Genomic DNA, 288,358 nt, shown 5'->3' on the forward strand with positions numbered 1-288,358 from the left:
TCAGCTGCTTCCCCCCTTCATCCCGTTCTGTCTGGTGCTCATTATGGGAGAGTTCACCGCTACCAATGGGGCAAATTGGTTTGAGATTGTACAATCCTTAAAACACATCCCGGTTTAAGAAGATCTCAGTTCCCGTTGTGAAATTTAACATTAAAATATTATGCATTGACATTATCCTGTTTGATAGTGGGATTGACATGTTGGGGTAATAATAAGTCCCTGGCATTGAACAATAACCCGGAATATTAATAATTACAACTCATAATGTGGTTGTTGTTCATTTACAGGTAACAATGGCGTTTCTTTTATAATGTACTGGTGTTAGCAGATAGTTGTGGATGAATGGTGATTTCCTGCTAACAGTATTCGGTGTTGATGTTCAATATTGGTAACATTTGCTGGTGATATTGTTGGATTTGTAACATTCTGTGATACCTGTTCACCTTGGGAACTGCTACATTTTCCATTGGACTTGCACTATTTCTGTTTACCAAATGTTTTAGTTGTGATTTTAGCTGGCTGAGGTTGTGTAAAGGACTCCAGTTATCAATTGCTGAGGGTTCCTTACACCATCAGTCACAGGAGGCGATCGCTTCCTCTGCTCCTGTTAAGAGGAAATGTGAAAGGAAATACTAATGGGCAGAGAGAGTTTGTGAATGGCACAACCCTGGTGATCACTTAGTGACATCCTCCGATACGGAACACAAAGTGCACGGGATGGGGGAGATGTAATGAGGATGGATGCGGTGCATTGAGCCTGCTGCAGTGTTTGAGGTGCCAGATGTATAAGCGGCGGCGCTCACAGTTGGACATTTTAGTCTCTGGGGGTCTCTCATTCTCTTCATTTACAATTCCCTCCCCCTGTCCCATTGCAGTCTCTGCTGTGCCTAACCGGATTCTGATAGCGTCTCAACATCGAGCGCCAAAATGAATGAATGAAACCAACAACCATTAGACAAAAACACACGATTACTGTGACCCCACAACCTGACTGGGAAATGTGTTAGACTGGAACCTCACCCTATTGCCTCTTTGCTTCAGCCGCCCCGCTTCTATCAATGAATTCCCAACTGCAGTTTCACCGGGTGTTTAATATCTCAAAGGTTTCTCCAGCACTCCCTGCTGCTCTCACATCTTCCCTTTGTACACCAAAAGTTACAATTATTCACAACCAAATGGTTGGTAGAAACAAATGCAGTGACACGATGATGCTAATTAACTCCATGGTGAGACCGCAGCTTCTGACCAGCGGTGTCTGCAGCTTTTTATTAAGTTACACAGTGGCGCCATTAGGTTTCATCTCAATTCGATTTGAATGCTGGCTGTTCGAATGTTTACAATCCTGGTTTGTATGCCTGGATTCAGAAATGTGTGTTTGTGTGTGTTTTATCATCAGAGGTGGGACGGTGGCACAGTGGTTAGTTAGCACTGCTGCCTCACAGCGCCAGGGACCCGGGTTCAATTCCAACCTTGGGTAACTGTGTGCACATTCTCCCCGTGTCTGCGTGGGTTTCCTCCGGGTATTCCGATTTCCTCCCACACTCCAAAGATGTGCAGGTTAGGTGGATTGACCATGATAAATTGTCTCTGAGGGATCCAAGATGTGTAGATTGGGGGATTAGTGGGGTAAATGCATGGGGTTATGGGGATAGTGCCTGGATAAGATATTCTGTCAGTGCGGACTCCATGAGCCAAATGGACTCCTTCTGCACTTTAGGGACTCGATGTACAATGTGCCTGGGAAGTTGCATGTTGTACAGAGTGGCCATCAGTACTGGTGACAGATCGGCAGACAAAGACTGGTTTGTATTTGTGTATTGGCAGTTAGTAATCAGGTCCTGAATACTGCAAAGAGCTTTTCCAGAACAAAACCTGACCATTTCACCCGGCTGCTGCTCTTTATATCCCAACCAATACTCAACCCATCTAACTGCACCTGCTCCTGTTCTTCCCCCACTGCATCCATCAAACCTTCCTAAAATACATCCATGCTATCGCTAATTAGTGGCCAATGGTTCCACATTCTCAAGTCTCTTGCTTGGGTGGAGGGCAGAGAAAATAGAAAGAAGGATTTTTATGTGGCATCTTTCATACGCAAAGCATTCCACAGTAGAATACTCTTTTCTTTTGAAATATAGTCATTACTGTGGGAAGTCTTGTGGTGCAATGGGTAGTGTCCTTCCTTCTGGCTCTGGGTTCATGACCCACTTCAGGGTTTGATGGCCATGAAAGGGTGTGTTGATAACATGGACAACAGGTTGACTATCAGCTGTAAATCCTTCCAACATGCCTGATGGTAGGTGGTAAGAGTGGGAGAGTTGCCTGGTCAGGTGATGGCTGACCACTGCAATATATTGCCAAGCATAGATCTCCAAAATTGGGGAGAAGTGCGTGGTCGCTAATGGCCTCTTTGAGCGCAAGGAAGAGGTTACAGTGTGGGAAATACAACAGCCAATTTACACAGCAAGGTCCCACAAACAATGCAATTCAATCAGCAAACTTATGCAGGGGAACTGTGTATCAATGATGGAATCTGCACCATTTTCCTTCTGTGGCAGACTGCATTACCAAGTTTTCTCTCTGCATTCCAGACAGATACTTTACACTCAGCTGGTCCAGAAAGCCTACACTTGTGAGGTTTGCAATAAACAGGTTGTAACAAATAGGGCTGTCGCATATATTTTAACACAACAACCTTACACTCCACCATCTCTCTTTCCCTTCCATCCTTCTGCATTGTTTCTTCTCAATCCACCCCTGAGGTAGGAAGAGACACAACTTGCGATTGTCTCAGGATCTTTACATTATGATTGTAGAACACAATTTTAACTCCTCATAGATTCACTTTTTAAAAAGTTCTTCCCAATTTTATACTTTGATGTTATCCCATTTGATATTTGTATGGGATTGACATCTGTAATATTCAGGCAATAACAGATAACAAATGACCTGTAATATTACTAATTGGCACTCATAATGTGGTTAGCCTGGAAATTTAGTTCATAGCGTGTACATGGGACAATTTCTTAGAATAGTACATTCTAGAGCCAAACAGGGAGGAGACTATTCTAGACATGGTAATGAGCAATGAGACCGGATTAGTCAATGGTAAATGAACCTTTAGGTGACAGCAATCACAACAGAACTTTATGTTTAGTTGGAAGAGGTGAAGAGTAGATCTAAGACTAGTGTTTTAAACCTGAAAAGGGTAATTGTATGAAAGCAGAGCTAGCTAAAGTGAACTGAGAAACTAGGTTAAAAGATAACGGTACAGGAGGTATTTTAATAACTCTCAGCAAAGATTAGTCCCAGTATGCAAGAAAAACTCTTTGAGAAGGATGCATCATCTGTGACTGAATAAATAAGTTGAGGATTGTATTAATTTGAAAGGAACACTGTACAAATCTCCAAATATTAGTGGTAGGTCAGAAGGTTGGTCAGATTTTGAGAACCAGGAAAGAAATAAAGAGGGAGAAACTTGAGTTCAAGAGAAAGCTAATGGTAATATCAAAACAGATAGTAATAACTTATACAACTATTAAAATAGGAAAAGAGTAAATAAGGCTAGTGTTGGTACTGTAGAAGGGTGATGTGGGGAACTCAGAATGGAAAACGAGGAAATAGTAGAGGCATTGCACGGATATTTTATATCTGTTTTCATTGTAGAAAAATAAGTAAATTTCCCAAAGATACTTGAAAAGGAAAAGGTGAATGGGAGTGAGGAGGCAATAGCCTATTGGTATTTATTAATCTAGAAATTCAGGTAATGTTCCGGGGACCCAAGAAATCTTGTCAGAGCAGATAGTGAAATTTAAATTCAATAAAAGAATCTGGAATGAAGAATGAAACCACTGTCTATTGTCAGAAAAACCCATCTGGTTCACTCAGGGAAGGAAATCTGCTGTCCTTGCTGGTCTGGCCTACATGTGACACCAGAGCCACAACAATGTGGTTGATTCTCAATTGCCCTTTGAAATAGTGTAGCAAGTCACTCAGTTCAAGGGCAACTAGGAATGGGCCAGCCAGCGACACCTATGGCCCACAAACAAAAAAAACTTAAAACAATTACCATCATGAGGGAAAAGTTCCTGGGAAAACTATTAGACCTAAAGGCTGACAAATCCCCATGGCCTGATGACCTGCATCCTTAAGTTTTAAAAGAGGTGGCTGCAGAAATAATAGAGGCATTAGTTAAAATCTTCCAGAATTCCTTAGATTCGGGTAAGGTTCCAGTGGATTGGAACATAGCATATATAATGTCTTTGGTCAAGTAAGGAGGGAGACAGAAAGTGGGAAATTATAGTTAGTCCGACATCTTATATGGGTAAATTGCCAAAATCCAGAGGAGGTTATGAGCCGGATAATTAGAAAATCAGAATTTGATCAGGCAGAGTCAAAATGGCTTTGTGAAAGGGAAATCATGTTTAACAATTTAGAGTTTTTTGAAGAAGTAATAAGCAAAGTAGATAAAGGGGAATCTGTAGATGTTGTTATTGGATTTCCAAAAGACATTTGATAAGGTGCTACGTCGAAAATACAGGATAAGAGAACATGGTGTAGGCCATAACATGTTAGCTAACCAATTTTTTACCCAGGCTAACAGGAAGCAGAGAGTAGGGATAAATGGGTCATTTTCAGTTTAGCAAGCTGTAAGGAAGCTATACAAAAAATGGGGGGTGGGAGATTGCAATCTGACAGTGGCCCTCAGGAATATCGTAGGGCTGGGGACCAGGCTTGGGTTTCTGTTCCATTTAGGTTTTCCCAAGGGATTCTGCAACAAGTATTAGAACCCTCATTTACCTTTAGAAGGGGTCTTTTACCTGGTTCTGGCAGGTACAAAGACTAATATAGTGGCACTTGTGTCCCTAGAGCAGTTTGTGTGAACGTGTGCCACAAAATTAGTCTCGCTTTAATCAAAATAGATGTAACAAGGCCCGATTTCAATCCCATTGCATTTGAGTTTCCCGCAGTAATCTTATCAATCTTACTCCTACATGGCATGCATCTCCCGAGTCTTCTGACTCGCATTTAAATCCTGTTTTTGTAGCTTTTCCTATTTCTATCCATTTTATTTCCAAGTAATAAGTTACCCATGATTAGCAGAGTCCCTTTCTGAGAAATCCTCTTAATCTAGTCAAGCAATTTCACACTGATTTAATAAAGTTTGGAGAGCCTCGGTATTAATTTCCTACAGTCCTATCGCTGATTCCATCTGTATTGACTCTGAAAGCATCCCCCTTGAGGATATATATTCCTTGGATGAATAGTGTGCTATTCCCAGACCCCCTCCCCCCACCAACCTTGTTCTGTTTGCTCTACACTCTATACACTCTGTTGTTGTGTTATAATAAAACCCCATATACCTATCCCCAATTAGCTGATATGCATTTCAAGCTTGGGAAACTGCCCTCCAGTTTTCATGTTCAGTGGTTCATTTTGCTCTTGGTTTTGAAGCTTATTCCATCTCAAATGACTGATGAATTTTAGTGTGGATAAATGCAAGATAACGCCCATCAAATCAGGATAAACACAATGGAGGAAATTTATCAATAAGGTGGATTGTTAATCATTCAGTAAATGTTTCAAACAATGTGAAGCTGTTATCACTAATGTTAATTAACTGCAAGGATGCACCTTGAAGCATTGTTGAAATAAGTTATTCTAAACTTTTATGCATTAATGATTCGCCCAGGTATAGATGTAAAAAAGGATGCAGTTTTGTGAATCATATCTGTTAAATTACATTGATATATTGCAGCGTTATAAGTGGAAAATAAAAATGGTTTTGAGATTCCAAGTGGAGAGAAGGGGTTCACAGAACTCAGCTTGTTTGCAAAGGAGTGGAGAAGGCATGATATAGGTCTGAAAATATGCTGAGGGAAACAATGTACTTGATTTAGTCTGTGAGCACTGAACCAGGGCACATGGCCTCAAAGCAAGGAGACAAATCCTGAGAAAATTAAATGCTGGGTATGACACAATGAGAGTGAAATTGATCTTCTGAAGTAGCACAGAAATGGCTAACAGTGAAGTAACAGCCCAATAGGGAAAAATAAAATTGTGATTTCCTATTGCTTATTTAATCTTGGTGTCAGAGAGTAATTTCAGCCTCTTGGGTTCCTGGGTTGTTGGAGCCAGTTAGCCAGGTAAAGATGTGTGGCTGGAGAGATGTTCTGATAAGTATCAAGCATTTATGCAGACCTTACTCTGAAATGATGAAGTAGGTGAGATGTAGAGCTCATGATCAGGCAGAATGCACAAAGCCCATGGATAAATTGAATTTCATGGGTCAAATAACTATTTCTTCCCACCCTTGTTCAAAGACTTTGGTGTTGAAATTGGACTGGCTGGATGGTAGCAGAGAACAGTTGTACAGATGTTTCACATCTTGTCTGATTTCCATTTGCATTGAGGTCAAAGGAATAGAAAAATGGGCGGGGTGTGAAAAGGGATTCTATTACATTTTAGCCACTAAGATATATCTCTGCCATTTGAGGTTTTGACATTGTAATGAGTATTGTTACCAGGTTCCTCAACCCTGTAAGGTACATTGGCTTCAGAAAAGCTGTGTGCTATAACACAATGCTTTATTGATGCAGGAGGATATGAGAGATTTTCTTCGGAATATCCTGAGTTTTGCGTTAAGGCGAAAGGTCCATCAGGAATCTTGTCACCATCCAACGTCGAGTCACCTGGAACAGGCTCAAGTGTGTGCGGGACTCCAATCCATGACCAGGTAGCATCAGCCTCTCTGTCCCCTTTATCTTTTGCTTCGTTCTCTCTTTTCCCCCAATTTGCTGCATTAAAATGGGAGTGGATTTGCAGTGAATGTTCCTATCTAGCTTATTAATAGCTCGAAACAAAAACAGAAAATGCTGACAATTCTGAGCGGGTCTGGCAGCATCTGTGGCGAGAGGAAGATGATTCAGGTCTGTGAGCTTTGGTCAGGATTTTCTATTAACCAGCTGGCGATTTTTGCCTCTCTAACTAGGAAGGAGAAATTACAATATTATAATGTCTTTCACGATGTCAGGGCATCTCAGAGTTCTTCACCACCAATTAAAGGCTTCTGCATTATGGTCATTACTGTGACTTACATAACTGCAGCAGTCAAAAATATGCACAGCAAGATCCCACAATAGCAGTGTATCACAACCTAAGAGACTGTTATCCACAGTGATGATTGAGGAATGGATAATGGCCATGATGCCAGAGAAAACCTCCCAGATCACTCTAAGGGATCTTTAATGCCAACCAGAGGGCAGAGAGGACCCCGGTTTATTATCAGTCCGCAGGCAACCTGAACAGTGCACCATTCGAGCGTCATCATAGGTAAAGGGCAGAAATTTCCATGCTCTGCAAGGAATCCTGGCTGAGACAAGAAAGCCAGCGTGTAGCTCAGTCGGTGCACAGCAGACTTCTCTCGCCAGATAACCCAGCCCTGTGTGCAAGGCGTGGCGCACACTGGCATGGTAGGGCTGGAAAAACCCAGCAGCTGGGTATCCTGAGGAAAGGGCACCCTGATCTCTGATATAGAATACAGGGACTCCTCGGCACCCTGTCCCCCCCACAGGGCCCCCCTCGCACTACCCAGGGTGCCAGTGGGTGCCCAGATCATAGAATCCCTACAGTGCAGAAGGAAGCCATTCAGCCCATCGAGCGTGTACCAACAACAATCCTGCCCAGGCCCTATCCACGTAACCCCATGCATTTACCCTAGCTAGTCTCCCTGACACTAAGGGGCAATCTAGTATGGCCAATCCACCTAACCTGCACATCTTTGGACTGTAGGAGGAAACCGGAGGAAACCCACACTGACACGAGGAGAACCAACTGACTCCATGCAGACAGTGACCCAAGCCGGGAATTGAACCCAAGTCCCTGGCACTGTGAGGCAGCAGTGCTGAAACTGTGCCACAGTGCCACCCAAAGGTACAAGCTGGCCTTGTTCATCTCCCTCTGGGGATGTGCTTACCTGTGCGCCCCTGATAGGCCTCTTCATCTGGTTTCCAGATTTTGATAAGCAGTTGTCAACCTTTTGAGCATGATGTCATGAGGTGCAGGATCCTCACTGTGTCACCGGTGGAGGGAGGGGAGAATTGGAAAGCGAGATCTCGTTGGTGAGGTTCTCATTTTTCGGGTTTTGCGAGATTTTTCTTCCACGTCGCTGTTTGCGCTTAGGGCAAACACAGGTGCAAAAGCGAATGTGTTCTCGTCTCTGGTGTGACTTGTATCCACAGCCTTCTGATTCAGCAGCGAGTGCTCCCTCTGAGTCTGAACTGATGCCTACCTTATTAATAGCTTGAAATAAAAATGGAAAATGCTGGCAAGCTCAGCAGGTGTAAAAGCGTTCCAAGTACATTATATACACAAGATAGCCAAAGATATTCTTCCCTACTGATTTTAAATGTCTTCTGTAGAAGTAGTAACACGTAAATATGAACAGGGGTTTTTGCTAAATGATAATGAGCAGAAGGTTTTGTCCTGCTCTCTTTCCCTCAATAGTTTTGAGTGGTGGTCCCAGGCACAGCAAGTGTTCAGATTAGTTTTGATTTAAGTTCTGATGAAACAGTGAGATGTAAAGAGTGCATAAACAGTCACCAACTGACCTCTTACCGATATAAAACTCTGAGCAATGTACACATCTGGCCTGATGTGATCAATGATGCAAAAGTTCTTTTTTTTAGGAAATGTTAGTTGCACTCTCCAGCCTTGCATTAATTATAGAAAGTCTGGACTCTGCTGCAGTCTTCCTTCCCTCAGTGCAATCTTGTTGATCTAGCAGAGTAAGTTACCAAGCTGTGATGGAAGAAAAATCAGAGAGAGTCCAGGACAAGGCAAAGCTGTTCCCATTTACTAGAAAGCATGCTTAAAGGAACTGAACAGGGTTTCTAAGAGTCTACAAAGTCTGGCAATGAATAGAGCATGAGGACTCAGAAGAGGAAGAGGCCATTCAGGGCCACAAGCTTGTACCACTATTTAGTTTGATTCTAGCTGATCTGTATCTCAATTCCACTTATACGCCTTTGCTACATATTCCGTGACAGTCTTACTCAACCAAATCTCTGTCTTGAATGTTTAAATTAACCCAGCATCCAGTCTTTCAATGAATGAGGGTTCAAAATAAGATGGTTTAGAAATGACCTAAGCCATGGGGTATCATTTCAGTACTGTGGTTCTAATAATAGGGCCTTATATCGTGTGGTAGGATTCTATGTTGGGTCAGAAGAACGTTTGATGATGATGGGTCACATACAGGAAACATTCCATTCATCACCTCATTAACTAGGTCAGTTTGAGACCCATGGATTACAGAATCAGGCCAACCTGGATCTCTCTTTGTTCCACATGCAATCACTGCTGCCTAGCTGATGGTGATCTTTGGGTGTTATATTAGTGCTAGCTGTTGTAATGGGATGCAGTAATACCCCAGGGCCATTGCATTGGGAGCATTGCTTGTTGGCAGTGCATAACAAAGAATTAAGGCAGAAAGTCAACTGTAGAGGCAGTGCTTTTGTCACCACTGCAATCATTGTTAAGGCAATTACTATTATCTGTACTGATTTGTGTCTTTGGCTATAGGGTGGCCCAGTGGAGATTCTCCCTTTTCTCTACCTTGGAAGTGCATATCATGCATCAAAAAAGGACACACTCGATGCCATGGGCATTACAGCTCTCCTGAACGTCTCCTCCAATTGTCCTAACCATTTTGAGGATCATTATCAGTATAAATGTATTCCAGTGGAGGACAATCAGAAAACAGACATCAGCTTCTGGTTCATGGAAGCAATCGAGTACATTGGTAAGACATCAATTCATATTCCTCACTGTTTATTGCTTGATGTTTTGTCCATCTGATTTCACCCCTGTAGTTAGTGACTAGATGTTTGGGGGATTATTTCTGTCTATTCCTCTCTAATAAATGGAAGCTGTCACGTTTAAACATTCCTGATGCAGACCGTTGGGAAGCTGACTGCATCCATCTGGAAAATTGAAGGGACAACATATGGAGCATGTTGTCCTCAGCCGAGTTTATCAACAAACCATCTCCGTAACAGAACTGCCGAGTCCACAAACAGTCATTTATTAAAAGCAGCTACTGCTGCTCAATCTTTTACAGAATTCCCGTGGGGGGGTGGGGGGAAGCTTTTCCTGTCCCTAGTGTTCCATTTAGATCTCAAAACAGGGCTGCAGTGGGACTAAAATCATAAGGGACACAAAAGCATTGACTTACTGCCAATCTTAATTAAAGGGCCTGAATTTAGGGATATTCTAATTGGGGATCACTTGGTGTTGTTTTGACTGGATGCCATTCTCCTCACTACCTGGCACATTGCTGCCAATTCTTGGTTCCATCCACCAAACGAATAGGCAGAGCAAGTGGGTATGACTATTTTAGACCATCATTTTAATTAATTATCAGTTAAGGGGATCCTCTGCTGCAGTCAGGAACGCTGGATGTTAGCTTGACATTTTTTATGCATGTTACATTTGGGCTTTAAGGCTTAAAAGCTTCCACATTTAATGTTGCCCCAGCTGTAGATGTTACAGCTACTCCACAAAGTAGTGCTTCCCTAGGGGCAGCACAGTGGCACAGCGCTGCCTCACAGCACGAGGGACCCAGGTTCGAATCTGGCCTCGGGTCACTGTCCGTGTGGAGTTTGCACATTCTCCCTGTGTGTGCGTGGGTTTCCTCCGGTGCTCTGGGTCCCTGCCACAGTCCAAAGAGTGTGGGTTAGGTTGATTGACCGTGCTAAATTGACCCTTAGCATCAGTGGCTTAGCAGGGAATAGGGCCTGGGTGGGATTGTGGTCGGTGCAGACTTGATGGGCCAAATGGCCTCTTTCTGCAGTGTAGGGATTCTATGAATTGAGAGTCGTATATGCTATCGCCCTTCAAATTCAGAAACTCTGCTATTTTTCACACCCTGATGGGCTGCTGAACTGCCCACCATCCTTTGGAGATCGCACAGCTCACTGCCCACCTCGTGTGCCCTATCCAAAATCGTGTCCTTATTAATTTAGTTTCTACTTCATGTGGATGGCAAAGGGGCAGTATGGTGGCCCGGTGGTTAGCATTGCTGCCTCAGAGCACCCAGGACCCGGTTCAATTCCAGCCTTGGGTGACTGTGTGTCTGGAGTCTGCAACTTCTCTCTGTGCCTGCATGGGTTTCCTCCGGGGGCTGCGGTTTCCTCCCACACTCTAAAGATGCGCAGGTTAGGTGGGTTAGCCATGTTAAATATATGGGATTACGGGGATAGGACAGAAGGGTAGGATTATCTTCAGAGAGTCGGTGCAAACTAGATGGGCCAAATGGCCCCTTTCTGCTCTGTAGGGATTCTATGAAGATTGATGTACCCTCTGAATTGATGAGACTAGTTTAAATTACACAATGTTTACACAATGTTATATTTCCTGATTTACACTATTGGCCACATGGTGCCGTATTTAAATCCTTGAGATTTTGCTTCTTGCCAGAATGAATGTGAAGCATTCTGAGGGGATTAGAGCTGAATGGGGTCAACGCTCTGCACAATATGTTGGACAGAAGCCCCTCGATTCTGAGCCTCTGGCCTGATATCAATCCAGCCAGCAAGCTGCAGAGCGCAAACCAAATGACTGGACTGAGACATTGTGATTGGGCTAAAGTGTGGGCTAGAAAGGTGATCTAGAGGGTGCGGGGGGAGGGGGGGTGGTGGTGTTGATGGCGGTGGTGGTATGGAGGGGTGGGGGCTGGGGGGGCGGTGGCGAGGGGCAGTCCACGAGTGGCGGTAACCCAAATCAATTGGCGAGTCCTTGGAGGACAATAATTCGATATTATTTTTAGCAGGCAGCCTTGGTCCCATTGTCCACACACATTGCGCGCTCATTGTTAGGCCTTTCACAGAAAGGAAGCAGCCACATGGCCAGATTCATCACAAGTGACCAACATAGCTAGGTCAAAGATCAAAGAGAGAGTGCCTTAAAGGAGGAGGTAGAGACAGGGAGGGTATTTCAAAGCACAGCCTTGGCAGCTGAGGATACAGGGTGTTGAGGCTATGGAGGGATGGAAAGACAAGGATAAGTATTTTGAAATTAAGCCGTTGCCAGAATGGGAGCCAACATAAGCCAGTGAGTAAGGGCAATGACTGAATGGGATTTGGTTTTGGTAAGAGTTTTGGAATAACTGGATGAGTTTACAGAGGATGTATGATGGGAGGTTAGTCAGATTATAATATTTGAGTCCAGATGTAAGAGAGATACGTGTAAGAGCTTGGAGTTAAATACAATGCCAGGATACTGGCCAGGGAGCACGAGCGATTGATGAGTTTATGGAAAGACCAAAGAGAATGGCTCTGCAGAATTCTGGAGTGATCTGGATTTAACTCCAAACAACTTCTGCTCAGAGACTATACCCACTGTGTCACTCTTTACTCACCAAATATCTCCTTACAAAGGACTACAAACCTTTGTGACAAGAGAAACCTCTTGATGTAAAACTTTAGTTCTGTGTTTAAGTACCTTGTACTCTAGTTCCAGAAGTTGCCACCACATAGTTTAAAGCTACTAAAATTAACTGTTGAGCATGATTCTCACAGATAATCATTAACATTATTTCTTATAACTCCCATGAGGCTATGGAGGGATTGAAAGACAACAAAGAACAACACAGCATGGGAAACAGGCCCTTCGGCCCAACGAGCCCATGCCGCCATTTTAACAATGTGCTTTTCCTCCTCCACCCTTGACCCATGTCTATGCTTATGGTACCGCCATTGGAAACCAGATTAAGGGGAGAATAATTTAGGGACAATTAGTTACACCAATCAGCCTAAGAGCACATCTTTGGGGTGTGGGAGGAAACCAGAGCACCCGGAGGAAACCCACGCAACCAAAGGGAGAATGCGCAAACTCCCACAGACACTGGCCCAAATCCATGTATCTGCACAGCAAACCCTGATAGTCACTGAGCTGTCGTGGTGCCCATCTGCTGGTCCAGTTTAAGCGTACACAAATGACGCAAAGTACTAGGCTACTCTCGAAACATCCAAGAGCAGCCCACGCACGTCCCACCACGTGTATGTCCCTCGTAGACAACAAGGTGGACCGACGCACCTGTGGAGTAAAAGAGACAAACATCAACACGTGTAACAGTTGATTTCCAGGAACGTCCCGAGGCTCTGATCCTTATTTATAACAGTCTCCTATAACCCTCCATCCCTATTTCGCTCATGTGTCTATCTAAATACACGTTAAACAAGTCCAACGTGCCTGCCTCCACCACCTTACTTGGCAGTGCATTCCATACCCCCACGACCCTCTGTGAAAAACCTCCCTCTAGCATCCAAATTATACCTCTCCCCCCTCACCTTAAGCCCCTCATGATATTTGTCTCCAATCTAGGAAAAAGCCTGCCACTGTTTACTCTATCTATACCCTTCATTATCTTATACACCTCTATCAGTCTCCCCTCAATCTCCGTCTTTCTAAGGAAAACAGCCCCAATTTACCCAATCTTTCCTCATAACCCAGTCCTTCCATACCAGGAAGCATCCTGGTAAACCTCCTCTGTACTCTCTCCAGGGTCTCCACGTCCTTCCAGTAGTAAGGTGACCAGAACTGGACGCAGTACTCCAAATGCAGTCTAACCAACGTTCTACACAACTGCAGCATTAGACGCCAGCTCTTGTACTCTATACCCCTTCCTATAAAGGCTAGCATACTGTAAGATTTCTTCACAACCTTCTCCACCTGAGTTGCCACCTTCAAAGACTTGTGCACTTGCACTCCCAAGTCCCAGGTATTTCTGTACTCTTAATAGGTCTACCCTTTATCATGTAACTCCCCTCTACATTATTCCTTCCAAAGTGCATCACCATACAAGGATAAGTATTTTGAAATTAAGCCATTGCCAGAATGGGAGCCATTAGGCTAATCAATCAGTCACCAGCAGCCTGTCCCCTTGTTATTTTTTGGAGAATTGGAATTATGTGATTATTTGGAGACTATTCCAGTAACCATGGAGATCCTAAAATATCTTCCAGACCAACTAATTTCCTTTCGCACCTCCCTAAGGATACTGGATGTCACCCATCTGCCCCAAGCAGCTCATCAACCTTTAATCCTTCATCATTCTGCAAAAAGCAAGCCAACAAATAGAAATGATTAAAAGAGGGAAGGATTCCTCATGGCATGTCTGCATTGTGAATGCAACATAAAGATTGTCACTTCATCATCTTTTGCATTGTCTGAGGCCTTGGGGGACAATGAAATGAGCTGTGTGAAGGAGTAAGGTCTGTTTGTGCATGTGGGTGGGGATTTTGTGTGTGGTGGGGGATTTGTGCTTGTGCGTAAGGAGGGGTTTGTGCTTGTGTGTATGGAGGGGTTTGTGTGAATGTGTGTGGGTGGGGAGGTTTGTATGCATGTGTACGGGGGGGGGTGTTTACACATACTTGTGTGTAGGGGGGTGTGTGTGGAGTGGCTTGTGTGAATGTGTGTGTGTGGGGTGGTTTGTGTGAACATGTGTGTGGAGGGGTGTGTGTGAATGGACTGTGAGATGTGTGTGTGTATCAGATGTGGGATGGGTGTGTGTGTGTGGGGGGAGGAAGAAGTGTGTGTGTTGGGTTGGTTTCATGGTGTGGGTGGGAGAATGCTTGTTTGTGCTGTAGTAAACATTTTCATAGCATTAGTGGAAAATAAATTGGAATAGGAATTCATTCACATTCCAGCTCGGTTGGTTTGTGTGCATATATTGCTTTTCTATTTTGATTGCATCCAGATCTCACCACGGCTGGTTTTAAATCTTCTCTTCGTCACCTTCTGCTGTTCATTCTTTTTTAGATTCTATCAAAAAAGTTGATGGCCGTATACTAGTTCATTGCCAAGCTGGCATCTCGCGATCTGCTACCATCTGCCTCGCTTATTTGATGATGACTAAACGCGTGCGGCTGGAGGAGGCCTTTGAGTTTGTCAAGCAGAGACGAAGCATCATCTCACCCAACTTCAGCTTCATGGGACAGCTGTTGCAGTTTGAAACTCAGATCCTGGCGCCGTCACGCTCTGTAAAAGCTGCCAGTCCTTCCGTGGCCCTCAGGGAGCAGAGCAAGTCGTCATCCACTCCAACGTCTCAGTTTGTCTTCAGCTTCCCTGTGTCTGTGGGTGTTCATTCAACGCCAAGTGGCCTCAGTTACTTACCCAACCCCATCACAACATCACCAACGTACTAGTGGGAGACGGCTTCAAACGCCCAGAACTTATATCCAACACAACATCCTGTCAAGTAGTTTGTTAAACAGCCTGAACCTCTTATTTTAAAGAGGCAGAGAAAGTTGGCATTCAGTTTTGACAATTAACTTAGAAGAAATCTGGCTACTTTTACACCTCATTTCTTAAATGTCAAGACTAGAAACATTCTTTTGCAATAAGTCACTTTTGAATAAACATGAAGATTTTTTTTTACTTTCTAATTCAGTGCATTGGCCTCGGTATTTATATTACAAACTTCCTACTCTTCCGAACAAGCTGCCAGTGTGGATCTCCCCGTCCCCTGTTGAACCTGTGGTAGGCACATGTTTAATGTCTCTGCAGCTGTATGTACCTTACACTTGGACACTCTGCTAGTGTCTCCATCAACATCAGGATCTAAGACGGACAAGATGAACACAGGAGTAACACTCTGACCTGCTAGATAATACTTACTGGTACCAGATCAATCAGTCAAGCATTCCAATCTCCCTGTCACATCCTGGCTGTGTGGGAGATTTGGGAAAGCTCCATCTCTCTCTCTCTCTCTCTGCTTTTTAACTTGGGGACTTTGAATATTTGAATTTGGGAGCTGTTCACTAAAATGGGAGGGAGTTGGAAAGGAGCAGGCATAAATGGGGAAAGAAGATGTCAAAATGCAAATGAGGAATACTCCGATGGGGAAAATAATCCCCCAAAGTATAGTAAACTGCATAAAACCACAAAACTATCTTCCGAGACAAACATGCTAGGAAAACTCTTAGGAACAGCTCAGATTTCCCACTTGTACGGTAAATAATTTCCCATCAGTAAGCCGGGTCATCCTTACTTATAGCGACAAATGGAATGTTCTAGTCTATAGGGGTGGATAGGTCAATTGGGACGTTTCATGAATGAGTCCAGTGTTGTGATAGCCACCCGATGTCTAAAATAAGCCCGTGCTCTTCACAGGAGCTGGCTTGCTTCCTTGTCATTTGATTGGATCTCGAGTCCAAGTGGGAAATACCAGCAGACATTTGCACCCCAGCTGAAAGGTGAAATCTAATTGGCTGAGGGAAGGGGTGTTGTCCAGAGGGAAGCCATTGTTAGATTCCCATGATGGCTTTTGACCCAGTCGTTAACAGGTAGGCACGAGGTGACCGAGGCCAGCACACCACCATGACAGAGAAACATCGGACCTTTTAGAACGCAAAAACAACATCGAGTTGAAAGCACAACTTTTTCAAAATAAAACATGGCGTCACTCAAAAGTATGACTGAAACCTCTTGCACTGTGCAGCCACAATGAGGACAGTTGGACAGTGATTGACTGACCCTCAATCTCTAACACTGTGCTTCACTATTACTGTTTCAATCTGTACTGACTGCACAGCTTTTTAAAACTGGAATTGGTCCTTAGTTGAACAATCTACCAACAGCATTTTACTCTGGGCCTTTTTACAAACACTCTGGTGGACTGGTTTGAAGATTAGGAATGAACTTAATCTTCAGTAAACCATGCCCTGTAGATTCTCTGACCCTCAGCGATGTTATTATCTTTGAAAATCGCTTTTCCAAAGCCAGTTGTTACTGTGGTCTGTTCACAGCACAGCCTGGCAGATACAAGATCCTTTAAAAGCACAACCTCGGCCTTATAGTTTTAACGCCAGCTTTATTAAAATCATCAGAAGGAATGTTGCGGTTTTTTTTAAGCGTGCAATATTTTTGACAACTGGCCTGGCATTCTGGAGGGCAGCTGGCTCCCCAGCTGAAGCCCAATGCTCAGAAAACCGACCGAGGGTCTCGGCTCAACCCATTCACATTTGATACATTTTCCACTTGGCAATATGATGCCCCAGAATTTGATGGCAATGTAATAGTGAGTTACTGATACAGCAAAGTGTAGCAAGGAAGTGACAGTACGAGTTGCCAGATGATTTGTGCCATCCTCATCCCAACTCACCCCAATCTCTGCGCCTTCAGGAGTTGATGGATTTACACTTTAAATATGAATTAAACTTGTCACTGAAAGCTAGGGGTTCCATTTCACACTATGAGGATACCATTAATAATGTGATTTATGCTCCTGATAACCTTGGAAACCCAGAAAGGGAATAATTGAAACCTTGGAAACTCATTCTTTCATAGAGTAAATTTATCCCAGGGATTTTCATTTTAGTGCTCCTTTTATTTCTCTTTATTCCAGTCATTTGTTCCTTCTCTTTATTTCTTTTGGTTTTTAATTTTATTCCAATTCACCCTTTTCCCTTCACTGTTGGTTGTCTGTTTACCTTTTTATCTTAGCTGTCATCCCATCGTTCCCCAAGGTCCCAGATGCCATTTTGACCATTATCGATTCACTCGCCCCAGTGAAAGCCACCAGAGTCCCAGATAACCACAGGCTGCTCTCCCCTTTGAGGGGCAGAGCTGACGAGGCGATTTAACCTGAGGATCAGCACATTTCATGCGAGGGCAAGGCTGAGAAGGCACAGTCCAGTAAATTTAGGGTCAGTAAGAATCAGAGTTTTCTGAAACATTGAATGAGATTGTTTAAGAAGCTGGTTGAGCCCCAGGATTGGATGCTCACCTGAATGGAAATCAATACACAGAACTGCTGCCCTGTCTGTGCCCCACACTCCCACCCACTGAGCTTTCATACTGATTCGAAGCATTGGAAAAATACCCTCAATTCAATACACCCAAGTCAGCGTTTTGATATTTGCACATGTTTTGTCCAATCTATTTATGAATAAGATGGAGTAAATGTTACTTAAGAAATTGCTTGAGAAAAGATGAACACTAAGCAGCAGACGAATGTGTTGTGGTATTTTATACTTTATATATAATTCATTCCATTTATCACTCTGAAGGTCAGAACCTCTTTCTGATTTATTTATTGCCCAAACAGCTGTTTGTAAAATAAGAAATAAAATGAGATCTTTTCAACTTTCATTTGCTGCCATTGTTTGTGTGAATAATTCTTTTGCAAATCCAACAATACGGTCAAATTCCAATCAATGGCTATCAGATGCTGCCGGGATTGTTCACTGGTGTACATGGACCTGGAGTGTACGTGGATCTGGAGCGTATGCAAACCTGGAGTGTACGCGGACCTGGAGTGTACGCGGACCTGGAGCAGACCATCACCTTAATCTGCCTTCAATGCCAAGGCACTAAGTTCTGGAACTCCCTCCTTATATTTCTCCCACTCCCCAGCCCTTCTTTTAAGCACCAGTTTCTTTAAGATGCAGCTTAAAACCAACCTCATAGGCTAAGCTCATGGTCATTTGTTCTAATATCGTCTGGTGTAGTTTGAAGTGAATCTTTGCCAGTGAAGTGCCTCATGATAATTTACTACATTGCTACATAAAGACAATTCATTGTTGCTGACCTTTGAGAGATATTCTCATTTTTCTTTTGTGTTGACCTCCCCATTGGATGTTCATGTCCCATGTACGGTGTCCTCTTTCTAAGAAAAATCCACCTGGAAACTGAATTAAAGCTGAAGAGAGCTGCAGATATGAGGGCATTTCCAGCAAGTACCTGATCAAATGTTTCAAGGCAGCGTCTAAAACTAGTACCCCACCACCATGGGTCAGACACTCAGCCAGTACTCTCTGTGCGATGTATTGGACACAAGCCTGCTTGAAAACTGGGCATCTCTGATGCCTCTGAAACCAGCAGGAGGGAGTTTCTGCTCCCTCTGGGGGATAGAAACAACTCTAGGTGGCTTTCTTGTTACCAGTGAGAAAATGAGGTCAGTAACTTAGCTCCAGCTTATAATTGTCATATAGAAAAAAGTTCAAAGACCTCATCAGAGTTCTCAAGGTAAGTGTTTTAGTCACCATCACTTCTCAATCCTCCACTCCCCTCCTCCCCTCCGCAATCACTGCACCACACTTCATCCATTTCTTGATCCCCATACTCAGCAACCTTTCCTTCCGCACTCCTCACATAAGAACATAAGAACATAAGAAATAGGAGCAGGAGTAGGCCATCTAGCCCTTCGAGCCTGCCCCGCCATTCAATAAGATCATGGCTGATCTGTCGTGGCTCAGTTCCACATTCCCGCCCTCTCCCCATAACCCTTAATCCCCTCTCTTATCAAAAACCCATCAACCCGCGTCTTAAAAATATTTAGCGAGGCAGCCTCCACCACTTCAACGGGCAGAGAATTCCAGAGATTCACCACCCTTTGAGTGAAGAAGTTCCTCCTCAACTCCGTTCTAAACCGCCCCCCTTTTATCTTAAGTCTCTAGTCCCCCCCTCTAGTCCTACTGTCTTTTCTGAGCGGGAAGAGTCTCTCCACCTCTATCCTCACATCTTACACGCTGCACTCATTCTCTGAATATCTCACAAGACTATCAGTAACACGCTTTTTTTTGTAGCTGAGAGAGATTGTGCACAACACCTGATTGGAGGCTGCCAGTGAAGGAGGCGGAGGTGGAGGCCATTTGCTCCCCCTTGCCCTCGTCCTCACCCCGCCCCCAGCCCCCACCATCCTCACCCTGGAATGGGGCGTATTGTCAAGCTGGTTGTGTGTTGAGGGGGAGGAAAGGAGTTTCTCTGTTGCTCATGTAGTTGGTGGAGCGGTGGGGGGGGGAGCGGGAGAGCGGTTGTGGTGGCAGTAGGTTGCCCTGATGCTTGCGAGGTACGCCCATATCCATGGGGGTGGTGGGAGGGGAGTTTATTTTAGCCCAATCGCTGTGAAGCCAGCCTTGCCAGCTCTGTAAAAAGTCTGACAACACCAGGTTTTAGTCCAACCTATTTATTTGATAATATACTCGCAAGCTAATAAGCTTGCGAGTATATTATCAAATAAATAGGTTGGACTAAAACTTGGTGTTGTCAGACTTTTTACTGTGTTTACGCCAGTCCAACGCCGGCATACCCACATCTTGCCAGCTCTATCAGGCAGCACCCTGCCAGCGTGACAGTGGAAACAACACCCTCAGACTCTCTGTCCACCAAGTGCCAGAGAATGTGGAGAGAAAACTCAGCTCTGCAGCAGGAGAGCTGCACATTGGCTCTCTCACTGAAAACCGACACTTGGGAAAAATATTGGAAAATTCCATCCACATAGTTCATGAATGTTAGACCTAGAGAGAGTGGAGACGGGAGAAGAAGTAGAATCTCTCTGTTTAGATTATGTGTGAATCATCTTTGAAAAGAATATTTGAGAAACTGTTGCTGTTCGTCCATCATCATCAATGAGGACCTCGACACCATTAGTCGTTTTGAGGCTGGTTGCATTGTGTCCAAAGATGACTGATCAGGCCAATTCGGGCACGGAATGTCCTGGCACATATTGGACAGACTTGTGTAGACACTGGAGTTGTTGCGCTGGTGGCTCTGGATTTGTGCAGCTCACATTTAAGTTGTGCTTCAGCAATACACCTTGCTTTGTAAACTTGACAGCCTTTGTGGATGAGGCAGCGCCAGGCAGGGCGGTTTTGTGCCAGTGTTACCCAGGTGGTCGTGTCAATGTCAAGCAACTTCAGGGAAGCCTTGAGTGTGTCTTTGAAATATTTCTTCTGCCCTCCATGCGAACGTCTTCCAGCAGAGAGTTCCCGAAAAAGGAGCTGCTTGGGTATGCGCTCGTCTGACACACGGATAACATGAAGGTATGTCTGCTGAGGAGCAGTGGAGGATCTTTAAGGAGATCTTTCTGGGTGCTCAGCAGAAATTTATTCCGATGGTTAAAAAGGATCGTAGGAGGAGAGATAATCAGCCGTGGATAACGAAGGAGGTGAAGGAAAGTGTTAAATTAAAAGCGGAGGCGTTTAGAGTAGCTAAGAGTAGTGGGCGAGAAGAGGATTGGGAGAGGTTTAAATGTCAACAAAGATTGACGAAGAAGTTGATAAAGAAGGGTAGGAGAAACTATGAAGCTGGGCTAGCACTTAATATAAAAAAGGATAGCAAGAGTTTTTATAAATATATAAAAAGGAAGAGGCTGGCTAGGGTGAACGTTGGACCCTTAGAGGATGAGAGGGGGGACTTAGTGGTAGGGGATGGGGAAATGGCTGAGGTCTTGAATAACATTTTTGTTTCGGTCTTCACGGAGGAGGACGTGAATAATTTGCCGGGTGTTAGAGATGGAAAGATGGTAGGACAGGAGGGTCTCGATGACATTATTGTTACTAGAGAGGCGGTGCTCGACAGACTGGAGGGGGCTGATTGTGGACAAGTCCCCAGGACCGGATGGAATGCATCCGAGGGTTCTGAAAGAAATGGCGGAGGTGATAGTGGATGCCTTGGTGATTATTTTCCAAACGTCGCTGGATTCCGGGGAAGTGCCGGAAGATTGGAAAGCGGCTAATGTTATGCCGTTGTTTAAGAAGGGTGCCAGGCAAAAGGCAGGGAATTATAGGCCAGTTAGTTTAACATCTGTTGTAGGTAAAATGTTAGAATCCGTCATCAAGGAGGAAATAGCGAGGCATCTTGAGGGGAATTGCTTGATAGAGCAGACGCAGCACGGTTTCGTTAAAGGGAAGTCGTGTCTGACAAATTTACTGGAGTTCTATGAGGATGTGTCTAGGGCGGTGGATAGAGGCGAGCCGGTGGATGTGGTCTTTCTGGATTTTCAGAAGGCGTTTGACAAGGTACCTCACAAGAGGTTATTGCAGAAGGTCAGGGGACATGGAGTTGGGGGTAGGGTGTTAGCGTGGATAGAGGATTGGTTGTCAAATAGGAGGCAGAGAGTGGGGGTCAATGGGTGCTATTCGGATTGGCGGTTGGTGACTAGTGGAGTGCCCCAGGGGTCGGTGCTGGGGCCTCAGCTATTTACCATTTATATAGATGATCTGGAGGAGGGAACCGAGTGTAGGGTGTTGAAATTTGCTGATGACACGAAGATTGGTGGAACGGCAAATTGTGCGGAGGGTGTGGAGAGTCTACAGAAGGATCTAGATAGGCTGGGCGAATGGGCCAGGAACTGGCAAATGGAATTTAATGTTGGCAAGTGTGAGGTGGTCCACTTTGGTAGGAATAATGGTAGGAAGGATTATTACTTACGTGGAGAAAAACTGCAGCAGGCAACAGTGCAGAGGGACCTCGGGGTCCTTGTGCATGAGTCGCAAAAACCCAGCTTGCAGGTGCAGCAGGTGGTCAGGAAGGCTAATGGGATGCTGGCCTTCATAGCGAGGGGGATTGAATATAAAAGTAGGGAGGTCTTGCTGCGGCTGTATAGGGCATTGGTGAGGCCGCAGCTGGAGTACTGTGTGCAGTTTTGGTCGCCGTACTTACGCAAGGATATTTTGGCCTTGGAGGGAGTGCAGAGGAGGTTTACTAGGCTGATGCCGGAGTTGAAGGGGTTGAGCTATGGGGAGAGGCTGAATAAACTAGGCTTGTACTCGTTAGAGTTAAGAAGAATGAGGGGGGATCTCATTGAGACATATAAGATGATGAATGGGATGGATAGGATAGAGGTGGAGAGACTCTTCCCGCTCAGAAAGGACAGTAGGACTAGGGGGCACAGCCTCAAGATAAAGGGGAGGCGGTTTAGAATGGAGTTGAGGAGGAACTTCTTCACTCAAAGGGTGGTGAATCTCTGGAATTCTCTGCCCGTTGAAGTGGTGGAGGCTGCCTCGCTAAATATTTTTAAGACGCGGGTTGATGGGTTTTTGATAAGAGAGGGGATTAAGGGTTATGGGGAGAGGGCCGGAAAGTGGAACTGAGCCACGACAGATCAGCCATGATCTTATTGAATGGCGGGGCAGGCTCGAAGGGCTAGATGGCCTACTCCTGCTCCTATTTCTTATGTTCTTATGACCTGCCCACTGGGTCTGCGCTCTCATCAGTAGAGTGTGGACTGATAGTAGACTTGCTCTGGAGAGAACTTCAGTGTCTGGTACTCTGAAAAGCTGGGAGGGAAAAGTGAAGCAGAATGGGAGGAGAGGTTCCAATGTGACATTGTGAAGCTCCATGAGCTGTCTGGAAGAGTTTAAAGTGTCTAATCAAAAGATTAGCTCAAGGACGCTGTTCCTTGTGTTAAATTGAGTTTCATTGCAAAGGTCAAGGAAAGACAGGTCAGAGTGGAAGCAAAGTGGAGAATTAAAATGATTGGTTCTTCTATCTTCTTTCAGCTTTCAATCCATAAAAAGAGTTTTTATATCACTTAGTATAGTGACTTCGATTGAAAAGGCACACAGTGACATAGATAAAAAGTCATGAGACAAGCCTTTAAGTTCTTGGAATTCAGTGAGAATGGACTCATTGGGCCCAATTTTACCATCAAGTTGTGCCTGTTTTTGGATGTGAAACCTCGGTAAAGTCAGGTGTGAGGTGAGTAGTGTGATCCATGCCCCCCTCCGTACTGGTTCCCCTTTTACCAAGGCCTGAAAATGGCCACGATCAGGACTGTGCCCAGAACAGGCATGCCAGCCCTTTAAATGTATTTGCATACGTTTAAATGGACCGCACACCCAACCTTACCAGCACGTCCCCCTCTACCACCGCGTTCACCCATCCAGAATCGGTGCAAAACAGACATGCTCCATAGAAGTCCGATCTGGGCTCTCCAGTTAGTGAGGAGGGAAGTGCGTAGCATCCTACTTGAGATCGGTGGTGGGAGGGGGAGGGGAAAGTGTGTCCAACAGCTCTCTGCTTGAGATCGGTGGGGTGGGGTGTCCGCTGCTACTCTGCCTGTGATCAGTGGGGGGAATGGGGGGGTCCGCTGCCACTCTGCCTGTGATCAGTGGGGGGAATGGGGGGTGTCCGCTGCCACTCTGCCTGTGATCAGTGGGGGGAATGGGGGGGTCTATTGCCACTCTGCCTGTGATCAGTGTGGGGAATGGGGGGGTCCGCTGCCACTCTGCCTGTGATCAGTGGGGGGAATGGGGGGGTCCGCTGCCACTCTGCCTGTGATCAGTGGGGGGAATGGGGGGGGTCCGCTGCTACTCTGCCTGTGATCAGTGGGGGGAATGGGGGGGGTCTGCTGCTACTCTGCCTGTGATCAGTGGGGGGAATGGGGGGGGTCCGCTGCCACTCTGCCTGTGATCAGTGGGGGAATGGGGGGGGTCCGCTGCCACTCTGCCTGTGATCAGTGGGGGAATGGGGGGTGTCCGCTGCCACTCTGCCTGTGATCAGTGGGAGGAATGGGGGGGGTCCGCTGCCACTCTGCCTGTGATCAGTGGGGGGAATGGGGGGGTCTGTTGCCACTCTGCCTGTGATCAGTGGGGGGAATGGGGGGGTCCGCTGCTACTCTGCCTGTGATCAGTGGGGGGAATGGGGGGGGTCTGCTGTCACTCTGCCTGTGATCAGTGGGGGAATGGGGGGGTCCGCTGCCACTCTGCCTGTGATCAGTGGGGGAATGGGGGGGTCTGCTACCACTCTGCCTGTGATCAGTGGGAGGAATGGGGGGGTCTGCTGTCACTCTGCCTGTGATCAGTGGGGGGAATGGGGGGGGGTCCGCTGCCACTCTGCCTGTGATCAGTGGGGGGAATGGGGGGGGGGTCCGCTGCCACTCTGCCTGTGATCAGTGGGAGGAATGGGGGGGTCTGCTACCACTCTGCCTGTGATCAGTGTGGGGAATGGGGGGGGTCCGCTGCTACTCTGCCTGTGATCAGTGGGGGGAATGGGGGGGTCCGCTGCTACTCTGCCTGTGATCAGTGGGGGGAATGGGGGGGGTCTGTTGCCACTCTGCCTGTGATCAGTGGGGGGAATGGGGGGGTCGCTGCCACTCTGCCTGTGATCAGTGGGGGGAATGGGGGGGGGTCTGCTGTCACTCTGCCTGTGATCAGTGGGGGGAATGGGGGGGGGTCTGCTGCCACTCTGCCTGTGATCAGTGGGGGGAATGGGGGGGGTCTGCTGCCACTCTGCCTGTGATCAGTGGGGGAATGGGGGGGTCCGCTGCCACTCTGCCTGTGATCAGTGGGGGGAATGGGGGGGTCCGCTGCCACTCTGCCTGTGATCAGTGGGGGAATGGGGGGGGTCCGCTGCCACTCTGCCTGTGATCAGTGGGAGGAATGGGGGGGTCTGCTACCACTCTGCCTGTGATCAGTGGGGGGAATGGGGGGGGTCCGCTGCTACTCTGCCTGTGATCAGTGGGGGGAATGGGGGGGGGGTCTGCTGCTACTCTGCCTGTGATCAGTGGGGGGAATGGGGGGGGTCTGCTGCCACTCTGCCTGTGATCAGTGTGGGGAATGGGGGGGTCCGCTGCTACTCTGCCTGTGATCAGTGGGAGGAATGGGGGGGGTCTGCTGCTACTCTGCCTGTGATCAGTGGGGGGAATGGGGGGGTCTGCTACCACTCTGCCTGTGATCAGTGGGGGGAATGGGGGGGTCCGCTGCTACTCTGCCTGTGATCAGTGGGGGGAATGGGGGGGTCCGCTGCCACTCTGCCTGTGATCAGTGTGGGGAATGGGGGGGGGTCCGCTGCCACTCTGCCTGTGATCAGTGTGGGGAATGGGGGGGGGTCCGCTGCCACTCTGCCTGTGATCAGTGTGGGGAATGGGGGGGTCTGCTACCACTCTGCCTGTGATCAGTGGGGGGAATGGGGGGGTCCGCTGCTACTCTGCCTGTGATCAGTGGGGGGAATGGGGGGGTCTGCTACCACTCTGCCTGTGATCAGTGGGGGGAATGGGGGGGTCCGCTGCTACTCTGCCTGTGATCAGTGGGGGGAATGGGGGGGTCTGCTACCACTCTGCCTGTGATCAGTGGGGGGAATGGGGGGGTCTGCTACCACTCTGCCTGTGATCAGTGGGGGGAATGGGGGGGTCCGCTGCCACTCTGCCTGTGATCAGTGGGAGGAATGGGGGGGGTCCGCTACCACTCTGCCTGTGATCAGTGGGGGGAATGGGGGGGTGTCCGCTGCTACTCTGCCTGTGATCAGTGGGGGGAATGGGGGGGTCCGCTGTCACTCTGCTTGAGAGAAGGGGGAGAGGCCTGCGATTGGCGGGGGTGGCGGGAGTGTGGGGGGTAAGGTGGTCAGTTATGTTGTGGGGGTGGGGCAATGTCTATGGGGGCCAGTGGGAGGCATTATCCAGCCTGGGAGGGATGTGGCAGGGGAGCTGCATTCTATCATTTTCTGTTCTGTACAAGGTGCAGTTGGAGGTACCGATCAGAACTGTAGGGTTTTGGATGCGTTAAGCCCCACCCAAGGACTTCTGCAGCACGATTCGGAATTATTGATAGTTTTTCAGGCAGATTGCATATGGGTGCGTCTCAGAACGGGTCTAAATGTTGGACCTGAAACACTCCCAGAATCAAGTCCGTCCAGCACTTAGAATCAAAATAAGGCCCATTGAGTCCCAGGAGATACAAACAGGTCAAATCATATTGGTCTGTAACCCGTCTTCAAAATGATTAAAGCGAGTGTTCAGTTCGACAGGATACTGAGTCTAATCACTCGCACTCTGACCCTTGGTGCATTGAACAAAGATCAAAGAAAATTACAGCGCAGGAACAGGCCCTTTGGCCCTCCAAGCCTGTACTGACCATGCTGCCCGACTGAACTAAAGCCCCATAACATTTCAGGGACCATATCCCTCTATTCCCATCCTACTTGTCAAGACACCCCTTAAAAGTCACTATTGTATCCACTTCCACTACCTCCCCCGGCAATGAGTTCCAGGCACCTACCACACTCAACGTAAAAAACTTGCCTCATACATCTCCTTTAAACCTTGCCCCTTGCACCTTAAACCTATGCCCCCTAGTAATTGACTCTTCTGCCCTGGGAAAAAGCTTCTGACTCTCCACTCTGTCCATGCCCCTTATAATCTTGTACACTTTTATCAGGTCGCCCCTCAACCTCCGTCATTCCAGTGAGAACAAACCAAGTTTCTCCAACTTCTCCTCATAGCTAGTGCCCTCCATACCAGGTAACATCTTTTCTTTACCCTCTCCAAAGCCTCCATGTGCTTCTGGTAGTGTGGCGACTAGAATTGAACACTACATTCCTAGTGTGGTTTGATTATTGAATATTGCAATGATGTAAACTTTCCCATATAACAATACAACAAACAAAAAATGAAATCTCTGACGGTTTATGTGGAAGAGAGCAAATGAGTGAGTAAGGCAAGTAGAAGGGAATGAAACCAGTGGGACATGGCTCTGTGCTAACGGAGGTTGCCAACCCTCCTGGATTGCCCTGGAGTCTCCAGGGATGAAAGATGCATCACCAGGACCCAGCTGTGATTAGCTCAGGGGGAAAATCAAAGACGGAATGACAGCACTGGATTTTTCATTTCTGTGTGTTTGATACAACTCTGGAGTAGAATTAGAAAAGAAAGCATTGAAATTGGGGTGGAGAGTGGGAGGTGATGGTGGAGGGTAGTAGTGAGAGATGCTGTGTTGAAACCTCCAGGATTACGAGCTGCCGGAGTTGGCATCCTGATTTGATGTTAATGTGCTTTATTTGTTTATGTTTAATATTAGGGGACGGTCAGACTAGCTCAGATTGTTCTGCTTGATTTGCTTTCCGTGACTATAAAGGTTACAAATGAATTATAATCCGGTTAGAAGGGCTCAGGCTGATTTAGCAAGGATTTTTTTCCCAAGCTCTCTCCCTGACCATCTGTCTTAATTCCTCAAATTGTTGAAGTGATGGTGCACATTGTTTGGGAGCAGGAGTAGGCCATTTGGCCCCTCGAGCCTGCTCTCCCATTCAATAAAATCATGGCGGATCTGATTATGGTCTTAACTCCATATTTGCCTATCCAGATAGTTTTGACACCCTTGTTGGTAAGAGTCTATCTGTCTCTGTTTTAAAATATTCATTGACCCTGGCTTCACTGCTGTCTGGGGTAGAGAGTTCCAAAGATTCATGATCCACTGGAAGAAAATATGAGTTCTAATCTGCGTCTTAAATTGGAGACCTTTTATTTTTAAATTGTGTCCCCTACTGTCTCTCCCTTAAGTGGAAACATTCTTTCAGCGACTGTCCTGTTAAACCCCCTCAGGAATTTTCAATAAGATCATCTCCCCTTCTTTTAAACTCCAATGGGTACAGACCCAACCTGTGTAACCTTTCCTAAGAAGGTAAGTCCCCAGGTATCAGTCAAGTGAATCTTCTTTGAACTGCTTCTAATGGATTTATATCCTTTCTCAAATAAAGCGACCAAAAACTGTACACAGAAAGTACTCTAGACCTGGTCTCACCAACTGTAGCAAAACATCAACAGGAAAATGCTACAAAATCTCAGCAAGTCTGACAGCATCTGTGGAGAGAGAGTAGAGCCACGTTTCAAGTCTGGGTGACCTTTCGTCAGAGTTGAATTGCTGGCCAGCCCCACAGTGCCGCCCATCCCCCCCACACCCTGATTCCTGCCCCTCAGGAGGGTCGACAGTGCAGGATGTGGGTTGGGGCTGTTGGGGTGGAGGTTTCCCATTGGGGAAGGTGTGATCAGAGAGGGGTGGGGCTGGAGATTGTTGCGGGCAGGGGAGAGCTGAGGGAGATTGGGGCTGGGCCCGGGAATGGTCGGCGAGCAGCGATCAGGCCATGGGGGGGTGGCAGAGAGACGGCATTGCAGGCTACAGTTTATCTTGTAGTGAAACATCCCTGATTTTACATGCCATACTCCTTGAAATAAATAACAACATTCCATTTAACTTCCTAATAACACTTGCCCCTGTCAGGGACTTCTGGTCCCCATGAAGATGGCCCCGCTCCCCTCCTCAGAGTGGGCACCTCAGTGGTTCGGCCTAGCAATGCAAATAGTCGTTGCTACTAGCCATTAGCGAGCCATCTCCAGACCAGGAAAACCTGGCCTAAGAACTTAAATCTGAACAAAAGAGACTGTGGAAGTGTGAGGGACAAGTTAGTTGTGGTGGATTGGGACAATGTAGCAAAGGTATGATAGCAAACAGCCAATGGCCAATATTTGAAGAGTTAATACATGGTTTAGAACAAATAGATATTGATGCATTGCTGAAAAAGGACACTTTAGAAGTTTTTGATCTTGCACTCAGCAAGACAATCTCGAGAATACCAATGTCAGGGCAACAATAATCTTGTACTGCATGTTAAGAAAGTGCTGAGTGGACTCTGATTGGTAGATGTGTCACCATGGTAACACCATGGTAATGCACCAGTTAATGGTGGCTGGCAGTTAACTGTCAAGCATTGTTTGAAGTTTATACCAGACAGCTGGGCTCTTATTGGTTGCTGTGTATGTATCTCTTTAAGATAGTACAGCAGAAGTGACTCACCTGACTTCAGGGACAAATGAGAACTGAGAGTGAGTGATCACACCAGGGGGTGGGGTTCTCTCTCAGGTAGAATCATCTAAAAGCCATGTTGTAAGCATTTAAAGACCAGAGCACTGCTCCAGGGCAACACAGAGCTGCAAGCTTGCTGTATCAAGTTTTTCTTATCAATAAATAGCTCTTGTTGTATCAAGTTTTTCTTATCAATAAATAGCTCTTGTTCCTAAAAATGCCTGAAATCTCATAACAATGCCATAGAATGCCACATTACATGGATCAAGGCATTTCCTTGTGGAATGGCCAACAAATGGCATTTTATATTTTGTTTAGCTGAATTGAGTACAATATGTGTACATGTCCTTTCTTTCAGCAAGACTCAAGTTTTGTTCTACCAAATGACGAAATATACATCCCTTTAAAACCTCAACAGGCAAAGTGAATCAACCATGTGAAAGATTGTATTAGATCCAAGGAAAGGGCTTATAAAGTTGTCAAAAAGTAGTAAGCCTGAGGATGGGGAGCATTTTAGAATTCAGCAAAGGGGAACCAAGAAACCGCTAAGGAAAGGTGGAATAGAATATGGTTGGGGTTGTATGACCTCACTCAGGCGAGGCTGGTAAAATCCTGCCCAAGGCCAACAGAGAATTCCGTTCAGCGAGCCGTGGCCGCCTGTAAAATTTCAGCGTATGAATGTAAACTCATGAGAAGCATAAAAATGGACTGTAAAATATTCTCAGGGTTTGTGAAAAGGAAATAATTAGCATAGATCAATTACAGTGCTCGTTACCAGAAATGATCACTTTATATACATAGAATCATGTCTGCTTACAACTTGATGCCTTAAGTAACAGAGTAAATTTATTAAGTAATAATCATACAGATACTAGCAATGATTGTATGTAACATAAGCAATAGGATACAGCTGGTTCAGTTAGGCCTTGGACCCTAGAGGCCCAGTTGCTATGGCGCTGGTTCTTGAGGTTTTCTGTTGACTGAAGTTCTCTTTGGGTTCCATGCCGAAGATCTCCTTTTTGTACCCTTTAACCTTATCCCATATCCGGGGATTGATTCATTTACCCTTGCGTAGTGAAAACCTCAATTTTAACTGTCCGGATTAGATTACTGTAGCTCATTGTCCATTTGATCAGTAATGGGCTTGATTAGTTTATTATTGTCATGAGGTTGTTGTTCATTGAGCAGAAGACACGATTAGAGTTATTTATTATATTACATCAAATATCTGTGACTAAAGGCACATTCCGCACAGCTAGCTATTTTCACTCTTGCTTCTTAACCTCTAGTGAATCATGATAACAACTTAAAGGATTATTAAAATAAGTTATTAAAGGGACTAATTAATAGAACACTAATTCTACCAACAGGCAGAGACAGGACACGCAATTTGTTATAGGGAATAAGAAAATGATGGAGACGCTAAGTAATTACTTTGTGTTGGCTTCACAGAGAATGATACAAAAAAGCACTCAGAAATACTGGAGACCCAAAGGACTAGCAGGAATGAAGAACTGAAAGAAATTAGTATTAGTGAAAATGTAGTACTGGAGGAATTAATGGGACTGAAAGTTGCTAAATCCCTGGAATCTGAGTAGCTGCATCCCAGAATGTTGAAATATCTATTTATAGAGGTAGTGGATGTAGTAGAGGTTATCTTTCAAAATCCTATAGATATCGGAATGATGCCTGCAGATTGGAAGGTAGCAAATGTGTGCCCCCTATTCAAGAGAGGAGAGAGAGAGAAAAGGGCTAACTACAGACATCAGTAATAAGAATACCCTAACACCAGTAACAGGAGAAATATTAGAATCTGTGATAACTGCACACATAGAAATTCAGATCTGATTCACTGTGTCTCCTGCCAATGCGAGATGGCTGTGTAAGATGGTATAGCCATCAATGTGAGGGATGGTAGCAGGCGGGTGTCTCCTTGAGAGCATTTCTGCTCCTCCCCACTCACAAGAAGTGCTGAAAAGAAGGGACTTGCCTTGTGAAGCCAACAGCTCCTGTCCCCCTTCCACTCCCAGGCTTCTGGCCAGGAAACAAGCGCAGGCCAGCGAATTTGAAATTGGACTTCCAATTTCACTGTGGAAACTCATTGCCGAGACGGTGTTAGAGGCAGAATTTCTCAATGCATTTTAAAAATATGCACTGGAAGTGCTGGAACCTACATGGCTACAGGTGGAAAACTGGAAAATGGTATTCTAGGCAGGATAGCACTTTATTAGCCAGTACAGAGACAATGGGTCAAATGGCCTCCTTTTCTTAAAGCTGGGTTTCCATGTTGAGATTTCCTGTTTCTTTAGAGTGGGACATTTGGGTACCTCAATATTTCTCGCTGTAAAGGTGTAACGTGTGCATATGTGGCATGTTGGGGGGATACATGCCTCACATTTAAACTCCCAAGCATCTCCTGCCTGCCAATGGGAGACAGCATAATACTGAGGCCCATAGACATGCAGTAGATTGTGTGAATCTTTGGCAATGGAACAGTCCTCACAGGAGAGAAGACAAAACTCTGGACATCTGAATGTTCACAGCTGAGAGAAAGAATGATCTGGAGGTAAATTGGTGTCTTAGTTTCAACCCAGTGACTGTGCGGAGATGAAGACCACCTTGTGGGAATAAAGCGAGAAAAAGCACAGAGATACCCAGGCAAGACTGGAAGAAGTAGGGAACCCTGGATGACTCAGGATATTGAGGCCCTGGTCAAGAAGAAGAAAGAGGCACATGGCATGCATAGGCAGCTGGGATCAAGTGAATCTCTTGAAGGGTATAGAGGGTGTAGGAGTAGAGTTAAGAGAGAAATCAGGAGGGCAAAAAGGGGACGTGAGATTGTTTTGGCAGATAAGGCAAAGGAGAATCCTAAAAGCTTCTACAAATACATAAAGGGCACAAGAATAACGAGAGAGAGTAGGGCCTCTTAAGGATTAACAAGGTCAACTATGTGTACAGATCCACAAGAGATGGGTGAGATCCTAAATGAATATTTCTCATCAGTATTTACTGTTGAGAAAAGCATGGATGTTAGAGAACTTGGGGAAATAAATAGTGATGTCTTGAGGAGGATACATATTACAGAGAAGGAGGTACCGGAAGTCTTAAACCACATCAAGGTAGATTAATTCCCAGGACCTGATGAAATGTATAACAGGACATTGTGGGAGGCTAGGGAGGAAATTGCGGGTCCCCTAGCCAAGATATTTGAATCATCGATGGTCACGGGTGAGGTACCTGAAAATTGGAGAGTGGCAAATATTGTGCCTTTGCTTAAAAAGGGCTGCAGGGAAAAAACTGGGAACTACAGGCCTGTGAGCCTCACATCTGTGGTGGGTAAATTGTTGGAAGGTATTTTGAGAGACAGGATCTACAGGCATTTAGAGATGCAAGGACTGATTAAGGACAGTCAGCATGGCTTTGTGAGTGGAAAATCATGTCTCACAAATTTAATTGAGTTTTTTGAAGGGGTAACCAAGAAGGAGATGAGGGCAGTGCTGATGATGTTGTCTACATGGACTTTACCAAGGCCTTTGATAAGGTACCACATGGTAGGTTGTTGCATAAGGTTAAATCTCACGGGATCCAGGGTGAGGTATCTAAGTGGATACAAAATTGGCTTCTTGACAGAGGGTGGATGTAGAGAGTTGTTTTTCAAACTGTGGATCCTATGACCAGTGGTGTGCCTCAGGGCTCAGTGTTGGATGCACTGTTATTTGTCATTTATATTAATGATTTAGATGAGAATATAGGAAGCATGGTTAGTAAGTTTGCAGATGACACCAAGATTGGTGACATAGTGGACAATGAGGAAGGTTATCTCCAATTGCAGCAGGGTCTTGATCAATTGGGCCAATGGGCTGACGAATGGCAGATGGAGTTTAATTTAGACAAATGAAAGGTGGTGCATTTAGTAGATTGAGCCAGGGCAGGACTTACTCAGTTAATGATACGGCACTGGAGAGAGTTACAGAACAAAGAGATCTAGGGATACATGTTCATAGCTCGTTGAAAGTGGAGTCACAGGTGGACAGACTGGCGAAGGCATTCAGCATGCTTGGTTTCATTGGTCAGAACATTGAATACAGGAGTTGGGACGTCTTGTTGAAGTTGTACAAGACATTGGTAGGGCCACACTTAGAATATTGTGTGAAATTCTGGTCACCCTATTATAGAAAGGATATTATTAAACTAGAAAGAGCGCAGAAAAAATTTACTAAGATGCTTCCAGGACTTGATGGATTGAGTTATAAGGAGAGGCTGGATAGACTGGGACTTTTTTCTCTGGAGCGTAGGAGGCTGAGGGGTGATCTTATAGAGGTCTATAAAATAATGAGGGGCACAGATCAGCTCGATAGTCAATATCTTTTCCCAAAGATAGGGGAGCCTAAAACTGGAGGACATAGGTTTAAGATGAGAGGGGAGAGATATAAAAGTGTCCAGAGGGGCAATTTTTTCAAACAGAGGGTGTTGAGTGTCTGGAACAAGCTGCCAGAGGTAGTAGTAGAGGCAGATACAATTTTGTCTTTCAATAAACATTTAGATAGTTACATAGGTATGATGGGTATAGAGGGATATAGGCAAAATGCAGGCAATTGGCTTTAGCTTAGGGGTTTGAAAAAGAAAGGATGGCATGGACAAGTTGGGCCAAAGGGCCTTTTCCAATCTGTAAACCTCTATGACTCTATAACTCTATAAACGACACAAATAAGAAGACACAAACAGAAATCAAAGGCTTTGATGGAAAGGGTTGGGGGGGAAAGATGAAAATATAAATATTTATCACATGACAGGCTATACAAAGCACAGCAGAACAGGAAGAGAGGTGGATCTGTGTTTGTAAATATCTTGAGAGGCTTATAAAGGTGATCAGATGGTTAGGCTTCAAAAACATTACAGATTGTGAAGCTGCAATTAAATTCCCCAGATGCTGACGTGGATGTGACCAACACATTTACGCTGATGACTAAAGAACAACGCCAGCTTTCAGATGTAAAATCAGGAAATGCTGCAAATACTCAGCAGCTATAGCAGCATCTGTGGAGAGAGAAAGAGAATTCGAATTTCAGAAAACTGCTACAGCTCAGAGAACTCTCAGTTCTGGTGAATGGTCACTGACCAGAAATGTTAACTCTGTTTATTTCCTATTTACAGATTTTAAATTCAGTGTTTGTGGAGTGATTAGAATGTGAGGCAGACAAGTTCTATTCCTTTAATGTGTGGGTTCCTGCAAAATAACAGCAAATCCATTGCCACACTGAAAAGATTAAGAGGATCAACTCATCTGACTTCACATCCCATTTCTTGTGTTTCATATCTTCTTGGTGTTTTTGCTTTGTTATTCTATGAAACACAAGGTTCAACTTTGTTTTGGCTGTCAAGGTCTGCAGAGTAACCCTGTGAAATTCATACGGACATACCAATTAGGATTAGGAGTAGGCCATTTGGCCCCTCGAGCCTGCTCCACTATTCACTACGATCATGGTTAATCGGACTGTAATCTCAACCCACAGTGGTTAGCACTGCTGCTTCACAGCTCCAGGGACCTGGGTTCGATTCCCAGCTCGGGTCACTGTCTGTGTGGAGTTTGCACATTCTCCTCATGTCTGCATGGGTTTCCTCTGGGTTTCCTCCCACAGTCCAAAGATTTGTGGGTTAGGTTGATTGGCCACGCTTAAAAAAAAAATGCCCTTAGTGTCCTGAGATGCATAGGTTAGAGGGATTAGTGGGTAAATATGGAGGGATATGTGGGTAGGGCCTGGGTGGGGTTGTCGTCGGTGCAGACTCAACGGACCGAATGGCCTCCTTCTGTACTGCAGGGCTTCTATAATTCCTACCCACCCCGATAACCTTTCACCTCCTTGTTAATCATGAATCTATCGAGCTCTCAAAGACTCTGCTTCCCCTGCCTTTTGAAGACATTTCCAGAGACTCACTGCCCTCTGACAGAAGAAATTTCTCCTCCTTTCAGTCTTAAATGAGCGACCCCTTGTTTTAAAACTGTGACCCCAAGTTCTAGATTCTCCAACATCCTCTCCACATCCATCACGTCAGTACCGCTCAGCACCTTAAAACTTTCAATCAAGTCGCCTCTTACTCTTCTAAACTCTAACATCTCCAACCTTTCCTTGTAACACCATAAGCTCATTCCTGGTATTATCTAGTAAAGCATTTCTGAACTGTTTCCAACCCATTTACATCTTATCCAGATTCCTCACAGCAAATTCTAAATTATATCTTTGCAATGATCCCAGTCTTCCAAAAAGAAATGGAATTTGCCAATCCCTGGTAAAGTTGCTCTGTGTTTCACAATATCCTCTTGCACTGATGATTATATCTTTTGTTGTACTGATTGATAGGACACCATAATACATCATCTCCTTCCCTACCCTCCTCGATGTATGGGGTTGCGCACAAGAAAGAATCAATGGGCAGCACAGTGATGAGCACCACTGTCTCACAGCACCAGGGACCCGAGTTCGATTCCCAGCTTGGGTCGCTGTCTGTGTGGAGTTTGCACATTCTCCCCATGTCTGCATGGCTTTCCTCCAGGTGCTCCGGTTTCCTCCCACAGCCCAAAGATGTGTGAGTTAGTGCATTGGCCATGCTAAAATTGCCTTAGTGTCAGGGGGACTTGCTAGGGTAAATGCATTGGGTTATGGGGATAGGGCCTGGGTGGGATTGTGGTTGGTACAGACTCTGCACTGTAGGATTCTATGATCTATGATACTATGAAGAGGAAACAGAGGAATGTGACGGTAAGAATCAGAGTCTCTGTCCTCCACACTGTTCAGGGTGATTGAAAACGTCCTCCTCCTCAAACTCCTGTCCACATTATCCATTCCATGTCCTTATAGGGTTCCGACCCCAACACAGATTGCACCTTGTCTAATGGTTCCTGACACTTCTACAAGAAAACAATTTTTGCCCCTTCCTCCATAATTATCTACATGCCATGCCTTTGTGACTTAATCCAAAGATATAGGATCAACCTCCACACATCCATTACTGATACTTACCTAATCGCCTGCCACTTCTCGTGACCAGTGTCTCCTTATGATTAGACTTCTTGCTGGATATCAAAATTTAGATGAGTGGCAGCCAACTCCAGCTCAACATCAGCAAAGCAAATCCATTGTCTTTGACCCTGAATAAAACCCGATTCCAAGCCTCTGAAGGTGATCAGTTCTTGGAAGAAAGAGACCATTCACAGTCTGGGAGCCACAGTATTTATATGGCTGGTCCAGTTCAGTTTCTGACCAATGGTAACCTCCAGGTTGTCGATAGAGGGAGATTCAGTGATGGTAATACTATTTATTAAATGTCATTGAATGTCCAGCTCAACATTGATTATATTGAGATTTACATTGGGATATTACTCAAACTGTGCAAATTGTTATTCTTGTTGAATAAACTGGGGAGGTTACAGGGTCTGAAAAGGAAGAAATAAACTGAGAGGTGACATTCCATTTTTCTCAGGTCACATTAGCTGGGAAAATCCCTCGACCACTTCCCAGTCTGCCTCAGGCTGCTGTTGTACTCCTGGCAAAGCTATGCCTCACAATGCCAGGGACCCGGGTTCGATTCCCGGCTTGGGTCACTGTGTGGAATTTGCGCATTCACCCCGTATCTGTATGGGTTTCCTCCGGGTGCTCCGGGTTCATCCCACACTCTAAAGATGCATGGGTTACGGTGGATTGGCCATGCTAAATTTCCTTAGAGATTCTATGTATCTATGATTCTATGCCAAAGGACTGGCACCAGCTCTGAGGAATCTCCTGGTCAATGCAGCAGATCTTTCTGTCCCTGTGTCCAGGTGTTTTGGGATAACTTGGTGCAGTGCAAGGAGGAAAATCTGAGCAGGGTCCCTTAGCAGATGTTGTCCCTTCCATTCCCCAACCATTGAGTTTTCACCACGTTCTGCATGTGGGTTCGAACACACCCATGTGAGCCGGGGCAGGTGTGGGAAGGCCAACCCCTTCCAGCTGAAAAGAAACAACCAGAAGCGAACATTTGGCTTTGTTTTCACAACAGGACCACTGAACCTCATTTCATTTCTGCACTTAAAAAGCATTGGTAGGAGTATTAATGATCACAGACCCTCTCTCTCCCCATCATTCTTCTCCATAGATTTTTAAAATGTAATCTCAAGGCACTTTTAAAAAAGGATCACATAAATAAAACTTTTACAGAAAGATGGGATCTTCCCCTGCACAGATATTTGGATTCATGGATCAAACTCATGGGCAAGAAATTAATTGCTTGCCTGGCTCGAATGGCTGAATCGAGTAGGCTGGATGGCCTACTCCTGCTCCTATTTCTTATTCTGTGGGCTGGGGCAAGAAGCCACTCATCAAAGCAGAGGCTTTTAATCTCCCTGGCCACTGTTCCTATTTACTTCTGAGGCTTTTCCTCAGGCCTGGCTCCCCCGAGGAAGCATGTCCTCGCTCCCCATGTTGACCTTTATCACTAAGTCCTCCAGCATTATATCGATTAACCTCAAAGTCCTCTCTCTTCCCTCATTTATCTCACTTGTTCAGCTTCTATTTGTAGCTAGTTGCACTGCAGGCAATCAGTGACAACTTCTTTCTAATAGCCGCAGCTCACCTTTCTGATGTACAAGCTGCTTTAAGGAGCTACAGGAACATGTACCAGTCTTGTATCCTGCTATAAACCCCCTGCTGAGCACTTAGCCAGCCAGAGGTACAGGGTGTGTTGACAGAACACTACCATCATTGAAATGAAAAGACAGCACAAGGTCTGTGTGACCACCACCCCCAACTCAAGCCCAAAAACAGGAGCTGTCAAATTTTAATTAATAATGTCTAACTCAGGAAGTGGAAGTCAGGATATTTTAAATTCATTGTCAAATCAGTTACGAAGATATGAAATAAAGGAAGGGGAAGAAAGAGATGAGAAAAAGTAAAAGATAAAATTGCTTTCAATTTTCAATTTTTAAAACCTCTAATAATATTTAAAATCTGAAGGAATAAAACTTCACATTTTGAAATCAATTTCTGAGCCAGGGAGGATGACTGACTAATTAAGAATGATCACACCATTAAAAAAAATCTATTCCACTTGAATGAATAAGCCCTAATTATTTTCTGGTGAGTTCGGTGAGTTGATAAATAGGCAACTTCATGTATTTTAATAATGAGTCTCTTGGTGAGATACTGTCAGAGGAAAGTTTTTAGAAGAGTAGGCAACTCAGATAGCAACTTTCTGCTTTCCATCCAGTCGATCACCATGTATCATTGCTTCATTAAATGTCATTCTAATTTAATGTCAAATCTACAATTGGACGAATGAAAGCACCGAGCATCGGCACTTTCATTGTGATGTTGTTTGTACTTGATGTGGGCTAGATTTCTGTATTCTTGCCAGCACCACTTTGATGTGAGTTTGAGAAGAGTGTCGAGGTAAGATAGCTGCTGTCGTTCCTTTCAACAGCATTTTGCGGAGCAAAGTACAGGAGCTAGTTTCTTGCTGGGGGAAGGATGAATTGTGGTGCTCAGCCTTGACTAGGCACTGTTATACTGAACCTGCAATTTTCTTTCATTTTATTAGCATCGGATGTGGCCCTTGTGAGACTTCACAGAGTGAAGGCAGAGTCACCATATCAAAGTTGTTTGAGGTGATTTGAAGTTTATGATTTAAGTGTGCGGGAAATTTACTGTTTCAAAACCTCAGAATTCCTCTTAACCCTGAGTCAAAAAGGGAATCATAGAACCCTACAGTGTAGAAAGAGGCCCTTCGAGTCTGCACCAAACACAATCCCACCCAGGCCCTACCCCCATATCCACCCACTAATCCTTCTAACATACTCATCCCCGGACACTAAGGGGCAATTTCTTAGTATGGCCAATCAACCTAACCCGCACATCTTTGGACTATGGGAGGAAACCCATGCAGACATGAGGAGAATGTGCAGACTCCGCAAGGACAGTGACCCTGGAGCTGTGAAGCAGCTGTGCTAACAACTGTGCTACCGTGCTGTCCACTAAAAGCCCCCAACAGATGCTGGTGATAAGAAGAAAAATGATCACTTTTAAAATTAAATGAGGGGTTTTAAAGCATCTGGAGGTCAGAGGACGAGGGATTGATATTGGAAACATACTTTGGTTGCCTCCCTATATTACAATAAGAACAATTTCTGGTTATGCTGAGCAATACAAACAAAGTGTGCAAAGCTTTACACATCTCCTACCAGGATAAGTCATGTTAGAAGTAACATTACGGAAAACATGGAAAGGTCCTTGGCAGCCTACACCAAAGACCAAAGACCACCATAAGGTACCTCTTAGTAAGATGGTCATCCCCAAGCCATCCACTAGGGAAATTTCACAGTAACTAAGGTTACTGTAAGCCTTACTTCTGACTAATAAATGAACGTTGAACTTTAAGCAGATGATAAAAGGTTGCATTGATGACTTAAAGAATGAGTAGGATGAGAGTTCACAGGTCAGAAATTTTTAGTGCAGTTATCGTTAATTTGAACATTTTAAGAGACATTGCTATTTACATAACGAATTAACTGGCTAGGTGACTACTGTCAATTCCTTCAGCTGATGGATTTTCTGCCTATCTGAAGAAAATTATCAAGGAAGGTTACTACTTGCCAAAACAAGTATTTAATGTCAATGAGATTGGCCTTTAGTGGATGTGAATGCCAAGGAGTCGGAGACTGTGCCAGAAGATCACTTACCCCCTCTGCTTGGTAGAAGTGCTGCAGGTGATTTCAAGTTGAAACCTTTAGTGGGTGTGTTAGTCAGAGACACTGAGAGCTTCGGAGGCCTATTCCAAAGAACACCAGTCTGATATTTGGCTTCAAATTGGCATTCAAGCTTGGATGTCGAGAGGATTCTTTCAAAAATGGTACTCTTTCTGTGCCATCCTTGACTGGAAGGAATATTGTGCCAGAGAAAATATCAACTATCGAGAGATTACTTCTTCTCGACATCACCCCAGGTCACCCTGACAACTTTGATATCTTACTGGAAAATGTTAAGGTGGTTCTCCTGCCACCCAACACTTGCTACAGCCCATGGATCAGGAGGCAATCAGGATGTTCAGTGCTCATTATTTACGTTACACCTTTTCCAGGTTCATTAAGGAAATGGATGCTGAAAATAAGCAAAATTTGGGATTTCTGGTGAGCCTGCGATATTCAGAAGGGTATCAACAATATTACTGATTCATGGTATGAAGTAATGTTACTGTGTACGAATGGTGTGTCGCGAGAAGCGTGGACTGAATGTGTCTACAACCTGCGGGGATTTGACAATATTCTCCCTGACGTTCAGTGGGACTTCACCACGTTAACAAAGGAAGTTGGCTCGGAAGGGTGGGAGGAAAGAGGCTGACATGGTGGGATAACTGGAGAGAAGAATTGTCAAATGAGGATTTAATGCAGCTTAAAAAAAACAAGCTGAAGAAGAAAGCCCCACTGTTGAAACACAAGCTTTTTACATAAGAACATAAGAACATAAGAAATAGGAGCAGGAGTAGGCCATCTAGCCCTTCGAGCCTGCCCCGCCATTCAATAAGATCATGGCTGATCTGTCGTGGCTCAGTTCCACATTCCCGCCCTCTCCCCATAACCCTTAATCCCCTCTCTTATCAAGAACCCATCAACCCGCGTCTTAAAAATATTTAGCGAGGCAGCCTCCACCACTTCAACGGGCAGAGAATTCCAGAGATTCACCACCCTTTGAGTGAAGAAGTTCCTCCTCAACTCCGTTCTAAACCGCCCCCCCTTTATCTTGAGGCTGTGCCCTCTAGTCCTACTGTCCTTTCTGAGCGGAAAGAGTCTCTCCACCTCTATCCTATCCATCCCATTCATCATCTTATACGTCTCAATGAGATCTCCCCTCATTCTTCTAAACTCTAACGAGTACAAGCCCAGTTTATTCAGCCTCTCCTCATAGCTCAACCCTCTCAACTCCGGCATCAGCCTAGTAAACCTCCTCTGCACTCCCTCCAAGGCCAAAATATCCTTGCGTAAGTACGGCGAACAAAACTGCACACAGTACTCCAGCTGCGGCCTCACCAATGCCCTATACAGCTGCAGCAAGACCTCCCTACTTTTATATTCAATCCCCCTCGCTATGAAGGCCAGCATCCCATTCGCCTTCCTGACCACCTGCTGCACCTGCAGGCTGGGTTTTTGCGACTCATGCACAAGGACCCCGAGGTCCCTCTGCACCGTCGCCTGCTGCAGTTTTTTGCCACATAAGTAATAGTCCTTCCTACCATTATTCTTACCAAGGTGGACAACCACACATTTGCCAACATTAAATTCCATTTGCCAGTTCCTGGTCCATTCGCCCAGCCTATCTAGATCCTTCTGCAGACTCTCCACACACTCCGTGCAATTTGTCGTTCCACCAATCTTGGTGTCATCAGCAAATTTCGACACCATACACTCTGTTCCCTCCTCCAGATCATCTATATAAATGGTGAGTAGCTGAGGCCCCAGCACCGATCCCTGGGGCACTCCACTAGTCACCAACCGCCAATCCAAACAGCACCCATTGACCCCCACTCTCTGCCTCCTATTTGACAGCCAATCCTCTATCCACGCTAACACCCTACCCCCAACTCCATGTCCCCTGACCTTCTGCAATAACCTCTTGTGAGGTACCTTGTCAAACGCCTTCTGAAAATCAAGAAACACCACATCCACCGGCTGTCTTCTATCCACCGCCCTAGACACATCCTCATAGAACTCCAATAAGTTCGTCAGACACGACTTCCCCTTAACGAAACCGTGCTGCGTCTGCTCTACCAAACAATTCTCATCAAGATGCCTCGCTATTTTCTCCTTGATCACGGATTCTAACATTTTTCCGACAACAGACGTTAAACTGACCGGCCTATAACTCCCCGCCTTTTGCCTGCCACCCTTCTTAAACAACAGCGTAACATTAGCCGTTTTCCAATCTTCCGGCACTTCCCCGGAATCCAGCGACGTTTGGAAAATAATCACCAAGGCATCCACTATCACCTCCGCCATTTCCTTCAGAACCCTTGGATGCATTCCATCCGGTCCTGGGGACTTGTCCACAATCAGTCACTCCAGTCTGTCGAGCACCGCCTCTCTAGTAACAATAATGTCATTCAGGCCCTCCACTCCTACCATCTTTCCATCAGCAAATTATTCACGTCCTCCTCCGTGAAGACCGAAACAAAAAAGTTATTCAAGACCTCAGCCATATCCCCATCCCCTACCATTAAGACCCCCCTCTCATCCTCTAAGGGTCCAACGTTCACCCTAGCCAGCCTCTTCCTTTTTATATATTTATAAAAACTCTTGCTATCCTTTTTTATATTAAGCGCTAGCCCAGCTTCATACTTTATCCTACCCTTCTTTATCAACTTCTTCGTCATTCTTTGTTGACATTTAAACCTCTCCCAATCCTCTTCTCGCCCACTACTCTTAGCTACTCTAAACGCATCTGCTTCTAATTTAACACTTTCCTTCACCTCCTTCGTTATCCATGGCTGATTATCTCTCCTCCTACGATCCTTTTTGACCATCGGAATAAATTTCTGCTGAGCACCAAGAAAGATCTCCTTAAAGATCCTCCACTGTTCCTCAGCAGACCTACCTTCCAACACGCTCCCCCAATCAACATTCGCCAATTCCTCTCTTTTAAATGCTAACAACAAAGTGATTGCCAAGAGCACTCTAAATCACTGACGTAGTAACGAAAACACGTATGGAGAATGCAGCTCCAAAGATAACAGGGCAATCAGTGATAACTCCTACGAGGAGATTAACCAGCAAAAGGGAAATAAAACTGAACACTCTTTAGATAAATTTTTCCATTTTGTTAATGACCTTTCCCCCTTCATTCTATTAACTTCAATAGGCAGAGAGGTGTCAGGATAAGCAGGAAATTACAGGCCAGTGAGTCTAACGTCAGTGGTAGGGAAACTACTGAAAAAATTCTGAGTTACAGATTTAATCTCCACTTGGGAGGCAAGGATTAATCAAGGATAGTAATTATGGTTTTGTCAAAGGGAGATCATGCCTTACAAATTTGGTTACATTTTTTAAGTTTAAAAGTTTTAAAGTTATTTTTTTAATTTCACAAGTAGGCTTACATTAACATTGCAATGAAGCTACTGTGAAATCCTCCAGTTGCCACACTCTGGCCCCTGTTCGGATTCAATGAGAGAGAATTTAGCATGGTCAATGCACCTAACCAGCAAATCTTTCGGACTGTGGGAGTAAACCAGAGCACCCGGGGGAAACCCATACAGACAGGGGGAGAACATGCAAGCTCCACACAGACAGTGACCCAAACCGGGAATCAAATTTGGTTCCCTGGCTCTCTGAGACAGCAATGCTAACCACTGTGCCACCGTGCTGCCATGGGAGGAGGTAACTAGGTGTGTAAATGAGGGTAGTGCAGTTGATGAGGTTTATATGGACTTCAATCAGGCTTTTCACAAGGTTCCACATGGGAGGCTGATGAACTCAGTGAGATTTGATTTGATTTGATTTCATTTCATTTATTATTCTCGCACGTATTATTACAGTGAAAAGTATTGCTTCTTGAGCTATACAGACAAAGCATACCGTTCACAGAAAGGGAAAGGAGAGAGTGCAGAATGTAATGTTATAGTCATAGCTAGGGCGTACAAAAAGATCAACTTAATATGAGGTAGCTCCATTCAAAAGTCTGATGGCAGGAGGAAAGAAGCTGTTCTTGAACTTCTTCCCTGCTGCCGTCAGACTTTTGAATGGACTTACCTTGCATTAAGTTGATCTTTCTCTATACCTTAGCTATGATTGTAACGCTACATTCTGCACTCTGCTGTTCCAAGTTAAACACCCACAGACATACCCCTTCTACAGACGTAGCATAGAAACAAGCATGCTCATATGATGATAGATCTTCAGCTTTGTAACACCTGTTGTGAGTTAGTCCTTTGAATGTTGGATCAAATCTCTGAGGTTTCCCAGTCCTGAAACTCGAGGGGTCCGTGGGCCACGTCTACGTTTTGTGTTATAGGTTGCACAACCTTTTTGGTTTTCTCAAACACCTTTTACTGATGTTTTGTTTGTGCTTCAGTCCCACGCTCCTGATCTATGGGGCGGGTCGGGATGCCAACCTCCTCGTGAACCTGCTCCTGGGCTTGGCGAGACACGCCATCAATAGGCAGCGGGCGATCAACAGGACCATCCACCCTGACTGCCTACCCCTCTACTGCGGCTACGTTCGCGGCCAGCTCTCCCTGGAAAGGGAGCATGCGGTGCCCATGGGCGCAGTTGACACCTTCCGTGCCCGCTGGGCACCACAGGGGCTGGCATGTGTTATAGACCCTGATAATCACATTTTGATTTAATGTTTTAAGTTTCCTTTGGATTTTGGTTTCTGTTCAGGCCGTCCCCCCCTTCCTTTTTGGGGGGCTGCCCCTCTTAATTTGTCCCTAAGTTAATTTGAGTTTGTTTACTTGTTGGGTACATAAAAGAACTACTAAAAGCCTCGGGAGAGAGAGAGAGGGAGGAAGAGATATTGCCTTCTTCCACTGGTTTCTGGCAGAACTGAGCTGAAACTGAAACTCCAGCGAGAGGGGACGTAGCTTCTCTCCACTTCAAACTACTATTGAAAAGCAAAACTAAAAACTGAGTTTGGAACTGGAGTACATTCTGGGAATGGAAGCTTCTATTTGGAACAGGAACTTATTTGGGGAGTAAGAGATTTCAATAATGGAAAATTATGCGGGTTGTAAGTAACATATTACTATCTTAAATTCCCCATCTCCATTCACATTGCACTGCTTTACAATATCACAAATGCACATTTATATAATCTTTCTACACTCTTAGATCCTTTATCTGTTTCCAGATATCTAATTGCCTCTGCTTTTCTAAACAAGCCACAGCTATCCCTTAATCTAGTTCAATGAGAATATCCCAGGCTTTAAATGAGCATTAAATTACAGTACCCTTAAATTTCCTCCGGGACTCAAACCCCTCACAAGTGAGCAATTTGCTTGGATTGGCTTTATCAATAAAGAATGAAGAACAAAGAACAACCCAGCACGGGAAACAGGCCCTTCGGCCCAATGAGCCCGCGCCGCCATCTTAACAAAGCATTTTCCTACACCTACCTTGCCCCGTGTGTATGCGAATGGTATCCCTATTGTAACCAGATTCAGGGGAGAATAGTGTAGGGTCAATTTGGTACACCAATCAGCCTAAGAACACATCTTTGGGGTGTGGGAGGAAACCGGAGCACCCGGAGGAAACCCACACAACCACAGGGAGAATGCGCAAACTCCCACAGACAATTGTCTTCATTAGACTGAAAAATTCAATTACTTCACCTCAAAGCCTTTGAAATTCTTTAATCTATAGCAATATCTTCAAATGCTAAAATAAGAACAATGTTCTTTTCAAGTGACAGTGAGGTAGGAGAGGAGAACAAATGTGTTAAATATAATAAGCAGAGAGCTTTAAATGGTAGTGATGGCTTATGATTCAGAGTTTTAGCCACTTTCAAAAAAGGGACAGTATCATTAAGGAATAAAGTTGGGCTATGATGGTCCTTTTAACATATTGTTAATGAATTATCCTAAAAATGTGGTAACTTTCAACTAGGTGCAGGGGAATATTAAAAAAAATTGTCTTGAAACTGGATCTGGAGTTATTGGAGTAAGGGCTCAAAACATTCTTTAACTCTGAAGCTTAGGTGGATCATCTCATTTTTGATTTAAATGAATACATTACTGATATTTTCAGCTTGATTGCATTTCTCAGAATTAAATCAACAGCAACAAGCACACAAGTCAAAAAAGACATTGGTTTTTAGAAGTTGTTTTAGTCACACACAATGTAATGAAAATAAGATGGAAAGTCAAAAGTTAGTGAGCTTTATCGTGTTGCAAATTCTCTGTGACTGAGAGTGGTTCTTTTCTGCTGCTGATGTGATTCTGCTAAAGTTCAACTTCAGCCAGGTAAGGGACACAATAGAACCTCCCACCCCCACCAGGATCTTTTTCTAGCTTCTCTCCTGCCTTCCATTGTGCTTTCCATGTTTTTTTCTTGTCTATGAGGCCTACCATCTGCACCCTTGAACACATTCCAACTGCTGACCAGCCAACTTCATCCCCACTCTCCCCACTCCCCACTCCCCCCATAATTAAAACTGCACCCCTCCCTGTCAGAACCATTGTCATGGTTCCCCAAAAAGCCCAGCCTTAACTGGTCTGTCTTTGCAAACTATCACTCCGTCTCTAACCTCCCTTTCCTTTCCAAAGTCTTTAAATGTATTGTCACCACCAGAATCTGAGATATAGAACACAGAACATAGAACATTACAGCGCAGAACAGGCCCTTCGGCCCACGATGTTGTGTCGACCAGTTAAAAAAAACAACAACAATGACCCACTAACCTAAACCAATCCCTTTTCGTCCATAAACCTGTCCACAGACCTCTTAAACGCCCCCAAACTAGGCGCATTTACAACTGCAGCAGGCAGGGCATTCCAATCCCTCACCACCCTCTGGGTAAAGAACCTACCCCTGACATCTGTCCTATAACTACCCCCCCTTAGTTTAAAGCCATGCCCCCTCGTGCTAGATTTTTCCATCAGAGGAAAAAGGCTATCACTATCCACCCTATCTAAACCTCTAATCATCTTATATGTTTCAATAAGATCCCCTCTTAACCGCCTTCTTTCCAGCGAAAACAACCCCAAATCCCTCAGCCTCTCCTCATAGGATCTCCCCTCCATACCAGGCAACATCCTGGTAAACCTCCTCTGCACCCTCTCCAAAGCCTCCACATCCTTCCTGTAATGTGGGGACCAGAACTGCACACAATACTCCAAGTGCAGCCGCACCAGAGTTGTGTACAGTTGCAACATAACGCTATGACTCCTAAATTCAATCCCCCTACCAATAAACGCCAAGACACTGTATGCCTTCTTAACAACCTTATCTACTTGATTCCCAACTTTCAGGGATCTATGTACACATACACCTAGATCCCTCTGCTCCTCCACACTATTCAAAGTCTTCCCGTTAGCCCTATACTCAACACATCTGTTATTCCTACCAAAGTGAATTACCTCACATTTCTCTGCATTAAACTCCATCCGCCACCTCTCGGCCCAGCTCTGCAACCTGTCTAAGTCTTCCTGCAAACTATGACACCCTTCCTCACTATCTACCACACCTCCGACTTTGGTGTCATCAGCAAATTTACTGATCCACCCAACTATACCCTCATCCAGATCATTAATAAAAATCACAAACAGCAGTGGCCCCAACACAGATCCCTGAGGCACACCACTTGTAACCGAACTCCATGATGAATATTTACCGTCAACCACTACCCTCTGTCTCCTATCCGCTAGCCAATTCCTAATCCAGTTCCCTAGATCACCCCCAATCCCATACATCTGCATTTTGTGCAGAAGCCTACCATGGTGAACCTTATCAAACGCCTTACTAAAATCCATATATACCACGTCCACTGCCTTACCCCCATCCACCTCTTTGGTCACTTTCTCAAAAAACTCAATAAGGTTAGTAAGGCACGACCTACCCGCCACAAAACCATGCTGACTATCTCCAATCAACTCATTACTCTCCAAATAACTATAAATCCTATCCCTAATAATTTTTTCCAAAACCTTGCCCACAACAGAAGTGAGACTCACCGGTCTATAATTCCCGGGGAAGTCTCTGTTCCCCTTCTTAAACAGTGGGACAACATTCGCTAACCTCCAATCATCTGGTACTATACCAGAGGCCAACGACGACCTGAAGATCAGAGCCAGAGGCTCTGCAATCACTTCTCTTGCCTCCCAGAGAATCCTGGGGTAAATCCCATCCGGACCAGGGGACTTATCTATTTTCAGACCCTCCAGAATATCCAGCACATCCTCCTTATCAACTGTAACACTGTCAATTCTACTCCCCTGCAACCCAGTGCCCTCCTCAGCTATATCCATGTCCCCCTGCGTGAACACCGAAGAGAAATATTGGTTCAATGCTTCACCAATCTCCTCCGGTTCCACACATAACTTCCCTCTGCCGTCTATAACTGGCCCTAACCTTGCCCTAACCAACCTTCTGTTCTTGACATACCTATAGAACGCCTTAGGATTCTCCTTAACCCTATCAGCCAAAGTCTTCTCATGTCCTCTTTTAGCCCTTCTTAGCTCGCTCTTCAACTCCCTCCTAGCCAATCTAAAGCTCTCTAGTGCACTATCCGAGTGCTCACGTCTCATCCGAACATAAGCCTCCTTTTTCTTTTTAACCAACGAATCAACTTTTTTGGTGCACCACAGTTCCCTAGCCTTACCAATTCCACCTTGCCTGACAGGGACATACCTATCACAGACTCGCAGTAGCTGCTCCTTGAAAAAACTCCACATTTCGGACGTTCCCAATCCCTGTAATCTCCTAGTCCAACCTATGTTTCCTAATTCTCTCCTAATAGCCTCATAATTACCCTTCCCCCAGCTAAAACCACTGGCCCGAGGTTCATGCCTATCCCTTTCCATCACTAAGGTGAACGTAACCGAATTGTGGTCACTATCACCAAAATGCACACCAACTTCCAAATCCAACACCTGATCTGGCTCATTTCCCGGCACCAAATCCAATATAGCCTCACCTCTAGTTGGCCTATCTACATACTGAGTCAAAAAACCTTCCTGCACACTTTGCACAAAAACTGACCCCTCTAACGAGCTAGAGCTATAACAATTCCAATCAATATTAGTAAAGTTAAAATCCCCCATAACAATTACCCTATTACTTTCACTCCTAACCAGGATCATCTCCGCAATCCTTTCCTCAACCTCTCTAGAACTTTTAGGAGGTCTATAAAAGACTCCCAACAGGGTGACCTCTCCTCTCCTATTTCTAATCTCCGCCCATACTACCTCAACAGACAAGTCCTCATCAAACCTCCTCTCTGACACTGACATATTTAAGGAAATATTTCATAACACTCAGCAAAAAAACTCCAGTGAGAAAGAAAGGATGCACCTTTCTAGGCAAAGGGTGCAACATTCAAAATAAGGAAGTTAAAGATGGTATTAAATTGAAAGGAAAAAGTATACAGTTCTGAGAAGATTAGTGGTAAGTCAGAATTTAAAAACTAGCAAAGAATGACTTAAAAGTTAAGGAGGGAGAGATATAAAAACATAGAGTAAGAGTTTCTACAAATATTTAAAAAGAGAAAGAGTTTCTAAAGTGAGCGATTGTTCTCTAAAGACACAGTCTGGGGAATGAGTAATGGGGAGTAAGGAAATGGCAGAAGCATTGAACAGATATTTTGACCGGAATTTTCCCATTCCACCCAAAACAGGAATCAGAACGGGCAAAGAGTGAACCATGGAAAAGTCTGTTGAGCTTGAGTGAGATTTTACGGTTTTGGGGTGAATGCAGCCAGAAAATCCTGTCTTCGCTGTAGAAGACACAAATTCTAGAAATATTTAAAATCAAAGGGCAATAAAAAGTAAGAAACGTAAAACAATTACAATCATTAGGTAAAGGGTACTGAGAAAACTATTTGAACTGGAGGCTGACAAGTCTCCACAAACTCTTGGTCTTCAGCTTCTTAAAAGCTTGGCTGAGATAATAGATGCATTGTTTATAACTTGCCAAAATTCCCTCAATTCTGGAAAGGCCATATCAGTTTGGAAAATAGTGAATGTAACTCTTGTAATCAAGAAGAGACAAAAACCAGGAAACTACAGGTCAGTTAACCTAAAGTCTGTCAAGGGGAAAATTCTGGAATCTATTATTGAGGAGGTTATGATAGGGCACTTAGAAAATCTCAATGCAATCAGACCAAGTCAACATGGTTGTGTGAAAGGAAATTGTGTTTAATTAATTCATTAGAATTTTTTGAGGAAGCAACAAACAAAGGAGATAAAGGGGAACCAGTAGATGTGTTGCAATTGGATTTCCAAAGGCATTTGACAAGGTGCCACATTGAAGGTTACTGCGCAAAATCAGAGCTCATGGGGTATGGGTAACATATTAGCATGGACAAAGGATTGGTTAGCTAAGGGAAGCAGACAATAGGGATAGATGGGTCATTTTCAGTTTGGCATGCTGCAATGAATGGAGTGCCACAGGGATCAGTGCTGGGGCCTCAACTATTTACAATCAGTATCAAAGATTTGGGTGATGCTATCAAATGTATGGTTGCTATATCTGATGATGAAACAATGATTGATAAGAGAGTAAGTTGTGAAAAGGAGATAAGAAGTCAGGAAAGGGACACAGGTTAAATAAGTGGGCTAAAATTAGATAGATGCAGCATGATATGGGAAAACGTGAACTTGTCCACGTTGCAAGATCAACAAGGAAACAGTATACTATTTAAATGGAGAGACTGCAGAACTTCCCATACAAAGGGATGTGTGTGTTCATTCATAGAGAATGACTCTATGAATCATAGAATCATAGAGGTTTACAGCATGAAAACAGGCCCTTCGGTCCAACTTGTCCATGCCACCTTTTTGTTTAAATCCCTAAACTAGTCCCATTGCCTGCATTTGGCCTATATCCCTCTATACCCATTTTACCTGTGTAACTGTCTAAACACTTTTTAAAAGACAAAGTTGTAGCTGCCTCTACTACTGCCTCTGGCAGCTTGTTCCAGACACTCACCACCCTCTGTATGAAACAATTGCCTCTCTGGACCCTTTTGTATCTCTCTCCTCTCTCCTTAAACCCATGCCCTCTAGTTTTGGACTCCCCTACCTTTGGGGAAAGATATTGACTATTTAGCTGATCTATGCCACTCAGTATTTTGTAGACCTCTATAAGATCACCCCTCCTCCTTCTACGCTCCAGAGAAAAAGGTCCCAATCTATCCAGCTTCTCCTTATAACTCAAACCATCAAGTCCCAGTAGCATCCTAATAAATCTCTTCTGCACTCTTTCTAGTTTAATAACATCCTTTCTATAATAGGGTGACCAGAACTGTACACAGTATTCCAAGTGTGGCCTTACCAATGTCTCGTACAATGAATGACAAAATGAATGATATGTATCAACTGACACAAGAGCAGCTTCTTCCCTGCTGCTGTCAGACTTTTGAATGGAGCTACCTCATATTAAGTTGATCTTTCTCGACATTCGAGCTATGACTGTAACACTACATTCTGCACTCTCTCCTTTCCTTCTCTATGAACGGAATGCTTTGCAAGAAATAATACTTTTCACCGAATGCTAATACATGCGACAATAATAAATCAAACCAAATAAAAAAATGTTAATATGTAAGGAAAATAAATTGAACGTTGGAGTTTATTGTAACAGAGGTGGAAAATGAAAGTATCCACGAAAGTTTAGAAGGGTGAGAGGCAACTTGATCAAATCCTTTATGATGCTGAGGGGTATTGACAGGGTGGATGAGGAGAGGATGTTTCCTCTCATGGGATACTCTAGAACTAGACATCACTGTTTAAAAACTAGGGCTCACTCACTGAAGACAGACATGAGAAACTTCTTCTCTGAAGGCTGTGAATCTCTGGAACTCTTCCTCAAAAGGCATTGGAAGCAGAGTCGTTGAATATCTTTAAGGCAGAACTAGATAGATTCATGATTAATAATGGGGTGAAAGGTTATCGAGGGTAGGCAAGAACATGAAGTTACAATCAGATCAGCCATAATCTTATTCAATGGTGGAGCAGGTTTGAGGGGCTGAGTGGTCTATTCCTGCTCCTAAGTTGTATGTTTGTAAAAGTACAGATGTTTTGATATAGTTGCACAGGGCTTTGGAGAGATCACATCTGGAGTACAGTTTTGGTATCCTTATTTAAGAAAGATTAATTGCAATAAAAGCAGTTCAGAGACGGTTCATTAGCCTGATATCTGGCATGAGGGAATTATTATTGGAGGAAATGTTAGGCGTGTATTTATTTAGGCGTGAGATTATCCTATTGAAACATAGGATCCTGAGGGGAGTTGGCAGCTTGGATTCAGAAAGGATGGTTCCCCTTATGGGAGAGAGTAGAAATGGGAAACACTGTTTAAAAATAGGGCTTCTCCCATTTGAGTCAGAGATGAGGAGAATTTTTCTTCTCTGATGGTCATAAGCCTGTAGAATTGTCTTCCGTCAACAACAGGGGAGACAGGGTCATTGAGTAATTTAAAGGTCGAATTAGATAGATTTTCAATTGACAAGGGAGTCAAAAATTATAGGGTAGACAGGAAAGTAGAGGCCACAATCAGATCAGCAATGACTTTATTTAACAGTGAAACAGGTTCGGGGGGCTAAGTGCCCAACTCCTGCCCTTTATTTGTACGTTCATAGTCTCCCCAATTGTGTTTCTGTCCTGGTTACACCACAGAAATTATTCAAATCAAAGCCAAAAATGATTGAATGACATCCTCTCTGTCTGTGACAATAATGTATTTTCCTTCATAGAAAATGGAACTGGCGCAAGGTGCTGAACAACCTATTCCTGTTTCTTTAAGATCTTTATAAAGTAAAGGTGAGAAAAGTTGAGAATCAGCCATGATCTAATGGAATAGAGGAAGAGCTAAATGGCCTACTGTTCCTCTTCCTACTTCCAGTCATTGGCACAGTTGACCTCATCCTCCCTATCCAGGGCCTTTCTATGATCCATCAGGGAATGGCTTGCTTTATCCCACTCTTACTTATCAGATCTTAGTTTGAGCAGCTTCAACAAAGAGTTCTCTTCTTGCCCCAACATTTTTGCTTTTGGAGTCTCTGAGAATATAAGCTTGACACCTCTGCTGCCTCATCCACCTGTTGTTCCTTGGCAATATCATGTATTGACAAGGGAACAACTTCATCATATACGCTGACAATACCTAGCCTGAACTCTCTATCTTAGGAACATCTCTAGGTTTGCTGCCATTATTCTCCATGGGTCCACAAAGCACTGGAAGATGTTGAACTGTAAGTCCCACAGCCACTAACAAGAGTGAGATGAGTAATAAACTATCTCCTGCATCCTACTCATTGCTGTCTCAAATGCTGCAATGTCCCCTAAATCAAATCTCTTCTTCCAGTACAGCACCTAATGCCATCCCTTAGACTATCTCACAATGGATTACTATTGAAATGCTGCCACTGTCATTATAAAGGACATAACAGCAGTTAATTGCTGTGTTGTTATAACGAAATAAAGATACCAATCACTCACAAGAGAGCAAAGTTGTAGATTCATTTATTAAGACGAGGCACATGATAGACATGGATAGAATATTTGAAGATATCAGCGAAGCTGTGTGTGTGCACTCTGTGCAAAGGCAAAAGTGAAACTATGACTGGATTGCATGACACACTTCCCATCTAGTGATGCCATGCCTCTATCTATTAAAGGCAATAGCCCCTATATTTATGCAGGATAAAACAACAGTTATTTTGTTTTTAGCAATGCTGGTTGAGGAGCACACTTGAAACAGGGGAATAAACACTGCTGTTCCTCAAACAATGCCATAGGATGATTAATGCCACCAAGAAAAAAGGGCTTCAGTTTATTGCTTTGTGTGAGTGATGGTAATTCTAACACAGAGTGCAAATCTATTCCTATTCAAGACATGGATTGGAGTTCAAATCCATGATCCATCTGACTCAAGAGTGCCACCAACTGGTTCAGCCTGGCATTTCCTGATAATCACAGTTTAAATGTAGCTGACCTATTTATAATGGCCCTTTTACCACATCAACTCAAATATGTAGAGTTACATATCTGCCCAAGGTTGTGGTTGCGGTGGTGGTGCACGTGGTTCATTAAGCAATTGGCTGGATCTGAGTGGTTTCTTGTAGTCCTGGAGTCTCCGGTATACAAACTCTGAAATCATTAATCATCAATTGCAAACCTTTCTGATCCCAACTCCTCCTCAAACAATTTACGACAGCAACGTAACTGTGCTCACCTCATCCAATTTATTGAAATATTCCTATACATTTGCCACATGTAATAATGCCCCTACTAGCAATAATGCAAAACCTAGAGTGATTTTGAACAATCCAGGTTGTTTTTACACTGAACTAGCTAAAATCAGAATTTGTTGGCAGGCAGTGACCAACTTAATCCTGTAAATCTGGCCAAATCTGACTCAGAGGCCAAATCACATCACTTTTGGACTAGATGTGGGCACAGAAATGACAACTGTGTGTTTATGTAACACCACATCATGCACTCAGGCCATCCCAATGCACCATCCAACCAATAAATGAATTATTTCTCCCCCTGCCATCCCAGCCTGCCCCAATGCTATTTGCAGTTGTTCTGCATTTTAACACAGGGTCAATCTGTGAGCAGTTAGACCCTTACAAACTGCGACCACAAGAAATGGAAGCAGATCATTCTGCCCCTCGAGCCTGCTTTGACATTCAACGTGATCATTGCTGGTCTTTTGCCTCCTCCCATCTGTTCTTTGATTAACGGAGAGATCAAAAATCTATTCTCAGTCTTGAAAATACTCAATGATGGAGCTTCCAAAAACTTCTGAAATAAACAATTCCGAAGATTCATGACCAAGTGAAAACATTTCCCATTTCAAATGATTGATTGCTGCTTATTGTGATGTCTGTTGGAATGATCCTGTTAGGGCCTGTTAAAGAGATCTCTGAATATTTTGATTTAACCAACAGAACGATGTCACAAGATCCCATGTTTACAAACAAAAACAAACTTTACTGCATAAAAAATTAAACAAAACAAACTAATTTAATTTGTTTTATAACTGCCAGCATGGTGACACAGCAGTTAGCACTGCTGCCTCACAGCACGAGGGACTCAGGTTCAATTCCGGCCTTGGGGTCATTGTCTGAGTTTGTGGAGTTTGCACATTCTCCCCATGTCTGCATGGGTTTCCTCTGGGTGCTCCAGTTTCCTCCCAAACTCCAAAGATGGGTGGGTTAGGTGGATTGGCCATGCTAAGTTGGCTCGATGGGTCAAATAGCCTCCTTCTGCTCTGTAGGATGCAGTATTTGAACTGTGGTGATTATGGTAACTGCCCCTTTAAGTCAGCACAAAAGAATAGGGTTGCCTGGCTTGGACGACTAATTGGGACTGAACGTGGGTAATCATCCCATAGGATAGAGTCCTCTCCGGAACAGAAGACACGTAGAGACTCGGGTAGCTGGAGGGCTGTTCAGTGGACTGAGGCTACAAGCTACTGAGCTTTTTCTTGTTAATTTATCTTTTGTGTTCTGATAAATTCTGAAGTGTGCAATTACTATAGTAATTATGTTATGCACTCAATTTTACTTCCTGCATTTCCTAAGCCTTTTCCTCACAAGACACTATTTATTCCTGTAGGGGCATGAGTGCTCTGGAACTAATTTTAATTCTCAATTCCAGCTATTCTTGGAGATAAGACTTTCATTTACTATCTCTGGACTATGGATTTCTCAGTCCTTTGTTCTGGTTATCTTCTCAATATTTCCAAGCAAATCTGCTGGGAGTTTTCTGCATGATGTGGCAATGCTGGAGTTGGACTAGGGTAAACACACTAAGAAGTCTCACGGCAGCAGGTTAAAGTCCAACAGGTTTATTTGGTAGCAAACGCCACTAGCTTTCGGAGCTTTTACCCTTCGTCAGGCGAGTGGGGAGTTCTGATCACAAACAGGGCATATAAAGGCACACACACAGTTTACAGAATACTGATTAGAATGCAAGTCTTTACAGCTAATCAAGTCTTAAAGTGAAGAAAATGTGAGTGGAGATAGCATTAAACGTAGGTTAAAGAGATGTGTATTGTCTCCAGACAGGACAGTAAGTGAGATGTTGCAAGCCCAGGCAAGTCATGGGGATTACAGATAGTGTGGCATGAACCCAAGATCCCGGTCAAGGCCGTCCTCATGTGAGAGACTTCTTACTGTGTTTACCCCAGGCCAACGTCAGCATCTCCACAACAGAAACTGATAGCTAAGTTCCGTACATGATTCTAATCAGTATCCTGTAAACTGAGAGTGTGTCTTTATATGCTCTGTTTGTGATCAGAACTCTCCACTCACTGACGAAGGGGAAAAGCCCCAAAAGCTAGTGGTGTTTGCTACCAAATAAACCTGCTGTACTTTAACATAGTGTTGTGAGACTTCTTACTGAGCTTTCTGTGTGACAGTGTGACCACTGCAGGCTTTTTCAAATGGAGCAATCTTCCAGCTTGTGTGTCAGCACTAATTGCCCTCAATGATGAGCCACTCTTCCTAACCATTGCTGACCACGTGGTCTAGATATTCCTATGGTGTTGTAAAGGAGGGAGTTCCAGGATTTTGACCCAATAACAGTGAAGGAACAGTGACATATTTCCAAGTCAGGATGGTGTGGGGTTGGTGGGGAACTTGCAGATGATTGTGTTCCCATGCATCTGCTGCCCTTGTCCTTTGAAGTGGTATAGGTCACAAGTTTGCAAGGTGCTGTAGTGCATCTTATACATGGTACACACTGATGCCACTGTGAATGTTTAAGATGTATAGTGCAGATGCATTTGTCCATGACAGTATTGGTAGGAGTGACCACTGCACAGTCTTTGTGGAGACAAAGTCCCATCTTCACATTATGGATACTCTCTATCATGATGTGTGGCACTGCCACCGTATTAAATGGGATAGACTTCAAATACGTCCAGCTCAAGACTGGACAAACATAAGGTGCTGTGGGAATCAGCAGAATTGCATTCAACCACAATCTGTAATCTCATGGCATGGTTTTTTCCCCATTCTATCATTACCACCAAGTCAGGGATCAACCCTTGTTTAAAGAAGTGTAAAATAGCATGCCAGAATACTCTTCAGATAGTGAAGCAGTCCATTTTGAAATACAGCAAAACTTGGAACAATATTCAGGCTTGGGTTGACAAGTGGCAAGTAAAATACAGGCCACACATGTGCCAGGCAATGACGACCTCCAACAAGAGAGAATCTAACCATTGCTCCATGATATTCAATTGCATTAACATGCTGAATCCCCCATTAATGACATCCTGGAGCTTATCATTGACCAGAAACTGAACTAGGTTAGCCACACTTTTAAGTTTTGGAAAGAATTATAAGGGATAGGATTTATAATCATCTAGAGAGAAATAAATTGATTAGGGATAGTCAACACGGTTTTGTGAAGGGTAGGTCGTGCCTCACAAACCTTATTGAGTTCTTTGAAAAGGTGACCAGAGAGGTGGATAAGGGTAAGGCAGTTGACGTGGTGTATATGGATTTCAGCAAAGTGTTTGCTAAGGTTCCCCATGGTAGGCTACTGCACAAAATGCAGATGCATGGGATTGAGGGTGATTTAGCAGTTTGGATCACAGATTGGCTAGATGATAGAAGACAGAGGGTGGTGGTTGATGGGAAATATGCAACCTGGAGTTCAGTTACTAGTGGTGTACCTCAAGGATCTGTTTTGGGGCCACTGCTGTTTGTTATTTTTATAAATGACCTAGATGAGGGTGTAGAAGGATGGATTAGTAAATTTGCATACGACACCAAAGTCAGAGGAGTTGTACACAGTGAGGATGGATGTTACAGTTTGCAGAGGGACATAGATAAGCCGCAGCGCTGGGCCAGGAGGTAGCAAATGGAGTATAATACGGAAAAGTGTGAGGTGATTCACTTTGGTAAGAGTAACAGGAGTACAGAATATAGGGCTAATGCAAGGACTCTTAGTAGTGTTGACAAGCAGAGAGATCTCAGGGTACATGTGCATAGCTCCCTGAAAGTTCGCACCCAGGTTGATAAGGTTGTTGAGGCGGCGTACAGTGCGTTAGCTTTTATTGGGGGAGGGATTGAATTTCGGAACCTTGAGGTCATGTTACAACTGTACAAAACTCTGGTGCGACTGCACTTGAAGTATTGCATACAGTTCTGGTCGCCACATTATAAGAAAGATGTGGAGGCATTGGAAAGAGTGCAGAGGAGGTTTACCAGGATGTTGCCTGGTATGGTGGGAAGGTCTTATGAGGAAAGGCTGAGGGACTTGGTTATTCTCATTAGAGAGGTTACAAGGTGACCGAATTGAGGCATACAAGATGATCAGAGGGTTAGGTAGGGTGGACAGTGACAGCCTTTCTCCTCGGATGGTGATGGCTAACACAAGGGGACATAGCTTTAAATTAAGGGGTGGTAATTATAGGACGGATGTCAGAGGTAGGTTCTTTACTTAGAGGATAGTAAAGGCGTGGAATGCCCTGCCTGCAGCAGTTGTGGACTTGCCAACTTTTAGGGCATTCAGATGGTCAGTGGATAGGCATATGGATAACATTGGAATAGTTTAGGTTAGAGGGTCATTAGATTGGTTCTACCGGTCGGCGCAACATTGAGGGCCGAAGGGCCTGTACTGCACTGTAATGTTCTATACTAATAATGCAACTACAAAAGCAGGTCAGAGGCTTGGAATCCTGGGGCGAGCAACACACCACCTGACTCCCCAAAGCCCATCCACAATCTACAAAGTACAAGTCAGGAATACAATGAAGTACTCTCCACTTGCCTGGATGAGTGCAGCTCCAACACAAGATGATTGACACCATCCAGGACAAAGCAACCAACTTGATTGGCAGCCTATCCAGAATCACTCCCTCCACCACACAATGGCAGCATTGTGTATCTATAACACATACTGCAGGAACTACCAAGGCTTCTGAGAACACACCTTCCAAGCCCACCAGGACTACCACCTGGAAGGTTGAAGGCAGCAAACACATGGGAACACCACCATCTGGAAGCTCTATTTTCAAGCCACACATCCTGACTTGGAATTATACTGCTGTTGCTTCACTGAACTGGGTCAAAATCTTAGAACTCCCTAACAGCACTGTGTACACTAAACGGACTGCAGCAAACGGTTCAAAGCAACAGGGTACCACACCTTCTCAAGGACAATTAGGGATGAGAAATAATGCTGGCCTAGCCAGCGACACCCACATCCAATGAATGAATAAAAACCACTGAAAACAAGATAAAGTGAACCAATCATTTGTTTCCTGGTTATTTGAGAGAACTTGCTGGCACATACAGTTGATGTATTTGCCCACATTTCGGAAAGCAACTCATAGTATTTCTGAAATGTCGTACTGATGACATCAGCGGTGTAAACTGAAATAAATTATCTGCCTCTCAAACGATGTTTGACACAAAAGCACACTTTAATCTGAGCATCACCAGTAGCTAGCCTTCTAAACGCCCTAGTTATATTGTGCGATAGAACTTGCATTGAGCTGTCCCATCAAATTGAATGTGTTCAGGAGACTTAGGCCTGGACAATTTCAATTCTGGTAACAGCAAGGTGATAGGGAATATTAAACTTTTACTAATCAATGTAAACTGACTATGGCTTTCGAATCTTCTGTTTAACTGAAGCAAAGTTTTTTTTTAAATAACAGTAGTGGAATAAAGTCAGGCAAAATAAAACATGTTTCACCTATTTACAACAGCTTTTATTTGATCCTAGCTGGTCTTTCTGAAAGATATGCAAGATAATTTAAATGGATTTATTCCAAATCATGAATTTATGTTGTCAAAAATAACTCCCTTTTATAAAATTCAGCATCTGGAATATACAGAATTCATGTGCAGATGTTCTGTGGAATGAACGTAGAGTTTCAAGTCTAATACATTCTCTGGTATTCAGAGAACACAGTACCTTGATACTTGATCTTATCACAAACTGTCAGAAACAAATCTGAGCGCAACAAATTTTATTAAGTTGGCATCACTGCAGTTTATTAACAGTTACTTCAGTACCACATACATCACAACTCAGCACATCTTTACAAGTCAAACCTTCCACACAGCTGTACACTCTGAAATTTAGGAATAATCAGAGACTTGAATGAAAGGATAGGGGGAAAAAAACAAGATTATAATTAAAATAAAAACATCTATTTATACCAATCAGGTTTACATCTCTCCCTTCCTTCTTGTTGGTGTAAACATATTCACATTTCCAACATTATTTTCATTGATATTACTACCAATACATTTACAAACTAAAATACATATGTACAGTCTCCATTGTTTATACGTACAATTTCAAGCCACTGGAAAAGTAAATGGCATCTATATTAAATTACTCAACACCCATTTCAAGTGTTCTCCTGCAAAAACATTAGCACCTTGTGTTGACAAAATGTGCATATTAAAAATACCATAATTACAAAGTAAAATACAAAACAGAAGGTCACTTGATTTATCAAGTACAATACATAATACATTCCATAACATATACTGTAAATGGTAATCTAGGGGGTAATAAAAGAAAATCTGAAGGAGGAAGCTTAAATAACCTAAACCATTCATTGCTTCTTTAATGAAGAAGGCAGTTAATCTGGTGAATTTTCTTAAGGACTGAAAAATTTTTTTCCCCTTGAATTCTGTTGCATATGTTATTTAAATGACAAATACATCAATTTACCAAAGGGAACAGATTTACAGTGGAATGTATTGGGGTGAATCCTATCTAGATATCATCCACAGTCTATGCATGGAACTGTCAGTCACATTTTACAGACTGCACAGAAACACAGCTGTTCAAAGAGTACAAATACCTCTTACGCCAACAGTTTGGGAAGCTTGGATGCATTTGATAATGAACCAGAGGCCAGCATAAGTGCGTCACAGACAAACTACTGAAAAAGCTTAAATTGTCTTCTTTAAGAGGGATCTGTAAGGTGAAAAAAATTACTTTTCTCCTTCAAAGTTTTATTTAGCTCAAAACAGGGGTTTTCTGTTGATGTAGCCTTGCCCCTCAGCTGGTAGATGGTAAAACTGTATTACCAATAACAATCTGTGCAATTGTTTTGCATGTAACACCATCTGCTGTCCACTCATTGCTAATTCCTTAAAGGCAAGCCAAAAATGCCACTTGACTTACAATCTTAATATCCCAAATAAAACATGCTAAAATAACTCAATTGCTCTAAAATGTGATTATCTGTGCAAAATATAAAATTAATGAATACACAAATGCAGCATTAATGTGAGTTGTTAAATACAACAGTAAAACAAATGTGCAAAACAAGGTAATCATATCAAAGTTTTACTGCAGTGATGTTGGCTGTAAAATAAACCATGAGGCAATTATCATTCTCTGGGGATTTATGCAGACTCTGTTTAAAATATAAAGCTTATACACACACCTTCAGTCATGCAGCAAGCAAGCTTTTCAAAATGATTGCACCTTTTGATACGGTTTAGCAATGAGGGTTTGAAATACAATTTGTGCAGGTTGCTGTTCAATAATCAGGTTAAACTGTGGAACCAAAAGTGAAAGCTTACATAATCTGAGAAAACAAAATAGGCGGAGACAATTGGGAAACTGAAGTACAGAATAAAAGTGTAGCATTTGTATGGAATCTTTGCTTTTACTTGTAAGCTACAGTTAAGAACACAATTATCAAAATACGTTTAGTTTCTACCCCAATCTACCAGTATATTCACAAATTGGCCACTGAATTTAGTTACTCAGTTGCGATACAGGCAAAGTTGCAACTGATTGTATTAAGTGTCAGGTATTATGTGAACGTTATTGCGATGTACATTTTTTAAAAAAGCCCAGGTTAAGGGTGAAATTTCCCAAAAGTTAAAAAAATTAAGACCCCCCTTTCAGGATCAAAGTTTTGATGTAACATTATGTTTGTAGATCACATCTACTTTTGCAATATATTAACTCAGTCATTTATTCAGAGATGAATCATTCCAGAATTTCGACATGACCTTGCAGTGTGATGGTACATTAACACTCAAGAGTTTTAATTCCTGAAACAAATCCGACCAACTATATCAGTGTAGTGTGAAAATTCTCACCATAAGAATGTTTCCAACATTAGTGATGTACTAACATGTTAGAGAAGTGGTCAGTATCTGCTACTAGAACGTTGCTAGCCAACTAGCCAACAATTAGTTTTGCAATCACTGTCTTACAACAGCTCATGAGACTCAAAGTTAAATTTGCTACAAGTTTGAACAATAAATATGAGAAATTCTTGAATTTAACATTTTCCAAATGCATTTCACTTCAGTTCAAATCACTCTATCCCTCTTCACCAGGCCATCTACAGAACTCAAGAACAGCTTTTACACAACATTCCAATTTTACAAAGCTACAGATCATCAATGATATTACTGTTACTAAGATATGGAGTACATTTCACCGGCACACACAACTGAACACAAAATGAGGGTGATGCCATTTACAAATACACGGACTTGTCAACTTATTCAAGATTTTGAGTATCAAGGTAACATATTGCAAAAGAAAATCTGTTTCCTCTGCAATATGACACAATTACGCATCACATCAGATAAAAGTAATTCAAACTGATTAACAGATCACACCAGTTGGAATAAACAATGAGTATGAACAGTAAAATATGACACAGAGGACAGGCGATGATAATCTGAAGAGCAAACCGCACAATGGAGCAGAGGTTGAGAACCTAAATAGCAAAACAGGTTTTCAAACTATCTAAAACAGTAAAGGGCAAGGTTCCTTACACAAATAGCTAACATGGATAGTTAGACATGTACATGAACTCACATTAACTCCAGCACGTGGAAGGGCACAGCCATGGTTGGATATACAAATATGACTGAAGGGACCACCACATTCTCCCTTCCCAACCCCCAATACCAAAAAAAACTAATTAAATCTGATTATCTCATTCCCACTATGCGTTGGGATATCAAATCTATTTTGAGCATACAAGTAAGCAGTCATTCAGGATCGAACAATGAGCACACATCATAACTGGATCTGCTTCATAACGCATAGCCGATAGCAGAAATATTCCGCACACAAAAATCATACTGCAATAATTTTCAGAAAACTATGCCCTGCACTTTCAATTACCTTTCAGTTTGGCTTCAGAATTAAATAAACTCCATACACCTACTGAAAAATTGCATCATTATTCTGCAGTGATGACTTTATTACAGAATTGGGTTCAAATGTATTCCTGCATAGCTTTTAGACATTAGCATGACTTCATGAAGCAGTACAAAAGATGCAATTTAATCCGGGGGCTCCAAAGACATCCATTAAGCCCTCTGTTTTTACATTTTTAGGTTTTTTCATTTGAATCTTGCTCCCAGAGTAAATTACATTCTTGCTGCACTCAACTGTCTGAAGTTTTTTCATAAAGCCAACACAGTCTCACAGTTCAGAAAGCTTTATAAAGGGAGTTATGGTTTTCGTCATTTATAAATATCAATCAGGTTTCACTAGAAAACTTTAAGCTAACTTTTGTTCCACATCACCGTTTCAAAGAGATAATAAACCAGGAGGCAATGCACCAGTCCACACTTGTTTGAGACTTATTCCATTTTGTCTATGCTACACATTAGCCAATGTTGGGATTTTTAGCAGTGCCAGATGGCACCAGTTATCTGTGAAGGATCTTACTTCATACTTTACACATATATCCATTAACCACTTTTTTTTTAAGACTACAGACAAACATTTAAGTTTTTATTATTGTGTGAACTATACACAAATGTCAAAAATTAAACTTGGGTCACATGAAAGTGCAAAACTTAAGTGAACATTCAAAACTATCAGAACAGATGGAGCAATCTTCAAAGATGGGAAAACCAAACTGTTATTGTAGATGTCATACCCGTGCAAATTACCTGCCCCATAAGAACATGTGATTCTGATGTTTGTTTGCACATTGATTATGATCTGTTGTGGGCTACTGGGTTTTGCATCACTTATCTTGGTTGAAGCAGTATCGCTGGTTTACTGCATTTTGATTCATTGCCCCACATTAAGCAACTTGAATGTCTTCAGAAGCAGACCATTTCTTTACCTTTTGTGTGGGGGTGCTATGGTTCAAAAACTTCAGTTTTTGTTAAGATATACTGGCTGGATAATAAAGGGACAGCTTAATGCCAAAGCTGATTATGACAGACCACACACCTCTTCCAGGATTTGAACTAACCATTGAGGTAATTACTGTGATCAAGTAAGAAGTCAAATGGAGGGACTTTTTAAATTGTCCTACAAGGTTCCCAACCAACAGCACTTCAAAAGCTCCAGAACATTTGGAAAATGACGCAAAAGGGAGAACAAGTAAAAATAGCAAATCCAACGTAGCCCAAAGCTAATAGTAACGATCATTCTTTGAGGGGGGAGGTCAATTTACAATGCACAGCTATCGGATCTGGTGTTGAAATCAAGATTTTTTTCTTGAGGGAGAAGTAGAGAATCATAAACTGAAACACCAGTTTTATTGTTAAAGTTTCTCTCAAATAAATATTGTAACAGTCATTGGAAAGGCATTCGTCACAAAGAGCCTTAGGTGCAAGTTCACTTTGGTGCCAAGGTTTGGCTTGGACTATGACTTCTGTTCGCTTGTCGTTATCTGCTGTGATGGACTTTCTGGCTTCAAGATCTGGTATGTGATGAGGTATTCGGGGTATGCCTGGTAAAGATGTACAAGTATTAAAATGGTTAAAATACAAAGGACAATGAGACAGAATACTATTCAAACAACAGCTTGAAACCTGACATTTGATTAGTGAAATTTAAAATTGCATTTCTCAAAGAATGCTTTTACGTTTGCCAGACAACCCGAATAATAAATACATGCCTTTTAGGATAGGAATTTTTTTTGAGGCTGAGTTACAATCCTCAAAAGTCACATTATCCTAGGTCACCTACCTATTGCAACAAAGAAAGTGGGTGGGTGCAATTGATTGTCTCTCTCTGAAGCTGACCGAAAGATAGTGCCACGTTTCACACAATAAAGTTCCACAAACAACAATAAGATTAATGAATATCTAGTTTGATTTCTAATAATTGAGGAATAAATGCTAGCCAGCAAATCAGGACAATTCCCAGTTTTTCTTTAATTACTGTATTGCAATCAAGTCTTTAACATCCACCACAATATTTCATGGATCAAAGCAAAAGCACAAAATATTGCACTAAAATTCAAGCAAGAGTTCACAAAAATAACTCATGGTATGGCTTAAAGTCATACTAAACGCATTCACGAGATGTATAATGGTCACTTTAAATTTGATGTGGATATGCCGGCGTTGGACTGGGGATGTGGATATGCCGGTGTTGGACTGGCAGGTTTTAGTCCAACCTATTTATTTGATAGTAAACTCACTAGCTTTCGAGGGGTTTCCCTCTTCTTCAGGTGAATGGAGAGTTCTGGCTTCAGACACAGCATATAAAGCACAAACAGTTCACAGATTACTGATTAGAATGCTTTAAATTTAACAGGAGAAGCTTACATACATGCATGATTATACTGACCAAGCCTTGATAATCTTCTAGCAAATGACTCTCAACATTGCTTCTTTCTTATTAAGTTCTAGAGTTGAAGGCTATACAATTCCCAGATAGTTCAGTACCTGTTCTCCTCTATAGATGACATATTCTGCATAAGCAAGTCCATTGACACTAGGCCTCCCAATCACAGAATGATGCCCTGGTGGGGCATGAGCCATCTTCATTGCACTGAACTGGAGGAATGACTTCCCAAGTGTAACTCTACAGAAGAGCATTTGTCTGAAATCAAAATAAACACATTGCCTTATGAACCAAATATGACATCTAAATTTTACACTGTCCTTCAAACGTGGGAAAATTGAGGCAAAACAAGTTGACTTGCTTCATCACTTAAGCATTGATGATAGATTCAGATAAAATACTACATGCATTATATCCATAATGACTAAAAACATACCGATGTAGATTTATTGCCAAGTTTGGGAGTTGATATTATGCAGAGCTAAATTAACCAATATGAAGGGAGGGGTGTTGCTAAATGTTAGCCAGGACTTAAGGTAGCAAGTTGAATATTTTCTGTTCCCAAATTAAACACTGTACTGAACAGCTACACTTTCACAACTTACTGCAAAACATGAAACATTTTCCACACAATGAGCATTACCCTTACCTGTGACATATGTAACATGACCTATCCTTATGGGTTGGACATCCGGTACCTCCACCTATGCCATAGACATACTGATTACTTTTAGAGGAATTTTCTGCAAAGTAAATCCCTGCACCAAACATCCCACCAATGTAAGCATGTCTTTCGTCAAACCCTTTGTAAATGATCGCATTGATGAAGGGAGACCCTGGAATGAAAGTATATAATTCACATTAGCTTTACATGCATGGATTTACGGGACAATTAACCCACTCACAAATATTGCATCAGGCATTACAAAGCTTAAATCTACACAGAGAATTAAAATGCAGTTTACCAACGTAAATCATTTGTGGCCTGTCCAGCAGATAAATACTAGAAGTTACACTGGAAAGATAAACTGAAAGATCGGTCGCTGAAACTTGATGAATCCAAGTAATTATTAGTGTGCTGGATGAAGTGAAATGCTTTAGGACCAATGACGAGCTGGAGAAAGGAGAATTAAATACAGAACTAACCACACTTCCTTTTTGCCACTGAAGTAACATGGCCAACTTTTATACAAATATCAATGCGGCCTTAGCATCACTGGTTCTTATGTGGCAAGCAGCAACATCATCCTAAACCTGCCAGGTTCATAGAGTCCAGCTGGCACTTAGAGAAAATAATCTGCCACTAACACTGATGCGCAGAGCTGATCCATATAATTCTGCACTCCTTAGCAAGGCAAGAGGTGACAAGCAGGCCTCAGAGGGAAAAGGACTTTTCTAGCACGTAAATATTACTTAATGAGAAAAATATTACATAATGAGAACAAACTTATATATGCACAGAAAGGACAACAGGCTGACTGACTTATTCAGAGGTACTACTAACACTGGTTGCAATCTACAATTCTATAAGCGTTTTAAAGTCAAATGAACAACAAAATCCACAAATCCATCTGGTTTTAGAATAAGCTCTGCTTCTTTCACATCTTCAATCTTTCTCTTGTCCGTGCACTGAATTATAAAAAGAACTTCGAGATGGAAAAGGTTGCATGACATTTTGACTTCATAACTGTAAGTCAACCATCACAAACTAAGCCACCAAATTTATTTTGAGTGAGGGAAGGGGTAATAAAAATAAGCCCCACCATTGTACATTCTGTAGAACAGGAATTCCTATTTGTACAATATCCTGTTCTGAAATGCAGCTTAATATCCTTGAGAGGAGAAAGTTAGAATAGGCAGGTGATAAAACAGTTAGTGAACATGAGCAACAGAACAATGCAGGATGGTGACTTTGCTTTACAATGCAAGTTGTATTTTACTTTCATGACTCACCATGAAAGAGCATCCGTTCATTATGATGATTATGATTTTCCTCTGCAACCTCCTTCTGCCTGTGGATGAACCGCTCCCGCAGTTTCTTGTTCACAACTTTCTGAATCTGAAAAGAATTTTATAAACATTTTGGCCAAGAGCAATTTGAATCCCCTCCCCAAACACCTAAGTAAAAAAACCAAGTGAATTTCCTCTATCATTCAACACACATTATTTCAACTCTAAGCAACACATTCAGTTTTCTTCCCGATGTAACAGCACGTAGGCTAAAACATAAGGGTTGAGTCTGATTGCTAACTGATAGTTGCCCTAAGGTGTGAAGATGCCTTACAATTTTTGAATCAACGGAGTTTGGTGTAAAGGAGGCACTTGCTAGGCATTTTCAGAGGGCAGTTAACAAACAAGATTGGCATTGAACTTGAGTCACACAAAGGTCAGTCCAGACAAGAACTGTAGGTTTCCTGACCCCGCGCCACCCACCCCCCGCAAATAATTATATCAGTAGGGTTTTTACAGCAATCGGACTGCTTGTAATTTTCACTGTAGCCCGTTCTTCATTTCAAGGTTTTCTCTTTAAATTGAGTTCAAATTCTGAAATTTCTTCAAACATTTTTTAAACTTTCAAGATGTTTAACTGACCTTATGAGTTTGTATATCTTTAATAGAAAAGCCTTGAAAGGAATTTCCAAAACACTTAAAATTTAATAAATGGTAAAGTACATTTTAAAGTAAATATAGTCTAGTAAAGTAAGGAACATTTTTAATCTTTTATTGCTTTAATCTCTTGGCTTTTAATTGTTTACAAGTAGTTTTAAAGTATTTTCAAGTGCAGTGAAATATTTATATGGTGGTTTGAGCTTTTGGATTCATTCCAGCTTTTAAATGGCTTACACTGCTAAATTTGGTGCTTGGATAGGGGTGGTGGAATCATTCAACGTGTTTGCTTTTAATTACATTTTGTGTAATAAAAAGGCTCTTCCCAATATAGATTCCAACCTGGATCCTACATGTGTAATTAACGGATATAAATTTCCTGGAGTAAATTTCTGGGCACATAGCCCAAGTCTACAATGGCAAGGACAAAATGTTACACTGTTTAAGGAAGCCATGAAGTGGTCTGGCAGCATAAATCAGTCCTCAGAAGTCTAATGTCTCTGTGCATACTTCAGGACTTCCTATGGATACTGACGCTCAATTGGTGAAGGTTTAAATGCTTGCCATTATTCCAATGAACAAATCTGGGCCATTCAACTAGTCATTTTCCTTTGATCTCCATGTATAGGATCACACCAAAGCAGTGCAGAATTCTGAAGGAGTGTTTCTTAAAAAATACATTTTTACTTAGGCTCTGTGTATTGCTGAGTGCAAATTCTTGGGCTGTCATGCTGATATGACATTTGGTTAAAGCAAGGCAAACCGGTCATGAGTTTGAAAGGACTCTAGCATGGAGGGGAGCAGGAAGTGGTTACCGCTTCTGAGTTTGTTAACCTCTGCTTTCTAAAAGCTCTGTACCAAAAACATACTGATGATCTGGACAGCAAGAAAATGTTACTCTTCCCACATTAGGAAAGATGTATCCTAGACACACACAATCCTTGAAGTTTCCAGCCAGCTTCTGGGACAGGAGCTGCATTCTAGTATCCAAGCAGAACAACTAGCTGTAACATCTTTGCAGACAAACAGTTTTGAAGGATTACGCCGAAAACATGGGAAAGATGGACATTAGGGAGGTTTTGTGTTTACAGAAAGCAGAAAAGTGTCAAGTCATAAAATTCTGTCTGCAGGAGATAACTATGGGACCCAATATAAATGGTATGGATGAAGGGTTTTTAGAGGATGCATTCATAGAATCAGAGAATCCCTACAGTGCAGAAGGAGGCCATTCAGCCCATCAAGCCTGCATCGTCTCTCTGACAGAGCATCTTACCCAGGCCCAACCCCGTAACCCCACACATTAACTTCGTTAATCCTCCTAACATACACACCATGGGACACTAAGGAACAATTTAGCTGGGCCAATCCACCTAATTTGAACATCTTTGGACTGTGGGCAGAAACTGGAGCACTGAGAGGAAACCCACACAGATAGGGGGAGAATTCCACACAGACAGTCATCCAAGGCAGGAATTGAACCTGGGTCCCTCATGCTGTGAGGCAGCAGTACTAACCATCATTGTGGTGTGGACGAGCAGTTGGAATATTACCTCGAGGTTGTGAACAGTGTGGTTCAGTTGAAAAAGAAGCAAGACGTGGGGAGAATGTGCAAACTCTACATAGACAGTCACTCAAGGCTGGGATAGAAACCAAATCTCTGACACTGAGAAACATCAATGCTAACCACAGTGTCGCCCCAAAAATGGCCACTTGAAATACAGCCAGGAAATTGCAGAGTTTTGCAAAAAAAATTCCTATGAGCTCTACAAGTACCAAGTTAAAGATTTAAAATTGGTGTTGACTATGAAGCTGGGTGTGAGAACTTCATGCAACCTAGCAAGAAACAAAGTGAAAGAAAAGTACAGCCATTCTGAGAACCCTAGTGCACCAAAAGAATGTTTCTGAATAAGAAAATACAAACCGGACATTATTAAAAAAAACTAAAATAAGCTCTCTCTGGATGAAATGCAGAGAACTCGCACAATAACAATCTTGAAAATAGCACCTTTAATGTAATAAAAACATCCCCAAGTACTTCATAGGGGCATTATAAAATAATGTCCGGCCACAACTCTCACCAACTTTTACAGATGCACCATAGAAAGCATTCTTTCTGGTTGTATCACAGCTTGGTATGGCTCCTACTCTATCCAAGACCGCAAGAAAATACTAAGTCTTGGACAAAGCCCAGTCCATCTCACAAACCAGCCTCCCATCCACTGACTCTGTCTACATTTCCCACTGCCTTGGAAAAGCAGCCGGCGTAATCAAGGACTCATGCATCCTGGGCATACTCTCTTTTACCTTCTTCCATTGGGAAAAAGGTACAAAAGTCTGAGGTCACGTACTAACCAACTCAAGAACAGTTTCTTCCCTGCTGCCATTAGACTTCTGAATGGACGTTCCTTATATAAAGTTGACCTTTCGCTACACCTTAGCTACGACTGCAACACGGCATTCTGCACCCTTTTCGTTCCTACTCTACGAACAGTATGTTTGTCTGTATAGCGCTCAAGAAACAATACTTTTCACTGTATACATGTGACAATAATAAATCAAATCAAGATATGATACCGAGTCACATAAGTCAATGTGCTGACAATGGAGTTGATAGTCAAAACTTGGTCGAGGTGATAGGTTTTAATGAGAGAAAAGTGAGATGGACCAGCAGAGGCTCACAATGGCTGTGATTATCAGGGAAGCTAAAAAGGCTGGGGGCTGAATTTTCCCATCCCGCCCACCATGGGAGTCATAGTAGGAGGAGGCAGACCTTGCAAAGGTCTGTTGACCTTGGGTGGGATTTTCTGGTCTTGGGGCGAACATGGCTGGAAAATCCCACCCCCAGAAGTAGAGACATGCAGATATCTTGAGAGTTGGAGGATTGGAGCAGATTACAAAGATTGGAAGGGGCAAAGCCATTAAGGTATATGAAAAGATGGATGAGAAATTTAAAAATTGAGATGTTCCTTAAATAGGAGCCATTGTAGATCACTAAACACGGGGCGATGGGTGAACAAGGCTAGGTGCAAGTTGGATGACCTCAAATTTGTGAAGGATAGAAGTTGGGAAACTGTCCAAGGATGTGTTAGAATAGTGGAATTGTAAGGTAACAAATGCATGAGGGTTTCAGATGACGTTCCAGGGTTGGATGCGACGCTGGGAAATGTCGAGGAAGTGGCTACGAGCAATCTTCGTGATGGTGCAGATGTGTGCCAAGAAGCTCGTCTCGGGATCAAATAAATTTCAAGATTGTGAACAGTCTGGTTCAGGGAAAGGGATGGAATTGGTGGCTAAGGAATAGAATTTGTGGCATAGACTGAAGACAATGGCTTGAGTTTTCTTAGTATTTAATTGGAGGAAATTTTCTCTCATCTAGCACTAGATGTCAGACAAAGAAGTCTGATAGTTTAGTGATAGTTGAAGGGGTGAGAGGTGGTAGTGAAGTAAAGCTGGGTGTTGTCACAGTGGATATAGAAACTGATGCGTCTTCAGATGATTTACAGACGGGAGTAAATCTTTGGGGGCCACGAGACTCAGATCATCAACGACCACCCCTCCATCACTTAGTCAGAAGTAAGGATGCTTGATGATGACTGCACAGTGAGATAATGTCTTAGTCCGTGTCTACATCCTGCGAGACCTGGCTAACATGCAGACTTTGGCTGAGAAGTGTCAAGTAACATTCTTGTCACACAAATGTCACGAACGTTGAATCTTACATGATATTGTTTTGAAATATGCTTTAAACTCAAATTAAAACAGAGAATTCAGAGTCAACTCAACTCAGAGACACGTCCATGTGATCTGGTTGCCGTAGGGAGAGAAACTAGAACAGAAACCCACTGAAGTCAGCTGGCTGTTTCAACGCCTTTTTATAGTATCGCACAAAGAAAGGACTATTGTTGTTTGAGATGCAGAAACAAAGGCTACTGTTCTGCAGGAGCAGGGAAACAGTTTCCATATTAACCAACAAGCAAGGCACAGGAGTTTAGTTTCTGTTCAGAAGAAAGTGAACTTTATAGATGGGGCTTGTGAAGATTTAAGCATTGGCGATTCATCAAGGCGTACTTTGTTTGTGACAGTTAATGGGAAAACATGGACTGAGTGGAATGAATGTCGAAGGACACTGGAAATCTCAATATGGCGTGGCAGGGGAGAAGTGAACCTCTGCTGGCAAGCCAGGAGTGATTGTGGGACTGCTCCTGTAATGCTGCACATAAGCCTGAAGTGTGACATTGCATAAAATACATATTTCAGTTGCTTTAGCTAGTCAATGCTCAATTACCTTTTCTTTAGTTTGATCAACGAATTACCGTTAATTAACGTTTCATCTGTGCTGATTCAACTTATTAATATAAGTCTTAAAAAATGAAAACTTGCCCATCAGTTTACTTCTGTTCATCACTTGGGAAATTCACCTCTTTTTAAAGGTTATCAGCTTTTATGTGGGTTGCAACACAAGTGCAGGCAATGACAATCTCGAACAAGACAGAGTCTAACCATCTTCCTTACCATTCAACAGCATTAACACTGTTAAATCGGCCATCATTATCATTTTGCAGGGTGCTATCTACCAACTACATGCGCAAGTCAGGAGTTTGATGATTTAATGTCCATCTTGCTTGGATGAGTCCAACTTCAACAACATTCAGGAAGTACAACACCATCTAGGAAAAAGCAGCCTACTTGATCAGCACCCATCAACCTTAAACACTGACTCCCCCGCCACTGGTGCACCGTGCTGGCAGCAACTTGCCAAGGCTCCTTCAACAGAGGTCCCAAGTTTGGAAGGACTAACACCTAGAAAGTTCATGGGCATCAAAGAACAGCAACTGCAGGTTCTTCTCCAAGCCATTTAATGGTTTGGAACTACGTTATCACTTCTTCAATGTCGCTGTGCCAAAAACCTGGAACTTTCTCCCTAACAACATTTTAAGTATACCTACACTACATGGACTGCAGCAGTTTAAGAAGGTGGCTTAACTCCACTTTCTCAAGAGCAACTAGGGTCAGTTACAAATGCAATGCTCACATTTGTTGTAAGATTTAAAAAGCATGGCAGAAATGACTGTGCAGGAGTGAGAGGAAAAAACATTGTGGGAATTAATAATGGAAAATAAAGAGATGGCAGTTGATTTGAAGAGGTATTTTCATTGGTCTTCACTTTTGAGAATACATGTAACATCCCAGAAGTAGCTCTGAATTAGGAAATGGAAGGGAGGAGAAATTTAAGAAAATTATTAGGAAGTGATACCAAACAAATTGTTGGAGCTGTGGGCTAACAAGTCAATGGATCCTGATGGACCTCATACGAGGATCTTAAAATAAATGACAGGAGAAATAATAAGCAAATTACTATTGACGCTGAAATCTGAAACAAAAACAGAATTTGCAGGAAAACATCAGCAGGCCTGACAGTATCTGTGGAGAAAGAACACGGCTAACGTTTTGAGTCTGGATGAATCTTCAGCTAGAGGGATTGTTAATGGTTTTAGTTTTCCAAAATTCCCTGGATTCAGGAAAAAATTATTAGAACGGAAAAGAGCAAATGTAACTATTTTATTTAAGAACAGAGGGAGACAAAGCAGAAAACTACAGGCCAATTAACTTAATTAATACAATTTATTGAGTTCTTTGAAGAAATAACATGTCTGATGAAATAGATCTCCAAAAGGTATTTGATATGTTGCTACATCAAAGGAAAAGAAAAGCTTGTGGTGTACAGAGGAACATATTAGCATAGATAGAAAACTGGCTAGCTAACACGGTAGCACAGACATTAGGATTGCCACCTCACAGTGACAGGGACCCAAGTTTGATTCTAACCTTGGATGACGGTGTGGAATTTACATGTTCACCCCATGTCTGCGTGGGTTTCCTCCGTAAAAAGTCTGACAACACCAGGTTTTAGTCCAACCGATTTATTTGATAATACTCACAAGCTTTCGAGGGAACTGCCCCTCGAAAGCTTGTGAGTATTATCAAATAAATCGGTTGGACTAAAACCTGGTGTTGTCAGACTTTTTACTGTGTTTACGCCAGTCCAACGCCGGCATTCCCACATCATGAGTTTCCTCCCACAGTCCAAAGATGTGTTGGTTAGGTGGATTTGGCCATGCTAAATTGCCCCTTGATGTCCAAAGGTGTGTAGCTTCGGGGGAATTAGTGGGATAAATGTGTGGGGTTACAGTGTTGGACTGGTGGTGGGCCTGGATACAGATGCTGTGTTGGAGAGCTGGTGTGGACTTGATGGGTCAACTGGCCTCAGTGCAATATAGGGATTCTATGACATTATAGGAAAAAGAGCATAGGCATAAAAGCGTCATTTTCTGGTTGACAAGTAGTAATGAGTGGTATGTCACAAGGATCAGTACTGGCCATACTTCATTTATACAAGGCATTGGTGAGATCACATTTGGCGTATTGTGTACAATATTGGTCTCCTAATTTAAAAAAGGATGTAAATGCATGGGAAGGATTGGAAATGCTGGACAGGCTAGGCTTACATCCTCTGAAGATTAAAAGAGTAAGAGATGACTTGATTCAAACAGACAAGCTCCTGAGGGGTTTTGACAGAGTGGACGTGAAAAGGACATTTCCTCTTGTGGAAGAATCTAAAACTCAGGACCACGGTTTAAAAATAAGGGGCAGCCCATTTAAGACAGAGACGAAGGGAAAATGTTCTGGGGGTCATGAATCTTTGGAACTCTTCCTCAAAAGGCAGTGGAAGCAGAATATTAGAATACTTTTAAGATAAAGATAAATAGATTATTGATAAGCAAAAGGGTGAAAGAGTATCGGGATTGGAGGGAATGTGGAGTTGCAGTTACAATCAATTTGGCTATGATCGTATTGAATTGCAAAGAGGTTCGAGGGGCTGAATGGCCTGCACCTGCTCTTAATTTGTATATTTGCATGTAGGTGATTCTCTGGTTATTAAATGGGTAAGTATGGAACTAGGCAAGTGCATTCCCAAAAGAGAAAATGCTGGAAAATCTCAGCAGGTCTGGCAACACCTGTAAGGAGAGAAGAGAGTTGATGTTTCAAGTCCCGTTGACCCTTTGTTAAAGTGCATTCCCACCTAGCTGGATGATGGTGAAGTGTTGGAGGATGACAACCAACCAGATCAAAATTTGCAGACAGGTCAGGGAGGACAAGGATGGATAGTTTACCTTTGTCACATTAGATACCATTTGTGACTTTCTAAAAGCTGTTTCAGTACTGTGGCAGGGATAGAAACTGGATTGGAGTTTCAGATATGGAGCTCCCAGAAAGACGGATAGAAATCTGGGAGGCAACAACATGTTGAAGGACTTGCATGGGGTGGGATGCGTGGCTAGAGGTGTGTTGGTAGTTTGGAAAGGCAAAGGGATCAAGCATTAGTTTTCTGGTGAGCCGGGCTGATGATATCTCACTTGAAAGATATAGTGACAATATCTGAAGAAAAGGAATCATTAACAACAGCAGCCAGCATAGAAGCTAGAAAAGGAAGTTTGTTGATCAGACGTTTAATGGGAATATTGTCACGAGAGCTGGAGATGGCTCTCGTGAACATGAGTCTGGGAGAAAAATACAATAATCTGAGGTTAGGAAAAGGGAATGGCAGAAGTAGGTGATTGGATAGTCTCAATTTTCGTGACAAAGAAATACATGAGCTTCTCACATTTGTTGGAGGAGAGGATTGTGGAAATAGGGAAGAGTTTTAAGATCTTTTCTGTACAGAAAAGAAGCCAGAGTTACCATTGCATATGAACATGTAAGTTAGGAGGAGGGATAAGCCATTTGGCCCTTCGACCCTGGTCCACCATTCAGTAAGATCATGGCTGATCTGATTGTGGCGATAACCTTTGACTCCCTTGTTAGTCAAGATATCTACCTCTGCTTTAAAAAAATTAATTGGCCCTGCTTCCATCACTCTCTGGGAAAGTGTTTCAAAGATTTAAGCTTTGAGACAAATATAATCTCATCTCAAATATTCAAGAGTGTCACGAGAATCCAAAGCAAACTTATATGAGAATCACAGGTATGTTGGTCAGAACTAAAATTAAGAGAAAAAGACGATACTCAGCAGGTACAAGTGTGAGGAACAAAGCAACATCCACTGCCACCAGCATGATGCACTATTACATCCAATTTATTTTCAGTAATTAGTGCAAAGATCTTTCTGTCCCACAGAAGTCCTGAAATTGTGCGTTAATTTAAAATAGATAACTTATTTTGTAAACATTTAAATAAAAACAAAAATAACTACACAAAATACTAAGCATAAAAGGATGAAAATACAGTAATACCTTACCTTAATGATGTTGTATCTATTAAAAACTCCACCTGCTGTCCCACCATCTCGGTGTTCACGGATTGTGCTTTGCATCTAAATAACAACACGTTCGTCAGTGTCCGTTCCTCTGACAAAGGATACGATTTTGAAAACTGCAATATTTTAGGATGTCTTGAGGACATGATTAAATACAAGTTGCTTTCGTAACAATATCCAAATATGTTTAAGGAGAGGGGCAGAGCGGCAAGTGGAAGGCAGGCACTCGGAGTGAGTATGGATTTAATTAGCCATATTCAATTATTGTCTAAAGGGACATATGTAATGAACTATGGAACTGTAATGACTCAACTTACTATTACATAACAGCTTAATCTAAGGACAAGGCCCAACAGCACTCAAACATAATTTCAAGACGGGCACTCAGCCAAAGGAAATATTAGGTGGGTTGACAAATGTTTTGACCAAGAAATTAGATTCAATCAGATCCTAAAAGAAGTTGAGTGAGATAGAGAGAAGTTCATAGAGGGAAATCCAGGGTAGGAATTATTGAATTTTGTAGAAAACCTGACAAGTAGCGAGTTAACAGTACCTCCTCTTCCACAGACTGGTACTCTTTGTCATCTGGTGCGAGATCAATAAGAATGGTTCCTTGGCTAGCACAATGGAAAGTCAGATAAGGATTTGCACCTGTGAAAAGAGCAATTAATATCAGCTGATTAATATCTTAGAGTACAACAACAGGCATCATGCACATGTGGTCTCACAATGGTCTTGTCACGAAAGTGGTTATATTCATCAGGACAAGAAAGACATGGCATATCCCAGAACCAATCAAAATGAAATCAGCTCCTCTGAAAGAGGTGACCTGAAAGTCAAATAATGTTCAGGCATATGGAACAGGTCAAATTATTAAAAGTATTGAAAATAATTTAGTAAGAGCACAAGAACAAAAGAAATAGAAGCAGCAGTAGATCATTTGGTTCCTTGAGTTTGCTCCGCCATTTGATAAGGTCACGGTTGATCTGATTGTGGTCATAAGTCCACTTTCTACCCGTTCCCTATAACTTTCAACCCTCTTGTCAATCAAAAATCTGTACAACTCAAATTTGAACACATTCAACGACCTAGCCTCCACCGTTCTCAGGAAAGAGAATTCCAAACCCTAATCACCCTTAAAGAAGAAATTCCTCTTGCTTCAAATGGCAAGCCCTTTATTTTTGAACTGCGTCCACTTGTTCTAGATTCCCCAAGAGGGGAAACATCCTTTCAGCATCTACCCTGTCAAGCTCTCTCAGAAACTTTTATGTTTCAATAAGATCACCACTTCTCATTCTTCTAAATTCCAACCTTTTCAGCTATTCCTCATAGGACAGGCCCATCAACCCAAAAATCAGCCCAGTAAATCTTCTTTAACCTGCTTCCAATGCAGGTATGCATTTCCTTAAGTAAGGTGACCAAAACTGTACACAGTACATAGGTCTGATCTCACCAATGCCTTGGACCACAAATGCAACATTCTACTGGCTGGTAATATTGAAACTTGCTAATTTCACAATATACACTTGACGCTAAGAAGTAGTGAACACTTTGCGAGACAATCAAAACAAAAAAAAACTTGATGGGATTAGGCTCCATTCATAAGATTAATCTTTGGTTGAAATAACTTGTTCAACAAAGCATTCCACAACTAGTGAGGCGAAAGTTTTCACATTTCAGTTTCCTGAGTCATATAGGTTAAGCATGTAGTTTTAAAATTTTGTTCAGCAGCTCCTAAAAATTCTGTAGTTTCAAACTTAGAATAAAACAACAGATTATTAATGCAGTTTACCTTGCTGTCCCCCAAGCAGCCGTTCGACACCCTTGATTAATTTATGACGGTGCCCATAAGCGTTAATTCCAATTTCTTTCAGCTCCTCATGTCCCATGTCTGCCAGTACATCCAAAGTGATCTGAAAATTTCAGCACATCATCAAATCCTGGAACTGAGGAAACAGCTATTCAATTTTTTAAATGTCACTTTTAAGCTAATAAAACTCAGATTTTACCTTCCAGCATGAACATATTATCCCCTCTCAACATTCCCAAGGTACCAGTACTTCTGAGACATCAATGTTCACCTCTCACTTATCACCAAAAAGCAATCCTCTTCTCACAGCACCATCCTGTGCAAGTGCAAGAGATGCAACACCTGCGTTTTTACCTCCTCTTTTCCCACTTTCCAGGGCACCACAACACTATTTCCAGGTGAAGCAGCAATTTATTGGCACTTCTTTTAGTTTAGTGTACCAAATATGCTGCTCACAATATGATCTCCTTTACGTTAGGGTGGACCAAAGGCAGATTGAGTAGTTGCTTTGCAGTACAATGAATGCAGTGCATGTGACCCCAAGCTTCTGATTGCCTCTCTTCAGAATTCGCCGCCCCACTCCTAATCTAACTTGTGTCCTTGAACCTTCTAATGAAGCTCAACGTAAGCTTGAGGAACAGTACCTCACCTTTCAATTAGGCATTTCACAGTCTTCTGAACACAACACGGGAGTTCAACAAATATAGCCTCTGTCTCCCTTTTTTTGGATGGCAGCTGTTGGTGAGGTGTCTGCTATTCTGATTATGCTTCCCCATGACCCATCTTTTGTTTACTTGTCCCACTGCCATCTCCTTTTGCTATTTAATCTCTCCAACCTATCGAGAGACCTTTTGTTCTACAGCCCCACCTGCTTCAAACTGCTTCTGTACTTGCTTCAAGCCTGTCCATAACTTTTTCCTGTTCTGCTGAAAGATGAACAACCTGAAATACTGGGGCAAATTTTCGTGTTCTGCCCGCCACAGGAATCATAATGGGCGAGGGGTAGACAATGGAAAGGTCTGTTGACCTTTGGCAGGATTTTCTGGTTTTGGGGTGAGCATGGCTGGAAAATCCCACCCATTATGTTTCTCACATCACAAATGCTGCCTGATCTGCTAACATTTCCAGCATTTCAGTTTTTATTTTGATTTTCACTTACCTGTTCTCTTTCAAAAATATCCCGCAGGTGTTCCAAGCCTAGACTTTTAAGAAACTGGTTTATGTTCATGTCAAGAACAGTAACTGAAAAAAAAGTTCATATCTTTCAATATTAGACTAAATGCATGAATATTAAAAACATGAAAAATATATTCTGCATTATTATAGCATTTTATCATAGCTTCAATCATATTAATGCACTTCACACAGAGTATATAGGCAGACACCTTGCACATAGCAATGCCTGCATGCAGCAACAAAATAACACTGCGTTATGTCACCAGGACTCTCTGTACCACTTCGCAATTGTGCCTGGAATCTTCTGCGAACATCTTAATAAATAGTCTGAGCTTCGCATTACTGAAAGGCGATAATGATGTTAGCCTGGGTCAGCTATCTGAAGATGTAATTCAGCTGCTTTAACAACAATTGAATTGCAGACATTCAACATTTGTAAAAATTGAAAAACAGTGGTTGTAGGAGAGGTGTTGGGTATAATGTGCGTACCGCCAATATACCATTTATTTTTGTAGTGTTCAGCCAATTTGTTTAAGTGCGCAGGCCCTTTGAATTATTTCGCATGGGGGTGCAAGCAGGCTAATTTAAAGGGGGTGACTTTACATGGCCTATGGGAGAACTTTTGATTACTGCAGGGCTATGCTGTTTAGAGAGAATATTGTTCACCACCTGACCTCTCAATGTCTCTCCACCATCAATAAGTCTGTAAGTGTGTGACCACTTGTTTGGATGTGTGAAAGATCAACAACATGCAGGGAAGAGCAAGAACAGTACCAATCATAACAACCACCCTTCACCATCACTAGCAAGCTAAGGCTCCAGCACATACAAAATGCAATAATTCAGCTCCACAACTGCTCTCTCAGGGAACCAGAGCAGGAATGTGATGGGAATACCATTTTCAAGTTCACTTCCAAACCACACAGCACCTTGACTTGCGTATGTTCCTTTAATGTCACCAGGCATTAGTGTTCCCTAATAAAAATTGGAAGCACTAGTAGGTTCATGGTCTCCCATCACCTTCACAATTAGGGGCAAACATGACCATGTCAACATTGCTAAAATCCTAACAACAAATTTTTAAAAATACAGAGTATAGATGACTTGGTGTGCATTGCCAGTCAGCAAATGCAACACCTCAGTCAAATCCATTGTGCTTTTAATCAAAATCCTGGTGATAAGCTTTCGAGTAAGTAATTACTTGGAAATGTGGTTCTTTACAAGTTAACTCTGGCTAAAGTGACTAAACTGACTATACTCAGCAAAAGCTCGCAAGTTTCAAATATCGCAAGCCTTCTTTCCATGTTTCAAAGAGAAATTCACAAGGTTATCTTAACAACATAAGAAATAGGAGCAGGAGTAGGCCATCTAGCCCTTCGAGTCTGCCCCGCCATTCAAGATCATGGCTGATCTGAAGTGGCTCAGTTCCACTTTTCCACTTTCTCCCCATAATCCTTAATTGCCTTGCCTACCAAAAACTTATGTACCCACGTCTTAAATATATTTAGCGATGAAGCCTCAACCACTTCAATGGGCAGAGAATTCCAGAGATTCACCACCCTTTGAGTGAAGAAGTTCCTCCTCAACTCCGTTCGAAACCGCCCCCCACCCCCCCTTATCTTGAGGCTGTGCCCTCTAGTCCTGCTGTCCTTTCTGAGCAGGAAGAACCTCCCCACCTCTACCCTATCCATCCCTTTCATCATCTTATACGTCTCAATGAGATCTCCCTTCATCCTTCTAAACTCTAACAAGTACAAGCCCAGTTTATTCAGCCTCTCATAGCTCAACCCCCTCAATTCCGGTATCAGCCTAGTGAACCTCCTCTGCACTCCCTCCACGGCCAAAATATCCTTGCGCAAGTGCGGCGACCAAAACTGCACACAGTACTCCAGCTGCGGCCTCACCAGTGCCCTGTACAGTTGCAGCAAGACCTCCCTACTTTTATATTCAATCCCCCTCGCTATGAAGGCCAGCATCCCATTTGCCTTCCTGACCACCTGCTGCACCTGTAGGCTGGGTTTTTGCGACTCATGCACAAGGACCCCCAGGTCCCTCTGCACCGTAACATGCTGCAGCTTTTCGCCCTGTAAGTGGTAGTCCTTCCTACCATTATTCCCACCAAAGTGGATAACCTCACACTTGCCAACATTGTATTCCATCTGCCAGGTCCTCGCCCAGCCTATCTAGATCCCCGTGCAGACTTGCCACACCCTCCGCACAATTTGCCGTTCCACCAATCTTTGTGTCATCAGCAAATTTCGACACCTTACACTAGGTTCCCTCCTCCAGATCATCTATACTAATCACCAACCGCCAATCCGAACAGCACCCACTCTCTGCCTCCTATTTGACAGCCAATCCCCTATCCACGCTAACACCCTACCCCGAACTCCATGCCCCCTAATCTTCTGCAACAACCTTTCGTGCGGCACCTTATCAAATGCCTTCTGAAAATTGAGCTCTCTTAGATCTGGTGTTATGTAATGAGGCAGGTAGAATTAGGGACCTTGTGGTGAAGGATCCTCTTGGGAAAAGTGATCATTGTATGGTGGAGTTTCTGATGCAGATGGAGGAGGAGAAAGTAGGATCCCGGACTTGTGTCCTTTGTTCGAACAAAGGGGAGTACGATATGATGAGAGGGGAATTGGCGAATGTTGACTGGGGGAGCAGATTGGGAGGTAGGTCTGCTGAGGAACAGTGGAGGGTCTTTAAAGAGATCTTTCTTGGTGCTCAGCAGAAATTTATTCCGATGGTTAAAAAGGATCGTAGGAGGAGAGATAATCAGCCGTGGATAACAGAGGTGGTAAAGGAGAGTATTAAATTAAAAGCTAATGCGTTTAGAGTGGCATTTAGTAGATCTTATCATAGGCTATACAGTATGCTGATGATCTTTTCAAATAAAACCCCTTGCATTAATCTAACACTGTCGGGTTCTTTCCTGAAAGCACAAATATGCAAGACTTTGCCTACAATGGTATAACAGAAGATTTGTTTCAGTCAGCCTACCTTCCCCTTCTTTTCGCTCAGTGCCAGTAGCTCCATCAGCTGCACCTGAGGCACCACCAACAGCTAGCTCTGCAAGTGGGCCAGTCAGGTTATCTATACTGCTAGCAGCAGACAAACAAGATGGAGTTGAGGCTGGAGAGATCACTGCTGCACTAACAACAGTTGCCTGAGGTTTATAACAACTAGGGAGGGCTTCTGGTGGCATAGCATCAATGAGCAAGGCCCTGATGTCATCAGCCTGAAAAAAGAAAAGCAATGGCATTTTATAAGTGCATTGCATCAGAAATGTTAACACACTAAAAGTTCTAAAATATTAACCATCAATTTATGTAACCCGTCATCAATAACATAAATACACATTAGCAAAATGTAAATCATCAAATACTTGATACTATTTGAAATTAGAACATACTGTAGCCAAATCTAAAGGAGTCTGCCCTTCCTGGTTCTTCATGGTGGGATCCGCTCCGTGTGCCAATAGCAGAGCGCAAAGTTGTGTCCTTCCTTTCTGTGCTGCTTCATGCAACGGAGTGAAGGCCCATTTATCAGTTGCATTGACACAGGTGTTATATTTGATTAAAAGCGCTGCTATATCCACATGCTGAAAGGAAAGCAAATAGTGCTTTAAAAATGCAGTTTTACCTACATTCAAGTATCATATTTGGAAAAAAATTGGAAAAAGAATGGAAACTAAATTAATCCAATTGAAGCAGTGGCAACAGCACAGCTGTAATCAGTTAAATGGTGTTTCTGTGCTGTAATTTCTGAAACTCAAAGCTCTGAATGGTCTGCTTCAATATTGCAACATTCTACATTGAAAATCAAGAATATCAATTTATGCTTTATTCCTCTGACCATAACAATGCGAACATTTGATTACAAAGCTTTTGTCATGTTCTTCAAAAAAACCCAAAATCGAATTGTTTCCTGACAAATACATTCTTAATCTGTTTCTGATTTTCAATCTAATTACTGATCTATACACTTCATAATTACATTTCAGCCTGATTTTGTTGACTTAAATAATTATATCTTAGACAAATGTGTTAAAAAGGATAGATAAACAGCAGCTTGCCCATCAAGCTTCTTTCATCCTCATGAGGTGTAACAACACTCTTCCCCTCGCATCTCTTACTGTCGTGCAATTTCCTAGATAGGCAGAAAGACTCCTAAACTAAATTTAAGGGAAAAAACTGAAGAAATTCCGCGTAAATCCCAGAATACAATCGAGCCCAAAAGTCAGCACGATTGAGTATCAATTGCTGATGGCACACGTGCCTTCTTTATGTATAGATGCTGGCCACACCCAGCTTTGTTTTACAAAAATTAGTGGCAGGTGAAGATAATGTAGTGTTTTCTTACCCCATAGGATGCTGCATTATGGAGGGGAATAAGGCCCCCTTTGTCTTGTGCATTAACATCTGCACCATGCTCCAGAAGATAATCAGCAACTTCGAGGTTATTATAGCCAGCTATCAAATAAAAACACATTAATCAAAAATGCAAGTGCATTTTTCTATTATTTTTGGTGCATTTAGTACATGTGTATGTGTTTCACAGAATTTGCTATTTCAGAAACTCCCTGATCTGTGTTGAGTCCCCAGTGTCATGCACATAAATGGCATAGATGACTGTGTGGGGGTTGGATCAGTAAGTTTGTGGATATCACAAAGATTGGATGGATGGTTAACAGTGAGGCAGAATGTCTTGGATTACAAGATGATACAGGCAGAATGGACAAATGGGCAGATAAGTGACAGATGGAATTTAATCCTGAAAAGTGAGGGGTGATGCGTTTTGGAAGGAATAATTTGACAAGGAAGCATTCAATGAACAGTCAGACACTAGGAAGTTCTGTGGATAAAGGCGTGTTTGCCCACAGATCTCTGAAGATGGAAGGAGATGTTAGTCGAGTGTGAAAAAGGCATATATCAATCAAGGCATATATCAATCAAGGCATAGATTACAAAAGCAGAGAAGTCATGTTGGAACTGTATAGAACTTAGGTAAGGCCACAGCTAGAGTACTACGTGCAGCTCTGGTCATCGCATTATAGGAAGGATGCGATTGCACTGGAGGGGATGCAGAGGCATTCACTCGGGTGTTGCCTGGGATGGAACATTTAAGTTATGAAAAGAGGGTTATTTTTCATAAACCATCTGTTGCTGTTAAATATTTATTTTAGAAAGAAAAAGTATTTGCATTTATATACTGCCTTTCACATTAAGGAACTCTAAAGGGCTTTATAAGCAATGAAGTATAGTCGCTTTTTTATGAAACATAGCTATCAATCTTCATGCAACAAGGTCCTTGAAGATTTTTTTCTCTCTTGTAATAGTGTTATCTTCAGTACTACGTTGAATCTCTACAACCAGATAATGCTGCATTTTCCCTTTCCTTTCTTCCTGTCATTGGGTTTACGTTACAATTTGACAATATACCATGCTGAAAAGAGGCCATTCGGCATATCATACCTGTGCTGGGTCTTTGGTAGAATCATCCAATTAATTTCTCTCTCTTGCTCTTTCCCTATAGACTTATGCTTACCCCTTCAAATATTTATCCAATTTTCTTTTGACCACTATTACTGCATTTCTTCTCACTACCCTTTTAGACAGTATATTCCAAATCAAAACGCTGCGAAGAACAGATGTTTCATGGCAACCATCTGCTTTGCCCCTGTTCACCCCCAAACAGCAGTCATCATTGATCAAACTTCAAACTGCACCACGGTTGCTTTAGTAAATTAAATGGGAGAAATAACTGATGTGAATGTTGGTGAACAATTGGAAAATGGGAAGCATAACAGTTTTGTGAAAACAGAATGCTGGACTATAACAGTGTAAACCTGAGTGAGAATTTAGATCAAATTAATTAACAGAAGGTCAGCAAAAAGAATGGACCAGCAAAGAGACAACATTTACCGCAGCTGGAGTACTGTGTGCAGTTTTGGGCGCCGCACCTGCGCAAGGATATTTTGGCCTTGGAGGGAGTGCAGAGGAGGTTTACTAGGCTGATACCGGAGTTGAGGGGGTTGAGCTATGAGGAGAGGCTGAATAAACTAGGCTTGTACTCGTTAGAGTTTAGAAGAATGAGGGGAGATCTCATTGAGACGTATAAGATGATGAATGGGATGGATAGGATAGAGGTGGAAAGACTCTTCCCGCTCAAAAAAGACAGTAGGACTAGGGGGCACAGCCTCAAGATAAAGGGGGGGCGGTTCAGAACGGAGTTGAGGAGGAACTTCTTCACTCAAAGGGTGGTGAATCTCTGGAATTCTCTGCCCGTTGAAGTGGTGGAGGCTGCCTCGCTAAATATTTTTAAGAAGCGGGTTGATGGGTTTTTGATAAGAGAGGGGATTAAGGGTTATGGGGAGAGGGCGGGAAAGTGGAACTGAGCCACGACAGATCAGCCATGATCTTATTGAATGGCGGGGCAGGCTCGAAGGGCCAGATGGCCTACTCCTGCTCCTATTTCTTATGTTCTTATGTTCTTATCTTACCTGCAAGATGAAGTGGTGTTGAGTTCCTTCCTTGAGTATCTCTGCAATTAATGTTTTCTGGGGTACACAACTTCTGTACCCTAGCTAGGCAGCCTTTCTTGGCAGCATCAAGCAGAGCAGCATCTCCTCTTAGTAAGTCCTGAATATCTGTGTCCCCTTCTTTCACAAGATCCAGAGGTGTGTTCCCATCTCTGTTCTTCTTCGTTGGGTCAGCTCCATGCTGAGGAAAATTAAGGCAACGGTTATAACATATATAGATATGCTTCCATAGCAACAGCAGCAGACCATTCAACCTTTCAGTATGTTCCATTATTCAACTGATAAGGGCTGATCTATAACTTAACTCCATTTATTCATCTTGGTTCCATAATGTTTCCTACCCATGCCAATTAAAAAGATCTATCAATCTCAGTTTTGAAACTTTGAATCAATCAAACTGTAACAAGTTTCTGAAACAGCGAGTTCCAGATTTTTACCATCCTTTATGTGAGAAATACTTTCTATCAACAACACAGGCAGTCTAACTCTAGCAACATTCACACCACACATTGCCACGCAATGACCATCTCCAACATGGAAGAATCTAACCATCTCCTTATGACATTCAGTGGCATTACATAGCTGAATATGCCACTTGCAACATCCTGGGGATTACCACTGACCAGAAACTGAACTGGGCTAGCCATATAAATATTGTAGTTACAAAAGCAGGTCAGAGGTTGAGAACTTTGAGGCAAGTACACCACCTCCTGACTCCTCAAAGCCTGTCCACCACTTACATGTCAGGAGTGATGGAATTCTTTCCATTTTCCTGGACGAGCGAGGCTTCAAAATATTCAAGAAGCTGGACACCACCCAGGACAAAGCAGCCTACTTGATTAGCATCTCATCCGCCATTTAAACATTCACTCCCTTTAGCACTGACACACAATGGCAGCAGTGTGTACCGTAAACAATATGCACTGCAGCAACTCACCAAGGTTCTTTCAATAGCACTTTCTAAATTCACGACCAATTTTACCACCTAGAAGGGCAGCAGATGCATGCAGACACCACCACCTTCACGTTCCCCTCCAAGCTACACACAATCTTGACTTGGAATTACATGACCATTCTTTCAATGTTGCTGGATGAAAATCGTAGAATCTCTTCCTCGTAGCACTATGGAAATCATCACCAGATGGATTCCAGCAATTCACAGCACCAGCTCACCACCACCAACTCAAGGTCAATTAAAGATGGGCAACAAATGCTGGCCTGAACAGCAATGCCGAGATCTCACAACAGAATAAAAGATTGTGAGATTATCTCCCCTTCCTTCACACTCCTTAATTAGAGGAAATAGTTTATCCTCCGCGTTCCTTTTAACTCCTTGGCTCATCTTCATCTTCTACACACAATGAATACAAGCTCATCTATGTTCATAACTTAATTCCTCTAACCACGGCACATTCTGATGAGTATTTGATGCACTTCTTCCAAGGCATATTCTTCCTTGGGCTCAGTGGCCAGAAACAATTGCAGTATTCCAGAAAGGATCTAATCAGTGCCCTGTACAACTGTAACATAACTTTTCTCCTTTGCTTTCAGCCCTTCTTATAGTGATTGTTGCAGTAAACAAGATTGTTAGGCAACTAAATTCCAAAATCTAGTGCAGAGGATATTAATTTATTTGACCTCAAATTTCAAACAGACATTCTAATCTGAAATCAAGCATATTATCATGTGGTCTATAGTAACATCTCAAACAAAAGCTGTCTTTATTATTTTTAATGGAAGTCAAAACTTCTGGTGTTAAAGTCTGTTTAAAATTCTAGACAGATAAACAAATGATACAGGTGTTGAGAGGTGACGGTAATTTATCAGATTTTTTCATAAGATGCACACGGGGGAATCTGATAGCATTTAGCAGACATTCCGAGCCGATATACAAGTTTTTCAGATTGTAAACTACATACCTTTAAGAGTAATTTACAAATCTCATATTTGCCTTTGGCTGCAGCTTCATGCAGAGGTGTGAATTTCCAAAGATCAGCCACATTCACTGAGGCTCCATGCCTCACCAGCAATTCTGCTACTTCATAATGTCCATACGAGCAGGCATTGTGCAAGGGCACTAAACCCCTGAAGGATGAAGAGATCAAATTTAATAACTACTACATTTGTACAAATTAAGGTATTTGATAAGGTACCACTTCAAAGATTACTACACAAAAAAAAAGAGCACGTTGTTGGGGTAAAATCACATTAACATGGATAAAGGACTAACAGGAAGCAGAGAGTAGGGATAAATTAGTCTTTCTCGTGTCAGCATGCTGTTTCTAATGGAGTGGTTATTTAACATGTTTTTGGTCTCCTTATTTGAAAAAAAAATAACTGCATTCAAAGCAATACAGAGAAGGTTCACTTGACTAATTCCAAGAAAGAAGGGCTTATTCCATGACGAAAAGTTGAACAGGTTGGGCCTTTACCCATTGGATTATAGAAAAATGAGAGGTGAGTTTATTAAAAAATATAAGATCCTGAGGGGATGTGATAGAGTTGAAGCTGGGTGGATGTTTTCTCTTGTGGGGGAGACTAGAACAAGGGTACATAACTTAAAAAGCAAGACGTCGGCTTTTTTAAGACATAGATGAGGAAACCTTTTTTCCCTCAATGAGTGGTCTGTTGAATTATCTTCCACAAAAAGAAATGGATGCTGGGTCATTAGATTTATTTAAGGCTGAACTAGGTAGATTTTTAATACAAGGGTACTGGGGCCCAGACAGAAAAGTGGAGTTGAGAGCACAATCAACTTCTGACCATGACCATATCAAATGGTGGAGCAGGCTCAAAGGGCTGAATGACCTAATAAGTCCTATGTAATCTCAATCAAAAATTGTAAATGCAAATTTAGGCACTTTTAAAAACATTAATAACGGGCATTAACACACAAAATTAATTGCACTTTTAAAACCTGTGTGCAGGTCTGGGTAATCTCTGACAGCAGAATAGGACACATTGTTGCCAATTTTCATCTCTCCATCCCTGAAAGCACAATTGCTTGCTGGTGTTGTTGGCACCAAGAGCCTGCTTCTAATCATATGCAAGTCTTTCAGGCAATGCAGAGATGGGGACTATCAGAGGATCAAAAACTGTCCTTATCTGAATTCTACACAGACACATTCTCTGTAGGGAAGCAGTTAAAACAAGAAACCCAGTTTGATTTCCCCTTGTCTAATTCATGGGTGGCGAAATCAAGTGCTACACAAATGCCAAAATCTTGGCTGAAATGAATTAATTCAGTCATCTGGGATGGAAAGGAAATTCAGGTCTGAATGATCTATATGGCTCATCTCAGCTACTCACCTGGAAGCATATTGGGGCTTTGGGAAAAGCTGGCTTCAGGGTTCACTTTTAGCTTACTTCACTAATCCTGTCCAATGCAAATTGTTTAGTACTGAGAAACTCAATATTTGTGTCAATTCATTAAATAATGACTTTAACAAATGTGTAGCTTAAAATTCATGTCTAGCCCTTTGATCTAATTTTAGCAATGCATATATTCCATCAAATAAAATGATTACTCTCAGCTGCTTATTCAAATTAATTTAAAATATGAAACTTTAAATTGAGTCTAACTTCAATTTAGTTCCTCCACAAAGTGTTCTTTTTCCAGGTTCATCATGGTCAACCTCCATTTAGTGATTATCCTTGGGTTAGGCTTAGGGATGGCGGCAACAAACATTGAATTCCTTTCTAAGTGCCAAGTAAATTTAATTTTAAATAAATCTTTGACATTTAAATGGATAATTATTCTAAATTCGATCCACATAAGACCTTCTTAACACGAAGTTTAGCTGCATAGCTTTCTATTTTACAATAAAACATATATCAAACCTGCCTCCCCCTTCCCTTTTAAAAAAAATAATTTTTATATGAGACAAACTGAGTCCCAAAGTGTACACAGACATACCCCTTGTCTTTGGCATGCACATCAGCTCCATGATGAAGCAGGTACTCAACAACAGCCACCCGATTGTAACCTGCTGCAAAATGTAGTGGGGTGGAGTGTCGTCCTTCCAGATCTCTGCAGTTCACATTCTGGGTTGTGCACAATTGCTTTAACATAAAATTGCAGACTTATGAGTAAAACATCTTGGATTTCTGCTTTTTTTTTATAACAAGCTCATTGAAGTAAAACTAGATTAACTTAATGAGTAGCTTTACTTTCACTTCATTTAGTCTGGCTTAATGGAAGTAAGTTCCAAAGATTACAAGACAGCAATCCATTAAATTGCAGCACCGCATTTTTGGTTACTATCCCATCTACACCATCTATAAATCTGAACAATAAAGAGTACAGAATGATGTATATATATTTATAAAATATAGAGAATCTGCTTTTTATATTAATATTTGATGGTAATGAGAAGAGAAAGCTTTGCAAGTTGACTGAGCAAGTTTACCTGGGTTTTGCTGCAAAAAGGAACAACACTGTAGACAATCAGAACTTCAGGTCCTCAAGCTTTTGGCCTTAAATTAGTTTGCCCAAATTAGTTTGAGTAACACCTTAATCCACAAGGCTTTTGGGCCTCAAATGTAGTCGTATTTTTAGATAAACTGACTACTTGCACATTTTTACAAAATACGATACCACTTTTGTCAAGACTCACTGCCTACAGCCTTGGCATCAGCATTTCTTTCTGATAGAAGTAATTTAAAATTATGATGTATTAGTGATGTCAAATTACTTGTAACAACCTGCATTTACATAGCTTCTTGAACATTTCAAAACATTTCAAAGTGCTTCATAGGAGAATAATGCATAAAAATTGCCAGATAAGCAAATATTATGATAGATGACCAAAAACTTGAATCAGATTGGTTTTAAGCAGTTTACGAAGAAGAGGTAGAGAGCTGCAGGCAAGAATTCCAAAGACTCGGACCTAGACGGTTAAAGGACTGCAGGCAATAGCGGTGTGAAAGAAATTGGAAAAATACCAGAGGTCAGAATTGGAGAACACAAAATTCTCACAGGGTTGTGGGGTGGGAGGAGACTGCAGAAACAAGGAGGCCCAATGCCATCTGACCACAAGGATAAACATTTTAACATTGAGAATTTGCTGGGTGGGGAGCCAAGGTACATCAGCAACTATGGGGTTAATGGAACTTGTAAAATTTAAGCAATAGGTAGGAGGATGAACTGAAATGTTCAGGGGATGGAAGATAGGAGGCTTCCAGGACCTATCGGCTTAGGTGCTTTATCGAGGAGTTGTTAAGGGAACTCTTAAGGGCAAGGTAAAAGATTAAATGAACTAAAAGATTAAATGAACAGGTGGACCTTAAACAAAACAAATTTATCAGATTTCTCTTCCCTTAAAAAAAAATAACTACTTATCTCAAAACAAACCCATTTGCAGCATTTTAAGAAAGATAGTGTCTCGGATAAACAGCGATTTGAACACACGAGAGCAATATTTTAAACTGGATCAACACATTCTTAACATAACCTGAATGATACCAATATGAACGGTTTGTGTTTGATATAGGGAAGAGAGATCAATAATGACCAGGCACATCCATCTTCCTGTGACTTTTACTGCTTTTCAAAGTAAAACATTTGAGCTTCACAGGAGAATAAACAGATAAAGTTGACAGAGGCAAAGCATGAGATACGAAGACAGGTGAGCAAAAAGTGTCAACAAGCTAGGTTTTAAGGAGCACCTCAAAGGTGGAAAGAGGAGAAGCACAGGAGAGGGGTTAAGAGCTGAAAGCCAATAGTAAGGAGAAGGAATTCAGGTGTGCTCAAAAGGCAGAATCAGAAATTTCTTGCAGGCCCCATCATTCACACACTGATTGAAATACTGTCACACTTAGGATTTGGCACTGTTTCTGCTTATTTCCGCACAAGGAACAGAAGGCTAACTTCCGGCTAGTTGAGCCTGCTCCATCATTCAATATGAACATGGCTGATTTTTGACTTCAACTCGACTGCTTCCCTGAGATACCAAAAATCTGCCTATCACAGCTGGAATATATTCAACAATGGATCATTCGCAACCCACTGGGGTAGAGGATTTCAAAGATTCCTAACCCTCACCAGTGAAGAAGTTTCTCATCTTAATTGGTCCCTTATGCTGAGACTGTGCCCCCAATACTTCAGAGGTCCCAGCCAGGGGAAATGACCTCTGTATCTACCCTGTCAAGCTCCTTCAGAATCTTATACATTTTAATGAGATCAGCTCTCACTTTTCAAAATTCCAGATAATATAAACCCAGTTTGCTCAGCCTCTCATCATAAGACAACACTCTCATCCCAGGAATCAATCATAGTGAGCCCTCATTGTACTGCCTCTAATGTAAGCCTTTCATAAATTTAGAGACCAGAACTGCACATAGTGGCTGCGATTCTCCCAAAGCAACTGGAATTTTTTGGTGTGTCAGGGTGGGAGATGCATGTTGCTGACCTTATTCTGGAATTTGTGCATGCACTGGGAATGCATGCACATCTCCCAGAGTCGGCGAACTGTTGCAGGCCAGACCATACTAGAAACTGGCAGGAAGACAGGTAAGTAATTTGAATCTGTTTTTAATATGTTTTAAATGTAGTTTGAATGTAATTATTGGGAACTTACTGGTCCTGATTGTATTTCCCACCCTGCCACAATTACTTCATTCTGGCAGGGTTCAGACTCTCTCCTCACGTTTGGGGAACTAGTGGGGGGGCAATCGGGACCTGACAAAACAGCCGTAATCTAGAACAGTTCTCCTGCCAATTCAGCACTTTTGGGAGAATCGTGGCCAGTATTCCAGGTGTGGTCTCACCAATTCTACAAATAGTACCTTGACTTCTTTACTCTTATTCTCCAACCCCTTTACAAAACAGGCCACATGCTATTTGCCTTTCTAATTCCATGCTATGCCTACATGCTTACTTTGTGTTCCTTATATGAATTCATCCAAGTTCCTCTGGAACATCAACATTTACACTAATCACACCTTTTAATTTTATTAGGCTTTTCTCTTCCTATTACCAAGTGAAAAACCTCACTAGCTCACATTATGTATACTCCATTTGCCACCCTGACGACCACCCCCCGTCCCCCCAACCAATTGCCTGTACTCACGAACCCAACCATTAAAAGCCTTCAGGCCTTTAAAACCTACCTGAACATCACAGGAAGTATTGTAAAAATGTGGTATAGCCTCTCTACTGCTTCTTTTTGCTAGTGCTCTCCTGAGATGACTGTCTCAAGTGGTTGCTTCTGCAGCTGGGACAGACGACCAGGCTGCAAGGTTGAAATTTGTACACAGTCAGTGGCAATCGCCTTAGCATCACCACTGGCTGGAAGATCTGGTTCCTTATTTCTTGATTCTACTTTACCAATTCTATCTAGCTTCTACCCCAGCTGCATAATTATTGTATTTTTGTATTATTTAAGAATTTCTTTGGACCCTTATTACAATCCATTGTTTTCTTGTTGCCCTCTTGCATTCAATTTTATCTTGCATTTTGCACTGCATAGCGTTTATTCTTTTACACGTAATTATTTCTTATTCTTACAACTATAGCTCCTTTAGGATAGTAATACATCCAAAGGTACTTCACAGGTATGTGATCAAATAAATCATACAAGTAAAGATTAGGTGATGTAACCAAAAGATTTTGTGAAAGAGGCGAGTTCAGCTAATATTGATTTTTTGACCGTTACTGTATCTTATACTTTAAAATGTTTCTTTTTGCACAGATATGAAAACTATGAAAAGTATTTCTATTTTACTTTTGGACTCTAATTTCTAGTTAACTCTTCATATATTTACACCTTCAGTATTTGTGACATAGCTATTGTAAAGACCCAGTGACTGCACTCTTGACTGTTTCCCAAACATTTCCCAGCACCTTCTTCACCAATCTGTCATCTGCAGGCCTGAACTGACCTGAGGCGCAATACCACTCTCCACCCCACCAAGGACCGACGCCACCATCTCAAGGCCCGTCATTCACCACTCCACCACCCTCCAAGGCATGCACACCTCCCAACCCCCAAATCCTATCCACTCATCTTAGATACTTACCTCCTCCCTCGACCTTCTAACTGCAATTGACCCCTAACCCTAATGCTGTATAAATGGAGCTATGGCCTCAGTCGCACTCTGACAATGGGCCCTGGGGACGCTCTGCACTGCCTGGATCTCACTCAACCTGAGCTGGAAAGTTGGGCGAGACAGGTAAGGAAAATATTTAAATCAGGAATTGGGGACAGAGTGGCAATCTGACACTGCTATGCCACTCCAAGGAAGTTCAGACATTTCCTCGCAAGGTTAGGAAGCACTAATAATTTCACGACTAAGAAATGCTGCTAGTAATCTCGTTCCTCCTTTCATGCTGTTACAAATTGAGTTCAACCCAGCATGTTTACCTCAGACCAGGAGCAGAGAGAAACCATTTGACACTAGCTAGTTGGAATTAAGAAAAAACTAAGTGGACAAATACCTCCCTTTAAAAACCATTATCTTTTAACTTGGGCAAGTTGACGGAAAACACAGAATTTTCATTATTTCTTTTCTACTAAAAATTACATAAAAATTAAAGACCTTCACAGTTTCCAAGTCTCCAGCCTTTGCTGCCTCCAAAAGTCGATAATCAACATCTGAATTGTGTAAGGGTACGTTCTCTAAATTAGAAACAAAGGAAGGGTTAGAATCCCTATTATCACCAGCATATGTAATGTGTCAAAAGAAAACATTGTTTGAGCAGCTTTCTTTCTTTCTCTCATTATTTTACTCCTTTACAATTAGGAAAGATATTTTACAACATATTTTACACAGCTATGTATTAATGCAGTGGGCTGCATCACATTCTCCTGATATGAAGACAAGTAGTGGCCAATATCCACAAAGCAAGATCCACAAATGGACAACTGAAATATATGGCCAGCCTCAAATCTGTATCCTGATGATGATAACGGTTCAGAGAGGAATAATGATTTGAACATTGCCCTGCTTTCCTCCAAACAGAGTAAGGTGATGTTTTTTGTATTGAACTTCCCATCCTCCAACAACAAACTCTTACTACATCCAACAACATTTTAGTTCAGTTGCAAAGTGATTGGATATGATAATTTGACCACTTGTGCTGGGAAAAATTATATTCTGCTGCTACTATGATATAAAATTTTCAGATTTTTTTCCCAACATTATCTGTAAATATACACATTGGCTGTCAGTGAACATTGGGTACAGAAGAGACAATTTCAAAAAGGAACCCACCATGTTAGATCATCTTATTTTTAATATTAAAGTGGAAGTGTTCTCTTCTTCCCAACAACTATTAATTACTTAAAGGCATAAGATTGTCCCCTGGAGCAGAGGTGGAAATTCAGTCAGGTTCCTGAGTTACACATCTGCTCCAAAATAGTGCTACCAAATTCAGTAAAGCTCCTAGGTGTACACGCAATCCAGTATCCCCATATAGCAAATTAAAATCCAATAAAGTGTTTTTTAATGCAACATTACAATTCATGAGCTAAAACCACAGACGTACAGCCTAAATGTAATCTGCACATTGAATTAAATTTACCATTGAGTATCTGCTGCACAGACTCATTCCCCATTTGTGCAGCTGTAAATCCCTGAAGGGACAAAATGGAAGGGTCGCTGCCATAACTCAGCAAGAGACGACATGTCTGTAGGTGACCACCATGTGCTGCTCTGTGTAAAGCTGCTTGACCAAGCGTATCCAAAGCATTGATCTACAGAAAATAGCATATTGGTCAAGGCGGAAGATTTCTTGATTACATTTTTAATAGCACATTAGAAGTTTCACCACAACATAAGAACCCTTTCCTTGTTGAATATTATTTTACAGTAAATTGACACTGAACAGTAACAAAATGGACGAGAAGGGATTGGTTTAGGTTAGTGGGTCATTGTTTTGTAACTGGTCGGCGCAACATCGTGGGCCGAAGGGCCTGTTCTGCGCTGTAATGTTCTATGTTCTAAAATCATAGCATCAAACTGGACTAAACTGTCTAATTTGTTACTTTGCTCACAACACGACACTCTTTGAAGTTTGTTTAAAACACGTAGAACAGTAGACACATGGCACATCACATTGTTTCCATTTCCAGCCCTTAGTTGGTATACTAGAATTTAGTGTCTCTGGGTTAGGAAGGGACATGCAAAACAAAAAAGCAGTTGTGATTCTTAATCTTGAGAAGTGTGTAGGATGATGTGGTTTGGTTATGATACTCTGTTCAATCAAATTGTCTGCCAATCACTGCACAGCCAACATGTGAAGAATGGTTATTTGGGGGAGATACTAAATGACCACTGCTTCCTATGCAGTCATACCCCATCAGCAACAGAAGAACTTGGAAAATATACAACAGAGAACAAAGAGCTTTCCTATTTCTAAGTAGCTAAATGAACCATATATAATGGTCATGTTACTCAGTAAAATCTTAGATCAGACTCCGGGTGCTGAAAAGGGCCAGGTTGAGAACTGAGTAGTGCAAAAGGGCAAGAACAAAACGGTAGAAAAGGATGAAGGAAATAAAAAGTTGCTTTAATTATTGGCTGTCTTAAGTCAGCAGAATTTTTTTGAAGAAATCCATTCACACTCTCAATCCAGTACTAAAAATATATAAGCATAAGTGGGTGAAAGCAGGATTGGGATTGGCTGCAATGCCAATACTTGAATAAGCCATTATTACTGGTTGTTTAAAAGATTTGGTATCTGAGCAAATTGCCAGTACAGATAGAAGGGAGAAGGAAGAAATATTAAATTTGACTATGGAGTAAAAAGTGATTTCCCCACAATTAAGCAGGGTGAAATGTGCAAAAGACAAAATCTGCAAAGGGATATACATAGTTTAAGTGAATGGGCAAGGGTCCAGCAGATGGAGTACAATGCTGGTAAACATCAGGTTATCCTCAACTCCTGTTGCTAGTTCTTATGTTCTTATAAGAGTTTTATTCCACTTGAGTGTGGTCATGATGTCTCAAGTGACAAGATATGATCTGCATTCCAAATTTTTTTTCAGAAAACTGCATCAACATTATGGTTCTGATGAAAAGCTGGCTGACAGGGGATCTCCTATCTAAATGAAGATTCCTCAGCCGTCTGCACCTTCCATCACCTATCCCGGTCAGACTACTCTGATGGTGGCATGGATCAAATCATTATATGCCTCCAACATCACCTCCTCCTTTGAGCATCTTATTTTGCACCCTTCTCACTTTTTTTTTAAAAAATGCTCATTCTTGACCATCCAAATACCGAGCCAAGTTTTTCACTTTTCATTGCTTTTCTCCCTCAGTCTGCAACAAGCGACTTCTCATTTTTGATGAGTTCAAACCTTCACCTCAATTGATTGTGCCTTCCTCCTCTAAATTTTCTACCCTCTTATTCTTCCTTCATATAGAATTTCCAACTCTAATTCATGGTCACGCCCTCAACCTTGCCACCCCACAAGGCCTCACTACTCCCATCGTGTCAATAACAGATAAGACTTTCTATGATTAATTTGTTGCACTGCTTTATATTCATATTCCCCTTCCTACTGTGCTTGCCTCTGGAAAAACTCTACCCAAGTCATTTACAACAGCACTTTAAAATTAACAACCTTTAACCCTTCATTCATCATGATATTGTTGCAGCTACTGAACTGTTAATTCACAACCTCGCCTCTACCTTTGATGCCCTGACCCGGTGAAAACCACTGCTCTTTTGCTCATTGGGATACATTTCCACTGGTTCTAATCTCCATGTCCCTGGAGTGCAGATACAGCAAACAAATGATTTGGCTATTATTCACCAAATCTACTTGGGTAACATGAAGCATTATTCAATCCCTTTGTCTTGTCAAAATTATGCATTATTCCTAATTGCAAACAATCGTAAGTATCTCTTCCCTAATGCAAATCATCTTCTTAAACCCTTCACCACTGCCACCGTATCCTCACCTTCCACAGAAAATGCAAGGAGCTCTGATTAAATTTGAAAACTGCCTCTGTTGCTTCCACTCTTTTCCTTAGCTCCAAGCCAAATTTTCCCAAAAGATTTGCATCCCTTCTAAACTAGCAAATGTTCAGTTTCTCGATTATTTCCCTTGCCATGTCCTCTCCAATCCTATCAGATTCACCTTCCAGCTGCTTCAAACCAATTCAACTAAACTGGCAACTATCCAATTTCTTTTGCATGCCTTGTTAGGTGTTGTCTCACTCCCCTTCAAATCAGCATTGTTCTATTCAAATTCCTGAGCCTTGACCCATCTGTCTTTGTAAACTAACACTCCATCTCCAACAGCCCCTTTCCGCTCTACGTGTTGTTTACTTCAAAATCTGTTGATTTTCCCAAAACTCCATATTTGAATTCTCCAATCAAATTACTCCCCTGCCACTGTTGAACCAGTCTTCAAAATCACAAACTATATGGGGGCAGCACAGTGGCAAGCGTTGCTGCCTCATTGCACCAGGGACCGGGTTCATTCTGGCCTCAGGTTACTGTCTGTGTGGAGCTTGCATATTGCCCCCCATGTCTGAGTGGGTTTGCTCTGGGTGCTCCAATTTCCTCCCACAATCCAAAGCTGTGTGTTAGGTTAATTGGCCATGCTAAATTAACCCTAATGTCAGGAGATTAGCAGGGTAAATATGAGCAGTTACGTGAATACAGCCTGGATGAGATTGTGGTCGGTGCAGACTCGATAGGCCAAATGGTCTCTTTCTGCACTGTCGGGATTCTATGAATCTATATCCAACATGTCAGTGGTAAACTATTCCCAACCTGCTTATGGCATGGTTCTTCTTCCCTGTTGCCTAGCTGTTTGGGTCTGTCCTCATCTGGTCCCTTTTTTTCCTATTCAGTCACAGCTAGAGAATCATCTACATAAGAACATAAGAAATAGGAGCAGGAGTAGGCCATCTAGCCCTTCGAGCCTGCCCCGCCATTCAATAAGATCATGGCTGATCTGTCGTGGCTCAGTTCCACATTCCCGCCCTCTCCCCATAACCCTTAATCCCCTCGCTTATCAAAAACCCATCAACCCGCGTCTTAAAAATATTTAGCGAGGCAGCCTCCACCACCTCGACGAGCAGAGAATTCCAGAGATTTACCACCCTTTGAGTGAAGAAGTTCCTCCTCAACTCCGTTCTAAACCGCCCCTCCTTTATCTTGAGGCTGTGCCCCTTTGTCCTACTGTCCTTTGAGCGGGAAGAGTCTCTCCACCACTATCCTATCCATCACATTCATCATCTTATACATCTCAATGAGATCTCCCCTCATTCTTCTAAACTCTAACGAGTACAAGCCTAGTTTATTCAGCCTCTCCTCATAGCTCAACCCCCTCAACTCCAGTATCAGCCTAGTAAACCTCCTCTGCACTCCCTCCAAGGCCAAAATATCCTTGTGTAAATACGGCGACCAAAACTGCACACAGTACTCCAGCTGCGGCCTCACCAATGCCCTGTACAGCCGCAGCAAGACCTCCCTACTTTTATATTCTATCCCCATCGCTATGAAGGCCAGCATCCCATTCGCCTTCCTGACCACCTGCTGCACCTGCAGGCTGGGTTTTTGCGACTCATGCACAAGGACCCCGAGGTCCCTCTGCACCGTCGCCTGCTGCAGTTTTTCGCCACGTAAGTAATAATCCTTCCTACCATTATTCCTACCAAAGTGGACCACCTCGCACTTGCCAACATTAAATTCCATTTGCCAGCTCCTGGCCCATTCGCCCAGCCTATCTAGATCCTTCTGCAGACTCTCCACACCCTCCGTGCAATTTGCCGTTCCCCCAATCTTGGTGTCATCAGCAAATTTCGACACCATACACTCGGTTCCCTCCTCCAGATCATCTATATAAATGGTAAATAGCTGAGGCCCCAGCACCGACCCCTGGGGCACTCCACTAGTCACCAACCGCCAATCTGAATAGCACCCATTGACCCCCACTCTCTGCCTCCTATTTGACAACCAATCCTCTATCCACGCTAACACCCTACCCCCAACTCCATGCCCCCTTACCTTCTGCAATAACCTCTTGTGAGGTACCTTGTCAAATGCCTTCTGAAAATCAAGACAGACCACGTCCACCGGCTCTCCTCTATCCACCGCCCTAGACACATCCTCATAGAACTCCAATAAATTTGTCAGACACGACTTCCCCTTAACGAAACCGTGCTGCATCTGCTCTATCAAGCAATTCCCCTCAAGATGCCTCGCTATTTCCTCCTTGATGACGGATTCTAACATTTTACCTACAACAGACGTTAAACTAACCGGCCTATAATTCCCTGCCTTTTGCCTGCCACCCTTCTTAAACAACGGCGTAACAGTAGCTGCTTTCCAATCTTCCAGCATTTCCCCGGAATCCAGCGACGTCTGGAAAATAACCACCAAGGCATCCACTATCACCTCCGCCATTTCTTTCAGAACCCTCGGATGCATTCCATCCGGTCCTGGGGACTTGTCCACAATCAGTTTCCCCCCAGCCTGTCGAGCACCACCTCTCTAGTAACAACGTCATTGAGACCCTCCACTCCTACCACCTTTCCATCGCTAACACCCAGCAAATTATTCACGTCTTCCTCCGTGAAGACCAAAACAAAAAAGTTATTCAAGACCTCAGCCATTTCCCCATCCCCTACCACTAAGTCCCCCTGCTCATCCTCTAAGGGTCCAACGTTCACCCTAGCCAGCCTCTTCCTTTTTATATATTTATAAAAACTCTTTGCTATCCTTATTTATATTAAGCGCTAGCCCAGCTTCATAGTTTCTCCTACCCTTCTTTATCAACTTCTTTGTCAATCTTTGTTGACATTTAAACCTCTCCCAATCCTCTTCTCGCCCACTACTCTTAGCTACTCTAAACGCCTCCGCTTTTAATTTAACACTTTTTCACCTCCTTCGTTATCCACAGCTTATTACCTCTCCTCCTACGGTCCTTTTTAACCATCGGAATAAATTTCTGCTGAGCACCAAGATCGATCTCCTTAAAGATCCTCCACTGCTCCTCAGGAGACCCACCTTGCAACGCACTCCCCCAGTCAACATTCGCCAATTCTGCTCTCATCCTACCGTACTCCCCTCTGTTCAAACAAAGGACACGTGTCCGGGAACCCACTTTCTCCTCCTCCAACTGCACCAGAAACTCCACCATACAACGATCACTCTCCCCAAGAGGATCCTTCACCACAAGGTCCCTAATTCTACCCGCCTCATTACATAACACCAGATCCAAGATAGCTCGCTCCCTCATCGGCTCCAACACACACTGTTCAAGGAAACTATCCTGGCAGCATTCCAAGAACTCCTCCTCAAGTCCACCGCGTCCAACATGAGTCGACCAATCAATATGTAGATTGAAATCCCCCATAATTACAGCCGTTCCATTCCTGCACGCTGCACTTATTTGCGCGTTAACAGCCCGCCCCACCTCCAGATCATTATCCGGGGGCCTATAGACGACACCCACCAGCGTCTTCCTCCCTTTGCTGTTCCTAATCTCCACCCACAACGATTCCACGTTCTGCTCCTTGGTTCCTATATCATCCCTTGCTACCACCCTGATGCTATCCTTAACCAGCAGAGCTACACAACCTCCCGCCCCCTCCCCAACCTTTTCCTCCCGCCTATCCTTCCTAAACACTTGATACCCCTGGACATTCAGCTCCCAGTCCCTGTCACCTTGCAGCCACGTCTCTAATGGCCACCAGATCATATCCATTTGTGCTGATCTACGCCACCAACTCATCCACTTTATTCTGAATACTTTGTGCATTCAGATAAAGCGCCTTCATCCCAGCCTTCACCTGGACCCTATTTGCCAGAACGCCACCAACCATACTCACGCCCCCTACTCCCTTTATTATTGGGACATCCTCGGCCTCCTCCCTTACCTGTACCATCTCCTTAACTTTAGACCCCTACAAACAATTATTTTTCTACCCATGCTCCGATACCTCTGCTACAATCTTTGATTTATCCTTGGGCCTCTCCTATTTACATAGGATTTACAGCACAAAGGCAGGCCATTTGGCCCAACAAGTCAATGTTAATGCTTAGATTCCACAGAAGTCTCCTCCTACACCATGTCAACTCTATTAGTATAGCATTTTATTCCTTTCCCCCTCATACTTATCTGATACCCCTTTATGTCATGTCTCTCAGCTATCCAATGTGATTGTAAGTTTCTAAATTCTCCTGTGCTTCCTACTGGATTTATTGGTTGCTAGCTTAACTTTATGACCACGACCCCCACAAATGGAAACATTTATGGCTGAATTTTCTTGTGGGTGCAGTGGCAATTTTTGGTACTGAAATGGCAAAATGAAATTTTTTTTTAAGAAAATACAACTTTTCTCCGTTTTCTCAAGCTGGTGCCATTTTCCTCTTGCTTTTCACGAGACAGGAATGCCTGGCAAGTGAAACACACCCATCCCCACTGACGTCAAGGTTCCCATTTTAAATGGGCAAAAATCTGATTGACTTCCACGTACTATTTTCGTCTGATGGTAGAGATTTGTGAAGGAAATGGAAAGCTTGCTTGGGAACATTCTGTAAACTAAGTGTAAAATGTTCTGACACCCTCAGTGTAACAATCAGATGCTGTATTATATTGAGACATATTTTAATGCAGTGATTCATCACAACGATCTGTTTTACAAAGGCAAATTTGACCCTTACATTTATCAGGATTGGGCATTTATTCACATGCATTGCAGCACTTTTCCGAGGGAGAAAGTACCATTATGTATTTAAAAAAATATAAAACAATGTCCTTTAATCCGATTTAACTGGATTGGCAGAACTGACTGTATTAAAGAAATCCTGCTTCTGAAGGCATTGAAAATGGTCTGCATCTGCTCCCCCGACACAGATTGACAAACACTACTTTGAAATGGAAATCTGTTCCATCAGTGGAACTGGAAGCTTTTGTTATGACAGCTGTTCTGTTATGAATGTTGTTGGATTCCAACAGTTCCTTATTGATGCAAGAACCTTTTAAACTTTTATAAGCCTATAATAACAAAATACATGGTTTCGTGATTGTTTAAAAACCTAAATACTCAATTAAAACATTTTTACCCTAGGGTTTTTTTTGTCCAATATCAGCAACAGAGAGTTTGAATTCAGGGGTTTCTTATATTGTTTCTATAATTTTAAAAAACAATTCCATGGCTATTGAAAGGTTTCCAAGAACTGTACAAACTGCGTACTGGGTGAGTGGCTATGAAGAATACGAAGTGGCATAGGGATATAGAGATAGCGTGGGGGCATAGAAATGGCATGGGGGATTCCGAGGAGCTTGGGAAAATGCGATAGGTGAGATTTAGAGGGTATTTTTAAACAAAGTTTGGGGCCGATTTGCTGTGCTGGGGGACCAAGATGGACCTTGTAACTGGCTTTCAAATGCAGCCACAATCCACATGCATTTCATCCCTACTCACAAAACACAACCCACCGGACTCACGTGAAAATGGAAAATTCCTGTTGTAGTCACACATGGATCAGGTGCTCATTTTGAAACACGCAAAAATGCCCGTAGTCCACATGAAAATTTGGTTCTGTTACTTTGTCTATATGTTCACAATTTTGAAAACTTCTATTAGATCACTATATAGCCTTTTATTTTCTAGAGGAATTGCAACCTGTTCCTTTAGCTTTCTTTATAATTATAAGTTGTGATATAATTCTTGGGAATTTTTTCTATCTCTCTCCTCCATGAAGACACTCCTTAAAACCTACATTTCTTGCCAATCTCCTGTCTTAACATCTTATGTGGACTGGTGTTAAATTTTGCTTGATAACATTCTTGTGAAATGTCTCGGAATATTTTACTGTGGTAAAGGCATTATCTAAATGCACAATGCTATTGCAGTGAGGAGCAAGGTAAGGCAGAGGTACGCTGTTCTAAATGAGTTGATGCTTTGAAGAAAAACACATACCTTAGCTCCATGCTTGTGAAGAACTTCGACAACATCATTGTGTGCCCTCTCTGCTGCCACATGGAGGGGTGTAAGAAAACTGCAAAAAATTTAACACATGACAAAACTTTAAATTATTGCATTTGTTGCCACTCAATAGATTCCTACTTCCATCATAAAAGTCGTCTTACAATATTTAATATATATTCCCTGAAGCTTTTTAGGGATATCAGTATAAATTTTAATTTCTTACAAGACACTACTTCAAGTTACAAGGAGCATTTAATGCTGCAAAGCTTAACTACGTAAAAGGCAACAATAAGTTATGGTACAGGTTGTTTCTCAAACAGAAATTTACCAAGTTAATCTTATGATACATTGTGAGTGTATTTCGTTAGTATAAACCTCAGAGGTTTACAACCAGTTTCTTCACATGGTTAACTTATGGATCAAGCTTATAACCTGCTACTTTCCAAGGTCACTCTCAAGGATCACATATTTATAATCAGATCTTTTACCTAGTGACCCTCAAGGACTTTCTCCATCAATTTCAAGTTATGAAATCTGATATGGCTTTACAATGATTTGAAAATAATCTTTGAATAACAAAAAACACTTACTCTTTATTTTTCTCATTGACATTTGCTCCTTTTCTCAAAAGCAGTTCCGTTACCTGCTTGCGCTTGGGATGTTGCGAAGCCACAGCACAATGCTGAAAAAGGAATTCAGAGATTAAGTTCCAGATTCTATTGAGTTCAACTAATATAGAGAATGTGGACTGTCTTCATCATATTAAGTACATCTGTTGATTTAACTTGTAATAAAACATTTCTGCTCTCTGTTGTGTTTGTGAGGGCTGCAACTTGTGAAAGCTGAATGGCTCCTCAAAGGAAAGAAAGACACAATGAAAACAGGGTGTAAATTGACAGCACAAACAACCTTGATTCAAAGGCATGGATAGCCCAACTAAATGGATGAACATCATTTAATTAATTTTAAACTCATTCAGTTCCTGATCAGTAAATTAGTTAGGGTTACGCAAGGATATTTTGGCCTTGGAGGGAGTGCAGAGGAGGTTTACTAGGCTGATGCCGGAGTTGAGGGGGTTGAGCTATGAGGAGAGGCTGAATAAATTAGGCTTGTACTCGTTAGAGTTGAGGAGAATGAGGGGAGATCTCATTGAGACGTATAAGATGATGAATGGGATGGATAGGATAGAGGTGGAGAGACTCTTCCCGCTCAGAAAGGATAGCAGGACTAGGGGGCACAGCCTCAAGATAAAGGGGGGGCGGTGTAGAACAGAGTTGAGGAGGAACTTCTTCACTCAAAGGGTGGTGAATCTCTGGAATTCTCTGCCCGTTGAAGTGGTGGAGGCTACCTCGCTAAATATTTTTAAGGCGCGGGTTGATGGGTTTTTGATAAGAGAGGGGATTAAGGGTTATGGGGAGAGGGCGGGAATGTGGAACTGAGCCACGACAGATCAGCCATGATCTTATTGAATGGCGGGGCAGGCTCGAAGGGCTAGTTGGCCTACTCCTGCTCCTATTTCTTATGTTATGTTCTTATGTTTCCTTTTTTCCCATTAGAAGGTTAAGGTTAAAATTCTTGCTCCTTCTGCTGAAACATTTGGAACACAAGATTACTTACTTCAGATATTTAATTTATTAAGGCTGAACATCACTCCAAAATAAGTTCCATTTTCATTTTATTAGGTTGGCATGGGGAAAGTTGAAAAGAATAATCACACTTGGACACTAATGACATAGGCAAAATGCGAACTGAGGATCTGGAGAGGGAGTATGAAAAGCTGGGAATGGAATTAAAAAGCAGAACCGACAAGGTGGTTATCTCTGGATTACTACCTGAAACGCGTGCAGATGGGCATAGGGTAGATAGGATTAAAGGTGAATAGGCGGCTCAGGGATTGGTGTGGGAGGAATGGTTTTGAATTTATGGGGCATTGGCACCAGTATTGGGGCAGGTGGGACCTGTTCAGGTGGGATGGTGTTGGTCTGAACCGTGCTGGGACCAGAGTCCTGGCGAATCGTATAACTAGGACTGTGGATAGGGCTTTAAACTAATTAGGACGGGGGTGGGGGGTGGCGCGCACGAGGGTAGGTGAAATTACAGTGTCTAAAGTAAAGGAGAGGGTACAGGTACGGGAAGAGGTCGAGGATGTCCCAATAATAAAGGGAGTAGGGGGCATGAGTAAGGTTGGGTAGCGTTCCTTCAAATAGGGTCCAGATGAAGGCTGGGATGAAGACACTTTATCTGAATGCACGAAACATTCAGAACAAAGTGAACGAGCTGGTGGCGTAGATCAGCACAAATGGATATGATCTGGTGGCCATTACAGAGACGTGGTTGCAAGGTGACAGGGACTGGAAGCTGAATGTCCAGGGGTATCAAGTGTTTAGGAAGGATAGATGGGAGGAAAAAGGGGGAGGGGTAGCTCTGCTGATTAAGGATAGTATCACGGTGGTAGTAAGGAAAGATATAGGCAACAAAGAGCAGAACGTGGAATCGTTGTGGGTGGAGATTAGGAACAGCAAGAGGAGGAAGACGCTGGTGGGTGTGGTCTATAGGCCCCCAAATAATGACCTGGAGGTGGGGTGGGCTATAAACGCGCAAATAAATGATGCGTGCAGGAATGGAAAGGCGATAATTATGGGGGATTTCAATCTACATATTGATCGGTCGACCCATGTTGGACGCGGTGGGCTTGAGGAGGAGTTCTTGGAATGCTGCCGGGATAGTTTCCTTGAACAGTGCGTGCTGGAGCCGACGAGGGAGCGAGCTATCTTAGATCTGGTGTTATGTAATGAGGCAGGTAGAATTAGGGACTTTGTTGTGAGGGATCCGCTTGGGAGTGATCATTGTATGGTGGAGTTTTTGATGCAGATGGAGGATGAGAAAGTAGGATCCCGGGCCTGTGTCCTTTGTCTGAACAGAGGGGAGTACGATAGGATGAGAGAGGAATTGGCGAATGTAGATTGGGGGCGCAGATTGGGAGGCAGGTCTGCTGAGGAACAGTGAAGGATCTTTAAGGAGATCTTTCTTGGTGCTCAGCAGAAATTTATTCCGATGGTAAAGAAGGATCGTAGGAGAAGAGATAATCAGCCGTGGATAACGAAGGAGGTAAAGGAGAGTATTAAATTAGAAGCTGATGCGTTTAGAGTGGCTAAAAGTAGTGGGCGAGTAGAGGATTGGGAGAGGTTTAAATATCAACAAAGAATGACGAAGAAGTTGATAAAGAAAGGAAGGATGGACTATGAATCTAGGCTAGCGCTAAATATAAAAAAGGATAGTAAGAGTTTTTATAAATATATGAAGAGGAGGAGGCTGGCTAGGGTGAATGTTGGACCCTTACAGGATGAGAGGGGGGATTTAGTGGTGGGGGATGAGGAAATGGCTGAGGCCTTGAATAAGTTTTTTGCTTCCGTCTTCACGGAGGAGGACGCAAATAGTTTACTGGGTGTTAATGATGGAAAGATGGTAGGAGTTGAGGGCCTGAATGAGATCATTGTCACTAGAGAGGTAGTGCTCGACAGACTAGTGGGGCTAATGGTGGACAAGTCCCCAGGACCGGATGGAATGCGTCCCAGGGTTCTGAAGGAAATGGCGGAGGTGATAGTGGATGCCTTAGTGATTATTTTCCAAACCTCGCTGGATTCCGGGGAAGTGCCAGAAGACTGGAAAACAGCTAAGGTTATGCCGCTGTTTAAAAAGGGTAGCAGGCAAAAGGCAGGGAATTATAGGCCGGTTAGTTTAACGTCTGTTGTAGGAAAAATGCTTGAATCCGTCATCAAAGAGGAAATAGTGAGGCATCTTGAGAAGAATTGTTTGATAGAGCAAACGCAGCACAGATTCATTAAGGGGAAGTCGCGTCTGACGAATTTATTGGAATTCTATGAGGATGTGTCCAGTGCGGTGGGCGGAGGGGAACCGGTGGATGTGGTGTTTCTCGATTTTCAGAAGGCGTTTGATAAGGTGCCGCACAAAAGGTTGTTACAGAAGGTTAGGGGGCATGGAGTTGGGGGTAAGGTGTTAGCGTGGATAGGGGATTGGTTGTCAAATAGGAGGCAGAGACTGGGTGTCAATGGGTGCTATTCGGATTGGCGGTTGGTGACTAGTGGAGTGCCCCAGGGATCGGTGCTGGGGCCTCAGCTATTTACCATTTATATAGATGATCTGGAGGAGGGAGCTGAGTGTAAGGTGTCGAAATTTGCTGATGACACAAGGATAAGTGGAACAGCAAATTGTGCAGAGGGTGTAGAAAGTCTGCAGAGGGATCTAGATAGGCTGAGCGAGTGGGTGAGGACCTGGCAGATGGAATACAATGTTGGCAAGTGTGAGGTTATCCACTTTGGCAGGAATAATAGTAGGAAGGACTACCACTTACAGGGCGAAAAGCTGCAGCATGCTACGCTGCAGAGGGGCCTGGGGGTCCTAGTGCATGAGTCGCAAAAACCCAGCCTACAGGTGCAGCAGGTGATCAGGAAGGCAAATGGGATGCTGGCCTTCATAGCGAGGGGGATTGAATATAAAAGTAGGGAGGTCTTGCTGCAACTGTACAGGGCACTGGTGAGGCCGCAGCTGGAGTACTGTGTGCAGTTTTGGTCGCCGCACTTGTGCAAGGATATTTTGGCCTTGGAGGGAGTGCAGAGGAGGTTCACTAGGCTGACACCGGAGTTGAGGGGGTTGAGCTATGAAGAGAGGCTGAATAGACGGGGCTTGTACTCGTTGGAGTTTAGAAGGATGAGGGGAGATTTTATTGAGACATATAAGATGATGAAAGGGATGGATAGGCTAGAGGTGGAGAGGTTCTTCCCGCTCAGAAAAGACAGCAGGACTAGAGGGCACAGCCTCAAGGTAAGGGGGGTGCAGTTTAGAACAGAGTTGAGGAGGAACTTCTTCACTCAAAGGGTGGTGAATCTCTGGAATTCTCTGCCCGTTGAAGTGGTGGAGGCTACCTCGCTAAATATATTTAAGACGCGGGTAGATAGGTTTTTGGTAGGCAAGGGAATTAAGGGTTATGGGGAGAAAGTGGGAAAGTGGAATGAGCCACTTCAGATCAGCCATGATCTTACTGAATGGCAGGGCAGGCTCGAAGGGCTAGATGGCCTACTCCTGCTCCTATTTCTTATGTTCTTATGTTCTTAATGTTCTTATGTAACCCAACAGTTTTGCACAACATGCAGTCATTTTCACCTTGTAACCTTTGACAGTTTGGCCGTTGACTGTGGACTGTTCCCCCAATGAGATAGCACTGATTATGTCAAACATACAGTATAAAATGGAGGAATCTGAGCAGTTCCAAACAACTTTACGTAGGTTGAAATGAGAAGAAGGGTTAGTCCGATGGGAGTTTTGTATGTAGAGGCTTAAATTTGTTTGAGCTTAAACATGAAACCTATGTCTTCTTGATGCGCCAAATGATAGTGAAGGTTAGGAGAGCCAATCCTGTGCCAGTAAGGAGTGCTGTGGATAACTGTCATAGATTCAGGCTGGATCTCATGAATTCATACTAATGTAAAATGGAGTGAGATGGTGGGTGGGAGAGTTGTAGTGGAAACTAATATGCCATTCCCATGTCAAAAGGAAGAACAAGACATCTAGAGCTACTACTCAGCTATCCCACTACTGCACAGTAATTTCAGTATCCCCCTATTCTACAAAGTAACATTATGGTATGTTTCAATCAACAACAATAAAATGAGATGGAGTAATCTTTTCTTTCTTCAAATGGAGAGTCCACAAGAACATACGGATGGGTTCTCTACTGAGGGTATCTAATATGAAGTTGGATATCCCGTGCAAGATGCTGATCATAAAATGTCTAAGCATCCTTATAAGTAAACTATCCTGCCCATCAACAGCAGTGATGCAAATAATGAGGGTTTGGTACAGTGCTGAATGATTATGTAGCAATGCAGACATGAAGTTGGCGAAAGAACACAGTACTGATTAAATGCTTGTCCCTGGAGGGCCAGGAGTCAGTACCAGCATCACTGCTATAGCAGCACTCGTACAGAAAAGATTTGGGCTTGGGTGTACCCAAATTTATAGGAGACACAAGAAAACATGTTTGATAAAAAGGACTATAAACTACATCGGAGGAGTTAGGCACACCCTTAGATTTGATAGCTTAGGGCAACATGGTGGCACAGTGGTTAGCACAGATGCCTCACAGTTCCAGGGACCCAGGTTCAATTTCAGCTTTGGGTGATTGTGTGGAGTTTGCACATTCTCCCTGTGTCTGCATCGGTTTCCTCTGGGTGCTCCGATTTCATCTCAGTTCCAAGATGTGTAGGTTTGATGGATTAGCCATGTGTGCATTTATGGGGATAAGACAGGGGAGGGAGGGGGCCAGGGTAAGACAGTCTGTCAGACAGTTCATTAAAACTCAATGGACCGAATGGCCTCTTCTGCGCTGTAGGAATTCTATGACAGATAAATGTCAAATGAAATATAATGCAGCAAAATTTGACGTGATGTGTTTTATAAGAATAAAGAGGCTATATATACCAAGTTATAAAGCTTTAAAGATAGAGTTTGCTGATGCTGCAAATGCAGAAGGCACACGTTTTGGATGGCTTACAAATTTTGCACATGCATGGAAAAAAGGAACTACTGACTCAAATTTACATTATCAAGCAGTATACAATAAAATGCCTTATTTCAAATTATTAAAGCTGGAGAAGTTAATGTTTAGTGGATTTTGAAATTCTATTTCTTTTCCCAACAACTTGCATTTATTTTAGTGGAATGAGGAAAATGCTTGAAGAAACTATGTTTTTGATTAACCAACTGAATCCCAGAGAAGGAAACTGTTACATTTGGACAAAACAGAAGTTTTACTTCCAAATGGAAAGGCAGAAGAATCATGCAGTGAGGCAGAAGAGTCAGCCGGTTGGTGGGTGGTTTGACAGTGCAAACAGAAGGCAGGCTAGTGGAGACAGGTGACACCTCAAGCAGCAGGTACTGAGCGACATCACTATGAATAGGCATCACCAGTTTACTGACGTGAACAGCAATGCACGTGCCGGTGGATCGAATGCAAGCCAAGCATGCATGCGACACTGATCATAGCACTGGGAAGGTCAGCAGCAGGAGATACAGGAAACTTTAAAAGGGGCACAGAAGTGGAGAATTAGTAGTTTAGACACACCAAACTTGAAAAAAATGGGAAGACAGGCTATAACAAAGTATATGAGATTATGGGTTTTATAAATTGGGGCAAAAAGTGAAAACCAGATAGTGATGCTAAATCAAAATGAACCACTAGCTAGGTTGCAGAATTCCTCATTTCGAGAGGATGTCAAGGCCATGGAGAGGAATTCCTAAGATGATACAAGAAGTATGGGGTGTTGTAATGAAGAGAGGCTAGAGAACTGGCTCATGGGAGCAGAGTGCGCTCAGATGAGATTTTATGCAAGTTTGAAATATTGAAGGCCACCAATAAAATAGGGGTGAAGTTGGATGGCATAGATTGAAGATCATTAGAACATTAGTCCTCGTGTTTCGATTCTGCCTGAAGTTGAATGAATAATAACTTTTAAAGGGAAGTGAGTCAATATTTGAGAAAGGAAGTTTTAGAATATACGGGCAAGGACATGGGGATGGTATTAAGTAGTCAGGTCTTTTGGAGATGTCAAGTAAGATGGGCTGAACTGAGAATCCTGTGCTGTAAAAATTGAACATTTTGTGTGCAATTCTTTTCTGAATTAAAATATTAAAACTAGTTTTTGTAATAATTAAGCATAGAAATTCAGATCATTACCAGTGGAGTTTCATGGGTCTGCGGATGCTTGAAATTTATTATCTCTAAAGCAAGACTCTTTTTCACTTTTGCCAAATCTGCTTCCTTGGCAGCTTGCAGTAACGAATGTCCTTTAAACTCATCTGTTCAAAAGAAAAGGCAGTTTTCAGTATTAATTTTTAATGATTTTCTAAGATAAAAAGTTATATTATTGCTTTTAAATAATTTATTAAAGAATATATATTAATATATTAAAGAATATGCAGCATATAGACAGGGGAAAATGATCAATTTCTACAGCGCTAGATGGCTCGATGTAAAATTTCTAATACTATGGATTAGAATTCCTCTGCGACATTTATCAATCTATCCAAAGACGAGACAACAATAGGGTGTTTAAATAATATTAATACAGGCTTCAGAATTATGGTACAAGTAAACGGAAAACATAAAACTGCTCTCGTAATTAGAAAAAGTACAGCTGAAAACTTTGAAAATCTGTTAAGGACTTATAAATTGGAATAATAAAAGCTGAAATAAATCATGTGCATGCTATTTTGATTGTAAAATATCAAATATGGACAAAATATTCTCAAGAAGAACAATAAACACTTAGCAGAAGCAGCATGTGGGTTATTGTGTGCAGTTTTGATAACATCTAAATTAGCTGTTTATATTAATTTTTTGGATGAGTGAGATTTACGTTCGTAAATAGTTTAAATAATAGTATGATCAGATAGAAAACATTGCAGCTATGATCTCAGGAGTACAGAAATGTTTAGGGTGGAAAAAATTAAAATAATTAGCTTGTATGCCCAGTGAGGCAAATTTTAAAATGCACATAGAAACTCAAATAATTTGCAAGCTGCAATTGTGTTGTCTTAAATTTTCCATCCCTTTCTCAGTGGGACAGTGCACTTGGTCATTCTTTTCCCCTCTTTCCAGTTCATTTCTGTTTAACCCATGAGGACAAAGGCACATACACCAACTCTATTCCCATTTACTACGAGACAAATCCAATCCTGCCATTATTGCCCTATAAGTCAACTCTCAATCTCAGCAAAGTGATGGAGGGTGTCATGACAATATCATCAAGTAGCACTCGCTCAGCAATAAACTGCTCACCAAAAATTTACTCATGAATGCTCAGTTTGAGTTTTGCCAGGACCACCTGGCTCAAGTTCATTACAGCCTTGGTCCAAACACGGAAATAAGAGCTGAACTCTACAGGTAAGATGATGGGAACTGCCCTTGAATCAAGACAGCATTTGACAAAGAGTGACATCAAGGAGCATAACTACAGTCGGTGGGAACCAGGGGAAAATTGGCTGGATTCAAAGGAAAATAATCGGGGTTGTTGCAGTTCAATCATTTAGGTTCCAAAACATCACTGTAGGAGTTCTTCAGGGTAGCGTCCTAGGCCCAAGCAGTGCAGAAAGAGGCCATTCAACCTATCAAGTCTGCAGCAACAATAATCCCACCCAGGCCCTATCCCCATAACCCCACATATTTACCCTGCTAATTCCCTGACAGTAAGGAACAATTTCGCATGGGCAATCAACCAAACCATCTTCAGCTGTTTCATCAATGACCTCTTCTCCACTGTAAAGTCAGGAATGAGAATGTTCACTGATGAATGCAAAGTGTTCAGTAACATTCACGATGCCACAGGTACTGAAGGAGTCAATGTCTCAATGCAGCAGAGCAGGGCAATACTTACTTCTGACAATGACATTACCATTGTTGAATCCTCAACATCCTGGGGTTACCAGTGATCAGAAACTAAACCATGCCAGCAATATAAATACTTGGCCATAAGGTCTGTGGAGTGGCGAGTGAAAATTACGATCAGAGGGAGGTGGTCAGGTGGTTAGTGGGATGGTCAGTGAGGGTAGTCAGGAGAGGGGTGGTCAGGTGATAGGTTATCAGTTTGTGGTAGAGGAGAATCAGGTGATCAGTGAGGGTTTTGGGCAGTGACGGTAGTTGAGGGTGGGAAGGGTGGCCAGTCGAAAGGGTAGTCAGGGTATTGGGGGCCAGTACTACAGTCACCCTGGAGCTAGAAGCGGTTTTAATTCTTCTTGCCTATCTTGAGTACCTGTTCTTGGAAGCAGGCATAACCATCCAAAAACTGCAATCTAAATTAGAGTATTAGGTGGTTCCCACCAGTTCAGGGCGTTTACCCAACAGAAATTTGAACTTCCCGGGCAATTACCATGCAACCCTTACATGGGGACCTCTTTGGGAGGGGCTTCCTGATGTGTGCAGCACACCTTTGGGGTAACTCCCCGGGTACAATGCCCCGAAGATCAGAAATAATGGGTGAATTCCAAGGGCTTGGAATTCTGTGGCAAGTAACTCCTTCACCAGACTCCCCAAAGCCTGTACACCATTTACAAATCATGTCAAGAGAATGAAGAAATATTCTTCACTTGCTTGCATGAATGCAGCTCCAACAACACTCAAAAAGCTCAATATCTTTCAGGCCAAAGAAGTCCACTTGATCAGCACTCCATCTACTATCTTCAATGTTCACTCACCACCTTCATCACACATTGGCAGCAGTTCACCTAGGCTCGTTTAACACTCAAAACAGCTACCATCCAGCAGGACAAGGACAGCAGACTCACAGGCACACCAGTAGCCCCTCGAAACCACACACCATCCTGATGTAGAATTATATTGTCGTTTCTTCACTGTCGCTGGGTCAAAAGCTTGGAACTATCGCCCCATTTGAGAAGATGTATCTACACACCAGATGAACTACTATGGTTCAAAAGGCAGTTATGACCACCTTTTCAAGAGAAATTAGGGAACAACACCAAAATTGATCTTGCAAGCAACTCTCACACCCTACAACTGATGTGGTAAGAAATCCAGAATTTTCTTTTGTCATTTTAAAAAAAACTGACTTTCTGCTGAACCATAAAAGATGGTTACTATTCACTTCAAGGATTCATGCATTGTTATCTCCAACCAGAAACTGATAGGACCTGGACCCTACCACAAAAGGAAACATCCTCTGGTCTTTGACTTCTTGGACTCTGGAAATCACATGAATTAAGATTTATTTCTGTAGTTCTCATACTGTAACTCCTTTTATCTATCCCCTCCCCCTTTACTGAGTGTGTTTGGAGATTATGGACACTCTTCCCCCGTATTTTTTTTTGCATGTGAAATAAACACACTGAGTTAATCATAACTCAAGTTTACGGCAGATTATTTAGAAATTGGATCATGCAAACCGCAGGATTGGGAAATCACACCACAGCATAAAAAATCCAAAACATCTTGTGTTTACGGACAGGTGCTGAGAGGAAATAGTTACAGTTTGCCTGTCTCTCCTGTCCGCTACAAATGAACAGTAAAATAACAAGAATTTTAAATACTGCAACTAGTTTAATTAACAAGATCGTTCATTGCAGTAAAATCTGTGTACAGTCCTGATACTTACAGGCAAGCCTCTCTTTTAATTCTGGAGTGGGAGCCATATCCATGGCACTCTTACCATGGCAGTTAACTAGAGTGGGGTCCGCACCATGGCTTAAAAGAAGTGAACAGACTTCCACTCTGTTCTTGGATGCAGCTTCATGGAGGGGCGTGAACTGCCAGAGATCCATGGCATTTACACAGGCTCCATGCTAAAAGAAAAGACACAAATCTAATTACATCTACAACCCTTCACTATTATAACTAATACAACATCTAACAGTTATTTTGTTTGGTGTCGTCATATAATGTTATTGTGCTGTTCTTATAATTTACAAAATTCAGTGTGACACTAGTCACTGATCCAGTTTATGCTGCAAATGACTATGCGCACTGTTGCAAATAGATTTTCCATTAAAACAAAAGCAAATTCAGATGTCTTTTGAAATAGAAAATACACCAACTTTTCTTTAGCTAGCAGATCCCAGTACTGTATACATGAGGAAAAAGCAGATGCACCTACTTCACTGCTTAATAAGTTAAACAAAAGCACAAATGAAGTTCTAAATATGTCAATACACCAGCAACTTAATATTTATAATTTGAAGTCAAAAACAAATATGGTTCTTCTTACCTTGAGCAGCAGTTCAGTGACCTCGTAATGGCCATATGAGCAAGCATTATGAAGAGGAACAAGGCCACTTAGGAGAGAAAACAGAAGTCAGTGGAATGATTTTACATATTAAAAGATATAAACTAATGCACATTAACTCAATTTTTTTTGTAAACTCTCATTGATGTGTTTAATTAGGCAAAGGAATTCAATTTAATCACTGATCCCCACCATCCAACTTGCTCCTTATCCCTCTTCTACTGAGGCAGAAACCTACGATGCTGGTAGCTCTCAGATATCTCACTCACAGGTCACAGCTCATGCGAATCTTGGACAGTCAAGGCTGGCAGGTTAGCCAACCATTTCAATTTGGGGGAGTGGGAGGTTTTGTTGGGAGGTGGGGCAGGGCACAATGAAGGTGGCATTGTAATTGGAAATCAAGAAATGACACAATTACTAAATAGCTACTTAGTATCAGTCATTACAGCAGAGGATCAGAATACAATAGCAGTAATAGATCATTTGGCCCTTCACGTCTACACCAGCTCTCTTCAACAGCAATGATGAGACCCACTCCCATGTCCTTTCCATATAGCCTTGACATTTTTTTGTTGCTTCAGATCATTTCCAATTTACTATTAAATAAATATGATTGAATCTCCCTTCACAGGACATTCCAGATCCTAACCACATGCTGCATGAGAAGTATTTATTTTGTGTCACCTTATATCAGTGTCCTCTGGTCTTTACTCCCTTCTGCCAATGAGATCAGTTTCTTTTTATTTAGTCTGTCTAGACTCAATTTTGAACATCTCTATCAAATCTCCTCTGAACTTTCTCAGCCCAATGATATGCAGGTTAGGTTGACTGGCCATGCTAAATTGACCCTAAATTGTCAGGCATTTAACAGGGTAAATATGAGTTTGCTGGAATAGGGTCTGGATGGGATTGTGGTCGATGCAGACTTAATGGGTTGAATGGCCTCCTTCTGCACTGCAGGGATTTCTCCAAGGAAACCGCTTTAGCTTCTCCAATCTATCCAGGTAACCAAATATTCATCCTTGGAATCATTCTCAATTTTTTCTGTACTTTTGCTGTTGCCTTCACATCTGTTTTGAAGTGTAGCACCCAAAATTGGACACAATACTCCGGTTGAGCCTCAATCAATTTTGCATAGCTGTTTACCATAACTTCCTTGCTTTTAAACTCTATGTCCTTATTTATAAAATGAAGGATCCCAACTTGCCCTACCACTTAAAAGTAAAGCTTATTTATTAGACAAGTAAGGCTTACATTAACATTGCAATGAAATTACTGTGAAATTCCCTTAGTTGCCACAGTCAGCGCCTGTTCGGGTCTTTCGTCTTTCAGGATGCAGGAGGAAACTGCAGCACCTGGAGGAAACCCTCACAGACACCAGGAAAGCGTGCAAACTCCACGTAGACAGTGACCCAAAACCGGGAATTGAACCTGGGTCTTTGGTGCTGTGCAGCATCAGTGCTAACCACTGTGCTGCCCTTATCTCCATTTGTGGATATACCTCCAGATCCCATTGCTAAAGTACCCACTTTGTAATTGCATCCTTTGTTTTTATATTGCTGCTTCTCATTCTTCCTACCAAAACATTAAACTCCATCTGCAATTTCCACTAATCTGATTATTTCCACTTTAAGTGCATCACTACCCTCCTCAATATGTCCAGGTACAGCAATTGAGTAGTACAAAGTATTGGATGGCATCAACATAGTGAGGGGGAATATTAAAGAGACTAGAAGTTAATGTACATCAGAAAGGTCAGAAATAAACAGGGCCTGATACAAGAGAGGAAATGGCCAACAGCACTTCGATTGAACTGTAGTTCCATTTGCAAAGTTCAAAGCTGTGTCATTTGCAAAGGTTGAAATTATGCCCTGCACACCCAAGAGTAGATCATTAATATAGACTGAGAAAAGGAGTGGTCCGATACTGACCTCTGGGAAGCCCCTCTCTTTCAAAAAACAATTGTGCACAATGACTTATGTCACTCAACCAATTCTGTATCCATCTGCCACTGCCCTTTTTTCATTCCTTGGCTTCAAATTTGCTGACAAGTTTGTTAGATCACATCTTATGAAAGCTCTTTGGAAGTCCACAACAGCAACCATATTACCATTATTAACCCTCTTCATTACCTCAAAATTGCAAATCAAGTTAGTTGAACTTGACTTATTTTTAATAATTCAGGCAAATCTGCTTTCTTTTTAAAATTATTCCACTTTTTCCCAGGTAACTGTTAATTTTGTCTCCTTTTGCAACAACCAAAATTACAGCGATTGAGATTGCTTACGCTGTTTTTTGAACAAAAGGAAACATTTGCAAATCTCCAGAGCACCTCAGCACCACACTCACACCTAAAGAGGTTAGGACAGTGCCTCTGCAATTTCTGCCCATAAGTCTCTCAGCATCCACAAATGCATCTTATTCTGTGAACTTAATAGTTCACAGCCTTTCTAGTACCACTTCACCAATTTATAGCCCATCCAGTTTCTCAACTACCACCTCTTTCACTGGGATTTTGACAGCATTTTTTTTCCATGTGAAAGACAAATGGAAAGTATTTGTTTAGTACCTCAGCCATTTCCTCTGCTCCCCTGCATAAATTCTCTTTTTGGTCTCCATCAGCCTCACCCCAATGTTTTAATATCCTTTTATTATTTATAGGCCTACAGAAAACTTTTGAATTCCCTTTCATGTTAGCTGCCAGTCTCTGCTCACATATTGCTTCTCATAACTTTTTTTTTACGTCTCCTCTGAGGTTTTCAAATTCAGCCTGTTCGCACTTGTATTAGTAACCTGGCATCTATCATCCCTACCTTTATTCTGCTTCATCTTATCCGCTCTTTCATTCAGGAAGCTCTAGCTTTATTTTATTTTTTCCTCTGATAGTAATGTACACTCAACTATATGCAAACCATCTTCCTCTTTAAAGGCAGTCAATTATTCTGACAGTTTTGCTCACCAATCGTAAGGTCATAAAAAATAGGAGCAGGAGATTTCAGTCTATCAAACCTCTGCTATCATTCAATAAGATCACAGCAGATCTGACTGTTGCCCTAACTCCACTTTCCTGCTATTCCCCATAACCCTGATTCCCTTGTCAATCAAAAATCTGTCTCAGCCTTGAACATATTCAATGACTCAAGAATCTAAATCCCTCCTTCCTTCACCACATCTCCAGCCACATATTCATCTGTTCTTTCCTCATTCGTGCATGGCACCAAGCATAATCTGGAGATTACTATTTATAAGGTTCTGCTTGTTGGACTCCTTCTTAGATTCCTATCACTGGTCTGCAGGACCTCATCCCTCTTTCTACTAAGGTTGTTGATACCAACATGGACCACGACTGCTGGATGTTGACCCTCCCCTCGCAGAGTGCTCTGTAGCTGTTCAATGACATCCCTGACCCTGGCACCAGGGAGCCAACATACCACCTTGGATTCATGTCTGAAGCCACAGAAATGCCCGTCTGTTGTCCTAACTGTCCAATCTCATTCAATTTTGCTCTCCCAACCCTCCTCCTGCAACACCCCTGCAAACTACAACACCTGAGCTAGCCATTGTGCCATGGACTTGGCTTTGCCTGCGCTCCCCAAATGAGCCATCACACTCACCATAATTTAATATCCATAGGAAAACCAGATTCACTCAGGGGACTCTCACATTATATGCCTGGACATCCTTGATTGGCTGCTCATCGATCTAAAGCACTATAATATCATTAATCAATACTGCCAACTCTCTCTCTTTCCTTACTACCTTGTATCCAAGAACATTGTGCTTTGCACCAGGTCTCCATTATCACCACATTATATTCTCCCAAAACTCTGTGCATGCAGCTCAACTTTATTTGCGGCACTCCCTATAATATCCGTGTAATACATTGATGCATTGTAAATCCAATTTAGACCTCTTTGCATTCCTTCTTTCTTAGACTCCACACATTCTCTCTCTGCCTGTAGTCCCTTCAACATCCAGAAACATATTTTAAAAATTCAACCTTGCAGATGCACCATGACTGCAGCTGCTGCTCAAGCTCTGAAATCCAGAGCTTGACCTGCTGCAGGTGACATTTCCTGCACGCATGTTACTGCCCAAGATACAAGAAATGTCCTCGAATTCCAACAAGTAACAAGATGTGCATTTCATTGGACTGAGATGTTACCATGCCTCTGTTAGATTATTAATTGACTTAACATAAATAAACAAGACTTAATAAATTCTCACCAGCTACTCAGTAATCAGTTACTTCTTGTTTCAACATCAGTTTACTTTACAGGAAGGTTAACTTCAACATTTTTTTTAAACTTACCTTTACTCCAATTTTAATTTACTGAAAACATTTGAAACTTAGTGTTAATCTTCCATGTTATTTAATTTTAACTATCACCTAGATCTGATTAATAATAACACTAATTGTAATTACATAAATGGTCACGGGTGGCATGGTAGCACAGTGGTTAGCACTGCTGCTTCACAGCTCCAGGGACCTGGCTTCAATTCCCGCCTCGGGTCACTGTGTGTGGAGTTTGCACATTCTCTGTGTCCGCATGCATTTCTTCCGGGTGCTCAGTTTCCTCCCACAGTCCAAAAATATGTGGGTTAGATTGATTGGCCGTGCTAAAATTGCTCCGGCCTCACCATTCATTCTGCTCCATTCTATTCCCGGCCCAGCCTTCATGCTGCTCCGTTCCTGGCTATGGCTTTATGCTACTCTGCTTCTGACCCAGCCTCAGTGCTCCTTTCCTGGCCAGCCTCTGTGCTCCTTTCCTGGCCAGCCTCTATACTGCTCCATTTCCAGCCCAGCCTTAATGCTGCTTCACTCCCTGGCCAGTCTTGATGCTGCTCCATTCCTGATCTAGCCTTGATGCTGCTCCATTCCCCACACTCAACTTTTATAAAGTTCAGAACGTTAAATCAGAATCAAAGAAGATATCTGATTCATTGTGAAACACTGGCAGCATGGATGGAATCAGTAGCAACTGGATGCAGCAGATGCCAATGGTGTTGGCTTCAGTCTTACCACTGTTGGGCTAGAAGAAACTGGAACATCCAAAGTTGGATGTTAGAAAAACAATCTTTCTGCACAAATACAACTGTGGCACAGATGATCCTTGACAAAATCCAGTTTCTTACTGTTGGAATTTTGTAAGTTCTATCATATGTACAATAGCACGAACACGAGGAACTGCACATCTATTATTGACTGCCAGGAGTTTAAAATCACAAAATTATTGTTCGGAGTTTGACTAGTGATCCAATGCCATGGAAATTCAGCAAAATTTGAAAATCAAAATTTCCCAGTTCACATTATTATAAATCAGATGTTAAATTAGACCATAGTGAACTTATTAATCTTGCTGTAATTAGGCCATTTACCCTCTGAAGTCCACTATTTTATTATACATGATTTGTATCTCAAATCCATCTACCTGACTTTGTTTCAAATCACAAGGTATATTTTGGTTGTGCAAGATTTTGGCTGCATAAGGTTAAGTCTTAAAGAGTTGAAAATTTTCATTACACCAAAATCCACTAATAGGATAGTCTATGACTGCCACTAATTTTGAATTCGTTCACTTTTTAAACAAAAACATTTGCAAAACATAGCATTACAACTATGTTAATCAGGAGATAACTTCCATATTTAAATGGTAAAGGAACCACCTCCAGGAGGTCCTTTTGCTCTGCATGTAATAACTGTATTTCCTGAATAAGTCATATACCCATTAACCCAGTTGACTGGAAACTGGTAAAGACACATTTACATTTAAATAGCATCATTTACCACTTCAAGGTGCCTCGAAATACTTTACAGTTAATGAAGTCTTTTTTGAAGTTTAGTTATTAAAATGTGGGAAACATAGGAGCCAACTTGTGCACAGAAATGTCCCTCAAATAACAATGAATAAATGACCAGACAATCTATTTTAGTGATGTTGGTGAAAGGATAAATATTGGCCAGATCAGTAACTTCAAATAGTATCATTGCATCTTTTACATCCACCTGAATAGGCAGACAAGACCATCTCTAAGGTTGAGCTGTTGGCAGTGCAACACTCAATTATGTGCTCAAATTTCCATTGTAGGACTTGAACCAATGGCCTTCTGATTCAGAGCGTCATCAGTGAACCAAGGCTGAAACCTAAGCATTTGACCTTACCTAGGCTTATATTCTTTGAAGGCTTCACATGTTTAAGTTTTGTGGCAAAGTTTCTTACTAAATTAACTAAAACTAGTGATAAAGATTGTAAACATGAAAATTCAAGATATGCAATTTTGCAAGTCATACAGTGGCTTCCACAAATGAAAACAATTGCGCAGCAAGTGCCCTCTGGTTTAAATAAATGTCTAAATTGCAGCCCTCAATTTTATCAATCTTTTGTAAATAAAAATTAAGTCACAAAATTAGCTACAGCAACAGAACAAACAGTTGTCAGTGTACTTCATTTCAGTGCTTTACATTTGATTACACACACCCTGAAAAAATGTTCTTAGATGCAACAGGACGCCAAGTTTAAGTGTATTTATTGTCACAAGCAGGCTTACATTAACGCTGTAATGAAGTTACTATGAAAATTTCCTAGTTGCCACACTCCACTGCCTGTTCGGGTACACTGAGGGAGAATTTAGCATGGCCGATGCTAAAGTGAGAAAGAGTTCCCCACTGGCTTAAAAGTAGAAAGAAAGCCTACTAGATATAGGTTTGAGACACTCAATCGATACCACAAGTGGCATGAGAAGACTAATCTATTTCTTTACGACTCACTCTAGACCATAGACACTATCTGCAGAAAAATGACAGGTGTGTTCAAACTGCTGAGGTGGCTTGTGAGGGTGATCAAATGGACTGACTTTGCCTTATATGTATCAACATACTCTATGCTCTGTAAAATTAGGCTAATTTCTTGTATTTATATTCTATTAAAGAGACATAATCTGATTTAAGCATTACTTCAACCAGACAGCAAAGCGCCAAGTGCAACTGTCAATCTGTTTCAAAGTAGCAATTTTGCATCAGACAGGTCATCTGCGACAGTATCCTTTACAGTTAGATATTTTCTATGCAGATTCAACTTCAAAAATATATCTCTATTTCTCTCTCAAAGCAACAAACGATGATGTTTATCTAAAGTGTTACCTTCTGCTAGAACAATATTGATTTTCTCAATCTCAGTAAAGGATAAGGTAAAGTCACCATAGTCCCAGATGACCACAGCCTGCTCTCCTTTTTGTGGCGCAGAGCTGACTGGTGGTGATTTAACCTGAGGATCACCACACCTCAGGTGAGGGATACCATTGTGGAGGTGGGGCCTTAATGAATCACCTTAATTGGTACAGGAATTGAACCCACGCTGTTATTGTTACCGCCCTGCATCACAAACTAACCGTCCAGCCAACTGAGCTAACTGACTCCCCATTTCATTTTCAACAGCACAGACTGGTGAGAGGCTTACACCAAGTATTTCACTGCTTCACTTCCAGAAGAACTGCACAAGGCAGGCAGTTTGGGTTAGGCATTGGAACATTACTGGCAAGTTCTCATATTTCATAATGGAATTTCAAATAAATTGCAACAGAGGAATGTGACTTGTGCATGCTGGGCTTGTAGAAAGAAGGTACAGGGTAAGGCCAAATATGACAAGTCAGTGGACTGTGTTTAGAGTCTGGGTTGCATTGCAATATCTTTGCACTCAACACACTGCTATTATCGTCTGCAGAAAAGTAAAATACATTGCCAAAACTAATTTGGCTCAAGAGCAAAACTTTTCCACAGGATAAAAACTTTCATATGGTCATGCATTATCATTGTTCTTGACCTTATGTTAACAGGTACCAACCCAAGATGCTTCAATTGTGTTTTAATTAACCAAACAGTCCCATTTAACATGTTTTCCACAGAAGGTAACATTTTACTGGACTGAAACCTTTCATGAAGTTATCAACAGATGGCCTTTGATAGCTCTAAAATGCAACCAGTGCCAAATGTAGTATAACTAACACAGCACATTAAGGTCAGCACTCAGCTCACCCTTTGTCCTTTGCGTGTACGTCGGCTCCATGCTGGAGAAGAAGTTGAACAATCCGGACACGGTTGTAACCAGCAGCCAGATGAAGAGGAGTAGACTGGAAGCAACAACCAACAATTTTGAAAATAATTAGCATAGATCAAAACAAATTTTGACCAAAACCCTTATCTGAAATAAGTTATATTAATCTTTGCTTCTAGAAATAGTTCACAGTAGGCATTAATAGTTGGTATTCACAATCTTTCGGGCCATGCAGTCTTTATTACTTTGGTTGTTATTTACACATTCTCTTCCTGTGTAGCTTTATGACAAGCATTGATACTGGATATTTATAAAACAAAAATGGAAAATCTTATACTAAGTCTTTACAAAATTCACAAGGAGAGATTTTCATTTTTGGTACCTGGTCGATAATCTGGTGGAGTGCCTGCCAACATTGAACCCGCTCAGTTTGCATTCAAGCAGATTTTACAAGGTTTGGATAATCCACTGAACCAGATTAACACCAGGCATTGAAGGTATTCTATAAGAATATAACTTATATTCTATAAGTTAATATATGTGCAAGACTTTGTTAATAGCCTTTAAGGTTAGAATATTTGGATTTAAAATCAGAAAAAGTCATTCAGAAAAAGTGATAAACTGCCTAAGATATTAAGTCATTTTGATATTTAAACTTGTTTGTCGAAAATGTATATTTGTACTACCTATAGCTGATTCCACTGGTGAAATAAATCACAAAATTAATATTTTTTGTAATTAAAATAGCAACATGAGCTATAATTACAGAATCTCATGAACAATATATTCCACAATGTGTTATTCCCAGAAGTCATGTTGAATCAGAAATGTTGCATTCCATTAACACAGCCCTTTTTCAAACCAAGCATGGCTGTGTACGCATGAAAAGAGTTTCAAATTAGTATTATTCACCAGACCAAGATCAGTATAATTATAGCTGCATTGCTAGTTTAACTAGGTTAATAGAACAACTGCAGAACAGTTGGGACAGATCTGCAAACTCAACCTTTGAGAAAGAGATGAACATCCCATGCAAAAAAGTTACTGACAATAATTGTCCTCTGGTGATCAGCACCTACCTTGTCGAATTTATATTTAAAATGGCCAAGTGATCAGTCTCCTTTTGATTGAAATACTCTAACCTTAAAGTCTATCTTTGATGAGAATGGCAATGAAACTCAAATACTTCAACTTCGAGGTGGGAAAGATGGGGAAATGAACCCACAACGAAATAAAGGGATTTTTTTAAAGCCTTGATCTGGTAAATTCTATTTCAGAAAACAAAATGTGCAGTATCTTGCAGGTCAGGTCTGTCTGAAGAACCAATTTTAAAAACTGGAACTTTTAAGTAGCATTTTCCAACATTGTTGCCTTTCTTTTCTGTAAATGTAAATTGACAAAATCAATCTGCCGGTGATTTAAAAATACTTGTATTATAAGAAAATAATTTTGCATAAATGTTTCTTAAAAAGTGGGTTTGTGACAAAAATAATCCAAGAATTATATGCAGCTGTGATCTCGTTACGAAAAGAGCAGCAACCGTAGCTACCCCATTTTTACATTTCAATAGACAGCAAATAGGTATCCACGGCACAGAACATTCTCAACAGTCCATCATGAACTTCGACTTGAGACCAAGCCTGTTAGTTGATGCAACTGTCTTTATTGGCTGGCTCATGGGATTAGAGACAAAGCTTTAGTCAACAGACAGATTACGTGCCTTGCCAGTAAATCCCAAGCAGAATATAAAAAAGCTGCATTTATTTTATTTCTAGCATTAAATATTGTTGGTATATAGGTTTTCTAGGGAAAAATCAAGAATTCCAATGTACAATAGCTATCATCTTCTGAAGAAAATGAAAACTCAATAGATTAAACAAAACAAAGCAAAATAAACTTAAAATACTATTCAAATAGCGGGAACTGTTTTATTCCACCAAGCTTTATTTGGCAGTAAGATTTCAAGATTCATGCATCATTGTTTCTCTAATATCACTCTCTATTCTTGCCTACCCTATACCCAGAAGGCAGCAACGGGCTTGATTGCAGATTGACCTACATCTGACTTCATAATCAGTTTACTGGAAATTTCTGCAAGATTCAGCTGCAACCCAGTCAAGAACAGGTAGTTTGCCAATGCAGAATACAAGAACCTACGTCACAATTGATTCTTAACAAAAGGAAACTGAACCAAATTCAAATGGAACTTTAACGTCAGTTCCTGCATACATTAAAGAATGGGTGAAATGTGGACCTAGTAATCTTCAAGGATTTGACATAAATTGAGAGTTTTGAACACCAATTTACCAGATTAAGTGAGAAAATGTCACAAAAAAACTCCTTATATCTACTTAATTAGATATGAACAAATTAATTTTGTCTAGAGAAGTGCTGCACATTTATAAGTTATTTAGTAGCTAAAGCAACAGAATTTTCATAGTGCACAATACATTTATAATTTACTCAAAGTAAATAATAAACAAATCCATCTGCCACCATGTCAAAATTGAGAGACATCAAAATTTAGTAAAAATAAACAATTTTAAATGTGCAAAATATAAACATGCAAATTTCTGAATAAAAAATTACTTCAGCAAAGATTTACATTTTTGCAGAAGTGCATTTGAAAAGCTTTGATAATGAATGGTTCACAATAGTGCATGAACTGGTTTATTGCTTTATGAATTTATACCACGTTGCTGATAACAGGAAGTGTACATGATTTACTATCATTTATGTAATAAAGTATTTTGTCTCCAAATAGCCTATACTTGGAAGAGAACAATTAAACTGAAACCCAGAAACACAAGCAACAGCTCTGAAGATACTGAAATTCAAGATAATTCCAAGAAGGCTCTGACTCAGACCATAAGAAATAGGAACAGGAGTAGATTGTTCAAGGCCCTCGAACCTACTCCGCCATTCAACAGCATCATGGCTGATCTGACATTCCTCACGTCCACTTTCTAATCCTTTCTCCGTAATCCTCGATTCCCTTACTGATCAGAATCTAGCTCAGTCTTCAATATGCACAAAGACTCTGTCCCCACAGCTCTGTGATAAGGAATTCCAAAGACTCAAAACCCTCAGAAGAAATTGCTTCTCATCTCAGACTTAAACCGGCACCCCTTTATTCTGAGAATATGCTCTCTGGTCTAGACTCTCCCATGAAGGGAAATATCTTCTCGGCATTTATCTTGTCAAACCCCTTAAGAATCTTTTTGTTTGAATGAGATCAGACTTCATTCTTCTATATTGCAATGAGTCCCAACCTGTTTACCCTTTCCTCATAATACAATCCCTCCATACCAGAGATCATCCCAGTGAACCTTTTCTGAACTGCCTCCAATTAATTATCTTTCCTTCAATAAAGTGGACCAAAACTGCTCTCAGTACACCAGATGTGGTCTCACCAGTGCCTTGTACAGCTGTGGAAAGATTTCCATACTCTTATACTCCAACCCCTTGAAATAAGAATCAACATCCCTGATTACTTGGACAGTCTTCCTGATTACGTGCTTAATTTGTGTGCTAGCTTTGTGTTTTGTGCACATATACCCCCAAGTCTCTTTGCATTACAACTTTCTGCAGCTTTTCTCCATTTAAATAATACTCTACTCGTTCTTCCTTCCAAAATTCACAACTTGCCTTTCCAACTAGGCTTGTGTTGTCTGCAAATTTGGCTGCAGTACATTTGCTTCCTTTCCCCAAATCATTAATATATACTGTAAACAGTTGCAGTCCCCACACTGATCCTTGTGGAACCTTTATCCCCACTTGCTGTTTTCTGCCCATTAGCCAATGCTCTATCAATGCCAATATATTACCTCCAACACCATGGGCTTTTATGACTTAACCTTTTGTGAGGTACCTTGTCAAATGCTTTCTAGAAGTCCAAATATAAGACGTCTACTGGTTCCCCTATATCCAGTCTAGTTAAACCTCTAAAACCTCTTATAAGTTAATCAGACATGATTTTCATGAAGCCATGAAGCTGCTTGATTAGATTGATTTTCCAGATGTGCTGCTATTACCTCCTTAATAATTAATTCCAACATTTTTTCAACAATGTTGGACATTAGGTTAATTGGCCTATAATTACCTGCTTTTTATCTCCTTTTTTAAATCGGGGTGTCACTTTGGCAGTTTTACAATCCTTTGGTACTTTTTCAGAAATCAAAGATTTTTGGAAAATTATAACCAATACATCTACTATCTCTGTCACTACTTCTTTTAGGATCCTAGGGTGCAAGGTTTCAGGGCCTGGGGACTTGTCTGCTTTTAGCCCATTAGGGTGCCTATTACTACTTCTCTAGTGATGGCATTTAATTCCTTCCCCACATTCTTTAGTAGTATTGGGATGTTCAAAGTATCTCCCGCCATAAAGACTGATTTAAATATTTGTTTAACTCCTCTGCTATTCCCCTGTTCCTGAGATTCATTTTCTAAGGAGTCAATGTTCACTCTGACCTCTCTTCCTTTCGATGTATTTAAAGAAACTCTTGTCAGTTTTTATGTTCCTTGCTTGTTTGCCCTTATAGTTTATTTCCTGTCTATTATCTTTTTAGTCCTCCTTTGCTGGATTTTGAATTTATGATGTGGAGATGCCAGTGTTGGACTGAGGTAAAGTACAAAAGAAATCCCACAACACCAGTTTAAAGTCCAAACAGGTTTATTTGTAGCAAATGCCGCATGCTTTCGGGACAGCCTGTCCCTTCGTCAGGTGGCTGGGAGTTCTGGTCGTAAAAACGACAGACACAAATTCAATTTACATGCATAATGATTGGAATGTGAGTCTTTACAGGTAATCAATTCTTAAAAAGGTACAGACAATGTGAGTGGAAAGAGCTTTAAGCACAGGTTAAAGAGATGCGTATTGTTTCCAGACAGGACAGTTAGTGAGATTTTGCAAGTCCAGGCAAGTTGTGGGGGTTACAGATAGTGTGACATGAACCCAAGATCCCGGTTGAGGCCATTCTCATGTGCGCGGAACTTGGCTATCAGTTTCTGCTCAGCAACTCTGCACTGTCGTGTGTCCTGAAGGCCGGCTTGGAGAACGCTTACCCAAAGATCAGAGGCCGAATGCCCATGACCATTAAAGTGTTCCCTAACAGGAAGAGAACACTCTTGCCTCGTGATTGTTGAGCGGTGTTCATTCATCCGTTGTCATAACATCAGCATGGTCTCCCCAACGTACCAAGCCTCAGGACATTCTTTCCTGCAGCGTATCAGGTACGCAACGTTAGCGAGTTGCAAGAGTACGTACCGTGTACCTGGTGGATGGTGTTCTCACGTGAGATGATGGCATCCTTATCGATGATCTGGCACGTCTTACAAAGGTTGCTGTGGCAGGCTTGTGTGGTGTTGTGGTCATTGTTCTCCTGAAGGCTGGGTAGTTTGCTGCGAACAATGGTCTGTTTGAGGTTGCGCGGTTGTTTGAAGGCAAGAAGTGGGGGTGTGGGGATGGCCTTGGCAAGATGTTCGTCTTCGTCAATGAGATGTTGAAGACTCTGGAGAAGATGTTGTAGCCTCTCCGCTCCGGGAAGTACTGAACGATGAAGGGTACTCTGTCCACCATGTCCCATGTTCGTCTTCTGAGGAGGCTGGAGCGGTTTTTGGCTGTGACGCGTCGGAACTGTCGATCGATGAGTCAAGCACCATACCCTGCTCGAGGGCATCTTCCAGTGTCTGGAGGTGTCTGTTGCGATCCTCCTCATCTGAGCAGATGCTGTGTATACGGAGGGCTTGTCCACAGGGGATGGCTTCTTTAACGTGTTTAGGGTGGAAGCTGCAGAAGTGGAGCATTGTGAGGTTATCCGTGGGCTTGCGGGATAGTGAGGTGCTGAGGTGACCGTCCTTGATGTAGATACGTGCGTCCAAGGATGTAACCAATTCTGGAGAATAGTCCATAGTGACTCTGATGGTGGGATGGAACTTGTAGATGTCATCATATAGTTGTTTCAATGATTGTTCACCATGAGTCCAAAGAAAGAAAATGTCATCGATGTTTCTAGTGTATAGCATCAGTTGAAGGCTCTGTGTGGTGAGGAAGTCTTGTTCAAACGTATGCATGAAAATGTTGGCATATTGAGGTGCGAATTTGGTCCCCATGGCTGTTCCGTGTGTTTGGATGAAGAACTGGTTGTTGAAGGTGAAGACGTTGTGGTCCAGGATGAAGCGTATGAGTTGTAAAATTGCATCTGGAAACTGGCAGTTGTCAGCATTGAGTACTGAGGCAGTTGCAGCAATGCCATTGTTGAGGGGGATGTTTGTGGAGAGAGCCGAGACATCCATTGTGACGAGGAGTGCTCCTGGTTCAACTGCTCCATGTGTGCTGAGTTTACATAGGAAGTCCACAGTGTCGTGACAAAAACTGGGGGTTCTTTGAACAATGGGTTTCAGGATGCCGTCGACATAGCCGGATAGGTTCTCGCACAGGGTCCCATTGCCCGATATGGGTATGTTTGCCTTGTGTATCTTTGGGAGGCAGTAGAGATCTCCAACGCAGGGAGTACGTGGGATGAGAGCACGGATGGTGCTCTGAAGGTCTTGATCAGAGTGTTGAGTTGACAGGTGTGTTCTTTGGTCAGATCTGCAGGTAACTGTCTGTAGCGTTCCTTGTTGTTCAGCTGTCGGTACACTTCTTTGCAGTAATTTGTTCTGTTCAGTATGACGATGGCCCCTCCTTTGCTGGTTTGATGACAATGTCGCGGTTGGTCTTGAGCGCAGATGGCATTGCGTTGTGCTTGGGTGATGTTTGGGGTTGTCTTGTGAGCGCGGTTAATGAATCTTGTGTTGACGCACCTTCTGATGGCTTGGGCATACAGGTCAAATTGAGGGCAGCGGCCTTCTGGAGGAGTCCAACTGGACTCCTTCCTCTTCGGTCGCTGCACTGCGGATCTGTCGGCTGTTCCGGTTCTGGCTCCGGTTCACTGACTGTCTGATTGTTGTTGCATTTGCTACAAATAAACCCGTTTGGACTTTAAACTGGTGTTGTGGGATTTTGTTGTGTTTTGAATTTATCCCAGTCTTCAGGGCTATCACTGACTTTTGCCTCCTGATATGCTTTTTCTTTCAACTTAATGCTCTCCTTAACTTCCTTGGTTAGCCATGATTGGTTTATCCCTCTCAAAATCTCTGTCCTTACTGGGATATGTTTTTGCTAAGAGTCATGAATTACCTCCTTAAATGTCTGTTACTGCTTTCTTACTGTCTTTCCTGTTAATCTATTTGCCCAGTTCACCTTACCGAACTCTATCCTCAATTCATTGTATTCCCTTTATTTAATCTGAACAATATTTTTTACAATCCAAGTTTCTTACTTTCAAATTGAATATTAAGTTCTATTGTGTTATGATCACTACTTCCTTCTACTCTGAGGTCATTTATTGAACCTGCCTTATTACCCATCACCAGGTTCAAGGTAGCCTAGGATAGAGGTGGAGAGACTCTTCCCGCTCAGAAAGGACAGTAGGGCTAGGGGGCACAGCCTCAAGATAAAGGGGGGGGGGGGGAAGCGGTTTAGAACGGAGTTGAGGAGGAACTTCTTCACTCAAAGGGTGGTGAATCTCTGGAATTCTCTGCCCGTTGAAGTGGTGGAGGCTGCCTCGCTCAATATTTTTAAGACGCAGGTTGATGGGTTCTTGATAAGCGAGGGGATTAAGGGTTATGGGGAGAGGGCGGGAATGTGGAACTGAGCCACGACAGGTCAGCCATGATCTTACTGAATGGCGGGGCAAGCTCGAAGGGCTAGATGGCCTACTCCTGCTCCTCTTATGTACTTCCTGGTTGGCACCAGGGCACATTGCTCTAGGAAACTATCTCTAATGAACTCTATGAATTTGTTATGGGAGCTACCCTTTCCAACTTGATTAACCCAATGCCCATAAGTATTAAAGTTAACCATAATTGTTTGACTTTTGATACGGCACAATGATTTCTTCCTGCCAAACCATAATACTATTGAGTAACTCAAGTTGTCTGTCTAGCAACAGGATGGTCAAGACTAGCACGAAGCTGCTTTTTCAAAGGTACTAGGAGAAAAGCAACAAATCCAAACAGTGCATTCTGCTTGTGCAAGGCAGAAATTAAAAGAGATCATTGTAAAGATATTCAGAGAAAATTCAAAAGCTGTTTTAAAAGAAAGAGAGAATTGGTTTAGTGCTCTTTGCCTTCCAGTTCTCATTTTTTTCAGATGAAATAGCAACCATAATATAAATAGTTTTCATTACCAACTGAAATGATCAGGTTCCATGAAGGGAGTCAACTCAACACTTACACTTAGAATGCTCATGACCTGAATTCAGAGTCTTGTTTTATGTCTCAGAGATATATATGAAGACATCAACTGCCCAATCAATCTAAGCACTTAAAAAAATTGTGGTTTTCTTGATGCAGTTTATACAAACAGTGTGATGGAAATGTCAAAAATCATGAAGTGATTGGACAGGATAGATAGAAGCTGGCTGTTTCTAGTAGTTAAGAGATGTAGAAAACTACCCATCGATACAAGATTAAATAAGAGATTTGGCAGTGAGAATAATTCTTCACTGAATTGATAAGACTCCTGATGGCACATATGGAGGCCGTTCGGCTCATCAGACCCATGCTAGTTTGTTGCAGGGCAATCCATTACCCATTTTCTAATGGATTCCCATGACCTTAAAGTTTATTTCCCTTAAATGCCCATCCAATTTCCTTTTGAAAATATTCATCTCCCACTCCAACGTTCTCAAAGACGGAGCGTTCCAGGTCATTACAAACTGCTGTGTTAAAATATTCTTCCTTATATCACCCCTGTATCTCTTGATCAAATCCTTAAAATGTGTTCCTTCAATTAGCTAATGGGAGCAACTTATTTTTGTCTCCTTGTTTAAATCTATCATAATCTTGCACACATCTATAAATTCTCCCCTCAATATCTTTTGCTCCAAGAACAACCCCAGTTTCTCCAACCTAATCTTGTACCTGGAACCATTCTGGTAAACTTGCATTGCGCCCACCGAAGGACTTTTGCATCCTTTAGTGTGGTAACTAGAATGAGATGCAATGTTCAAGTTGATTGATTTATTATTGCCACATGAATTTACAGTGAAAAGAATTGTTTCTTGCACACTATACAGACAAAACATACTGTTCATAGAGAAGGAAACAAGAGAGTGCAGAATGTACTATTATAGTCATAGCTAGAGTGTAGAGAAAGATCAACGTAATGCAAGGTAATTCCATTCAAAAGTCTGACAGCAGCAGGGAAGAAGCTGTTCTTGAGTCGGTTAGTACGTGATCTCAAACTTTTGTATCATTTTCCTGAAGGAAAGTGGTGGAAGAGAATGCCCGGGATGCATGGGGTTCTTAATTATGCTGGCTGCTTTGCTGTAGCAGCGGTAAATGTAGACAGAGTCAATAGATGGGGGCTGGTTTAGGTGATGGATTGGGCTACATTCATGACTTTTTGTACTTCCTTGCGGTCTTGGACAGAGCAGGAGCCACACCAAGCTGTGATATAATTAGAAAGAATGCTTTCTATGGTGCATCTGTAAAAGTTGGTGAGAGTCATAGCCCTTAGTCTTCTGGGAAAGTAGAGGCATTGGTGGACTTTAACTATAGTGCCGACATGGGGGGACCAGGACAGGTCGTTGGTGATCTGGACACCTAAAAACTTGAAGTTCTTGACTCTTTCTACTTAGTCCCCATTGATGTAGCCAGGGGCATGTTCTCTTTTACATTTCCTGAGGTTGATGACAATCTCCTTCATTTTGTTGACATTGAGGGAGAGGTTATTGTTGCTGCACCAGTTCACCAGATTTTCTATCTCATTCCTGAATTGGGGGGGAATTTGGCCACACAATCAAAGATGTATAAGGAGTATAGCATGGGGCAGAGAACACAGCCTTATGGGACACTGTTGTTGAGGATGAGCATGAAGGTGGTGTTGTTGCCTTTCCTTACTGATTGTGATCTGAGAGTGAGGAAGTCTAGGATCCGGTTGCGGAGGGAGGTGCCAGGGCCCAGGAGTTTGGAGATGAATTTTGTGGGAATAATAGTGTTAACAAAGAAGAACAAAAACAGCCCAGGAAACAGGCCCTTCGGCCCAACGAGCCCACGCCGCCATCTCAACACCACCAGTCCCCCTCTCCACCCACGACCCTTGTCTAATGTTTTATGGCCATCCAGATTGAGGGAAACTGAAGTGTTGAAGGCTGAACTATAGTCAATAAATAGGAGTCTGACATAGGTGTCCTTGTTATCTCGGTGTTCCAAGATATAACACATATATAACCATTATAACGCTCTGATTAGGTTGTAACCTAACCAGAGCTTTATAAATGTTTAGAATAACTTCACTGCTTTCATACTCAATACATTAAGATTGCCTATTTTTTTAATTACTCTTTTGATATGTCCTGCCACACTCAAAGACTGATATACATTAATACTCATATTCCTCTGTCTCTGAACACACTTTAAACTGTATGCTTAAGTATATACGGCCTCTCTGAACATTCTGCCAAAATGTATCACATCACATTTCTACATATTTAAATTGCATCTACCACATGTACATTTATTCTATCTGGCTATTTGTTGTCACCCTCACTGTCTACTACACTTCCAATCTTCAAGTTTTGAAATATTACTCTGTATTGCAAAATCCAAGTCAAATGTATATATAATATAAAGTAGTGGCCCTAGCGCTAATCCTTGAGAAACATCACTCTTTATCATCCTCCAACGTGAGAAAAACTTATCACTTGTAAATCAGCCTTTTATGCGGTTCCTTGTTAAATTGTTTAAAATTCATACAGACAACATATTGTATTTGCAATATCAACATTGATGTTTCCTCACCAAAAATTCAAATAGATTTGCCAAACATGACTGCAATTTACAAATGCTTGTGGACTCTCCTTAAGTAACTTAAACCTCCAAGTGGCTGAGAGTATTTCAATCTGCTGGCAACTTCTTGGGAAGATTGGAAGATTACGACAAGCCCTTCCACTGTCTTCAGCCCCAATTCCCTCAGCAAGGGCCTGGACCTTGTGAAGCCATGCCAAATGTAGGGACTAAGTCCAAAGATTACATTTAATTGGTGAATAAAGGTAAAGGGGTGAAAGGTATTTGGAAGCGAGTGTGAGTGTGTGCGCGATGGGGAAGGTGGTTAGTGTTCAAAACAGCACAGACTGGTTGAGCCGAATGTCCGGTTTTTAGTGTTGCAACTTCTACGCACATCCAAAGATATTAATTCAGCAGTCAATTACCTCTCAGTTAACCAAAATTAACTGGTGTTGACACCTGTTAAAAGTAGAATTTGAAAAGATTTCAATTTGGGTTTGAAGCCTCCCTTCTTTCCCCATCCTTCATCTAGCTGAAGGTCTACTTTCATATTTTCCACACCCTGCTGGAGTTGTTTATGGTTCAAGTTACGACATTGGCGCCAAAACAACCTACTTAATGAGGCAGGCACTTTTGAAAATGTTCAACAACCTCAATAATTTTCTAAAGACCTTCAGAACAGGTTTCGACATCAACAGGGACACTATTGGAATATTGTAAATATTTTCTACTGATATGCATCCTCTAAAATAGATACAGACAACTTCTGAAAAATCTCCCATTGGGAAATAAGCATTTGCTATACACTCTTCGGGGTAAAATCTAGCTTGGTAACATTCACACAAAAACAAAGAACACAACCATTTAATCAAATGGCAGAACGGTGCAAGTCCTGGGACTTCCTTTCAAATACGATGTAGAATAGGACATGCAACACCACTATGGCACTTTTATGTTGGTACTGTGTGTATGGTTTCCCAAAACCAATCAAGTTCAGCATCACTCTCATTATGTGGATGATACTTAAGTGAAAAAATTGTGCTGCACAATGCAATAATTCATTTTGATTTGAAAAGGCTATTGGACTATTAGGTAAAACAAACAGCAAAACATGGCTCACTACAACTCACGTGGAAACTATCTTGCATACATCCACACTTTCCTCAACAGAAGCAAAAATCAGTTCAGTGAAGAAGTGAAATATATCTTTTATGCGCATTGCAGCCAACCAAAGCATTTATAAAGTTTGTCAGAGAGTTCTTCAGCATTATCTTCATTCTTGAATTGTTTACCCTATAATACTTCCTGACAGACCAATGATCAGCAATGGAGGAAATTATGAAGGAGGTGACTTTCAAATGTTTTCTATTCTGAACCTACAATTTTATAAATGCTTACACATAAGTCCTTATACCATTTCCAAGATAGCATGTTCTGTAGGACAAGAAACTGAAATTAAATAATGAAGTCTAAATTTTCCAAAGTTGAATCTTAAACAATTAAAAGGGATAGAAATAAAGTCCACTACATTTGAAGAGTGAGGAAAACTATCAGAAAGAGTGGCTATTTCCATGTTCCCTTCTTGGACAATATCAGAATAGTGCCAACAATGGAAGACAATTTGATACTTACACTACTCAAGGATAAATGCGTCTGTTTTTGAAAGAAAAGCCCAGAAAACAGTTTTAATGAAAGAGTAAAGATCACCTTAGTTCAGCTATGCACATTTGTACTATTAGGCAAATTAGAAAAACATCCCGTAACAGTTCAAAAAGATACAATCAGACAAAAATGGATGGCAAGCTGAAGGAGATATTAAAAGGGGATGACAAGTCAATTTTAAAGGAGGAGAAATGTGCAGAGATACTTTGGTTTGAGGAGAGATATCCCTGAATCTGAGGAGCAGATCTCAAAGCATGGCTATTAATGCTGGAACAAAACAAGGAGAACATGCTCAAAGGGTCAAAGTTGGGAATCGTGCAGACTCCTGAGGCAGAGGATTGAGTAGTAAGGGTGGAGGGGCAAGATTGGAAGGTTTTAATCATAGCCAGACAGGGTTTATTAAGTAGGATGAGTTTTGAATTAATTGAACTTTGCTGAATGAGGATGGGAAGTCATTCGGAAAGCACAAGGAAACATCAGATATGGTGAGGATGAAAATTTTAGCAGCAAACAGGCTGATGCAAAGTGGCAATGTATGGAAATGAAAGGCAGCAGATTGTCATGGAGGGGGTTTGGGATGGAATATTACTGTTGTATAACTGAGGAGAAATAATATCTTAAGTCTAACAAGTTTATTTGGTAGCAAAAGCCACGAGCTTTCAGAGTGCTGTTCCTTCGTCAGCTAAGTGGGAGTTCTGTTCACAAACAGGGCATATAAAGACAAAAACTCAATTTACAAAATAATGGTTGGAATGTGAGTCTTTACAAGTAATCAAGTCTTAAAGGTACAGACAATGTGAGTGGAAAGAGGATTAAGCACAGGTTAAAGAGATGTGTATTGTCTCCAGACAGGATAGTTAGTGAGATTTTGCAAGCCCAGGCAAGTCAAGGGAGTTACAGATAGTGTGACATGAACCCAAGATCCTGGTTGAGGCCGTCCTCGTGTGTGGAACTTGGCTATCAGTCTCTGTTCAGTGATTCTGCATTGTCATGTGTCGTGAAGGCCACCTTGGAGAACGCTTACCCAAAGATCAAAGACCGAATGCCCGTGAACATTGAAGTGTTCCCCAACAGGAAGAGAATACTCTTGCCTGGTGATTGTCGAGCGGTTTTCATTCATCCGTTGTTGTAGCGTCTGCATGGTCTCCCCAATGTACTATGCCTCGGGACATCCTTTCCTGCAGCATATCAGGTAGACAACATTGGTCGAGTTGTAAGAGCATGTACTATGTACCTGGTGGATGGTGTTCTCATGTGAGACAATGGCATCCGTGTTGATGATCTGGCACGTCTTGCAAAGGTTGCTATGGCAGGGTTGTGGGGTGTCGTGGTCATTGTTCCCCTGATGGACAATGGTCTGTTTGAGGTTGTACGGTTGTTTGGAGGCAAGAAGTGGGGGGTGTAGGGATGGCCTTGGTGAGATGTTCATCTTGATCAATGATATGTTGAAGGCTCCGGAGAAGATGTTGTAGCTTCTTCACTCTGGGGAAGTTCTGGGTGGCCTCAACCAGGATCTTGGGTTCATGTCACATTATCTGTAAACCCCATGACTTGCCTGGGCTTGCAAAATTTCACTAACAGTCCCAACAATACACATCTCTTTAACCTGTGCTTAATCCTCTCTCCACTCACATTGTCTGTACCTTTAAGACTTGATTACCTGTAAAGACTCGCATTCCAACCATTATTTTGTAAATTCAGTTTGTATCTTTACAGGCCCTGTTTGTGAACAGAACTCCTACTTACCCAACAAAGGAGCAGTGCTCCAAACGCTAGTGGCTTTTGCTACCAAATAAACCTGTTGGACTTTAATCTGGTGTTGTGCGACTTCTTACTGTGTTTACCACAGTCCAATGCTGGCATCGCCACATCGACAAATATCATCGTTGTACAATATGAATATGAAGTTCAATAATTTCCTATAGGCATTCAGAGCAAATTCCCTCATTAATTTATGCAGACTTGCATCAATAGGGGTAATATTGAATAATACAAATATACAAAGTTATTTATATGCGTCCTCTTAAATAAAAAGGACTGCCTTAGAGAAAGCTACAAGAGCACTTTTATCTTATGAACAGATGATCTCCCTTGGAGGACAATTTTTGTCCTTTAAATAATAATGTGCATCTCCCTCAGAGACTGGTGCTGGGTTCACTGTTATTTGTCATTTATATTACTGATTTAATAATAATTTAGTAGGCATGGTTAATAAGTTTGCAGATGACACCAAGATTGGTGGCATAGTGGACAGTGAAGATTATCTAGAACTGCAACGGAATCTTGATCAATTGGGCCAGTGGGCTGATGAATGGCAGATGGAGTTTAATTTAGATAAATGCGAGGTGACGCATTTTGGTAGATCAAGTCCTGACCTGGTTCACTCAGTTAATAGTAGGGCACTGGGGAGAGTTACAGAACAAAGAGATCTGGGGTTAAAGGTTCATAGCTCTTTGAAAGTGGAGTCAGAGGTGGACAGAGTAGTGAAGGCGGCATTCGACATACTTGGTTTCATTTGTCAGAACTCTGAATACAGAAGTTGGGACACCTTGTTGAAGTTGTACAAGACATTGGTACGGCCACATTTGGAATGGTGTGTACAGTTCTGGTCATCCTATTATAGAAAGGATATTATTAAATTAGAAAGAGTGCAGAAGAGATTTACTAGGATGCCACTGGGTTGATGGTTTGAGTTATACAGAGAGGCTGGATAGACTGGGACTTTTTTCTCTGGAACGTTGAAAGCTTGGGGGCGATCTTATAGAGGTCTATAAAATAATGTGGAGCATAGACAAGGTAGATAGTCAATATCTTTTCCCAAAGGTAGGGGAGTCTAAAACTAGAAGGCATGGTTTAAGGTGAGAAGGGAGAGATACAAAAGGGCCAGAGGGACAATTTTTTCATGCAGAGGGTGCCTGGAACGAGCTGCTAGAGGTAGTGGTAGAGGTGAATACAATTTTGTCTTTTAAAACTGTTTATACAGTTACATGGGTAAGATGGGTATAGAGGGATGTGGACCAAATGCCGGCAAGAGGGACGAGCTTAGGGGTTAAAAAATAGGCGGAATGGACAAATTGGGCCGAAGAGCCTGTTTCCATGCTGTAAACCTCTGACTCTGCGACACACACCCATAGCAGTAAAATCTGGGTTGCAAATAAAAATTAAATGAGTACAGATTAATTACGAGACACAAGAGTGCAAACATTCTGGTTTAGAGGCAACAGCCAGGGAGGTAAACTGAATCAGTGGCAAGTGCATGAAGATAGCAGCAGAGGCTGGATAATTGCTGTAGATCTTTCCACTGTTTAACAGTGGCCCATGCAGGCTGAATGTTGGACCAATAATCAAGTAACACAGAGGCAGTGGAGAGATACAGATGGAAAGGTAGAGATGCATGCCATCAGAATATACTTAGAAGCTAACTCCATATCTTTGGATAACGTGTCAGGGAACAGAGCTAGTTTTCAGTAATTTATATCTGTATTCATAGGTATTAGAAATAAGAAATAGCTTTAAGTAAGTTTAATTTTGTGTTTCTGTTATTTGAAAGGATTAGTGACTTCTGTTTAGATGCCTGCATGGCAGTGAGAGTTTATGACATAAAAGCAAATAGGGTTTAATGGAAAACTAGGCTATTGCTTAGCATCCAAGGGCCATCTAGCACAGAAAGAACTGTTGATGGGTTAGGTTGATTGGTCATACTAAATTGCTCCTTGGTGTCAGGGAGATTAGGAAAGTAAATACAGGGATAGGGCCTGGTGGGATTATTGTCAGTGCACGCTTGATTGGCTTTGAAGCATAGCATCCTTACTTTTATGTTCAACTCCTCTCATAATAAATGATAGCATTCCATAAACCTTCTTAATTATGAGTTACTATGCATACTAGCTTTTTGTGACTCTTGCACTCAAACACCTAGATTGCTCAGCATGTCAGAGTTCTGCGATCATTCGCCATTTAAGCAATATTCTGCCTTTTTCATTCTTCCTGTTAAAGTGAACAACTTCACATTTTCCCCACATTATATTCCATCCCCTAGACTTTAGTCCAAATTTTCCCCACATTATATACCATCTGCCAGATTTTTGCCAACTAAACCTATCCATATTCATCTGCAAACCCCTTACATCTTCAAAACATACTTTCCTCGCTATCTTAGTCATCTGCAAATTTAGGTACCATGATTTTGCTCCCCCTCATTTAAGTCACTGCTGTAAATGGTAAAAAGTTGACAGCTCAGCACAGACCCTTGCAGGACACCACTTACAACATCCTTCCAATCAGACAGCAAGAATTTGCAATTTATGCATACTCTGTCTTCCGCAGCCAATCTTCTATCCATGCTTATATATTACCACCTACACCATGAGCTTTTGCTTTCTGCAATAACTTTTCATATGGCATCTTATCAAATGCTTTCTGGAAACCCAAACACGCATGTTTATAGCCTCTCCTTTACCCACTGTACTCTAATTAATTGGTAAATGTCATTTCCATTTCACAAGCCACGCTGACTCTTCTCAATTACCTTGAGTTTTTCTAAGTGCTCCCATAACATCGTCAATGATCGATACTAACATCTTTCCCAAAATAGGCGTCAAGCTAAATGGCCTAAAGCTTCTTGGTTTCTACCTCCTCCCCTTCTTGAATATATTTGCTGCTTTCCAGCCTGATGGAGAATTTCCAGAATCTAGAGAATTTAGGAAAATTAATATCATTACATCCACAACCTCATCAGCCACCTCTTTTAAGACCTTAGGATTAAGTCCATCAGGACCTGGAAACCTGTCGTACCACAGCTCCATCAGATGCTCAGTACTACTTCCTAGAGACTAATTTCATCAATTTCTTCACTCCCTTGCACCTCCTGATTTATAGCTACTACTGGAATACTTTTTGTATCCTCCGCAGTGAAAGCTGTAGCAAAATATATTGTTTCATGTTATTATATTACATTGTTGACGCTGTCACCAACAGGTGCCTTTACTTTGAGGTCAATAATTAATCCTGCCACATTACATAAAGTGGTGATGTGGATGTGCCGGCGTTGGACTGGGGTAAACACAGTAAAAAGTCTGACAACACCAGGTTTTAGTCCAACCGATTTATTTGACAGTAAACTCACAAGCTTTCGAGGGGACTCCCTCTTCGTCAGGTGAATGGAGAGCTCTGGCCCCGGACAGAGCATACAAAGCACAGACAGCTTTGAGACTACTGATTAGAATGCAAATCCCTAAGTCCTAAAGTGGCTGACAATGTGTGTGGGAGAAGCACCGATCACAGGTTGAAGAGATGTGTATTGTCTCCAGACAGCACAGTGAGTGAGGTTTTGCAAACCCAGGCAAGTCACGGGGGTTACAGATAGTGCGACATGAACCCAAGATCCCTGTTGAGACCGTCCTCGTGTGTGGAACTTGGCTATCAGTCTCTGCTCAGTGACTCTGCGCTGTCGTGTGTCGTGAAGGCCACCTTGGAGAATGCTTACCCGAAGGTCAGAGGCTGAATGCCCGGGCAAGGCGGCCTTCACGACACACGACAGCGCAGAGTCACTGAGCAGAGACTGATAGCCAAGTTCCACACACGAGGACGGTCTCAACAGGGATCTTGGGTTCATGTCGCACTATCTGTAACCCCCATGACTTGCCTGGGTTTGCAAAACCTCACTCACTGTGCTGTCTGGAGACAATACACATCTCTTCAACCTGTGATCGGTGCTTCTCCCACACACATTGTCAGCCACTTTAGGACTTGAACAGCAGGTTAGGTGTAGGGATTCGCATTCTAACCAGTAGTCTCTAAGCTGTCTGTGCTTTGTATGCTCTGTCCAGGGTCAGAGCTCTCCATTCACCTGACAAAGAGGGAGTCCCCTCGAAAGCTTGTGAGTTTACTATCAAATAAATCGGTTGGACTAAAACCTGGTGTTGTCAGACTTTTTACTGACAGTACATAAATCCACGTCTACTGCCCTCTGGTTGATTCCAGATAGTTTCTTACAGCAGTACAATCTCAAAAACATTCTATGAACATCTCATCCTGGCTATTATTGCCAATCTGATTATTCCAATTTATATGCAGCTTAAAGTCACCCATGAGTATCACCGTCCCTTTATAACAAATACTCAGCAGTTCTTCTTGTATACTTTGACCTATATTGTGGTTACTGTCAGGGGGCCTACATTCCACTCCCATTAAGTGACTTCCTTCCCCTATTATTCCTCAGCTCTACCCAAATCAACTCTACATCCTGACCTCCTGAAGCAAGGTCACTTCCAAGTGTTGGACAAATGTCATCATGATCAACAGCGTGATCCCGCCACCTTTACCAGCTTCCTCTATTCTTGTTCAATGTCATATAGCCCTTAATATTCATGACCTAGTCCTTATTGTCCTACAGTTACATCTCTAATGGCTATCAGATCATATTTATTTCAATGTCCATTATCAAGTAAGTTACTTGTTAAGAATGCTAAATGCAATTAGTTGGGGTCTTTAGTTTTGTGTTTTTGTTATCTTTGTAACATCTAGTCTTGATTGAGGTTTTTTTCCTCTGACCCTCATTTCCAAAACTACCATTTGCCTCTCTTACTCTTTAATATACCACATTTTTTGACACATGACCCCGAGCCCATTACTTGGTGCATAAGAGCCATTATTAGCTATACCAAGGCATTTAATACATTAGTCATCCATGGGGAATTGGCAAATGAAGTGAAACTGTCCAAACTTACAAATTTTTAAAATCTTAATTGTACGGGTTGCTAGACTGAAATATACTAATTCAGCAAAATCTTTCAACTCGCAGGAATCTCTAGGAAGATTGAATTGTGGGACATCTTCAGGCTTCCAAATATGTCTGCAGACTCAATAAATTTACCTAGTGAGCAAATAAATCTACAGCATTGAAAAGTGGACATCAGGTTGGGAACTTGTTTCTGATCACAAACAAGTGGGTGCTTATTTTAAAATGCACTGAAAGTAAGCATTTTTGTCAGAAACTATGAAAATTAAATTAGAGGGAAGGGAAAAAGGAAAAAAGGAAATAAGACTAGCAACATGCAAGCCGCAATACTTAAACAGTCATTTACTTATAAATGTCACATCCATTAAATTATGACTGTAAAATGTTTGAACAAGTCACAGACAGTAGATTTGTGGACTTCAGGTGTGCTGGAATCAAGTTAATTTTGAATGGTTCCCATGCAATTAGTATATTTACACTCATAGTCAAAGGTTCACAGATAGATAAAGAGCATGAGGGAAAGACACCAATGGCCCAAAACTATACACCAAGCAATGGTGGCCATGGAACAATACATACTTTCAAAAGATGAGGCAAAAGGAGGGTGAATGCCTTGGGATGGTGCAGGGGATGAAATTTTTCCAGGAATGGAAAATTTTAGCTGCACAGTGGTGTTGGAATAACTGCACTTGTCCTTGCAGCAAAGCAGACTGAGGGAAGATTAGAGATGTACAAGATTATGGCAGGATTGGATAAAGTAGAGGGAAAACAGCTCCTATTAGCTGATGGTATAAGGACTAAGGGGCACAAATCTAAGATTTTGCACAAAAGATGTAGGGGAAATGTGAAGGACTTCTTTTGTACACAGCAAAACTCACTGCCCTTCAGGGTAGTGGCAGTAGAAACGACCAACAGCTTCACAAGAAAACTGAGTGGGCACTTGAAGGAAATAAATTTGCAGGGCTATAGGGATAGAGTATTAGGACTGACTGATTTACTCTACAAACCCTTGAAGCATGACTTCAAGGGTTAAATGATCTCCTCTGTGCCATGAATGAGTCTGAGATAAGAAAGAAAATAAATTTCCTACTGCAACCTGGGCCAATGCTTAAAAGATGATAAATTTGAAGTAAAAACAGTACAACACAACTATCCAGCTGAAGAAAATTAAAGCTGATGTAGCACATGGAAAATCACAACTGAGACTCTTCACCAGTGTCAATCATTAGGTAACCGTAATCATAATGTGAACCTCAGTAACATTGAGTATAGTTGTGTGGATTTTCCATCCTCAGTGGATGAAAGTTGCAAATTTGCTAAGTAGTTAGGACTGTGAATCATATGTAATGGTGCATTTTCCAATTAAGGGGCAGTTTCTGGAAGTGAATCTATATTTGCTGAGTTCAACAAGGTGTTAAGTACAGAACACTCCATCCGTAGAGAGGAAGAAATGAATGAAGGGTAAAAGAACTGAGATGGGAAGAGAATAACAAAAGTACAGAACTCCACTATAAGACTATCCAAAGAAAACAGAGGAGGAGTTTAAAAAATAGAATTACTATGCTCCAGAGGCCAAAAAAGAAAATGTAAAATGCTCACTCACATATACATTCAAGATACAATCAACAGTCACGATAGCAAGTGGTTCAAAACATGGACTTCATAAAGCTTCCATCTTGAACCTGAATGAACTTTAAGTTTTTTTTAATTGAAGGAGGTGTTTGTGTGTTAATAACTTGCTAACTATCTAATGGCAAGTGGATTCCCGCATACTTTTGAAATAATTAATGAGAAACATAAGTTAAGCAAAAGCATTTTTACATCAAAGAAAAGATTTGTATTTACACATTTAGCATGATAACTGAATACATATTTTCATTTAAGTTCATCAAGATGGCATGTTGCTGCTGTAGCCCTATTGGTCTATAAAATAACCTTTAAGGATATCCCCATGGGAAGGCTAGACAATCAACTAGGACCCTCTTGCAGGATATTTTCCGTCTTCAATTTATTACAAATAAGTTTATTCAAATATAAAGTTGGACATTTTCTGATATCACCGCACTGCTGCTACCATCTTGAAAGGAAGTTACAGTAGTTGAATTCTTGTAACTCGCACTGTTCTATTACAAAAGCGTTTGTGAAATTCCGCACGCAATGTGCAAAAACAGCATCGGCCATTTATTAGCAGTATTATGTCTTCATGCCCATCCTCCACCATGCAGCCCAAGAAATTATTTCACAAAGACCCAATTTATTCAATCTACAACTTTGTCACGAAATTAACGAAAGGAGAGAAATTTATGTCCTTTTGGTAACTGTAAATCCACATTCCTCTATATATTTTTACACACATTTTCATCCAGTAAAGTGGTGTGTGACTCACAGGCTAGAGCCTTCATCATCCAATGATGCAAAATAAACATAAGAATTAAGTTTTCTCTCCCTTCCAATTTCGATTTGGAATCCAACCAGTGATTCAAGAGTAACTGTCAGTATTTGGCCATTTCAGCCAACAAAGCAAGCAGCGGTCATGCTTAGAGTTTTAAGCCAATATGTCTGAATGACATTCCAATCAATATCACATCAACTGACTGCAGGTAATAGGTGTATCGATCTTAAAGCCACTTTTGCAAATAGGAGATTTATAGCCTGATGAAGTGCATCATGTAACTAACTGTTCCAGAGTTTGAATGTATTTTTTTCCAAACAATAATAATTGCTCAATTAAATGAGTCTGCTTAGCTCAAACTTCGTTCCAAGGCTTTTCCAGGTTATGGGAAAACCTGCAATGAAATTTGGCCAAATGTCTATTGTGCATTTTTATCACTCTGAATTTGTTTTTTGCAAGGTTTTCCAAGTCCTGATCTGCAATGAAATATTTTAGCTAGCTGTGACCGCAGATTAAAAAAAAACTAATGGTGTACTGCCTATCATTTTGATCTATTTGGAATCAATTTAAAAAATTCACTGGTACTATTTTATGATTCACACTTGCAGAAGGCCAGGACTCAAAGTATAAACTTGTTAAAATCATTGCTATCTCGGCTTTGGTCACAAGCATCTTGAAACCAAATACTTTGTATATTTCATACTATAGTAATTCTAGCCAGCAAATCATGCTACTTCAGCAAAATATCAGCAACATAATTGCAAATAAAGATAACAACCTGATCCACACACAAGTTGGTATTCATTTCCAAAATGCACTCTAAATCGAGCATTTTTGTCAGAAACCATGGAGGTGAAATTAGGACAGAGGGAGGGGAAACAAAAGGGAGATAATACATGGACTGGCAACACTGCAAGCTGCAATACTTAAATTGTACATATAATCAGCCATTTACTTATATATCCCACATCCATTAAATTGTGGATATAAAATTCTTGAACAAGTCACAGACCGTAGATTTGACACTGCAGTACCAGTAAATAACCATAGTGCATAAGAAGTGTACCATATTTCCATTTCTACATCGTAGACTGATGGGGTGAGGTTCTGCAGTCTGCAATGTCAAAAATGAAAAAAAATTCTTATTTAGTAAAAATAATCACTATATACCACTCTGAGCTTGTGTTTTGCCCAAACATTAGTGATAGTAAACTATGTATAACATTCTTAGCACTCAAGTAGTTCATTATGAAAACATTGTTATCCAAAGCATTGTGGTTACTCTCTGCAACCCATGCAAATACCTTGTAACCAGGCATTGGTTCAAAACTGAACATATTACTTTGTAGCACATTTAATCCAGAGAAATCAAAGTACCATTCATCAAAATGAAAACTGTGCAAAAGATTTATTTTTCTACTGCTTATTTTATTAATTTTTAATGTATAATTTATGAACTATTTTCCCATATTAACTGAAAACATGGAAAATGCAATTTTTGATGTGTCCATGAAATACAGGTGAAAACTATAATACTGTATCCTGAGAATTGTATGGTAAATGCAGCAGGCACTTAGAACATGAATCAAATCAGGCAGTCAACTAACTAGAAGACCAATGAACATTTTTGATTTGATAGGGTAGTCAATATTCTGTAGGTAGCAAATTTTGATTTTGTACAAAATCAAGTCCTTTAAATATCAGTGAAAGCACCACCATTAATGCTATTTGGATTTATGACAAAAGTACTTCCCAGATATATTTATTTTTAATTTTCATAGGATTTGGGCATCACTGGCTAGACCAGCATTTATATTGCCCATCCCTAACTGTCCTGGAGAAGGTAAGAAAATGTTTCAGGCTTTGCTACAGCAGAGATTTTAGCATAACTAAAATGTTTAGAAGACTGTTACTTGCATCTAGTCAGTTTGACAATACCAACATATTTGATCAGTGCGCACCACCATTTGAGGGATGCCATTGGAATATCAAAGATAATCCTCCACTGTGTTTCTTTTGATTTTCTCTCCAGTATAGGTAGGCCACACTTCACTCAATCAGGTAAAAAATTGGACCATGGATTTCACAGCTAATGTGAATGCCACTTTAGGAAAAACTGGATAGTAAGAAAGATGGGATGGGTTGACATGAAGATTGCTCTCATCATCATCTGCTCCACAGATGAAAACCATTTCTACTGAAATGTACTCCATTATTCAGGCTTTACAAATTATGATAGAGATACCAATATACTAAATAAATGAAGCATATTCAAATCAAGCTAAGCTATTCAGAATGACAAAAATAATAACAACTAAAAAACCGTGTGTGTTACAGGGGCAATGTTCTTTACAAAAGCAAGTGACCTATACATTATATCAAGTTCAATATTGGTTTAATGCAGGGGCATCAAAAGTTTGACCTGCTGAATAATTTATACTGTAATTGTGATATATTGAATAATTTAATCCAGCCCAGAGGATGCTATACATAGGAGTGCCAAATCTCTATTGCTTCTAACAGTTTGATAAAACTGAATGTTTTTTTATTCTGGACACTGCAGGTCCCCACTCCTTCCCATAACATCATTCTCCACCAGAGAGCCAGCACCTGATCAGGGGTGACCAGAAACAGAACCAGTTACAGGCCAGTGATGGACAGGGAAGAGGTGTGGGAGCAGGTTTGGGTTGGGCTAGGGTGAACAGAGACTAAGGAGGCAGGGGACTAGGACTTTTGCAATGGGAAGACAGGAATTTTCAGGGATGTAGCAAGATAAGTTCACAGAGAAAGAGAATAATAGGGGAATTGAGATTGGTAACACTAGGCAGATAAGAAAATGTGGATTGAGGAATATTCCTGTGGTCAGGAATCAGGCCTTGGAGGAACAGAAGAGTGAGGGAGTGGAATTTGTAATGGTTTTGGGGGGAAAGAAAGGACTGGGGAATGGGATATTGGCACTCAGTACTTTTGGCAGAGCTGTGCATAGAAGCAACAGCATGGCAAGTGGGAGTGGTGCAGTTAAAGATGAACAAGTAGAATGGAGATATAGGATAAATTAGTGTGGGATGGCAGCAGCTGACTCCTGCTCTACCATGCTCCACAAAAAGGGAAATGTACACATTTTTTCCCACATTTCTTCAGCGGTCTCCAGTGGTCATTTGAAAACATTGCCAAACTTGGAGATTGCATGACACATGTTCCACTTGGTCACTGTTAAGATTTTAGAAAACTGTCTTGAAACTGGTGGGCAAGACTCTTCTTTGCAAAGTTAAATTGAACCAATGGGTGAAAAAATGGGCACAGTATACATCAATGTCTACCCTTGTGTGTCCAAATAGCTTTGATGAATGCAACTCTTGTAAATGCCAGGATTTCAGATAAGATCCATCGCATAAATTAAGTCTGTCACCCCTAGTTTAGCAGGCAAACAAAGTTGTCACTACTGATGTTGTCAAACTATTTAGTACATTTGATATTGCTATCTTAAAGGAAAAACAAGAACATTTAAACTATACATGTTAAATATTGCGCAATACACGTCTTGGGATTTCACTGTTTCGACACCTCAAACTGCATCGACCAATGCCACAACTGGCGACAGCCTACAAACACCAGTATTTCACTTGTTTATGCACCACAAGATGCTCTCTCCAGGCAAACTGCAGTTTGTTTTCCCACAATTCAAGTGAACTTAATACTTGCTCACTTTAGGTGAAATCCTAGTGACAACACAAAGTTTAACTTGAATATCCAACTTCCAATGTGTGTACGGGGAGGCGGGGAAGGGGGTGGTGGTACTAAAGTGGCAACAAAGATCATAAGTAATCTGACAATTTACTGGTACATGCTGTTACAGGTCTGAACATTCATAAATAGACCCAAAATCTTTCTAGTCAATCATGGTTTGGCTCTTTGTTCTGTTCCTGTACAACTCTGCTCAGGTAATTTAAAGTGCAAAGCCATGCACATGTTCTTACCTTTCTTCCATCACTCGCATGACAGTTTACATTTAATGGAGTAAGCAATGCCATAAGTTTCTCTTCATTACCGCTCCTGGAAAGGAAAACACTTGCACTTAATGAAGAAAACGAATCTCTATGCATTAGTAATTCAGCAACTGAAGAAATTAAGTTTTGAATAATACAAGATATTACAGTCAAAAGCAATGAAAAGTTAAATTTAAAAGTTCATCTCTGAACGTGGTACTCAGAGCTATAATGTTGCATGATGGGAAATAAATGCAGTTATTACAAATTTGGTGGTAGTGACTATTTTAAATAACTGTCCACAAAAGTTACATAATACTCAAATACAAGCAGAATGTGAAAAACATCTAGAAAGTGACTTTGAATCTGTTCCCACATGAGCCTCCATGTTAATTACTGCTGCTCACTCTTGATATTGAATTAGTAGCATTACTGAGTCCTTTGGGAAATAGGGCTAATCTTACCTACACTTGTGTTCCCAAATGTAGTGCAGAACAGACATTTGGGAGCATAGAAGGGCAGTACACACCAAAAGTGAGCATGGGAAGGCGACAAGAGGGTCAGAGAAATGAAACATTGAAAATGAAACACTTTTTTACATTTGACATGGCTAGAATCCAACACTTCCAGGTCAGGAACAGGGTAAGCTATTCCACCCCAACAAAATGTCTCAACTTCCAACTCCAAAGGAGCACACCCTCCTCCACCAGCATGAAAATTTAATTGCTACATATTAACTATCTCTTTACTGCTTGGTAAGGTGGCTAAATTAGTGCCAACTTATAGCAAGTCAGATTTGGATTCCCAACAACTTCAACTGGATTGAGATTCCCCAAGCTTCTTTTATATAAATCTTCACAGTCAATAGAGAAGAAAATTGTTCACTGAATTCAAATCCAAATGCCCAGATTGAAAGGACAATGTGTGAATCTCATTCCATTATCTACTCAAGATAAGAAAAGGGTACCCCTTTAAAAAAATATATTAGTTAGGATTCATTAATTTAAATACATGACCCACACAGCAAAGTTGCCACTGTCAGAATGATTCTTATGGAAAGAATGAGTGCTATAGCTCCAAAAATTTGTTTCATTTTTAATGCACATTGAACTAGAAACCGAAGTACAAGCAGTGTTCCTGGCTTAAGATTTCAGATTGTTTGTATTAAGGTTGCTAAATACAATGCATTTTTATAACTTTTATTTTTTAGCTTTTAAATGAATTTCAGCAATGACGTTCAGCAATAAAAAGTATTGACTTTAGTGCAGTTTTATCTTTGTTTTAATGTCAGAAGAACCCAAGCTGAAAATTGAAGTCAACAAACCCAGAAAGATGGCTGCCAGCAAGCATCCAAGAATTTAATGAAATTGTCAATAAAACAGAGGAACTGGCATTAATTACATGTTTTAGCTGATTGAAACAATAATTGTGGACAACATAACAAAATCAGTTGATGCAATGACTTCTCACTCATAGCATGTTTGAGCCCAGGCAAAAGAGTTTTTAATTATAATAGATTTACCAACACCTCTCTTGACTCCATCCCATTCTCCAAACCCTATCATTAATGAAAATTTGTCACACTGCTTGTCTGACATGCAGCAGTGGATGAACAGGAACTTGCTCCAATTTACTATTGGAAAATCAAAGCCCAGGCTTTCAGGCCCCCCCTAAAACTCCTTTCCTGAGCCACTGGCTCAATTATCCTCCTTTGCCACTGTCTGAGGCTGAAACAGACTGTTCACATTCTCTGCATCCTATCTGCTCTGGCGCTGAGCTTCTGATACATGTTTTCTCCTTCACCAAAATCACTTACTTTCATTTGTGTCATGTCTCAATCCCTACCTCAGTCCACTTACTGCTGAGACCTTCACCCATACTTCGAGATAACTACTCTTAATGGTCTTCAGGCTTTCCTTCTTCCCACTCTCGATAAACCTAAACTCATCCAAAACACTTCAACAGATAGGTAGGAAAGTAAGTCAAGAAGAAGACAAAGAGTTAGCAAAGGGACAGATAGGTTAAATGAGCGGGCAAAAAAATTGGCAGATGGAGTATAATGTGGGAAAATGTAAAATTATCCACTTTGGCAGGAAAGATAGAAAAGTGGTATATCATTTAAATGAGTTGATTGCAGAACTCTCCAGTAGAGGGATATAATGGTCCTGGTACATGAACCAGAAAATTTCAATCATCCAACACTCCTGTGGCTGCTGTCCCATAATGGCACTGGATCCCATGCTTGTGTTCTTATTCCACTAATGGTTTCCCAAAAAAAGTAGACAAGAAGGGACAGAAAGAAAGAACAACAGGATGGTTTGGGACACCAAATCCTTGAGATCTGGATACAAGTAAAAGATTTTAACAAATAGTTGGGAAGTATAAAGTTTGACATGAAATGATGTTTAGATTAGTCAATGCACACTAGCCAATCCACAGTGCAAGCTGGTCAATAATAAGTAGTTTCATCCAAATTTTCAAACTTTAAGTAGCAACTATTGCTTTGCTGTAATTAAGGGTACCATCAGAGGGGCCTCAGTGGACTACAGCAGCACTTGAGCACATCATCCAGGCCTGCATTTCAGTGCAGTGTCAAGGAAATGTTGCATTGTGAGAAATGGCATTGTGGTATTATACCCAGAGGTCACGTTGGCCTGCTCTGTTAATCCCTGGACTATTCAAACCAGTGAATACTGAACAACATTCTTCTTTCAGCCAATGGAAAAAATAATGGTTACTAATCTCACTGGTGTTTGTGGTATACAGCTGTTTCGAAGTGGCTGTTATGTTTGTCTGTTTACTGACCACTATCAAAAGTAATTATACAAAATGTTTCAAGACATTTCAATGAAGAGCAACAAACTCACCAATGTTTAATTCATTAAAATTGAGACAATTCAATTACTGCCTCCATACGTCCAATCAGGCCAAACTTCCCTTAAAACTTCCCCCAGCACTCGCTCTTTTCTTTTTTTCATATCTCCATTCATGTTCTTGACATGGTCATATTGTCCATAAGATACATCTCTTCATAGAATCCCTGAAGGAGGCCATTCAGCCCATCACATCTGCACCAACTTTACCCAGGTTTACCCTATAACCCTACATATTTACCCTGCTAATCCCCCTAACCTATATATTTTTGGACACAGTCAATTTAACATGGCCAATCAACCTAATCTGCACATCTTTGGACAGTGGGATGAATCCAGAGCATCTGGAGGAAACCCATGCAGATACAGGGAGAATGTGCACACTCCACAGTCACCCACAGTTGGAATCAAACCATCAAATACTGGATGAGGTGAATGCTCTCAAATTAGATACAGGGAAGAATGAAGCAATTGCCTTTAGCCCCTAATACAAAGTTTGTTCCCTAACTATCAACTCCAACCATTTCCCTGATAACCAGATTGTTCATAAACTTGGCATCAGATTTGACCCCAAAATAAGCTTCTGAATACACACCCACATACCACTAACTCTGTTTCCACCTCTGCAGAATCGTTCAACTCTGCCCCTGCCTCAGTTTATCTGCTGTTGAAACCCTCACCCAAGATTTGGTGAGGTCATCCAACTGTGCCCAGGCTTGCATCAAGTCCAATGCACCTATCATCCGTGTTCACTAACAGTAGCTACTTGTTAAGCGATTAAGCAGCAACTCAAATTTAGAAATTCTCGCCCTTATTTTCATATCCTTTCATGGCCTCATAATCCTACAAGATAGTTGCCCTCTATTCTTACTTATCTTGCTCCAACTTTAGCTGGGCGTTCAGCAGCTGAGCCTTAGGTGCAGAATTCCCTTCCTCCAACTCTGCGTCTCTCACTGTTTCTCCTGCTTTAAGACAGTCCTTAAAACCTAACTTTTTGACCAAGCTTTTGGTTATCTAGCTGAATATTTCCTTAGGTGGTTTGGTGTCAAATTTAGCTCTAACGCTTCTGTGACACGTTTTCCAATGCTAGAAGCATATCAATATAATTTATTGATGTTTGTGAATAGGATATAATTAAAAGTAATTTATTTTTGCTAGTAATACAACTGCAACATTTGTAAAGTAGCTACAGCAACAAATGCAATCTTTCTCAGTTATAAAAATCAATTTTGCCACACACCACTGCAATTTTGCCTCAAGTCAACAATCAGGCAACAAACAGGATGAAAAACTTCCTTTTTACAGGTGAAATACTGTATTTCCTAAAATAGTATGTTACAATGGAAATTGAACACCAGAGTGCAGGGATTAAATTGAATAGAATGATAGGGAACTTCAATTAAATTTTACTAGCAACGAAAAAGTGAAGAAAACTAAATAGCATTGTAGTTTTATGAGTCAGTGTACAATAATTTGAGAATAACTTGCTCTGCAAGCTTTGTCATGACAATACTGGCAGCATACCACAAGGATATAGATACACAAGAGATGAACGATGTTCCACCCAGAACCACCTTATTTTAGCAGTTTTAAAATAAGTCTTCAGGGCATCTAGATTAATAGTTCAGTAATATTCAATTAAACCCATAAATAGTATCCCATTCTTCACTTTCTGGGCGAGATGGCAAACGTATTTGATCTTACTATACAAGCCACAATGGAGAACCTGTAAATGCAACTTTTTAAACCCACCACCATGGTTACAATCTACAAGTCAAGCTACTGAGAAATCTATGCCCACTTGTCGAATTTGTGTTTATGCAGTGTAGAGGAAATGCTCCCTCACAGCAATCAATCTCACAGTAGGGACTGGAAATATGCGAGAATGTCACTTGACCAGTTAAAACTGTGCAGTGTGCAAAAGCAGATCACTGGTAATATATGCGTTTCTACGGATAGGATACACTCTCTATTAGGATTTTAAAATCTGCAGCCGAGTGGAAATCACACTTCCTGTTGACACATCTACCCCTCCTGGTTCCATTAATGAGTCAATCAACCACAGTATATTGGAGAACTACAAAGTGCCCAACTCAAAGTTCAACAAGAGATAAATATCCTCATTTACTTAAGGAATGTTGTCTCCTCAGTTTTTTTTGGGTAGAATCCCTCATTCTGCTCCTCTGCAATCAAAGGTTAATAAAGAGGGTAGGAAAAGTTCTTGGACAGCAAATGTCAACTTGAGCATGGATTTTGATGATTTGCTACCTTGGCCAAGAAATCAATGTTGCTCAATTTTGTCTGAACCAGTAAGAGGCATTTGTACAAAATAATTTCTGACAGTGCCCCTTGTACAAGCAGGGCACCACTTACAATGACTTAAAACTAAAAGTGCAAGCAATTTTAGAACAGTAGTCTACTATGACAGACAAATTAGCTTCTAATATGCTTCAAACACCTATCTCATGCAATGGAGAACTACTTTCCACAGTTCTGACACCCCCCTCTCCCCACATCCCCTCAACTGAGGAGCATTAAGATCCTCAGTGCACTACTAAAGTCAGCTTTGCAGCCAGGAGGAGGATCAGAAAAGGGATCATAATATCCTAACGATGAATTGTATTTGACAAAAGCTTGCATTGTGACTCAGTCCTCAAGTTTACGAAGCAAATAAAACCAAAGGTGTAACATCTAACTGTTACCCAATTGTGGAAACTGAGTGAAGATTGACTGAGGATTGTCTATGGTGTTTAAATATTGTTACTATAAATACACGAGAGAGCTGCTAAAGAGGCAAGCAGTACCAACGGACCAGTACAGCAACCAAGAGTAAAGCCCTTTGGAACAGAGAAAAAAACTGGCAGGAAGAAATATATTCATAGACCTTTTTTTTGAAGGAAATGGCTCTAGATTAGGCCCCAGCCGCATAGGGAAAACAATGTGCAATATGAGATCAATGAATCGAAAGGGTTATATGTGATCCTCCACAGAAAATATGCAGGATATAGAAACAGTCCATTCCTTGTTTAGGTGTATAAAAACTGGGGGGGGGGGGGGAATGTCACACAGTTCCTCCAGTAGTCTGAAAAGGATCACATTTTATTCATTATATTGAAAGACTGAAGCAATATAAAACACATTTTGAGTCTTCACCGACATATTATGCAGATAACACTTACCTCGCTGCTTCAAGAAGTTCGTCCTTTTTGTATTCACCTGTGTGATTGCAAAAAATCATATTAGTGTTATAAACAGAAAAAATATACTGAAAGTCACACCCTACTGGGTAATGAAGCACTGACGCTCACAGCTGAGGACAGAAGCATCACTACTGCCTTAGAGACTGGTTGCAAATCATACAGAGCCATTCAAATAACCAATCACTGCACTAGTAATGCCTTTAAATACAGTTACTCTGATGACAGCATCAAGTGCCTGGTTTTCCCATTTCATGGTCACCACCTGCTTTTGACTGAAAGCAGAGATTACAGGCACTTTAATAATTACAATTATTTTCATCATTTACTGCACAAACTATATGCAGCATGTTCCTGCTCTCAAACAAATTCCCATGACTTTCACTTACACCAACTTGAAGGTATCTGCTCAAAAGCATGTCTATTAAAATCATATTGATGCTATGGAAACAATGTCTTTATTTATCAAGTCATTTGATTCAAAGAATGAGTTTGCAGCACAATAGAAAGGGGGCAAAATATAAATGTAGATTAATACTAGTAAAATCTATACTGCAGCTTTCATGTCTTATGCTATTAACACGAGTCAAAGTGGTGTCTAAATCCCCTTGGGTGAACAGACAGTTTTTTAAAATTTTTTTTTCCTCCTTGGAGCCACCAGCAATAGACTGACTAGCCTAGAGTAGCACTGGGTTATTAAACAGGGGTGTGAGCTCAGGCTGAAATAAAGACAAATGTTTCTATGGCAATAGAAATACTTGGCACAATAATTCCTCTAAAATTTGCTGAGTTTATTTTAGGCAACAGATATTCTCTATTAGAATGGAAAGCAAGGTAATGTATGCAATACAACAGGAAAATAGAGCAGATCTCCATGCTTAATTCAAACAAAATTACCAAGTTTGTGCGAAGTGCATTAAAAGGTCTATAAAATGGGGACTGATATCTATTGCTGCATAGCACGTGTGCTTACACGTTTATACACACTCACATACAAGCTGATTTTCTAACAGACGTGGTGCCACTTTCTTTACACAAAATACTAGAATTAAACTGGTAACCATGGTGACACTAGCTCAATTCCCTGAGCTTTGGCTTTGTCAAAAACCGCCATGGAAACTACCTCAGATGTAGAAGAAATATGTTGAAGATAGATTCTGAAAATTTATCAAACCTGTTCACGAAAAGAAAAACTAAGATATGCTTTAAAATGGAATTTTTGCAATGCCAATATTACTGGATCAAAACATAGTTGATTCTTTAAATTGTGCCAATTTAATTGAATTTAGAATATCAATATTTTTAATAAGTTTAATATTTAATATTGCACATTTCTTATTTTGGTGCTATCCTTTTGAAGTTCAATTAGTTCTCCTACACAACATTATTGCCAAAAAATTAGCATTTAATATTCACATTCTGAACTTGACAATATCAAATGTTCTAGAATTTAATATGTGGCGACTTTAACATTGAATTGCTTTAGTATTAGATGTTTTTAAAAACTATAATCTTAAAACAAGCAAACAATTTCTCATCTATGGCTTCTTGCATTTTAAGGGCTTTCCAAAAATAATGTAAAAAGATATAGCAAAAGATACAGCAATATGATCAACTGTCAGCACCGAGACCAAAGTCTTTTCTCAAAATAAACCAGATAGCCAATCCAACAGCAGCCTGTGTCAACTATCACACCCACACAGATCAGAGGTGCAAAAGTATCAATATTCCTGTGGTCCAACTGCAAAAACTGCACCAAAATATACAACAGCAGCATTAAGACCATTGTTATTTTTGTGCATATTAATCTCATACGCAACTAGAAGAAAGATTTCAATTTACATAGCACCTTTCAAGACCTCAGGGTAATCCAAATGCTTTACAGCCAATGAAACAGATCTGAAGCAGTCAGTATTTCCATGTAGAAACCATGGCTGTCATTTTTGCATAGCCAACTCCCAAAACAGCAATGCAATAATGACAAGATAATCTGTTTTTGTGATGTTGATTGAGGTATAAATGTTAGCCAGCAAGCAGGGATAACTCTCGTTATAAATAATGCCACAAGACCGTTTAAATCCATCTGACAGTGCACATGAGACTTTTGTCCTACATTTAATCTGAAAGGTGGCACTTCGACAGTGTAGCACTCCAAGTATTTCATTAGCACATCAGCCTAGACGCGTGTGCTCCAAGGCTCTAGAACAGGTTAATTTGTCAACCCTGGTTGTACACAGTCCTGGAGGTAAGGCCTGTAACCACCCAGACAATCAAACAGCCTTTTTCATTTTTCTCTCCAATACTGTTATAACTTCTAATGATTCTAAGCAAGTGAAAAAAAATTAAGCTTCCAGGAATTTTCTTCTGGGTTTGAGTTCCTGGAGGCTCCAGGGCAATCCTGGAGAGTTGCCAATCCCAAGAATGGGGCACTGAATTGATTGAAAGGTAAGTGTAAAACCAACTGACCCATGGCTGACACAACTGAATGTAATTGACTATTCTGTGAACTACCTGAATAATTTAACACAAACATACAAGAGAAAGAAAAGAGCAACAAGCTCATCAAGCCTCACCTAGTCAATTTCCCAACTCTGATACCACTTGCTAACCACTGACTCTCCTTGCAGAGATAAGAGCATGTGATAATCATTCATTTTGAAAATCCACTTATAAATCAGAGGTTAACCAAACATGTCACAGACCACAAAACTGCATAAGAAAAATCTATTTTCTGGTTAAAGAGCCATCGATTTGACAGAGTGAAGGAGAGAATAAGCTGAATGAGAATGAAGCCTTCAGAAAAGTAGCGAAGGTATAAACAGCATCAAGAACATCCAGGATAGAGGAGCATCTGAAACATTATCTATTATCTTGCTCACATCAATCTTTTGCGACACTGACTTTTCCCTTAATCAGCCCCTCTGGCCTTAAACATGCTTTGGCCATCAGATCAAGGACACTAACTCACTTGGTTGGCTTCCCTGATACAAAGACAAAGTAGTTATAAAGGGAAATTTTAATTTCCACATAGACTGGAACAGTTCAGTAGAACAATATGTTTTAGAACCAACAAGCAACAGTATGCACGGAATTTAGTGAACAGTAACAAACCCAAATGAGTCGGTCATCTGATGGTAAGAGAGCAATTTGCAAATAGTAAGCAGATGATTGAATTGGTTACTAGATTAAAAAAGGAAAGAGTCATAAAAATAGGTTTTAAGCTTAATTAAGCTGCAATTCAAAAGAATGTGAAATAAATTGACCACCGTAACAGGAATGAATTGCTCATGAGTGAGCTTACAGATAAACAATGGGCTGGACTTAAAATATTAAGCAAAACCTGTACATACCCAACTTGTATAGTCATAGAATCATAAAATGGTTCCAACATAGGAGGAAGCCACCCAGAAACACAAAGTAGGAGTAGGCCATTCGGCCCTATCAGCTTGCTCCTCCATTCATTTTGGTCATGGCTAATCGTTGAATTCAATATCCTGATCCCGTTTGTGCCTCATATCCCTTGATCCCTTTAACACCAAGAGCTATATCTCATTTCTTCTTGAAATCACACATTTTAGCCTCAACTACTTTCTGTAGCAGTGAATTCCACAGATTCACCAATCTTTGGATGAAGAAATCTCCCACTTCAGTCCTCGAAGGTTTACCCCTTATCCTCAAACCATGACCTCTCGTTCAAAACTCCTCCCATCAAGAATATTCTTCTGAATCTATCCTGTCTAATCCTGTTAGAATTTTAAGTTTCTATGAAATCTAAACTCTAATGAATATAATTCTAACCAACTTAGTCTCTCCTCATATGACAGACCTACCATCCCAGGAATCAGCCTGTAAACCTTTGCTATATTCCTTCTATAGCAAGGACATCCTTCCTTAGATAAGGACACCAAAACTGCACACAATTCTCCAGGTGTGGTCTCACCAATGCCCTGTACAATTGTAATCTCTTTTCCTATAGCCAAATCCTCTCACTTTGATACCAACATACCATTTGCCTTCTTTAAAAACTGCTGTACCCACGCACTTGCATCCAGTGACTGGTGCACAAGGACACCAACATCTCACTGAGTATTTACCTCTGTCAAATTACACCCATTCAGATAATAATCTGTCTTCCTATTATTGCTACTGAAGTGGATAACCTCAGATTTATCCACATTATATTGCATGTGCTATGCATATGCTCACTAACTCAGTCTGCTCACATCATGCTGGAGCATCTCTGACTCTGTACTCAAGCCAGTCATGTCCATGCTGGTTTTCTGCAAAAGCAAAGTAGCTGCTCCCACTTCACTATAATTTTTCTATTACTATGCAAATATTTTCTCTTTGAATAATTATCCAATTTCCTTTTGAAAGCAACATTTTGTGCCCCCACTCCACTCTCAGCCAGTGTATTGCAGACCCCAACTACTTGCTGCTTAAAAGGGCATTTCCTCATGTTGTCTTGGTTCTTTTGCCATTTACTTTTTAAATCGGTATCCTCTTATTCTTAACCGTTCCTCTAATAGATACAGGTTCAACTTACTTACTCTGTTTGGAACCCTCATGACTTTGAGCATGTCTTTTAAATGTCCTTTTATTCCTCAAAGAGAACAGTCCCAGATTCTCCAATCTATTCTCGTAACTAGTCACTCATTTCTGGATCCAATCACAAATATTATCTGCACCCTCTCTAATGCCTTCATATCCTTCTTTAAGTATGCTGCCTAGAATTGGACACAATATCCAACTGAAGCGAAACCAATGTTTTAGAATGGTTGGCCATAACTGCCTTGTTTTTGTACTCAGTACCTCTATAAATAAAGCCCAAGATCCCACATGCCTTATTAACCACTTTAGCAACCACTTTCTCAGTCTCTCTGCTCCTGCACCCCTTTTTAAGAATAGTGTCCTTCATTTGATAATGTCTCTCCTCATTTTTCAGGCCAAAATGCATCCCTTAGTGTCAACTTCTCTATTAAATTTCCTCAACCACTTGTCCGGGTATTGCATAAGCCTGATTATTTCCACTTGATATCTATCACTAATCTTGTCGCTATTCACCATATCTCCAAGTTTTGTGTCATCTGCAAAGTTTGAAATTATGCACTGCGTGCCCAAGTCTAAGACATTTTAAACATGGATCAAGTAAAGCATTGGTCTGAATGCTGACTCCTCACAAATCCCACGATATACCTTCTGCCAATCCGAAAAAGCAACGGTTCACCAGTACACTGTTTCCTGTCACTCAGCCAACTTACTATCCATGCTGCCACAACTCCTTCACCCTATGAGATTAAACTTTGGGAAGTCCATATACACCACATCAAATACATCATCCTCATTACTGCTCTAAGTCATCCAAAAATTTAAATTAGTTAAACATGATTTGCTCTTAAATCTATGCTGACTTTTCTTAATTAATCCTCATTTGTTCAATTAATTTTGACACAGATTGTAGGGTCTAAATGTTTTACCACCATTGAGGTTAAACTGGCTGGCCTACAGTTGGTAGACTCATCCCTTTTTGAACAAGGATATAACTTTTGCAATTCTCCAGTGATCTGGTATGAATCTGGCATTGCCTTGTATAGAACATAACAGCGCAGAACAGGCCCTTCGGCCCACGATGTTGCGCCGACCAATTAAAAAGCAATGACCCTCTAACCTAAACCAATCCCTTTCCATCCATAAACCTATCCACGGATCTCTTAAACGCCCCCAAACTAGGCGCATTTACAACTGCAGCGGGCAGGGCATTCCAATCCCTCACCACCCTCTGGGTAAAGAACCTACCTCTGACATCCGTCCTATAACTACCACCCCTTAATTTAAAGCTATGCCCCCTCGTGCTAGCTTTCTCCATCCGAGGAAAAAGGCTATCACTGTCCACCCTATCTAAACCTCTGATCATCTTGTATGTTTCAATAAGGTCCCCTCATAGCCGCCTTCTTTCTAACGAAAACAACCTCAAATCTCTCAGTCTCTCCTCATAGGACCTCCCCTCCATACCAGGCAACATCCTGGTAAACCTCCTCTGCACCCCCTCCAATGCCTCCACATCCTTCCTATAATGTGGGGACCAGAACTGCATACAATACTCCAAGTGCGGCCGCACCAGAGTTTTGTAGTTACAACATGACGCTGCGGCTCCTAAATTCAATCCCCCTACCAATAAACGCCAACACACCGTATGCCTTCCTAACAACCTTATCTACTTGATTCCCAACTTTCAGGGATCTATGTACACATACACCTAGATCCCTCTGTTCATCAACACTATTCAGAGTCCTACCATTAGCCCTATACGCTACACATCAGTTATTCCTGCCAAAGTGAATTACCTCACACTTTTCCGCATTAAACTCCATCCGCCACCTCTCAGCCCAGCTCTGCAACTTGTCCAAGTCTCTCTGTAAACTATGACACCCCTCCTCACTATCTACCACACCTCCGACTTTGGTGTCATCAGCAAATTTACTAATCCACCCAACTATACCCTCATCCAGATCACTTATAAAAATTACAAACAGCAGTGGCCCCAAAACAGATCCCTGAGGCACACCACTTGTAGCCGAACTCCATGACGAATACTTACCATCAACCACCACCCTCTGTCTCCTATCTGCTAGCCAATTCCTGATCCAATTAACTAAATCACCCTCAATCACATACATCTGCAATTTCTGCAGAAGCCTTCCATGGTGAACCTTATCAAACACCTTACTAAAGTCCATATATACGTCAACTGCCTTACCCCCATCCACCTCTTTGGTCACTTTCTCAAAAAACTCAATAAGGTTAGTAAGGCACGACCTACCCTCCACAAAACCATGCTGACTATCTCCAATCAATTCATTACTCTCTAATGAACTATAAATCCTATCCCTAATAATTTTTTCTAAAACCCTGCCCACAACAGAAGTAAGACTCACCGGTCTATAATTCCCAGGGAAGTCTCTGTTCCCCTTCTTAAACAATGGGACAACATTCGCTATCCTCCAATCTTCTGGCACTATACCTGTGACCAACGACAACCTGAAGATCAGAGCCAGAGGCTCTGCAATCGCCTCTCTTGCCTCCCAGAGAATCCTAGGGTAAATCCCGACCGGGCCAGGGGACTTATCTATTTTCAAACCCTCAAGAATATCTAGCACATCGTCCTTGTCAACTGCAATACTATCCACTTTACAACCCTGTAACCCAGTGTTCTCCACAGCTACATTTATGTCTCCCTGCATGAATACCGAAGAGAAATATTGGTTCAATGCCTCTCCAATCTCTTCCGGTTCCACATTGGTTCAATGCCTCTCCAATCTCTTCCAGTTCCAGTTGTATTGAAGTAGCACTGGAAGATCATGGACAATACTTTCCCAGTTTTCATCCTTACTTTCCACAATAACCATAAGTTGTTTCTGATTCGATCCTGGTGACTTAAACTCTAAGTACAGCCAATCTTACTATTTCTTCATAGTTTGGCCTAGTGTCTCTTCACCATGTCTGGCAGCATCTATTTCCTTTGTAAAGACAGATGCAAAGTACTCATTCAGTATCTCAGCCATACCATTTGCCTTACCGTGTAAATCCTCATTTTGGTCCCAAATTGGCCCCACTTCTTTCACTATTTATTTGCTATAGAAGGGGATTCCCTTATATAGCTGCCGGTTTCTTCTCATACACTCTGCTTATGCTTCTCATTCTTTTTTTCACTCCCCTTCTGAACTTCCTATATTCAGCCTGGTTCTCATTTGAATTATCAACCTGACATTTATCACACATGTTAAGCAGCCATGACCAACAAATGAGGTAAGAGTTAGTATCAAGTTAAAAGAAAGTTCTTTCACAGAAACAAGAATGCATGTTTGATAGGTGCTGCTCATGAAGCTTTGCATGTTGCTTCAGTGCATCCAGCAAATAGTACACAGCTGCTATGGTATGCTGACAATAGATTGTGTAGCATTGTTCAGGTTTTTGATTGAGGTGCAAATCTAATAGTCACACTTTGATGATGATCAAATCTCTCAATGCTTTCTTAAAATTTTATTTACTGTTTTTTCTTCTCAGCTAAAGTTTCAAATAAGCTTTTAACAGAAATCTTTCAAACTACTTCTGATTTAGATTATCAACAGAACTGTCTCATCTTTTAATACCATTATTCATTTCTTTCCTTGAAGGTCTCAGCTACACAAATCTGGATTTGTATTTTTGGCCAGAGTGGTGCCTGTTAACTGAAAGAACGGCTTGTAGTCTTCACATCTGCAGGAAATACAGTTCCTAAGATTCATCAGTATCAGTGAAACTAGCTAACTATTAGGAATGCTTCACTGCATAACAAAATACATTTAATTATTTTCAAATTATCTGAGGAAAAGCAAATTTCAAAAGCTTTATGCAGGTAAAATGTGTTTAAAATATTGGGATAATTGATCGAGGCAGAGAAAGGAAAAGCATGGCAAACTTTACTGATTACGCATCTGTTCCAACTTTAATTGCTTCTGAATGCTCTACAATACGAATGTACTAAGCTGCCAAAGATGAACAGCATCTTCCTCATCTTAATTACCTTCTCTTTAAAAAAAATCAACTGAATTTCTAATCAAAGTCACCTGCAAAATAGATATTCAGGGACAGACGGGTGGAGGGAAGGATGGGAGAGGCAGATACAGATTTCAAGAATCAATGGAATCAAACATCAAATTTATACCTGATGTCAGCAAATTCCATATTAGTGCTGCCAAGTCAGGGCCATCCCATCTCAGTGTCATCAGATCCACATACTTGAACATAAGAAATAGGAGCAGGAGTAGGCCATCTAGCCCTTCGAGCCTGCCCCGCCATTCAATAAGATCATGGCTGATCTGTCGTGGCTCAGTTCCACATTCCCGCCCTCTCCCCATAACCCTTAATCCCCTTGCCTGTCAAAAACCTATCAACCCGCGTCTTAAAAATATTTAGCGAGGCAGCCTCCACCACTTCAACGGGCAGAGAATTCCAGAGATTCACCACCCTCTGAGTGAAAAAGTTCCTTCTCAACTCCGTTCTAAACCGCCCCCCCCTTTATCTTGAGGCTGTGCCCTCTAGTCCTACTGTCCTTTCTGAGCGGGAAGAGCCTCTCCACCTCTACCCTATCCATCCCATTCATCATCTTATACGTCTCAATGAGATCTCCCCTCATTCTTCTAAACTCTAACAAGTACAAGCCTAGTTAATTCAGCCTCTCCTCATAGTTCAACCCCCTCAACTTCGGAATCAGCCTAGTAAACCTCCTTTGCACTCCCTCCAAGGCCAAAATATCCTTGCGCAAGTGCGGCGACCAAAACTGCACACAGTACTCCAGCTGCGGCCTCACCAGTGCCCTATACAGCTGCAGCAAGACCTCCCTACTTTTATATTCAATCCCCCTCGCTACGAAGGCCAGCATCCCATTTGCCTTCCTGACCACCTGCTGCACCTGCAGGCTGGGTTTTTGCGACTCATGCACAAGGACCCCGAGGTCCCTCTGCACCGTCTCATGCTGCGGTTTTTTGCCGCGTAATAGTCCTTCCTACCATTATTCCTACCAAAGTGGACAACCACACATTTGCCAACATTAAATTCCATTTGCCAGTTCCTGGCCCATTCGCCCAGCCTATCTAGATCCTTCTGCAGACTCTCCACACCCTCTGCACAATTTGCCGTTCCACCAATCTTGGTGTCATCAGCAAATTTCGACACCACACACTCGGTTCCCTCCTCCAGATCATCTATATAAATGGTAAATAGCTGAGGCCCCAGCACCGACCCCTGGGGCACTCCACTAGTCACCAACCACCAATCCGAATAGCACCCATTGATCCCCACTCTCTGCCTGCTATTTGACAGCCAATCCTCTATCCACTCTAACACCCTACCCCCAACTCCATGCCCCCTGACCTTCTGTAATAACCTCGTGAGGCACCTTGTCAAACGCCTTCTGAAAATCAAGAAAGACCACATCCACCGGCTGCGGATGTGTCTAGGGCAGTGGATAGAGGAGACTCTATCCACTGCCCTAGACACATCCTCACAGAACTCCAATAAATTCGTCAGACATGACTTCCCCTTAACGAAACCGTGCTGCGTCTGCTCTACCAATCAATTCTCCTCAAGATGCCTCGCTATTTTCTCCTTGATCACGGATTCTAACATTTTACCTACAACAGATGTTAAACTAACCGGCCTATAATTCCCTGCCTTTTGCCGGCCACCCTTCTTAAACAACGGCGTAACATTAGCCGTTTTCCAATCTTCCGGCACTTCCCCGGAATCCAGCGACGTTTGGAAAATAATCACCAAGGCATCCACTATCACCTCCGCCATTTCTTTCAGAACCCTTGGATGCATTCCATCCGGTCCTGGGGGACTTATCCACAATCAGTCCCTCCAGTCTGTCGAGCACCGCCTCTCTAGTAACAATAATGTCATTCAGGCCCTCCACTCCTACCATCTTTCCATCGCTCACACCCGGCAAATTATTCACGTCCTCCTCCGTGAAGACCGAAACAAAAAAGTTATTCAAGGCATCAGCCACTTCCCCATCCCCTACCACTAAGTCCCCCCTCTCATCCTCTAAGGATCCAACATTCACCCTAGCCAACCTCTTCCTTTTTATGTATTTATAAAAACTCTTGCTATCCTTTTTTATATTAAGTGCTAGCCCAGCTTCACAGTTTCTCCTACCCTTCTTTACCAACTTCTTTGTCATTCTTTGTTGACATTTAAACCTCTCCCAATCCTCTAGGCGCATTTACAACTGCTGCAGTTGTAAATGCGCCTAGTTTGGGGGCGTTTAAGAGATTGGTGGATAGGTTTATGGACGAAAAAGGAGTGGTTTAGATTAGTGGGTCAATGTTTTTTTTTAAAATAAGACTGGTCGGCGCAACATTGTGGGCCGAAGGGCCTGTTCCGCGCTGTTATGTTCTATGTTCTATGTTCTATATGTTCTTCTCGCCCACTATTCTTAGCTACTCTAAACGCATCTGCTTTTAATTTAACACTTTCCTTCACCTCCTTCGTTATCCACGGCTGATTATCTCTCCTCCTACGATCCATTTTAACCATCGGAATAAATTTCTGCTGAGCACCAAGAAAGATCTCCTTAAAGATCCTCCACTGCTCCTCAGCAGACCTACCTTCCAACGCACTCCCCGAATCAACATTCGCCAATTCCTCTCTCATCCTACCGTACTCCCCCTCTGTTCAAACAAAGGACACATGTCCGGGAACCCACTTTCTCCTCCTCCATCTGCATCAGAAACTCCACCATACAAGGATCACTCTCCCCAAGAGGATCCTTCACCACAAGGTTCCTAATTCCACCCGCCTCATTACATAACACCAGATCCAAGATAGCTCGCTCCCTCGTCGGCCCCCACACACACTGTTCAAGGAAACTATCCCGGCAGCATTCCAAGAACTCCTCCTCAAGCCCACCGCATCCAACATGGGTCGACCAATCTATATGTAGATTGAAATCCCCCATAATTATCGCCGTCCCATTCCTGCACACCGCATTTATTTGCGCGTTAACAGCCCGCCCCACCTCCAGATCATTATTTGGGGGCCTATAAATGACACCCACCAGCGTCTTCCTCCCTTTGCTGTTCCTAATCTCCACCCACAACGATTCCACTTTCTGCTCTTTGGTTCCTATATCATCCCTTGCTACCACCCTGATGCTATCCTTAATCAGCAGAGCTACGCCCCCCACTTTTTCCTCCCGCCTATCCTTCCTAAACACTTGATACCCCTGGACATTCAGCTCCCAGCCCCTGTCACCTTGCAGCCACGTCTCTGTAATGGCCACCAGATCATATCCATTTGTGCTGATCTGCGCCACCAGCTCATTCACTTTATTCTGAATGCTTCGTGCATTCAGATAAAGTGCCTTCATCCCAGCCTTCACCTGTACCCTATTTGCCAGAACGCCACCAACCATACTCACGCCCCCTACTCCCTTTATTATTGGGACATCCTTGGCCTCCTCCCTTACCTGCACCCTCTCCTTTAGGCCCCGTAATGTCACCTACCCCCCACCCCCCCAACTCCCAATTAGTTTAAAGCCCTACAGTCCTACTTACACGATCAGCCAGGACTCTGGTCCCAGCACGGTTCAGACCAACCCCATCCCAGCTCAACAGGTCCCACCTACCCCAATACTGATGCCAATCCCTGAGCCACCCATTCACTTCCTTAATCTTATCAACCCTACGCCCGTCTGTACTCGGTTCAGGCAGTAGTCCGGAGATAACCACCTTGTCGGTTCTACTTTTTAATTCCATTCCCAGCTTCTCATACTCCCTCACCAGATCCTCAGTTCACATTTTGCCTATGTCGTTGGCACCCACATGTACTACAACGGCTGGATTCTCACCCTCCCACTCCAGGTTCCTCTGCAGCCCAGATGTGACATCCTGGACCTGAGCACCAGGCAGACAACACACCCTTCTGTGCACTTTGTCACTGTGACAAAGGACAGTGTCAATACCCTTAACCACACTATCCCCAATTACTACTACGTTCCTTTTCACCTTCTCTTTGTCTAAGTCCTGTGTCTGCATTGCTGTACCGTGTGCAGTTTGCTCACCAAGCTCACAGCCCTCGTTCTCGTCCACACTGGAAGCAAGAACCTCAAACCTGTTATGCAGATTGAGAGGCTGAGGCATTTGGTCCCCACCCTCCTTCCTCCTCTCAGCAGCCCCCTCCTGTTCCTGACCCTTAGAGTTAGCTTGCACCCCATTGTCAATGGCACCCTCTCTCCCCCTGATGAGCCTCAGTGTCTGTAGCTCAGAGGCCAGCTCATCTACCTTGAGCTGGAGCTCCTCCAGCAACCAGCACTTACTGCAGACATGGTCACATGGAAGGACCCTGGGGTCCACCAGCTCCCACATCATGCAGAAACAGCACATCACATGCCCCTCCATTATTCCCTGTAGTAATATTGCAGTGTCAACGCAAACTTACCTGGCCCTTTTCTCCAAAGCCCTTTGTTCCTAAGCCCTAATAGCTCACTCTGCTTCCCTCTCACTCCACTGCCCGCTCCGACGCTGCCCGCTGTCTACACCAGGCCTCCTTTTAAACCTGGCACTGTTTAAAAGCCTGCTTACCCACAAAATCCCTGCTATCCACTCCCTTTGAATTCTTAAAGCGGTAAACGCAAAAAGCCCGCAAAAATGCTTTTAAATAATTTAAACAGTTCTACAAGGTAAGTTCTTACTACACACTAAAAAGCCCGCAAAAATGCTTTAAACTTATTTAAACAGGTTTTAAACAGGTAATTTCTTACCTGACTCTCTGCTCCTTCACTCGCCTGCTCCAGCAAACAATACTTGGCTCAATGACAGGCAGACACAGGAATCCACCTCCCAATTCTACTTGCTTTACCAGTTTCCTTTTCACAATTCTGGAAAATCTAAGTTCTTTCATAGTTATGCCAGATATAAAAATATCCTTATGCTATCAAACACCCACGACCCCATTATAGTGCTCTCAAACTCTGCCTCAACTCCAATTCTGTCCATACCTAGACCTATTAAACGTTACAAACTTATTTTTAGCTGATGTCTACGCTGGATTGCCCACATTCGGGGAAGGATGATGGCTGCATACCAAGAACTTTCCATATGGTGAACAGGCCAATGCGTCACAACCACCTGAGCATCTATTTCTCCATTAAAAGAATACTGGCGTTTGCACAACATGACAGCTCAGATACAGAAGCAGCCCATATCCAAATACAACAAGACTTGGGCTGACAAGTAACATTCAGATCACACAGGTGCCCGGCAATGATCATCTCCAACAAGAAGCAATCATTGCCCTCGACATTTAATTTCATTACCATTGCTGAATCCCCCGCTATCAACATTCTGGGAGTTACCACTGACCAGAAAACAAACTGGACTAGCCATATAAATACAGTGGCTACAAGGGCAGGTCAGAGGCTAGGTCGGAATTCAACGGTGAGTAACTTACCTCACGATGCCCCAAAGTCCATCCACCAACTACAAGGCATAAGTCAGCTGTGCAATGGAATATTTTCCACTTCTCTACTTGACTGGATGAATGCAGCTCCAACACCACCCAAGAAACTTGACATAATTCAGGACAAAGCAGCCCTCTTGATTGCACCCCTCCCACAACATTTATTCCCTCTGCCACTGATGAACAGTCGTAGCAGTGTACCATCTACAAGATGCACCACAGGAACTCACCAAAATTCCTCAGGCAGCGTTTTACAAACCCATGACCACAACCACCTACGACAAGGGTAGCAGACATATGGGAACACTACTCTGACTTGGAAATAATTCTGCCATTCCTTCAATGTCACTGGGTCTAAATCCTAGCACTCCCTTCCTAACAGCACTGTGCACATACCTGCAACGCAGTGACTGCAGCAGTTCAAGGACCAAGAATGGAACAGCACAGGAAGAGGGGAAAATAAAAGCAAATTACTGCAGATACCGGATTCTGAAACCAGAAGAGAAAATGCTGGAAAATCTCAGTCGGTCAAAGCTTTGACAAAGGATCATCTAGACTCAAAACGTCAGCTCTTTTCTCTCATTACAAATGCTGCCAGACCTGCTGAGATTTTCTGGCACTTTCTCTTTTGGTTACATGAACAAGCCCTTCATTAAGTCTGTGCTGACACAGATGCCTCTCTAATCTAATATTTTCTTGCCTCTACATGGTCCATAACCCTCTTTTACCTGCCTATTCATGTATCTATCCAGATGCCTCTTGGATGTTGTTATAGGCTCTGCTTCCACCACCTCCTCCAGCAGCGCGTTCTAGGCATTCGCTACTCTCTGCGTGAAAAACTTGTCCCTTACATCCCGTTTAAACTCTCCCCCTTCATTTTAAACTATGCCCTGGGTAATTATCTTTTAGACTGTGAAAAAGACTCTACCTATCCACTCTATCTAAGCCTGTCATAATCTTGTAAACCTCTATCAGCTCCCTCATCCTGCAATGCTCCAATGAAAACAATCCAAATTTCTTCACAGTCCATACCCTCCAAACCAGGCAACATGCTGGTAAATCTCTTCTATGCATCAGCATCCTTCCAGCAGTGTGGCAACCAGAATTGTACAAAATACTCCAAATGCGGCCTAACCAAAGTCTTATACAGCTGTAACATGATTTTCCAATTCCTATATTCAACGACCCGACTGGTGAAGGCCAACATGCCAGGTGCCTTCTCGACTACTTTGTTCACCTGAGTTGTCACCTTCAGGGTACTGGGGATCTGCACGCCTAGGTCCCTCTGTACGTTAATATTTTTAAGGACTCTACCATTCATTATCTACTTTCCAAATCACATCACCTCACATTTGTCCGGGTTGAATTCTATCTGCCATCTTTCAGCCCAGGTGTCCAGTAGCCGAAGGCAGCTCACAATGGCAATTAGGAATGGGCAATAAATATTGGCTAAGCCAATGATTCCCAAATTCCACCAATGAAAGAAATCCTGCAAGCGAGATATGAAGATGGCAGGCATTGACAACTAGGAGACAATTGCTGATGGCTGCGACCTCTGACAGTTGACTGTTTGGAAGGGCACTGGAAGAGATGATCAGGAAGGAAAAGTTCATCTACCCAGGAGGGTCCAGCGAAAACAGAGGCTAGTGAATCTTGTACTTTTTCAGCAAATGTGGTAGAGACCATCATTCCAGAGCCACACCAGACAATGCTTAACACAGGAGGTGACCATCAAGACATAAACCAGTCACTGAGTTAGGGGTCTGAATATTAACTCTGACATAGCCTAAACATGATGTGGGTATGCCGGCGTTGGACTGGCGTAAACACAGTAAAAAGTCTGACAACACCAGGTTTTAGTCCAACCTATTTATTTGATAATATACTCGCAAGCTTTCGAGGGGTTACCCTCTTCGTCAGGTGAATGGAGAGTTCTGGCCTCAGACAGAGCATATAAAGCACAGACAGTTTAGAGATTACTGATTAAAATGCGAATCCTTACACCTAACCTGCTGTTCAAGACCTGAAGTGGCTGATAATGTGAGTGGTAGGAGCACTGATCACAGTTTAAAGAGATGTGTATTGTCTCCAGACAGTACAGTAAGTGAGGTTTTGCAAACCCAGGCAAGTCACGGGGGTTACAGATAGTGCGACATGAACCCAAGATCCCTGTTGAGACCTGTTGAGACGGTCTCAACAGGGATCTTGGGTTCATGTCGCACTATCTGTAACCCCCGTGACTTGCCTGGGTTTGCAAAACCTCACTTACTGTACTGTCTGGAGACAATACACATCTCTTTAAACTGTGATCAGTGCTCCTACCACTCACATTATCAGCCACTTCAGGTCTTGAACAGCAGGTTAGGTGTAAGGATTCGCATTTTAATCAGTAATCTCTAAACTGTCTGTGCTTTATATGCTCTGTCTGAGGCCAGAACTCTCCATTCACCTGACGAAGAGGGTAACCCCTCGAAAGCTTGCGAGTATATTATCAAATAAATAGGTTGGACTAAAACCTGGTGTTGTCAGACTTTTTACATAGCCTAAACATCCATTACAAAAGTGTATCCATAGACTAACTGAGCACTGCCACCAAAACACTGAAGCAACACACTGTAAGATTGGTGTACTTCCTGTACAAATGGGTATGATGGCATATTTTCTTAATCAAACTTAATCAAATTTCTCTGATCATGAGAAAACTCCATGAAAGACTTGCATTTTTGGTTTAAAGCAGTGCAAGTAGTGCATAAACAGCTCCATTATTAGTTTACATATTAAGAAAACAAGCTATATTATAATGCTGTCACCTAAGGGGACAGAACAGAAAATGTAAAGGAACACATTTTTACTTTTCTTTAAAAAAGTACTCTTCATTCTTAAAGATTTTAATATTATCCAAAATCATATCTTTCAACCAACATCCTTCCATCAATAATCCTGAGTTATATGTCCTATCTCTAAAATCGTGTCAGGGATGACAGGCTTTAGTTATGGAGACAGACTAGAAAAGCTGGAGTTGTTTTCTTACGCACAGAGAAGTTAAAAGTGCAAATTTGACAGATGTCCAAAATCATAAACTGTTTTGACAGGAACTAAAGAGAAACTGTAACCAGTAGCAGAAGGTTGATAAGCAGAGTACACAGATTTAAGGCAATTGGAGAAGGAGCTGAGATGATATGAGAACACACTGCCAGGAGTGGTGGAAGTACATTCAATTGTAACTTTCAGTTGGATAAATTTTAGATTTTTTTTTAAGAAGGCTTTATGGAAAGTGCAGGGAAGCGTGATTATTTGGAGACCTCTACTGCCACTGCTGATATGAGCAAAATAATCTCCCTCTGTGCTGTATCAAATTATGTATGTTACTGATTTAAAGAATTATAGAGATTGCTATCTTTTGGATCTCCATATCTGCCTTCTTACAATCATATCCTCCTGCCCCTGACCATGAACAAAATCTAATTACCTACCCTAAGAGGTGAGTGTGCCTCCTGGAGCAAATTGTGCAGGCACCTTCTCCCTCCTTGATGCATTGCAATATCCTCAGCCCAACTTGGGATACACGCCACCCAGTTTTTGCTACTAAACTAGTCCCAGTTGCCTTCATTTGGCCCTATCCCTCTATACCCATCTTACCCACATAACTGTCTAAATGCTTTTTAAAAGACAAAATTGTTCCCGCCTTCACTACTGCCTCTGGTAGCTAATTTCAGACATTCTCCACCCTCTGTGAAAAAATTGCCCCTCTGGACACTTTTGTATCTCTCCCTTCTCACCTTAAATCTATGCCCTCTAGTATTAGACTCCCACACCTTTGGGAAAAGATGTTGACTATCTACCTTATCTATGCCCCTCATTATTTTATAGACCTCTATAAGATCATCCCAAGCCTCCTACACTCCACAAAAGTCTCAGTCTATACAGCCTCTCCTTATAATTCAAACCATCAAGTCCCAGGAGCATCCTTATAAATCTTTTCTGCACTCTGTGTAGTTTCATAATATTTTTTCGAGAATCGGGTGACCAGAAGTGTAAACAGTATTCCAAGTATGGCCCTCCTAAAATCTTGTACAAATTCAACAAGACATCCCAACTATGTAGTATGCAGTAGCTTCTTTTTTTTTAAAATCAGACACAAAGGTGTAATAATTTTCTTTTACAATCTTCCTGTCTACCTCTTATCTTTCAACATTGCACTTATTTTCCTTCAGTTATATACTGTCCTTAATTTCCTTGGTAAGCCATATATGGTACATCCTTCTCCTAAAAACTTTCTTTCTCAATGGAAGACATCTTTGTTGACAGTTATGAAATATCTCCTTAAATGTCTATCACTGCTACTTGACCGCTTGAACTTTTAAGCTGTTTTCCCAGACCACTTTAACCAACTTTATCATAATTCTGTGAATTGCCTTTATTCAAGCTTAAAGCACTTTCAGACCCACATTTCTCATCTTTAAACTGAATGTGTATTTCTGTCATGTTATGATCATGCTTACCTAGAGGATCCTTTACTAAAAGATCATTTATCACTTTGGCTTCATTACACATTAAGAAACTATCCCAAAAAAACTCAATGGGCGAGAATTTACAACCTCGCTGATCCCGAAACTGTAAATTCCTGCCCACAGTCAACGGACATTTCCATTGTCCACTCTTTGCAGGGTAGCAAGAGAGGTTTCAGCTTTCTATTTGTTATCAATTCATTAACCTTGCTATAAATGCTACGTGCATTCAAAAAGAGTCTTAATTATCGCTTATCATTTTTCTTTATTCTGCCTTTTATTTGCTGGTGTACTCTTGTCTGTATATTCTGACTCTTCCCACCACTCTTATTATCATTACCTGTATCATTTCTCTAACTTTCCAAATTTGCCAAAATGTAAAACCTCCCTCCCAACTATTTAGTTTAAAGCCTCTCTACAGGCCTTCTATAAAGAATAAAGAAAGTTACAGCACAGGAACAGGCCCTCAGCCCTTCAAGCCTGCAACAACCATGCTGCCCAACTTAACTAAAACACCCTACCCTCCTGGGGACCATATCCCTCTATTCCCATCCTATTCACGTACTTGTCAAGACGTCCCTTAAAAGTCACTACTGTATCCAGTTCCACTACCTCCGCCAGCAATGAGTTCCAGGCACCCACCACTCTCCCTGTAAAAAATCTGCCTCATACATCTCCTTCAAACCTGCCCCTTGCACCTTAAACCTATGCCCCTCTAATAATTGACTCTTCCACCCTGGGAAAAAGCTTCTGACTATCCACTCTGTCCATACCTCTCAATCTTGCAGACTTCTATCAGGTCTCCCCTCAACCTCCATCACTCAAGTGAGAACAAACCAAGTTTTTACAAGCTCTCCTCATAGCTAGTGCCCTCCATACCAGGCAACATCCTGGTAAATCTATTCTGTACCTTCTCCAAAGCCTCCACATCCTTCTGGTAGTGTGGCGACCAGAATTAAACTCTATATTCCAAGTATGGCCAAACTAAGATTCTATAAGGTTGCAACATGACTTGCCAATTTTTAAACTCAATTCCCCAGCCAATGAAGGCAAGCATGCCGTATGCCTTCTTGACTACTTCTCCATCGGCATTGCCACCTTCAGTGACCTGTGTATCTTTACTCCCAGACCCTTTTGCCTATCAATACTCTTAAGGGTTCTGTCATTTACTGTATATTTCCTATCTGTATCAGACCTTCCAAAATGCACTACCTCACATTTGTCCGGTACATTTTTCAGTATCTTAAAGCTTACTGAATTGTGATCACTGTTCCCGAACTGCTCCCTACTGAAACACTGACCACCTGGTCGGGCTCATACCCCAATACCAGGTCCAATATGGCCCCTCCCCTAGTTGGATTATCTACACACTGTTTCAGCAAGCCCTCCTGGATGTTCCTTACAAACTCTGCCCCATCCATGCCCCTTGCACTAAGTGAGTCTCAGTCAGGACAGGGGAAATTAAAATCTCCCACCACAACAATGTTACTTCTACACCTTGCCAAAATCTGCCTACATATCTGTTCCTTAATCTCCCGCTGGCAGCTGTATGATTAGTTAATATGCTGAGTAGCACAGTTCAGACGAAGGCCAACATAATGGCATAGCTCCCACTTTCCCCAGTACTGGTGCCAGTGATTGAAGAATCGAAACCCATTTCTCCTGCACCAATCTTTGAGCCATGCGTACAACTCTCTGACCTTCTTTATCCAATGCAATTTAACTGTGGCTCAGATAGTAATCTGGAGATTATTACAATTTTTGTGGTGCTGCTATTTAATTTAGGCCCTTGCTGCTCATACTCCCTCAGCAGAAGTTCATTCTTAGTCTTACTCATGTCTTTGGTACACCTAGGGGCCTTAACAACTGGATCCTTCTCCTCCACAAGTTCCTCTCAAGCCGCAAAGATGTCCTTCAGCCTAGAATGAATCAGGTTGGAAACTTTGGGACTCAAGTGTGGCTGCAGAGGACAGTGGCTAACCCCCTAATTATTCTTCCTCAAAATTACTGGACAAGTGCAAGGGCTGAGGTTCCTCCATTCCTACCTTTTGGATATCTTTACCTTCCTCTCTTAGTCATACCCTCTTGCCCCTGACTATGAACAAAATCTAAGTATCTATCCTAAAAGGTGTCACTGTCTCCTGGAACAAATGGTGTAGGCACCTTCTCCCTCCTTGATGCATTGCAATACTTTAAACTTGAACTCCTGCTATATACTACTGAGCTGAAATCCCCTGAGCTGCAGATATGCCTTGCAGATGTGGTTGCCCTGGATTACAAAGGTATACACCAGCCCCCAAATGTTACAGCTGCACCATGTTACATGCCCCGTCATCCTTATTGATTGTATTTAAAAATTATGCTACAAATTTAGATCAGTCAACAATTATCAGTAGTTACAAGATGGAGTTTAACTAGTGAAGCTACAAATGTAATACTTATCTCTCCCCAGTACTGGTTTGAACTACCTTCTCAGTTACTGATCAATTATCTACCTGTACACCTAATTGATGATTGCCACATTCAACTTTCCCTTACCAGTTGTCTCCAGCTCTTGGACCAATCTTTTTTGTAAAAGAGCACAACAGAACCTCATCCCGCAGAGCAGCACATTCACCAACTTATCAAATTCCAGGATTTAAGCAGCCTTGGGGCTTGGCTCTTGTCCATGAATTAAGTATCGTGGGGAAACATACAATACTGAGCTCATGGGCTACAGCAACTGTAAGCTTCATTTAATTATCAGGATGTCCATGATTGCAATAATTAAGTGTGTTGCACTTGATGGATGGTGGAGCATCTGTGCAGCTATAAGAGGGAATACAGGCAGAGAGTCTGAAGGGGAGGAGGTGAAAGTCAGAACATGAAAGGACGAGATCAAAAAGGAGATCAAACAATCAAAATAGTCAGAGGCAGCAAAAGAACAGCAGAGCCTGCCAGAGGATGAGGGGCGAAGCGAGGGGGCCACCAGCACTGCGGGCACTGGCACGCAAGGCGACACAGGGGGCCATTGGCATGTGGGGCAACATGGCAGGGTCATCGGTGCGCGGGGTGCAGGGTGACATGCGGGGCCCTTGGTGCGCGGAGCAACAAGGGAGCCCCCAGCTCCCTTGGCAGGGAGGAATGGGTGGGCCACCAGCACACAGGGCAATGGGTGTGGGGGGGGGGGGGGGGGGGGGCACCAGCATGTTGGGCAACACAGGGGGAGGGCCACCAGTGCGCAGGGCAACACAGGGGAACCACAGGCATGCAGGTCATCACAAAGCCACAGGTGCTGAGGGTAACGGGGGGGGGGGGGGGAGAGAACTGTAGGCACGCAGTGCAATGGGCAGGGGGGCACCAGCATGAGCACAACGACACTGGGGGTGGGAGGCAGGAACCATAGGCATGCAGGGCGACATGGGGGGGCTGCAGCACAGCAGGAAATGACTCCAAGACACCAAGCGTGCCAGGTGCTCACCACCCTGAGTGAAATAATTGCCCCTCTGCACCCTTTTGTACCTCTCCCTTCTCACCATAGACCTCTATGCCCTCCAGTTTTAGGCTCCCCTACCTTTGGGAAAATATGTTAACTATCTTCCTTATCTGTGCCACTCATTATTTTATAGACCTCTTTTAGATCACCCCTAAGTCTTCTGCACTCCAGGGAAAAAAGTCCCAGTCTATCCAGCTTCTCCTTATAACTTGAAACATCAAGACCTGGTAGCATCCTAATAAATCCTTTCTGCACTCTCTCGTTTAATAATATCCTTTCTATAATGGGGTAACTAGAACTGTACACAATATTCCAAGTGAGGCCTGACTAAAGTCTTGTACAACTTCAACAAGATGTCCTAACTCCTGTACTCGGTGCCCTGACCAACGAAACCAAGCATGCCAAATGCCTTCTTCACAACCCTGACAACTGTGATTCCACTTTCAAGGAGCGATGAATTTAGAAAGTTGAAGGCTAAATGAGTCAAGACAATGAAATGATAAAAGATATTTGAAAGCGTGGCTGATAAACTACTTCTTGATTCAGTGCAAAGGACATAATCTTAAAATTAGAGCTTAGCCATACAGAAATGCAATCAGAAATCTTTTCACATGGATATAGTGAAAATCAGGAACACACCACCAAAAGCTATGGATGCTGAATCAATTGACATTATCAAGGCAGAAATCAAAGGATTATTAGCCAAAGATATCAAGGAATACAGATCAAAGGTAGATAAATATAGTTTAGGTACAGATCAGCTATGATCTCAGAGATTGGAGAACTGGATTGAAAGGGACTACCCCATTTCAGTGTTGGTTATTAGCTTTACACTAGTCGAAAAATCAAGCTCAAAAGCAAAGGTCTTAGACAATTGGAATAAAAAAGATTGAATATATTTTGCTTCTGGAAAATAAAATGTGTTGAATAATGAATGGCAGTTTTTACTAATGCTATATTGCTCAAGAAGCAATCCATGCTAATTAGATCACAGCAATTAATATTTACTGCTGACTATGTACGTTACTAAGAATAGGATAATAGCTTTCAAGTTGTTGACACTGACGTAATTAAAGCAGCAAGATCTCTCTTTGGGGAATGGATGCAATGGGAGAAAAGACAATACAAAAATGCAGCAAAGACAGATTGGCAAAAATCAAACTCATCTTACCCGTCAGTACAGCTTTTGCTGAAGGATCTGCCAAGTCTTGAGCTGTCTTTCCATCGGTGTTCCGAATATTGGGGTCAGCTCCATGCTGCAGAAGAACTGTACATGGAAAACAGAAGCAGTATCTCATCTCAGGAACACAAACCCTGCTAACTGGTGAAGCTCTTCTAGGCATTGTGAATGAATAGTAATATATTGCATCGAACATGCACTGCAGCAAAAGCTTACTGTAGTCAGAGAAACAAATCAAACAATGATCAATTGGGATATGACCTTGATAATATTAAACATTCATGGACACACTGCATTGTCCGAGTTTTCAGAGGCAGCATGTCCAGTAGCAAATGTACCTGCTGGCACTCGGAAAACATTCTCAGTTTTACTATGTACAGTCTTTAATTTTACCATCCAACATATAATTGTTTATGCAATTATATGGACAGACTAAGATCCTTGAGTAACTTACTAGCATATGAAAACAAATCTGGCAAAACATTGGAAGTATTCCAACAAAACAAAATGAGTGGGCTAATTTCTTTATAACCTGCAGTTATCTAGTTAAATGGTAACTGGCATAAATAATACTACTACAATAATGCAGTGAATGGGCACTTGAACACAAATCTCTATTCAAAAACACTAAACTGAGGATTTAATCTCATTCACAGTCCAATAATGCCAACTATTATAGTACAGATAATGTTTTTGGAATACAGTTTGATTTGAAGTTGGAAAATGTCCACAATTTTTATTAAATTCTGGAAAACCAAACATTACAAATTCTATCAAGTTGGTGATTTGTTTTGGTATTATACAGAACCGTGTTTGCTTTTCCCAACTTGAATTCTACACTATTAAGATGACAAAGTTGCTTAATTTATTGTATTTAACGAGTCATCTTAAAGCCACGTGTCATGAAGCATAGCCAGTATAACCCAGTCTCAATATCTTATTGCAATCTTGGAGTCTTCATCAAGATTCCTGAGAAGTTTAATTTTACCCAGAGAGAACAAACTTGGGCTTTCATCATTTGGGCCTTACGTGAAATACCCTTCCAATTACTAATAAATACACAGTACTACAGCTGGAATCTGGCAATTCATACATAATTGAATCTCTTGGTTTGTATTGCATCCATCTAATGCAATCAACTAAATCTAATTGATATTTTCTTTTAAATCCACACCGAAATACTGAAGTACAGAAGTACAAAATATATCAACCTTCAAGGAGATTTCTCTTTACAGACAAGTTAAATAAGTTCAATATAATCAATAGATGAGATATCATACAGATGCGCATATTTCAAAACTGATTGTTGCTGAAATAGTGCTAACTTTATTGCAGCCACTTTGAACATCAAGCTCCATTTAAGCTGCAGAAATACTCAAACCTCCATTTGTGGTTAATGTCTAACTTTTAAACAGTGCATACATAACTTTGCAGTCGTTATATGTCTCCTTTATAATTATGGTTCAATGCTGAATTGAATTTCATTTTGTTTTATTACACTGAAGTCAGCAGTAGACATAATCGTCCATATACATTTTTACAAAAGTCATGCTCGCACTAACAACATTTCTAGTGACCAGTTCGGATGAAAGGCCATATCAACCTGAAACATTAACTCCACTTCTCTTCACAGATGCAGCTGGGCCTGTTTGTATTTGCAGCATGTTTGCTTTAATTATATCCTGGAAGTTTTGTTTCTCACATTTCTCACTTCAACTGCTACCTAGCCACTGCACCTTTCATATTTCTTTTTAAAAACTGAAGCAAGTTCAATAACAAAAATAGTGTGGTAAAAGCTTAGTAAATGGTCAAGAGGATGAAAAGTTTGCAGAGTGAGGTGGTGGAGAAATTGATCATTCCATGCATGCAGTATTTACAAACAGCAATATTGCAAATAATTGGATGCGTTTGGGGATTCATTTAAAAATGAATAAATAGTAATTAACATAAATTAAAGGATTTATCAATTGGCTGAGATAACCTGAAGTTAATATCAAAGAACAAAGAACAAAGAACAACAGAGCACGGGAAACAGGCCTTTCAGCCCAACGAGCCCGCGCCACCATCTTAACAATGTGTTTCTCCTCCTCCACCCTTGACCCATGTCTATGTTTATGGTACCCCCATTGGGAACCAGATTAAGGGGAGAATAATTTAGGGACAATTTGTTACACCAATCAGCCTAAGAGCAGCACATCTTTGGGGTGTGGGAGGAAACCGGAGCACCCAGAGGAAACCCACGCAACCACAGGGAGAATGCGCAAACTCCCACAGACACTGGCCCAAATCCATGTATCTGCACAGCAGACAGTGATAGTCACTGAGCTGCTGTGGTGCCCATCTGCTGGTCCAGTTTTAAGCATACACAAACAACGCAAAGTACTAGGCTACTCTCGAACTTTCAAGAGCAGCCCACGCACAACCCACCGTGTGCATGCCCCTTGTTAGACAACAAGGTGGACCAACACACCTTATCCAAACAGATGATTCTGAAGCCAAAAGCTAAGCCACAACATTCCTGAAGTGCATTAGGCACTTTAAATCATATTAATTATTAGTGGAAATACTATAGCATTCCTACTTGTCTATATCAGGGACAGTAAAGCTAAGCAAACTTCAGTCTTCCTCACAAAGAGTCAGGTGGCCACTCAGTTTTCTTATTGAATGTTTGATTTGCAACGCAAACATTCTTTGACTAACTGGTTTTAACGCAACTAAGGAGTGCAAACAGGGGCTACATTATTTTCAAACAACCAAATTCAAGCCTGTCAAACTAAACAAGTTGTTACCTTTGTTTTCCCAGCAACCAAAGTTGGGAAGAAGCCAGACAGGACACATTGTTTGTATACTGGTATGAACCAACAGCCTTTTCCACCCTATCACTTCACCATTTAAGTTACATCTAACTTTTTAGCAAGACTGTTATATAGCTAAATCTTATTCTGTAAAACAGATTGTCACTTTTGAATTGTTGTAAGATAGTTTTCACAAAGGAAGAGGGGAAAGCTTCTTAGATGAAGGAAAGTTTTCGTTTTCATGTGATGTTACATTGTAGTATTTAATAAATTAGCCATTTCTATTAAAAAAAGTATCCCCTTTACAACAAATATCTGTATTGGGGAAGGGGAGGGGAACAAGACGATTTACAACCACTGAGCTGAATTTCTTCAAAAAACTGTCCACGCTAATTTTTAAATTCCAAAAGTTATCCAATCCCGAAGTTGAATAAAGAACATCTTTTAATCAAATCACAAACAGATCAGGCATGGAAGAACTGCAGCAAGTTAAAGAACCAAACACAAGTAGAGAGCAGAAAATGAGCGAAACGAGTGACAGAGGAGTACATTAACTTTTTTTTAATCTCATCTCATTCATAGCATAATTTGGCATTGAATGAGCACTACAGACCTCTACAATTCAACTGCAAAACATACAGACAGAGCTATATGATCCCACAACCAATGGAGCAGATCAAAGCTCTATGGTCCTACTATACCCAGTCATGAATGGTAGTGCAGTTAAACAAGTAATAGAGAAAGAGGCTCCACAAACATACTCATCCATCCTTAATGAGGAGGGAGCCTAGCAGGTCTGTACAAAAAACAAAACTGAAGCACTTACAACTTCTCACTGAAGATGGTTGCAAGTGGATGATCCAACACAGCCTCCTCCCGAGGTCAGTCAGATGCCAGTCTTCAGCCAATTTGATTCACTCCACATGATATCAATTTGTTTCACTCCATATGATATCAAGAAACAGCTAAAGGTAATGAATGCAGCAAAGTCTATGGGTCCTCATAATATTCCAGCTGGAGCACTGAAGTGTTGTGCTGCAGACCTACTCCACTGTAGCCACCACACTGAAGTCAATCTATTAATGTGGAAAATGATTCAGATATGGTGCCCACAAAAAGCAGAACAAATCCAATCCAGAGAATTATTGCTCCCTCAGCCAAGTGTTGGAACATGTCATTGACAATAGTATCAAGTGACATTTTACTCCCCAGTAACATGTTCAGTGATGCTCGGTTTGGTTTCCACAAGATCCACTTATCTCCAAACTGCATCACAGCCTTGATCCAAACATAGACCAAAGGGCTGAATTTCCAGAGTTAGAGTTTTAAAGCACAGAGAGGGGCTCTTCAGCCTGTGACTGTGCTGGTCATCAAGCATCTATCTATCTATTCTAATCTCATTTTCCAGCACTTGGTGCAGTCTTGTATGCTCCTTAAATGTTGCGAGGACTCCCGCTTCTACCACCCTTTCAGCCACTAAGTTTGAGATTCCCACCACCCTCTGAGTGAAAATGCTTTTCAACAAGTCCCCTCTAAATCTCCTGCCCCAACCTTAAATCTATGCCCCATGGATACTGAACCCTGAACGAAGGAGGAAAGTTTCTTCCTATCCACCTTATGTTCCTCATAATTTTGTACACCTTCAGCCATGTTTGCGCCAAGGAAAATGGCACCAGCCTAACCAGCTTCACCATCACTGAGTTGGTCCAGCCCAAGCAAAATCCTGGTGAATCTCCTCTGCGCCCTTTCCAGTCCAATCACATCTTTTGTATAGTGTGGTGACCAGAACTGTGCACAATACTCTAGCTGTGGCCTAATGTGCATTTTATACAGCTCCATCATAATTTCCCTGCTCTTATATTCTATGCCTCAGTTTATCATTTAGCAATTTCAAGTCCTTATTCAAATATTCTACTCCAAGCAACCAACACACCAATGTTCTCATCAGTTCTCCTTACTCATTCAAGAACTCATCTATCATGCTTGGAAGTTAGTTCTCTACGCTATCATTTATTAACTGGAACAGCTTCTCAAACTATGCAAGTTTTTTTTTAAACTGGTTCACACTGATTTCCCTACCTGTGTAACTCTTTCTTTCCATGGAGCTCAAGTTCAAGCTTTTGGATTTTGCTTTCTTTCACTTTTAAAAAGTCATGTCTATTTTTTCACTTCTTTTTCAAGTTCAAGCTTAAGTTCGTTCATTTCTTTTTTTGTTTCAAGGGGTTCAATCTGTAACGGAATTTGGATTAACTCAACTGTATCTCCATCTGGATTAACATTTCATCTTCCAATTCCAGATGTTGTGCTAGTACCTCAATTACTTCTACTTTTTTAGCTCCTATAAACAATCTTAAAAATTAATTTTGTAATGTACCACTGTAGTTCTCTTTTCAACTTTATCCACTTTATAGATTATTTTCAGTTTGAGACAAGTCTGCTTGTTTAGTAGGGCGCATTCTGGATTTTGAAGGACAGAGGTTCAAGGATTTCTCCGTCTTTATATTCCAGCTTTGCCATAAAATGGCCTTTCACTTTTAAAACTATCCCACCAGGACCCTGTAATTTAACAGATGGGGATTGCAACATAATTTGTTTGAACACTGCTTAAATTCTGTGGAGTATCCATCCTCTTCGAGTTTCATACTCGAATATTTCAGTATTACCTCCCCCAGAAATGTTTTGGGGTTTTCTGTTTTTTTTATATGCAGCTCTGCTTTAAAATTTTATCCCTCTTTTTACAAGTTGTTTGTGTTTGAACAAGAAACTATTTGAAATAACCTGTTTTCCCACAGTAGTACCTGGATCCACTACAGTTCGGCTACCGCTGTAACAAATCCACAGCAGGCGTTATGTCCTTGGCCCTATACTCAACCTTGGAACACCTAGATAACAAGGACACCTATGTCAGACTTCTATTTATTGACTACAGCTCAGCCTTCAACACTATTATTCCCACAAAACTCATCTCCAAACTCCATGGCCTGGCCTCAGCACCTCCCTCTGTGACTGGATCCTGAACTTCCTCACTCACAGGCCATTATCATTAAGGATAGGCAATACACCTCCTCCACGATCATCCTCCTTATACATCTATAACTATGCAGCCAAATTCCCCTCCAATTTGATTTCCAAGTTTGCTGATGACACCACTATAGTCGGTCAGATCTCAAACAATGACGAGACAGAGTACAGGAATGAGATAGAGAATCTGGTGAACTGGTGCGGCAACAATAATCTCTCCCTCAATGTTAACAAAAAGATTGTCGACTTTAGGAAGCATAAAGGAGAACATGCCCCTGTTTACCTCAATGGGGATGAGGTAGAAAGGGCCGAGAGTTTCAAGTTTCTAGGTGCCAGATCACCAACAAGCTACTCTGGTCCCCCCATATTACTATAATTAAAAAAGCCCAACGTCCCTACTTTCTCAGAAGACTAAAGAAATTTGACATGTCAGCTATGACTCTCACCAGCTTTTACAGATGCACCATAGAAAGCATTCTTTCTGGTTGTATCACAGCTTGGTCTGGCTCCTTCTCTGCTCAAGACCACAAGGAACTGCAAAACATCGTGAATGTAGCCCAATCCATCACATAAACCAGCTTCTCATCCACTGACTCTGCCTACACTTCCTGCTTGGCAAAGCAGCCAGCATAATTAAGGACCTCATGCACCTCGGACATTCTCTCTTCCACCTTCTTCCTTCAGGGAAAGATACAAAACTCTGAGGTCATGTACCAACTGACTCAAGAACAGCTTCTTCCCTGCTGCTGTTAGACTTTTGAATGGGCTTACCTTGTATTAAGTTGACTTTCTCTCCACTGCTGCCAGGAACCCGGGTTCAATTCCAACCTTGGGTCATAGTTTGCACATTCTCTCCATGTCTGAATGGGTTTCCTCCCACAACCCAAAGATGTGCAGGTTAGGTTGATTGGCTATGCTAAATTGACCCTAATGTCAGGGGGATTGTTAGGGTAAATGTGTCAGGTTTCAGGAATAGGGTCTGGTGGGATTGTGGTCGGTGCAGACTCAATGGGCTGAATGGCCTCCTTCAGAACTGTAGGGATTCTATGATAATAAAAATGGGCCTACATCCCTCCATGTTGGAGGCAGTCTAACAGGCGAAGTGGAAGAGCAGAAATCAGGAAGCTTCAATTAAAGCTAGATCTAACAAATATATTTCACAAGCATATAATGTGATGGTTCAGAATGGCTCAAATAGAACAAGATTTGGATATTTTTCTTCATGGGCCATTTGGTCTAATTGCACCGTTGTTAGCTGCCCATAACTTTCTATATTCCTCTTTTTTAAATCAACCACTGAGCCCATTGCAAATAGTTTAATGGACTCTGCTTCAATATTTATGTAGCACAAAATATAACTGAATCATCTTCTACATTAAGACAGTTTTTGTAACCTCATCTTTAATTCACCATTACCTTAAATTTCTGCCTACTTCACCAATTAATGAAAAAAATTAATCAATATCTGTCTCATCATTGCCTTGATAACCTTGAAGACCCATCAAATTACCCCTGGTGCTCCACTAGTTTTTGGAGCATGGGAGGAAACCTGAGCACCTGAAAGAAACTTGCACAAGCACAGGGGGATTGTGCGAACTCCACAGCTATCCGTGGCTGGAATTGAACCTGGGTCTTTAGAGTTGAGAGACAGCAGTGCTAACCCACTGTCCAAGCATGCAGTCAAGCTTCCGTTAGAGCGCATAAATGACACCCACCAGTGATTTTTTATTTCCACCCAAACTGGTTCAACATCTTGATCATTTCTGACCGCCATACTTATCTCATCCTCTCTCTCTGCTGGACTGACTGCATCATTATCTTAATATCAAGACTAAGAATCTAAAGGACAACCAGCCTCAAAACCTGAACTAAATTTGTGATGTAACCTTTTGTAAATCAGTCTTCACACTTACTAACAAAACTAGTGATGAAATTGTCAAAGGTCAGGTTCAGAGAACTATGTTGAGGCATCATGAGTATCAATACTAGAAAGCACTGGCTAATACTGGGAAGTATTTAAATGGGACATAGATCTTGACACAATGCTGTTTACTTAACAACTGGCGTTGGAGCACAAAAGCCATCACACGATTGCTTAAAATATATATTAATCAATAGGTTCACTACTTAGAATGCAGAAATGAGGACAAGGGCATTTGACGTAAACAGCTTTGACATTGCTCAGGTACAGTCTTGGGATGGCGTCCACCCAACTTTGTCAACAAGTTTGGGCAATGCCTTAGAGTTAAATGAACTACGTAAATGAAGAACACTCAGCACTTCTAACATTTCATCCAATGCTTAATACTGCAAATTGTTGCAATTATAAAGAACTTCCTTCCCTAGCATTGGTACCTGAGATAGCCAGAAGTGCACCAGATGCATTCATGTAGACTTAGAGGACAGAATACAGAAGGGGGTCAGTGGCTAAACCACTTGGGAGACATTAAATAACCTCAAAACTATCCTTTTTGTCAAGATCACTGATCTTTGTCAGCACAGCACAAATAATCCTACAAATGGCTTAATTTATCTAATAAATCTTGGTAGAAAACATATAATTAGTTCAAGGCTCAAGTTCAAATGGAGGCTTTCTACAGTTGAAGAGCTTGTCAACTCTGGAAAGCAAATCACCAGAGTTTCATTCGATGCAAGAAATAAAGGAATGAAAGAAATGAAAATGATTAAATACAATTTCCCTAACAGGGTTGGAATTTAAAAGCATAAGATAAGAGCATACTTTATTCTCATTTGATGTGAACAATCAGCTTTTTTTTAAACCTGGAGTCAACAATCGACAGGTTAAAATTACTGTATATATTTAAACATCATCATCATTTACCTCCGGGTTTCCTCCGGGTGCTCCGGTTTCCTCCCACATCCCCAAAGATGTGCTTTTAGGCTGATTGATTGGGTACTAAATTGTCCCTAAATTGGACCTCCCTGATCCTCGCACATTAGGCGTAGACTAAAATCATGAATACGTCACTGAGACAGTGGGACGGCGGCGCGGGCTCGTTGGGCCAAAGGGCCTGTTTCCCGTGCTGTGTTGTTCTTTGTCTTCTTTGTCTACTTACCTCAAGGCAGTAGAGCAAAACTGTCATGCACGTGTACGCCACTGGCTCTTTATCAATAGGGTCTGAATCATCAGATAGAGTTCATGGAGTATGACAATACTCAGTAGTCAAAACTCAGACCATCACACTGGTCAGTCTGAAATCACTAGCAACTTTCTTACAACTTAAGTGTTTTACAGGTGGCGGAAAATATAAATAGAAATGCACGTTAGAGAGATAATGTGCTTAGATGCTTAACACTTTATAACTCTTGCAGTCTTCTCATTCTCAGTAAATACAGATCATGTCAAAATGGTGTAAACCAGCAGTTCCCAATCTTTTCTGTGTCATGACACACAGCTATACTAGCAAAGCTTTGAGGCACACCTCCTATTTTCTGTCAAGATCCCTTAACGGGAACTTTTAACCTCTTCAAGTCTCTCTCGTTTTTCCCAGGGTTTTGTGCCCTTTTTGAGTTTCATTGTGCGCAAGTGCATTGGACGTTAGTCTTCAGCTCCAAGTCCTGGTGGTCATGCCTATGGGCCTGACCAACATAAAAAATCTCAACCACAATAATAACTTACACCAGTTAGAACTTTGTTTTTGTAGGCTGACAAGCCAAAGCTTAAATCGATCTGCTCAAGAATTTCAACAAAATGAAAACATATTATTTACAAAACTCATCACATCTCAGAAATGACTAAAATGTTTCACATAGTGGATTACTTTTGAAATAGGCTGACTGGGCAGGACAGTGGCAAACACTGTTGCCTCACAACTCTAGGGCAAGTGTTTGTGTACGTTCTTCCCGTGTCCATGTGGGTTTCATCTGGGTACCCTGGTTTTCTCTCAGTCCAAAGATGTGCAGGTTAGGTGGATTGGCTATTCTAAATTGCCCCTTAGTGTCCCAAGATGTGCAGGTTAGATGGAATAGCCGTGGAAAATGTGTGGGATTACGGAGAGGGGGCCTGGGTAAGTTAGTCTGTCAGAATCGGTGCAGACCTGATGATCCATATGGCCTCTCCTGCACTGTAGCAATTCTATGATGATTCTTCTGCAGATAAACACAGCATCCAATTTTAATCAGCAAAATGCCACGAATAATGACTAGTTAATCTTCTTCTGGCATGTTGGGCAAGGGAAGATTGATATGCAGAACTCCCTTCTCTTCTTGAATAATGTAATCTGCAAAGGAGAACACCTTGAGCAATCCAAAATACCATTAGCACTGCTATGGAGTGCTAGATCCTAGGTCCAAATCCAGAGTCACATCTGAACCCAATGCTTTGTGACTCAGAGGTAACAGACTGAGCACATCACAATTCCTACCTAGCAACAATTGACTTAAAAATCTTGTTTTTGATCACATTTCAACAAAATTAGGTAATCACAAATACATGACACCAACAAGTTTCGTATTGATGTGGAAACTAACTGTTGTTCAGTGGAAACAGGGTGAATACAGCTATGAACTTGCAAATCGTATAAATGATTCAAATGAAGATTACTGTGCCCATTCACTACATCTTTTAATACTTTAACTTTTCTTCATTCAGAATACTTACGAAATTATATAAAGTTCAAGTGAAAAGGTGAGTTCAAACCACGGATTCTAACCAGTGACAGTTAGCCTTATGAACCAAATGACATTTGCCAGTTGAAAAACAGCTGCACAGATCACCCTCCAGTCACCAAGGCTTTGGGGTCTGTCGGAACAGATTACAATTATTTGTGGGGGGGTGTGTGTGTGCGCGCTGCTGGGGAGTCAAATAAACTCTGACTGGTGTGTAGCCAGAGTTTGTGAAACGAAGCAAAGCAATTTATTGCAGTATAACTAAAGTGGTATGTGAAATGTGGTTAAAATCAATCACTGACTAGTGTGATTAATATGTTAATTACAATCATGAGAGCTGGGATGTGAACATTAATTCTGACAGGGTTAAAAATCAATGATTTCACTGCAGTGTGAACTGTTGAGTGCAGTAAAAGCAAAACAGTTACTCAAGTTAAAGTCTGCCTCACATCAGCAAGCTAAGTGTCAAAAGACCAGCCAAATTCCTTACCCAGTTCTTTAGTAAAGGGCCAGAAAGTAACTTCCCCTCACGCCATGACACATTTGATTCAACAGTGCATAGGAAGAAAAATCAAGCCACAGTGACAACAATGGAACCAGTGTGAGAAATTTAAATTCGTGCAAATTTTTGTTGGCAAAAATTGTAAAAGCAGACAATGGGTAAGAAAAGTTAAATGTCAGCATGCAACACAAACAACTGCCATACAAGGGTCAAATTCCTAATAAAAGGAACCAGCTGCAGTCAAGTTGATCAGGTCTACTAATATTTTCATGTTTAAAGTATCAGCATTCTTTCCAATATAATTATTTCTGGCTTTAAAGGCAAACTTAGAACAGACTCCAAAATGATAGAAGACTCATCAAAACTTTCAAAAGTCTAAATTTCCTGGTAGCATATATGCACAATCCCTTCGCAAATAAACCCAGTGTCTTCTATTCTCCTTCAAGGATGAGACACTGCAAACAGTATACTTTCATTATTTTTCCTTCTGTATTACAAGTTAAGAATGCTATGTAAGCTAGCAGCTCAATTTATCACAAGTTCATTGTCTGTTTTTACATGTCATTTGCCAACAATGTGTTGATTTAGAGTTATTAGCAATTTTTGACATTTCTGGTCAGCTATTGCTCAATTTCCAAAATAGCACAAATATTTTAAACTAAAAGAGCTCAATTGAGCTTCCTTAGTTTTTCCAAATCAATCTTTGAAATGTCAAAATGCTTTGCATCTTCCTGCTATTCAGTCTCTTCAAAACATCTTAATAGAAACATCTGTTGTCTCTATTCACTGATTATCTTGAACAATTTCCAAACTTAGTACAAATTACTTACCAATACAGACGTCAATCTTTCCTTTGATCGCTGCCTCATGCAAGGGGGTATAATTCCAGTTGTCGCGAGCATTTGAATCTGCCCCATGACACAGCAGCAAACTGACAACTTCTGCATGCCCAAACGAACAGGCGTTGTGTAGTGGGATCAGGCCACCATCATCACGTGCATGAACATTTGCACCATTTTGTAAGAGATGTTCTACAACATCCTTCCTGCCAAATCCTGCAACAAGATGTAAAATTCAGTGCTTGAATCACCCACAAACTACAATCTCACAACTGCCGAATAATTAAATCAAAAGGAATTCAGTTACCAACACCAGTGTTAACCTCTGGATTACAAGTATGCACTGGAAACAAGGAAACAAAATCAGCAATATTCTTTTCAATGCAAGAACAACTTTCAGAATATTTATGCAGATTATAAATACAATTCAAGATAGGTATGAAATTAAAATTGTTACATTATAACAGACACTCAAACTGTTTGGAACATTGCAGAGAAAAATATTGCATTTTTCCTATCAAAAAGGCAGGTTTCAAACTTGAGAGCTAACCTGAAGTTTGACCAATCAGGCTATTTTGCATTAAACTTCCCTGCACACAAATATTTATACAGCATCACAGGACAAAACTAGATAGCACCGTGACCCTATACAGGTTACACTGTATTTGAAATAAAATATCAAAAATTCCCTAATAGAGGTCAAGATAATTATAAAAGCAATCCAAATATAATGTAGTGGGGATCATAAACTATATTCTTCTCTTCCCCATCACCAAAGTTACCACAAATTCTAGACATAAATCTACTTAATATGAAAAGCAAATACTCATTCTTCAACTTTCAGTATTAATTACAAACTATAAATGACAATGAAAACAGCCCAAAACGGGCATTTTGTGTGTGGCATAATCACTGGAAATTGTAATATGGATCGCCAGGAGATCTAAATCCATACGTTCTCAACATTTACAGCCATTCATTGGAATAAAATACATTTTCTGAAAGGAAATCTAATTTAGAATTTCAGGAAACATGCATTTAGTGGAACGCAGAGGGAAGGAAACAGCATCAGGCAATTTTTTTGAAGTAGAAAAAAAATGTGTACTTGTCATAGGAATAATTACTTTTAAGCAATTTTTCTCACTAGATTTTCATCTTACACTACTGTTTCACTTCAGTTTGCTTATTAAATCCTCTCAGTTTTCATTCGCTTTCGCAAAAGGCTGCAAGTAAATAGCAGTAGTGATGTTAACTTCTGCCTTTCGGTCACGTTGCAGCACCACCCATGACAAAATGCATTCGTTATACTCAAAACGTGTTCCAAATAAACAACTAATGCTGTTCAAAATTCAAATTTACCCAGTTTGAAACAACAAACCAGATGTGCCACTCAAAGGTTTGTAGTCTAAATTTTGCACGTCAGTCAATTTACCACTAAAGCACTGGCCAGTACTTATTTTCTTGGGAATATTCCTTTGTGGAGAGGTCAATCTCTTGAAGCTCTACTGACTGATAGCGAATACAACAATATCTGACTGCAGTGAAATGGAGAAAAATTGTGAAAACAGTCCGTTTTGCGATTATAGCTGCTCCAGTTTATGTTTAGTATTAATATTTTCAGGACATTCTACAAAATTATGCCATTTTAAAATAAGGCAGTTAGCTGCCTTTTAAATTGAATTTTAGTAAAAGCTAACAATAAAACTAATTTCAGAAATTGCCTACAACAACATAATAGGAGCAGAGGCCATTTTAGCCCAATGATCTATCACCATAACACTGAACTCGTCAATCAAAAATTTATCTAACTCAGCCTTCAGTATATTCAAAGACTTGCCTCCACTGCTCTGAGACAGATGGAGAATAAATTCCTCCACATCTAAAATTGTGTCCCATCGTTCTAGCAAATCTTACAACAGCAAACATGCTCTCAACATATACTCTGTCAAGCACCTTTAACATTTTATATGCTTCAGTAAGATCATCTCTCATTCCTCTAAACTCCAATGGTTACCGTCCCAAGCCTGTTCAACCTCCTTCATGAGACAACCCCCATTAACTCAGGAATCTGCATGGTGAACCTTCTCTGATGCAAGTACATCATTCCACAAATCAAATCAACATGTTGACAATGCTACGTTGCACAGAGATGAGTTATCTACAAAGTCATTTTAAAAATATGCAATTTGTCAAAATTGTATAATGAAACTAAGCAGCAATTGCTATTTTTCCATATCCTGCACAATTATTGCAGCTTGGAATATTGGAATAATGCCAGACAGGAGTCAGTTCTGTTTCATTAAAAACATGTTTAAGTATAACAGCTAAAAGACCTGGAAATTCCTGCTGCATTATCAGTGAAAAAACATTCTCACCAATCTGAGGGCACATCACATACTCATGGTTTTGGTTGGATGCTGTTCAATAAAACATTGAAGAATTGCAATTTTTCTCAGCACTGTGAAAGTAGCTGGTTGTCCAACAGGTAAAATGTACTTTATCTCAAAGGAAAAACTCTCCTGACACATTCACAGAAGCAGGCCAAGATTGGCAATAAAGAGGAAAAATTGTCCTTTTAAGATGGCAAGACTCATCATATGAAAGCAACCGTTCCCTTCTTTGACAGTTCAACAGTTGGAAGGACTAACATGCTATATCATGAAGCTGAACAATTCATGATATTTCTCTGAGAAAAGCTGATCTGAGGCATTGATAATTGGGGATGTTACAATTGGGGCTTGAAGGCCAATTTCCACCCAGGTCAAGATTCAAGGAGTGAGCTTCTCAGTCTAGTTTGCACATCTGCAGAAAGACAGACCTGAAGGATTGCTGAGCAAGGAAGCTCACAAACATATCCTTTCTCTTGTGCCAAATAAACATGGTATCAAAAGTGGCACCTTGGAGTAATTCATGAAGATTATAAATATTACAGAATAGTCTTTAGCCATACGTTTACCACACTTTAGGAAAAATGAGATGTTTCTAAAGAGGGTGCCAAGGAGTTTAACCAGAGATGAGGCAAATTAGACAAGATTAAATTGGAGAAGGGGGGGTTGTTCGCCATGAAGCAAAGAGTGTTGAGGAGAGATCTGAAAGATAACAAAAGATAAAGAAAGTGTTTATATTTGTTGATGAGACAAGATACAGAAGAGACAGGTTCAGGCATCTGGGTAAGGCATGCTGGGCTATTCAAGAGCAAAGTTTTTTTACGCAATGAATGCATAATGACTTCGAGCACTGCCTATGTGGGTGGTGGAAATAGAGATGATCAACAATTTCAAAAAGAAATTGTTCAGACATTTGAAAGAAATAAAATGATCAGGCAGTTCTACAGAGAACCAAAGGGTTTTGATGCGTTGAATGGTTTCCTTGTGTACATAAAATTAATTAATAAGACGCAGTCTGTTTATGTCCATTTTAGTATCAGTTTCCTGTTTTATTTACCAAAACCTTAACTACTCAGAATTCAACACAATTTTTGTCTCTTCCCATGGCTGGCTGACCCATCATATTTCACATGCTTTTCATCAGTTCTTGTTTATTTTTTTTTCTCTCTTCATCATATCATGTACAGAGACCTCTCAAATCTATTCACCCACTTCTCTACTTGCAAATTTCTTTGTCCTTCACATTTACATACTGGACTTCATTGATCTTTTACATTAGTTGTTTCTGACTAAACGTTAACACATAAACACCCTGTCAGAAACAGGTCTAACAGCTCATTCGCTCTCCCTGACCCTTTTCTTTTTTCCCAACCCCAGTGCTTGTCTGTCTTCTGATGCATGGCCAAGCTTTGTAACCTACCTGCCTATTTACTTTAGTTACAAATTGACATGTATTTCTAGCATTTCCTGTTTTTTTAAAGATTTATAGTATTTGTAGTTTCTCCCTTTTCTTTTATTGGCACTTGTCAAGGCTTTGAAATAGCTTAGCCCTTGAGCATGAACTTGTTTTTACAGTCTCAATTACTTTTGAACGTATTCAGCTCTTCAAAACTTTTTTGTTTTAAACGAAGCACCAATTTCAATTTCTTTCAAAAATATTTACACCAGATGGATTTCAAAAACAGAGTATCTCCAGATTAGTCTTCAAATAGTTTCCCCACTTGGGTGACTGCTCACCCCAATTTTTATTCACAACCAGCTAGATAAAAATTCTGGGATTCTCATCCAACACCAACTATTCACATGGCTTGACCAAACAAGTTACCTGACTTCAGATGGTCTTACAAAAATTTTTTTTTAAATTTTATTTACATCGGATGGATTTTAAAAAGTGTATCCCCAGATTAGTCTTCAAATAGTTTCCCCATTTGGGGGGCTGCTAGTCCCAATTTTTATTTGCAACCAGCTAGACAAAGTTTTTGTCTAGCTGATGGCTAATAAAAATTGGGACTAGCAGTCACCCAAGTTCATGGAATTTCCTATGCCTACCTAACATCCTAAAATATGGAGCTTCTTTATCTTTCAGAAAGATGACATGCTGGTGAATGCCCCAGGATTTTCATCCAACATCAACTAGCCACATGGCTCAACCATACAAGTTATGCTTCAGATGGTCTTACAAAATTTAATTTTTTTAAAAGTTCTTTTTCTTCCTTGAACTTTTTAATTAAAAGGATTTTAGGAACCATTCATTCCCCAACACACCTGACAAGTTATCATCCCATTCTAAATAGCTATTGGGGGCACTCCAGTTCAGATAAAGTATATGTTGCAATCACTGGAAGATGTCCCTGCTGCAGGATAGCAAGCTTACATAGTCAGCATTTAGTACAATGAGAGAAGTATGGCCAACATGATTATTCTACTCCAGTGATTAAAGAACGTAAATTCCATATTTTAATACTTGTTTTGACAAGATATTTATTGACGTAAGGAATTGCAATACAAAATTCAGTCAGATTTGTCAATAAAATCAGTAGCCTTGTCTGTAATAAAAGGGTTGTTATTTTCTACAACCGGGATAACTGGCTTATGGTTGCCAAATCCACAATTCACATTTCTAGGAAACTCAAAAAATCTAAAGGTCTTGGTTACATTCTCTACTCTTTAAAATATTTTGGGAATCTGAGAAAAGGAAAGACAAAAATATTTATTCCCACGGGAACAAATCATCCAGTTTTTAGAAAATTCTTGAGCAATAGCATCTACTTGTTTATGCCTACAAAGGGATTTATTTTTAGTAACACAATAACATTTGAGTCAACTGGCAAGTGAATCATCAACTCTTGTGGGGCTGTACCAGTGCCAGAGTCAGCTGCTGCATTGCCTCTGCTGGACAAGCTTTAAATTGAGATAATGATTGAGTTGATCAAGGAGTAAAACCCTGCTAACTGATAAAAATCAGATCACAACAATGGTAGCCCAAAAAAAAGTCAAAACAATATGCAAGCTTTGGACAGAAGTTAAATATTTATCACTTGCACTCAAGTTTGTTGCTAGGTCATTTGTATCTTGCTCTATTGGCCTTATTTCCACAAAACAGACAACTAACGAATTTCCTTTCTCAGACCTCATTTTGACAGATTTCGTCAATGATCTTTTCTTCTCAGGTACCTCTTCAAATTTGCCATCATCTTTCTCAAAAAAGTCCCTGCACTCCTCCATGCTTGCAAACTACAACTTCATCTGCAAGATCAGCTTATTCTCCAAAGTTCATGTGGTCATCTTTCAAGTCCATGTGCATTTTTCCTAGAAGCCTATGCTTGAATGCTGCCAACCTGGTTTCTATCCCTGCCATAATACAAAAATAAATCTCATCAAAATCACACTTCATTTGACGGTGGCAAAGGTAAATCATTCCCAATATCTAACAACCACCTGATCTGGCCAGGATACTGACTTTCCAGTTACCCATTATAAAAGAACAGAAAAATAACCCTATCAACATAATAGCGATATCAGTATGATGAGAGTGGGTTGTGCCTCCTTCACTTAACAGCCAACATGAACAGTCACTTATGTCAGGCCAGCACACAGTTTGGGGCTATGGAATTCCACAATTGCTGGAGCTCTTTGTGGGCTGAAACCCTTTATCCAAATCCACTTATTTGTGCTCTGGGTCTTAAGCAAGCCACCCACTGCATCTTCCACCTCTACTACAACAAAATCCGTGGCTAAGAGCCAACAAACAGACCTTTTCTCATGATGAATCTGTCAATAACCGCTGATGAGCTATGTGCAGAACAAAACCTGCACTGATTATGCACACCCACAGCAAAGCAAAAGGAAGAAGAGGGGAAGCCATGGTCAGAAAAACATTTAAAAAGGCAGAATCCCATAATCACAAAGACAGAATTCTGCCAACATTTCTCATCCTTGAATTTTAAAACTTTAATCCATTTTCAAAATTGTCCTCACCCCTTCCTATGTCTGTAATCTTCTCCACCATAATATTCTCCAAAATATCTGTACTTTTTTACAATTCAGGTTTTCTGAACTGTCCTGGCTGGAGACAATACACATCTCTTTAAACTGTGCTTGACCCTCTCTCCACTCACACTGTCTGTACCTTTATGACTTGATTACCTGTAAAGATTCGCATTCCAACCACTATCTTGTAAATTGAGTTTGCGTCTATACATGCCCTGTTTGTGATCACAACTCCCACTCACCTGGTGAAGGGGCAGTGCTCCAAAAGCTTATGGCTTGTGCTACCAACATTGGACTTTAAGCTGGTGTGTGAGACTTCTTACCGTTTCTGAACATCCTCAGCATGCTCTGAGATTCTAAGTTCCAGAATTCCCTCCCTAAAGGTCACCACTGCTCATTACTCATTTCTTTTCTTGAAACCTAACTTTGACCATGCTTTTAGTTATCTTGCTGCACCTCGCTGTCTGGCTCGGTGTCAAGTGTTGTTTGACAATGCCCTGGGAAGCACCTAGGGCTGTTTTCCTATGTTACGGTAGACAAGTTACTGCCATTGATCACGAAATCCCCACAGTGCAGAAGGAGACCATCAGTCCCATTGTATAGATTCTCCAATAAAGCGTTTTACGCAAGCCCATCCTGCCCCATTCCCTTAACCCCACGCATTTACCTCACTAATTCCCCTGAATTACACATTTGGGATGTTAAAGGCAATTTATCATGGCCAATCCACCCAACATGCACATCTTTCGACAGAGGGGAAACCTGAGAACCCGGAGGAAACCCAAGCAGACATGGGGAGAATGTGTAAACTTCAAATAGACAGTCACCTAAGGTTGGAATCAAACCTGGGTCCCTGGCACCGTAGGCAGCTGTGCTAACCACTCTGCCACCATGCCGCCCAAGACAAGGATGAACTGTTTGGGTTCACTATGAGGGGTCTTTAATATGGCAACAAAACAGTGGCCACAAATATTTGACTTAAAATGCACAGTGTTCAACTGATACAGTTGAAACATCTTGTAATAGGATACCACACTCCCTCCCACACTCATTCTTCTAAGGAAGAATTCACAAAACTGTTTTAACAAGGCTCTGAAGCTGCAAGCTTTATGTATGGATGGTTTTGAGAGAATAGGGGAACAAAATATTGCCAGATTATGTGAATATCCAACAGATGTGAAACCAAACTGGAGAATCTGGTTTTAGTTGTTGTCCCCAATGATGGGAAGCATCAGGAGCAGAAGATGCAAATAAATTGCTGGAACACCCAGAGATGAACACCCAGTACCCTGACCGAACTGTACAAATTAGGAGGAAGAACTTTAACATCTGAGTAATGGATGTAACAGGTTTAAATCCAGGATAGATCAAAGTTCAAAATTATGAAATTACAGATCAAACAAAATGTCTTCAATAAAAATAAAAAATGCTGGAAATCACAGATCAGTGAGCATCAGCAAAGTGAGAAACAGAATTAATGTTTTGGGTCAATGACTCGCCAACTCCCATGGAGTCAAAATTTAGAAGACAAGGAAAAGATTAATATGATTAAGACATAATAAATACATTCTATAAACAGCATGTTATAGTTGAGAGTAGGGAGAGGGAGACATATTTTACCATCAATATTTGTGTTTTCATTCATGTTAACGGAGGGGGGGAACTACAGCACAATAAATCGGTCTTGGAAACAGACATACCTCTGTGGAGTAAAATCAAAATTAAAGGACACAAGATGGTTACCTGGCACAAAATGGACTCTAGGAAAAGACATTAAGATGTACCGACTTGGGCACAGACATTGCACAACAAAGAGTTAAAAACTGTTAGTGTCTGCATTACTGCAGGAAATAGATCAGGCCTTAAGGCACCTTAGCTTGAGATAAAGCAGGGCCAAAACAATGAGCTTCGGTAACAAGATCAGTCATTGATGGGGGGCATAAATATATCTACTCTATGTATAACAACGTGTTAACTGCCAATGTCCATACTTGTCTACTCTATGTATAACAGTGTGCTAACGGCTCATGTCCATACTTGTCCATTATTTGAAAATGTATAAAAGATGTTCAATTGCCATTTTAAAGTTGAGAAGGTGACTGCATGCACTGCAGAGAGCCCAGCGCTTCTCCCAAAGCTTTGTCTAATAAAACTGCATGCTGAATCTTAGATCTGACTCAGAGTGGTGATTTTCCCACAATAAATTGGTGTAGTCAGGCAGGATCTCACCTGGTGAATTGAACAGTTGGCCTCGATTGGTGAACTGGAGTCGAGATTATTCAATCTGTGGGAGTCAGACGAAAGTTAAAAATGGGTAAAAATTAGGGGAATTTATGGGACTATCAGGTAGAAACAAGAACTGATTGCTTGTGCTGATCAACTAAGGACAAGGAAGTGTCTGTCTCAAATGTGGAGCCTTAGACCGGTTGTTAAGAGGGGAAATCCCCCATGTGAAGGTCAGGACCATGAAGTAGGGGCAGAAGCACCAAGACACTTAGGATCAAACTCTGTAGTGGCGAACAAACACAGAGTTTGTCACCTGTTTGCATAAAAGCTTGTGTAGTTTGTGTACCTGTCTGTCACATCGTAAAGCAATGCGGTAAGGAGCTGATCACTCTGACCTAGTGCCGGACTCCAGTGGAGGAAATACGTTGCAGAGGTGGTAATTGTGGCCAGGATACTGAGTATAAATAGAAACTCAAACAGTGGAGAAAACACGTTGCTAAAGGAGTAATCGTGGCTGGGAGTGTAGAAGTCTGCAAGATGGTAGATGGAGAAACTAAGTGGGGACCTGCGGGATCTCTGATTGATAAATATATGACAGACAGACACATGCTGATTAAGAAGATGCAAAGGGATGGCTAGGATGCTTCTCAGACCTTAGAACAACAAAGAAAGCGGGTAGATGGGGAAAGAGAGACAAAACAATAAAGGCAGGGATATTATTAGTACATCAATTAGCTGGATTAATTGAACAAATAGTCGCTTCCACTAAAAAGCGGAACGAAGGACAAGATTAAAAAATTAGAATCCAGAGTAAAGGAGTTGGAAAAAAGGAATCGAGTATTCGAGGAGAATCAATGGGGAGGGGAAACTGTTCCTCTGCCCCCTTATGACTCCACACAACAGGGACCAACTGCCCCTCCAGAGGAAGGGGAAGTGCTAGAACACAACTTGGCGCCAGTAACCCGAGGGGGAACGGATGCGCAGCCAACAGCAAATTACAAACCATTCACCCCTGGCAAAAGACAACAGATAATGGCCTCCCAGGGTAAACTACAACCTAGACTAATATGAAGTTTTGGGAAGAATTAAATACAGTTTGGGTAGGACACCAACTGCACCTAAGGGATATACACCAATTGGTTAGGGCTGCATGTCCAGCGGATAAATGGAGGCAGGTAGTCATTCCCCCATCACAAGACTACAGCGGGGGACACTGGACACACACAGCAGCCCTAACAGCAGAAACAGATGCCCAACAGGCACCTTTTGCCCTGTTTAACAAAGAAGTCCAGAGAGTTTTAGGAAATGTTCCTACTAATTGGAGCAGAATGACAACGACCAAGCAACAAAAAGAAGGAACAGTTGTTCCAAATATACCAGGAATACTCAGGGCAAGGAAACCCAAGCCATGGGGATCAAGCCTTTATTCAAGCTTTCAAGGATGGGCTCTCTAGCGCTCACCAAACCATCCTAAAGATAGGAGTGACCATGTCCCAGGATGATGATCTGGTGGAATGGAGGCAGGGAGGAGAAATCTCAGATGAGGACAAAACAGGAAAGAGTAGCTACCTATGGTAGCGGAGCTAAGCCCAAACTGACCTGCCACAATTGTGGCTGGCAAGGGCACTTTGCAAAGGAGTGCTGGGTCCCAAGGAAAGGAAATAAATTTGGAAAAAGTGGAAGACATTGTAATCATTGTAATAAAAATGGACACAGAAGCAACATGTTGGGACAAACATGGGAGACCCCGTCCCAATCCACGTCCGCAGCAGAACTGAAGAAACTAAGGAATTTCTGAGGTCAGCAAGATTGACGGCCCGCAGCCCCCATTCATAAGGGTAAGAAGCAGGGAAGGATCTATGTGTCTGCATTTGTAGGGGGCAGGCAATGTGAGACGCTGGTGCAGGAGCATCAGTATCTGTCACCAACCTTCCCTTACCCACAACAAGTAGGATGGTTTATCTAATAGGGATTGGAGGAAACAAAACACCCACCTGCCTGAGCGAGACCACATTAGTAGAAATAATTTTTACATACCTATGAAATTCTATGTATGTAAAAATAACAAGAGTACAATTATGGGAAATGATTTACTGAAGGAGCATGAGATTTTGATTGACTGTGGGAAGGGAGAATTAATCTGGCCAAAATGGGACAGTCAGAAAACCGGAATAGAAAAACCCAAGTCACCTTGAGAGTATCAAGATGGCCACAGCCACCACCAGAGATTGGTGACTAGAAACAGAGGGGTTTGGAGCCATCTGTGCCCTCTGTCCCTGGAGTGTGGGCCAAAACGAAATTAGACACTGGCCTAACCAAAACTGATCCGATAGAAGTGCCCGGACTGGAGCACAAACCCCATTGACAGTACGCGATAAAACCCAAAGCAAAGGCAGCTGCAGTAAAAATAGTTAAAGGGTTAGTGGAGAAAGAAATCCTGAGGGAAACTATGAGTATCACTAACTCCTCAACGTGGCCAAAGATAAAACCCGACAGAAGTTACAGGCTCACTATAGACTACACCAACCTCAATAAAGTCATGTCCAAATTGCACCCCATTGCAGCAAGCCCTTTGACAATCCTGAATGGATTGTCACCAGGGCATAAAATCTTTACCATATGGGAGACAGCTTACCCTTAAGCTGGTCCTTACCCTTGGATCCCAAATCCCAAAATTGGCGTTTACAGTGGGAGACAAAAAGTACAGTTGGACTAGCCTACCACAGGGATTCTACAATAGCTCCACTATCTTCCATCGAATAATGAGTGACATCCTGAACAGGGTAGAACTACTGTACTGCGTCCAGTTCTGGTCACCTTACTACCGGAAGGACGTGGAGACTCTGAAGAGAGTACAGAGGAGGTTTACCAGGATGTTGCCTGGTATGGAAGGACTGGATTATGAGGAAAGATTGAGCAAATTGGGGCTCTTTTCCCTTGAAAGACAGCGACTGAGGGGAGATCTAACAGAGGTATATAAGATTATGAAAGGTATAGATAGAGTAAACAGAGGTAAGCTATTTCCTATCATAGAGACACATAGTACGAGGGGCCATGGGCTTAAGGTGAGAGGGGAGAGGTATATCACAGATATTAGAGGGAGGTTTTTCACAGAGGGTAGTGGGGGTATGGAATGCTCTGCCAAGTAAGGTGGTGGAGGCAAACACGCTAGAGTTGTTTAAGAGTAACTTAGACAGGCACATGAGCGGGTTGGAGATGGGTGAATATAGGAGATTGTTTTAAATAAGACTCATTAGCATTGGGGCGTCCCTGGTAAGGTAAATGGATATGGTATGATATTACTGTTTTTTCACTTTTCATTCACAGGTTTTAAGTCGGTCCGCCTTGTTGTCCAACAAGGGGCATACACACGATGGGTCGTACTTGGGCTGCTCTTGGTTGTTCGAGATTGGCCTCGTGCTTCATGTCGTTAGTATGTGCTTAAACTGGACCAGATGCTGGGCAAGACGACAGCTCAGTGACTATCACTGTTTGCTGTGCAGACACATGGATTTGGCCAGTGTCTGTGGAAGTTTGCGTATTCTCCCCGTGCTCGTGTGGGTTTTCTCCAGGTGCTCCAGTTTCCTCCCACACCCCAAAGATGTGCTATTAGGCTGATTGGCAGTAATAAATTGTCCCTAAATTAGTTTCCCTCAATGTGGATGGCCATAAAACAACAGATAAGGGTCATGGGTGGAGGGGGGGACTGGTGGTGTTAAAATGGCGGCGCGGGCTCATTGGGCCAAAGGACCTGTTTCCCGGGCTGTTTTGTTCTTTGCTCTTTGTACCAGAGGGTAGCACGATTCTACAATACATGGATAATACATTAATAGCTTCAGAATCTAAGTCAGGACGTCAGGAAGCACTATACCTAGTGTTGAATAAACTGAAAACCGCAGGGTTAAAGGTGAGCCCCAAAAAGGCATATATCAGGAAAGCACAAGTCCTGTACTAAGACACTTAATATCAGAAAGGCTTAAAGAAATGCCAACAGACCGAAAGAAGGCGGTACAACAAATGCTGTGACCAGTCACCGTAAGAGGAGTCAGGGGGGTGCTGGGACTGTTTAACTATAGTTGAAGTTTTATCCTGGAATTCGCAAAATTAGCTGAGCCTACACAGAGACTAGTTAAAGGGGGAAAGCCAATTTTAAACTCAGTAGAAAGGGGACCTCAGCAAGAAGAGGCATATAATAAGTTAAAGGCAGAACTGATATCAGCCCCCGGACTGGAACTACCAGATTCCAATAAAGATTTCCACTTACACTGTAATAATGAAGGGGTGTTCTACTCTGCAGTGGTAACGCAAGGTCATGGTGATAACGGAGACTCATAGATTACTATTCAACAACAGAAGGGCCAGTAGTAAGCGGATTGCCAAGATGCATAGCTACGTTAGATTGCGCCAGCTGGGCCGTAAAGGTTAGCTAACTGATAGTAATGACAGGAAACATAATCCTCCACACCAAACACACCTCGGTGGAAATACTAAATACAGGAAAGTTAAGGTCTGTCTCAAACATGAAAAGGGCTAAATGGGAAGCCGTCCTCCTACCTCCCAGCAAATCAGTTAGAATAGTAAAGGACATAGGAGATAAGGAGATAAGAACATAAGAAATAGGAGTAGGAGTAGGCCATCTAGCCCTTCGAGCCTGCCCCGCCATTCAATAAGATCATGGCTGATCTGTCGTGGCTCAGTTCCACATTCCCGCCCTCTCCCCATAACCCTTAATCCCCTCTCTTATCAAAAACCCATCAACCCGCGTCTTAAAAATATTTAGCGAGGTAGCCTCCACCACTTCAACGGGCAGAGAATTCCAGAGATTCACCACCCTTTGAGTGAAGAAGTTCCTCCTCAACTCTGTTCTAAACCGCCCCCCCCCCCCCCCCTTATCTTGAGGCTGTGCCCCCTAGTCCTACTGTCCTTTGAGCGGGAAGAGTCTCTCCACCTCTATCCTATCCATCCCATTCATCATCTTATACGTCTCAATGAGATCTCCCCTCATTCTCCTAAACTCTAACGAGTACAAGCCTAGTTTATTCAGCCTCTCCTCATAGCTCAACCCCCTCAACTCCGGCATCAGCCTAGTAAACCTCCTCTGCACTCCCTCCAAGGCCAAAATATCCTTGCGCAAATACGGTGCCCAAAACTGCACACAGTACTCCAGCTGCGGCCTCACCAGTGCCCTATACAGCCGCAGCAAGACCTCCCTACTTTTATATTCAATCCCCCTCGCTATGAAGGCCAGCATCCCATTCGCCTTCCTGACCCCCTGCTGCACCTGCAAGCTGGGTTTTTGCGACTCATGCACAAGGATAACCCAGCAGAAGAAATTTTGGATACAGGAGAACCACATGACTGTGGAGACACAGATATGGATAAAGAGAGAGTAAAGGATGTACCCTTAACAACAGCCAAGGAGACGCTTTTTGTAATGGCTCACGTAAATACGTGGAAGGATTGCCCCGGACAGGGTGGGCAGTAGTAAATGAAAAATTGGAAATGGTAAAGTTAGAAAGAATTGACAGAGGTCTACCCGCACAGGTGGCGGCACTAGAATTGTCTGATGGAAAGACGGTAAACATATATACCAATAGTAGGTACGCCTTGGGGGTAATACACGTTTATCTGACAGCATGGGGTAGAAGGGGGTTTGTAACTACAGGAGGAATGCCTATTAAAAACAAAAGATCGAGGCATTACTAAAAGCCAGCCAAAAATCCCGAGAAAAGGCAGTAAAAAAAATTAAAATGCATCAGAAGGAACCAGATTGGTTAAATTACAATGGAAACCAAGCCACAGATAGAGCAACGGAGTTAGCATTAGAACAGGAGGCAGTTGGCGAGCTGCCAATAGCAGTAACGGGCCAAAAATAGATATTCGGGACTCACAGGAGGATACCTCAAAAAGAGGAAAAGGGGAAATGGAAAGCACAGGGAGAGAGCAGAGGGACGGATAACATTTGGAGATGAAATGACAAGGTAATGGCACCAGAGTGCATATAAAATGCCTTCTTGGAACTACACCATAGAACATTACAGCGCAGTACAGGCCCTTCAGCCCTCGATGTTGCGCCGACCAGTGGAACCAATCTTATGACCCTCTAACCTAAACTATTCCAATGTTATCCATATGCCTATCCACTGACCATTTGAACACCCTTAAAGTTGGCGAGTCCACAACTGCTGCAGGCAGGGCATTCCACGCCCTTACTACCCTCTAAGTAAAGAACCTACCTCTGACATCTGTCCTATAATTATCACCCCTTAATTTAAAGCCATGTCCCCTCGTGTTAGCCATCACCATGTGAGGAAAAAGGCTCTCACTATCCACCCTATCTAACCCTCTGATCATCTTGTATGCCTCAATTAGGTCACCTCTCAACCTTCTTTCTAACGAAAACATGGACTCTCACATGCAGGAAGAGGGGCCATTGGCAACTAGTATAGGAAAAGAACAGTGGTGGAAAGAAATGGGGAGGGACATAGCCCGACATTGTCACCGATGCACGATATGCATGCAATACAACCCCAGTCAATCCATAAAAATTAAGATGGGACACCAGCCCCGACCAAAGGGGCCCTGGGAACATGGGCAAATAGATTTCACAGGGCCACTACCACAATCCCACAGCAAAAATTATTTGATCATCATAGACCAGTTTACCAGGTGGGTAGAAGCGTTCCCTACCAGGAATTGTACTGCTACCACAGTGGCTAGATATTGGCAGAAGAGGTAATCCCTAGATGGGAACACCCATACAAACTGATTCGGATCAAGGGATGCACTTCACCAGAAACGTGGTAAAAATAAATAGTGTGCCAACCATTGGGAATAAAACAGAAGTTGCACATCGCCTACCACCCGCAGAGTTCTGGAATGGTGGAACGCATAGAACCCTTAAGAATGCCCTGGCCAAGGCCAAGCAAACTGCAGGAAAAACGTGAACAGAAGTATTACCTACTATATTAACGAGGGTAAGAGCCATCACAAACCGGACAACTGGATTAACCCGATGAACTAATGACAGGAAGGGCGATGCAATTACCAGAAAGCATCATAAGAGATGGGGCCGATGTAGGTCCACTAAAAGACAAAATTAAATGTGCTTTGGAACTCAGCACCCAAATAAAAAGGGATGCGTAAATTAGTAAAGGGTAATCAGGAAGAAAGAGAGACACACACACAGAGAACTTGAAATGCTCCCTGGTGCCCCAACAGCAGAAAGTCGCGTCACGGTAAAAACATTACCTGAAAAACCAGGGTTTTCACCAAAATTGAATGGGCCATATGAGGTCAGAATTAGTGGAGATACCTGTGCCTGTCTGGACATAGGGGGAAAGGTGTATGGAAACATTGAAAATTATACAAAGCAACGAATGAGTGACATTAAAGTGACCAGAGTGCTTTCCCCAAAACAGGTGATGACTACAAGCAAGATTAACTGATGTGCTCGAGTTGGCAATACAGCCTTTGCAAAATTGTTAACATAGAGTGATAAGATTATACCCTATCTTGATGCACTTTAAGACTTCTGGTAACTCTTTCTCTGTAATATATAGACTCTTCAAGACATCACTATTTATTTCCCCAAGTTCCCTAACATCCATGCTTTTCTCAACAGTAAATACTGATGAGATATTCATTTAGGACCTCACCTATCTTTTGTGGATCTGCACATAGATGACCTAGTTGATCCTGAAGAGGTCCGTCTCTGTATCTCTTTCGTTACTCTTTGGCCCTTTATGTATTTGTAGAAGCTCTTTGGATTCTCCTTTGCCTCATCTACCAAACAATCTTGTGTCCCCTTTTTGCCCTCCTGATTTCTCTCTTAATTCTACTCCTACACATGGATGATATTGGAATATGTAGGTTAGATGGGCTTTAGGTTGGTTTCACAGGTCGGCGCAACATTGAGGGCCAAAGGGCCTGTTCTGCGCTGTAATCGCCTATACTTGCCTGTTGCAAACATGTCTAAGATAGAATTATGTATGCTATCATACTATCTGTCGCAACTGCAAGATTGACAGGGCTAGAGAATAACTTATTCTACAAGGCTCATGAACATTTACACGGTAATTGAACCGTGTGTTACCTGCTAGCCCAATCTGTAGAGCCCCTATTTGCAGCCACTGCTGGGTGGACCTCCCCATGACTTGTATTCGACAGATACCTTGGACTCACCCTGTAAAGGTCAAACATACAAATATAAAAAGGGTACACAGGGAATACGTATGGAACTAATAAACTCCGCAGATCCTGTGTGTCGAGGGCTCCAGGGAGTGGGAGGAAGAATAAGCTCAGATGATGCAAGCTACCTGCTTTGCTTCTCAGGACAGGGATGGGGGTGTGCACATACCTTGGTCCCCAAGAATGTTTCCTGTATACAGACGCAGTGTATCCGTCAGCATTGTTGGGTAAACAGAGGCCTGTTGACTTGTACCTGTAACAAGCGAAGATGCCTGAACGTAACCGAGGGGAGGCACCTCATTTGTGGTCAGTGTAATGGGACTCATGTCAGCTCAGCCACATGAACATACCCGTTTGATACTTACCAATTAGTAGGATCAGGCAGAAAGTCAAGTGAACCGAGCAATTGGCGGTATATACAGACCAATAACCAGGATATTAAATGCTACCGGGCCTAGAAGGGACTTGTGTTCCTCCTCAACGGCATCTTCACGACAGCAACACACCTCCTGATTCTTTTTGCAGTAGGAACAATAGGACCACTCACCGTTCCATGCCCTCAAAAGGGGCATATCCAGAGAAAGCTAGTGATCTGGGCCATCAGCAAAGAATTCTGTGCCAATTGGAAAGTTCCAGTCACACTGGGATTGTCACACGGCTATGGATTCCTTGGAGTCCTGTGTCGATGAGGGGGGCAGCAGGAGTAATTAATGCCAAAAATCGAAGCCATATTATCTGTGGATTAACCAGCCTGGGAGACAGTACATCAAAAGCACTGGACGCCATCAACTAAGAACTAGCTGAATTAAGATTGTACGCACAGCAGACCCACTGTGCCATAGATCATCAGTTAGCCCAACAAGGGGGAGTATGCACAATAATAGGAGACAAATGTATAACGCATGTTACGGATGAAGCCTACAATATCACCCAAGTCGTTAAGGACATAAGAAAGCAGCTCAAGGGGGGGGGGGATTCTGAGGTTCCTATTTAATGCATGGATTGATCATTCTCGTTACAATAATAATTGTCTGTTGCCTAAATGTTGGATGTCTTAATGTCTGCTGTAAAGTCATGACGACTCAGACTGTGCCAAGGGCCAGTGTGGTCACCGAAGAACACCTGATCGGAACTCCCAAAGACACCAGCGACAACGAAGGCAAGGACAAGAAGATGGATGTCTCCCTGTGAAAGCGCAACCTTTGGTTACGGGTCAGGCATATCAAATTGCCGGACCCACAACGCTGCTACTGTCGGTCCATCCGATTATTAGATCATAATCTTGGCCAAAAGTGGTGGTGGGGGGGGAATGGACTCTGGGAAAAGACATTACAATGTACTGACTTGGGCACAGACATTGCACAACAAAGAGTTAAAACCTGTTAGTGTCTGCATTACAACAGGAAATAGATCAGATCTTGAGGCACCTTAGCTTGAGATAAAGAGCCAAAATAATGAGTTTCAGGAATGAGATCAGTCATTGACGGGGCATAAATGCATAAATGTATCTACTCTACGTATAACGATATGTTAACTGTCGATGTCCGTACTTGTCTACTCTATGTATAATGATGCGCTAATGGCTAACGTCCGTACTTGTCCATTATTTGAAAATGTATAAAAGATGTTCAACTCCATTTTAAAGTTGAGAAGGTGACTGCATGCACTGCAGAGAGCCCAGCGCTTCTCCCAAAGCTTGGTCCGATAAAACTGCGTGTTGAATCTTAGATCTGACTCCGAGTGGTGATTTTCCCACAACACCTCTAATTGGCTGCTCTTGGATGTTCAAGAATAGCTAGTACTTCATGTCGTTAGTGTACGCTTAAACTGGACCAGATGCTGAGCAACACGATAGCTCAGTGACTATCACTGTTTGCTGTGCAGACACATGGATTTGGGCCAGTATCTGTGGGAGTTTGCGCATTCTTCCTGCGCTCGCATAGGTTTTCTCCGGGTGCTCCGGTTTCCTCCCACACCCCAAAGATGTGCTATTAGGCTGACTGGTGGTAATAAATTGTCCCTAAATTAGTTTTCCCTCAATGTGGAATGCCATAAGCATAGATAAGGGTCATGGGTGGAGGGGGGACTCGTATTGTCAAAATGGCGGCACGGGCTTGTTGGGCCGAAGGGCCTGTTTCCCAGGCTGTTTTTGCTCTTTGTTGTTCTTTGTAATTCTTCAGTTATTAAAAACTGGATATCATATTTCCAGTAGCTGGATGTAATATACTAAATCTCTGAGCAGAATAAGTTAATGTAACTACAGTACTTGCTTTAAGTTGCCCCGCTCAACGCTGTTTCGTTTTAAAACTGTTTATTCTTAAATGCCTGTTTTTCCAATTAGCATCACCATTTTCATTTGAATGACATCTGTGTGTGTAGTTGGTATCAGTGTTCCATATCATCATCACTGTGAGCAATAATACAATAGGGTCAAAAGTTTTGTCTACAATCAAGAGTTCAATTGGGAGATTCCAAGATCAGCCCTGCTCGCTGCCTCACTCCAAATGGTCACAAGTGCTGTTAATATGCCGTTTCCACATCTGGGTAAAAGAGACAAGGGAAAAATTTGCAGGGGTTCCAGAAGAGGCTTGCTGTGGAATCTGACTCCAGCTTATACATTAATTCTTGGGGGAAAATCTGATGTGCTTATCACTCAAAGCCACATTTCTCAAAAATGCAACTAGGATCCATTTGATTTGATTTATTATTATACATGCATTGACAGTGAAAAATACTGTTTGTGCACTTTACAAAAAGTATACTGTTCATAGCGTACATAATGGAGAAGGAAAGGAAGGGTGCACAATGTAGTATTACAGTCACAGAATATTAAGCGAGGAATTACTGTGTCAGCATATCTTTCTCTTTTTATCTTTCACATATCACAGGAGAATAAACTAGCAAATGGATATATATATAAAACATGGCATGCATACTGACGAATATCTTGTGGCCTACCAATCTCCAGCCCTTAATGTCTCAGACTTGGTTTTATGCTTTTGGCACTGAGTTTCCCGGAGTTGTAAGACTAAAAAGACAACTCATTTATCAGTGAATTAAAACTAATTAGGCCTAATTCACTGATCATGGAACTTGCAGAAAAGATTTACTATGATGTTTCCAGGACTTGGTTTGAGTTATAAGGAGAGGCTGGATAGACTGGGACTTTTTCCTCTAGAGTATAGAAGACTGAGGAATGGTCTTATAGAGGTCTATAAAATAATGAGGGGCACAGATCAGCTAGATAGTCAATATCTTTTCCCAGAAGTAGCGGAGTCTAAAACTAGAGGTGAGAGAAGAGAGATACAAAAGTGAACAGAGGGGCAATTTTTTCAGAGGGTGGTGACTGTCTGGAACAAGCTGCCAGAGGTAGTAGTAGAGACAGGTATAATTTTGTCTTTTAAAAAGCACTTAGACAGTTACATGGGTAAGATGGGTATAGAAAGATAATGGGCCAAATGCAGGCAATTGGGATTAGTTTAGGGAATTTTTAAAAATTGTAATTTGTCACTGCAGCACTTTGGCCATGACAAGTTGGGCTGAAGGGCCTGTTTCCATGCTGTAAATCACTATGACTCTATGTCTTTCCCTAATCCTTTAGGCAGGAGAAGTTTCAAACATGCAACAGCAGAACAAACAAAAATGGATATTCCACTCATAATTAGATCAAAACACCTACCGTTGTGTTGTCCATCCCAGTTAAATGCTCAGGCAAGGGAATAATCCTGGGTTGCAATTTATCAAAATTACTTTTCCCCTGTCATGCTAACCACCAGTGACCACACCGCTCCCCAACCCATCCCCATTTTTAGGGAGCATGAGCCTAGCCACTACATATGATTGACCTGAAAAGAACACAGCAGCAAAACCTTAGTCTCTTAAGTTTGAAAAGGAACATAAAAGCCCAGGAAGCTGGAACAGAACATTTAAACAGAGAATGCTGCAAATACTCAGCAGGTCTAGCACCATCTACGGAGGGAGAAATTCTTTTTGGAACATAGAACATTACAGCGCAGAACAGGCCCTTCGGCCCTCAATGTTGTGCCGACCTGTGAAACCAACCTAAAGCCCATCTAACCTACATATTCCAATATCATTCATGTGTAGGAGTACAGTTAAGAGAGAAATCAGGAGGGCAAAAAGGGGACACAAGATTGTTTGGTAGATAAGGCAACGGAGAATCGAAAGAGCTTCTACAAATACATAAAGGGCCAAAGAGTGGACACAGGGACACGCCTCTTAAGAATCAACCAGGTCATCTATGTGCAGATCCACAAAAGATAGGCGCAATCCTAAATGAATATTTCTCATCAGTATTTACTGTTGAAGCATGGATGTTGGGGAACCTGGGGAAGTAAATAGTGATGTCTTGAGGAGTCTATATATTACAGAGAAAGAGGTACCGGAAGTCTTAAAGTGCATCAAGACAAACAAATCACCGGGACCTGATGAAGTGTATCCCAGGACATTGTGGGAGGCTAGGGAGGAAATGGCGGATCCCCTAGCCGAGATATTTGAATCAATAGTCATGGGTGACGTACCTGAAGATTGGAGGGTGACAATTGTGCCTTGGTTTAAAAAGGGCTGCAGCGAAAAGCCTGGGAACTACAGGCCAGCGAGCCTCACTTCTGTGGTGGGTAAGTTGTTGAAAGGTATTTTGAAACAGGATCTGCAGGCATTTAGAGACACAAGGACTGATTAGGGACAGTCAGCACGGCTTTGTAAGTGGAAAATCATGACTCACAAATTTGACTGAGTTTTTTGAAGGGATAACCAAGAAGGTAGATGAGGGCAGTGCAGTTGATGATATCTACATGGACTTTAGCAAGGCCTTTGACAAGGTTCCACAAGGTAGGTTGTTGCATGAGGTTAAATCTCAAGGGGTCCAGGGAGAGGTATCCAAATGGATACAAAATTGGCTTCTTGACAGAGTGGTTGTAGAGGATTATTTTTCAAACTGGAGACCTGTGACCAACATTGTGCCTCAGGGATCAATGCTGGGTCCAGTGTTATTCGTCATTTATATTAATGATTTGGATGAGAATATAGGAGACAGGGTTAGTAAGTTTGCAGATGACACCAAGATTGGTGGTATAGTGGACGGTGAAGAAAGTTATCTCCAATTGCAATGGGAATTTGGTCAATTGGGCCAACGAATGGCAGGTGGAGTTTAATTTCGATAAATGCGAGATGATGCATTTTGGTAGACTAAACCTTGAAGTACTCAGTTAATTGTAGGGCACTGGGGAGAGTTACAGAACAAAGACATCTAGGGGTACATATTCATAGCTCCTTGAAAATGGAGTCACAGCTGGACAAAGTGGTGAAGGCATTCAGCATGCTTGGTTTCGTTGGTCAGAACATTGAATACAGGAGTTGGGACGTCTTGTTGAAGCTGTACAAGGCCACATTTGGAATACTGTGCACAGTTCTGGTCACCGTATTATAGAAAGGATATTATTAAACTAGAAAGAGTGCAGAAAAGATTTACTAGGATGCTACTAGGACTTGACGGTTTGAGTTATAAGGAGAGGCTGGATAAACTGGGATGTTTTCTTCAAGACTTAGGGGTGATCTTATAGAGGTCTATAAAATAATGAGGGGCACAGATCAGCTAGATACTCAATATTTTTTTCCCAAAGGTAGAGGAGTCTAAAACATAGGTTTAAGGTGCGAGGCGAGAGATATAAACAGTCCAGAGGGACAATTTTTTCAGAGGGTGGCGAGTATCTGGAACAAGGTGCCAGAGGTAGTAGTGTAGGCGGGTACAATACTGTCTTTTAAAAAGCATTTATAGTTACGTGGGTACAATGGGTATAAAGGGATGTGGGCTAAATGTGGGCAATTGAGATTAGTTTAGGGCTTTTAAAAAAAGAGCAGCATGGACAGTTGGGCCAAAGGGCCTATTTCCATGCTGTGAACCTCTGACTATAATGTGGGGATAATGCCATTTGTATCTCATGAATGCTCATTAAAATAACAGGTCTCCAAAATCAGTAATTATCAAAGTGTAATTTAACTCAGTCTGTATCTTGGTGGAGGGCTACTGTTTCATAGTCACGGCGTTACAAAGTCTGAAATAAATACTTTGAAATTGCAGAGGTATCTCAGCAGCTGTGATGGCTCCTAAAGTTGATCTGATGAAGACTGGTTTTGCAGAGAGACTTAAGCAGGAAAAGGGTGGAGGTGGTACAGGTTCTTGTTTTCCTTTCAAGATTGTGTGTGTGTGTGTGTGTGTGTGTGTGTGTGTGTGTGTGTGTGGCAGCGGCCTTTAACAACAGCCTGACTGATTACAGTAGTCCAATGGCCCTCCTTGTTGGTCAGTCATTCTCTGAGCATGGCCCTCAAAAGTCAGTTTAAACTTTGGTTAATACCTGCTGGCAGGGAACAAAGATGGCTGCTGTGTTATGGGATCTCAGTGTCAAGTCATGTTCCAAATAAAGGTAATTGACTTGCAACCTTCCATCAGAATGTTTGATCCTGTGACTTAGTCTATCAACTCCTTTAGAGGCTAGGAGCAAAGCCCCAAATTTTTAGCAACAGACAGCTTGCTGTAAGGAACAAACTCTTAGACTCAGGAAAATGAAACTAGACTTTATACAATGAAAATTAGTGGTAATATCTAAACACCATCAGGATAACTTCTGATCACTATGCGATTTCATCAGCTGGCTGAATTCATACAATATATAGAATGGAAAAGAATGTTATTTTTTGTTTTTATTGAAGGTACATAATGCCACAATGTTTACACGGTATCAACGTTCTATATTTCAGATTTTGTCACAATATTAACTTTCTATTCTATGAATTTCAATCTCTCTGACCTGAAGAATGATATGATTCATAGACCAACGTTAAAAGTTTATTCCAATACAATGCAAAATGTGAAAAAAATGCATCAGAATCATTCTGGCCAATCCTCCTTATGAGCAGCAACCTGAATTGTCCCACCATTGGAACCATCTCTAAGTGATATTTTCACCCATCTACCATACTGGAGACTATTCTTGTCAGCCCACTTTCCATCACATTCATCCCATTCACCCCATTCACCAGTAGCCCCTCAAACTTTGCCAATGGAAAATACCTTATTCCTTATTTGACTGCAGGATATTTATGCCTTCAATAACAAAGCTCTAGCCAACCACTGCTTTATTATGAATGACTTGGTTAACATCCTACCTGCAACTGAAAAACAGGTGCTGACACCAAGCCCCTTAGTGAAGCCCCCACTACTCGGTTACAGTTTACACTGGCTGTCATGGCCAAACTGCCGCAGTGACAAGTTACAATTTGGTCTGCAGCCCTTGTTTGCTGGTACTTTTTTCCTCCTTTGAGTATTTTTCTGACTTTTCCTTTAAACCCTGCCTACCATACTGCCTCTAATTCAAGCTTTTTACTGGGATATTGACCGTCAGCAACTTCTCATCCTCTGTGATTTCAACCTTTGTTTCAGTTCCTTTTGCTCTTACTCAATCTACTGTCATCTCCAGACACAAATACTCCAATGCTCTTCTGCCTGGTCTCAGTTCTGCATCTTCCACAAACCACAGCTCATCTGAAGTTTTGCTTTCTTTATTCTATTTCACACCAAGTCCTGCCCACTCTTCACCCCTTGGTGACCAATTGTCTTCCCGGTCTCCTGCAATTCAAATTTAAAACTTACATCCCCATTCTGAAATCATTTCCTAATATCTGTAACCTCCTCCAACCCTACATTCCACTTTCAATCCTGAGTTGGCACCTTGTACATTCCACCCTTACTTTACCTCACATAGAGTCATAGAATAGAATAATAGATGTTTACAGCATGGAAACAGGCCCTTCAACCCAACTTGTCCATGCCACCCCTAAGCTAGTCCCAATTGCCCTCATTTGGCCCATATCCCTCCATAGCCATCTTACCATGTAACTCTCTAAACACTTTTTAAAAGACAAAATTGTATCTGCCTCTACTACTACGTCTGGCAGCTTGTTGCAAACACTCACCACTGTGGAAAAAAATTGCCCTCTGGACCCTTTTATATTTCCCCACCTCCCCCCACACCACACCGCCCCCCCCTCACCTTAAACCTATGCCCTCTAGTTTTAGAGGCTCCTACTTTTTGAGAAAAGATATTGACCATCTAGCTGATCTATGCACCTTATTATTTTATAGACTGCTATAAGATCACCCCTGGGCCTCCTACACCCCAGAGAAAAAGGCCCAGTCTATCCCGGAATTGGCAGCCATGTCTTCTGTCATCTAGCCATACATTTGTGAATTATTTCCTTAAGCATCTACATTTCTCTGTTGCTCTCTATAAGGTACTCCTTCATTTCTTAAATTGACTCATCATTTTCCATTATCTGATTTTTTTTTGTCTGACTACACCTCTGAAGCAACTTGCTATGCTAAAAAGTACTACGGATAGTTACAAATGTGCAACTAGTTGTTTAAGATTCTCTAGCATTCCATTCTGTCATGTGTGAAATCATGTCATAAAATTCTTTCCACGAGGGCAATTGTAATGCTAAAGGCAGACTTGAATCATCTGTTGACTGATGGTTTCTGCCATTCTCCCTCTTAAAATACAACCTATTCATTTAAGTACCAGCATCCAAGAATATTCTTGTAATAACCAAAACAATAGTTCATACTATTTTAATATTTATTATAGCAATAAGTTTTGGACCAAATGTAATTTCTCAAAAAATTGCATTAAATGCTAGCACTTCAATATCAGCACCGAACAGTCATTGAGCAAAAAAACTGCCACCATGACAGAAAATGAACAAAGGCACCAAAGAAAAAAATCAATATAAATCCCATACATTCAGGTAGCTGCTTAACCTAAGGGTTCAGGTGGACATTATAATCAATGCAAAGTTCAACATTTTCATATTACAAAAGTCCTTGATTCAATCACTATTCTTTAATCATGACCAGGTATCCTTACTCACTAATGCCTTTGTTCAATGAAGAGTGCAAACAACATCTAGTCACACCAGCAAGACTAAGCTGGCCAACAGTCAGTGTTTGTAGCATGGATGGGTATTCAGGTTCTCCAAAAAACAACTCTAACCTTATAGATCAATAGCCACAAAACCATGATGGCTGATATAATTCTATAAATTTAGACAAAAATCAGAAGGGAAATTCAGATTCAGACTCAGACAAAAAAAAGTCTGAAATTGGCACCAGTCATGCTGCAACATGTTAAAACAGAGCTTGATGTTGATTTTTCCCTCCTAAGTTTTCAAATTTTTTGTACAGAAGTCCTCAGGACCACAGCCTCACAATTCTCACAGACCTAGCTATTACACATGTTTTGCCTGCTGCGTATGATGATCACAAACTATAAACAAATTCAGCAATGCTTATTACTAAGGGCAAGAGGATACATATGCTAACTATAATGCAATCCTCCCAGCCCATCACAAAAAGGAACTTTGGGATAAAAGTAATAATGAGCATTAAGATTAGGCAATGATAAAACAGTCAAGGCAAATAACTTGTCACAACCCAAAGTTTTAACAAAAACCGAAAATGCTGGAAAATCTCAGCAGGTCTCACAGCACCTATGGAGAGGATAGAGTCAAAAATGAATCTGAGTGACCTTTCTTCAGAACTTCAAACTCACATATGAAACCAGACCACCATGTTTCTGCCTGGTAAACTGAGATAAAGAAGATATAAAGAACGTTCCACACAGTGAGGAAACACAGTTGTATAACAAGATGTAAAAAATTTCATGGTAGGATAGCACCATGAATAGTACCACAGGGAATCTATCAGAACTTTTTAAACTAAAAGTTTGATAGAATAAAATGGTTCAAATACAAAAAGTAAGAAGTCTCACAACACAAGGTTAAAGTCCAACAGGTTTATTTGGTAGCACAAGCCACAAGCTTTCGGAGCCCCTTCATCAGGTGAGTGGAAGTTGTGTTCACAGAGCATAGATATACAGACAAATCAAATACAATCACCCACACCAAATACAAAACACAGTCATGTAAACAGCCTTAAATGAATGACTTAAATTAACAATTCTCACAGGAGGCAGCACATGCAAGTTGCGACATGCCTCTTGCTACATCTTTGTAGTCTTTCTTGCTTTCTTCCTCTCTCCTGCACCAGATTCATATACAATTCCAGGTGTCCAGCAAACTGAAAAGAGGTGGTGAAACATCTACACAGAGTGCAATCATACTACTATGTACGCACAGAAGTCCTCAGGACCACAGCCTCTCGATTCTCACAGACCTAGCTATTACACGTTTTGCCTGCTGCAGATGATCGCAAACTATGTGGAAATTTTAATGCGTTACAAGTGAATATTCTGTTGCAACATCATTTTTAGGGGATTCAAATACAAAAAATGGTCATATAAAGCACAAAGTGCAAGGAAATTGAAATGGGAGAAAAAAATCAACATCAGGCTTTATTTTAACAGGTAATGCTAATTTCATTTTTTTGTCTATATCACTGTTGATCAAGTTCAGTAACTCACTAAGTTATTGCACTGCAGCAGGTGCTGCTTAGTCAATTACACCAGAAGGAAACCAGAATTACTGCCAGGACCCAATTTCTACTGGCCAATTTCAGCAAGGGCAACAAAACACCTTGCTCTGTATCCAAAGGAGAAGGAAAGTATAACAAGCTAGGACAAACAGGAGCAGTGGAGTTTTCTGTCTCAAAGTACTAAAGAGACAACTAAATTACAGAACAGACTGTGGGCAATACTATTAAAAGCAGTAAAAATGATTGACAAATTACAATTTCCCCACGTCAGACTTTTCAACCTCTCAAGTATTAGTCAAATATGTCACTACATTCTATTGCTCAAGTCTCAAAATAACAGCAAGTAGAACAGCAATTTGTTCCAAAAAGGCCAGACTGCAGCATAATCTGCAGATAACACAAGTGTATGGGACATTGAGGAGAGCACCTCTTATTAGTGAATGTCTAGAGCCTTGAATTTGATTCATTGGTAAATAGCTCTCACTCTGATTATAAGTAGCTAAATGGATGCAACAGTGGCCGTAAATTGTCTTTACAATAGGCAAACGAAAATAATTGGTCACAGTTACTACCAACGCAAAGTACACCTCAACTTACATTTTACACACAAAGAATTACCTTAAGACAACAAGATATATTTGATAAGATTATTAAATCTCTATTTAGCTAGCTTAAAGCTATCACTCAGAATTTGGCCACGTGGATGTATACGATGTTTTGATATTAACTGTTCGAAAGATGCCAACGAAGGACAGAGTCAAATTGTAATTCCGAAAAGCCAATTCATATCATAGAATTCCTTCAGTGCAAAAGGAGGCCATTTGGCCCATCAAGTCTGCCCCAGGCAGCACACTGGCACAGTGGTTAGCACTGCTGCTTCTCAGCATCAGGGACCATGGTTCAATTCCAGCTGTGGGTGACTGTTTGTGTGGATTAGAGGACTAGAGGACACAGTCTCAAGATAAGGGGGGGACAGCTTAGATCGGAGTTGAGGAGGAACTTCTTCACTCAGAGTGGTGAATCTCTGGAATTCTCTGCCTGTTGAAGTGGTGGAGGATACCTCGCTAAATATATTTAAGTCACAGGTAGATAGGTTTTTGATAGACAGGGAAATTAAGGGTTATGGGGAAAAAGCAGGAAAGTGGAACCCATCCACTTCAGATCAGCCACGATCTTATTGAATAGCAGGGCAGGCTCGAAGGGCTAGATGGCCTAATCCTGCTCCTATTTCTTATGTTCTTATGAATTGCATATTCTTCCCATGTCTGCACAGGTTTTCTCCTAGTGATCCAGTTTCCTTCCACAATCTAAACATGTGCTGGTTAGGTGGATTTGTCATAGTAAATTGCCCTTGTTCAAAGATGTGTAGATTAGAGGGGACAATATGTGGAGGTATGGGGATAGGATTTGGGTGGAATACCCTCCTCCTGTACAGTATGGACTGATTCTCCAACAGAACATTTTACCCAGGCCCTATCCCCATAACCTCATATTTATCCTGCTAATCCCCTAACCTACATGTCTTGGGACACTAAAGGGCAATTTAGCATGGCTAATTCATCTAACCTGCACATCTCTGGACTGTGGGAGGAATCCTGAGCACTTGAAAGACACTCGTGCAGACACAGGGAGAACATGCAAACTCCCCATAGCCACCCAGGGCAGGAATTGAACCAAAGTCCCTGGTGCTGTGAGACAGCAGTGCTAACCACTGTACCCCTTAGAAGGCCTATGAAGCAGCAAAATAGCACACACCACCCAAAAACAAGTGCCTATGCTGCAAACCTCTAGAAGCTGATGGGTTGACAAACAGGCAACCCATTATTGTACCTTGTATCACAGGATGTAAATAAACTTGAGGCAGCTGCAAGACAAATGAGATCATTTCTGATTGTAGCGGAAGTTAGGAAAAATGTAAGCAAAATGTGGCAGATGCTGGAAATCTCAAATAACAGAAAATACTGATTAAACTGAGCAGGTCTGGCAACATATATGGTGAGAAACAGTTAACATTTCAGACCCAAATGACCAATTCTACAGTACTGTAGAAGGGTGATTTAGATCCAAAATGTTAACTCTGTTTATTTACACAGATGCTGCCAGACCTGGTGAGTTAGGAAAAACATTACAAGTATCACATATATTTACAATACAGGAATAGGCCAATCAACCCAACAAGTTCAATAAGAATAAGAGGGCTCCCATTTAAGTCAAAGGTGAGAAGAATTTTTTCTTTCAGGATTGTGAACCTTTGGAATTCTCTTCCCCAGAAATCGGTGGAGACAGGGTCAATCAATATTTTTCAAATTGACTCAGGGAGTCCAAAGGTATTGAGGATGTGGAACATGGAGTTGAGGCCACAATCAGATCAGCCATGATCTTATTGACTGGCAAATCAGGCTCAATGGGTCAAATGGACTATTCCTGCTCCTAATTTGTATGTTTATTGATTCTCTACCTTACAACCTCATATCCTCTTTGCCATTCTCTTCCATGTACTTTTATAGATTCCCCTTAAATAGTTACGGTAATTATCTCAACTGCTGTTATGAACTAGATCGATCTTGCAAACAAAAGAGTAAAGAAGGTTCTCCTGAATTCCTTTTTGGACTTGTTGGCGATTCTTCATTTATTGCCTTTAGCTTTAGGCAACACAACAATCAAAACACCCTTTCTTTATCTATCCTATCAAATTCCTTTATAATTTTAAGTTCGCTTATCAGGTTATCTTTCAGCATTCTCTTATCTAATGAAAAGAGCCCAACTATTCAATTTTCCCTGATAATTACCCTGAGTTTTAGTAACATCCTTGGAAATCATTTTTGCATCTAGTTTATCATATGAGCTCCACTGCTGTGGTACAGCAACGCAGAGCTTGGATTGGCATTTGAAAACTAGCATATACAGTAAGTTGCTGGTCCTATGCACGGCAGATGGAATTGAGCTGAAACTAGACGATTCCTTGTTAGGAGTTTCTTTTTAAACTAAGCACCTCTGTTGACCAATTTCTTAGCACCCCAATAGAACATTGGCAAAAATCCTGCAACAGCTGAACATGCAGCTCTGGATAAAGATAAAACTAGCTCTATTAACTCCCAAGTTTACACACTTAGAGCAGGATTGTATGGCCTCGCTCATTGCAGAACTGTAAAATCCTGCCTGAGGTCAATGAACCTTCCCATTGTCTGCCCCTTGCCCACTCCGATTTCCAGGCAGGGCAGCAAAATTCCAGCATTAATCTTTAACATAAAAAATAAATATTTAATTTCAATATCTTTTTGAATCACAAATAGCACATCAACAATAATAAAACAGAATTTCCTACTTTTATACAGAACACCACGTAATCTGTTCCTGTTCTAAATGATATCTCCCTATCACATCTTTTATTTGAAAGCACAAGGAAAACACTTAACCAGAAAGGCCATTAGTATCAAAATTCCTTAACCAGAAAATTTAGAAATTACTTGAAAGGGTAAATTTTCAGAATATGGAGAAGGACCAAATTATTGACACTAATTGGATATTTCACCTCCTCTGTGCTGCATCCTTCTTTATCCTATCAACTTGTACAGATTCAAAAGTTTGCAGAAGATAGTTGAACTGAGGCATACAGATGTCTCCAAAGTGTGGACAGCTCTTCTCACGAACAAGGACGCCAAGAGCTTTGTATCTAGATGTGATGAGTTGTTTGTTAGCTGCTGTCAATATATTCCCCTTGTGTCCCTTGTTCAATCCCCAATTGTCTCTTACCTCACAATTTCCATTTAAAACTCATTATCCATTTAAAAACTATTCTGGACCTGCAGCACTCTCCCAACAACACAAAGCTAAAGTTGACTTCAAAGTATGCAAAATATAAAAGATGCATTTAATTTCTCATTTTCTACCCTAAATAAATCCTTATAAATATATCAGACGCATTTTCGCTATTACAAATGGAAAGGCCATTTGGCCCTCCTGAACTAGTTCATTCATTTTGTACAACTGATCTGTATGTTGTTATGAAACATTCAGCAGTATGTAAACATGACTAAAGCTGCCAAAATTAATTTCACTATTGCTTAAATTAATATTTTGTATGGTAGCATCAAAATCTGTTAAGAAACCTGCGGAGACTGAAAAATAAGATCTCACTTCAATGGTACAACTGTATTATAGACTAGATAACAGCTTCAGCCAAGGGCAAAGGAGCTCTACAATTGAATTTAATTAAACATGAACATTTAATCTATCAGTAAAATAACTGTCACAAGACTTCTTAGTCTGACTGAATGAGAGAATATTTCAACTCATACACCTACTTGACACTAAACACTACGCTGAGTAAATATACAATTGCAAATTTGTATTGGCGTGGTAAAAATGGAGGCAAAGAAACTTGCAGTGAAGTGTAACCTTCAAGCATCCAACTTTGCCTCTAAGTAACACCTCCCAGACAAAAGAGTTTATTTAAAATTCAAGACTCAATTTTCCTGACTACTTCAGTTAGCTGTTGCCAGCAGCAAATATCAGAAAATAATCTCTATTTAACGAAATCTCAGGTGGATTCAATTTAAAAAGGCAGATCTATTGCAAATAATATAAACACAAGTTTATTCTAATACAAAATAGAACTAGGCTTAGCAAAAATACTGACTAATGTGGTCTGCATATATTCAAAATATTCATACATTAGCTTGTTGCATAGAAGTACATTTAATAATATCTCAAACTGATAATTAAAAGTGAGACTGTTTTCAATAAAATGATAAAATATAATGGTTCAAAACATTACTTTCTGACTTGAGGCAAAATTTAAATGAAAAACGTCAGGAGAATTGACTTGGATATACAATGTAATAGTGAACATTCCAGAACCAAGTTACATATCAAGTTTATTCATTTTTTGCTTGGTGTCAAAAGCTAAACAGCATTTTAATAAAAACAGGAAATTTTTTAAAAGCTCAACAGATTTGGCAGCATCCGTGGAGAGAGAAAAATTTAACATTTCAAGTCCAAAGAAGTGACTGGACTCAAAGGGTTAATTCAGTTTCTCTCTCCACAGATGCTTGGCTTTTCCAGAACTTTGTTTTTATTTCAAATCTCCAGCATCTGCAGTATTTTATTTTTATTTAATTTAGCATTTCAATAATGTCGCTTTTGTAGCATGTTTTAAGTTGGTGACTTTTTTAAAACTCCTTATTTGATTTAGCAGGGAAGCACTGTGTATTTTATAACTCAAACTATTTTTATCAACCTTCCAGAAAGGAATATCATATTTAATGAACTTCTCTCATTAATCAAGAAAATTAAGATGCAAAAAATCTAGAAAGAGTTATCAGCATAATTTTTTCAACCCTACCAAAGACAGCAGTCCATTTTCCACTTACTTTGCGAATAAGGATGTCTGATTCCTTTCCCTCCCCACCCAAAAATACAAAAAACAATAAAACTGCAGAACATTTAACCATCCCACATGTAACTTGTTCTACACATTTTCAACCATGCCAAAATCTTAGAAATTGACATACTAAACAACCGCATGGTTCACCGTTCCTTCGTTAATCATGTCTTGATCATTTCTTTCTGCAGTCAAAAATCATTTCATGCACTTTTTCTACTTCTGAATTTAACACTTCATTAGACACTGATGAAAGTGTCAAAAATACGAAACAATTTAGTATATTGCTGTTAATTATTTTTGTTGGATTTCATGCACATGACCTACTCAAAAACTGGTTTCCCCACACTTCAATCCACCCAAAAAGCAACTTTAGATGTGATCTTTTCAACTGTAGGGACAGCATATCAAAGTACATGACTTATTGTTTTTCAAAACCTTATTTCATGGTGTTCTTTTTAATACATAAATGTGTTCCTTTTCACAACTATTACAAATATTAACCATGCCATATCCAAGTTCTTTCAGTTCAATAGGTAGCAGGAACTGAGCTACCATACTAAATTTTGTAATCACCTTGAAACTTATTTCTAGATCTTAACATTTGAGAAATCCAAGGACTGTCGCTCACTGCAGTACAGTTGAGAAGAGTAGGAGTGACAAGTTGGATGAGTTAGAATTTGCTAAGTTTGGGCTTTAAATTGGGGGTGGGGGGCAGGGGGTCCTGAGCAATGAAAATCTGCATCATCAACTACAGGAGACACAGGCGTGACCATGCAAAATAAAATACGTGGTTCTTGAATGGGCCACGATCACATATGAAGGCAAGTGGCAAATAGCATATGGCATGAGATCTCTTCTGGACTGGTTTTGCACATCTAAAGTGATCAGAGAACAAACTTCCAGAAAATGTTCCCTCATTGGACCTTGGCTTGTTTGCGTCTGTACTCTTCCAAGAGAAGCAAACAGATCCAGGGCTAATTTTGGGAGGGCGCGGGTTGAAAATCATTGGAAAATTCTTCTCTAATCTCATGAGCTGATCAAACCAGCGCACGAGATTCTGGGGGTAGCAAGTTGTTCTGCCCGTCATGAGTGTGACGCAGAATAGTCTTTTCGTGCCCATGATTTTCATCCGTACCGATGTTGACAAACAGCTTTCAGCCGAGAAACGAGAATTGCGTGCAGCACAATTTCACCACAACCACCCTCTCCCTTTACAAAGTGACCCAATAACGAAACTATTGTTTACATCACAACAGAAAAAAAGTTCATCCTTCTCGAACCATTCTCCCCAGCATTTTCTCTAGCTTCCAATTTCCATGAAGATAATATCCATTTAAATAAGATGAATTCCTGCCACACGATACGTGGTAAAGGTTGCATAGGGCTATCATCTTTTAGTGCTTATCTCAACATTTCCAACCGCTGATTGTAGACTTTCCCATTAGTGCTCTTCTCCAGACCCGGCAACATTTACATTTACATCCCATCCCAGCCACCACCCCACCTCACATTCCATACTTGCTGCGTTGTTTTGACGGCGCCGAGTCCCAGGGCCCCGAGGCGGAGGCTCCACCTCAGTCCCGGGCTCCCGTCAGTAGACGCCCCGCTCCACCTTCTGCTCTAATGGGCCGCGAAACGGGGTTACGAACCTGCGGCGAAATGCAGCGGCGTGGATTTCCTGCCGGCCATGTCCTTGGCGTTCACATTGCCCGAATCCACCAGTCGCTTCACCCGCAAAACGTCGCCGTTCCTGCAGGCCTCGAACAGCTCTCGGCCCGAGTCACTCACCGCACCACCTCCTCCTCCTCCTCCTCCTCCTCCCCCACCACCACCAGCACCACCTCCTGTTGACGGAGCCGCCGCCCCTGCACCCGGCGGGCTGGCGTTACCGCCAGTGAATCCTGGCGAGTCGGGCCTGTCGGAGGCCGGGGCCGGGGTTGAGGTAGGCCCGGGATCTGATGCGCTGGGAGAAAGCTGACTCCGCCGCGCCGCCATCTTCCACCGTCACTGCAGCAACGCCGCCTGACCTCAGTGAGGCGCGGGAGCGCGCGCGCGTACGGCACGACGGGCGTGCGACGCGCGCGTACGTTGCTCCTCCCCCTCGGCTGTTAGTCACGGGAACAGCTTTTCGCCGCCCTGATTGGTCTTTCGATCAGGGCGTTGATTGGCCATTTAATTCAGCGCTCCGATTGGCTGATAGAATTACATCGCTCTCACGGTCGGATGCTGTTCAGCCCATCGTGTCTTCTCCCGGCCCTTCAAATTCACAGTGCATTTCCCGCCTGCTCCCTGTCATTCTGATGTGGGTATGCCGGCGTTGGACTGGCGTAAACACAGTAAAAAGTCTGACAACACCAGGTTTTAGTCCAACCTATTTATTTGATAATATTCTCACTAGCTTTCGAGGGGACTGCCTCTTCGTCAGGTGAATGGAGAGTTCTGGCCTCAGACAGAGCATATAAAGCACAGACAGTTTATCAGTAATCTCTAAACTGTCTGTGCTTTATATGCTCTGTCTGAGGCCAGAACTCTCCATTCACCTGACGAAGAGGCTGTCCCCTCGAAAGCTTGTGAGAATATTATCAAATAAATAGGTTGGACTAAAACCTGGTGTTGTCAGACTTTTTACCCTGTCATTCTGCGCATTCTTCCTTTCCAGGTAACAATCCAGTTCACAAAATCCTTACAGTGCAGAAGGAGGCATTCCCCCATCAAGTCTGCACCAACAACAATCCCACCCAGGCCCTATTCCCGTAACCCCACATATTTATACTCCTAATCCCCTGGACAATAAGGGGCAATTTAGCATCGCCATTTAGCATAACCCGCACATCTTTCAAACTGGAGCATCCGAAGGAAACCCATGCAGACACAGGGAGAATGTGTGAATTCCACACAGAGACCATCTGAGGCTGGAATTGAACTAGGGTCCCTGGCGCTATGAGGCAGCAGTGCTAACCACTGTGTCACCCTTTTTTGGACTGTTGCCATTGAGCCTGCTTCAACCACACTATCAGGCAGTGCAACCCAGACTTCATTCACCAGCTGCATGAAAAAGCTTCTTAGATTGCTTCTTTTGCCAGTTACTTTGAATCTGTGCCCTCTACATCTTGTTTCTTTCACAAATGGGGACATTTTCTCCCTGTCTATTCTGCCCAGACCATTCATGATCTTGAATATCTCTATCAAAACTCCTTTCAGCCTCCTTTTCTCCAAGGAAAACAGCCCCGTCTTCTCCAATCTATCTTCATAACTGAAGTTCCTTGTCACTGGAACCATTACCATTCATTTTTTCTTTGGGTGGCACAGTGGTTAGTAATGCTGCCTCACAGTACCAGGGACCTAGGTTTGATTCTGGGCTTGGGTGACTGTGGAGTTTGTACATTCTCCCTATGTCTGTCTGTGTTTCCTCCAACTGCTCTGGTTTCCTCCCACAGTCCAAAGATGTGCGGGTTAGGTAGTTTGCCCATGGTAAATTGCCCCTTTGTGTCCCAAGATGTGTAGATAGGGTGGATTAGCTGTGGCAAATATGTGGAGTTATAGGGATAGGTTGGTGGAGATGTCCTGGATGAGATACTCTGTCAGAGAATTGGTGCAGACTCGATGGACCACATGGCTTCTTCTGCTTGGTGGGGATTCTGTGATACACTCTGCTTCGTTGGTGACCAGAACTGGACAAAATGCCAAATTTGTGCTGCTGGACAGATTTCACAATATAGCTTATCACAGTTGGACAGTATTTCACTGTTTGACAGATCTGAGCAGTTATAAAGTCTCTCATATGGGGCTATGAATACAAATTCTAGTTTTATAAGGGATTATGTACTCAAATGAAATGTTTGCTTTCATAATAGATTAAGTAGTTGAATGAAGTTAAATGAAATGGGTTTTTATTAATTTTTTTTAATAGTGATGTTATTAATAGATATTTAGAACTTTTATTTCAGCACGGCTCTTTGTGTCTGCCCATGGTTGATAATGAGGGTGGAAGCACAAAATCTGATAGGTGTTAAATAGTGCACGACTTGGCACTAGGCTAGGCTGGGACTAAGATTATCCTTGGCATATTCAGGGGCAATGAAGAGCTGGGGGGTCAGTGTAGACCTTGAGGTGGCATGAGTCAGCATGAATGTAGCATGAGGGAATGTATGGAAGTGTTATGAGGAATGAGGGCTAGATGGCTATTTTGTGTTATTCTTGATGTGCCAGAACACCAAGGCTGGGCTTTCACACAGACTGCCTCCACATCTGGCTGCCCATTTCGGCTGCCTTCACACTGTTTCCAGGGGCAACAAGACCAACTCCAGTCAATACTTGCTTCCCAGAATGAAAATTAAAGCATCCAGGTTGCTTTCTCATAAGTTAGATTTGTGGAGTCTGGAACTTTCACCCACTCTGTATTCCCAGTGCAAGAGCCCAGGCCTGTGCTACTCGTGGAGACCCCAGTTCATGAAAGTCAACCACAAATACTCTGACTTCAAATTAGTCATTTTGGAATATGCCTAATGAATTAGTGAAGTACTGAGCAATTCACTTGGATAAATTTGTCTGCTAAATATCTAATGATAATAAATGATTAAAGAGAACTATCCAGAGTTTTTCTATTATTGTTGTTATTATGTACAATATAGGTGGTAGAGTTATCATAGTTTCAAAATTGTCATAGCTAAATTAACTGAATGATGTATGACATAGAAGACACGTAGGATTTGAAACATGGTGTAACCTGAAGATGGTGTTTTCAAAATACAACATCTTGCATTTATATGGAGCTTTAATAAAATGTCCCAGGTTCCATCACTAAGCCACATAAAGTTATATTAGGGCAGATGGACAAAAGTTGTTTCAAAGGGGTGCATTTTAAGGAGAATCTTAAAGTAGGAAAAAGAGGTGCAGAAGTTTAGGCATGAAATTCCAGAGCTTTAGGATAGAAGAAGTTAAGGCCACTAACGTTGGAGCAATAAAATTGGGAAAGCTTAAGAGGCCAGGATTAGAGAAACACAGATGGCTCAGAGAGGTTTAGGTTTGGAAACAGTTAAAGAGTTAGGAAGGGCAAAGCCATGGCAAGGTTTGGAAGCAAGGGTGAAAATTTTAATACCAAGAAATTGCTGATCAGGAACCAGTGTAGGAGCGTGAAAACAGGGTAATGGATGAATGGAACTTGTTGTGGGTAAGCATATAGGCAGACAAATTTTGGATGATCTCCAAAGGGAATAATTCAGAGTTGAGGTAATAAAGGCATAGATGAGGGTTTTGACAATAGATAAGCCATGGCAGGGGTGCAATTAAACAATATCATAGAACTATAGAATTCCTACAGCTAGTCCACTTAACCTACACACCTTTGGAGTGTGAGAGGAAACCTAAGCACCCAAAGGAAACCCACACAGACACAGTGAGAATGTGCAAACTCCACACATACAGTCACCCAAGGCTGGAATCAAACCTGGGTCCCTGGCACTGTGAGGCAGCATTGCTAACCATTGAGATGGAATTAGATAGTCTTATTGTGGTGTGGACATGTGGTTGGAAGATCACCTCGGGGTCCAACATAACATCAAGTTTGTGAACAGTCTGGTTCAGCTGAAAAAGAAGCAAGACAACTCTCAGATAAACTGCAAGAACCCTGGAACCTCAAAACCAACTACTCAACTACTGAAGTCAGTACCACTAGACTAATGAATCGTAACAGCAACTATTCTTTATCTACTTCTTATGGACTGGTCAGAAACTGATTTTATATTTTTCTAACTTATTTTTGGACTCACTTCACATTTTTACTCTATGTATGTATGTGAGGCATTTTTTTATTTTCTTGTAATTTAGTAGCCAATAAACTCACTTTCTTAGCTCAAGACAGCCTGATTAACTTGGCTTCTTTTAAAACATACATATATTTGGACTGAGAAAAGATATCCAGAAAGAAAGAGATCCATTTATTTTTAATTTTGTTGCAACCAACTGGAGGGGAGGGGGGTTGAATAAAGAGAAGGAGCCAGTTCCTCACCCGGGGGCATTCCCCCCGGAGTTTAACAAATTGGGGCTGATGGTGAGATAGTTCCCACAGAGGAGGTGAAGGGTAACAAATTGACGATATCAAATTTGGAGACCTCATCTGGGGACTATTGATAACAGTCACCAATGTGCCCTTTAAATTCCCTTTGTTATTGCTTGCACTGCGTGGTTCCTTGGAGATTACTGTGCAGTCATGCAGACATTTATCTTAAAAGGGCTGCTGCTTGTACACAATTTATTCCCTGTGTGGAATATTCCTGATTGCTGCGTGGCTGCCCACCTACACATTTCATGTAACCTATAAGGGCTGAGGTTGCCTGGGAGAATATTATGGGAGTCAAACACATATAGATGAAGCCGCGGAGAGATTTTCCATGGTGATGGGAGAGCAGCAGGACCAGGACTGGAACAAAATAATCTAGGTAATGGAGTGGTTATGGGAGAGGAAGCTGAGCTCAGAGCCAAGCCATATACCACAGCTGTGAATCAGCTTGAGGCAGCAGCAATGGAGACTGCTGGCAATCAATACCATACCGGTTAGCAGTCGTACAGGATGGCTTCAATTTCACAAAGTCATTCCCAATGTTTGGATTGAACATGCCAGTATTCTCAGGCTAGCTTCCCATCTTCGACCCTTCATGCACATAAGATGCAAATTACTGCAGATGCTAGAAACAATCAGAAAATTATGGAAAATCTCAGCAGGCCTGACAACTTCTGTGGAGAGAGAACAGAGCTAACGTTTCAAGTCTGGATGACTATTCGATAGATGGCACCCCAATTCTGTGAAGCCAGGCTGGCTAACATGTTCCCCATTGGGGATTTCTTTCCCAACAGAAGGTGGTCGAATCCTACCTGGCAAATGCTGCCAGCACAGGCAGGAAACACTCCAGCTTTCACACTAGCAGCAGCACTTCATCTTTATTTCAGGGAATCATGGCCCTTGTTTGGGTCCAAACTCTCCTTTCTCTAAAGGCAGTTCATTGTTCAGACCCTGTTGTGCCTGCCAACCTTTGATTTCAACTGATCTCGGCCAGATCTATTCTCACCTGATTGGTTTTGGCTCTGCTCTGTTAACTATTCTTCCTCTGGATTGTTCCTTGTCCATAGCCCACCCAAAGTTTTTGACACAATGGTCACTGTCCCTTACTGTTCGCCCTCATGGCCTCATTCCCAAGAACAAGGTGTAGCTATACCTCCTTTCCTGTTTGACTTTAAATAAATTTCTGTTGAAAATTTTCCTGAACACATTCAATAAACTCTTATCTCTTGCTATCCTTTTACTATTACTACTATCCTAGTCTAAGTTCAGATATGTAAAGTCTCCCATAATAACTAATGTATAATTTTTGCAACTCTCTGTAATTTCCTTGCAGATTTGTTCCTCTACATCTTTCCCACTGGTTGGTGGCCCGTAGACGACAGTGAACATTGAAATTATGCCTTTCTTGTTTCTTAACCGTAACCAAATAGATTCTGTTCTTGACTGCACAGCACCACCCCCAAACCCTGGGTCTCCAGAACTGCAATGTTATCCATAATCAATACTGCCATTCTTCCTCTTTCCTATCTTTCCTAAATACCTTGTATCGAGGAATATTTAATACCCAGATCAGCCCTTCTTTGAGTCAGGTCTCTGTTCCAGCCACAATATCATATTTCCACATTGCTATCTGCAGCTGTAACTCACAAATCCTTTTTCCCACACCCCCGCACATTCACATAAATGCACAGTAACCCTAATATGGACTTTATTACTTTCTCCCATACACTGAGCACAGCTAACAATTTATTTCCTTAGTCCACTCCTATCTAATGTAAAATGATTTCCTGTTTAAGCACTGTCTGTTATTCCATATTTACGCACCTTATTCCTCTCTACTTCTGTATGACAGTGTACAGCCTCCTCTGAACTTAGTTAACCCTTCCCGACAACAGGAACAAAACATAGGGTAAATTAGCCTAACTATTGGAAACAGAAGGAAATACATGGCTCTGCATAGATGCAGCACAGTGTAAGTAATTCTGTATTGAAAAGAACCAAAACAGAATTACAGGCTTGATAGTCTTTGCCTGTGCTGTAAATGTCTTTCTCTCCAGAAGATTGAATTTTTAACATGTTCTTTATCAATTAATGTTAGGTTTCATGCTTAAAAAAATCCTTTTGTCTGTCCAGAAGGTAGTAATTTACAGTACTGTAGTTTGAAGACACATTGCAGAAGAATATAAACATTAAAATTGCTATCAGCACTGCAAAGAATATTGCAGAAATGAAACAGACAGCACTCTGATCAAAAAGGTGCATTCACACCTTAGACTCTCCATTCTGCCTGTGATATTTGTGGGTTAGAGTTAATCTCTGGGGAGAATAGGCTTTCACCTGTTTCTTGTTTGGTTGGGAAGATTGGAGTTACTAAGTATGTTAGGCGAGTGAAACTAATTGCTGTTGGTATAACAGATATTTAAGTCCAAAGGTTAACACGTGTCAAGGTATTGTAGACCTGTGCATTACTGGCCTCCACTGTTTGGAGGGTGCAAATTGGTTTTGGGTGTATTCTAGTGTATTGTGTTCTTATGAACCAGAGTCAAAAAACCTATAAAAAACTCCATTGCCGTCCAGTTGACCTCAAAGCTCACAAACTGCAACAAATAGCTGTATTGTTCCATGACCAGATTGCCCATCCTTTCCTACCCTTTAAATAACATTGGAAAGCAAATTAATAAAGTTCCAATTTATTTTGTGGTACTATAAAAACATGACTTTGTAGGTCAAGTGTTGTACTCCTGGTGCAAAATCCAGTTGACATGAGCTAACCTCGCAGAGGTCAAATCTTATATTTTGAGTTGACTTGGGAGCCAGATAATCTGTGAAATCCCAGATTCCATGTAACCTGGATATTAACCCTTCACCATGGAAAATACTTTTGCTTTATTTACTCTGTTGAAACACTGATGATTTTGAACCTCTCTACCAAATATCGATTGAATCTTCTCTACTCGAAGGAGAATAACTCCAGCTTCTCTGATCTCTCCACTGAATTTCCTCACCCTTTATAACATTCTCGTAAATCTCTTCTGCATCCTCTCCAGTGCCTTGATATATTTCCTAAAATGTGGTGCCCTCCAGCTGAAACCTAACCAGTATTTTATAAAGATTAAGCATAATTCTCTTAAGTTTGTACTCTATTGATAAAGTCAAGGCTCCCAAGTGCACTTTAACAGATCTTTACTACCTACAAACATTGTGTACACGCACCACATGCATCTAGTTCACTAATGTTATTTTAAATTATTCCACTTAGTTCATATTGTTTCTCCTCCTCCTTGTACCAAAATGTATCATTTCACACTTCCCTGCTTTAAATTGCATCCACTATGTGCTGCCCCTTTCGTCATAGAATCGCTACAATATAGAATGAGGCCATTCAGCCCATCAAGTCTGCAAGAACTCTTTGAACGAGCATCCCACCCACATCCACCCCACTGCCTTATCCCTGCATCCCCATGCATTTAACGTGGCTAATCCCCCAATCTACAAAGCTTTGGACGCTAAGACCGGAATTTTACCGGCATATCTGCCCCAATTCCTGGGACAGGCGAGGCTCGGAGATCGGCATTTTCCATTGGCATTTATAGCCAATGGAAAATGCCAAGTTGGGGCAATTGGAGTATGAGGGTTCATGATGGGAGTGAATAGAAAGGCTTGGGTTGGCATAGGGAATATGAGAAACTGTGGGAGGTGGGTAGGTGGAGAAATGAAATGGCATAGGTTGGCATGAATGGGGCATTCAAGGATAAATGATGCAACATTTGGGTGTAAATATATGCCAAGCACATTCTTCCATGAGAAGTTTAATATCAGGATGTCCTGAGCAGTTGTTAAGCTGCAATAATGGCCAGGATTCTCCCAAAAAAACTAAGTGCCCAACAGCGGGAAAATGGAGTATTTCCTGTCCGTTTTTTCAGCATACATATTCAGAACGAATCTCCGGCACTCTGAGCAATACGGAGTGCCTCAGTGTGATTCTCTCTAGTAAGTGATGGATAGGGCGTATTCCAGCCTGAGAGGCCGGCAGCATAGCGTTGAGCGGGTCACTGTGCATGTGCCGATCTATCAGAGCGGATATTGGCTCATGTCCAGTTGTTTTCCCCACACCCCCACCATTGCCAGCCTTCTGGTCTCTGGCCAGCTTTGCAACCCCCGATCACTGACCTTGCAGACCCTCCCCCCGCAACCTGCAGATCGTTGGCCTACCAGATGTCCCTGGGCCAGCACCGATCGCGCCCCCCACCTCCCCTGCCGCCCGGAGCCAACCCAGATCTTCCCCACATCCCCCCCTCCCCACCCCACCCACACCTGATCCCTGCATGGCCAGCCCCAATCACCCCCCACCCCCCCCACCTTCCCCACCCCAATGGCCAGCCCAACTTCCCTTGATGGCCCCGACCATCCCCCACTCTGATAGCCTGCCCCGATTTCCCACCTGTCTCCCTCTTCCAACGCTCCAAGTGCAAAATGGCAGCAGGTCCCCACCACCAATCACTTCCAATAAGCCCTGCCCCCAGTGTGCCCCACCCTCTGGCCCCACCCACTTGGCTCCCACCTTCCCAGAGGCCGTCAATGGCATCTGTCCCCACCAGCAGGGAGAGAATGCCTGTTCGCCTCTTCCCTGTTAGTGGGGAGCAGTAATCATATTGAAATTCTAATTCCAATATGGTAATCAGCTCCGCTTGCGCTAAGAAAAGGCAACCGGTGTTCCCTCACTGAAGGCTGGTGTCTCCCAGGACAATCCCAGCCAATATCTTACATTTTCCGTTAAGCATAACTGATTTACAATGAGCACGATCCTCAGGACTAAGTGCTCTTCAAACCAGACCAAACAAATGTGCCTAGTTTTACATGGTCTCTTATTAGCATACAGTGAACTGGAAACACTCTTCACCCACTCTTGAAACATTCTGGGCGCTGGCTTTTTCAGTTTAAATTTACGTGCCCAGCTGGACGTGAAGTAAGCCCAACTTTTGCATCCCTTACACCTGTTGATGTCTCCACATCAGCTGTTGCTAAATTTTTCCTTGGAATATAATACCAATGTGTGGATGTTTGATCAGGATTATAGATTTGTTCAGCGCAAAGGTTTTCATCAGCAAATAACGTTGGCAAATAGGGGAGGTGATGTCCTCGCGGTTTTATCACTAGACTATTAATCCAGAAACTCAGCAAATGTTCTGGGGACCGGGCTTCGAATCCCATCCACAGCATATGATGGAATTTAAATTCAATAAATTGCTGAATTAAGAATCTACTCATGACCATGAAACCATTGTCGATCATTGAGAAAAACCCATCCAGTTCACTAATGTCCTTTAGGGAAGGAAATCTGCCGTCCTTACCTGGTCTGGCAGGTAACTCATGTGACTCAAGGGTGGTTTTCTCTCAAATGCCCACTGAAATGGCCTAGCAAGCTACTCAGTTCAAAGGCAGACGTCAGGCCGTTTGGGCTGAGACAGGTCAGCTGGGCTCAAGGGTCATAGAGGTCGTACAGAACATGGGAACGAGACTGATATGCCACTGTAAACAAGGGGTAAAACAAATTAACCCGCTGATGCAGCACCAAGAACAAGCACCCAGCCAGATTGTTTCAATAGTTGGACAATAAGTGGAATATTTTTGAAAAATTCCGGTTTACAACACTTTTTTGTCGCTGTTCAATCAATACAACATTTCAGGCAGAGGTGTGTCAGAAATTGGAATGAGTTATACAGTATGATGCTGAAGTGAGGTACAAGAAGTGTGGGGGCAAAATGCACATTAGATGTCAGACTTATATGTAAGAATATTAAGCTCCTGTGGCATCATTCATTGTGAGTGAGGTAATTCACTATCTTGTGAGAATAGCATTGTGTATTCTATGTAAAGAATAATGTTAGAGCCTTCAGCATGGCTAAATAAATACAAATCCAGTTTTATTAACTGCTTTTCTTGGAGTTCGTCCATGCTTTAGGGACTTGGAACGACAGGCCCTCGAGCCTGTCATACTGGTCATGATTGGTTTTTTACCTTCTCTCCGTTTTATATGTTAAGGTTGTTATACAATGGCAAGATGCTTTTCACCCACCTTTGCATCATAAGCCTTGATAGGAAATCTATCTATCTCGGTCTTGGAAATTTTAGTTGATTGAGCACCCATGGCCTACTGAAGGAAGGATCATTGAATTCCCTGTGGCATTGCTCATGGTTAATCAGATCATTCACTATTTTATAACAACAGGAATTCTCCCAGTGTCTAGTCCTGTTTTACCTATTTCAATCCCCTTGAGGCCAATCCCCCATCCACTGTAATCACTTCTGTATTTAACTCCACTACCTTATAGGGATAGGCAATAAATACTGGCTTAGCCATAATCCGTAAATACATTTTTTAAAACTTATCTCTTCCTGCTCTACATTTTGCCTCTGGCATCATGACCACTGTCAACACTTGACCTTGGTCCTATTATTCTTCACCTTCTGCTATCTAAAGACAGTTCCTGTGCAACAGCATGGAACAGTACTCAATTACATATTAAAAATCTGATCATCTGCATCCAATTTCATTAGAAATTCCTTGGGGGAGAGATTTGTTTGTTTTACTATGTGGCAATGTTCCCTGAGGATATCATTGAAGAATGCAGCCCAGCTGCAATGCTGCCTGCCCCTGCTGGGAATCAAAGCTTCCGCACATGAATTTCTCTTATCTCCGCTTCTCATGTAACTTTGTCTCGCAGCAATTACACTCTTGTTGCAGTGGTGCACCATCGTGTTTTAAAAAATGGTTCCTGCGAATTTGGGCACCACTTACAAATCTGTCATTTATTGACCATTCTTAGTTGCCCTGAGAAGGTGATGACTGATACCTGTTAGATCCGAACCCTGTATTCCTAATCTTACAGCATCTTTACCTCTCTGCATCTTCTTTAATGATTGGTTTTCTCTGCCTGTATTTTTCTTTTGGAACCAGGGAAGGTCTCCTCTCAGCAATGCCAGGGTGTTGGTCAATGACTACAAAATTGGACCACCAAGATCTGGTAGCACCATATTATAGACACACCCAGGGACTGTTCCCTAAAGTATTTGATCCGGGTGAGACCTCTCAATTTGTCATTGTCCACCTCGGATAACCCACTGCGCCAAAATTGTTACACCTTGGGTGAGGAGGGATGAACTGGCTCCTAGTCCTTGTTCAACTCTCTCTGCTGGTCAATAGATCCATTTTCACGAATATTTTCCCATACCCAATAGTCATGTTTGAAAATAAGCCAATTTAACTAGTCTTTGTCGCATTAAAGATAGAGTGAGTTTATTATTTACTAACTGCAAGAAAGAAAATGGTTGAACACACGCATATACATTCATACAGATTAGCAGTGAAAATTGAGTTGAATAGTAAGTAAACATAAATCAAAAAGTATATGGAATAGTTCTTTTCTCGCGAGGAGTTGATGAAGGGTTGTGGCCATTATGATTTAAGATTCCAGGAGAGCTGACTTCAGCAAGCTATTCATTGGTTTCGCAATTCCAGTGTTCTTTAGTCTGGTGGAAAATCTTCCCAGTTCCTTTCTCAGTGATGGTATTTTGCTGACTGGGCTGACTTCCGCAGTCAGAGAGGCAGAGAGAAAGTGAGAGAGAGAGAGAGATATACCTGTAAACATGGCTATTTGCAGAGGCAAATATGTGTGCTTGCTTATTTCTTTCTGTGTCCAAACTTCTAACACTTCTTCACACAGAGTACACACAGACAAACAAAGTGGGGCAGCTCTCAACTCGCTTTTAATCCATTCTTTGTGCATTCCATGAAGAAGGTGGAATCCACAATTCCATCTGGGCATCACTCACAGGATCTCTTGAAGTGAGATGGCCATTATGTCCTTTTGCCTCTTCTGGAGATAGTAATTAGTTCCTGGATGCTTTAGAAGTACCTTGTCTGGAAGCAAAGTGGGGTTCCATTGTCCCTTGGAGTATAACCCCCCCCACCACTCCTTCCCCACCCCCAGAAATTCAGCCAATGACTAGCTGCACATCCTCAGGCATTATGGGTTTTCTGTGTCCATTTTGAAAAACCTCACAGGTCTGATTTAAAGTCCAATATTCCCGGATGGAATTTGCTAGTTTTCTTATCATTAGGACAACCAGTAACCTGAGATTTTTGAATTTATGTGAACACTGATTCAAGCCTTATAATGCGGCTCATGGGACTCACATCTACCTTGATACCCCTATGAAAAATCTTTATTCACCTCAACACATTGTGCTAAGTAGTCATTAGGCAACTCAGGAACTTAAGAGTTTAGAGCGAGAGTAGACCATTTGTACCCTTCGAGCCTGCTCCACTATTCAATAAGATTACGGCTGGTCTGGTTGTGATCTCAACTTTAATTTCCTGTCTGCCCCTATAACCCTTGATTTCCCCTGTTTATCAGAAATCTGTCTAACTCTGCCTTGAATAATGTTAATGATCCAGCCTTTACTGCTCTCTGGGAAGAGAATTCCGCATGACGAACAATCCTCTGAGAGAAGAAAAATTCTCCTCATCTCCATCTTAAAAAGGGAAACTTCACATTTAAACTGTTTCGCCTAAGCTCTGGTCTTCCCCGCAAGTGGAAATATCTTCCCAGTATCTAACCTGACAAATCCCCTCAGAACCTTATAGGTTTCAATAAGATCACCTCTCATTCTAAACTATCAGTGTACGTCAAGAAACCTGAATTATATGTTGGTGAAAATCACATTTCTTGACATGAAGCACTGGCAGATAAAGAAATATTCAGTGACAGGGTTAAAGCTTGCTTCTGTTGACAACAGCATTGCAATAAAATGAAAACCAAATGGTTTGCAAGTATGTCTGCTACTTCGCTTTGGATCTAAATATGTCTGCCAATTATCTAGCTGGTTGTTAATTTTTAATTCACTGTGGGAACCTTTTACAGTCACTCGTGCCATTTGCTAATAGTAATTACTTTTCAAGTACAGACAGGAGGTCTCAAGGCGTCTAAACCACAAGGTGTAGACAGAACTCTGCATGCTAAAAACATGTCAACACTGGTTCTCTGCCAGTTAATCCAAATAAAATTACAGTTAATGCCTTACCTCCTGAAAGAATCAGTTGTTAAATAAACAATTATAGAAATACAACATTGGTAAGTGGGGAGAAAAGGATAAGACTCAGATCAATAGGGGAATGATGCAACACATGAGAGGATGGTTGGGGGCAATTGGGTTTCTTCTGATCGTATAGATATCGGTGGGAATGACATTGCTGTCATTCCCACCAACCAGTGAAGACTAGCTGGATATCCAATGGGTGTCCCAAAAAGTAAGTACAAAACATTTCTGTGTGGGATAGGGAGGAGTGGAAACCTGGGCACCTCTCCTTTCCAGCCTACAAAACCAAACCTCCCACATAACTTAGCAGAGTCCTGGCAGCAGTCTCACAGCTACCTGAGTTTTACCTGCCAGCAACCAATTGTCGGCCTCTTAATGCCAGCAGGCAGCTAGCCAACACAATATTAATAACAGCTGACCTTTTAAATCAGTCAGGCGTCCCCTGAAAACTCCTGAGTGGAAAGTTCCTCAGCCTTCTCCAGTTTTCCCCCTGGGAATTAAAATGTACACTCTGGAATAAAGTAATGTACAAGACAGTAATTGGATAACAGTTGGAGCATTGTGTAAAATTCAGCATGTCACATTAAGATGTAGGCTGGTGATCAGCACTTCACTCTTTAACTAAACTGAACCTGCCCAGGTGCAGAAAGTGGTCAAGGCTCACCATTCAACATACCTCATATTATGAACCTCATTGATGTTCAATGCAAGGGCAAATTCCAGAAGGGAAATTTAGAACACCAGCTTTTAACTGTTTATTTTTGTGACTTGGAAAAATTGTAAGCGATAAAACCCAGCGAGAGGAATCAGTCTTGTTGTAAATTATCTGAAAAACAAATGTTTATTAAACTTTAATACACATGACAAGAAAGGCATCAGTAAAGAATAACATTTACAATAACGGCAATAATGGTTACCCAGACAGTATAGTTAAATTACATTACAACCCAAATCGATCTACTTCCCTAAGATCCAAGAAACTTCCCCAAAAGACCTCCCATAGGTTTTAGCACTATGAATCAAATCGAGCAAATAATTACCACACAGCTCCTGTAGTTTTCTTTTGGGAATCTTTCTTCTAATTTAAAGTTGAATTTCTGGGTGACTAGCACAGATAGACTTCTGCTGCTTTCTTTCTTTGCATGTCACCCTGATTCTCTGAGAAAACTCTGCTTTGCAACTGGGCGCGGCTGTGATTTCAGTCCCGAGACTACTGTCTCCACTTTGCTTAACATAATATCTGTTTCACCTTGTTGCTAGGATAATCTACACCTCACAAGTCATCAATGAAGCTAAATCCTTGTCAGTTTCTTTTTTTACCCAATTCCTTACTTTTGATTTCCCTCCAAATTCCTAACACCCGGCCTGGTGGCACGGTGGTTAGCATTGTTGCCTCACAGCACCAGGGACCAAGGTTCAGTTCCTGGGTTGGGTCACTGTCTGTGTGGCGTTTGCACATTCTCCCTGTGTCTGCGTGGTTTTCTTCTGGGTGCTCTGGTGTCCTCCACAATCTGAAAGATGTGTTGGTTAGGCGCATTGGTCATGTTAAATTCTCCCTCAGTGTACCTGAACAGGCACTGGAGTGTGGCAACCAGGGAATTTTCACAGTAATTTCAGTGCACTATTAATGTAGGCCTACTTGTGACATTAACAAATAAACTTTAAAACAGTCAGTATTCTCTTAACAGTTTCTTGTATGCTCCCATAACTGATGAACATCAGTACTCTGTTCCTAGGAGGCAGCTGTATAATGGTAACCTCCAAGGACTTAGACTATTGTTCTGGGGAGATGAATTCAAATAGCACTGTGGCAACTGAACAAATATAATGTCTCAGTAATATTGACCATGAAGTTATCATTGATTATTGTAAAAGTCTATCTAGTTCACTAATATCTTTTAGGGAAGGAAATCTGCCATCCTTACTTGGTCTGGCCTACATGTGGCTCCAGAGCCACTGCAATATGGTTGACTTTTCAATGCCCTCTGAAATGACCAAGCAAACCATTCAGTTCGAGGGCACTTTGGAACATGTTACAAATAATGGTCTTGCCAGTGATAGCCACATCCCATAAAAGAATAAAAACAATGCCAATGGAACAAACAAATCGTTTCCTAATGGAGTAAGCCTTCAACTGTGATTACGTTCCCTTTCCTGAATCAAAAGGGGTCAGCTTTGAATGCTGCTCAGGTGGTGCTGCTGAGGGAAGATCAGAGCTCTGGTTTTAATTTTGGGTTAATGTTAGCGGTATGGTTTTGGTTGCCCCCCTTTTCCTACGGAGCCTAGAAAATCCACCCTCTTTGTAGGACTAACCACCCCTTCTGCTGCCATACAGATGGAAGAACCTGTTAGATTGTTAATCATTTCAATGCTTCACTCTATTCTCCAAGGTGAAGGTACAAAAACAGCAACTTTCTAATGATCCAATGCGGGATTACAATTCCAGAGTGATGCCATTACCAAACACGACTTCCCTTCGCTCCCTCTGTCAGGATTCTGCAGAAACTGTTCCTTCTGGGATAACATAGTCCACCCATCCACTATACCCAACACCTCTCCTGTCACTCATGGCACCTTCCCATGCAACGGCAGAAGGTGTAACACCTGTCCCTTTACGTCTTCTATGCTTACTACCCAAGATCCAAAACATTCATTCCAGGTTAACCAGCGTTTCACTGGCACCTCTTTCAATTTGGTGTATTGCATTCGTTGCCCCCAGTGTGGTGTCTTCGATATCAGAGAGACCAAACATAGACTGGATAACCACTTTGCTGAGCACCTTCGGTCTGTGCGCAATCAGGACCCTGACCTGCCGGTTGCTTGCCATTTTAACACATGAACCTACTCCCATGCCCACATGTCTGTCCTTGGCCTGCTGCAAAGTTCCAGTGAAGCTCAATGCAAATTGGAGAAACAACATTTGATCTTCTGGCTCAGCACTTTACAGCCTTCCGGTCTCAACATTGAACTCAATAACTTCAGATGATTTGCTCTATCCCAGCTTGGCCCCCTTTGTTTTCATTCTATTTTACTTAATATTTTATTGTTCTCTATCTTTTATCTCTTTATTGTCTTTCTTCATTTTCCCCCCACTATTTCCCCCAAACTTCATCACCCTTCCCTTACCTTTTCACCCCCCCAGCTTCTCCTTTCCTACATTCTACTTCTGTCCCACTTCCCCCACCCCATCCCCCCCAATTTCTTCATCTGTCACAGCTTACAGCTTCTCTGCCATTTGGCCATTCACATCCTTTATTCTCTCTGTGAACAACTATTAGCAGTCTTTTCCCCTGGTTTCTGTGGCTATGACTCATCTTTCATTCCCTCACTCCAGCAGTACAAAAATCTCCCACTTTCTATGCCTTTTAGCTTTGACAAAGGGACGCCTGGACTTGAAACGTCAGCTCTTTTCTCTCCTTACAGATGCTGCCAGACCTGCTGAGATTTTCCAGCATTTTCTTTTTTGGTGGGATTACACTTAACTCACCAAGGAACATTGTCCCACATTCAGCAGTTTCTGAAATGTTTGCAGATGGTTTGGGGTGAAAATTAACTCTACATTATTTCAATTAAAGGAATAAGCAGGATGTGGAATGCTGTACCAGAAAAAATGACAGAGGATGATGCCAGAAATAATTTTAGGTAATTTTGAAAAGGAGTTGGAAAAATTTGTGAGGATGAAGAACATCCAAAAGTATGGTTCTGAGGCTGAGTTGGAATGTTCTTTCTGTGCTGTAAGTTTTTATGATTTAAATTGCCTCATTAGCAGCGTTCATTGCAAGAAGGGCAGCATTAGGCTTGTAAGCACATGCATCATTCAAAGTGGTGAACCTGTGTTCCACAGTATTTCATAGCAGGCCTTCATTTTCAACCTTATTTTGTGCGAGTATAGAGTCAGTCTTTTTTTAAAAAAAAGTTATTACACTGTGAAAATGTTAATGATATGCAAATAGGAATGAGTAGCAGTAGAAATCAATGCCTGGACTGTGGCTCCATGGATACAGTGCAGAAAGAGATTAACAATCTGACACATTGCTAAGTGAACTGAGTTCAATCTTTAAATAGCACATCTCACCACCAGCCTGATCCACTGCCCACTACATCCCTATTGCTCACCTACTAACAACCTCTATCAATCAGTTCATATGCTTCCTTTTACATTTAGCACTGAACCATGACTCACACAGACTGCTAGCTCCTCAGACTTGACATCCATATCACCCAAACACATTACAGGATATTGCAGCACAATGAACAGGCACAGATTAATCACACTTTGGGGCCCCAAAGCCTGTTTTTGGGTCTCATCCAATTTTATCCAGAATAAATGCCTGAATCATTGGAAAACTGTGGGCAATGGGAAATCAAGCAAGCTGCTCTTCCGGTGATTGCACTGCAGGCCTGAATTACAGATGTAAGTTCCTGCCTATGCCAGGAGGGCAAACTCATGAAACATTTAATAATTTGAAACATAGTGAAAAGTTTAATTGACGCTTTCCATATCTGCCGAGTAAATACTTCTCTTCAAATCTTTCCATTGCTCCTTTCTTAAACAAAACCTTTGAGTGCTCTTGACAATTGAGCCCTGTGCTACTGACAAGCTTATCGAAATTCTGGAGTTTATTGGCTTTCTCTGTATGTGGATGTTTTGTCACAACAGCCTGACCATGACTTCCATTTGCAGCAATAGCAGCAACATAATAGTTGTGGAACTTGGTCAGTCCATAATAAAGAGTGATTTTTCAATCAATTTGCCATGTTTTACACACTTAATCAAAGGATTAAATCCAAAGGTTACTTTTGCATTGTTCAATAATATTCAATTTTTTTAAGCAGTGGAGAAACTAACTCTTCCAGTTCACGGCAAGACTTGGCAGTAACTGTCAGAAGGATAGTGATAGACTCCCAGAGGATATCGACAGGCCGGTGGAATGGGCAGACAAGTGGCCATTGAAATTTAATGTAGGGAACTGTGAAGTGACACACTTTGGTTTGAAGAACGAGGAGAAGTGATATAAAATAAAAGGTACAATTCTAGAGGAAGTGCGGAAGCAGAGAGATGTGCATGTGATAAATCATTGAAGGTGGCAGGACAGGTTGAGAAAGCAGTTAATAAATTATACTGCATCCTGAGTTTTATACATCAGGGAACAGAGTGTCAAAGTAAGTAACTTATGAACCTTCATAAAACGCTAGTTTAACCTCAACAGGAAAGATTTGGAGATTTTCGAAAGAGTGCAAAAAGGGTTTGTGAAAATGATTCTGAGGATGGGACACTTCAGTGATGTGGACAGATTGATGAAGCGGGGGTTCTTCTCCTTGGAGAAGAGAAGAATGAGAGATTTGTTAGACGTTTGTTCAAAATCATGACAGGCCTGGAAGTGTATAAGTGGGGAGGAAGTGTTCCCAACAGCAGAAGGTGGAAAGTCCTAAGATGATTAACCAGAGGCAGCATGAGGAGGAACCCCTTTACGCAACAAATGGTTTGGATCTGGAATTCTTTCTCTCCCCGAAAATATACAAATCTCCCCACATTTACTCACACTCACTGCCACTCTCTCTCTCCCTCACACATACTCCCCCACTCCCTCACACGCACTCTCTCACTGTCTCACACTCACTCTCCCACCACCTTCCCTTGCCTGGGTCCCATTGCTTGGGCTGCCATGTAATATGAGGATACCAACACCTGACAATGCATAACATGCAATACGAGGATGCCAACACATGACGACATGATATGAGGATACCAACACATGATGACGCGTAACACATGATATGAGGACACCAACACGTGATGACGCGTAACACATGATATGAGGATACCAACACGTGATGACGCATAACACATGATATGAGGATTCCAACACATGATGACATGTAACACATGATATGAGATTTACCAACACATGATGACATGTAACACGATATGAGGATACCAACACACGATGACATGTAACACATGATATGAGGATACCAACACGCTATAATGTGCAATGCGCAACATGAAGATCGATCAATTCCTTTACTCATTTGAAACATCTTGATTGGATCAACTCTTCTATGTTCAAGGGAATGCAAACCTAATCTATACGAGCTGTCCTCGTTATTTAACCCTGTCAGCCCTTGTATCATTGTGGTGAATCTGTGGCCAAGATATCCTTCCTGGCTGGGTCCAGAATTGATCCCAGTACTCTGGAATTCTATACAGCTGCACATAACTTCCAGCCCCTCTGATCCAGCCTCCTTTGGACAAAGATTATCATTCTATTAAATTTGAAATTACTTTTATAGCTGTCCACTAGCTTTTAGTGCTTTTTATACAAGGACCCTCAATCTCTCTTCTCACCCATGGTTTCTAGCATCACATCATTTAGAAAATGTGCTAATTTCTAATGTCCAAAGTAGATAAAATTCATACTTTTCCAAACTGAATTCCATCAGCTATAGTTTTACCCACTCACTTTATTTCTCAGTGTCCTTTTACAACATTTCACTCTTATCTACTTAATTTACTTCAGTGTGAAGATGTTGGCGTTGGACCGGGGTAAACACAGTAAGAAGTCTCACACCACCAGGTTAAAGTCCGACAGGTTTATTTGGTATCATGAGATTTTGGAGCACCTCACCTGATGAAGGAACAGCGCTCCGAAAGCTCGTGCTACCAAATAAACCTGTTGGACTTTAACCTGGTGTTGTGAGACTTCTTATTGTGCTCAATTTACTTTTTGTTACCTAACTTGGTGTCTTCAGCAAACATGGATCCATGACCCTCAATTCCTTTATCTAAATCAATCAATGAAAAGCTGAGGCCACCGTACACAACAGGCACAGTTTTACAGTCGCAGGGTTTGCAGGTGTGCGGGGGTGGGGCGAGGGTGGGGGGTGGTGGTCTGTGAGGTCCCTGGGTGGTTTCCTCAATACACTTGCTCCTATCCTGACCTGTCCATAATTTTACATATGGTGGGTGCAGCCTAGCCTCAATTGAGGCTGCACCTGCCCTGCCTCAAATTTCAGACAGGTGGGGGGAGTTCTCAGGTGGGGGGGGATGGAAGCCAGGCAGATCACCGAATCACCCTGCTTGGGCTCTGGGAGGAGTCTAGTGGAGGGAGCAGGATTAGGTGCTTTCTTCAAGGGTTCTTTTCCACATCGGGCATCCTTCCCATTCCCTCCTCCCCCCCTCATCACCACGCCCACCTCCAAACCCTATGCAAACCCTATGTCTATCCCTCCGTGGCCTTTACATCAAGACACTTCCTTTTACCACAACCTCAGACACAATCCTCCCCACTGCACACTTACCTCATTCTGGACTTTGTGACTGAGAATCTATAGATTGCTTTTAATGCCAATCCTTACCACTGGTGCTGCCATCAGATTGGCTGAATGAGAGGTGGATATCCCGTCTCCAACCAATTAACATCCTGTTGAAATGTTACATGGCGGTGGGACTGCTGTATTGGTGGCGATGCAACTCTTCATGTGGCTTAGAAGGACAATCCATCATCGGAAACATCCTGCCCATGAGCCATGAACTGCCAAATATTCTTTATTGTTTTTTGATTTGTAGCCAATTCCTTGCCAATGTCAATAGGTTGCCTTCAATGTCATGTACTGTCATTTTTGTCCAAGTTCTCATGTAGAGACTTATTATATAATAACACTTCCAACACGTAAACCTTGAAGCAGGTCTGGCTCCAGTGCCCCACTTCTTGCATGTCAGCCTTGTCTAACTCAGTAGCACTTTCCCCTCTAGGTCAGAAGGTTATGTGTTCAAGTCCCACACCAGAACTTGAGCTCAGAAGTGGAATTTTAACCCGCCTGCAGTACGGCAACATGGTGGCGCAGTGGTTAACATTGCCGCCTCACAGCCCCAAGGACTTGCGTTCAATTCCAGCCTTGGGTGACTGTGTGTGGAGTTTGCACATTCTCCCCACGTCTATGTGGGTTTTCTCCAGCTGCTCTGGTTTTCCTCCCACAGTCCAAAGATGTGTATGTTAAATGGATTGGCCGTGGGAAATGTATAGGGTTACGGGGATGGGGATGGGGGGAGAGGGCCTGGGTAAGATACTGTCAGAGAGTCGGTGCAAACTCGATGGGTTGAATGACCTCTTTTGTAGTGTAGGGAGTCTCTGATTCAGTGAAAGGAATCAGACTTAGGTACTTTCCAAACAGTTTATTGTTATGATATGGCAGGTGGTAATTGCCATGCTGACCAAATCCCAAAGGAAACTTGATCAAGCTATCATGACAATTTGCAATTATTATTTTATTAAGAGAAGGTATGGGAACTGATGTCAGGAGTAAGAAATCCAATGCCACTTTTGGAGATTTTAAATGCCAAATTAAAATATTTATTAACAAAATAAAAGAACACTTAAACACACAAGATTACAGCTACACAGTTAAATTTAGTCTTTATAACATTTCCCAAAAGATTTCCATTTAGCTAGACTCACAAATGAACAGCCTTTTCCAGGTCTCTATAGATTCTTAATCTATAAAAATTCCAGTAACGTTACTGCAAAGCACAACTGTTGGTATAGGGAAGGTATTTCACAGGGTTTTTCTCTTCCTCTCATTCAAAAATGGAAATGGGGTGTCTCGAGACTGCTTACTCCACAGATCTGTGCTCGTACCTCACACTCTTCAGGATATCACATGGTCTCTTCCTCTGGCACAGTTTTCAATCTTTCTTTAAAAATGTTTTTCTCTTTCATCTTTAAACCCATTGTTCTTAACTTTCTTTTGGAAGTTACTTTTCCCAGAACATAAAAACCTTTCATGTTGTCTTGATGGCCATTACTTTAGGGAAAAATAAACTTAATGACATTGCTTTATTAATTTATGATCTTTGCCAGTTTTAACCTTCAGAGAATAGAATTCCTACAGTGCAGGAGGAGGCCATTCAGCCCATTGAATCTGCACCAACCTTAATCCCACCCAGGCCCTATCCCCATGCTCACCCCCCTGACACTAAGGGGCAAATTAGCTTGACCAATTCACCTAATCCTTACATCTTTGGACTGTGGGAGGAAATTGGAGCACCCAGAAGAAACTCACGCAGACATGGGGAGAACATGCAAACTTCACACTGATAGTGACCAAGCCAGGAATTGAACTTGGGTCTCCGGCACTGTGAAACAGCAGTGCTGACCACTGTGCTAACATGCCTTCCTTCCATCTTTCTTTAGGAACTCAACAAGTGAACACCAATAAACTTCCTTTATTTACTCATGCAAATTTCCACCAATGTTGTTTACTTATTCATTTTAGTTTTCTTAATCTCCACTTCAAACTGCCTGCCTTTACATCTAGCCCCTTGATGATTTAAATCTGCAGTCCAATTGTGTTCCACTTAATTAGTCACACATCCACAAATGTACATACAGCCCCCACAAGCCGATTTTACAGTACCCCATAGTAGTATTAGAAGAATTGATATTTCTTTACATTGCATGCAAAACATTTATCTCATTGAGATTTGTGAAGATTTGGTGCGTGTATATTGACTGCTGCTTACCTGCAAAATAATAGTTTCTAACTTCATAATATTGATTGGCTGTGAGCTACTTTGGAATGTCCTAAGCATGTGGATAGTACCATATAAATGCAAGTCTTTCCCAGCATGGCGTGAAACTGAAGAACTCCTGTTCATCTTTTTATCTGAAAACTGCTTTTTGGGATTGCTAAAATAACAAGGTTCTCCGAAAAGAGAAGCCAAGTACAACTAATTTTGTACCCTTGTCAATCTGTTACTATCCAAACTTATAGAATGTTGTCCTTCCAAATATGGGTGGCACAGTAGCACAGTGGTTAGCACTGCTGCTTCACAGCTGCAGGGTCCTGGGTTCGATTCCCCACTTGGGTCACTGTCTGTGTGGAGTTTGCACATTCTCCTCGTGTCTGCGTGGATTTCCTCTGGGTACTCTGGTTTCCTCCGACAGTCCAAAGATGTGCGGGTTAGGTTGATTGGCCTGCTAAGCAATTGCCCCTTAGTGTCCAGGGATGCGTAGGTTAGAGGGATTAGTGGATATAATATGTAGGGATATGGGGGAAGGGCCTGGGTGGGATTGTGTTTGGTGCAGACTCAATGGGCCGAAGGGCCTCTTTCTGCATTGTAGGATTCTATGATTCTATCATATAAAATAAAAGAATAAGCTCTTGTACATATATCAGGTCAAGTTCTGCTTTCCACGGTGTCACATTTTCAAAAAGAGATGATGGAGTCACTGATATTCTTCCAGATTACACTAGTTCAATGTACTCCAAGCATTCCTTTCTGGAAACAAGTGTGTTAACTCACAGAATGATGCTATGTCACTGACCAGTTATCCCCCACATCACTTATTGAAATGGTGTTCTTCATGCAGGAGTCAGGGCAATGAGTATTGGATGACTAGTTTGGTAAAACCTGACAATGATATCCAGGTTTGGTAAAACCTGACAATGATATCCATGTGTACAAGTTTTCCAACTCCAGTCACTGCAGTATTAGTTGATAAAAGAACTTACATTTTTAAAGCACTTTTCACATCCTCAGGATGTTCCAAAGTGCCTCACAGTCAATGAAATACATTTGAAATCTAGTCACAGGTTAGTGTAGGAAACATGGAGCTAATCTGTGATTAACAAGGGTCCGCAAATGATATTGGATGACAGGTAAATATTTCATCAGGACATTGGGTAGACCTTTTGCGTAGACAAAACATGCCATTTATAAAAGGTTATTATTAAATTCAAAATTGTTATAATTTGTGGACGAGAAAGTCCTCCAGATGAATCAAAATTGTGACCAAAAGGAAGCAGTGGAAGGAAGCTAGTTTGCAGTGATTTACAGCAGTGGGACGTTTGGTGAATCAGCCAAAGCGGATAAGACAGGGGTTGATTGCACTCAGTGAGTTTGGGCAGCAGAGGGTGCCAGATGCTGTCGAGCAGCAAACCCAGGTTTGCTGAAACTCATGATGTGGAGATCCTGGCGTTGGACTGGGGTAAACACAGTAAGAAGTCTCATAACACCAGGTTAAAGTCCAACAGGTTTATTTGGAGGCAAATGCCACTAGCTTTTGAGGCTTTTCCCCTTCGTCAGGTGAATGGGGAGTCTGATCACAAATCTTTAACCTGGTGTTGTGAGACTACTTGCTGAAACTCTATAGAGTTGAATTTCCATTGTAACTTTGGTGGAAAATCAGCAGAAACCTTCTCCAGGGTTTCAGTGGAATTTCTCTCAAGGTCACAGAAGGTGATTTGGGTGAAGTCCCAGTGCAAGATTCAACTCCATGTAGCTACAGTACAGCAGATTGCTGCCCCTTGTTCTGAACAGCCAAATCCCCTACAAACCAGAATCTGCAAAACTATTCTTCCTCTTCATTGTCAGGCCCTGGTCGCCTTCTCTTATCTCTGAACTGTGGGTTCAAATCCTTGCTGGTAGATGTAGCAATTCACAAATTCATCGCTTAAGATGTGCTTTCTGAACCTTACTCAGATTCTTGTCCCTCTCCAACCTCAAATTTTGTTTTTGTTTTCTAAACACTCAGATGTGCCCACAAAATTTCTTTCCCAAAGTTTACTGGGACAGAGACTCAGGCTCACAATGGGTTGTGGCTGACAATATTTGCCCTCAGTAACCCAGCAATCTGCTGGCAATTCCTGCAAAGTGGGTTCTCCAGATCACCAGGAGGATGTGAAGGGGCTTTCCCCAGGGTCTGAGTGATAATCTCTCTGACCAGTAACAGAAGGAGAAGAACACAAGGGGGAGAAAGAGCAGAAAAAAGGACAAGTTTCCCACTCTATATAAATGAATAGTCGTTAGCATGGGTCCCACAGAAATAACTGAAGCTCCCAAATATTCCTCTTTCTCTCTGGCAATGACTGCCGTAGTTTTCAGCAGTTTCAGCATTTACTTTGGTGCAAGTCCAATTTCTGCTGTGGCATTAGAGTGCATTCAGTTTGTACTCATGCAGTGAGCGAGTGCTCTATAAGGCTGCCTGGTCTGCATAATGTTTCTATCAATTTCATATTAGTTTTGTTGTGATTGTGGAAAAGTTCAGTTTGATTTAAGTCTCCTACTATGTTGCAATATTATATTGTAAATCCCTTGAATGAAAAAGAGCTGCGATGACATATCTGCTGCATCTCGAAGACTGAGCATTTTCACCTCCATCACGTTGCCAACTTCACTCCTGAGTCAGGTTATCCACTGCAGGAACTTTCATCCAGGCCTTTGTCATCTCTCATCTCAACTAATGCACTCCTGACTAGTCATCTACATTCTACTACCTGTAAACTTGAGCTCATCCAAAACTCTGATACCTGGGAGTGCACACGCACATGATGTGGAGATGCCAAAACTGGACTGGGGAAGGCATAGCTGGTGTTGTGAGACTTTTTACTGTGCATGCTCACAACAAGACCCTGATCACCCTTTGTTGACCTGCACTGGCACTCAGGCAAGCAATGCTTTGATTTTCAAATCCCTACCATTGTTTTCAAATACCTATGTGATCCTATCCCTCCTTATTCTGGAAATCTTTTCCAGCCCCCGAATACCTGTGTTCATCCAAATCTAGCTTCTTGAGCATCTTCTGTTTTAGTTGTTCCTGTCATTAGTGATCAAACCTCCAATACCTAAGACCCTACTCTCTGTAATCCTCTCCCTCTCTCTGTCTGCCTTTAAAATGCTAAAGTTGACCCCTTTAACCAAATCTTTCTACCTGAGTATCGATGTACATGACTTTGTGTTTAATTATCATAGAATCATAGAATCCCTGCTGTGCAGAAGGAGGCCATTCAGTCCATCAAGTCTGCACTGGCCACAATCCCACCCAGGCCCTATTTCCATAACCCCACATATTTACGCTGCTAATCCCCTGGCACCAGGGTTAATTTAGCATGGCCTATCAATCTAACCCGCATATGTTTGGAGTGTGGGGAAAAAAACCGGAGCACCCGGAAGAAACCCACACAGCCAGGGAGAACATGCAAACGCCACACAGACAGTGACCAAAATTGAACCCGGGTTCCCTGACGCTATGAGGCAGCAGTGCTAACCACTGTGCCACTGTGCTGCCCCGTCAGAAATTGCATGGGTAGCATTTTGGAAGGTTTTACTAAATTAATGGTGTTACATAAATACAAGTTGTTGAAGTTGATTAATTTGTACTAAGGAGCTGAACTGGGTTTGTACTGGTACGTAAAATATTCTGAGAATGTCCAAATGAGCACTCTGTAATTGCATCAGAGAAAAGGAAATTCAAATGTCAAAATAATTACTTGTTTTGAGCCTGTGAAAATCCAAATGGGGTGAGCCTGGGGTTGATACTAATTTGGCCAATTCTTGTTTGTATTCGATGGGATCTGTGAACTGACTGTGTGTGTATGCAGTTAACAGGCAAACTTTAACCACACTGAGAACAGAATGTGATTGATCCTTTATCTCTGGTGTGTCTGGTCTCCCTCATGGTTGTCTCCGGCAGTGAATAGTACTGAAATTGCTACTTTATGTAAATACCTGCCTCTTTAAAAGCACTCATAAAATACTGTTTACATGCAGCACTCTCATATAATGAGTCTTACATAGTGCTATAATTTAGATGGGGGTTGATGATCATGTATCTATTTGGAAAGGGGTCCTTCGGATGAAAGGATTCAAGAACAACTGTACCAGTAACTAGGCCCCCATGGCTTTTAAACACTGTGAAACCTCAGATAGATTTAATTCACTTTCTCTAAATGGTTTATATCTTACAGTGGACGGCTGGTGAAAGATTCAGAAGCATGTTCCAATTCTGATTCTCTTCCCGTGCCTTGTGGTGCAATCAGACAGAGTTTTATCTGTTTCCATCCCAGAACACAGTCACCAGAGGTTTATATCTTGAGGGGCGCCACTCCACCTTAAGCGTGGTTGACTAGGGGATCTCTATATCTCTTACCGCCTGCTATTGGCGTGTTTGGAAGTATTTGCAGGTTAACACACTCAACCTGTTTTGACCGCATTATGAACGCACCTTCCCTGGCCATCATGTCCTGGTGTGGGACTTGAACTTGGAGCTTCTGGCTCAGAGGCAGGGATGGTGTCCGCTGCATCACAAGAGCTCCTGTAAAGCAGGTGTGTGCACATTTGCAAGATTATTTATGACAAATGTTTATTGACTGAGAATCAGCCCATACAGGAAAAGTACATGCACCCAGCAGATTTTCCAGTTCACTATAATCTTCACTGGATCACTGAACTCTGGAATTTGTTAAGATTTCCACGTTGAACATTTTAATTAAGTAAGGTCTATATTGACCTATTGCTGTGGTACTGTTTTCTTTGAGGAAAAATGAGGTGGTCAGTTCCTATGCTGTTAATAATTTACAGAAGGTTACAGGAAGATATACAACAGGATTTTCTGTTCAGGATCAGGACTCCACATCAGGACCACTTCCAAGTCCTGACCCCACTCTAACGGTGAAGCAGTCACATGTTCTGATTTTCTCCAAAGTTGTTCCGGACTGGCTGCAGGCCTGGTTTGTCGGCCAATTAGTGACTGAGGGCACAGAAAGGCAGTGGGAACCTGAAATGGCGGGCCCAATTTAATGGCATGAAGTCAACCATTACTGTGGTGGCCATCTTGCAACTCAGTAGAAGACTGAAGTCAACAGGGGAGAGGCAGAGGCCAGGCATCAACAGCAAGGCTGCCTACAGGTTTAACAATGCCATCCTTGGGGTCATGTTGAAGGGTGTGTGAAAGACAAGGAATCTTCTTCCCCAAGGGTGGTGAGAGAATGCTATCCAGCCAAAATAAGCAAGGCCCCAGCCATATACAAACACAGCAGATGAACAGCCTGAGGGTGCCAGGCGTTCCTGAACATGGGAGAAATGTATTCCCAGGGTGGTAACCCAACAGCAAGGCTTACGCTATTGAAGATCTGGCAGCACTGATGGATGCAGCACCTGGGCAGCATTCCCTTAGTCCATAGAATCCTTATAGTGCAGAAAGAGGCCATTCAGCCCATCAAGCTTGCACCAACTCTTGTCAACTGAACCTGGTCCCCAATTATAACAACTTTCAAATCACTGTTACCTGCACAACAGCAGCACTCCAGTAAACCAGTGCATTGGAAATATTGGCTTGAAGCAAATTGTAACAGAAGCTTGGTCCTCTGGCAATGAAACTTGGAACTATACCGGTTAATATCAACAATCCCCAGTCCATCCTCTCCATCCCACATCTCCAACAAGTCCCTGTAACCAGGGAAATGCCAGAACTGATCTCACTCAGAAGAGAGAGGCAACAACTTTCAGACATTCGGAAATTATTTTGCTTTGCAGCAAGTTTATTATCAGTGACTTTAGTTAAACACTAATTGGACTTTGTTCACCAGCTATGTAACTGCCAGAAGCAGCAATTTTAGATCAGACGGGCGTCACTTGCTGAAGCACAGGAGTAAACAGAGCTGTGTAAGAATTTAAATAACTGCCTACACTCCAGGTAAATCTTTTGTGCCAAATTCCATTCCCGCAGATATTAAAAGGAACCACTTCTTTTATTCTCTCTTTCTCATACATCGTCTCTGGCCGGTTTAATTACATTCTACAGTTTTAGACCATTTTCCATTGTAAAGAAAAATGGAGGCTCAATTTTAATTTTGCTGCCCACACCTTTACATCTAACTACACAATGTTTTCTTTCCATTTCAAATTTTACCTGCTTAAAACTTAATCCCATGACTATAGCTATGAACTGATGCTTGTGCAGTGGTCAGTATTTAAAGACAATAAAGCCAGGTTATCTCACATTCATCCCTCCAAAACCATATACAGTGAATTCCACCTCCTCAATGCCAGTGTCAAAAAAGGAGATGTACAAATTGTACAAATTTTGGTACATTGCTCTTTATAAATCGGAGTATTGAGTATAAAAGTTGGAGTATTATGGTAAGGTTGTATAACACAGTAAAAAGTCTGACAACACCAGGTTTTAGTCCAACCGATTTAGTCCAACCTGGTGTTGTCAGACTTTTTACTGTGTTTATGCCAGTCCAACGCCAGCATACCCACATCAAGGTTGTATAAGGCATTGGTGAGGCTGAATTTAGAGTATTGTGTACAGTTTCGGTCACCTAGTTACAGGAAGGATGTAAATAAGGTTGAAAGAGTGCAGAGAAGGTTCACAAGGATGTTGCCGGGACTTGAGAAGCTGAGTTACAGAGAGAGATTGAATAGGTTAGGATTTTATTCCCTGGAGCGTAGAAGAATGAGGGGAGATTTGATCGAGGTGTATAAGATTTTGATGGGTACAGATAGAGTGAATGCAAGCAGGCTTTTTCCACTGAGGCTAGAGGAGAAAAAAAAGAGGGCATGGGTTAAGGGTGAAAGGAGAAATGTTTAAAGGGAATATTAGGCGGGGGGGCTTCTTCACGCAGAGAGTGGTGGGAGTGTGGAATGAGCTGCCGGATAAAGTGGTAAATGCAGGGTCACTTTTAACATTTAAGAAAAACTTGGATGGGTTCATGGATGAGAGGGGTGTGGAGAGATAGGGTTCAAGTGCAGGTCAGTGGGACTAGGCAAAAAATGGTTCGGCACAGGCAAGAAGGGCCAAAAGGCCTGTTTCTGAGCTGTAATTTTCTATGGTAAATACATGGATGGCTAGAGAATAAACTCTAATTCCACACCAACATGCTTAAGAGCTACTCTAGATAGGCTTTTGTTAAAAGATGGACAGGTTGGATGGATTGGCTGTGCTAAATTGCCCCTTAGTGTCTCAAAATGTGTAGGTTAGGTAGATTGATGGAGTAAATACTTGGGGTATTAGGAAAAGGCCTGGGTGGGATTGCCCCTTAGTATCAGGAAGATTACAGGCAGTTACGAGGATAGGGCCTGGGTATGATTGTTGTCAGTGAAAATTCGATGGGCCAAATGGCCTCCTTCTGCACTGTGAGATTCTATGATTCTATCTTGTTCTTCTGGGAATATTTGAAGAAAACAGCAACAAAGGCCAAAACTGGGAACAACCTACTGACCAAAGCTGCTGGATCCACGTGGGGTATTGTTGCGATAACACACTGGGCCTCAGCACTTACCGGATTATACTCCACAGCATAGTACCATACGCCTGTCTGGTAAAGGTTATCACATACACATCTTGCTGACACTCAACTGAATGTAACAATGTGCATTGTAACTGGAACCCTCTCTCAACTTCCATCCCTGACTTCCTGTCCTCACAAACATCAGTCCGACACAATTCTGCCGTCTGCTGAAAACCCACAAGCTGGTTAAAACCAGCCATGCTGCACCTCCTTGATGACCTGTTCAATCCACCCCCTGCCCATCTTTCATCTCATCACTCCATTACCTTCCTGAGGAAGATCTACCAACAGACATCCTTTGGATCAAGGTGTGGAAAATGCAGGAAGTAAATAACAAATTCCTTGTGGCAAACACAATCTGTCAAATGGCTTTGAATGATCACGGTGATAGTGGTTTAAGACAGGCCAGAACGCAAGTGCAATCAACCTTAACCACTGAGGTCTCAGTACAAACTCCTTAGGCCCTTGTGGAGAGACAAACAATGCTGCACATTACTGAGGAGTGTCGATTCAATAGACTAAATAGTGGAGTAATCACTTACAACACACTCAAAATCTGTCTCAGTTCAGCACTTGTTTTATTTACAAACAAGACAACACTAGTTTCACCATATGAATAATTAACTGCCTCACAGCACCAGGGACTGGGTTCGATTCCTGGCTTGGGTCACTGTCTGTGTGGAGTTTGCATGTTCTCCCCGTGTCTGTGTGGGTTTCTTCCAAGTGCTTTGGTTTCCTCCCACAGTCCAAAAGATGTGCTAGTTAGGTGCACTGGCCATGCTAAATTCTGCCTCAGTGTACCTGAACAGGCGCCAGAGTATGGCGACTAGGGAATTTTCAATTGCAGTGTTAATGTGAGCCGACTTGTGACTAATAAATAAACTTTAAAACTTTAGATGAATTATGCCACTGAAGCAACTTTCCAATAGCAATGAGCCCCTTTGGACAGAAAATGCAGGGAAGCCAATACTTTGATTTGATTTATAATTGTCAGATATATTAAAATACAATGAAAAATATTGTTTCTTGCATGCTATGGAGACAAAACATACCTTTCATAGAGAAGGAAACGAAAGAGTGCAGAATATACTGTTACAGTCATAGCTAAGATGTAGAGAAAGATCAACTTAGTGCAAGATAGGTCCATTCAAATGTCTGATGGCAGCAGGGAAGAAATTGTTCTTGAGTAGGTTGGTACATGACCTCAGACTTTTGTATCTTGTTGTCAACTTTCCAAAAGGAGAATCCTTTAAATGCTGTTTTAAACATAGTGCTGCAATAACCATTTTTCAATGCTTCTTAATAAAAGCAAATTATTGTGGATGCTGGAATCTGAAACCAAAAGAGAAAATGCTGGAAAATCTCAGCAGGTCTGGCAGCATCCGTAAGGAGAAAAAAAGAGCTGATGTTTCGAGTCCAGTCGACCCTTTGTCAAAATTTTATTTCAATGCTTCTTCCTGCGTTTGTCGGATTTTGAAAGGCTCCTCACAGTGATGGCAGACCCAACCTCAAGGGATCAATTCCTGGTGGCAAATTTTTACATGATTTAGAATATTTTCAGAGTATCTTAGGGGTGATTAAAAGTTGATTTCTGGCTTAGGCTGAGTTTGTAACACTGTGTTTTTGTTTGAACAGAGGTCAGTGCTGACTCTGAACCCAGGCTGACTACTGCGATTAACAAAGTGGACAACTCTGAATGATTAATGGTTAAAAGACTTTTAAAGGCTAGTCCAGCCTAGAACTGAAATTTTGCTCACCCTTGTTAGGTTCTTTGACTGCAATGGGAATTCACGCGTTCTGATGGAGTCCACCTGCAGAGTCTCCATGTCCGCAATGGGTTTTGTTTTTGTAGGTGATCTGCAGCAGTGTCTCTGGTTCAGGTGGATTTGAGTCTGAGCAGGATACAGCTCCTTTAGTTTTTCACACACTGGGCTCCTTCACCAGCTTCTTTCGTTCTGGGTTTGTTATTCGCTGCCACCATGTTGTAATGGGATCATCGATCTCACTAAGAGGTTCAGAGGATTGTAATATTGAATTGGTAATACACATACACAAACCGTGTACAAAGTATAGCGCCTCGACTCTCCCCATACAACTGTTCTACCATCATGTGTCTCTCTACATCATACTGTGCTCAATACTGTTCTCCAGTCCCACATTAACCCTTGCAATGCTGAACACCTTTATACAACACTTTTCACCTTCATCTTCTCACTTTCCCTTCCTTTTTCCCAGGTTCAGCTTTCTCCTAACAGTTGTACTTCTTTTTGTAAAGCATTTTGTGATTGTTTTCTGGCAGGTTAGAGGCGCAGAAAATTCCAAAACACCACCACAGGACAGTCAGTGTCACCAAAGGGAAAAGAGAGGTCATGTTGTGCTGATAGACTGCAATGATTTTCACTTTTCATGAGCAGTGTATGTTTCATGCTTCAACCTGCCATTGATTTATTTACAAAGGATCACTGGCCTACTGAATACTCCCAGCATTGTCTGTGTTTCTCTTATTCGCTCAGGAAAAGATTTCACAAAATGCAAGACGTCCCAAGCACTTCATGCCAATATTTTTGGAATGTAATCACTGTTGTAATCTAGGGAAAAGTGACAACCAATTTGCACACAGCAAGATCCACAAACAGAAATGAGATAACTGAGCAGATTTTCTGCTTTTAGTGACATTTGTTGGGGGACAGATGTTGGCCAAATAACAGCAATCACACTCCTTCACATAGCAGAGTGAGGTCTGTTACAGCCACCATATAGGACCTCACTTTAACCTCTCTTCCAAAAGCCAATTCCTCTGGCAATCCAGCGCTCCTTTAGCACAAATGTCAGAATGGATTAGGGTTCAAATCTCTGGAGTGTGATGTGAACCCATTGACCCAGTGAGTCAAAGTGTGACTTTAGGGGGACTTTATATCGGAACAAGTTGTAGTTATTGGTAATAAAGAAGAACAGAAGATAAACAATATAATATTTTGTTAACATCAGTTAAATGGGTCCTTTTGAAATTATGTTGCGAATGACCAAATGTGTGATTGCTCTGATGGGTCCCAATTTGAGTTGTCCATACTCTGTCCACAGAAATGAACTGGGGAGGCCGTGATGGGCTCCCTCTGGTGGTGGGTTTCCTTTTTAACACAGCTCAGCAACTCAACCCTTTGTTGATGGAAATCACAATAGTTTGGACTTGGTGAAAAGATTGCAATTATAGAAAGAACTGCTTGTCTTACCAGCTTCATTGCCACCAATGTAAGAGAGAGGGAGAGATGGTGAGTCTATGAGAATGAAATAGAAGAGTTGAGGGCAGAAAGAAAGACCGAGATAAATGTGAGACAGAGAGCAAGTACAAGAGGGAGAGATAGAGAAATAGATGCAGAAAATGTGAGAGGAAAAGGGAGAGGGTGACAGAGAAAGAGAGAGGAAGAGGAGAAAGAAAGGGACAGAAGTCATGGCCATTCTAACCCTTGGTGAGAAGGCCTGATAATAAATATGGAATGAGCAACAGAATGGGGTTAGACAGGATGAGATATTAAATACTGCAGGGAGTAAGCAGGAGAATGAGAGGAAATGGATGTTGAATGGTTGGCCAGAATTTTATCATTCCTGGTTAGGGTGACTGGAAGTTGGGTGAGGGGAGTGAGGGGGGTGGGGGCTGGGGGGTGAGGGCTGGGGGTGGGGGGTGGGGGGGGGGTTGTAAAATTGTGGGGAGCCAAAGCCATAATAAGTCAGCTTTGCTAGTTTCTAAAATGATTCCAATCTTCCGGCCCACAGATGGCTGCATTTAGATTGTGTGTGGTACGAAATAGAAGGTTGATTAAATACAAGACTGGGATTAGACCGCATCAAATATGAAAGAAAATAAGCAGTGAACAGGAGAGTGAGATTAGACTGGGTAGCAAATTACCGAGGATGTGGCATGAGGTGGATAGAGGGATTAGACAGTGTAATGTCAATGGGTTTGGGGAGTGACAGGAGAGTGGGAGTAAAATAGGTGGGATATAAAACATATGTGGAGAGGGTCGAGAGTGGAATTAGATGAGAAAAGGTATTAAAGGGATTATGAGTGAGGAAAAAAATGAGATTAGAATCTGTGGAATATTAAGGGACATGGGGAGTGAGCAGGTGATAAAAGTTAAATTCGTTGAATATTAAAGGGGGAGCGCAGGAGAGACAGTGTGATTGCTTGAGGTAGTTTATGTATTGGAAACAGCAATCCGATTTGACGGGCTGAATGGCCTGCTTCTCTGCCAAACATTTTGTGATTAAAGAGTGTAATTTAATTCTGTCAGGAAAGTACAGATGGTCCATTAAAGTCAACTGACTGCTGTGAAGTGGAGAAAGGAGCTTTCAATGTGTATTGTGAAGAGCAGTAAGATAAATGTAATCATTGAGTGTTTTCGGAGACTCGGAGTCAGGATTGTCCATTCAGGTACAAATTTTGATCGTGTGTTATAGTTCACCGCAGTGAGTCCCAAGCTCTGTGGCAACCTGCACTTCTTACATAGATGCTGTAGTCTGATAGTGGTATTACTGCTGGACTGATAATCCAGAAACCCAGGATAACACTCTGGGGGCCTGAGTTCGAATCCCACTGTGCGAGATGGTGAAATTTGAAGTCAGTAAAAGTTGTTAATTAAAAAGGTCTAATGATTACCATGAAACCATTGTCATAAAAATGCTATCTGATTCATTCTTTTAGGGAAGGATATCTGTTCTGGCCTCTATATGACTCTAGATCCCACTCTTACCACCTGCCTTTGGCTGGTATTGGAAGGACTTGCAGGTTAATACCCAACTTGTTTGGATTCATAATGAATGCACCTTCCCCGATCATCAAGTTCGTGCGGTGGAACTCGAGCGCAGTCAGTGGAAGGCCTGCTACCCACTCCACCACAGGACCTCCCCAACTACAAGTGGCACTTCCCCAATTCACAATTTTACACATTAAAATGAGTCACTGGTAAATGGTGACGAGTTGAAGGAAATATGGTAACCGGGGCCCATGAGAGGGCATGTGGCCAATACAAAACACAGGGCCCTGTGGGGGCATCTAGGAGTGTTTGAGGCAAAAATACTTTTTAAATTACTAAAGGAACACTAGATAAATATTTGGAGTGAGAGCTGAGAGCTAGTGGAAACAATAAGTTCTGAGTTGTTTGAGCAAAGAACTGCCATAGGTGGGCTGAATAGCTTCCCTCTGTATTGTAAATGTCTATGATTTTTGGCCTGTAACTGCAGGGAGATACATCACTAAAAAATATTGATTTCAAAATAATATTCTGAAATTCTCACTGACCTTGGAATCACTGTTTAGGCCGAGATGCATTTGGTACAGTATTTTACACAGATTGGACATTTGTAAGTGTTCCACTAAACCCAGTTCATTGTTGCCTATATTCTTAAAGGGAACCTTGCAATGTAGGAACTCCCTACAGTAAAAGGAAAATACTGTGGATGCTGGAAATCTGAAATAAAAACAGTAAATTCTGGATAAGCACAGCAGATCTGGCAGCATCTGTGGAGAGAGAAACTCTTTTGTTTCCCACTACCAATGCTGCCAGACCTGTCGAGTTCATCCAGCATCTTCTATCGTACTTCCTTGCTTCTTTGAAGTTTGAACTATGACAAAGGAAGAGTGAAAGGAGAGCTTTCACAATTAAATACAGCTGCCAATCTAAATCTAACTTATTTCCCTAGCTATCAGCTCTTTCCTTCACATTTAGAACAAAGCCAAGTTGATACCTGTTCAGCGGGAGCCCGTCTGATGGGAAGAAAGTTCTGGCTCTTTCTTGCAGCCTAAGTAACGATGATTAAATGGGTGAACTGTGTGGCTTATCACCGCTCATCAAGACAAAGATCTGTATTTTGAAATGGCTTTGAATACGAGACAGGGTGTGTGTATTCTGTGTCGACATAGACCTGTTAATGAAACACCAATAAAATTCAGGTTGCTGCAAGCTGATCAGGTACCAAAATCCATTAAGAAATAATAAAATACAAGGACTGGTTTGTCTGAGCCTGAATAGCCAGATAACCAGGGTTCAGGATCTCTGAGTACACAGTTTGGACAATCCCAAAATGCAATAGCGAAGAGGGGAAAAAGCGAATGAAAATTGATTCCTGCAATCTGACCACTCATACTAACCCCAATTCCCATGAGACATGAACACATTTCATGGGAAATTAGTTGTCTTTCTACCTGATGAAGAAATGTGTCACGTGTAAGATTTCAGGCAGCGTTTAATCTCCAATGAAACAGCGGTGAGATAAGATGCTTAATTCTTCTTTGCGATAGGATGTTTGAAAGAAAGATCTTAACAAGATACAAAGACAGAGAGCTTCTACAGAGGTAGACAATAGGCCTATTCGCAGATTTGTCCTTGTACCTGATCCTAGGTGAGGTCATATAGAGTGCTTTAATATTTTACTACATTGATTATTTTAACATAGTGTTGGCTCTCTGAATGCTGGCAGGTAAAAGCTCGCAATGAGGGCAATAAAAAAAAGTATCATCTGTAGCAGTCGATAAATTAATTTGGGGAGAAGATTTGATAGTGGGAGTATGTAACATCTGCCAATAAGAGAGGGATCTCATTCTAGTTCAGGCAAAAAATGGGCTGAATGGTCTTCAAGGTGGTTTCTTTAAATAACAGAATTACATTGGATGCCCAGCCCACAAGCCAACCCAGAGGGAGATCATTCATTCAGCCCAGGTGATCAACACTAGTATCTATGTTCCACACAAACCTCCTCCCAACTCCCTCCACCTACTTCATCACTTCCTTTTACTTCTTTCTCCTCATGTGTTTATATAGCTTCTCCTTAAACTGTGTCTATGCTATTTGTCTGAACGATTTCTTGTGGGAGTAAGTCTCACTTTCAAGTCACTCACTCAAGACATTCCAGGCTGCATTTATTAGTGACTGACTATTTATGATCTTTAGATTTGGCATCTCCCACAAGTGAAAATATCTTTCCTACAACTACCTTATTAAACCCTTTTGTAACCTTGAAGGTGTCTACCAGGGAAAGCCTCAGCCTTCTCTTTTTCTAGCGAAAAGCTTCTTTTGTATTTCCTGATTGTCACATGCTCACAGTTTTGGCATTATTATCCGAAATCTTTTTCAGGCCTTTTTCCATTGACTCTATATCCTTTTTGTAATACGGAGAGCAGAATTGAGCACAGTACTTTAAATGTGGTCAATCTTGACCAATAATGTTACAAAGATTAAATGTTGGTGATAGATTAAATGTTGGGGTAAATTTAATGTACTGGAACACTCTTACCTGGATTCTAAAAAAGTGGCTCAAAGGAATACATATGCTCGGAAAAGTCCATAGTTAATTATTCCACATTTTGGCTTAAAATATGGTGCAAAGGCCGTGTGTGATAGGTGCATGATTGGGAAAAGCTTTGGATTGCATAATATTTGCAGTCTCTGCTGATAACAGAAAAAGAGTGTTTGTTAATCACACCAGCCATTGATCCAGCCTCACAAAATTCTTTCTGCAATGTATTTTATTCTGACATAATGATGTATGTTACTTTAATATCAGAGACCACTCTTCATTTGAATTTGCAGAGATGGAATTAATATTTTGTTTTGAATAGAATTATTATTTTGAATTGAAATTGTGCAAGGAAGTACTTCCCATTGCAAAAGGCATTAAATTCCAATCTTTTCTTTCTTTCAGTTGAATTTGGATTCTCAGCTCAAGATCAATGGAATCTACTCCTTAATCCAAGCTCTCACCTGTCATCCACATCTAAATAAGGACAGAAGTTTTCCCGACCTCTCACAGTGATAACAGCAAGAGATTGGCTGGATTACATAAGAACATAAGAACATAAGAAATAGGAGCAGGAGTAGGCCATCTAGCCCTTCGAGCCTGCCCCGCCATTCAATAAGATCATGGCTGATCTGTCGTGGCTCAGTTCCACATTCCCGCCCTCTCCCCATAACCCTTAATCCCCTTGCTTATCAAAAACCCATCAACCCGCGTCTTAAAAATATTTAGCGAGGCAGCCTCCACCACTTCAACGGGCAGAGAATTCCAGAGATTCACCAACCTTTGAGTGAAGAAGTTCCTCCTCAACTCCGTTCTAAACCGCCCCCCCTTTATCTTGAGGCTGTGCCCCCTAGTCGCACTGTCCTTTCTGAGCGGGAAGAGCCTCTCCACCTCTATCCTATCCATCCCATTCATCATCTTATACATCTCAATGAGATCTCCCCTCATTCTTCTAAACTCTAACGAGTACAAGCCTAGTTTATTCAGCCTCTCCTCATAGCTCAACCCCCTCAACTCCGGCATCAGCCTAGTAAACCTCAGGATTCTCAGGATGTTGGGTGCTACTGGCCAGGACAGCATTTAATTTTTTAAAAATATATTCCTTTCTCAAAGTTACAAAGCCAATGTGCAGAATGGACAGGGCAGACTTCTAATCCATCTGCTTGCTTGCTCCTGAAATCAATTCAAGTTCCAATTGAATCGGATTCATGGTTCCCACAAGGGAGACAAACAAGATCCAAGCTGACAAGATAAGGCATTACACCCCATCTTGCACTTGATCCTACGCTTGATCTTAGCCAAAAGGCCAAGAAGCAATCCCTAACTGTAATACAGAAGGTGCTGTTGGGAGTTTGTCTTGAATTATTGTGGTCTGTGTGCTATTAATACTCTTACCGTGTGGCTAGGTGTTTAGTTTGGTGAAGGAACACTGATATACTTCTAAGTTTGAGGAGTGAGTGGGAGGTGATGATGCCAAAGCAGAAAGAAAATCCAAATCTGTATGCTAAGGAATCCCCAACTGGGTACGCGGTAAAATATCTAAAAATGTTATCTCGTCATAAGCCTGCAGGCCTCTTTAATGCAGAGGAAAGTGGCAATCCATCAATGCTCAGCTAGAAAAAGCAGCCACTTTACACTGGCATAGCTGGAGAAAGGAGAAATCAGCTCGTGGTTCCAAACACCAGGGCCTTCAGCAATGCCCATTGTTTTTGTGGAGCTGCTGTTCTTCTGACTGCTCAATGATCTTTGTTTGAGAAGGACTGCAGGACTTTAACCAGAGCATCCCAAAGCAGAAAAGATAGAGTGGCAGGTGTAATGTTACATTTCTACCATCGAACCTGATGCCCACTATGGATGCTGCTGTGACTTATGCCATGAAATATCAGCAAGGTTCCGGACGTCTCTGCTATTAGCATTCATGCATTTGGGTTAAACAACTATTCCAGTGACTCAAGTATATAATCCAGATGATACTTCAGTACGTTGCTGAGGGAGGCGGCACTTTCTTGGAGAGAAATTAAATCAAGGTCACGTCTAGCTTAATACATGGACATAAAGGATCTCAGCAATAATTTGAGAAAGAGCAGGGAAGCTCCCCCTAGTGTCCTCACTAATTGTTGTCCCTTAACCAACAATACTCAGCCAGCTCATGTAGTCATGATCAAACTGCTGGTGTGGGATCTTGCTGTGTGCAATTTGGCTACTGATATCCTACATTTAGCTCAATTGGCTGGACAGTTGGTTAGTGACGTGGAGTGATGCCAACGGCATGGGTTCAATTCCTATACCAACTGAGTTATTCATTAACCTTGCCTTCTCGACCTTGCCATTTGAGGTGTGGTGATCCTCAGGTTAAATCACCACCAAAGGGGAGAGCAGCCTGTGGTCATCTGGGACTCTGATGACTTCATCTTTATAGCAGTAGCTGCCTTTCAAAAATATCTCATCGACTGTGATGTCCCAGTGCACTTCATGGAAAGCATGATATAAATGCAACCTCTCTGTTTCTTTAAAGTTTATAGTTTGCGATGGTTGAGGCAGCTTTTCTGATTTTTTTTTGGTTTATTTATTTCTCACAAGTAGGTGGAAACCCATGCAGACATGGGGAGAGTGTGCAGACTCTGCGCAGACAGTGACCCAAGGCGGAATTGAACCAAGGTCCCTGGTGCTGTGAGCCAGCAGTGCTAACCACCATGTCACCGTGCCTCCCGTTTGAAGGCAGACATATGATCTATTGAACTTAGGAGCAGAAAGCAGACCTGAATTTTATGCACATCAATCGGCAAGTGGGTGCCCGACCCAGAAGTGTGTAAAATCGTGCAAGATGTAGTATGTACATCCTGACATCACTGTGCTCTCATGTGATATTTCAATCCGTGCACACTGATGGTGAGGCAAGATTGAGCTGTACAAACATTGATAGCGAGGTAGGGGGTCAGCTGTACACACACTGACAATGAGGCAGGGAATCAGCTGTACACACACTTACAGTGAAGCAGGGAATCAGCTGTACACACACTTACAGTGAAGCAGGGAGTCAGTTGTATACATACTGACAGTGAGGCAGGGATTCAGTGTACACATGCTAACAGTGAGGCAGGAATTCAGTGTACACACGCTGACAGTGAGGCAGGAATTCAGTGTACACACGCTGACAGTGAGGCAGGGAGTCAGCTGTACACACACTGACAGTGAAACAGAGAGTCAGCTGTACACACGCTGACAGAGAGGCAGGAATCAGCTGTACAGACACTGACAGTGAGGCAGGGAGTCAGCTGTACACACGCTGACAGGCAGGGAGTCAGTGTACACACACTGACAGTGAGGCAGGGAGTCAGCTGTACACACACTGACAGTGAGGCAGGAGTCAGCTGTACACACACTGACAGTGAGGCAGGGAGTCAGCTGTACACACACTGACAGTGAGACAGGAGTCAGTGTACACACACTGACAGTGAGACAGGGAGTCAGCTGTACACACACTGACAGTGAGGCAGGAGTCAGTGTACACACACTGACAGTGAGACAGGAGTCAGCTGTACACACACTGACGGTGACGCAGGGAGTCAGTGTACACACACTGACGGTGAGGCAGGGAGTCAGCTGTACACACACTGACAGTGAGGCAGGGAGTCAGTGTACACACACTGACAGTGAGACAGGGAGTCAGTGTACACACACTGACAGTGAGGCAGGGAGTCAGTGTACACACACTGACAGTGAGACAGGGAGTCAGCTGTACACACACTGACAGTGAGGCAGGGAGTCAGCTGTACACACACTGACAGTGAGGCAGGGAGTCAGTGTACACACACTGACAGTGAGACAGGAGTCAGCTGTACACACACTGACAGTGAGGCAGGAGTCAGCTGTACACACACTGACAGTGAGACAGGAGTCAGTGTACACACACTGACAGTGAGACAGGGAGTCAGTGTACTCACACTGACAGTGAGGCAGGAGTCAGTGTACACACACTGACAGTGAGGCAGGAGTCAGTGTACACACACTGACAGTGAGGCAGGAGTCAGTGTACACACACTGACAGTGAGACAGGAGTCAGTGTACACACACTGACAGTGAGACAGGAGTCAGTGTACACACACTGACAGTGAGGCAGGGAGTCAGTGTACACACACTGACAGCGAAACAGCCAATTAAAGGGATGAAAAGTCCAATTGACTGGAATTTTACTTGATCGGTACAATTTTATGTCAACACTCGGGCAGCCTGGGTGGGCGGCCATCCTGTTTTTTCACTTTTCTCATCCCAGGGCAGAATGAAAGGGGCTGTGAGTTGTGAGAAGTTCAGGGTAGAGTTTTCTGTAGCATTGCTGTTGAGATTTCAGGTCTTTTCCTCTGTGTTATTGTGAGGTATTTGCTTTGTTAACCATGCTCTTGTTCTGGCGATTTTGTTGGACCATTTCTGCCATCGCAGCTTTCAATGCATGAGGACAATGTCACCTGCGTTTCAGCAGAAGGGGATTGTGTTGTCCACTGGGGCCACCTCCTCAGAGGAGGAGAGGGGGCCAGGCATTTGCAGGCCACATGGCAGCAAGAGTCCTTTGGGAGGAGAGGTGCTGACACAGTGAGTGCAGGGCCAGCAAGGAGGACAGGCCTACAGAAAGCACCGCTATCCTGTTAGTGTAGAGGCAGCAAGCCTTCACATGTCTGAGCTCCAATGTCACAGGAGGCTCTGCCTTGCCAGAGAAACCATAACACTATTATGCCAGATGATTGGCCCAGGGATTGCCCCCAAATGTGTGGGTGGACAGCCAATGTCTGTGGCTCTGAAGGTCACAGTTGTCCTCAATTTTGATGAATCTGTATCTTCCCAGGGCTCAGTGAGGGAATCTATGCCGAATGTGCCAATCAGCTGTCCATAGCTGCCTTGGGCTCATAATGATGTTATATTTAGATGGGTCTGCTCATTACCGGGTGGACCAACCCAGCCAGACTGAACAAGCCAGAGATTTCACAGCTATTGCAAGCTTCCCCACATCCAAGATGCCATAGAATGAACCCAGGTGCCCATCAAACTCCAGCTGGTCAACCAGGCACTTTTGTGAACAGGAGGAGATATCACTCCATTAATGTGAAGCTAGTATGTGACCACAGGACCAGATTCTGCAAGTCTGTGTGAGGTACCCTGGTATCTCCCATAATGCATACATAGTACAACACTCCCAGGTGACCATGGTGCTCACGGCTCCAGCTCAGCAGGATGGTTGGTTGCTGGGTGATAGAGTATTCATTGATCAGGTGGCTCACGATACCACCCCGGCACCCAAGGATGGAGACAAAAGAGAGATACATTTGATGTCCTGCCTCTACTGTAGATGAAAGGATAATAGGGCCACTAAAGTGAGATTCTGCTGCCTGGGCCATTCCGTGGGGGTCCCAGCAATGTCACTTATTGTAATGATATGCTGCACTCTGTGCCATCTGGTGCTGGTAGGGGGGATCCACGCAAGGATGAGGACACCAAGGCAGCTTCACATGCCTCAAATGGCTCAGAGCCTGAGCAAGTGGAGGGTGAGAATGAGGTGGCAGCATTGATGAACCTTCAGGGAGTCAGGGACATCCTGTCCTCAGAAATGGCTGGAAAATCCAGCCCCATAACCAATGGTTAGAAGTATGGATGCAATGAGATAAACGCCTAAATAATCTGTTTCAGATATTGGTTGACAAGTAAACAGTAGCCAAACACCACAAGAATGCCCTGACTCTTCTTTAACTAATGCTTTGACATCTTCTATAAACATCTTATCAGGCAGATGTTCATTATATCACACAACAGGTCTCCAAGAGTGCAGCATTCCCTTAAGGTTGCATGGAAGTGTGAACTCTCTAAATCAGGGATAAGAGCAACCGACTGTTGTGACCAGAAATGTGAACGGGTGGGATGCATTTGGAGGGAGAATTCCAGAGTGTAAGGACAAGGTCAAAACGGATGTTGAGGGAAAACAAAATGGGAATGTGGATTCAGAAGATGGAGGTTACTATTGAGCCATAGGGCTGGAGGTGGTTTCAATGGCTGGGGTAAGTAAAATTAGGGAAGAACTTTGTACCTCTGGGGGGCAAATAGAAGTTGACAACCTCGTTGCATGATGTTGTATAACATTACATGGGGAAAGATTATGGAAGCCCAATCTTATAGATAATAATTGATATATACATTTCAAACTACATAAACTCAGTCAATAAAAGAAAGATATTGTAGATATTGGAAATCTGAAATAAAAACTGAAAATGCTGGAAAATCCCAGTGAGGTTGGCAGTGTAGGTGGAGAGAGAAATAGTTAATGTTTTGAGTCCAATATGACTCTATTATTGAGCTCAAACAATACGTGTCTGAGTATATTAAAATCACTGGGCTGGAATAACAAAAGCCTCTGTATGTCACAAAGGTTCCATGAAACAGTTTTGGGCCAGTATTTATTGCCCATCCCTAAGGGCATTAAGAATCAACCACATTGCTGTGGCTCTGGAGTCACACGTAGGCCAGAACAGGTATGGATTTCCTTCCTTAAAGGACATTAGTGAACCAGATAGGTTTTTAATGACAACTGACATGGTCATCAGTAGACTTTTAGACGCAGATTTTTATTGAATTCAGATGTCACTATCTGCCATAGTGAGATTCAAACCCGGTACCCAGAGCTTTACCCTGGGTCTCTGGATTACTTAGTCCGATGGCAATATCACTATGCCACCGCCTCCTCTACATACATCCCCTAAAACTGCGCCAAGAAGGATAAGTTTTAGTGAATTTTCAATCCTGATATGGAATAGCTTTAGTAACAATAATATGTGAGATTGTGGTGTCTTGGGGTTGAAAATTGATCCTTCATATCGAGGACCCTGTCTCTAAAAGCCAAATGCAGCTAGAACAATAGGAAGGAAATCTCCTTTGTCGGCTGTGCTCTCTATGTTCAGTGAGTTGGGACGTCTCAATGCTGGACCCCATAAACTGTCTCTAATTCAATACTAATTGGCAATCTCAGTCAGACAGTGCAGCTATATGGGAAAAGTAAAAAAAAAGTCACATTGGCGCAGCAAGGTGGAGGCTCTTCTGAGTTTGGGGCTGAGATATTCTTTCTGGGGCAGAGTAAAGGAAGTTTTAACAGAAATCTGGATGACATTATTTAATGCTGCCACAAGAGCTGAATTTTTAACTTACCATGGGAGATGGGTAGTTGGGGGCTGAAAAGTATCCTGTCTTCCACAGTGAGAGGCCTGAGAAACAGCACCTCCTACAGTACTGCACTTTCTCAGTGCTGCACTGAAGCGTCAACTGAGATTAAACGTTCAAGTCTCTGGAGTGGAACTTGAATCCTTTGTCTTCAGAGATCAGAATCACACAGTTGAGTCATTGTTGACAGCCAGAAGAAAACGTGAAAATCTCAAACCCATCACTGATATCTCAGGCTACCTCAATGAACCTGGATTACTTAATAATCCAACCTCTAGTTAACAGTGACCATAAGATGATCTAATTCAGTGTACATTTTGATTTAGGCAAGACTGACTTTGGAGGATGAGGCAGGAATTGACCGCAATAGACTGGACAAAAATTATTAACAAAATTACAGATAACCAATGGGAAATATTCAAAAAGGAATTTGGAGGAATGAAAGACCTGTACAACCCCTAATGGGTAAGAGTTCTACATTTGTGATTAAACAATCTTGGCAAACAAGCAAAGCGACATGCAGTAAAAATCTAAAAACTAGGTGTAATGATGCATGCTTTAGACTTTATCAGGAACACAAAGGGAAATTATTAACAAGGATACGCTGTACAGTCTCCCTGGCTGCCCCAGTTTGTATGTACCTACATAGGCCTTCAGACTATCTTCTGTTTAAGGGACAGCTCCATCCCCTGGGGTGATTACCCACTCTTGTCCTAATTGGTCTCTCTTCTGCTGTGTTGCCCTTAGAGGGACAATCAGTACAATTACCACAAAAGGGTTTATGCAAAGATAAACAGTTGAGATCCCACAGACCAGGAAAGATGTAAAAAAAACAGCAACGGGTTGCAACCGAAGTGGTAACGGCTACAAAAAGGGAATTCGGGAATAAAATTACAAGGGATATCAAGCATAATTCTAAAGGATTTTACAAAAATATTGACAGAGGGCGGTGAAGAGTAATGTGGCTCCTTCAAAGACAGATACAAACGACAATGGAATTGGAAATAAGGAAATGCCTGACTTACTAATTATTGACTTATATTAGTCTTCACAATAGGGGATGAGGATTAAATACTAAATTAAATATTAAATTACATTAAATAAAAGCAAAGGTGAAAATAAGTCAAGTATATGAACTAACTAGATTCAGTATAAAGAAAGACATGGTGATGGAGATGAAAAATCTCCAGAATGGTTTTCACAATAGGGTATTTAGGGAAATAAATGATGCAATTGTTGATGCACTAGTCATGATCTTTCAATATTCTTTCAATCCTGGAATGGTTCGCTTGGATTGCAAAACTTCTGATATTACTCCATTCCCTTCTGAAGAGTAGGAATGGTAAACTAGGAGATTAGAGACCTTTGAGGCTAATGTCAATCGTGGAGAAGAGAGACAGCATGGATTTGAAAAAAAAAGTCAATGTCCTACATAGCTAGCTTAACTTTTTAATGAGGTAACAAGCATAGTAGATAAAAGATTGTCTTTGGATATTATTTTTCTGAGAATGCATGGAATTGGAAACAACCTATTACCTTGGATACAGAATTGGTTAGAAGGTAGGAGACTGAGAGTTGGAATAAGGTGTATACACTCAAATGGCAACTCCTGAACAGTCCAGGGATCTGTACTGGAGTCTCAATTTTTCACTATACTTATAAATGACTGATTTGAGAATAGAAAGCCACATATCTATGTTTGCTGATTACACTGTACAGTAAACAATGTAAATGGAAGCAGAAAGTTGTAAAGGAACACTGAGAAATTAAATGAGTGGTCAAAACTGTGGCAGATGAAGTTCATCTATCTTGAATTTAAGAATGATAAATCAGATTATGTTTTAAATGATGGAAAGTGTGGGTGAGCAGGGATCTCATCGTAAACTGGAGACAGGTAGAAAAAAATGTGAATGAAATGTTGGTCTTTATCTCACAGGGGCCAGAATGCAAAGAGGTGGAAGTTATGTTACATCTATACAGAGGTCTGGTTAGACAGCTGTGTTCAGTGACCATCACCCTTCAGGAGGGGTATAACATCACTAAAGAGGGTGTAATCCTGATGGACCAGGATGTCCAGGATGGGTTCAAAGATTAAGCTATGAGGTTGAGGTGTGTAGGCTATGCTATTCCCTTAAAGACAAAAGATTAACAAGTGATCTAACTGAAGTGTTTAAAGTGATTAAAAGACTTAATAGTTAGAAAGAAACTACTCTGGGTGGGGTGGCCAGAATAAAGAGGCATAACCTGAAAGTTTCGTTTGCCATGCCCCTGTTACCCAGCAGCCATCATTTTGTTTGCTGTGACAGCTCAATTGCAGATGCTGCAGCAGATTGCAATGGGATGAAGGCATCTGGACTGCTGCCAGGATACTGGGCATTAACCTGCAGTATTCACCGCCAATGGTCACGCAGCAGATGGACATTGACAAGTTCAGTTCTGGTATAGGACAAAGTCGACATGTGGCAGCCCTTAACAGGGGGAGCCTAAAATCCAAACAAAATGTATACTCATGCCATTGGATTCTCTCTGGCAAAAAGAGAATGAAATACAGTGAATACAGTATACAGTAGCTCAATGAATACAGAGCCTCAGACACTTCACATGGTAAGCAATGGAAACCAGCAAATGATTTATAAGCAGTTGATAATCCCTTTAAATAATGCGAGTTGTAGAGGTTACTTACTGCTGCTGGACAGAGGATATCACACAGTAAATCAATAAAGACATATCATTACCAGTATGTGTTTGTTTAATTGCTTAAATACATTACACAATATTTGCAAGTCATCCCAATAAGCAAGCAGGAAACAAGTTTGCCCATAGAGGACCTAAGCATTCCTGAAGACTGAGTTTGGGCAAAGGTCCCTCCCAATTGAGTGCTGAGATTGTTAATTAATAGAATCATATAATCCCTACAGTGCAGAAGGAGGCCATTCAGCCCATCGAGCCTGCATCAACAACAATCCCACCCAGGTACTATCCCTGTAACCCCACATATTTACACTGCTAATCCCCCTGGCACTAAGTGGCAATTTAACATGGCCAGTCAACCTAACCTGCACATCTTCGGACTGTGGCAGGAAACTAGAGCACCCGGAGAAAACCCACACAGACACAGATAGAACATACAAACTCCACACAGACAGGCACACAAGGCTGAAAGTGAATCATGTTCCCTGGTGCTGTGAGGCAGCAGTGCTAACCACCGTGCCACCCTTAATTAACAGAATCACCTAACAATCACCTCTCTTTATAAGACCCTGGTCAGACCCCACTTGGAGTACTGTGCTCAGTTCTGGTCGCCTCATTACAGGAAGGATGTGGAAGCCATTGAAAGGGTGCAGAGGAGATTTACAAGGATGTTGCCCGGATTTGGTGGCATGCCTTATGAGGATAGGTTGAGAGAGCTTGATCTTTTCTCCTTGGAGAGGAGAAGGGTAAGAGGTGACCTGATAGCGGTGTATAAGATGTTGAGAGGTATTGATCGGGTGGATTCTCAGAGGCTTTTTCCCAGGGCTGAAATGGCTACCACAAGAGGACACAGGTTTAGGGTGCTGGGGAGTAGGTAAAGAAGAGATATCAGGGGTAAGTTTTTCACTCAGAGGGTGGTGGGTGCGTGGAATCGGCTGCTGGCAGTCGTGGTGGAGGCAAATTCGATAGGGTCTTTTAAGAGACTTCTGGATGAGTACATGGGACTTAATAGGATTGAAGGTTATAGGTAAGCCTAGTAGGTAGAGATATGATCGGTGCAACTTGTGGGCCAAAGACCCTGTTTGTGCTGTAGTTTTTCTATGTTCTATGTTCTAACTATACAGCCAGATCAAGTAAGCCTAGTGATGGATGTGTCGTGAGATTTTCTTTGATACGCTGTGTCAAATACTGTGAAACTCAGCTATCAGAGTGAATGGTTATTGTAGGCTACCCATTTGATGGTGGATTAGTGGCTTGTTCTGTTCTGAGGACAGAAGTTAAAGTTTTCTGGCCTTAGACAACATTTACTGAATCCCACTATGGCAGTTTGAGAATTTGAACTCAGTTTTAAATCTGAGAATCAACAAAAGTAAACCTAAAGCTATCATAAATGGGGTTTCTACTAATGTCTTTTAGAGAAGGGGTTCTAACATCCCCTTAGCCTCTTGGGTCTTTATGCAACTCCAGCTCCACCCTAAGATGGGTAACTCTTACTGACATGGCCTAATAAGCTCATCAATTATGGTCAATAAACGCTAACCTTGCCAGTAATACTCACATTGTATTTGACCAATGTGATCTGGGAGGTCCCTGTTGCAGAGAAGCTTAACAGGGTTTCAGCAAAGCAATGACCACAATGACAGGCCTATGCATTGAATGGCATGGACCATATAAACACAAATCCTTGACTATTGACTGGAGCAAACATATTGCCTGAAGCCCCTCATTGATCTTTCTCATCCTATTTATCTATCATTCTGGGAACAGCCAAAATGATTTCCATCCTCCTGTCTGTGGTAACCTAATAAATGAACTAGATTGAACATGTAAATAAGTGGGCTGGTGGGTGATGAACCATAGAACAGGCAAATACTGCCTGCAGGAAGAAAATTATCAATCATACTCAATGAATTATGTTTAAATGTGGAACATACAGTACAGCACAGTACAGGCTGTTCGGCCCTTGATGTTGTGCCGAGCTTTGTCCAAAACCAAGATCAAGCTATCCCACTCCCTATCATTCTGCTGTGCTCCCTGTGCCTATCCAATAACCGCTTGAAAGTTCCTAAAGTGTCCGACTCCACGATCACAGCAGGCAGTCCATTCCACACCCCAACCACTCTCTGAGTGAAGAATCTACTTCGGATATCCTTCCTATATCTCCCACCATGAAACTTATAGTTATGCCCCCTAATAACAGCTACATCCATCCGAGGAAATAGTCTCGGAACGTCCACTCTATTTATCCCCCTCATCATCCTCCTCTGCTCTAAAGAGAAAAGCCCCAGCTCCCTCAATCTTTCCTCATAAGACCTACCCTCCAAACCAGGCAGCATCTCCTCTGCACTCTCTCCAATGCTTCCACATCCTTCTTATAGTAAGGTGACCAGAGCTGCACACAATATTCCAAATGTGGTCTCACCAAGGTCCTGTACAGTTGCAGCAAAACCCCACAACTCTTAACCTCAAACCCCCTGTTAATAAACACTAACACACTATAGGCCTTCTTCACTGCTCTATCCACTTGAGTGGCAACCTTCAGAGATTTGTGGATATGAATCCTAGGATCTCTCTGTTCCTCCACAATCCTCAGAACTCTGCCGTTGACCCTGTAATCTGCATTCAAATTTGTCTTACCAAAATGAATCACCTCACACTTATCAGGATTAAACTCCATCTGCCACTTTTCGGCCCGGCTCTACATCCTATCTAACTATGAAATTGGAAGGGATTCAGATGCAGCAATCAACATAAAGAAAAGAATGTGAAATTTACATGTTAATTAGCCACATTAAAATGATATAGGTCAGACTCCACTTTGGCTGTGGTGAATCATAGCCTGCTCATTGGCAAATAAAAGTGGTGATGTGGATGTGCCGGCGTTGGACTGGGGTAAACACAGCAAAAAGTCTGACAACACCAGGTTTTAGTCCAACTGATTTATTTGATAGTAAACGCGTTTACTATCAAATAAATCAGTTGGACTAAAACCTGGTGTTGTCAGAAATAAAAGTGGCACACAGGAGGCAGTTTATAACGGTGTCATGATGCACATTTCTGGCACTGGAGTTTTGATGCCCACTTGGGCTATTCAACCTTCAAGGAGGTACGGAGAAAGGACCTCAGAAAAATGTGAGCTGCAAACATTAAACGAATGACAGTTGTATAACAGGTTATAATTACAAACTATTGTAAAATAGCTTTCAGACAAGTCAGGGAATGCTTTTTCGGATTAAAAAAAGTGGATTTTGGGTGCATTAGTAAGGCGATAAATGGCCTCAAAATAAAATTGGTCTCCCCAATGTCCCACCAGCACTAATGATCTGGCCGGCAGCATTTTAGAAGGGGTTCAGTATTGGTAAAGTGCCTGCCTGATTCAGGCAATGGATTCCTTTTGACGTGGAAATTGAAGTTTCCTGATGTCAATTTTAAAGTAGCAACTGGCATCAAACAATTCCACAAACAATGAAGTGGATGAGGCTCAATATAGGTCTTGAAATAACTTTGTGGGCCCTGGAGATGCAGAAGACCACAGGTCCAGTGCCTGTTCAGCACACCACAGCTCACCTGTCAATTTTCAAAATCATGGGGTGGGGTTGCATTAGGTTGGGTTGGGTGGTGGAGGCACATTACCGCAGGAATATAGGACCAACAGGACATTCAGGAAGACATCTACCTCAAAACACTTTGAACAAGCAGGCAGTAGATTCTAATTAGTGGAGTGGGGATGAACAACTTCAGAACAAATTATTTGCCGTGGTGCAGGAGTGGTGGGGTTTTCTTGGATGGTTGTCCTGATCTATATCCAGTTTCTCATTACGTGACAGCTGGCACATATAATTCTAGCTGTGGCAAATCACTTTTTTCTTGCAAACAAGAATGACCTTGATACAAGCTATTTGAACTCAGGGCTTTTTGTATTATTTGTACTGATCTTTTCTCATGTTTGTACATTTTATAAACCATGTTGAAATTTATCCTGTTGTGTCAGTATCTTTTTCATCCACTCTCATTGGCCTGCAATAAATCGAACAATACACCAAAAATAAGTGTGGTGCTGACCATTCAGATATTGACCTGCTTTACTTGGGTTTTGGCAGTGAAAGCTCCTAGCCCACATGAGGCAGTTAGACATTAATCAGCAGCAGAATACTGCTGTACTATGGGTACTGAGCAATTATTTAAAATCGCTATAGATGCCACAAATTGAATTTTAATGTTATAGTAAAAGAAGCTGCGAGATATATTCAAAAGGCAATTAGATACATCCTCACCGGAGGAAAGATATGCGGAAAGAGTGGGTGAATGGAATGCATTTTGCAAGGAGCTGGCCCAATCATGAGTTGAATGGTTTCATTTTACATTGTATCATTCTGTCATTCTCCATCTTGGTGGCCTTGTATGAATATGGTGTTAGAGCCATTTTAAAATAACATTTCTGGCACATTGAAAAATGGGCCTTGATTTTAACTCTGGGTGGGGATTGTTCTGCGTAAGCAACTGAGGCCAACTCAGAGGCCTCATTCGTATGTTTAAACAAAACGTCTGACTTCAAGAATAAATTAGATATAACTCTTGGGGCTAAATGGATCAAGGAATATGGGAGGAAGGGGGGAATCGGGATGTTAAATTCGATGATCAGTCATGATGAAGATGAATGGCGGAGCAGGCTTGAAGGGCCTGCTTCTTGTTTCTATGTTAATGGTTAATGCAGGAAATCACCAAAACTGGAGCAATGATGCCCTCTCATGTGGGAGTAACTGGCACTAATTAATCTTCTTGCTCACAGCATGGCATTGATGATGAGGTGAATGTAGCTGAGCACCCAGAAAAGCTTTTGAGGCATGTTGCATTACTGGCAATGGAAGATTCCAAGAAGACAAGCTGCAGGGCACCCTTGACATCTTGCAGAGCCTGTGTAGCCATTGACACTCCTGTATATGCCATTGAAGTCTCACAGTGCAGTGTAGGAGGATGCCAGTATATGAGGATGCCAGTGTCTGGGCTGAAGGCAACATACCCAGACACTTCGCCAAAGCGTCTGCAGCTTAAAATTTGCAGGATGAGGTATGAACTCTGCAGCAAAGATCAATTACATGGCAAGCATTTGACAACATGGGAACCAGATCCACTAATCCACAATCGTCCATGGGTCACTAACAGAAAGGTTAGTATTGCAGGCAAGTAATATCTCCTGTATGTTTAATATTCATACAGCAGAGCGGAGTCTATCAGGAAGATGGAGCCTGCATTCATTGCTGCCTGCATAATTTCAGACAGAAATGAGAGAAGACGGGGATGATTGCAAAGGAGGAGACGGGTTCACTAAAGGCAGCAGCAAAACCCCAAATACCAATGCCCAGTGATGCCCCTCCAGATGCAGATATTCAGGGAAACAGAAAAGTTGTGCATAGCTACCTCACTGAGGGTGTAACAACATCACCTGTCTTAACTGCAGATGACCAAGAATCAGTGCTGCCAGCGCCTCTGCATATCCAGGGATTCTGCAACTCATTTCTGATACATTCTGCATTAATTACCACCACAAGGACCCCGAGGACATCCTCTGCCACTGGTCAGGAAAGAAACAACTGCATTCAATTTCAATGATGTGGAGATGCCGGCGTTGGACTGGGGTAAACACAGTAAAGGCAGACCATTGTTTGGTTATTTTTATTTGCCAATCTTTGATTCCAATTAACCTGGACCAGATCTATTCTCACTCCATTGAAATTTGCTCTCCACCAATTAATTATTCTTACTGCTCATCCTTTTCCACAACTAACCTAAATTTTATAACACAATGATTGCTGTTCCCCAAATGTTTCCCTTCTGACACTTGATCTACTTGGCCCACCTCATTCCTGTGAACCAGGACCAGAAATACTTCCTTTTTAATTGGATTGGAAACATACTTATGTAGAAAATTCTCCTGAACACATTCTAGGAATGCAGCCCTTGTCTGCCCTTTACTCTATTACTATCTCAGTCTATTTAGGGTAATTGAAGTCCCCCATTATAACAACTTGATAATTCTTGTGTCTGCAAATTTGTTGCCTGATATCTTTCCTACGAGTTGGTGGTCTGTAGCTTAGCAATGTGATGGAACCTCCATTGTTTCTTAGATCTATCAATTATCCCTGCCATTCTGGGACATTTTCTCTCTCTCCAGCACCGTAAAGTTCTCCTCAATCAATGCTGCTACTCCTCCTCCTTTCTTTTCTTTTCAACCTTTCCTGAAGCTTTTATATCTAGTCTTGCCCTTCTTTGAGTCTGGTCTCCATTATCACCACTACATCATACTTCCATCTGGCTATCTGTGCCTGTAGCTCCTCGGGCTTATTTCCAGCATTCAGTGCATTCATACACGTACACAGTAACCCTAATTTAGAACTTAATACTTTCCCCCTTTACCCTGACCACTACCTAATACTTATTTCCTACTTTAGTTCTATTGCTCACTCTCTCAATTCTATGTGCATTTATGTTTACATTTCTAATATTAACTCCTGGTTCTTGCACACCCCTGCCAAGTTAGTTTAAACGTTCCTCAACAGCACTAGCAAACCTATTCAGGTGTAACCCAACCCCCCTGTACAGGCTCCACCCCAATGTCCCAGGAATCGAAAGCCCTTTCTCCCACACCATCTTTCCAGGCATGCATTTATTTGCCCTATACTCACTTGGCAGCATCAGGAGATTATTATCTCTGAGGTTGTGCTCACTAGTTTCATTCCAAGCTCCATAAGCTCTGCCTGCATGACCTCAGCCCTCTTTCTACTCATTTCACCGGTAATACAATAGGCCATGATCACTAGCTATTCACCCTCCACCCTCAGAGTATTCTATAGCTGCTCAGGGACATCTTTGACCCTGGAATCGAGGAGTCAATATACTATCCTGGAGTCACGTCAGTGGCTATAGAAACACTTGTCTGTCCTGTAACTATAGAACACCTAACAGTATTGCTTTTCCAATCTTTCTCTTGCAGCCTCATATAGCCAGCTAGCCATGTTTCTTTAGATTTAACTCTGGCTGTACCCCTTAAATGAATCATCACTTTCACCAGTACTTAGAACTGAACACTGGTTGGAAATGAGATGCACTCAGAGGTCTACATGTCTGGTGGTCATCCCTTCTACCTGCTTATCTTTAAGCAGTGGAGTGACCACATCTGTTGAAATTTAAAACATAAGGTCTTCAAGCTCAGAATGCCCCACTGTTACTGCCAGTTGCTGCTCTAACTCTGAAACCTGGAACTGAAGCTACTGCAGCTGACAATACTTGTGCACATACTGTTAGCCACAGTTCCCACATGGAACAGGATGTGCATTGCAGTGGTTTGAAATGTCCTGCCATGCTTCAACTTATTACCCTATAATACTTACTAATTAACTAAAGAAATCAATTTTAAAACAGTGTGCAGGGATTGAGGGTCCATAAGTGTAGATCTTTGAAGGCAAAAGGACACAATGAGAATTACTTACAAATTTTAGCAAACATTTGGCTTCATAAAGAGATGTATTGAGGACAAAAGCAAGAAAAGCATGATGGACCTTTATAAAGACCTGGTTAGGCCATAATTAGAGGATTGCATCCAGTTCTTAGGGAGGATGAGAGAGAGTGCTGAGGAGACATACCAAAATGGGTCCAGAGATGGGGGAATTTTAGCAACAGGGTTAGATTGGAGAAGATGAGGTTGTTCTGTTTAGGACAAAGGAGATTGGGGGGGGAGGGGTGGGATGGTATTTGATAGAATTGGACAAAGTTAGTAGAGGTTTCAATAAGATAGACAAAGAAAAATTGTTCCCATTAGCTGAGCATATAAGGATTAGGGTAGTCTGATTTAAGTTTTTGGGCATAGAGTTGTGAGGGAGATGTGAGGGAAAATTTGTTAATGCACTGGATAGGAACTTGCTGCCAATGAGAGCAATAGAAGTGGAGATGATGAGTGATTTTTTAAAAATTAGATCGGCGTTTGTGGGAAGTAAACTTGCTGGACGACGGGGACAGAATAGAGGAATGGTACTGACTGCATTGCTCTACAGAGTGTTGGTTTGGGTTCAATGGGCCAAATGACCTCCTCCTTTGCTGTATTTATTCTATGGCTGAAATTTTCATATGGCGGAACAAATTGCCTCTGGTTTGGCTGTTCTGGCCATTTTCAGCTTTCCCTGCACACTCTCCTCTTTTCTGTAACCAACTGTTGCAGCAGAGCAGAGTAGAGAGAGCTTCAGTCTGTGCCTAATACCAACATTTCACCTTACAGATGTTGCTGAAAAGGAAAGCTGGCCCCGGGGCTGAACAAATAAATCCTCAGCTTTCTGTCTGAAACTGAGACATGATTCCTGTTCCCACCCATTTTAAAATCAGATAGGTGCTAAGATTGTGAGGCTGCAGTGAAAATCAAACTGAACTACCCTCAATCTGCCTGCCTTAAATATTTAATCCTTTGCAAAAAGTATATTGCTGTCGCAAAAAAAATCCCTTGATAACTTAAAAAAAGCTGTTCCCTTTCTAATCTCACATCTCCAATCCCTGTTTGCTGGTAAAGAGACTGTGACCTTAGCAGGCTTCCCATGTTCGTCTCACATGATCCACACTGAATGGAAACTTTCCAAAATATTCCATGACGAGTTGATCATCCCCCAGCCAACGACATGAGTGAATCCTGTGACTAAGAATAACCATTTCCAGGGCAGACCTGCACCAATGGAGCTAAGGACAAAATAAGCAGCATGTCCCTTGTTTTATCTTGTGCTTTTGTCATGTCTTGCATGAAGCTAATGCCAGCTGACTCCATTTTAAAATTATCTCACCTCCACGGGCACTATTTAAAAGGATTATGAGGTTTGGCTGCTGCATTATTTCTTGTGGTTTTTGGAACAATTTTAAGTGTTTTTAGAGCATTCCAACGCTTGGTTAAAGTTTCTATTGGCTGCAAGTTGTGGTATCGCTGGTGTGGAAGTACTTTCTTGGCCATTTAACATTTGTGCTGTATCAAGTTGCACCCAGATATGCAGCTGGTGGTTTTTCTCCTGGAATTCAGCATGTCTGGGAGAATGAAGAGGGGCCACACAGAACGGAGTGGGCCACAGACGGGAGGGGATAACGCACAGCAGAAAGAGGGAGGAGGAGAAATAAATGGGATCTCAGCAGAGGGCCTTACTCGCTGAGGAGCTTTAGAGTGTAAGTCCCTTACAGCAAGCCTGTCCAACAAACTGCCTGTGCGTCACAAACCACCCCCCACCCCCCCCCAACCCCCCAAGCCTCTGTACTCTCTCTCTCTCTCTGCCTTAGAACACACTATCTCTCCCTTAGGTCACACGCGCTCTCTCCCATAGGATGTGCACTCTTAGGTGGGGCCTAAGAGGAGGAGGCAGGGACTAAGGGATGGGAGTGGAGTCTGAAGGAGGAGGCAGCGCATGGGGAACTGTGTAATCTGCAACTGGGGATCACCGAGGAGATCAGTCAGCAGAGACAGCAAATGATTAGGGGGGGTGGGGGGGAATGGGGGCAACGATCAGCCAAGGGGGATAAACAAGGCTGGCGATTAGACGGGGGGGGGGGGGGGGCGGGGGGGGGGGGTGGGTGGCGACCACATGGTGGAGGGTTGGGGAACGGGGTGGCGAGTAGATGGTGTGGGTGGTGACTAAACAACAAAGAACAAAGAACATCCCAGCACGGGAAACAGGCCCTTCGGCCCAACGAGCCCGCGCCGCCGCATCTTCCCACACCTACCCTGCCCTGTGTGTATGTGAGTGGAACCCCTAATGTAGCCAGATTCAGGGGAGAATAGTGTCAATTTGGTACACCAATCAGCCTAAGAGCACATCTTTGGGGTGTGGGAGGAAACCGGAGCGCCCGGAGAACCCACAGGGAGAATGCGCAAACTCCCACAGACACAGGCCCAAATCCATGTATCTGCACAGCTAGCAGTGATAGTCACTGAGCTGTTGCGGTGCCCATCTGCTGGTCCAGGATTAAGCACACACAACGACACGAAGTACTAGGCCACTCCCGGAACCTCCAAGAGCAGCCCACGCACGACCCACCGTGTGCATGCCCCTCGTTTAACAAGGTGGACCGACCCTATGGAATAAAAAGACAAAACGTTAACATATAAAACTACATTTCCGGTGTCGTCCCGAGGCTCTGACCCTATTTAATACCCTCTACTATAACCCTCCATCCTTGCTTCGCTCATGTGTCTGTCTAAGTAAACCTTAAACAAGTCCAGCGTGCCTGCCTCCACCACCCTACTCGGTAGCGCGTTCCATACCCCCACGACCCTCTGCGTGAAAAACCTTCCTCTTGTATCTAAATTATACTTCTCCCCCCTCACCCTTAGATCGTGACCCCTCGTAATTGTCCCCAATCTAGGGAAAAGCCTACCACTGTTTACTCTATCTATTCCCTTCAGTATTTTATACACCTCTATCATATCACCCCTTAATCTCCGTCTTTCTAAGGAGAAGAGCCCCAGTTTCTCCAACCTTTCCTCATAACTCAGTCCTTCCATGCCAGGCAACATCCTGGTAAATCTCCTCTGCACCCTCTCCAGGGTCTCCACGTCCTTCCGGTACTAAGGTGACCAGAACTGGACGCAGTACTCCAAATGCGGTCTAACCAACGTTCTGTACAACTGAAGCATTAGACAGCAGCTCTTATACTCCATACCCCTTCCTATAAAGGCTAGCATTCCATAAGCTTTCTTCACAACCTTCTCTACCTGTGTCGACACCTTCAGAGAGTTGTGCACCTGCACTCCCAGGTCCCTCTGTATCTCTACACTCTTAATCGGTCTGCCTTTTATCACATAACTCCTCCCTGCATTACTCCTTCCAAAATGCATCACCTCGCATTTGTCAGGATTAAATTCCATCTGCCATCTGTCTGCCCAATATACCAACCTATCTATATCCTGCTGTGTCACTTGACAGTCCTCCTCAGTATCTGCCAATCCTACCATCTTGGTGTCATCCGCAAATTTGCTGATCACACCACGTACACCCTCTTCCAAGTCGTTTATATATACTACAAAGAGGAGAGGTCCCAGTACTGAGCCCTGCAGCACACCACTGGTGACTGGCCTCCAGCCAGAAAAGGTCCCCTCGACAACTACTCTCTGTCTCCTATTTCCCAGCCAGTTTTCGATCCACCTAGCTACCTGTCCTTGTATCCCATGTGCCTTAACCTTTTCTACCAGCCTACCGTGAGGGACTTTGTCAAACGCCTTACTGAAATCCATATAGATGACATCAACGGCTCGCCCATCGTCAACCGTTTTTGTCACCTCCTCGAAGAATTCCACCAGATTCGTAAGGTAAGACCTCCCCCGAACAAAGCCATGTTGCGTATCCCTAATCAGATCACAACGCTCCAAATGCTCATACATCCTATCCCTAAGAATTTTTTCCAATAATTTTCCTACCACCGATGTCAAACTCACTGATCTATAATTACCAGTAGGGTTATCCCTACTACCCTTTTTAAACAGCGGTACCACGTTAGCTACCCTCCAGTCTTCTGGGACCTCACCTGTGTCCAAAGAAGAGACAAAGATTTGCATCAGAGGCCCAGCAATTTCATCTTTCACCTCCCTAAGCAGCCTGGGATAAATACCATCAGGCCCCGGAGCTTTATCCGTTTTTATGCTACCTAAAAACCTTAGCATTTCCTCCCTCGTAATGGATATTTCCTTCCACTGATCTACAGCTCCCTCCAAGACACTACACGACACCGATCCCCTCTCCTTCGTGAATACCGACGCAAAGTATTCATTCAGGATCTCCCCCATTCCTTCAGACTCGATACATAACTCCCCTCCCTTGTCCCTAAGAGGACCAATTTTCCCTATAACCACTCTCTTGCTCCTAATGTAAGAGTAAAATGCTTTTGGATTTTCCTTAATCCTATCGGCCAAGGCCATTTCATGCCCCCTTTTCGCCCTTCTAACTCCCCTTTTTAGCTCCCTCCTACTCTCTCTATATTCCTCCAGCGCCCTCTCCATTCCCAGTTGTTTCGACCTAACATATGCCTCCCTCTTCTTCCTGACCAAGTCTTCTATACCTGCGGTAATCCACAGCTCCCTAATCCTGCCTTTCCCATCCTTCCTCTTTACCGGCACGTGCCTTTCCTGCAACATTTTCAGTTTGCCCTCAAAAACCTCCCACTTACCGACCGTGGGCTTACCAGCTAACAGTCCCTCCCAATCAGTGTCCTTCAGCTCCCTCCTAATCCGACTATAGCTCGCCTTCCCCCAGTTCAGGACCCTCCCCTTCGGACGGCACTCATCCCTTTCCATTTTTATCCTAAAGTAGATGGACTTGTGGTCACTGTTAGCCACATGTTCGCCTACCTCAACCTCAACCACCTGCCCCGGCTCATTTCCCAGCACTAAATCCAGTATAGCCCCTTCCCTAGTCGGGCTAGTTACGTACTGCTCTAGGAACCCTTCCAACACACACTTTACAAACTCCTCTCCCTCCGTACCCCCAGCTCTAGGCACCTTCCAATCTACTCCAGGAAGGTTAAAGTCACCCACTACAACCACCTTATTCTTTCTGCACCTATCTAAAATGTCTCTGCAAATACCTTCCTCCACTGACCTCGGGCTGTTGGGTGGCCTATAGTATACCATATAGATACTATAGCGATTAGATGGTGGGGGGGTGAAAGGGGCTGGCCATTAGACGGTGGTGGGGGGGTGAATGGAGGTGGCGATTAGAGTGGGGGGGGTGAAATGGGTTGTAATCAGACGGCGCGGGTGGCGAAAGGAGCTGGCAATCAAAAATGGGGGGGTGAACTTGGGATAGCGATTAGACGGTGGGGAGATGAATGCGGGTGGTGATCAGATGGTGGGGGGGTTAATGGGGGTGGTAAACAGGGGCAGTGATCAGACAGGGAAAGTAAACGGGGACAGTGATTAGACGGGGAAAGTGAACAGGACAGCAATTGGATGGGGAGGGTGAACAGGGGCAGTGATCAGATGGTGGAGGGTTAAATGGGGGTGGTGATCAGACAGTAGGGATGGTGAAGGGGAGCGGCAATCAGATGGTGCGGGGGGGTGAAAGTGGGTGGTGATTGCCGGGATGATGGATGGGGACAATGATCATCTGGGGAGGGGAATCAGTGCGGGGGGGGCATGATCAGTGGATATGATCAGGGGATACAATCAGGGGGATACAATCGGGGACCTGCGATGGGGGGGGGGCAATAAGGCGGGCGTAGGATGCAATATCCATGGAGATGGGGGGAATGACAATGTACTCCTGTATATAGTGCATTGGAAGATCAGGCGCACACACAATAACACCCTCTAGCAGTCATCAATCGGCTTTCTGGCATGAATAAACTCCCCTAATGGCAAGGCTCACACTTTGCCTAATTTTTTTCCTTAAGTGTGATAAGATTTGAATTTTTGTTGTGCCGAGAAACATGGTTTTGGAACTCCCATTTTCACACTCTTTGAATTTTTTTTGGTAAGATCACCCCCAAAGAGTCAACGGAGAGGTACAGTGGGCAAAAACTTGGCAGATTTATTTATTTAGCCTATTTATTGACTACAGCCTTCAACGCCATCATTCCTACAAAACTCATCTCCAAACTCTGTGGCCTGGGCTTCGGCACTCCCCTAAGCCTGGATCTTAGACTTCCTAACTCACAGACCACAATCAGTAAGGATAGGCAACAACACATCCTCCACGATCATCCTCAACATCGGTGCCCCACAAGGCTCTGTTCTCAACCTCATACGATACTCCTTATGTACCTATGACTGTGAGGCCAAATGCCTGTGCAGCAACAGTAATCTCTCCCTCAATGTCAACAAAACAAAGGAGATTGTCATCGACTTCAGAAAGCATAAAGGAGGACTACATCAACGGGGACAAAGTAGAAATGGTCGAAACTTTCAAGTTTTTAAGTATCCACATCACCAACAACCTGTCCTGGTCCCCCCATGCTGACACTATAGTTAAGAAAGCCCACTCAAGCCTCTACTTTCTCAGAAAACTAAGGAAATTTGGCATGTCAGCTGTGACCCTCACCAACTTCTACAGATGCACCACAGAAAGCAATACTTCTGGTTATACCACAGTTTGGTATGGCTCCTGCTCTGCCCAAGACTGCAAGAAACTACAAAAAGTCGTGAATGTAGCCCAATTCATCATGCAAACCAGCCTCCCATCCATTGACTCTGTCTACACTTCCTGCTGCCTTGACAAAGCAGCCAGCATAATTACGGATCCCACACACTCTTCCACCTTTTTCCGTAAGGACAAAGATACAAAAGTCTGAGGTCACATATTAAGTGACTCAAGCACAGCTTCTTCCCTGCTGTCATCAGATATTTGAATGGACCTACCTCACACTAAGTTGATCTTTCTCTACACCCTAACTGTGACTGTAACACTACGTACTATATTGTCTCCTTTCCTTCCCTATGTAAGTTATGCTTTGTCTGTATAGCGCACAAGAAACAATACTTCTCACTGTATACTAATACATGTGACAATAATAAACAAAACCAAATCAAACATAAGAACATAAGAAATAGGAGCAGGAGTAGGCCATCTAGCCCTTTGAGCCTGCCCTGCCATTCAATAAGATTATGGCTGATCTGTCGTGGCTCAGTTCCACATTCCTGCCCCCTCCCCATAACCCTTAGTCCCCTCTCTTATCAAAAACCCATCAACACGCATCTTAAAAATATTTAGCGAGGTAGCCTCCACCACTTCAATGGGCAGAGAATTCCAGAGATTCACCACCCTTTGAGTGAAGAAGTTCCTCCTCAACTCCGTTCTAAACCGCCCCTCCTTTATCTTGAGGCTGTGCCCCCTAGTCCTACTATCCTTTCTGAGCGGGAAGAGTCTCTCCACCTCTATCCTATCCATCCCATTCATCATCTTATACGTCTCAATGAGATCTCCCCTCATTCTTCTAAACTCTAACGAGTACAAGCCTAGTTTATTCAGCCTCTCCTCATAGCTCAACCCCCTCAACTCCAGCATCATCCTAGTAAACCTCCTCTGCACTCCCTCCAAGGCCAAAATATCCTTGCGTAAGTACGGCGCCCAAAACTGCACACAGTACTCCAGCTGCGGCCTCACCAATGCCCTATACAGCCGCAGCAAGACCTCCCTACTTTTATATTCAATCCCCCTCGCTATGAAGGCCAGCATCCCATTTGCCTTCCTGACCACCTGCTGCACCTGCAAGCTGGGTTTTTGCGACTCATGCACAAGGACCCCGAGGTCCCTCTGCACCGTCGCCTGCTGCAGCTTTTCGCCACTTAAGTAACAATCCTTCCTACCATTATTCCTACCAAAGTGGACCACCTCGCACTTGCCAACATTAAATTCCATTTGCCAGTTCCTGGCCCATTCACCCAGCCTATCTAGATCCTTCTGCAGACTCTCCACACCCTCCGCACAATTTGCCGTTCCACCAATCTTGGTGTCATCAGCAAATTTCAACACCCTACACTCGGTTCCCTCCTCCAGATCATCTATATAAATGGTAAATAGCTGAGGCCCCAGCACCGACCCCTGGGGCACTCCACTAGTCACCAACCACCAATCCGAATAGCACCCATTGACCCCCACTCTCTGCCTCCTATTTGACAACCAATCCTCTATCCACGCTAACACCCTACCCCCAACTCCATGTCCCCTGACCTTCTGCAATAACCTCTTGTGAGGTACCTTGTCAAACGCCTTCTGAAAATCAAGAAAGACCACATCCACCGGCTCTCCTTTATCCACCGCCCTAGACACATCCTCATAGAACTCCAGTAAATTTGTCAGACACGACTTC

General features: G+C 42.0%; 2 protein-coding genes across 3 annotated transcripts in view; one reads left to right on the top strand and one right to left on the bottom strand.

Annotated features, from left to right (window-relative positions):
* The window catches only part of dusp4 (dual specificity phosphatase 4), an 18,672-nt gene extending 521 nt beyond the window's left edge, over nt 1-18,151 (top strand). The window contains exons 2-4 of the mRNA XM_080188599.1: nt 6,600-6,736; nt 9,583-9,802; nt 14,821-18,151. Of these exons, the coding sequence (XP_080044725.1) occupies nt 6,600-6,736; nt 9,583-9,802; nt 14,821-15,206 (743 nt within the window). The 3' untranslated portion in view covers nt 15,207-18,151. The remainder of the gene's footprint in view (nt 1-6,599; nt 6,737-9,582; nt 9,803-14,820) is intronic.
* Nucleotides 18,152-62,786: 44,635 nt separating this feature from the next.
* Nucleotides 62,787-225,146, bottom strand: tnksa (tankyrase, TRF1-interacting ankyrin-related ADP-ribose polymerase a). Of its 2 annotated transcripts, XM_080188600.1 has the most exons (28): nt 224,781-225,146; nt 190,437-190,661; nt 178,651-178,746; nt 155,478-155,514; nt 149,417-149,492; nt 146,506-146,553; nt 123,795-123,889; nt 115,745-115,811; nt 115,136-115,322; nt 111,706-111,827; nt 104,543-104,634; nt 103,944-104,022; nt 95,575-95,746; nt 94,590-94,669; nt 89,968-90,113; nt 87,971-88,136; nt 86,013-86,232; nt 83,873-83,982; nt 82,923-83,111; nt 82,511-82,748; nt 79,488-79,570; nt 78,311-78,431; nt 77,072-77,169; nt 76,501-76,575; nt 67,551-67,656; nt 66,247-66,433; nt 65,699-65,855; nt 62,787-64,755 (listed from the first exon to the last, which is right to left on the bottom strand). In XM_080188600.1, exons 1-28 carry the CDS (start codon nt 225,124-225,126, stop codon nt 64,669-64,671), a joined length of 3,705 nt encoding a protein of 1,234 aa, XP_080044726.1. In that variant the 5' UTR covers nt 225,127-225,146; the 3' UTR covers nt 62,787-64,668. The 2 variants fall into 2 exon arrangements, with proteins under 2 accessions (XP_080044726.1, XP_080044727.1); XM_080188601.1 differs by lacking the exon at nt 146,506-146,553.
* Nucleotides 225,147-288,358: the final 63,212 nt, after the last annotated feature.

Source organism: Carcharhinus amblyrhynchos, chromosome 5 (assembly GCF_965287045.1).
Source record: "Carcharhinus amblyrhynchos chromosome 5, sCarAmb.v2.hapA, whole genome shotgun sequence".
Lineage (NCBI taxonomy): Eukaryota > Metazoa > Chordata > Chondrichthyes > Carcharhiniformes > Carcharhinidae > Carcharhinus > Carcharhinus amblyrhynchos.

Bases quoted from the DNA above. Each gene is read 5' to 3' on its own strand.
- tnksa (XM_080188600.1), bottom strand. From the start codon at position 225,126: ATGGCGGCGCGGCGGAGTCAGCTTTCTCCCAGCGCATCAGATCCCGGG. The intron at 104,023-104,542 runs GTAAGTGTTTTT...AATTTTTTGCAG, and splicing joins GTCAATGAGAAAAATAAAGA to TTTTCTTACACCCCTCCATG. The intron at 76,576-77,071 runs GTACTGTTAACT...GTTGTTATTTAG, and splicing joins ACCAGTCTGTGGAAGAGGAG to ATGCAAAGCACAATCCGTGA.